Raw genomic sequence first — 225,568 nt, 5'->3', positions numbered from 1 at the left:
AGGCAAGCTTTCAGTACCAGAGGAAGGCAAGCTTTCAATCTAATAATTTCTTTACAAAAGAAATATAATTGCTATTAGGTTTTACAAGATGTGTTGGTCCATGCAACATGAAAAAGCAGTGTAAGCCATTTACAAGAAAAGAGCTTTTTGCTCAAGGAGACAATATGTCCTTTGTGCTGAACCTACTAATTGAGATTGGCAAAATGCTGAAGTAAGACATTATTAAATAGTGGCAGAAATATACTGCCTTTTTGCCTGAAAATCATCTCTGCAGTCTCTTTCCCTTAAGGTTTATCGCTGCATTACGGAGCTTGACAAGAGATGTAACCTTGTTTCAGGTGTTCTCATGACAAGGCGAAAGAAAAGTCAAGTAGCATGTGATGGTTTGTCAGTAGATGTTGATTGCAGTGCAGGATAGTAGAAGGTACTACTTCTATCAGGGATTTTTTGCCCCCCAAAGAGCGGGTGATTATTGCTGTATATCCATGGTCTGCTGGTCTGTAGACATGAAGACTTCCTGTAAGCAAAATCCTGGTAACACTACTGAGTAGTCAGAAAAATGAATATAAACTGAATAACTTCTCTGGGTTTACACTAACTAAACTTTCGAAAGTGGGGGCAGCTGAACATGAGAGAGGGGTGTATAAAACACATGCACTGTGTATGAGGTTGTAGTACTAGATCTAGAAGATAAGTTATACAGTGTGCATCTTAGAAATCTGATGCTTTGTAGTATATGAATAACCATTTGGATTCTTGCAGTGTGGCAGGCTATTGTACCTTGAATGTTCTCGCAGTGCTGTCTAAGGTTTTAGTTTGCTTTTATCAGTACGACTGAGCTATTTACTCTGTTCAGATTTGACAAAGATTTGTTCAACACACTGATCTCTGAATATGGGCAGGGTGTATGTGGAAATGGCCTTTTAATGGGAGCTGCAGAAGTCACATCTGCAGTTCCTAAAGATGAGGAATGAGCACTCCAAGGTTGCATTGAATGCCCAATTCACACCACCTTGTTCCTCACCCAAACGCACAGATACATATTAGTAAAAGTATAAGAGGACCAGACTTTGGGAGGCATATACCAGAAGACCAACTCACTTATATTTTGCTTGTGTAATGTCAGTGACTGAATATTGCCATTGTTAATAGAAAACAATGCTGTCAGATTTCTGCGCAAAACTGTGCCTTTTGTATTATCATTTCCATAAACTCTCCTTATACTATATTATTATTTGGTGCTGTACTTTCCTCCTAAAGATTCTGTTCCAGTGAGATTTAATGGAGGTTACAAAATGTGAAGCAAAGCTGGCATTAAAGTTTGAGAGAAGGCTTTTGTGTACAAGGATGGTACACAGCTAACTTTTTTCATGGTATAGCAAGTGTTATAGGGCTGAAATTGTAAGCATGTGGCAGCCTTATTTTTGTAAATGTCTCATAAGTCAGCCAAGGTTCTTTGAACTTTTTTTTTAATGAGTGAAGTAGAAAAGTCATCTTTCATGTTTGATAATGAAAACTGAAATATTATTGTTTAATATTTAAATATTATTGTTTATTGTTAGAACAATGCCTTACTCTCCCTTTAACTCATTGGAGTAATCTTCAGTCTGAAAATACACGAAAACCGTTCAATATAAATACAATATTCCTGAATGTACACCGGTGATACGCGGGGAAAAATTAACTTTTAAGAACTGTTTTTTGCGTTTGGTTTTTGTTTGTTTGGTGAGCAATATTGCCTGGAAGCAAGCACAGCAAATTTGCTTCAAATAGCTTCATAACTTGGGTCAGAATGGAAAGGAACAGGATAGCCTTCAGAGCAGTCTCCTTAACTTCTAAGGTTAAGATTGTACAATCATGAACTGAAGCCAGCTCAATGTCTAACCTGCTGCGTGCCTGGGTGCATCCAAATGTGACTTGGTCTCTGGGACTGGGTGCATGTGCACTTGGATTTTTATTACATTTCATGGCCAATAGAAAGATACAATGCTGTGTTAAGAGAAGATAAGCCCTTTTGTCTGTAGAGTCTGAGATGAAGCAGTGATTTCTGTATTTGGAGGAGGATGTATTAAAAAAAGAGAAGACCTAGATGAAATGTTATATATTGCTACCCTACAATATGAATCTGTGGTTTTTGAGTGAGCTACTAAGACATATCTTATGTAGGTTCCGGCAAAGTAAAAAGAGGACAGATTTGGAGGCCTACAAATCACTAGTGTGGAAATTGGTACTAAACTCATTACAAGCCACTCTTAAATATTTTTGGGAAGCAGTAGCAAAATGCAACCTGCAGAGTAAACTTACATACTTCAGTTGGATGGCCCTCTTGCAGACCAGTAGATCTATATCAAATTATTTGGGGGGGAGGGGTATTATTTTAAGGATGTGATTAAGACACAAATTGAGGGATAATAAACTTCTCCTTGCTACAGATAAATACTTGAGTGTAGCATGGAAGATTCTTTTAGTACTGTACTGTGTTGCTATGTATAAAGATTTTTCTAAAGATGTAATTTTGGTGGGCCTTGTATTGGAGCAAGTGACTGCTTCAATTTTTTGTAAATATACATAATAAAACATTTAACAAAAACTTTTCTCTGTTCTGCTCTGTTCTAAGCATGCTTTAATGGTCTTCACTAAATTAAATCTATTAGTTGCTTATCCTGACAAGAGGAAAAAGGAACAAAGGAAAAGTAGAAATTTTAGGTCTGCTTGCTGATGCATTGGTTGTTACGTTCAAATGAATTTGGGAGCAAATTACTGATGATGACCTGGCCTCTTTCTCCTTCATTTATTTAAAGTAATTCAGGCATCTTAGCCCTGGTCTACACTACAAGGTTAGGTCAAATTTAGCCGCTTTAGGTCATTTTATAAGCAGTGCGTCTACACAACCAACCCTGTTCTGTCGACATAAAGGACTCTTAAAATTGACTGCTGTACTCCTCCCCGGCGAGGGGAGTAGTGCCAAAATTGACCTTGCTGGGTCCAATTTGGGGTAGTGCAGACATAGCATTGTGCAATTCGACGGAATTGGCCTCCGGGAGCTATCCCAGAGTGCTTCAATGTGACCACTCTCGACAGCACTTCCTTTGCACTAGCCAGGTACACAGGAAAATCCCCGGGAACTTTTGAATTTCATTTCTTGTTTAGTCAGCATGGCAAGCTCAGCAGCACAGGTGACCATGCAGTCCCCCCAGAGTCGCAAATGAGCTCCAGCATGGACCGAACGGGAGACACTGGATCTGATTGCTGTATGGGGAGAAGAATCTGTGCAGGCAGAACTCCGATCAAAAAGAAATGCTAATATATATATTATGCCAAAATAGCACAGGGCACGGTGGAGAGAGGCTACACCAGGGGAACACAGCAGTGCTGTGTGAAAGTTAAGGAGCTCAGGCAAGCCTACCAAAAGACGAACGGTCACTCCGGGTCAGAGCCCCATACATGCTGCTTCTATGATCAGCTCATGGCATTCCAGCGGGGGACCCTACCACTACCCCACCACTGTCCATGGACATCTGCAAGGGGGGAGTCTCACGCAACACGAAGGAGGATTTTGTGGATGAGGAAGAGGAGGAGTATGAGCAGCAGGCAAGCGGTGAATCCATTCTCCCTGGCAGCTAGGACCTTTTCATCACCCTGGAGCCAATACCATCCCAAGGCGGGTTCCCGGACCCTGAAGCCAGAGAAGGCACCTCTGGTGAGTGCACATTTGTAACTACGGTACAGGGGTTAAAAGCAATTGTGTTTAATGTTTGATTTGCCCTGAAGAATTGGGATGCATTTGTGGCCAGCACAGCTACTGGAAAAGTCTGTTAACGTGTCTGGGGATGGAGCGGGAATCCTCCAGGGACATCTCCAAGAAGCGCTCCTGGAGGCTCCAGAAGCCTTTGCAGAAGGTTTCTGGGGAGGGCTGCCTTATTTTGTGCTCCACAGTAGGACACTTTACCACGCCAAGCCCAGTAGCAAGAAGTCTGGAATCATTGCAGCACAAAGCATGGCAGCTAATGGTCCTGGGTTTTGGTCGCATTCATGCAATCTTTCTGTGTTAGCCTCAGGAGAGTGATATCATTCATGGTCACCTGGTTGAAATAGGGGAATTTTTGAAAGGGAACAGTAAAAGGATCCTGTTCATGCTGGGCTGTTTGCGCTTGGCTAAAAGGGATCATCCCGGAGAATAGCCACGCAGTGGGGTTGGGGGAGGTGTGTGCTGCACATCCACCCCAAAACAGCAGTCCCTCCTTTTAAATGGCAAACCCAACCGGCATTGCTTGCTGTGGGAAAGGAGGGTGCTGCAGTTTGAAACCATTCCTACATGTTATGAAGGCATAAGAAGCTAACCCCGCAGACCCTTTGGCTTACCATGGCTGCCAGGAAACTGAATTCTGTTGCCCAGCCGTTTGTGATGTGTCACCATACCAGCAGGCGCTCAATATAAAAGGCAAAATGCGACCTTGTCCCTAAAGCACATGTGCTGTCTGCTGTGAATTGCTTGATTCACTGTGAAAAAGTCTTTTGTTCTCAGAAATGTATCTTCTTAAATTTTACTCTCCCTTTTTATCCCCCCTGCAGGTGCAAATGTTTCTATGTTCCCTGTATCATCTCCGTCCCTGAGGTTATCGCAGATTAGAAGGTGAAAAAAATGCACTCACGATGACATGTTTTCCGAGCTCATGCAGTCCTCCCGCACTGATAGGGTACAGCTGAATGCATGGAGGCGTTCAGGGGCAGAGGCCAGGAAAGCATTCAGTGAGCGTGATCAGAATACGCAGGAGGTGATGCTGCGGTTAATGTGGAAGCAAACGGACATGATCAGGCGTCTGGTGGAGCTGCAGGAAAGGCAACAAGAGCACAGAGTGCCGCTGCATCCACTGTGTAACCGCCTGCCCTCCTCGCCAAGTTCCATATCCTCCTCACCCAGATGCCCAAGAACGTAAGGGGGGGAGGCTCCAGGACCCAGCTAGCCATTCCACTCCAGAAGATAGCCCAAGCAACAGAAGGCTGTCATTAAAACAGCTTTGATTTTAGTGTGGCCACAATAAGCAATGTGGCCTTGTCCTTCCCTCCTCCCCCACCCCACCTGGACAACCTTATCGGTGATCTCCCTTTATTTAAAAAAAAAAAAAAAAATGCGTGCATTCAAAACAGGGCAGCTCTCATCTTGGTATTCATGTGCTTCAGCGCGGGGAAAGCAACTCACAAAGTTCCAGGAAAGTGGCCTTACGCATGCAAAAGTTCTGTAGTCACTGGGAATCATCCCATATCCACAACACTATGCAATCCCACCAGTCTCTGTGCTTGTTTGCCAGGCCCAGAATTGGCGTTCCACTGTATCAACCTGCCCTACTGCTGCCAGGATGTCCCAATTGCCACATCTCATGCGTTCAAGAACGTCAGTCTCCATGTCCTCTTCACAATCATCCTCGTGCTGGCATCTCCTAGCCAGGTTCTGCCGGATAATGCAGCAGGTGTTTACAATGCTCACAACAGCAGTGCTGAGCTGGCGTCTGCATGGGTAACCCAGGATGAAAGGCCTGAAATGATTGTCTGCCATTGCTTTCACGGAGGGAGGGAGGGAGGGAGGGAGGGGAGACTGAGGACATGTACCCAAAACCACCCATGGCAATGTTTTTGCCCTATCAGGCATTGGGAGCTTAACCCAGAATTCCAATGGGCAGTGGAGACTGCAGGGACTGTGGGATAGCTACCTACAGTGCACCACTCCGTGAGTCAATGCTAGCCACAGTATTGAGGACGCACTCCACCGATTTAATGCGCTTGGTGGGGACATACACAATTGACTGTATAAAATCACTTTCTAAAGATCGACTTCTATAAAATTGACCTAATTTTGTAGTGTAGACATATCCTTAGAATTATCTCATATTTTTTTAATCAGTTTCCAATAACTGGAAACAGATCATTTTGAAGACTTAACACAATGTTTCAATACTAGAAAAATACTTGCATCAACAAAAAATTAGTTGATGTTGAATATGTAGTGCTCCATACATTGAAAACATGAATGGACTCATTCAGCTCACTGTACTATACATACAGTATGATGGGGGCTAATTTAGCTACAGCTAATCAGGAAAAAGATCTTGGAGTCATCGTGGAAAGTTCTCTGAAGATGACCACATGGGGTGCAGCGGCAGTCAAAAAAGCAAACAGGATGTTAGGAATCATTAAAAAAGGGATAGAGAATAAGATGGACAATATCTTATTGCCCTTATATAAATCCATGGTACGCCCACATCTTGAATACTGCATACAGATGTGGCCTCCTCATCTCAGAAAAGATATACTGGCATTAGAAAAGGTTCAGAGAAGAGCAACTAAAGTGATTAGGGGTTTGGAAGGGTCCCATATAAGGAGAGATTAAAGAGGCTAGGACTTTTCAGCTTGGAAAAGAGGAGACTAAGGGGGTATATGATAGAGGTCTATAAAATCATGAGTGTTGTGGAGAAAGTGAATAAGGAAAAGTTATTTACTTGTTTCCATCATATAAGAACTAGGGGACACCAAATGAACTTAATGGGCAGCAGGTTTAAAACAAAACAAAGTTCTTTACACGGTGCACAGTCAACCTGGGGAACTCCTTGCCTGAGGAGGTTGTGAAGGCTAGGACTACAACAGGGTTTAAAAGAGAGCTGGATAAATTCATGGAGGTTACGTCCATTAATGGCTATTAGCCAGGATGGGTAAGGAATGGTGTCCCTAGCCTCTGTTTGTCAGAGGGTGGAGATGGATGGCAGGAGAAAGATCAGTACCTGTTAGGTTCACTCCCTATTGCATTGGCCACTGTCGGCAAACAGGACACTGGGCTGGAGGGACCTTTGGTCTGGCCCAGTGTGGCCGCTCTTCTGTTCTTATGACTCCTTGCAATTAATTCATGGCTGGAAAAAATGTGTTGGCGCTGCAGGCATTTCCGCAGCTCCTCTTCCTTGTCCAATCGTATCGGATTTTTGCACGGTGCCCCTGAACAAAGCTCTCTCTGTGATACCTTGCAAGCACACTCCGTGGGAATTCATGTCTGCAACGCAAAACTTGTAAGTCAGTTCCTGAATACTAAAGAGAAACTAACCCTGCAAAAGCCACCTCAGGTAATCTGGCTTTAGACAGTGATCAAAGTGGATCTGTCGTGCAAGATCCAGATGTTTCCTGCTCTGTAAAGCAGATACAAACTGAGTTAAAACACAAATTTGTGTTGACTGCTCCTCCTAACCAGACTGTGTACTTGACAATCTGTTCAACCAAAAAATATTTAATATTGATATAAATAAAAATAGCAAAGGGAAATCCAAAATATTAAACTTGCTAATCAATCTTATACTTATACTATATATTTCTAGCTTGTCAAGTAAACAAAATAAAGCTAATGGTATTGGCTTTGCTCCTAGGCAGTTACTTGGGGGTTTTTTTAATGGTCAATTCAATAAAACCAAACTAAGTTTCAAAATACTTCATGAGATTCTGATTCAACTCAATCCATATTTCTCACTTCATTTTTTTAAACCAAGTTGATGTTGCAGGACCTTTCTTCTCAACTTACATCAGACCCATCTGGTTGCAGCTAATAAGGAATTATTTCAAATGCTGACTTAATTGTCCAGTGAAAGTCCCAACAATGGGACCCATCTGATCATTGTTAAATGTTCAAAAATTATTTCCTTTTGTGATATGGTTAACAAATAATCTAGAACATAACATTTTAGATTGCAGAAGTATCGTTGCAATTGATGGTATTTGTGATACCCCAGAATTGGTTATGTGCAGATTAAGTAAGGACACCTGCGAAAACAGTGCTCCAATACTATAGCTTCCAGCCCAGAGCCAGGGGGCTCATTAGATATACAGCCTTGCAGAATCTTGTTCACCAGAGATGCATTGAAACTTTCCTGTGTGTGTATGACTAATGCATCCAGCTTCTGCAGAGTACAAGCACTTAAGGTCTATGATTACAAAAGAATCTCAGATATGATACAAGTAACCAATGCTGCCATTGAGAGCAACTGCAGCTGTTGTTCTGTCAGGCTGAAGAGGGAACTCTCCTCCCTCAGTATTGCCAACCTCAAGCATTAAAAAGCATGAGACTGTCTTTAAAATCTGTTGTTTTTTTTTAAATGGGTTTCTTACGTTTGCCTTCTAGTTTTTAGCCTTTAGGATTCATGTTTTTAAAAAAAAAAAAAAAATTCTCCACAACTATAACTAGAATATTTCCTTGGTGGGTTTTTGAAAGCGGAGTCCCACGTAATGACCGGTCTCCAGGAGTTGGGACATTAAGGAAAACACCAAATATTGCAAGACCTGTAGTAAAACTGTGACACTTTGGACCCATGTGGGCCAATGCCTTGCAACTGAGTAAATGGAGAAGCAGCTGCAATGGTCCATTTCTCGACTCTTCCGAACTCTGGGCCAGTTTACAGGGGCACTGAAGACTAGCAGTTGCCCTGGGCTGCACGTTTTCTGGGTCAGGTTTCTCTCCCATCATTTACCTTTGGCCGAAAACTGGGTTTTTTGACGAAAAGTTTCTGCACCAAGTGTCTGTTCTGCAAAAATGTTCTTTATTTTTTTATCGTAAAACATTTTGGTCAAACTAAATTGTTCATTTTGGAAACCCTGCTACTCTGCTTCATGGAGACTGTAGCTGAGTTATTTCATGTCCATATTGCCTTGTGGGTTGGGCTCCCCATCCAGACTACATCTTCCATGAAGCCTGTCACTTCCAGTCTTTCCCAAATCCGTGCCCTCTGTGCTGCAAGTGGGAGATGTAATCTGACCAGGCAGCCCGACCTAAAGAGGAGAATGGGAGCATGAAGCACTGTAATTTCCAAATCAATGTTTCATTGAAAAATTAGACAAAGATAATATTCATTTTAATTTAAAGTCTGGGGAGGCGGGGAGGGAAAACATTTCCCAACCTGCTCTACTGTAGAGGCCTGTCCCGGAGTACCTCTCCTCTGCCGTCCTGCCCCGTTCTCCCACAGCCAGTCCCAGACTGTCCCCACCCGTCTGCCTCCCTAGGGAAAGAAACCTGCTTTCTTTATCACCTACACAGTTGGGGACAAAGACCCCAGCTGCTCCAGGGACCCTTCCTTAGCTAGGGCTTTAGGTAGAGCAGAATCACTGGGCCCTCTGTGGCTGGAAAAGTGGGCTTCACACAGCAGAGAGATAAGGCAGCTGATGAGAAGATTGGGGTCTGAAGAGATGTGAAGGTGCTCAGGCCTCACTTGCAGGGGCTGCAGGGTGACTGAGTGGAGGGGGTGATGGGACAAGTAAAGTGGAGGAGCTGAACAGAGTGGTGTAGGCATGGAGAGTTGAGGGCTTGCTGTGAGGTGTGCTGCTATGACATCTGTGCAAATGGGTTAAAGGAGTGGACTAAGAATATGCAGAGGGATGTGACTAAATCTCCTGTGCGTGTGGTTGTATGGGTGGAGTGTGCAGGGTTGCAGGTGTTTGGTGTTAAGGGTTGGCCTGGTGAGTGTTCCTGACAGTCTTGCAAGCCTGTATTACGTTACTCTCTTTAATAATGTATGTACCCCAGATAGTTCTGACAGATGTGTATATAAACCTGATAAGATTATCACGGTTACAGAAGAGGCTCATAACTTAAACCAGTGGAATAAGACTTCATAATCTTTATTCTTGACAAATACGCCTTAACTGTCTGTTCCCTGAGTTGTGCTTTTAATACAAAAAATATTTAGGGTGAAAATATTGTGCAAAGAAAAAAGAACTTGTGTGCCACAATAGACTACTGAAGAGAGAGCCAAACTTTCCGGGGAAGGTGCTATGTAATAAGTATAATCTTTAAAACATAACACTTTTTTTCTGGAAATTGTTTCACAAATGTATCATTCACATTTTGCAGATGGAAAAACCAAAGCACATAAGAGACTTTTCTGAGATGTCAGTGAGTTGGCAAAGCTGGGAATAAACCTAGAGCTAAGTCATCTTGCCTACATTAAGTTAAAGAAAGCTAATGTAATATGATACGATCTTCCTCATAATTAATACAAAATCAATTTAACAAACAGATACTGTATTATAATGTGCAACTGCAAATTAAAATACAGCAAAGTATTTCCTGATTTTTCCAGGTATTACTTACAATTCCCAAGCACCCATCAACCTTTTAGACTAAGTTAAGGGAGCAAGACTGTATGCTTTTTCCATGAGTTTAATAGCTGATTGTGAAGCAATGTACTTATGATCAGGGACATCCTCAGAACCTACAGCAGGTGAGCTACAGTTCTGTATAGGATTTGCATGTAAGTTGTAATGAAATGACCTGACGTGTACTTGATAAATAATAATTTCCATCTTCAAAGCACTTAGCTAACAGTCTTATATATTCAACTCCTGGTCAGTGTAGCCAGTAGGTAAAGTTGTAGAGAGAAAACCCAACCTGCTCAATTCCTGCAGTACAATCTGAATCAAAGGACTGGAAGCAGAGATGAGCTGTGCTTGACGGTGGGGGAGGGGGTTCAGAGTGAGCGCAGCCAGCTTTAGCAATGTCGTTGAATATGCTCAGTCTGTGTGAGCATGCTCATTACAAGCGAACAGCAAATTGGGGGTGGGGAGGGGGAACATGACCCCATATGCCCCTCACCCACCCACGCAGCGCCTCTGATGGGAAGCAACCTTGAGATGTCTTTAAGGCAGTCCTCTGCACTCAAGGCAGGACTAAGTATTATCGAGACCAAGGGTGGACAAACTTTTAGGACTGAGGGCCACATCAGGGTTCTGAAACTGTATGGAGGGCTGGATAGGGAAGGCTGTGCCTCCCCAAACAGCCTGGGCCTTGCCCCCTATCCGCCCCCTCCCACTTCCTACCCCCTAACTGCCCCCTCAGAACTCCTGACCCATCCATCCCCCCCTTCTCTTTGTCCCCTGACCGCCCCCTCCCAGGACCCCCTGCCCCTAACAGCCGCCCTGGGACCCCACCCCCTATCCTGTCCCCTGACTGCCCTGCCCCCTATTCACACCCCCACCTCCTGATAGGCTCCCCGGAACTCCCATGCCTATCCACCCCCCCACACCATTCCCTGTCCCCTGACTGCCCCCTCCCCCCCCCCACCGAACTTCCGCCCCATCATAGAATCATAGACTTTAAGGTCAGAAGGGACCATTATGATTGTCTAGTCCGACCTCCTGCACAACGCAGGCCACAGAATCTCACCCACCCACTCCTGTAACAAACCCCTAACCTATGTCTGAGCTATTGGAGTCCTCAAATCGTGGTTTAAAGACTTCAAGGTGCAGAGAATCCTCCAGCAAGTGACCCGTGCCCCACACTGCAGAGGAAGGCAAAAAACCGCCAGGGCCTCTTCCAATCTGCCCTGCAGGAAAATTCCTTCCTGACCCCAAATATGGCAATCAGCTAAAGCCTGAGTATGTGGGCATGACTCACCAGCCAGACAACCAGGAAAGAATTCTCTGTAGTAACTCAGATCCCACCCCATCTAACATCCCATCACAGGCCATTGGGCATATTTACTGCTAATAGTCAAAGATCAATTAATTGCCAAAATTAGGCTATCCCATCATACCATCCCCTCCATAAACTTATCAAGCTTAGTTTTGAAGCCAGATATGTCTTTTGCCCCCACTGCTCCCCTGGTAAACTTCCAGGGTGGGCAGTTTATATTCATTTGTTCTTGTGTCCACTTTGGTACTGAGCTTAAATAATTGCTCTCCCTCCCCTGGTATTTATCCCTCTGATACATTTATAGAGAGCAATCCTATCTCCCCTCAACCTTCTTTTGGTTAGGCTATACAAGCCAAGCTCTTTGAGTCTCCTTTCATAAGACAGGTTTTCCATTCCTCGGATCATCCTAGTAGCCCTTCTCTGTACCTGTTCCAGTTTGAGTTCATCCTTCTTAAACATGGGAGACCAGAACTGTACACACTATTCCAGATGAGGTCTCACAATCGTCCCCTGTCCCCTGACTGCCCTCCGGGACCCATTCCCCCTCCCCCTCTGCCCCCCCCCCGCCCCCTTACCATGCTGCTCAGAGCACCAGGACTGGCTGCTGCGCTGCCCAGCAGGAGCTTGCAGTCCCACCGCCCAGAGCGCTGGCAATACGGCGAGCTAAGGCTGCGGGGAAAGGGAGACAGCAGGGGAGGGACCGGGGGCTAGCCTCCCCGGCCAGGAGCTCAAGGGCCAGCCAGGACGATCCCGCGGGCCAGATGTGGCCCACGGGCCGAAGTTTGCCCACCTCTGATCTAGACCATCCCTGACAGATGTTTGTCTAACCTGCTCTTAAAAATCTTCAGTGATGGAGATTCCACAGCCTCCCTAGGCAATTTATTCCCGTGCTTAACCACCCTGACAGGAAGTTTTTCCTAATGTCCAACCTAAACCATCCTTGCTGCAATTTAAGCCCATTGCTTCTTGTCCTATCCTCAGAGGTTAAGGTGAACCATTTTTCTCCCTCCTGCTTTTATGAACTTGAAAACTGTTATCATGTCCCTCTCCGTCTTCTCTTTTCCAGACTAAACAAACCCAATATTTTCAATCATCCCTCATAGGTCATGTTTTCTAGACCTTTAATAATTTTTGTTGCTCTTCTCTGGACTTTCTCCAAATTGTCCACATCTTTCCTGAAATGTGCACCCAGAACTGGACACAATATTCCAGATGAGGCCTAATCAGCACGGAGTAGAGCAGAAGAATTATTTCGTGTCTTGCTTACAACACTCCTACTAATTCATCCCAGAATGACATTTGGTTTTTTTTGCAACAGTTGCACTGTTGACTCATATTTAGCTTGTGATCCACGATGACCCCCTCCCCCTCGGCCCAGATCTCTTTCCACAGTACTCCTTCCTAAGCAGTCATTTCCCATTTTGTATGTGTGCATCTGATTGTTCTTTCCTAAGTGGGCTACTTTGCATTTGTACAATGCATGAATAGAATCAATTAGAACCATTAGCTGTCTGAGCAAATATCCAGAAAGCTATTATATAACCTACAAATATATAGGCGTGTTCTTCAGCTGTGACCACAGCATTGATTTTGCCACTTTAGGGATTAATCTTGAAGAATACACATTTAAAATTAGAGGGGTAAATTGAAAGAATAAGGTATTGTCCTTCAGTTTTAAAGAACTGCGGTACTCCATTGTGGGAGTGCTCATGAAAATAAGCAAAGGTCTGCTGCACCTGATTGACCTTGTACGGTAATACAAACTGATCGAAAGAAAGTTTTGCCATATATCCTCATGAACCCAAGAAAAGCATTCCTCCAATGATTGCTCTCCATTTAGTACAAGTAGGTTAGATACTCAATTACCACTAGAGGGCAGCATTCAGTTTTTAGAAGAAAGAGATTGAGATAGTTATCATTTGTTATATAGAAGGAATTGTCGTGTGTATGATGCTTTGATTGCATTTGCAATGTCGAAGCAGAAGCATATCCATGAGAAGAAAAATAACAAGGTAAAATTATTCACATTACAAAGAATATTAAGATGATGGGAGCACTTTGGGGAAAACCCAAATCATGAAGTGTAGAGTCTCCAGCTCCAGTGAGTCTTGAAGAAACAATATGCTTGTTCCTTCTGGCCAGAAAATCGGCACTGATTTTACGGCCGACTGGGTGGAAGCAAGGGTGAGCAAAGAGATGGCTCCAAGACGGAAGGGATGTGGTCATTCCCCAGGATCCATAGTGGATTATACTTTGCAAGGGGGAGACCAATTTCCAAGGAAATAAGAGACTGTGTTTAGAGTACCCCTGCTTGCCCCCCAACCCCCAGCTAATCGAAAGTAACAAACTAGCTTATTCTTAGTAGCAAGCACTTAAATAATTGCTCCAAGAACTTTGCCAAAGCATGAGGTTTTGCCACCCAGCCGAGTAACCATCATGATATTTGAGCTGCTTCCGTAACATAAAGGTAATTATTAGAAGAGCCATGGATGTTTAAAGACCATGTTGCTGTGACTGACTGTTTGGACTGAAAATAATATGAAGCAGGTAGTCTTCTGTGAGTGCAGACAACTGAAAACACAGAGAAGTAAATAAGAGATTAATTCTGCTTGATTGCCTTAAAGCTAGCACAAGTTCAATGAATGCTCGCAAGTCAGTTAATTCCTTTCAAGCACTTATTTCACAGTGGTCTTTTGAAGAAGGATCCATGTTGACTGATCATGGCCAGGGATACTATTGACCTTAACCTCAGAATGATTCAGATCTCATCTCATGTTAAACACCACAAGCTGTTCAGATGCCTGTGTTATGTCTGACCTCTTTTTGAGAATAGACTTAACAGTGTTAGGCCATTACCTCATGAACACAACTTGTCAAACTTGTAAATGGAAATTTTGAACAGAGTCTGTATAATTTGAAGTAGAGAAATGTGATGAGGTGATAGGAAAAGCAGCTCAAGATAAAGGCTTTTCATAAACTGGAACTGTTTAAGATGTTGAAATCCCCATATGTAATGCACTAAATTTACACAATGCTTAACAAACAGGGTAAGAGATGTTTCCCGCCCCAAAGAGTTTACAGTCTATGGGCCCAAGCCTGCAAGGTGTTGAGCATCTACTATTCCCACTGCACTCAATGGCAGCTGAGGGTGCGCCACATCCCAGGACTGGCCTCCAAACTCAACCAGACAAATACAAGGAGACACTAGATGACAGGCTAGCAGCAGAGAGATGGAGAGATTATTAAGATAAAACTGATTGTGAGAAGTGAGATGTGGGGGAGAATAAAGGGGAGGGTTTGCACAAGAATAAGATGTTTTTTCTAGGTGGAGGGGGCAGGGTTGCTGAGGGAACTACGTTGTGAGGGTAGAAAAGAAGTAGTAAAGTGAAAAGTAGGGCTGTCAATTAATTGCAGTTAATGCAAAACAAATTAACAATTAAAAAGTCAAGATTACTCACAGTTTTAATCACTCTGTTGTTAATAGAATACCAATTTAAATTTATTGTAAATATTTTTTGATGTTTTTCTACATTTTCAAATATATTGATTTCAATTATAAACAAGGGATTATTTTGGGCTCAGCCAGCTCCCCACCACCACACACACACCTGCAGCAAATGCTCCATCTGCTGGAGGAATTAAAAGACAGGGAATTAGCTCATTTGGGTGGCAGAGCTGGAGGTGAGCAGACCTTTGCAGCTCAAGCAGAGCAGAGGGAAGCTTAAAGGCTCTAACACAGCTGCCCTAAAGGCCCTCAGAGACACACCCCAAAGACAACCAGAGAGGGAAGTATCCTGTGGACCTTGAACATTGGTAACATCCTCTTACTTATTGTGGTTTGGTTTTCCCACCAGGGGAAGGCCTTGGATTAAGCGTTGGCCCGGGGAGGGCAGCCTTGGTTACCAGACTACTGGTAGCCCAAAGGGCCCTGGGTCAGAGCCCAGTAGAGTGAGAGGGCCTGGACTCCCCTCCCCACAACCCCCTTGGCAGTCAGGGGTTGTAGCTGTTCCACTCGGCCATGCTCCCCAACCAAACCCCGAGTGAGGACCATTACAGAGTCCCAGTGATGCAGTGGCATAGCTGGGAATGGAACACAGGCATCTGATACCTAGGACCCTGCTCTTATCGTTTGACCATGCTCTCACTGGTACTTAATATTCTGAGACTATGGTCTGATCACTGGTTCTTAAAAACACAAATGCTGTGACAAGGTGGCAATCAATGTCATTTGCTATAGGGCAAGGGGGTCAGCTGTCCATACCTCCCCTCCCCTCCCCCGACTTGTCATAGGTCAACATGCTCCATTATAGCTTCCACTTTTTGCCCCCAACCCAGATTTTGGACGCAGTCAATAGGAAAGCAATAATTGCCTAGTTCTTATCATTGGTGATGCTGTTGGGGTCAGAGAATGTTCTATGTGCTGACACAACTGGGCCACCCCCAGAATTTTTCTGAAACAATGCTGTTAGGATATAGATATTCAGGCCTGTCTGCAAAGGCCTGTACTTTAAGAATTTAGGTGTATTCTTATCACTTGGCTAGTTTTAGAGGTATAAAAGAAAGAATCAAAATCACTGTCTGCTGGTGTAAGGACCTTCTCTTACTGTGACAGTTTGAGGCCGTGTTCTTAGGCTAAGGCCTTTGGCTAAGCAGCAGAGGCAGCCATAAGCTAGGAAGCGAACAGTCACAGCCTCACATTCCAAACTAGTCACATTGAAATAAGGTGCTATTGGGCTGTTAGGCGCTATCAGGACAGGATTGTATTCCTGTCACCTCCAGAGAAAGGGAAGTGCCTAGAAAATGTAAAAGGAAACTTAGTTTGATAGCATCCTGTCTGGCAAGAACTCACTTATCAATAGCAGAGATGTGAAATCCTCACTTCTGTATTGTTTTGTCATTATAGTTCCCACTTTGCTATTGTTTGTCTGTATAATCTCTGTCTGGTTCTGCGATTGTTCCTGTCTGCTGTATAATTAATTTTGCTGGGTGTAAACTAATTAAGGTGGTGGGATATAATTGGTTACATAATCATGTTACAATATGTTAGGATTGGTTAGTTAAATTTAATAAGCCGAATCCGAGTCACGGCACCAAGATGTTAGGGGGCTTATTCCTTCACCCACTTACTTCCCTGGTCCTTCTCGCATGAACAGAGAGCAACAATACCCGAAGTCCAAAGGTGCAAACAATTCGATGTTTATTGGGGTGAACTTCCAGCAAGCATGATTCCAGTTTCCTTCCTTAGCATCCTCCTTCCCAGCTCTGAAACCACAGAGCCTTACACCTGTGTCCCTGTTCCCATTCCTGCCCTTAGCCAAACATTATTCTAATTTCCTTACCCCCATTCCCTGTTCCCATCTCACCCACCCCCTCCCACCCACACCCACTAACTTCCTCATTGACTACAGATTATATAGTAAAACTTGAGTTCTGCTTAGCTATACCTTAACCAATCATTTTCCTGAAATTTAACTAACCAATCCTAACATATTGTAACATGATTATGTAACCAATTATATCCCACCACCTTAATTAGTTTACACCCAGCAAAATTAATTATACAGCAGACAGGAACAATCACAGAACCAGACAGAGATTATACAGACAAACAATAGCAAAGTGGGAACTATAATGACAAGACAATACAGAAGTGAGGATTTCACATCTCTGCTATTGATAAGTGAGTTCTTGTCAGACAGGATGCTATCAAACTAAGTTTCCTTTTACATTTTCTAGGCACTTCCCTTTCTCTGGAGGTGATAGGAATACAATCCTGTCCTGATAGTGCCTAACAGCCCAATAGCACCTTATTTCAATGTGACTAGTTTGGAATGTGAGGCTGTGAAGCACTCTGTAAAATCCTCTGTAAAGACTCAGAAAGAAGAAGGTTTAAAAAAAAAAATACATCCATACATATTACTTACCAAAATGATTTTTAAGCTTCTTGTGATTTGAGGTGCTGATCCATGATTTTTTTTTAACACAATACTGTTGCTTATTCTCTGAGTGTCCAAAAATGTGCTAGGTACCATGCAGAATAATATAAATGCGTGGTCCCTGCTTTGAGAGAACTTACATTCTAAAGCTTAAACAAAACACAATGAAACAGTGGGGAGCAAACGAAGTGAGGAGAGAGCTAGGCCGTGCAGAAGCTTAGGTAAGTCATGCTCATGCCTTGAAGGTTAAGGGTGCATATTTCACAATCTTGCAAAAATATTTTTGCATTTTAAAACACACTTTGACCTGGTTTGTTTCTACACCAATATATTTGGTCAGCAATAAAGAACTGATGAGATTGGAGGAGGGGAGTGAAAGTGAGAGCAGAGAGGATGCAAGGAGGTGAGGTTATGGTATGTGGAGAGAGGAGGCAAGGTGGAGGGGGACAGAAATAAAATTGCTTAGGACCAGAAGAACAAAGATGATGACATGCCGAGGTGTGTGTGTGTTTAAAAACAGTTGGCATTAGAGACAATTGCAGATTGGTGGTGGTACTCAGTCAGGTCCTGGAATGGAAGCAGTGATGTCAAGATGATGAGGCAAAAAATGTCAAGGGGCCTTGAATGGATGCTGTTGCTGGCTGTGACAACCTCTAGGAGTCTGGTTGGGCAGTGCTGCTTTTTCAGCTAATCTCTTCTACCCCAGCAGTGGTTGTAAAAGTAGGAAACTGTTCAGCAACCTTGAGGTGCTCACCTGATTAGATACAGGTATTTTATTCTCTTTTTACAAAATATAAGGATCTTTTGTTAACTGTGCCTTCCTCTTTTTTGTGGAGGTGTTTCTATTAATTGTTGCATCTCTTATTAGTGATGGCTATTTATCCATGTACATGCTTTTAAAAAGTCATATTGATTGTATAGTTTTCACCAAGCTGTAAATAAAGACAAGGAAATGAAATGCTAAAAGCTTTATAAATTCAACTTCAGGATTGCACAGTTAAACTCCCTGAATGCCAGAAAACACAAAAATTAAGCAGAAATGAGTTTAAAAAATATGCTAGTGTCCTGCTTTGATATTCTCATTCTTTTGCTAGCTGCTGTCTGAGAAACATGGTGTAGCAGCATGAACTGACCTATATTTCTAAACTATTGTTACATCTGTAATAGTAATTTCTTCATTTCTCAAAGTAGTTCATCCTGCAGGCCAGTTTGAAAAGCTGTGCAACCACTGGTAGTTCATGAACTTGGATTAACAACCTCTTACCTAGGTAAACTTAGCAGCATTTCTATTGTACTCTTCAGTGTTCTCTGGCCTTTTACTGTCGAATGCATTAAGGCAAGTCTAGTCGTGCAGGCTGATGTTCTCTCTTTGGATCCATAGAACACTAGAGTTCAGGTAAGATGGCTTGTCTCTAAAGGGAGTACTCGGTATGGTGCCCTTGTCACGCAAAGGTGCACTGGGGTGGAGAAAAAGGCACCCTACCTTGCATCCCCCCCCACACTTTCCAGTGCAAATGCTTTTGGCTTGTGTGTTTTTTATCTGGACATCCTTTAGGGTTGTTTTCTCCTTCTCCCCCCTCCCCCCCCCCCCACTGCTTCCATTAGCCATACTTAAAGAGATTTGCTGCTTAAACAAATGTTGCCCTTAATGCTTTCATTTCAAGGAGGGGGATATATTTGTTCTAATCCTTCTGTCTGAATCTGCTGCTACTCATCTTGTGTGATTTTTTTTTTTTTTTATATTTAGTTTCTTCTCCCTGTCCTCATTCCACCCTCTGGGCCTGCAGTGACCGTCACTGGTGGTCAGAATGCTTCCCTGTAACAGGCTACATAAACCATATTGTGCCACTGACTTGCTTTAACTCAGCTGTGCAAGGTTACTCTGAACCCTTCCCCTGGGGGCAACTAAACCACTGAAGGAAAAAACACTTCACTGGCATATCTAGATGTGGAAATTTATTGCCATCAAAATTACAACTCTGGACTTGAGTGACTTCTGGAGAAATAACGATTACACAGAGAAGCGAGTTTGTACTTTGTGCATCAACTTTTTGTGTTGCTTTTCTCTTCATTGATGATTGTATCTCATTCTTACCAAAATGCACACCTTTTCTTCCCTACTTGTCAGTGTTCTTCCCCTTAACTGATTCTACAGTTCTTTCACATACTGAACTCTGATGTCAATAGGAGCTAAGCACAATAGGAAGGAAGAGTAGTCTGGTGGTTAGGGCACTAGCCTAGGACTTGGGAGACCAAGCTTGAGGTCCCTGCTCTTGCCAGAGACTTCCTGTATGAGCCTGAGAAAGTCACTTAGCCTCTTTGTGCCTCAGTTCCCCATCTGTCAAACGGTGATCATAGTACTTCTTCATAGGGTTAGTGTAAAGATTTATGGAGTGCTCACATATTTTGCGATTGGCATCAAGTGAGTACGTAAGATAAATGAGATGTAAGATTGATAAGAGCATATCATTTTTTATTTAGATTCTTATATCATGTCCATCATCATGGGCTGAGCAGCTTCCAGAAGTGCATAAACGGTGCGACTAACATTTGTCCTGTGCGGTTCTTCTTTTTACCCCTCCCCAAGAAAGAGGCATAGGGCCTGATCCTGCTCCTGTTGAAGTCATTTGCAAGACTCCATCAATGTCAGGGGGACTAGGTCAGGGCCAAAGCTGGCAGTGGAGCGCTTTGCTATAATCATGTATTAGAGAAAAGGTGTCATGGAGGATGTGACAGAAAAAAATCTCTGCTTGTATGAATGGTTTGTGAGTGTATGGCTTTGCTACTGAGATGGATTGATTCTTTTATAGAGCTATCCCTAGGACTCTTGGAGACTTCATCATTCAGTTGTGTTGTGCATCATTTTTATTACAAAGTTGGGGCTTGATCTAAAGCCCGGTGTCAATGAAAGGGCTCTCACTGACTTGCGGGAGGTGAAGGATTGGGGAGAATTGTTAACATCAGTACTAATTTATTTATCTGGCTTTCACTATCATTTGTAAAAATCATACAAAATCAAGGTACTATTTTATAAATACAAAGAGCAAAACAAAAGTATGATTTCAGAATCCTGAAACAACTCAATATACAGCAAAATAATTGCTGCCTTAAAATTCATGAGTTTGCATCCACATTTCATGAAACAAGTGCTTCTGTAGATCTGCATATATTTCATCCCCTAATTTTTCCCCACACCTAAGTGTCTTAATACTCAACAGTAAAGATTATATGCTCTATCAAAGCAGCCTCCCTATCTCTCGCTGTATATTTCTTTTAAAACATATGCTCCATCCATTTTTTTTTTAAAATGGTAGAATAAAATTCATAAGCTGATAGATAATGTGCTACAGGCCTGGTTCAAAGTCTATCAGAACCACTGACAGGACTGCCATTGACTTCAAGGGATCTTTGGATCTAGCCCAACATCCTTCCATTGTCCCACATGTTCAGTGACTTGGAGTCAGGGGGATAAATTGTGCTGCTACGCGGGAGAGCAGGGGGACTAGTCACAGTGCATAAAATTGAAAGCACGTGGCTAAGTCTTTGCAGGAGCGATACTTCAAATGTGAAAAGGAATTGAGGAAAAAATAATAAACTATCTCTGTCTTCAGCACTCCTTAGACTCAAATCTAATTTGAATACACATATTGCTATGGCAACAAAAAAAAGAGCCTTTTCATAAAATAAAATGAAGCATGGCAGGTCAACAAATATAATTTTTTTTTTAAGGAATTTTTTTTTAAATGTCAGGGCATGCTATTTAAAGAGTTCCCTGTAAGAAAAATGTCTATATATAATAAAAAAAATTCAAGTAGGCCATGTCCTTAGTCACTAGTTTATAGTATAGACTTAATTACCTTGTGTTTTGGCAATAAATATATACTAGGATGTTAACGCAATTAAAAAATGAAGTTCAAATGCTTTTATTTTTACTTGCTGCCCAAGTTTTGAACCTTCTTAAGATCTAGCCTCAAAGAAACAGTATGTCCTGTTCTGAATATGACCTGTGGGTGCTCCATACATGTATTGGGTTCTGATCTTCCCTAGATATATGGATATCTTTCAGCATCATAATTAATGAATTATACTGGTATATTCACTTGAGCATATAAATTACTAAGAGGAAAACATACTGCCAAGGGACTTGGCTTGCACATCAGCTAAATTTTTTTTATCAATAGACTGTTAGGCTATACATTTTCATCTGCCTTGTAGATTTAAATCTTCCATCTGAGCTCTAGCATTTTAAGCAGAATCTATTAAACATGGGAGACAGAATCTTATTTCAGAACATTTGCCACTGAGCAGGCGCACACAGGAAAAGTAGTGGTTGCAGAGCAAAGTCTGCATATCAGCAATTACCTTGAGGACTGATTTTGCTCCCAGTAATTTCAATAGGAGCAAGATTGGGCCTTGAATCATTAGATTCAAATTTCTGCAAAGCTTTATGTACTTAACTTTGCAAACTATTATTAGTCTCATTGAAGTCAAGGGGCTGCTGGTAGTGCATCTAGTTAAGCACATACATGACGTACCTAAGACTCTGTAAGATCAGAGCCTGACACTTCTATCCTGCAAACTACCAATTTTTAATATGGTGTTTAATGCGACATCCCAGAGCCTTTTGCAGGACAAAAGCTTAAAAACTACTTTACAATAATGTTGACCATTGACCCCTCCCCCCCCACCTGATCATAGAGCATTTATAATTTTGGGTAAAATATAATTTATTTGCTAAACATGCATATAGGAATATTAATGAAAGTTATAAAGTTGTAACAGCAAATAGGAGACAGGCTGTTTTATCAGTATGAGGACTTGTGGGAGTGGTCATGCTAAAAGGTTGAATTTTAGCTAAAACTTGCAGGCCCAAGAAAATAACCGCAGATCATAAATTCTGCACTCTCGCTTGGACAGACAAACAACTACAAACAGTACAGTACACCGCAGAACTCTTTTTAAAAAAAAAAAAAAAAAAAAAAAAAAAAACAGGGTGTGGTTTTTTGGAGTCGGCTTTAGGAATCTGGTTACTAGGCACTTAAACATCGGAATGATTAAGAAATAACTGATATTAATTATTAGAGGCATGGCTGTGGACTCCAGAATGTCAATTATGGATGATGGGCAGGTATAATCTGTTATGGTCACGGAAGATGATTAAATATGGTTGTGTAGCTAACTGGTTACATAAAGCTGGGGATGTAAAAGATGGTTTGAGTCCCTGAGATGGTGTAAACTGAATTAGGACCTTGCTTCTGATACGCTCCAATTACTTTTTCCTTTCACCTTTTGTTTCCAGTGGTCTCCAGAAAGTTGTAAGTATGCACAAAGCAAGGTTGTGTGTATGCATAATGCAGGAAAACACTTTACTGTACTGATCTTATACTTAAGTATATTATAATTGAAATCCTAGAATAAACATATTTGCCTATATTAACTAAAGATCATAAAGTTTCCATGTGTGCTTCACCAGACTCCGTCTTCTCAATTTACTCTAAGTAGCAGCCTGTAAAAGAACCTGTCATTTGTGACAAATGCATGTTGTACTCCAATAAATAATCGCATAATTAATAATCAGGCTACAATAATCTCTGTTAAAGCCCCCCCCTTGTATTTTCAAAGGCAGAAATGGTAATTAAGGGTCTTGCAATAATTTTCAAACTGTAAATTGTGTCTTTGAAAATCTCTCCCAAAGCCCTTCACAATTTCTTTTTAATTGTGATCCCTTAACCCTTTATTTCATATCCAGTGACCACAGTTTGAGGAGCTTCATAAATACCTAGATAGAAACATTAGTGTAACCTTTTATTTTTTCTTCGGAAAAAGGAAAACATGAAAAAAGCCAACCCAAGAAAATCATTGTTCTAGAGCACCACAAATTGCTCCAGGTTGTTAGAGAGACAAGAAAACCATGATTATTATCCCCTTTTTATTAAGGGAGCCTGACACTTCCTATTATAAGATCTTGTTTTCAGATGCTTATGACTGTCAAATTCTAACCATTTGGGCTGAAATTTTACATACTGGGTATCTGCATCAGCACTTTCCTTTTTTGGTCAGGGGGAGGAGGACGGGGGATTTCAGCCAAAATGATCCAGCTGTTTCCAAGAACGAGTATGTTCTTTTGTCCATGTTAAAAGAATTCTGCTGATCTTTTTCTTTGAGAAGCTCTAGTGCCCTGATGCTTTGAAGCAGGGGCCTGAATCTGGCAGATGTGGAATGGCCTTTCTGTCAGGGACACGCTTCTGTTGTCCCTGTGAAAATACAACCACATTGTAGTTTGCATGTGCTCAGTTGGGACTTGCTAGAGCTTTGCGGTTTAATTCTGCAGAGTGTCCATTCACATTGGGCCTGTTCCAGCCTGGGGCTTAGCAGGATTTCCCCTGCATTTACTATTCCAGGCTGTGCTGGGTCCAGGTCAGACTGGGCACCAGAACTGAGAGCAATGAGCCTGTCTTTCCTGTGCTCTTAATGATCCCCTGCTGGGTCCAGGCAGCATGGAGGAGGAAGCAGAGGGGATAAGAGCCAAGACGGGGGAGACTGGCACAGGGAGAGAAGGATTGGGAGTTGGTGGCAGAAGAGATTGGGACTGGTTGGGCGAGGGGATTGAGTCAGGTATGTGGAGACGGGCTGGGAGCCCTTCTTCCCCCCCTCCCCTCCAATTCCTCACATCCAAATGATGACCTGTAAAACTAATCATGGGGATGAACACAAGGAGGCCACTGAAGAAATATCCCTGGAAAGCTTGGATCTCTTTGGGACTGAGCACCCTTATGCTGGCCAGGTAGAAGGCAAGCCCAATTCCTGCCCTGTAGCAACCAGCCCTGCACATGTAAATTTTATTATTTGCTTAATATAGGCTGTTTGTTTTAATTTGTTGTTCTCATGCTGTACTGCCTTGTGTTCCAGTTGCCCCAATGCTGCAGACGTTGTAGATGGATGTGAACTAGACACCTGTCCGAGTCCATGGTCCCTACCTTCCTCCTTCCATTGATGCATGCTGTCTGTTTGCGTCCCCTCTCTTCCCCGTACACCTTTCCAAAATGGTGGCTGCTCCGGCAGGGCAATCATGGACTAAATTCCTTGCTGCCAACTGCTTTCAGGCACAGTGTCTGTGTGCCTGCATGCTTTCCTTTCCCCTTCCCTCACCGTTCCTGCCCAGTAAACACCACCACCACCCTGACCCCACTCCAAATCCTGGTTCACCACCTCAGAATGGTGGTTAGCAGCATGGTGTAGCCACAGCCTCTACCCTCCCCTTCCCTCAGTAGATTCAAATAAGGAAAACATTCTTTTGTACAAAAGGTTAGCGAGACAGCGGTTATGAGAAAAGTGTGGTTGGTGTTCTCACTGCACACATGTGGACATGGAAATTGCATGATTGTAAATGAATACAGCTTCCCTGTAAATGTCCTGTAGTATGCACACTTAAAAACTGGTAACAGGGAATGCTCCAGGCCATCATTACAGACCCTTATCTATTTTTCTTTGCACTTTCAACATGGCTGAGGGGGAGATAAAGCAAAATATAAGGTTGAGAAGTGGCTCAGTTTTTGTTTGGAGGTTATGAGGGCAAGCTGTATGGCTTTTGGCACCAGTGTAGCTAGTAACTCCCTTCCATTCCTGCTGAACTTATGGAAGGACTATCTTGAGGGATAATTTGACAATGTATCTTGCTGGTCCATGCTTTTCCTTGTTGAATAAGGCCCTTCTTTGCCTCCTGGTCACCAGCCTCAGTATAACAGAACAGTCTAACAGGGATGCAGAGGGGATTACTATCCACCTTGTCCGCAGATTCACCCCACAAACCCCTCTGACACCTTATGAGCACCTCCAAGGCACAGTAAAACTGCAAAGCCAGACCGGGAACATAATTCCCAGCACCATCCCCCCTGGCTTCCAAGGTATGATGGCAAAGCCACACAACACAGACTGCACAGACAAAAACCCCAGTGTATACACCACTTACCATCTGCGAGAGTACCCCAAGACTGGGAAGAATCTCAGGAAGGTAAAGACAGAAATGCATGTACAAAAATGCTGTCACAGCCTTCCTAGAACATAAACAATATCTGTTTGCAATTTTTTTTAATACCCCCCTACAGCTACACCATCTGCACTGGCCAGACCCTCAAGGACAGGGCCCTTCAATGGCGGAGTGGCTGGCTATCCTGAGGGGTAGAAAATGGAAAACTTGGACAAAATGTTCATGGAAATCATTTAAAGTCCAGCCTGCCCCCTCAAAAAAAACAAAACAACAACTCAAAATATGGAGAAGTGGAGGCAATATCTGACAGAGGGAATTTGAGAAGGAGCTTTCCATGGAGATGCTTGCAATGGCAAAGGACAGCATGGCCATTGCCTGGGAAAGCATTGCCATGGCCAAAGACAGTTTGGAAAAAGACAGGGAAATGCACAGGCAACTCCTGGAGCCAGTACAAAGCCAAAATGCCTTGTTGCAACAGATGGTGCTGTTAGGGCTATAGGCAATGCGGTACTGCAAACCAGTCCCCAGCAATGTTACGCAGTCCCTGGGCAATATAGACTACTGCAAACAACAGCAACTCCTCCCTGTGGTAACCCCTGCTCCCAGAAGTCATTCTCCTCCCAGACTCCAGCTCTGGAGCAATCTCCACACTATTAATGTCTCTGGTGTTCCCAGGGGCAAACAGTCCTTTCTCTGCTAATTAAATAGAGCTGAATTGCATGGACCCTTCCAAACCATCCAGCATTTATGTCTGTAAGACTGCTACAGTGGATGACAAAGCCTTGGAGCGCTGTAGAGAAATACCCCTTTCTCTTTATGAATTCTGAGCCCTGATGCGGGAAGCAAATAAGAGGCACATGGTCTTATCAGTTGTCCCAATACAGTTTGGGAACCCCATGTATGCAAAGCCATCAGTAATCTCCTGAGCATTATCCAGCTTTATTACCCAGTGCAACAGTACCTTTTCCATGGTAGCACACATCTGCATGACAATGGTCCCAATAGTCAATTTCCCTATGCCAAGTTGATTTGCTACAGATGGCAGCATTCAGGGGTGGCTAGCTTCCAGATGGCAACTGCAAACCACTTGTCCATGGGTATGGGACACCACATGTTGGTACTCTGCCACTGTGGCTCAGGGGTCAGTTCAGCACAGTCTCCAAAAAGGTTATCTTCCCCATCCTGAAATTCTCTTGCCACTGCTGGTCATTCCAGGACTGCAGAACAAGCCTTTCCCACCAGTCGGTGCTGGTTTCCCAAGCCCAGAAACAGCTCTGCATGCTGTGACACTGCTTCAGGACCTGGTCTTTCACTACCAGTTGCTCAGTTTGTTCCTCTTCTTCCTTGCCTATGTCCTAGTTCCACCGAAGACCCTCCTGCTGCGGGAGGAACTGCTGCTGCCGCCATGTCATCTGCTTGGTGGTGCTGCAGGTGAAGTCTCAACCCAAATTCATCTGGCTTCGAGTACAAAAACACACCCATAGGCTACTTGGGTTATCTGAGGTTGTCAGCACAGTGGTGCAGAGCATTGCTGGGTCCAGGCTGGCCAACAGCAATTTGAAAATGGTGCTAGCTTGCCCATACAGGATATACAGCATGGAGATAGATGAATCATAGGATTTTTTTAAAAAATTTGAACTAGTCTGTCTTCTACTATCCACAGTGCACAGCAAGAAAATCCCAGAATGCACACTGCTCAGCAGTCAAGCAAAAGAGTATGGGATACTGCCAAGAACGCCATGCCCTCAGTTCACAGCAAATTACAGCCGTGTGTACACAGAGATGCACGTTGATGGCCGGCACCCCATCCTGTGTGAATGCTCTTATTGCTGCTTTCATAATGAGCGTTATCTGATGCACAGCAAAAAGCTGTGGATTAACCCCCTCCTCCCTTGTTGATAAACCCCGGACTGGGACAAGAGAGAAGGGGTTGCTTCTGGCTCGGGGCAATCAGCTAACAGAGAAGGTGGGGTGTGGGGTAGGATTTAAAGGTGTGAGATAGAAGGTGTTAATTAGACAGGGCTAAGCAAGACAAAGCAATTGTACTTCTCAACATGCTAATCTGATCAGGCTAAATCCTGGTTTTCCCCCTGTAACATGCTGCTGGGGACAAACAGAGTTCTGAGCCACTGTGTTACCTCTCAGCCTCAGCAAGACTGAGGGCATGGCTACACTTGCAGATGTAGAGCGCTTTGAATTAAACCAGCCTTTGCAGAGGGCAGTAGGGAAAGCGCTGCAGTCTGTTCACACTGACAACTACAAGTGCACGGGTGTGGCCACATTAGCAGCTCTTGCCACGGCCACAGAGAGCAGTGCATTGTGGTAGCTATACCAGCATGCAAGTGGCTGCAACATGCGTTTCAAATGTGGGGGTGGGGTGGAGTGTGACAGGGAGTGTGTTGTGTGGGGGGGGGAGAGAGAGAGTGGGTTTTTGGGGGGGCTGAGAGCATGTCAGCAAGCAGTCTTGTAAGTTCAGACAGCAGCAGACTCCCCCCTCGCCCCCGCCTCTCTCTTGCTCACACAGCATTCCACAGTAATGGTTGCTTTGTCTTGGAGCAGATAAGCATGCCGGCTGTCAGACATGGAGCTTTCAAAGGGCATATCCGCTGTCCTGCAGTGATTCCAAAACAACGAGAAGAGTGGCCACTTGACTTAAGGGGATTATGGGAAGTTTCTGGAGGCTGATCAGAGCGCAATAATGCAACACCTCGTTCATACTGATGCCTGGGCATTTCAGCCACTACGTAACAAGCGTTAATCTTCTCGCCAAGGTGGAATCCAAGCACTCTGTGTGCCTTGACTGTGTGGATGGGTAGTGAGCTAGGGCGCCCGGGGCTACTTTAATGTGCTTTAACTCGCAAGTGTAGCCAAGCCCTGAGTTTTGCTGGCAATTACACTGTGTATCCGCTCCCTCCGCACCAGTGTGTCTTCCTCCCCCAGCAAACTCCTCAAGGCTCCTTCTGCCAAAACCTAGCCTAGCAGGTAGCAATCAGTGAACTCAAGCCCCTGAGCTCCTCAGAGATGTTTCTCTAGAATGCACAGCCTCTATCACTGTACATTCACAGAAGAGATTAAGGCTATGTCTACACAGCACACCTTACAATGGCACAGCTGTGTATATGCCAGAACCAGTAGCAATTTAACATCCCAAATTCCTACTGACGTCACTCAGGTAACACAAGTGGAATAACTACAGGCTCCAGTTAAATCCTAATTCTAATACTCCATAATTGCATATTTGGTGCCTTTGGTTCGAACTTTCTTGAACCAATGTACCCAAACTGAAAATCCAAGCACCCTATTATCATTTTCTTCTATCCCAGATCCACCCTTTAATCTCTCCCTCCCCCTAATTATCTCCATCCCTTCCACTGCCAGGCAGATTCTCCCACCCTTTCCGGTAAATGCTTCCCCTGTCTCCAACAGGCCTTTCCATTTTAGCCATTTATCTTTCTCCCTTTCCCCACAGCCCCAGGTACAAACTACCTGATGTCCTGCTCCTCTCCTTCTGGCTATAGCCCTGATCTAAACTCCACTGAAATCAGTGGGTCTTTCCACTGACTTCATAGGACTTTGGATCAGACCCTATATCCCCTGTACTCTTGTGCTTTCTGTCCTTTTTTCTCTCTTCCTATTCCAGATCTCACACCCATCCCCTTCTTACTTCCCTTGCCACATCACAAAGTTGAAGAATCTGTTCCTGAAATCTTGGCCTCACAGAAGTCAATGGCAAAACTCCCATTGACTTCAATAGCTCCAGGATTTCACCCTAGGTTTAACTGCAGTCCTTATGCCTTTCTGCTGTAGCCAGGAGTAGGTGTGATTTCCGTGCAGTTAGTGGTGACTGGTAATCAATGTAAATGAGCAGCCTGGAGGCTTATCCTATTGGGATCCCCTTAGCCCCCACCCCCCCAGCCTAAGGGGAGGATCCACAGGACCTGGAAACCAAATGATTCCGGGGGGCAACAAATAAAATAACAGGAACAGGAGTGTGGTCAAATGAAGGGAACCTGTTGGGGACACCGAACAGAGAACCCCAGACAGTGCCCCTCAAAGGCGTCACGGGAGTCAGTGGATGCTGCCCAGAGGAACTCTGCCCGGATGCGTGAACGGATGGAGGATCGGAAATAGGCCTCACAGTCACAGGAGTCTCCATCGGCCAACCTCCTCTCCCTGGTTTTATAGATGGCCATTATGTAAGGCATGCACACAAGCACTAATTGAAGAGACAAGTGGGTGATCCTTGGAATGACAAGACACCATGGAGTTCACTTAAATGTGGACAGAATACCAGATTCAATCCAATGGGCTGGGAACCCTCCATCTTCAACAACAGCATCATCATCATGGCAAATCTCAAAGGTATGTAGCCTCCTTGCAGATTAAGTGCCACCCAGATTGGTGGGCCAAGACACTGGCATTCCCCTTCTAAGGTGAAACAAGCCTGGCAAATTTGGTCTTCCAGTAACCCTAAGTATGGCAGATTCTATAAATTGCAAAAAGAAAAACATCAGGAAATTAATCACCTACAAATATTGACAGAGTAATGTTAAAGGTCTGATTGACATTCACAAAAGGTTTCAGAATAACAGCCGTGTTAGTCTGTATTTGCAAAAAGAAAAGGAGGACTTGTGGCACCTTAGAGACTAACCAATTTATTTGAGCAAAAGCTTTCGTGAGCTACAGCTCACTTCATCGGATGCATACTGTGGAAAGTACAGAAGATCTTTTTATACACACAAACCATGAAAAAATGGGTGTTTACCACTACAAAAGGTTTTCTATCACCCCACCCCACTCTCCTGCTGGTAATAGCTTATCTAAAGTGATCACTCTCCTTACAATGTGTATGATAATCAAGTTGGGCCATTTCCAGCACAAATCCAGGTTTTCTCCCCGCCACCCCCCATAAACCCACTCTCCTATTGGTAATAGCTAATCTAAAGCGATTTAGATAAGATATAAATCTGAGATCATGACCTCCTTTGCATCCGATGAAGTGAAAGCTTATGCTCAAATAAATTGGTTAGTTTCTAAGGTGCCACAAGTACTCTTCTTCTTTTTGCGAATACAGACTAACACAGCTGCTACTCTGAAACCTGACCTCCTTTGGCAATTAGAGATTCTATGGTGTGTTCATAAGAGCAGACATGTTACCCATGGTCAAAGTCCAACTTTTATACAAATGGATCAAGTAACTTTTTACTGTATGAATATCACTTAGAGAATTTGAGTAACAAATTTAAGACGAAACCATCACAGATAATGTCTTAGCTCCATCTATTGTTCCTAATGAAAGGGAGATAGAAGCATGGGAGTGGTAAAACCTTTTTAAAATGCCAAGGATTAAGGAAGGATATATTTTGTAGGCTGGCATCATTACTGGGACAGAGTTAAGGTTGTTTTGCTTTTATAGTAGGGGGTAGCCGTGTTAGTCTGTATCTATGAAAACAACAAGGAGTCCAGTGCCATCTTAAAGACTAACAGATTTATTTGGGCATAAGCTTCCGTGGGTAAAAAACCCGCTTCCGTGGGTAAAAAACCCACTTCCTCTGAAGAAGTGGGGTTTTTACCCACGAAAGCTTACGCCCAAATAAATCTGTTATTCTTTAGGGTACCACCAGACTCCTTGTTGTTTTTTGTTTTTATACGGATGGAAATTTGCAGTTTGTGTGTTTAATGAATGAAGTTATTAGGTTTGGTGTCAGAATTGCATGTTTAACCTTATTGGGCAACTTCCCATAGCTTTTAATTTTGTTTTCTTTTAAATAATATGTGTAATTGCACATGTTTGGAGTAGCACTTCACAACCTTAATTGTTAGCAAACAAAGATTTTTATTTGGGGATTAACACCGTTATCAGGGATGATTCAAGATGTTGAAGTATAAACAAGGAAGTAAACAAAATCAACCATGTGCATTTCCATTTGCTAAGCATAGATATGTTTGCTAAGAATGAAAACTAAATCAGAAACGAAAAACATTTTATTTTCAAACTCCTAAATGTAGATTACAAACAATGGCGCAAACATGAATGGAAACTATTTAAAAGCACATGGATGTCCTTTTAAATACTGCAAGATTACATTGTCACTTTTAAGTCAAGACAAATGTCACAATCTCTGATTCCATATCTGCACTAATTCAAGTATAGGAAAGGGCAGTACAAGTTATACCGTTTTTATATAACAAGACAATACTCCCATTTGCTAAACTACATAATATGGCATGCTGTCAGGGGCATTACACTAGGGAAGGTGCTGTCTTTCAGATAAAATATAAATCTGAGGTTGTGACCACTCACGGTCATTCGAGATCCCATGACATGTTTTACCAGGTTTTTGCAAAGTAAGTATCAGAGAGGTAGCCGTGTTAGTCTGGATCTGTAAAAGCGGCAAAGAGTCCTGTGGCACCTTATAGACTAACAGACATATTGAGCATAAGTTTTCGTGGGTGAATACCCACTTCATCAGATGCAGTGGGTATTACCCACAAAAGCTTATGCTCCAATACGTCTGTTAGTCTTTTATGTGCCACAGGACTCTTTGCTGCTTTTGCAAAGTAAGGTACTACTAGTTCAAGTGATGGTATCAGAATCTAGTCCTAAATAACTAATAATATTCTGCCTGACTTCCACTGGAAATGTTATTATTTCTTCACCTTTTGGGCTAAAGTATTGTGTACTATTGCTGTTACACAGCTGCTATGTTTTTCATCCGACAGCAAGCAGCATTTTATGGAAGACTGAAGTGATCCCTATGGATACATCTACAGTGCAAACCCCTCCCCCAGCAGTGAATCTCAAAGTCCAGATCAACTGGGCTCATATTACAGGACTTAAAATAGCAGTGTAGGTGTTCCTGCTCGGGCTGTGAGACTCACCTCCCTCTCCAGGTTTCAGAGCCCAAGCAGAAATATTTACACTTCTATTTTTAGCCCTGTAGCCCGATTCCAAGTCTGTTGACCTGGGCTCTGAGACTTGCTGCCACAGGTTGGTTTTTTTTTTTCCTGCAGTGTGGATGTTACTGATAACAACATTGGATTGACAGATAATATGTAAATGTAAGGTATTAATTAGAGCTGGTTGAAAATTTTGTGATGGAAAGCTTTTCCCTTTGAAAATGCAGATTCATCTACATCTAAATGCTCCCTAGGAATGTCATAAATGCAATGAAATTTCATTTTGGGAAAAAAATATATCGGTGAGGTCAGAACAAGACCTTTAGAGCTTCAGTTTGAAACAACTTTTTGTTTTAATTATTTTACATGATAAGCTATAATATAAAATTAATAAAATAAAATAAAAATAAAATGATTGAACAATGTTATCAAAACAGAATGTTTTGATTGACCAAACATTAACTTTTTATAGAAAATTTTGGTTTGCAGGAAGGTCACAGGAAGCCTGGCCCTTTAAGAGAAGCCAGGCTCAGCTTACCAGCTAGCCCCCAGCTGATGGCAATATGTAGGGCCCTACCAAATTCGCGGCCATGAAAAATGCGTCATACACTGTGAAATCTGGTCCCCCACCATGAAATCTAGTCTTTTGTGTGCTTTTACCCTATACAGATTTCACAGGGGAGATCAGTGTTTCTCAAATTGGGGGTCCTGACCCAAAAGGGAATTGCAGGGGGGAGGGTCGCAAGGTTATTTTAGGGATTTGAGATATTGTCACCCTTACTTCTGCGTTGCCTTCAGAGCTGGGTAGCTGGAGAACGGCAGCTGGTGGCTGGGCGCCCAGCTCTGAAGGCAGCACTCTGCCAGCAGCAGCACAGAAGTAAGGGTGGCAATACCATACCATGACAGCCTTACTGCTGCACAGCTCTGAAGGAACAGTACTACAGCCACCCCTACAATAACTTTGTGACCCCCCCCCCACTCCTTTTTGGGTCCAGACCCCTACAATTACAACACTGTGAAATTTCAGATTTAAATAGATGAAATCATGAAATTTACAATTTTTAAAATCCTGTGACCATGAAATTAACTGAAATGGATCCTGAATTGGGTAGGACCCTAGTCAGTGGTGAGCTGGAGCTGGTTCGCACCTGTTTGCTGGAACCGGTTGTTAAATTTAGAAGCCCTTTTAGAACCGGTTGTTCCACGAGCACCCATGGAGTCGGCGCCTAAGGTGCCACTTTTGATGTGATCAGTGGGGGGAGCAGCGGCTCCCCCTACTCCCCCCCTGCTACGCTCCCCCACCCCTAGGAGCCAAAGGGCCCTGCCGGATGCTTCCTGGGAGCTGCCCCAGGTAAGCACAGCTGGGACTCCCCACTTTGCCCCCCGGCAGGTCCCTCTGGCTCTTGGGGTGGGGTGGGCCATGAGACCCTCCTGCCCAGTTCTGGGGCAGTCAGGGGACAGGGGAGTGGGGTGGATGGAGCATGGGTCCTGGGGGAGGCATCAAGGAACGCAGGGGGTTGGATGGGGCAGGAGTCCTGGGGGGCGGGGGTGGGCAATGACCCACTCGTGGGGCGAGGAGGGAACCACTTGTTAAGATTTTGGCGGCTCATCACTGGCCCTAGTGATATGGCAACTTAATGATGAACAGTAATCCAACCGCTGGGAATCAGGAAGGACTACTTATATAGTAAAGTGGAGAATTCAATCTAGAGGAAAAGAAATTGCAGAGAAGGAAGGACTCTTTTGCCGGTTGGTATACTCACAAAGACCAGGGTCAGAGTCCTGTGGGGAAGGTCTTGAGGTAGGGCCAATAAAAGCACTTTTGTGGAGCCTGAGAGGGTGGAAGACTACTTAGTTCAGAGACGAAGGGGGAAGCCAGAGGCCTGAGAACCAAAAGGAGGCTGTGTTAAGTACAGGCTGCACGTAAGCAGTACAAGTGAGCTTAGAGATAGGAAGTGGCCTAGGGAAACAGCACCACATCTGAAGAAGCAGACCTAGCTGCTTAATCAGGGACCCTGGGATAGAACTCAGAGCAGCTGGTGGAGCTGAGTTCCCATACCAGCCCCTGAGGAAGGAGAATGCAAGCCCAACTGCAGGAGCAGACAAGGCTCCTGTGGGGAGCCCCTGAGGGAAGGCCAGTAAGAACACTGCGGTAGAGCCCGAGGAGAGTGGAAGAGTTATTTGGAAGTTTCGCTGGGAACTTTTCTTACCTGGGAACTTTATATCACGTGGCCAGAAGGCTAGGCTACAGAAGACATGGTGGAGGGAGATGGCCTGCAGGAGGTGCCAGAGGCAAGGGCCCCTTGCACCATTGCACGCTGACAGAAGGGGGCGCGATGGGTGATGAGTATGCTATCTTACAAGGAAACGTCAACAATCTTTGGTTTTATTCTGACTTGGAGCAACAACAAATCCTGTAATCACAGTATTTCTTTCACAATAGACATTCCAGTTCCTGCACTTCTCAGTATTAATAGTGTCACCAAATAGGCTAATAAATCCGGTCAGTTATGCCTATGACCAGGTGTGACATAGCCTTTCCAGTAGATGGCAGTGGCATATCCACACAATCTCATACATTGTCCTGTGAGTGCCTCAATCAGCTTTGCTCTGTCATTCGTTTTTGAAATGTATTCACTGCAGGATGTAGGACTACACTCCTTTTTCTTTTTCAAATCAAATCCTTTCTTTCATCTTTGGCTCAAGTATATGGACAGTTTATTTCACTGTATCGTTTTACTTTAGTATTATCCCCCATCTTCTCTATGCATCCTTTTTTTTTTTGTAGGGTGTGGGGGGGTGAAGAGGAGGAAATGAATTGGAAGAATTTTTTCTCCACCCAAATGTAATCTGATTCCTTCTCGATGAAGGACCAAACAAAAAGCAAGAATTATACTGTAATGAAGGGGTGGGCATGTGCACACCATGACTCTCTACTATGTAGAGTAAGAACTGGTCAGTTGCTAATGGAGTTTCTTCTTTACTGTAAGGTGGAGCTTAGCCTGTTGGAGCAGTTTGCTCTGTCACTGTGAAGTTCTGGGTGGCCAAGGCATACTGTAATATACCAGCTGGCCATGTGGATCTGTCCAGATGATATTAACTAATACACATTACAAAAAAAAATTATTTATCTGTTTGTATTTAGCTCCAGCATGGGGAAAAACAATAAAATATGAGGGCCCTCCCACCCCAATCTCTCAGGCAGGGAGACAGAATTCCCTGCTTCTGAAGAAGTGGGTCTTTTACCCACAAAAGCTTATGCCCAAAGAAATCTGTTAGTCTTTAAGGTGCCACCAGGCTCCTTGTTGTTTTTGTGGATACAGACTAACACGGCTACTTCCTGATACTTCCTGCTTATGTAAGCCATGCCTGCTATCCCATCCCTGGGCAAGGGGATGAAGAGAGAACCCACCATCCCTTCAGCTGAGTGCTTTCCCCCTCTCCGCCCATGAGAGGAGATCCCAGCGGTGTGGGGGGTGCACTGTGGGGCTGTGGAGCAGATCCTCTTTCCCTGGTGATAGATTTCAGAGTAGCAGCTCTGTTACTCTGTAGCCGCAAAAAGAAAAGGAGTACTTGTGGCACTTTAGCGACTAACAAATTTATCTGAGCGTAAGTATTCGTGAGCTACAGCTCACTTCATCGGATGCAATCAGTGGAAAATAGGCTTGAATCTCCCTGGTGAGGTGGTCTCCTATCTCTCAGGAACTGGTCTCCCAGCCAGAGGGGAGGTGTCTCGTTCCCCTTCCTCTGGAACCGATGTCCCAGCCAGAGAGGAGGAAAGGGGGGAAGAGCTCAATGTCTCCCGTCACCGAGGCTGGGGCACTCTCTCAGCAGGGGGGAGCGAGGCTCCCCAGCATCTGGGCTCCTGGCGGTGGGGAAGGAGAGGAGTTAGGAGCACGACTCCTCCCTTTCCCCGGCGCTAGGTGCCCCGCCCCGGGGAGAGGCAGAAGCTGCCGCCGGAGCCCCGCCTCCTCTGCCCGTACATGGCCTGGCGGGGAGCCCCTGATTGACAGCCGGGTGGAGGCCGCGGAGCGGAGGCGAGCGCAGCCGCTGCCGCCGGGCTATGGCGGAGGAGGCTGCGGGGAGCAGAGGGGGGGAAACTTAGCCGGGGAGCCCAGCATAGGGCTGGGAGGAGCGCAGCAGGGAGCAGCCGCCGCTGAGGAGCGGGCGCTGGCCTGGCCGGCCTCAGTCCCCCGGCGCTGGGCGGGCCCCGGGGGCGCGTTCTCCTGCGGCGGCGGGGGCGGCGAGGAGCATGAGCTGGGGGGAGCGGGGAGAGGCATGGCTGCAGCCTTGCCGTGGGGCGGCCAGCGGCCCCGCGCAACCAACATGGCTGCGGGTGCGAGGAGGCGCTCGGCGCTGAAGCCGCCTGGCCCCCGGCAGTCCCCTCCTTGCCCCACGGCCCCCAGCCTGTAGCTAGGGGGAGGGGAAGTGGTTCGAGCCGCGGCTCGGGACTAGGGGGTGGCAACTGCAAGGGGAGCGGCCGCCTTTATCCCCAGCGCCTGCCCCAGGCGGCGTCTGCCCGGCGGAGAGCGGGGAGGCGGCCGCGGGTAAGTTGGGCGGCCGGGCGGCGCTGCGGGTGTCAGCTATAGCGGGGGGAAGAAGAGCCACAGCCCCTGCCTGAGCCCGGATCTGTCCCGGGGGAGAGGAGCCTGCAGCCTCTGTCCGGCGCTCAGCCTCCGGAGCAGTCAGAGGCGGGGGAGACGCGGAGCTGCCCGGGGGGTGCCCGCTGGGGCAGGAAGGGGGAGGCGCCGCCGCAGCATCTCCCCGGGCGCACCGAGCCGCGGGTGGCTTTGCCCGCCTGCAGTGCGGGGGAGGGCAGCCCGGTGCTCCTCGGGGGGGGAGGACAAAGTTTGGCGGCTGGCTGCCCTGCCTCGCCCGCAGCGGCCATGGAGCCCAAGCACAAGGAGCTGCTCGCTCAGTGCCGCCAGAGCCTGGCCCACTCCATGACCGAGGTGGACAAAGTGATCGAGCTGCTGGAGGCTGCTGGCACCTTGAGCCCCCGCGACCTGCTCGAGCTGCAGGAAGCCGCCGGAGGGGGAACGGGGGTCGCCAGCAAGGCCGACCTGCTCATCCAGCTGCTGCTGGCCAAGGATCGGGATCATTTCCAAGACCTGCGGGTGGCCCTGGAGAAAACGCAGCCTCACCTGCTCTCGATCCTCTACCTGAACGGGGTGGCGGGGGCGCCGCCCGGGGAGACTGCCGGTGAGTGTCCGGTGGTAGGGGAGAGGGACCGGCATTGGCACCGGGGAGCGGTTGCTGCCTCGCTGCACTTCCGCGGGGCGAGGGAGCGGAGCTTCCCGCCTGTGTTGTGTGCCGGACGGTGCCCAGGTGTACTCTTCGGGGCCAGGGGGTAAGGGACTCGCTGCCTGGGTGCCTTTTGGGGTGGGGGTGTTTTCTGGATGCCCTCTTAGGGCTGGGGGGGGGGGTTGCTACCAAGATGACAATTGTTTTTTTTGGCTGGGGATAGGCGAATGGTTTGGGTGGAAACCAGTCTCTGTCTTTCACCATCCTGACTTTCTTAAGGCAGGAGGAAGAACATTCGGGATGAGATGTAGGCAGATGCCCAGTATTGGCTTAGTTTTACCACCCCTTTAAGTCAATAGTAATAATCCTGTGGTGCTGTTCATCCGGAGACCTCGGAGTTCTTATCCCCGTTTTACAGATAGGGAAATAGACAGGGAGATGGAGTGACTTGCCCAGCAGGTCAGTGGCAGAGCAGGAAATCAAACCCAAGTCTCCTGAAGCCCAGCCCAATGCTTGGCCACAAGGCCACACTGCTCATATTCAGAAATGGGAGGAGAAGGAGGTCTGCAAGGAGCACTTTTGGAGAGACCACTCTAAATTAAACGGTGAAAACACCTAAGCCTGGATACTTAAAGGTAGTTAGGATCAATGGGAGCTAAGTGCCTAAATACCTTTGAGTGTCTGGGTCCTAGCCTTTTATTGCTTATATTTTCTTCAGGCTTTAGGTTTGAGGGTTTATTTCGGTCTGCCTTTTTGCTCCCAACCTTTTTCCCCATCTTTAGGAAGATGTGCTGCTGCTTGTTCCCAAGTAACAGTAACAGCGTTAGCATTTACAGTCCCTTGCATTACCTTCCCAAAGCAGTTATATAATTATTTCATTCATGCTTTCATTATTACTATTCCAGTCTCTGGAAACCTGGGATCAGTGAAGACTAAGCTGTTTCCATAGTGTTGTTTTGTACACTGTCTGTTGTTTGTAAACTCCACTGAAGTTAATGTTGTTAAACAGTTAAAGTTTTGTGACTAGTTGCAGCTGTGAAATTGTTTCTGTTGCAGATTGATTGAACTGTGTTGGCCTAATAAAACATGGAGATTTTTTTGTATTTACCTGTTTGAAGAGAATGGCAAATGTTTTAACTAGTGGTCCTATTTGAGTACAGATTAGTTTGGGTCTATATTATAGTAACTTGTATTTGTTGGGAGAGAGGAGAGAGAAAACTTGTTTTATTGTTCAGCCAGGTGGAGATGAGAATTTTGAGAGTAAACTTCCTAGTTTATCAAAAAGAAAAGGAGTACTTGTGGCACCTTAGAGACTAACCAATTTATTTGAGCATAAGCTTTCGTGAGCTACAGCTCACTTCATCGGATGCATGCTGTGGAAAGTGTAGAAGATCTTTTTATACACACAAAGCATGAAAAAATGGGTGTTTACCACTTCAAAAGGTTTTCTCTCCCCCCACCCCACTCTCCTGCTCACTCTCCTTACAATGTGTATGATAATCAAGGTGGGCCATTTCCAGCACAAATCCAGGGTTCAACAAGAATGTCTGGGGGGGGGGACAAGGGGAAATAGGTTACCTTGCATAATGACTTAGCCACTCCCAGTCTCTATTCAAGCCTAAGTTAATTGTATCCAATTTGCAAATGAATTCCAATTCAACAGTCTCTCACTGGAGTCTGGTTTTGAAGTTTTTTGTTGTAATATCGCAACTTTCATGTCTGTAATCGCATGACCAGAGAGATTGAAGTGTCTCCGGCTGGTTTATGAATGTTATAATTCTTGACATCTGATTTGTGTCCATTTATTCTTTTACGTAGAGACTGTCCAGTTTGACCAATGTACATGGCAGAGAGGCATTGCTGGCACATGATGGCATATATCACATTGGTAGATGTGCAGGTGAACGAGCCTCTGATAGTGTGGCTGATGTTATTAGGCCCTGTGATGGTGTCCCCTGAATAGATATATGTGGGCACAGTTGGCAACAGGCTTTGTTGCAAGGATAGGTTCCTGGGTTAGTGGTTCTGTTGTGTGGTATGTGGTTGCTGGTGAGTATTTGCTTCAGGTTGGGGAGCTGTTATCAAAGCCACCAACAAAACCCAATTAGGACTATATCAGAGATTCTTTTTTAAAAAAAAAAAAAAGAAAGGAAAGAAAAGGAGAAAAAAAAAGATGAAGTTGGCACTATTGAGGCCTTATGAATGCAGCTGTTCCTCCAAATTAACGCTACTACAGTTTATCTAAATTTCAAGGCTGTATTGTAGATTGGCTTTAAAGAATATGCATGTGTTAGAGTAATGTGCTGGGGCTGTTTTATAATGGCTGTTGTTAACATTTGACAATAAGGAAAAAGCTTTCTTTATATCAGAGGTGGATTTTGCCAGGGTGACTTACCTGTTTACAGTGAGGAAACTAGCCGTGGGAGGTACTTCCTGGCTCATGTAAACCATATGATTTTCTTAGGAAAATTGAAGCAAACTGTCTTCAAATCAGACTTTTAAACTTGCCTGTTTCACCTGGAAAATATTTATGGATGTGCTTTTATAATATACACAGTCATACTTTATAATATGCACCGCACTTTTATTTTAATTCTGTCAGCCATAAGAGTTTATAATAAACATGTGATTTCTTTTTTTAACATCACTATATATTATGTCTCCTCTAATAAATGTATATCATTGTTCACAGGAACAATGGACCTCAGGACTTATAATATTGTGTGGTCTGACATCAGTGGGAGTTGAGGGCACGCAGTGCTTTGCGGAAAAGGACCCATAATATTTTATATGATTAATGCTCAATATGGTCTTGTTTGGAAGCTGCATTTACTGAACTGATGGTACTGGACTATTGGAATTCCTTAGACTTAAAAACAAAATTTTAACATGGAGTGGATGTATCCACTCTGTGTGATGATACTGTGTTTAATAAACTGAAAGTAAGATCTAGGAAGTGTCAATACTGAGATCCCAAGGGAGGAGGCATTTGAAATTAATGGGCAAAATTAATTAGTTTCTTTCTACGTGAACTCATGAGGCTAATATTAGTAAGAATATACCCCTGGTACACCTAGTATGTAAAATTAGATTTTCAGGTTGACAGATACATTTCAAAACATTTTAGTTTTTGACAGTAAAGGCTTATACCTTTTTTGAATTAAAATTTTCATCTAATTGAAACTGACATGTTTTTACAAGTTAGTACAGAAGAGATTATTAAAGTAACTTTAACAGAGACAGTTGTAGTGTGTGTTAAAAGATTAAGGTCCTGATCCTGGAGTGTGCTTAACTGCGCATGCCTGAAGAGTTTTATTGGAGTCAGTGGGACTAACTCATGCATAAAGTTAAGCGCTTAGAAACATTTTTGCAGGATCAGGACCTAAATTTTCACTTGCATACTGAATATATTACAGAAAAGGAGTTAATCTTTAATAGCGGCCACCTGGCCACCTTTTTGCACTTCTGCTGCTGTGGACAATGAAAATAGACGAGTCAGTTTCATTTTCTTGTTCTTATGTAGGTTGAGTTGCTGCACTGTTTGGGTAGCAAATACTGAAGGAGGCATGGTTTATATCTGAACAAAAGTGTACAAAATTTAAGAAGTTATTAGTGAAAACAGTTCTATTAATCCATTTTGTAAAATGCTAATATTTAAAAGTGAGGTAAAAACTAATTACTGGGCCTAAGCTAAGTGTTCATTTAATTTTAATCTAAGGCCTGAATTAGTTTTTGAAGTTACTATTTAGAGTTTGGTTAATGAAGGAATTTAGGACAAGCACAATTAAATTATAGGCTTGTTTGGCAGAGACAAGATTTATCTGCAGTATATATCTTGAATGCTTGTTGGAGGTTAAAGTAATATGCAGCAGACTGCTTACATTATCAAATTTGGGGGGTCTATTTTTCTTTGTGAGGAGAGTGTCTTAAGCAAGTAAGGCATATCAATATTGATAGAAGTTCTAGACATATCTGTCCTACTCAGGGCCAGATTAACCTTTTGTGGGCCCCCATGAAGGCAATGGAGCATGGCATGGGGAGGTCAGTCCCCAGAGTGAGGGGCTAGCCAGGGACAATGGGGCATGGCATGGCAGGGGCGGCCCTGCTCCATCCACCCAGTACAAGGGTATTGTTTACAAACAGAACGTTGACAGATGCATTGCGGCCCATCTGGCCCTGTGCTGCCAGCATGCCCCTTCCCCTTGGGGATGGAGGTCCCAAGCCACACCACACAGCTGCCCGCCCCCCCACCCAACACTAACGCCCCTCCCCAACACCCTATGTCCATAGCCCTCTGGACCTGCTATGTGAAGTGCCCCCCGTGAGACCCTCTCCACAAATGCACAGCACCCCGCACTGCACTACCCCTGCCCTGCGCCCCCCTGCCCACAACCGCACCACAACAGCCCAGCACCCCACACAGAACCCCCACTCCCTGGTGCCCCAACACATACATCTTCCCTGCCCCTTCACAGCCCACTCCCCCATGCCATGCCTCCTGGCCACACTCACCAGCCCTGCTGGGAGGTGACTGTGTCTTCCAGCCTGAGCTAGCAGTGCAGCCAGGGCTGGTCCCGGGGGCGGGGCGGGGGGGAATTGCTCCGGCCCCTCGGGAGTGGCGCGATCTGCCAGGCCAGGGTCTGCCCCAGCCAGGTTCCCTCAGGACCCACTTGCCTGAAGGGGCCCAACTGAGGCCCCCACACTGTCCATCCCCCCAACTGGCCATGACTGTCCAGGCTTCTGCACCAGTCCCAGACAGCTCAGCTCCGGGGAGACAGGTGGGGCCCCACAGGTGGTGGGAAGCAGAGACTGCCTGGAGCGGGAGGTGCACTGGGTCCAGCCAGGGCCAGAGAGGAGCTGGCGGGTGGGGCCGGGGGTGGAGAAGAGCCCTTGACCTGCCTGTGGGTGGGCTGGGGGGAGCCAGCAGGCTGGTGGGATCTTAGGGCGCAGTGCAAGTGGAGCAGGCTGGGGCCACTTCTGAGCATGGGCCCAGTACCATGGCGCCACTGGCACCATTGTAAACCTGGCACTGGTCCCACTTGCCCGGTGTCAGTGAGATTACCAATCTATTGGTGTATTGCAGTGGCTTTCAACATTTTTTCATTTGTGAAACCCTAAAATATTTCAAATGGAGGTGTGGACACCTTTGGAAATCTTAGGCATGGTCTGTGGACCTCCAGAGGCCCACAGATGGAAAACCACCATTCTATGGTAACGACGGCCTTTTGTGGTCCCCTTAGATATAGGCTGCAGACCAGTAAACAGCTGTTCTGAATGCTTTAGGGAGAGATTGGGAGTTCTAGTAATTGCTAAAGGACTTTTAACATGGATCATGATGTATTTGCTTTACAGGGAGCTTGCTTTTCTTTATAGCATTTTTCCTAGCTCAGCAGTTGTTAAGATTTGAATACATGTTGCACATGTACATCTTACATTGTGAATGATGATTGGTCATTCTAATTTTTTTAAAAGTTCCCTGTGCATATTCTTTTAAATTTAGTATTGTGATATTGTGTTATAATAGGACATGGTTTTAATTTTAGAGCATTGTGCATGACAACGTTAATAAACTGACTGCAAACTGACAAGAAATAATATTCTGACAAAGCAAAATCAACACAAACTCAGTGCTACATGTTTTATTTTGCTTAGTGATAATACAGGCACCATATAGTTCTTATGGTATCTCCCTTTAGAAATTCATTTAAGATAATAAAGGAAGAAAATTACAGTATTAAGATATGCTAATAAATTATTTCAATTAATACTTCTACATTATATTATAAATTTTAATGTACCTCCCAAGACTGGAGAGGATAATTAAAAGATCTGGGCAGATGGATCCTTGCTATACAAATTATTTACATTAACTTTTTTGAAAATGTCCATTTGAAAATCAGTTTTTTTTCATTTTAAAATCAAACTGAACTTTGAGTGCTAATTCTTTCTTTTAAGCTATTTATCAGTTGTTCTGCCTATATTTTTGCACATTTTTATCTGCCTCTATGAACTTATGAGTTTTAATTAAGTAGCTGACTTGGCAAGGTACTTTTAATCATTTAGTAGTTGCATATCTTAATAGTATAGATTTCTCCCTTTTAATGGTGTATTAAATGGCTTAATAAGTGCAAGACTACTTGCATGCTTAAGTATCTTAGTGAATTGGGGCAATATTAATGTTGCAACATTAATGTTGTGAAATCAGATAAACTTCAAAAAGTTTATTTAACAATATTCTTGGATATGTTACACATCCATATGTATTTTATGTTATTAGCAAACAGTATATGAAAGTTTGAGTCTAACAAGCAAAACAGAAATAAAAACACTACAAATAATGTAGCTGCTAAGTTAGCACTGAGGGAGAAAGGATACCTTGTGAAACTTCTTGGCTTTGGAGTGCTTGATATATAAATGCCAGTTTTTTGTGCTTCATTTCCATGGTTTTCTAGGGGGGAAAAGGAAACAGTCCGGATCTATTTAGGTTGCTCAGCTTGTAAGTTCTTTGCTGCTGAGTTAATGGGCTTGTAGAGTTAAAAGGTGCCCTAATCTCCATATTACAGAGCTAAAACAGCTTGCTGAACTTAAAAGCCCCAGTACACCTGGCTTTAAAGCTGTTAAGCTTGCCACGTTCACAGTTTCCTTTTCCTTTAGCAGCTGGACTGGTAAATTCTTGTAACCAAACAACTGCTTTAGGTGGTGAAGTGTGTATGCATCTATCTTTACCTTTGCAGCTAATAACATATGGAAGTTTTTAGTACACACTTTCAGTACTGTGTTTCATACTACTGATTAAGGCCTGTACGTAACAAGTCTTGAGACCAGCAAGCACTGAAAGCCAGTGGGACTAGTTGTGTAAGTAAAGTTACACATGTGCTTAATGACAGGATGTGCTTAAGTGTTTTCAGGACTGGGGTGAAATTCAACCATTCACTCATTTGTGAGTTTCTCTAAGGTGATAGGGGATAATTTTGTAAACCTAATTCAAAAAACAACTGAAGAGAGTTGCTCAATGTTGAATTATTAAATTTTTTTAACCATCTTTGGGCAGAGACCAAGTGTTACCTCCAATCCAACAGGTAAAATTTAGAAATCTATAAGTGTACAAAAAATGGAGGTAAAATGGAAACTTCTTTTAGCTTTAGAGGGACATTGTCAACTTAATGCAGTCAATTTCAAAAAATGAGTAAATAACTTCTCACTGTGAGCCACCCAGTGATCTTTTTGTGGATTACTGTAATTTATTTTTTTAATGTCTTTCCACTCTCTTGCTGCTTTGTGAATAGAGTTAGTGAGCAGAGGGGCTGGGAGCCACTTCTCCAGAGGGTAGTGGTAAACGAGAGGACAGAGTAGCTCTGAAGTGATTGACTCCTTCTCCAAAGGGATGCTGGAGATAGACCCCCAAGTCAGCATTCTTTATCCAGAAGCAGAGTGGGGAGCAGAGAGCCAGAGGAACCAGTGAATGAGTAAGTAAATATGTGGATGGAAGATTTGAGAGGAAGTGACTGAGAGAGAGATTTGGGAGGATAGGCAAAAGAAGTGGTGGAGGACATACTGTAGGGGAAGGAGGAGGAAGAGATAAGATGGGTGGACTGAGAGAGAAGGAAAGACTTATCAGATGATGAAAACATGCACTGTGACAATGAAGAGAGGTGGAGAAGTGAAGAGATAAATTTGAGAAGTATATGTTGCAAATAAATACAGTTGAGTGTAACAATAAACAGTGCATAATGTTTTTATTCCCTGGAAATGGAAGGAGTGGGATATGTGGGGCAGCACAGGTATTTTTCCATCTAGTTAGTAGGTATCAGATAAACTTCACAAACCCTATTGCAGAATTCTTTAAACTACGTAGCTCAGAAGTCATGCAGTTACTCCTACAGTTGCTTAGGCAGCATTCAGAAAAGACTGCTTTGTGGTGGGCACTGAGAGCCTTTGCTCTTTTGGGGGGTGGTGAGTGAGACTGGCCAGGTATTTCCCAGCCAGCTTGGTAGCAACCTTCTGGTTTCTTGCTGTTCTCAAATTCTGAATGCCTGCTCAGATTACACAGATATTTTGAGAGAAGCAAGAAGTATGTCCAAAGGGGTATCCCCAAAGAAATATAAAGTTGTAGCTGCTTGGAAGTGGTCTCCCAAGCTCAAAGAAGGAAATTTGCTACTTAGTAGCTTACAAATACCTAGGGAACTACTAAGTAAAAATACAGTTAATAAGTTTAATAAGATTGTTGAAAGCTTCTTTTCAGCTGGGCATTTGCTGTGATGCTTATCCAGCAGTGACCATCCTAGAATGCATAGTGAAAATTCACTGTTTCTAAAAAGAATGCTCCAAATCAGTAAGGGAAATGAATCACCCGTGGAACCATTTGTGGTGGTTGTGTTGCAAGTAAGGATTGCCTTCCTCGGTTTTCAGTCAGTAATGTAGATATTAGAATGTCTTCGCTCCTCTGGGTTACATTGTGTTTTCATGTGAACTTATTAAAGGCTGCAGTGACCCCTCCTGCAGACCGACCTAGACTCTGGCAGGCGACTCTCATTCCAGAGGTATCAGACTATAGTTCCAGCCTCTTTCCCGGTCTTCTGGACTTAGTGGAGAACAGTATGGGGTCAGAACAAGCCCCTGGGAGTAGTGGCTATACAAGGGATGTCAGCAGACTGGGTTCTGCAGTTTGAACTCTGAGTATTCTTTTCTCTCCGCTGTCTGCTCTGACCTCTTCCAGCTACTATCCAGCCTAAAGCTCCCTTCCCCTCCAGTTTCTTTCTTCCCTTTACAGCCATTAATCTTCCTACTCCCTTGCTCCTATTTTCATCTTTCCCCTCACTCTATTTTTGCTTCTTGATGTTGTTATGACATACTTAAAAAATCCCCAACTTACCCAAAAGCTAACTAGACGTGGCAGTAATCCTGAGCATTTGCTTGTATGTTGTATCCCTTTTTCCCCTTCCTTCTTACACCTGTTATACTGTAAGCGCTTGGGGACGTGGATTTTGTCTCTTCCTATATGTTCACACAGTGCCTATCGCATTTTGGCCGCTAAAGTAAAATAGTAATCTGTTGCCAAGCTTTTCTCTAAATGCTCTCTTGATAATTACTGTGCATGCTTTATTATGAATCTTCTCCTTGTACAGATTTTCTGCAGTATTGATGATAAAACCTATGGGGATTACTCATGTTAAAAATAGTTATGAAAGCTTCAGTAATAAATTAAGATGGAGCATTATTTTAGGCTGCTCTGGGATTTTCCATGATGACTAATCGTAATCATTTGGAAGCACGAGCTGTGACCCACTTTTCAAAATCAAAATACAGCTGGCAGGTTGGGGGGGGGGGATGTTTTGGTAAATGCCCTTGATAATAGGCCTGAATCTTTCTGATGCAGGGGAGAAGAAGTCAGCAAGTTTGTGCTGATTGAGCTTCTCCATCTGAGGTAGTACAATGCTCTTCCTCTCTCACTTTTCTTCCTTCCCACCTGCCTCCTCCCAAGCCCTCTCATGTAACTGCAAGTGGGGGTTTGGCTCCTGAAAACCACAGCTTTTTGGAAGCTAGAGCTATTTGTGCAAAGGCCTGGTGTATCTAAACTGTTCCTAAGCCTAAAGACAGCTATACACTGATCCCAGGTCCCACCCTCGGGTGGTATTAGTTACTGCTAACCCTTCTCAGCATCAACTTCATGATGGGAATTACTACAAGCTAGGGATGGTTTACAATATTGTGGCCATGGTCATACCCTGTGCTGGGAGAAAAGGAACATTTTCAGAATTGGAAAGAAGTTGGCAATAGGCTGCAGAGCCAGCAGCATCTCTTATTCCTGCAACCCTTCTCCCATACAGATGTGCTGCTTTTTGCAGAGGGGCCTATCGAGTGGAGGGGCCAATAATTGGGGTGGAAGTTCTTGCAGGCTTTGTCTCTTGTAAATGAATGTTTAAGATACAGTAGGCAAAGGATAAAGTATTACATCTGAAAGGCCCTTTCCATTTCCAGTTGATGAGTGAGGGCAAGAACAGACCCTATACATTTAAATTATATAAGTATTTTAAGAAGTTAATGAAATGGACCCAGGCTTGACTTCTGCTGTAACTCACTCATGTGTAGCATAATTGGCTTCCTCTAGATAATTATGATTGTTTTAGAAAATCTTGACTTGTTTTTAAAAAGTCAGCTGATAAGGAGCTGAATTTGAAATGAGACATTATGGTCTAATTCAGCAGGCTTTCCATGCATGTAACTAGGCCTGTAGCTAGGGAAACAAAGCAGGGGAGAATGTAAAGACAATACAGATTTTTGTTGGCAGGGCAGCAGAGGGAGAGGTTCCGGGGTCCTACTCTGGCAAATTTTGACATACCTGCTGTAAATTCCTACTTGTTAGATTTATAGAAAGAGATTTCTTTTGTAGGTAAGATGACAAAAACTGAAAATCCCCAAATGGGCCTTCTGAAGCCATATTCTAACTGGCTCTTTCATAGTTAGCCAGTTGAGAATGTTCACCATATTTATTAGTCTATTTTTTTATACAAACTTAATATAAAAACCTTAACTGAACCACCATGAGTTGTTAATCTGAACAGCAATATGAATTGGATACTCTAACCCCTCCTGTCTGTCCACTCTCTCCTGTTCACCAGCCTGGCTTATTGGCTCATATAAACTTAACCCCTTATCCTGCAGACACTTATGCATGCACTTAACCTCACTCATGTCAGTAGTTCCAATTTATTCATGTGCACAAGTGTTTTCAGGATCAGGTTGCTGCTTTTAACCATCTTAATTTAAATGAACCAAGCACAGACGCAGTTTCCTTAATTTGTCAATTTTTTAAAACTTTCCCTTTATTTTTTTTTTAGTAGTTTACGTTTAACACCATACTGTACTGTATTTGCTGCTGCTTTTTTTTCTTTTTTCTTTTTCTTTTTTTTGTCTCTGATGCTGCCTGATTGCATACTTCCCATTCCAAATGAGGTGTGTGGTTGGTGGGTCGCTTCATATAACTGTGAAGTTCTACTGTAGTTCTCAAAATATGCTAGGCACTTTCTGAACACAGCGGAAGACCCAGGCCCTACCCAAAAGGGTGTACAATCTAAATAGTAGTAAAAATTTAGTTGGAATTCTAGAATCATTGGTAAACTATGTTCTATTAAAATATCAATGCACTAAAATCCCAGAGCCCTTCAATGTCGATGTTTTCCACTTACGGTTTTGTTTTTGTCAGTAAAGATGTTGTCACTGCTCATAAACGCTAACATATACAAATGTTTGCTTACTATATATATGATCACCACACTTTAACAATCCAAATTGAAAATTACTATTCCCTTGCTGCTTCTGTTCTCTTAAGTCAACTTTCCTTCCATGTCTGCCTATCACTTACCTGTGTCTGTTTTCCTACGTACAGCTTTCTTTCTCCCATTTTCTCTAAATCTTTCAGTTTTCCTCTTGGTGAAATAAAAATGAAAGTCCTTAAGAACAAGTAGTTATGAAAAACCTGAATGCACCATCTGCCTTTGCACTCTCTTGGGGTTCTGGTCTTTTGGCCTTATTTTTGTGATTCCAGGTCCCCTTTGCCTCTTGCATCTTCTCACAGAAAGAGGGGCATGGTCATATGTCAGTGACTTCTCTAAATGGAGCTTATTGGGATACTCACAGATTTTCTTTCGTTAGTTTTGTTTTTCCTCCTTTCTCCCCTAGTCAGGTAAAAGCCTCTCTTCTACGTTGTTTTTGACCTGTTAACCTTTTTGTTTGAATCGCTTTGTATTTTTCAGTGACTCTTCGAGAAAGACTAATGAACAGTTAGGCCTGGTCTATACTGAGTGGGGGGAATCGATCTAAGTTATGTAACATCAGCGACGTGAATAATGTAGCTGAAGTCGACGTACTTAGATCTACTTACCGCTGTGTTTTCACTGCGGTAGGTGGACTGCTGACTCTCCCATGTCGACTCTTCTCGGTCTGGTACTCCACCAGAGTCGACGGGAGAGCGCTCAGTGGTTGATTTATCTAAATCGATCCCCGCTGGATCGATCACTCTGGAGGTAAGTGTAGACATGCCCTAAGATCCTACAGAGCGGAATGCTGTGTCTTAGAGGTTGTCAAAGTTCCTTCCCCACTCTGAACTCTAGGGTAGAGATGTGGGGACCTGCATGAAAACCCCCCTAAGCTTATTTTTACCAGCTTAGGTTAAAACTTCCCCAAGGTACAAACTATTTTACCTTTTGCCCCTGGACTTTATTGCTGCCACCACCAAGCGTCTAACAAATATGTAACAGGGAAAGAGCCCGCTTGGAAACGTCTTTCCCCCCCAAAATCCTCCCAAAACCTTCACCCCCTTTCCTGGGGAAGGCTTGATAAAAATCTTCACCAATTTGCACAGGTGAACACAGACCCAAACCCTTGGATCTTAAGAACAATGAAAAAGCAATCAGGTTCTTAAAAGAAGAATTTTAATTGAAGAAAAAGTAAAAGCATCACCTCTGTAAAATCAGGATGGTAAATACCTTCCAGGGTAATCAGATTCAAACCAGAGAGAATCCCTCTAGGCAAAACCTTAAGTTACAAAGAGACACAAAAACTGGAATACATTCCATTCAGCACAGCTTATTTTATCAGCCATTTAAACAAAACAGAATCTAATGTATATCTAACTAGATTGCTTATTAGCCCTTTACAGGAGTCCTGACCTGCATTCCTGCTCTGGTCCCGGCAAAAGCAACACACAGACAGAGAACCTTTGTTTCTCCGCCCCTCCAGCTTTGAAAGTATCTTGTCTCCTCATTGGTCATTTTGGTCAGGTGCCAGGGAGGTTATCCTAGCTTCTTAACCCTTTACAGGTGAAAGGGTTTTTTCCTCTGGCCAGGAGGGATTTAAAGGTGGTTAGCCTTCCCTTTATGTTTATGACAGAGGTGATGTGCAAAGGTCTGTGTGTGGTGGTGTGGAAAATGGAGTTGTATATCCTTTTTTTTTTTTTCCTTTCTTGCTGCTTACTTTGGAAGTTAAAGAAGGCCTGAAGTTTTTATTGTTGTAAAGCCACTTGTTTACCTTAAAATATCAGGAATGTCCAGGCTGGTCTTCCCTCCTGGGCATTTTCAGGGAGGACTATGATGTGGTTTGGGAGCTTGCTCAACTCTTAATTGAAGAAGCAGGGCGTTTCATTTTTAACAAACAGATTAACTCTTCCAACTGCTTATAGGGCATTTGATTTAGATAGGAGTGGTTAAAATACAAAAACAAACCCAAAGCTTTTTATTGTCTGAATGAAAAAGGAAAAACAATTTCCCTCTCAATTGATCAACTGCTTAATACTGACTGGGTCACAGTCCAGTTCTCCAATCACTGGAGTAAACAGGGTAGACAAGACAAGAATTTTTTGTATTTCGTTGGTTTTTTTGTTTTGTTTTTGTTTTTTGAATTGCTCTCCTCTTTTGGAGGAGAGAGACACATACAAAGGAAAACACCTTTAGACTTGTCTTTTACCTTTACTGATTCTTTTTAAGAGCTATGATCTTTTATTTTTAAAGACATAGTCTTGATTTTGTGTGTGTGCGCGTTTTATATACGTGTGTGTGTCAATATGCGTGTGTGTGTATAAATAAGAAAATACTTTTGGCAATGACTGAAGATAGCATTCCCTACCTGTTTTTGTTCCTTTACTATTGTGCTACAATTTCTTTGTTGCTCTGTCTGTGCACAAGCATCCTTGATGTTGGCTGGGACGTACATATTTCTGAGACGAGTGTTTGTGGCAGAGCAGGGATGGATACCCAAAATAAAGTATGTCTGGCCAAAATTATTGCTGTTTTGGGGATTTGGATATTCACTTTTTTTTTTTTTTTGGGCAAAGAAACAGAATTCCAGAAATTAAGGGTCTGGGACTGTTCCTTCAGCCCTTAATTCGGCAAAAATCACAATAATATCCATGAGAAGTTGGCTTGAGTTTGTACTATAGGAGTGAGCCCCAAGTTATGTGCTGTGGTTTATTTTCCAAATTTCTGGTCTTGAAAATATCTAGGCCAATATTTTAAAGATGTATGGCATTATCTCACAATCCAAGCTTATTCTTCTATTGTTTCACGAACCTCACTTGACTTTTTGGGATCTCTACAGCAGTCTGGAGTACTTTGTTCTGCGGTATAGATTAAAATGACACAGACACAACAGTGTTTTGACTGAGAGGGAGAATGTTGGTTGATAATAGTAGGAAGCAGTGTCACATTTTCACGTTAAAGATAACTTTCCCCTAAATCCATGTGGCTTAAACTGCTTTGCTCCTTTTGTTTTTTTGTTTTTTGTTCAACTGCGGCCCTTCATTGGCCTTCTGTATTCTTTAGAGCATAGCAGGGTATTGAAGGTACTGATATGTACTTAATATGAAACTCAGTAATTACATATTGAGAAACTATCATTAGGCAAACAAGTTTATCAGCAGTTCTTTTGTATTGAGTATTGTTAGGATGAAATTTAAAATATGAATCCATCTTTCTGTGGTGGCTCTTTCCTCCTGTAAATTTAAGTGAGAAAGCTTTGTGCAAATGACTTATGCAATGTTCCACTTGCCAGGTGGCTCTCTCCTTATCTTCTTTTCCCAGGTGTTAAGTGCCAGTTTAGCATAGATCCAGAAGTACACTCCCCAGATATTGTGAAAAGAGCAAGGATGTTGAAAAATAAGATTATAGCATAAAATTGGTTTCAACTCGTATAAGGATCCTTATTTACTTGTTTACTAGGATTCCAGTAAGGCAGAGTTGTGAAGACCATTATTTAAATGTTACCTGGCTGTCTTGAGCGCATTGTGTGCTATTTCATAAGGAGATTCGTTATATAGGAATGGGTGTATCATTCAGTGCGTGGGAGAGTTAAATTCTCTTCATTTTCCTGGAAGTCTGTAACACAAGGCTACAGTGTTTACATTTTTTTTTTTTTAAACTGAATATATGTTTGGATTTCTCATGGGCATGTGAGATCACATCTGAGGCTTGAAGTAGCTGATGTACTGGATCTCTGAATCCACCTCATTAAATGTGTGGTTTTATATATTTATAAAAAAAAAAAAAAAGTTTGGCAGTAAGAGATTCAAAGTAAGGTGTCCTTACACTGAAAGTGAGATTTTAATTTACTTATTCCTTCTTTTTTGGGGGGAAATAGATTATTTTTATACACTGTAGAAACAGCTTTAATCAAATCATTGAAAAATATCCCATGAAGTTTACTTACACATGTACACACAAGAGAGAGAATTAAAAAAGAAAAGCCAAATGTTGCATGGGAACAAATAGCCAATTCCCTATTCTGCATGAGAGTAGCAGAGAAATAGAAACCTGAGGATCACCTGAAAAAAGAGCTGTCATGTTATCTATGATGTCTAATACCTAGCTAGCCTTCATAATATAGTACAGTGTGATTTAAGATCATATTTGATAACTCATGAAATGAAATACTGTCGTCGCTCAAGATTATTCAGTGTTTTAGTTTGAGTAGAAAAATTAGTATAATTCACAAATCTAGAACAATAAGTGGAGAACCCTCAGATATTGCTGTTTTTATGTTCTCTTTTTTGGCCACTGATATACATTTACTGCAATTTACATCTCTTTAAAACAGTAGTCAATTTGGCACAGTGTTTTGAGAGTGCATATGCTTCTCTGGTGTCTGAGCACATAGTAGGGCTAGTCAAAAATTTTCTGACATTTACTTTCATCAGAAAATTGGGCTTTTGACTACTTAACTTGAAAAACATTTATGAGTATTTTTGGAAAAGCAGTAATGTTCTGCGAATCAGAAAACTGGAAAGCCAATTTTTTTTCTTCTGGGGAATTTCAATGAAATTTATTTGTAATCAAATTTTTGTGGGGAGAGGGGGATGGAGACAACACTCCATTTTCCAGCTAGCTCTAGTAGAGATGCACATTCTCATCTTGTGCTTATGTAGTGGGAGTTTATGGCCCAAATTTCCAAAAGTGCAAACACCTGACTTGGGCATGAATCCGCTTCATAAGAGCGGTAAGACTAGATCTTCTCATTCAGGAAATGGCATTTTAATCATTCTGTCCTAATTAAGGATGACAATGGAAAAGCAGCAGTCTACATGAGATGAATTAATGTAACATGTAACATCTGATGAAGTGGGTTTTAGCCCATGAAAGCTTATGCTCAAATAAATTGGTTAGTCTCTAAGGTGCCACAAGTACTCATTTTCTTTTTGGGATTACTTAGTTTCTCTTTCAGTTCACCAGCCAAAATCTGACTTTTTAAGGTTCAGTGTCCCTTGCTGGTGTGACTAGCACATAAGCTGTGCAGAGAGGATATCTCCATGCAAGCTCTCCAATGCTAGCAGCGATATCTTGTTTTGCAGAAGAAATGACCTTTTGATTTTGGCAAATTTAAAAAAAATAATCTTGATTGATGTGGCTGCAAGGAGGACCCTGCAGCAAAAGTTTTTGATTCTCCTAGCATTGCTGAGGTTATGCCACATCCTCAGCTAGCAAGCTTCTGGCAAAGTAGCTGCAAAGTCATCATTGAGGTAGCTTTCAGAACTGCATAGAAACATTTGTTTGCTCACAAAAAAGTCTTTTTTCCATCTTTCATGCACATCTCTCTGTGGGCAATGGGTAGCTGAAATTACAGTTTTAAACAGGTTTCAGAGCAGTTGAAAAAAATGTGAAGGTTTTGTTGTGTGGTGGCTTTTGTTTTTGAGGGGTCAATGGGGAAAACTCCCACAAATGAATAATATGAACTGTGCAAACAGGTATAGTGCGTAAAGGAAGGTTAATTTTGAACCTTAACAGAGTCTGTTTGAGTGAGTGTATCTAGCGAGAAAGCTACATGGGAATGGGATCAACGCCAGAAGATGGCCATTTGATAGCGGCCATTTGGCATCAATCCCCTGCAAGTTTGTTGATCTCAGAGGAGAATGAGAAAACTGGGTACTTGTTGCAGTGACTAGAGTTCAGTAGCTAGATATGAAAAAGAGCCTAGGAGTTCACAAAGCCCAGCCTCATATAGTTTTGTGTATTAGGGTTTTCTTCACTCAGCTTCTGTATTTACTCAAAACCCAAGGTGATCAAAGAAAGCCAAAGTTGCACTGTTGGCCTCCCTCTAGTCCAGGATGTCATGTTTTGTCGACTTATGCATTTGAGTGCTTCCCGCAGCCTGAAAACTGCATGATGGTCTAATGTACTGAACTCAAGTTTTGTATCATACATCTAGATCCAACCTTAAGATTGTCAGCTTGGCCAGTGGAGAGATGGTAAAGAAAGCCAGGGGCAGGGAGGGGTTAGGAGAAAAGTATGTGTATTCCACACTATAGGGGAGTGCTCCCCTTCTAAAATGTATTATAACATTTTCGACCTGCTACAAGCATGTAAATAACTTACATGAATAACTCCTTAGTAGTTTACTTTCCTGTATTATTATGAGACTGGGTCACAAATAGAGTCAAGGCAACATTTTTTGGTTGCATTTTTGGCAAATTTACTATTCAGTTTTATGGTGACCAAAACGATTGAATTTGAGTCAAATTCTGCAAATAGCTTTGGCCAAATAAAATATTAGGAATTATTTTTTCAAAAATGTCAAAATGGTGGGGTTGAACATTTTCTAAATTAAATCAATAGAAAACGTTTCATTTAAAAATGAAATGTTGATTCAAATTGACACTTAATTTTGAAAATGTTGAATTGACCTGGCTGAATTTTTTTGTTTCATTTTGTTGAGAAAAAACACAAAAATTGAGTTTTTGATTGGATCTTTTGTTCGGCCACTGAACCAAAAAAATAAATTATTCACTCAGCTGTAGTCACAAATACCTTTTTAGAACGGATGCTTCAGCCATTTTGACCTTGGAAGTCAGTGATGAAATCTTGTCAGTTGTTTTAATCCTATCTAATATCAGGCGTTGGGTAATTCCAATATTTGTAAGTAGGAATCTTATTTTAGTATTAAAGATTTCTAGTATTCCCTTTCCAGGATCCGATTCAGGAAAGCATTTTAATGCATACCTAACTTTAAGTACTGTGTGTTTCTAAGTCTGATTTGAACTCAATAGGATTTAATTACGTTCTTAAATTAAGCACTCTTTTTCTGAAAGGGTTCTCCATCACTTTGTTCTGCTTTTCTCTCTATTTTCACAATGTCAAGATGACTTTTTCAAGTAACAGTGAGCTTGTTGTGCAGATGTCATCTTAGCTTCCCTGATTTAAATTTCCATAAAGGTATAGTGCCTCAGACTTGCCAAAGAGTTCTTCCTTAGGTGAACTCTCAGGGTCCTTGGTGGCAGGAGACTTCTTTTGTAGCTTCTTGCATTAATTTAAAAAGAATATGGAATGGAGTTTTGGGTTTGTAACCCAAAAATGTGATTTAAAATTTCTTGTTTGTTCTGGACAAAACTACAGGGTTTTAATAAAAAATCATCCTCTTCCCTTTATCCTCCCAAAACTTAGCATTAAGGACCAAAGCAGAGTCTCCAGGTACCTAAGTCTTATGTTGCTTAGTAGATTAAAGTATTTACTAGGCACTTACTTTATATGGCATCCTTTATATAAGCACCCCAGAGTGCTTTACAATAACAGTAAAATAAGTACAGAGGAAAAACTGAATTAAACGTAAAAAATTGACTTCAATTTAAAAACTACAGAACCTGCACTTCTGTACTTGATAAGTAATCTTGCAAAGCGGGGAGCAGAGAAATTAAAAGGTACATGAGGAAACATTTGTAGGGCAGGTCATTGTTTCACTCAATATCTTTACGATATTTAGTTAACAATATGTGTAAAGCTCCTAGTTTAGGTCATGAAACATATTAATAGTACAGGTGAATGCGTAGTAGACGTTTACTTTCAAAAGTCTAATGACTTGTGGGATCGAAGGTATAGAACATGATACAAGTGTGAAAGTTGTAGCTGTTCTTGCATTATTTTGGATAAATAGGTCTGCATGCATCTGTAACGTTTTTTAAAAGGCATTTATTTGTTTTGAACATTCAGAGATGCCTAAGGAAATAGAGCATGTATTAAGAAACACTAATGCCAAGGTTGTTTACGGGTCATGGGATAGAGTTATTGAGCTGTGGGCTATGTGTAAAATGTCTTTGAACCAGCAATGGATGTAATTTCACTTGCTGATTGTCACACATGTATTGTGAAATTGTAACAAAACATTTTTCTAACTAGGATTATCCAGCCAAGTAATGGTTGAATGCTTAAATATCTTTAGCATCACTCTTTTGATGAGGGTTCTAATTGTGGCAAAAGAAATTCTCAGTTTTTGAGCATGTAAGGAACATGACTGATATAGGCGGATTAACCCTGTCTCCCCCAGCTTTTTTTTATAAGGGATCTCAAATAGCTTGACATAAGTATATGGGGCTAGAATCATGGGAAATACATACTTGTATCTTTTTTGAAGATAAAATTGTCTGAGCTGTTTATTGAAATTACTAACTGTTTAATAGCGGTTTTAGAAATTTTCCCAACTTACTTAAACTCTCATTTTAAAAACAAGATTTTTATCTTAAACTCTGATAACAAAATTTGGGAGAAATCAGCACAAATACTGAGAAACTTGACAACTTGTTTCGGGGGGATTTCATTAAGTATGGGTGAACTGCCTTGGCCAAAATAACAAAATTGTTCCTAAACATTTGCTCATGTCAGGAGTGGTGCTTAAAGAATAAAATTTTTCATGTTCTGAAATTTTATACAGGTGTGTTCACCTTGTACCAGTACACCTTCCCGTTTCTGGCCAGAAATTACACCACAGTGCCAATGTAGTCTATCTGGTGGTTATCCTGAGGTTTTCAACTCATTCGTGCATCCTCAAGCGTTTCATTATATTTGGAGTGTAAGGTGTGTTGAACTAAATACGTCCTATAAAAATTGGTCAAGGTACAAACATGTATACACACACGGATAATATTATATGTATATATCTATGTATGCATACCAACTATTGACAATACCCAATATTATCATTTATCACAAGTAATATATCGAGTGTCCTTGTTTAAATGTTATTACTACTTTAACAGTCTTAAGAGGTTGTAACTCTGGCTGAGTCAGAATTAAATGTGCTGCATTATTTTTATTCAGACATGGGAATGAAAAGGTTTTCTTAAAAATGTATGTGTACATATATCAACGGTGATCATTTCTTTGCACAACCAAAAGCTTTCATTAAGTGGAAAAGTTTCCTGTCCCACTTCCCAAAGATTGTCAAAATTGTAAGATGATAACAACTCTTCTAAAATGCATTTATCTAGAGTAAAAAGCATGTGCACATGAGATGATGAAGCAAATGTTGTGGGTGTGAAACAGGCCAGAATTTACCTTTGTAAAGCATGTATGGGTTAGCATGTTCCATTTCTTTATTCTGATGTATAGTTTTGTGTCATTGTTTTTAAATTCAATAAGTGTTTTTGTTTAAAAAGGGGTCTAATGTGAAAGGATTTTAAAGATATACAGAAAATAAGCTAAAATCAGAAAGTTTTGAAGGGCTGTTGCCAAATAATCTGAACCTTCCTAATGAAATTCTCCAAAAACAATCCAGAGCAAATATTAGTCACGAAAGTCTTTAGCCACTGCTAGTGGGATACTGCTGTCGGACTTGGTCATTATAAACTTCTTTGTCGAACTCCTTCTGTATCCTATGCTGCGAAAGAGATGAGTTAAAATTAACTGTATGAAACAGAGGTGGTGCTTATAGCAATATCTTAATTAGAAAGTAAAATCTACTTTACAGAGAAAGTTTTATGTCTGAAAAATCTGGGTCCTAGTTCAGTGATTACAGGGCAAAACAAAACATTTTGATCTTCATTTTTCAGAAGTTAGAAATGAATTTTATTAAAAAAAATGCACTTGACATCGCATCTTATTTCCCTTTTCATCTTGCTAGCAGCTTCTGTCATCTTGCAAACCTATCATTGTCATTCCATTTTCTCCTTTCTGATAATTAAAGTTACATTTCTGTGATTGCAGTTAAATTTCAAAGGTTTGAATGTTGGGGAAAATACTGTGCTGTTGAGTTTTGGTTCTGAGTTCTTAACTAGGCAAAACTCTGATGTTGGTGAAACTGCCTGAGTAAAGCCGATAGAATTGGGCTCATAGTGTTTTACTTAATATTATTAAACTGCAGATATTCTTTTAAAAAGTATCTTTCATTTTTACCAAAAAGCTTCAAAAGTCCTGAATCTGCATATGCATGTGTTAACCTGGCTGTGATGAGATAGTGTTTTTAGAAGCAGTGGCATGATAACTTGATTATTGATGTATAAAGGGATCATTCCTTCCTTATTTAAGAAATTCAGGATATATAGTGTACTTAGGAATGATTGCCTGCTATTTTTTAATTTTTTGGAACTTGCACAAATTCCATCTAATGTAAGTGTGGTAGTGGTCGGGTGTGGAAGAAGGACATGGGTACTTCGTATCTTAGTTCATTTATCTTTAAAAATTGCTGTTTGCAGAACTGACCAGCATTTTTAGTCCCTTAAGTCAAATGCTTTGGGCGAAATGCAGACATGGTTTTAGTTCTTAGTACAGTGAAGTACTAAGTCAAACTTTGTAGAACGCTGATGTGTTTAAATAATATACCCTCGCCCTTGAAAAATACCTTCACCTGCAAAGAGAATTCCTTACTATGTAATGAACCCTTTTAAAGCTCCAATTCAGCAAAGTACTTAAGTATGTGCCCAACTTTAAAGGCATAAGTAGTTCTTTTGACTTCAGTAGGACTGCTCATGTGCTTAAAATTGGGCATATGCCTAAGCACCTTGTTAATTTTTTTTTCAGTTGTCAATTTTAACAACTGATTTAACTTTACACCATTTTTGCTATGTCTTTTCACTTTAGCTTGCACGTTGAAAATAGACCCTTCGAGTTTTATGGCCTGATGTTTGGATGGTAAGCGCTACAGGCAAATGGTTTTAAATTCAAACGTTTTCATTGCATTAAGAAAGTTCTGAAAACATATTTCTCCAATTACAGGTTTTGTGAAAAGTTTAGTTAAACAAAACCCCAACGTTTTGGGCCTCAATCGTTGAACCCTTTTCCCCTTTTGAAAAGCACTGCTTGAAAGTTAGAAAACGTGCTTGTTTTCCTTAAATTAGTGCAGATGAGTTTCACTACATTGATTTTTGTTGATAAAATGAACACTTTTCTACGTTTGAAGTAGCAGACCTGTGGAAAATTTGCATGTGAAGACTGAATCATGATGCGCACATACAAGGGAGCCAAATTAAGGTTACCCAGGTATTAGCTACTTGGGAAGAGCAATTGCAGGAGAAGTTCTGCTCAGCCCCTAGAGCTGTGGGATGGAACATGCGCAGTCAGTGTGTGGACATAGTTCATGAGCAGTCCAGTTGGCATGGAGGAGCTGTGTAGGGATGGAGCATAGCCAATTCAGATTAAATCTTTGGGGGAAATTAGCTGCCAAACTCAAGTTCCTGACCATTTACAAAATAAGATTTTTTTTTCAGGGGTTTATAAATAGTCCAGATTTTGAGCGAATTCTTAGGGGGATGATGAAAAACAAATCCCAGACATTAATGTGACTCCTGGGCCAATTTTCAGTTCCCTCTTTCAAAGCAGGGAAGTCCTAGAGATTCTTGGTGAAATGGTTGAAATACATTATTTTGCCCATGTTAAAATTTTTGTTCCATGACCTCATTCTCCGAAATGGCTGAACCATTTTTGCTGCTACATTCCAAAAATTTCAGCCACAGGCAGACATGGTATGGAAAAATTTCATCCCAAACAGTTAAAGTTTGGCTAAGTTGTTATAACTAACTGAAAACAGGATCTTATTATGAGAAGTGTAGGGCAACCTTAACTTTAGGCAGAGCTATTGGCTCCACCTATAATTAAAAAATGTGTGAAATATTTAAAAGCATGTTGTTGTGATCTATTAAATTTTTAAAAATGCAGATGCTTGCTCATTAAAATTAGAATATCTGATCAGTGCTTAACTCTTTTCTTCTCATCTTGAGTTTAATATGTAAATATTACAGCTGTATAGCAGCAAGACATTTGTAATACTGGAGTTATAGCTGACAAATGACAGTTTATATTTTAAATTTCTTCTGTATAATCAACTTGGCTATTCTTTTCTCTGCACATTGAGAACTTCAGTGAATGGGGGGGGGAAGCCCACTTCAACTCTTACACACTAATTAGGGGGGAAATAAATTATATATATATCAAATTTATTAAAGCATTTAAAGTTATCACGGGCCTGAAAATATTCTTGATTGTAGGTAAACTATAGTTAAATGCTCTCACTGAAAGGAAATGGGTAAAACTATCATTTATTTCAAAATAAATAATATAAACTTAAATGCGTACAAAACCTTATGATAAGATTGATATTATTATATAGGCCACCCTCACTTCATTTTAAGTTATTGAAAACAAAAAAAATAGCATTATGTACATGCATAAGCCCATAATATTTATAACAGAGTTTTTAAAAAGTCAGATGTCAGAGGGAATACTGCTGTAATTTATTCTTTAAAAAATTCCTATATAAATGGTGTGGTTGAGAGCTACTATAAATCTTGATGAGAGGAAAATAGGAAAGAGTAGGGTCATTCTTCGCACCTGAGAACTGGAATATATTACATTTTCTAATGTATTAAAATAGCACAATATTTAGATTTTAGAATTTTATGTGGTAAAACATGCAAACATCCTTAACTTCTAACCTTTAACATACGTCTTATTTTTTTAATGCAGTGTAACACATCTGTGGCAATCACTGCCATGTGGAGGCAAGGAATTATGTATATTCCACAAAGATTTAGTATGCATAGAATAACACCCCCCTTCTTCCCCCCCACCATTCTATTAGGCAAAATTAGGGAGCCTTTCTCCAATTCCTCTTCTTGCTTCAGGCTTTAAACTGATTACTAGCTGGACAAAAACAAATTACTTCTGTGTTTCGGTATTACGCAACTGGCCACAGGTCACCTGTTCCATGAAGCATTTGGTACTCCGTCCTCCTGTATGGAATCCTACTATCAGATTAGATAGATCAGTGATTTGTTTCATGAAGGCAGATCCTCTGTTCCTAATGTTATCTGTCAGGATGGTGTGACTGGTGTATAGAAGCTCTAATTGATTGACACTTGGTTTGCCTAGTCACTATATGGTGAATGCTTCTAATAACTCGTTGCAGGGGTGCTAGCAGCAAATTGAGAACTAGAGCATCTAAAATGAGCTGTGCACCCTCATCACCTATGAATCAGGAACTTTCCCCCTCTTGCAATTAAAAGACTGTCACACTTTTGAAAATCTTAGTGTTTGGTTCTGTCCAATTTCTTTGCTTCATGTCTCGTCCTACTATTGAGTGTGCTTCCAAAGCTGCCTTAATAAATGATGGTTGAAAGAGGAAACTCAGCTGGTTTAAATAGGCAGTGGTGATGTTGCTGTGTTGGTCTCAGGAGATGAGACAAGGTGCATGAGGTAATAACTTTTATTGGACCAACTTCTGTTGGTGAGAGAGACAAGCTTTTGAGCTACACAGAGCTCTACTTCAGGACTAGGAAGGGTACTAAGGCCTTATCTACACTACACAGTTCTGTTGACAAGAGCGAACTCTCTTCGACCGAACATTGGAGATGTACAAACTGAAGTGCTCCTCCTGCTGATGTAACTCCCCTGCTATCCTGACATAATAAAACCACCTCAACAAGCAGCATAGAGCTTTTAGCGACTTGGTTAGAGCAATGCAGTGTCAGTCTAGATGCTGTGCTTGGCTATGTTGCTGTAATTGGCCTCCAGGAAGTTTCCCACAATGCCCATCCTGTCTGCTCTAGGAGAGCAGAGTTCAAACTGCTGACCAAAGGTAAACAGATATGCACTCCTCTGCCATTTTAAGGCCTGGGAATTTTTGAAATTCCTTTTCCTGTTTGCTTGGCATGCATAGTTCACACAACCTCTTCCCAGCTGACTATACCGGCTTTTCGCACCAGACGCTCTCCACGTGGAGCACACGGGAGCTGTTGGATCTTCTGAGTCTATGGGGAGAGGAGGCTGTGTAGTCGCAGCTTGGCTCTAGCGATAGCAACTTTGATATCTATGGGCTGATTGCTAGGAGAAAGGGTAGGAGAGGAACACACAGCAGTGCTGCGTCAAGATCAAGGAGTTGAGGGAGGCAGGCATACCAGAAGGCAAGAGATGCCAACAGTTGCTTTGATGCGGCGCTGAAGTCATGCTGCTTCTATGAGGACCTGCACGCCATCCTCGGTGGCGACTCCACCTCCGCTGCCAAGAGCCATAGGGGGACTGGAAGCAGCGGACTCAAACTTGATGAGGAGGTGGAGCTGGAGGATGATTTGGAGCAAACGGCAGGGTCATCTGGTGATGTGGTGAGTCATGACCTCTTTTCCACTCTGGAGGGGTCTAGCCAATCTCAGCGTTCTGACTCTCTGGCAGGAAGCAGGAGAGGGAAGCTCTGGTAAGTCCTCATTTTGCTTTGATACTGCACAGTGAGAAGAAATTGAGCTCTCATGTGCTTTGTTATATGGTAGAGGAGGGATAAGGGACAGAAGTTAACCATGGAGCCTGTCCATCTATGCAGTGAGTCCATGGCAAATAAGTTTGTTAATGTACACGGGAGGTCCTGAGAATCCTCCATAGTGATCTCTAGGAAACTTTTCTGTAGGTATTCTGCAATCCTCTGCTGAAGGTTCCTTGGCAGAGTGGCTTTGTTTCTCGCCCCTGCTATAGGAAACTTTGCTGTACCGCCCAGCAATTATTTCTGCAGGAACCAGAGTGGCACACGTGAGGAGCATACAGAACTGGTCTGGAAGCCACATGGATGCAGGAGATGTACCCTTCCATCCTGGGTTACCGTTCGGAGTGAGATATTTGGTTCGATTACCCCACCTGTGAAAAAGAGTACCAATGTTCAGAAGTCTCCCTAGCCACCTGTAATCCCTTCACAAACTGCCCTTTGTCCCTTCTTGCCCATTCCCCCTTGGCAGCCCTCAACCCCCCCTCCCCCCCCCCTTAAGTCACCATATTTGGGACTCGCGCAGACCCTATGTGCTAGCCCAGGGATAGTGAGAAAACGGTGTGCGTAAGTTTTGTGATTGATGGCTGTGAGTGCACTCACACAATACTGTCTCTATTCATTGTTCCTTTGGCTTCTGCAGATGTCTCCTGGAGGACCCACACCTTCACACTGGCAGAATGCCTCTGTCAGATAAGGCAGCAAACCAGTAGGAGTAAGGAGGATTTGTTTCGTGAAGTGCTGCAGTCAACAGGTGCAGCACATAGCGAAACAAGCATGGAGGGAGACAATAAATGAAAGATTGAGGCTGGGTAGCCTGGAAATGACTCGGGGGAAGGAGTGGGATGATAAAGCTCCTGGAGGGCCAGACAGAGATGAGATTATTCTGTAATCTGAGCACATCCATGCATGGCTCCCCCTATAGCCACTACAGAACTCCGGTCCATGCCCTCCCCAAATTCCCCTACTGCAGTCCTTGTGTGTTCCCGGTCCTGCTCAGTATGCTGTGCACTCCATGCCCAGGGACTGGTTTCCCAAAGAAAGCTGGAGTTACACACAGCTGTGAGACTGTTCCTCATTATGTCCCGTTTGAACAAAACTTTGTGTTTTTGTCCTGTTGTTAAACTTGAGTCTTTGAAATAAAATGAGTCTTTATTTGTGGTTAGTGCTAACATTGAGAAACAGTGGCTGTAGGTAGGAGTGTTTGCTTACTACAATTAACGCTCAAGAAACAAACTCTACGGGGTAATTCAGGGCAGGAAGTAATCATTGCCTGGCCGAATGTATCACATAAAGACACATTACTGGGAATCATTGTCAGAATGCTCCTTCAAAGCCTTCCTGATTTGAAGAGCCCCCCGCTGTGCCCCTATAATTGCCCTTGTATCTGGCTGCTCAAAATCAGTAGCCAGCCAATCAGTGTCAGCGGTCCACCCCTGGGGAAATTTTTCCCCCTTCGCTTTGCAAATATTATTCAGAGTACAGCAGGCCGCAATGATCATTGGATTACTTTCCTCATTGCGGTCTAACTGGCCAAAAAGACAGTGTCGTCAGCCTTTTAATTGGCCAAAGGCACATTCAGTGGTCATTCAGCACGTGCTGAGCCTATTGTTGAAGTGCTCTTTGCTGCTGTCTTGGTTCCCGGTGTACGGCTTCATGAGCCAAGGGAAAAAGAGGTAGGCGGGGTCTTCAAGGATCACGATGGTCATTTGCACATCTGCCACTGCAATCTTCTGGTCTGGAAAGAAAGTCCCAGTGTGCAGCTTTCTGTACAGTCCAATGTTCCAAAAGATGCGTGCATCATGCACCTTCCCTGACTACCCCGCATTGATGTCAGTGAAACGGCCCTGGTGATCCTCCAGTGTTTGCAAGACCAGGGAGAAGTAACCCTTTTGGTTGATGTACGCTGTTGTAAGATGGTCTGGGGCTAAAATTGGGATAGAAGTTCCATCTGTCACCTGCTGCAGTTAGGGAATCCCATTGCCTCAAAGCCATCAATTATTTCCTGCACATTACCAAAAGTCACAGTCCTTTGTAGCAGGAGGCGATTAATGGCCCTACACATTTGCGTCACTGCAGTCTCCACTTTCCAACTCCAAACTGATTCGCAACTTGCTGGTAGCCATGTGGAGTTGCCAGTTTCCTGGCAGTGACTGCCAGTTGCTTTTCCATAATAAAGGCAGGTCTCATTCTGGTGTCCTTGCACCAAAATGCTGGTGTGAGCTCTGCACACAATTCCATGAAGGTGGATCTTTGCATCCAAAAGTTCTGTGGCCGCTGCTCATCATCCCATACATGCCTCACGATGCGATCCCACCACTCAGTGCTTGTTTCCCTTAGTCCAGTACTGATGCTCTACCGTGGCCAGCTGGTCCGTGAATGCCAGCAGCAGTCTTGAATTATTTGTCTGGCAGACAGCAGGGCAGGCATCACTGATTCATGCTCTGTTTCGCAGCTCATAAAATACTGGAGGGCCAACTGAGTTGTGTTCCTATGGCTCATCCCCAGACTGGTCAGCAGCTCAGGATCCATGCTGTCAGGCAGAGATGGCAGGCGCACAGTTAACAAGGGCAGTTGAAAAACCCTGTGAATCGAAGTAGGGAGCCCATGGAGTGATGGGATGGCACATCCCCATGATGCATTGCGATCCGTTCCCAGTGGCAGAGTGTGACAGCAGGTGGTGAATTATGCAGTGGGATAGCTACCCACAATGCAGTGCTCTCTGTCAAAGCAAGAGTGACAGCTGTGGACGTGCTTCACCGACACAAGGAGATTGTGTGGACATGCAGAATTGATGTTATTAAAGTGACTTAGATCGTCGACATAACTTAAGTTGACTTAACTCTAGTGTGGAAATGGCCTAAGAGAGTCACAGCTAAATACAAGATGCAACAGATACTTTAGCATAAGTAGTTAGCACGTATTCTAAGGGACCATTCAAGGCCAGTGTACCTTACTATGTAATAACTATTTATACTAAAGTATCTGTTTGATCTTATATTTAGCTGTGATATTCTTAGTACTGTTACCAGATCTGAAGAAAAACTCTGTGTAGCCCAAAAGCTTGTATCTCTCACCAACAGATGTTGGTCCAATAAAATATATTACCTCCACCTACCTTCTCTCTATTTAAATATAACATTACTGAGACAGGTTTCAGAGTAGCAGCCGTGTTAGTCTGTATCCGCAAAAAGAAAAGGAGGACTTGTGGCACCTTAGAGACTAACAAATGTATTTGAGCATAAGCTTTCGTGAGCTACAGCTCACTTCATCGGATGTCTTCGGGAGACAGTATATCATTTGGGGAGGATCAGTATTGTAGAGTAAAGCATCTGCTAGATAGCATCATAATGCCTAAAAATCTTCTGTTGGTGCATCTGATGCAGGTGAATCTGTGTGTGAGATCACACATTAGCTCTGCTTAGGTGAGGTGTGAGTCTTAGGTGTTTTTTGAGGACGTTCAAGAATCTTTTTACAGGTTCTTCTTTTTATTTCAGTCTCTCCTCTCTCAGCCCTATGGCTGTTGCGCCTTCCCCTTCCCATGAGTTTACCGTTCTCACCCTTCCTATCTTCTTCCTGTTTAAAGAGATATTTTATTGCCAGTGGTCCCAGCAGCTTTGACAACTAAAGGTTTATTTTCTTTGCTTCTCTCATCCTGCGCTGTCCCCACTCTTTCTTGCTAATATTGGCTTGGCCAACAAATTTAACCCCAGCTTTAAGGTAGACATTTGTGGGAGATGGGGACATGTTGTTTTTCATTGTCATTGTACATGCATGCTGTCATGTGCAGACCATTATGTCTCTATTGTAAACTATGTTTACTATATAACGTTAAAAAATCAATCAGACATTCACATGGTATAGGAAGTATAATTTATGCTCCTACAAATGTAGCATAACTAGTTCCTCAGAATTTTCTTTTCCTGAAAGTTACTTTGTAAAGGAACTAATCATAAGTCTTTAAAACAAACAAACAAAAACAGAACAACTAGTTGCATTGCAGGACTAAAATTCATCTGTGAATGACCTCTTAGAACTTTGTAATTCTACACTAACGTACTAATTGTCTGGTAAGGTCACAGCAAGTCTTTGTTGTAACTTAGACCAGCATACAGTACTGGGCCAACTGGTTCAGCCACTGTGCTGGGCTAGCTTAGAACAATAGCCTTTTGTTGTATGCTTGGCTGTCCAAAGTGCATTGTCAGCAGGTTGCTGTGTCTGATTGTAGAACCTGTCAGTTAGTGTCCCAGTGACTTAGGCTTCAATAAATCATGCTGTTTGTATTACGCTGCGATAGTAGCACAAAATACAGTCGATATATAGAATCCATTGTGAGGATTTTAAACAGTGAATAATTGTTCTGTGTACTATTTCTCTCTCTCTGTGTGTGTGCGTGTGTAAAACCAATGTTTGAGTGCCTTTTTGTAAGAATATTTCTTGCAAGAGGTAGTACCAAGCAGGCATTCATTTGTGCAGTCTGTACTGACTTTTTCTTATTTCAGATAAGACTACTTGTATAAGGACTAGGGCTGTCAATCGCAGTTAATTCATGCGATTAACTCAAAAATTGTGATTAAAAATATTAATCACAATTTTAATCGTGCTGTTAAACAATAGACTATCAAGTGAAATTAAATAATTTTGGATGTTTTTCTACTTTTTCAAATATATTGATTTAAATTACAACACAGAATACAAAGTGTACAGTGCTCACTTTATATTATTTTTATTACAAATAATATACTACTTCTTATTCAGCCAATCACTAAGACAAACAAGTTTGTTTACATTTACGGGAGATAATGCTGCCCACTTCTTATTTACAATGTCCCCTGAAAGTGAGAACAGGCGTTTGCATGGTACTTTTGTAGCTGGTATTGCAAGGTATTTACATGCCCGATAGGCTAAACATTCATATGCCCCTTCGTGCTTCTGCCCCCATTCCAGAGGACATGATGCATGCTGATGACACTTGTTTATTAAAAAACAAAACATTAATTAAATTTTGACTGAACTCCTTGGGGGAGAATAGTATGTCTCCTGCTGTTTTATGCACGTTCTGCCATGTATTTCATGTTTATAGCAGTCTCAGATGATGGCCCAGCACATGTTCGTTTTAAGAACACTTTCATGCAGACTTGACAAAAGGCAAAAAATGTACCAGTGTAAGATTTCTAAGGATAGCTACAGCACTTGACCCAAGGTTTAAGACTCTGAAGTGCCTTCCAAAATCTGAGAGGGCCGAGGTGTGGAGCATGCTTTCAGAAATCCTTAAAAGAGCAACACTCAGATGTGGAAACTACAGAACCCAAACCACCAAAAAAGAAAATCAACCTTCTGCCGGTGGCATCTGACTCATGATGATGAAAGTGAACATGCGTTAGTCTGCCCTGCTTTGGATTGTTATTGAGGAGAACCATCAGCATGGATGCATGTCCACTGGAATGGTGGTTGAAGCATGAAGGGATGTATGAATCTTGAGCGCATCTGGCATGTAAATACCTTGCGATGCCAGCTACAACAGTGCCATGCGAACACCTGTTCTCACTTTCAGGTGATCCTGTAAATAGGAAGTGGGCAGCAGTATCTCCTGTAAATGTAAACAAACTTGTTTGTCTTAGTGATTGGCTGAACAAGAAATAGGACTGAGTGGACTTGTAGGCTCTAAAGTTTTACATTGTTATGTTTTTTAATGCAGTTATTTTTTTAATACAAAATTCTACATCTGTACATTCAACTTTTATGATGGAGATTGCATTACAGTACTTGTATGAGGTGAATCGAAAAATACTATTTCTTTTTTTACAGCACAAATATTTGTCATAAAAATAAATATAAGGTGAGCACTGTAAATTTTGTATTTGTTGTTACTGAAATCAGTATATTTGAAAATGTAGAAAACATCCAAAAATATTTAAATAAATGGTATTCTATTATTTAACAATGCAATTAATTTTTATTCGTGCGATTAATCACGATTAATTGTTTTAGTTGCTTGACAGCCCTAATAAGGGCTAATCACATGAGTAAAACTTAGCTGTTTTAATGTCCAATATTTTTAGTGTTGTAGCCACTTTGCAATAAAACTGTGTATACAGTTAGATATAATTTCAGATGCACAGACAAATGCTGATGTACTGAGAAGATATTTGGTTTTAGAAAGAAAACTGACAATCTCTAGCTCTTGTGTATTTCCAAGACTTTAATAAATAATTGCTATAAAATCAAAATATAAAACAAAGAAATACAGCATGTTGGTTTTATATGTTCCTTGAAATGGTGTTTGTATCTAAATGCTGCTGACTTGCATGCAAGGGTTATTTATTAAAGATTTATGTGCCACATAAATACATTTGATACTTGCATTGGTTCAAAGATGCTCTCCTTGAGGTCACTTAGTAATTCTGATTAATGAATTCTTGTAATTTTAATGGATATGCAGTCTGCAGTTGAGGCAAGTATAGTGCTATTTAGTTGCTCAGTGTGCATAATTAATATAGCTTTAAAATCATTTTCCAATATTATTACTATCACAATTTTTAAAATCTGAGGAAAAGAGCAAGTAAACTAGAAACACAGAATGTATATTATAAGATCCCCAATGCCCTCTGCAGTTTGGAGAAGTGGTATGACTACCTTAAAAACCACATCTTATTTTTCCCCAGGCTGCTTCTCTGATATTTATTTTCTAACTTAGTAGGCCCATTTTGAAGGTCATACTAGTCCAGGTTTAAGGTTTGTCCAATGCACCCTGTCAACATTTGCTTTCCTGCCCCAACCACCCAGAAGCCACTACTAGAAGGCATATGGACCGTGTAGGTTACATAATGAATAGATTTTTCTCTTTGTGGAATGCAACCAATACATTTATCACATGCTACACAGCTCTTTCCAAGCAAGCACTTTTAATCTTCAAGTAAAAATTGCAAAGAAAACATACAATAAACAGATTTTAAATACACGACGAGTCACCCCTCAGTCTTGTGGGGCCCTATTAGGCCAAAGTCTTTCAACCTTTCCCTTTGACTGCTTGCTGGATCAGAAAGAAGGCCCTGACTCAGTTTAACCACAGCCTTTTTATGCCAAGAGCCTTTTCTTTGTTGATCTCTAGAAAATCTAATATGTGCAAACCTCCCAAGGGATGGTACTTCTCTGGAGGTGTTCTAAAAACTAATGTTAATCACTCTCCCTCTGTGCTGTTTTTGGCTCCTGGGGGAGCCATAAAAGCCCTCCCCTCATGGAGTAGACCACAGTCATACACACAGTCCTTAGCCCACAGTGATACAGAAACTTAATACAATATGCTCCACCAAAGATACTGCATGCGGTTACAATATCTGTCAGAGTTAGGGTTGCCAACTTCCTAACTGCAGAAACCTGAACACCTCTGCTCCGCCCCTTCTCCGAGGGCATCCCTCTCTTTCCCATCCTTGCTCATTCGTTCATTTTCACCGGGCTGGGGCAGAGGCTTGGGGTGCGGGAAGGGATGAGGGCTCTTGGTGGGGTGGGGCTGGGGATGAGGATTTGGGATGCAGGAGGAGGCTCTGTGCTCGGGAGATGCGGCTGAGGGGTTCAGAGCGTTGGAGGGGGCTCCCGGCTGGGGTGGGGTTTGGGGTGGGGGGGGCCTCTGGCTGGGACTACAGACTCTAGGTTGGGGCCTGAAGTGTGGGAGCGGGCTCCGGGCTGAGGCAGGGGGTTGAGCTGTAGGAGAAGGATATGGGCTCTGCATTGGGGCCAAAATGAGGGGTTCAGAGTGTGGGAGGGAGCTCCCAGCTCTGGTAGGGGGTTACTGTGATGGCTCTGGCTGGGGATGCAGCCTCTGATATGCAGCCGGGGGTGAGGAGTTAGGGGTGCAGGAGTGGACTCAGGGCGAGGCCAAGGGGTTCAGAGTGCGGAAGGGTGTGTGGGCTCTGGTGGGGGAGTTTGGGTGCGGGAAGAGGCTTAGAGCTGGGACAGGGGAATGGGTGCAAGAGGAAGTGCAGGCTCGGGGAGGGAGTTTGGGTGCAGGAGGTAGCTCAGAGCTGGGGCAAGGGGTTGGAGTGTGGGTTCTGCAAGTGAGTTTGGGTGTGTGAGGCAGCTCAGGGCTGGGGCAGGAGGTTGGGATGTGGGCTCTGGGAGGTGCTTACCTCAGGTGGCTCCCGGGGAGTGGCCGACATATCCCTCCTGGCAGCTCCTAGGCAGAGGCATGGCCAGGCGTCTCTGCACGCTGCCCCTGACCGCAGGTGCTGCCATTGGCCACAGTTCCCAGCCAATGGGAGCTGCAGAGCTGGTGCTTGGGGCAGGGACAGCGTGTGGAGCCCCTGGCCATCCCTGCACGAAGGAGCCATAGGACATGTGGCTGCTTCTGGGAGCTGTGTGGAGCCAGGGTAGTCAGGGAGCCTGCCTTAGCCCTGCTGTGCTGCCAACTGGACTTTTAGCGGCCCAGTCAGCAGTGCTGACCAGAGATGCCAGGATCCCTTTTCAACCAGGCATTCTGGTGAAAATGGGATGCCTGGCAACCCTAGTCACAGTGAGGAATGGGGGCTGGTGATAAGGCAAACAGTCCATACAGACAGCCAAAGAGCCTTGGGGGTGGGCCCATGAGACAGCAGACAACAACGATATAAGTAAAAAGGGAGGGAAGAGTGACAATGCATTAGCCCTACAGATGCTTTGAAAGGTATTAGAAAGTTGGGTGGGTGATTTGTCAGCTATCCTTTTGTGTGGTTTCCAATTCCTCCCCCAGGTTGGGAGGAGAGAATGGAGAAAACACATGGAAGTTTGGGAGTCCTGTTCCTTTATTTTTTTCCCCTTGCTTCTCCCCCTCCCTTCCTCCCTCCCGAAAGGGGTTGATGTAGCCCTGCTTTTGGTTTTAAACTTTGATCTGTATCTTGGAGAACTGACTCTCAAATACTTCAGTCAGCTATAATACTGATAATTTATCCATAAAAGTACTAAGTGTTTTTTAAAAGTAAAAGCTAAACTGAGTGAGTAGTTAAAACTTGATTAAAGGCGGAAAAACATTTTTATGGGCAAATCATTTAACTCAGAGGTGGGCAAACTATGGCCCGCGGGCCCATCCTGCCTGGCCCTTGAGCTCCCAACTGGGGAGGCGAGCCCCCATCCCTCCCTGCTGTTTCCCTCTCCCCCACAGCCTCAGCTCGCAGTGCCGCCAGCACTCTGACCCGCTGCTCCTGCCGGGTGGTGCAGCGGCGTGGTTGGCTCCAGCATGGCAAGGGGGTGGGGAGCGGGGGGGATTGGATAAAGGGCGGGGGGTCCCAGGGGGTAGTCAGGGAACAGGGGGCGGTTGCACAGGGCGGAGGTTCTGGGGGGGGCAGTCAGGGGACAGGGAATGGGGGGTTGGATCGGTGTGGGAGTTCCAGGGGGGGCTGTCAGGGGATGGGATGTGAGAATAGGGGTTGGGGCAGTCATGGGACAGGGAGCAGGTGGGGTTGGATGCGGGGTGGGCTCCTGGGTGGTGGTTACGGGCGCGGGATTCTGAGGGGGGCAGTCAGAGGTAGGGAGTGGGAGGGGGCGGGGCCCAGGCTGTTTGGCTAAGCACAGTCTTTCGTACCCGATCCTCCACACAGTTTTGCAGCCCTGATGTGGCCCTTGGGCCAAAAAGTTTGCCCACCTCGACTTAACTGTTTTCAAGCTGACATATTCCAGTTCAATTGCAAGACTTCTTCATTGTGAGGAAGTGGAAACCTTTTAAGGCTAAAACTAGGCTTTTCTGTGGCTTGATTGTATGTGTGTGCTAACCTACTTCCCTTTGATAGTGCTCTGTGGCACATGAAGTCTTTCAGTGAAAGTCCCAACCACAAGGACTTCCTGTGGTTGGTTAGAGACTACTTAAGAGCTTTGCAAAGAGAAACAGAGTTGATTTAGTTGGATAGGTGTTTTTGTTTGCGGGAGGAAGTTATTGTATGAGGATAAAGTAAATGACTTTTCCTGTATACTTTTATGGAGTATCTTGTCTTCAATGGGCCATTTACCAGGCTTAATATATGTGTCTGTTTTCTGTAGTCTGTTATATTGCAGGTGATAGTTAGATCCTACATTAATCACATGTAATTTACAAATGATTTCCAGTGACAATTTGCTAATAAATAAAAAAAAGTCTCATTGAGAAGATATGTCATGAATTTTTAACCACCTGCCGGTGATGCTAATCACATATAAATGAGGCCTTCATGGATCTGATGTTGAATTTTTCATGGTATTGATTTTTTGTTTTTCCTTGTGGTGATAGCCTTTTCTTGCTTTTTCATACAGAGACTGTAGTCTTTCCCTAGTTGGGACTGAGACTGTGAGTACCTGTTACCAATCTGAATTTTGACCTCCTATGTACTTCACAGTCAGGAATGAGTTTTCTGGTTAGGGAAGTTTGCTAATGGATGAGAACTTCAACGACATGAAGAAAAAAAATTTTCACTTTCATTTTTGAAATACCCATGAACGTTTTGTTTTTGTAATATCGTATTCAGCTAACTTCATAGGTGAGTGATTGAGGTCTTGAGCTTGCGGCCTTGGAATCATTTGGACCAAACACAGAGCCAAGTGAAACTTGCTCTGCGTTGGTTTTCCTATCCTCTGTCTGTCTAACCTTCCTGTTCTAAACAGATGCTCTAAACAGTTGTTTCTGGTCTGCAGGCTCAATACAATGTCCTTGAGATGTGAGCTTTTCCTGGTTCTTCTTAGTGGGATTGTCATAAATATAAAGGGAAGGGTAAAAACCTTTAAAATCCCTCCTGACCAGAGGAAAAACCCTTTCACCTGTAAAGGGTTAAGAAGCTAGGATAACCTCGCTGGCACCTGACCAAAATGACCAATGAGGAGACAAAATACTTTCAAAGCTGGAGGGGGGGGGGAGAAACAAAGCTTTTCTCGGTCTGTGTGATACTTTTGCCGGGAACAGAAAAGGAATGGAGTCTTAGAACTTAGTAAGTAATCTAGTTAGATATGCATTAGATTCTGTTTAGTTTAAATGGCTGATAAAATAAGCTGTGCTGATTGGAATGTATATTCCTGTTTTTGTGTGTCTTTGTAATTTAAGGTTTTGCCTAGAGGGATTCTCTCTGGTTTGAATCTGATTACCCTGTAAGGTATTTACCATCCTGATTTTACAGAGGTGATGCTTTTACTTTTTTTTTCAATTAAAATTCTTCTTTTAAGAACCTGATTGCTTTTTCATTGTTCTTAAGATCCAAGGGTTTGGATCTGTGTTCACCTGTGCAAATTGGTGAAGATTTTTATCAAGCCTTCCCCAGGAAAGGGGGTGTAGGGTTTGGGACGATTTTTGGGGGAAAGACGTTTCCAAGCGGGCTCTTTCCTTGTTATGTATTTGTTAGACGCGTGGTGGTGGCAGGAATAAAGTCCAAGGGCAAAAGGTAAAATAGTTTGTACCTTGGGGAAGTTTTAACCTAAGCTGGTAAAAATAAGCTTAGGGGTTTTTTCATGTAGGTCCCCACATCTATACCCTAGAGTTCAAAGTGGGGAAGGAACCTTGACAGGGATATTAACTCTAAAACCTATTTTCACATGTGTATTGGTCTGTAAATTCACATGCTCAGAAGAAACCCTTCCCTTTTAGAATTCGGAATTGAATGTGTAAGTGGGGCATTCTTGAAATTGTTGTTTTTGGCCCTTGTCTTGCTCATTAATGAAGCCAGAGGTGGAATTAAAAGCTGCAGCTGCCAAAGTTGTATTTTTTAAAGCATATGTTGGTGTGCTTGGAATACATGCTGCTCATAATACCATTGCAGAGCTTATCTTGGAAAATATTAAAAAATAAAATAAACAAAATACATAACTTGATACAAAAACAAATTTCAGTGATTTATTTCCAAATTCCTTGAGTTATGCATCTATATTAGCATCACCAGGCATTTAGGTAGAGAAAAGTTCTTTTAAATCATTTTAATTTTAATTAATAGTTATTAATCAGCAATCCAGTCTGTAGCTGAAATTCACTGTACAAGTGGTGAGAACAGATTCCATAAGTGCCACATCACAATATTACAGTAAATATTATTCAACATTTTAAAAAAAATGCTTAATCTCACCCTGCAGATCCATTTCTCTGTCCACAAAGGGAAAAATGATTTAGGATGAAATTCACCAGTAGTGTGGAGTGCCAGATTGCAAGATAATCTGTGCTTAAGTATTGCATGAAGAGGGGAGGAAGTTCAATGGGATGAGAAGCAGGCAGACAGTAATGCCTGTGTGTCGCTTGCGTGTCATGAACGGGGTGCCTACGCCAGCCCTGCGGAGGGCACTGAAGAGGACAGTGGAGGGGCAATGATAGCAACACTTACGTAGAGCTAGTGGCTTGGAGGGTCTGCAGCCTCTGCTTCAGTCCATAGGTTGGAATAATGTCAGACGGGAGCAGGTTGGTGCTGGGAATGGGATGGTGTTCACCACTCACAGTATTTAATTATTCAGGATCTGTGTTTTATGAGTGAAGTAGGTTTCATCCTTGATGTGTACCAAATTAATTGCATGTGTGGAGTGCAGTAGCATAGGGGTGTGTGTGCAGGTGTATGAATATATGTGGGTATATATAACTTTTAAAAATGATTTTTTCCATTACTGCTGAATTATGATTGAAACATCAGTGCTGTTGCCAAGCACGTGCTATGTGTGCAGACATTTAACATAGATATGTTTAGTTGTAGAGCTACAGTTTGCGTTGTTACTGGTCCCATTAGGCAGCACTGGTTTTACTTAAATTTGGAGGAGGTATGAGAATCTCCAGTTTCTTATATGCATTCTTTTCTCCCCCAACCCAGTGCTCGTTCCTCTTGCTAACAAAGCTCCTGTCTCTTTCATCCCCTCTGTCATTGTCCTATTTTAAAGAAGAAAGCAATGATAGCAGGGTGTCCCAGACCCATTTCTTTAATTACCGAGAGGGTGCCACATCGAACTAGCTGTCTCCGTAGGTATAGTGCATGCCATGGGTATGCAGGTTTGCTCGTTCTAATTTTGTTTTCGCTATTTGCCTTTAAGTAACAATGGGGAAGTCAGGCAGCTTTTCTGACTATTATAGCTACAAGCTGAAGCAGCAGGCCTTTTAAAATTTTGCTTCTGAGTGGTTGTTTAGGATTTCTTCTAGTCCAGAGGTTTATTCCTCTTTTAAAATGTTCTCTCTACTTGACAGCTGCAATGTCACTTAAACACATCTGCAAACATTCTCCAAATATAAAGACTTTCATCCCTTCTACTTTGGAGGAGGGTTTTTTTATTTTAGAAATTCCCTTCCTTTTTCTAATGGAAATGCCATTAGTCTAATGATTTCCCCCCCCCCCCCCCCACACACACACACAGCTAGTCCTGGCTGGGCTGGGGGTGGTGGTAAAGTGCACTTCTCCTGCATGGAGTGGCTGGGCTGGATCAGACCCACCCCCAGAAACCTCCCCCAGCTCTACACCCCCTCCCCCACTTCCTGCCCCCATTGCTCCTCAGCTGTGGGGGGAGGGGTCACTGTACAGGAAGCTGCTCCCCTGTCTGCCCAATCCCTGTGCACCTGGACCTCCCTGCACCCAAACCCCCAACCTGCTGAGCCCCACCCCCTGCCTCTGGACCCCTGCTGAGCCCCACCCACTTGCACCCAGATTGCCAGCCCTGCACCTGGATCACCGCCCCCCCCCCCCTCGGTGAGACCACTCCCTGCTGAGCCTCCAGCACTCAAATCCCCTCCCATGCACCTGGACCCCCACCCCACTGAGTCCCACTCTCACAGCACCTGGACCCTGCCGCCAGGCCCTTCGCACCCAAACCCTCTCTGTCGAGCTCCAGCCACCTTCACCTAGAATAGATCTTCCCCTGCAGAGGCCTTTGCCCCTGCACCCAGAACCCTCCAACCAGTCGCTGTACATCCAGATCCCCCCCCATACCCAGACTCCCCCTGAGCTGCCCGCATCCAGATTGCCCCACACAGAACCCTCACATCTGGATCACCCCACACTAAATCCCTCCACACTTGGATCCTGCTGCTCTGAGCCTGCCTGCCTACACCTGGTGCTCCATGTGCGGAGGGGCAGACCCGGGGGTGTTTCTGGGGCAGGTTCAGCCCTTGAGCTGTGTCAGGATTGGGTGCAGTCTCACTGCTGAGACCCTGTCCAGAGGGTGTGTGGGGGGGGTAGTCTTCCACCTCCGTGCAGCCAGTGGCCTATGCTCCCCACTGCCATGCTGGAGCCTCCACATCTATTTATCGACTAATGAAATTGGCAGAATTTTAAAATATTGTGCACAGAATGTTAAATTTTTTGGTGTAGAATTCTGAGGAGTACTATTTCTGAGCGGTTCAACTGTAGTTACCTTTTGGACCAGATCCTGTGCTCCACCAAGGATTAAAACAAGAATTGCCTCTCCCCTTGTGGGTTCCAGGAATAGCTTCTCCAAGTAGTCATGGTGTCTAGATCTTTTATCTCTGCATTATTTCCTGAGATGACGTTTACCCAGCCAATATGAGGATAGTTAAAATCCCCCCATCATTATTGTGCTTTCTGCTTTGTAGCTTCTTTAAACTCCCCTAGCATTTTGCAGTCACTGTCACCATCCTGGTCAGATGGTCAGTAGTATAAACCTACTGCTATACGCCTTTTATTTGAGCATGGAATTTCTATCCATAAAGTTTCTATGGTAGTGTGTTTCATGTCAGATTTTTACATTATTTGAGTTTTATTCTTTCTTTAACATATGACACTCCCGGACCAGCACGACCTATCCCGTCATTCCTATATATTTTGTACCCTGGTATTATGGTGTCCCATTGATTATCCTCATTCCACCAAGTGTTCCCGATGCCTATTATATCAATATCCTCATTTAATGCCAGACACTCTAGATCACCTCTATTAGTGTATTCAGTGGCTTGCCGTCCTGTGTTCTATTTAAATTGGACACTAATGCATTTGACTGGTCGTCACGATCTCCTGGTTGTACTTTACCAACTTCTTTCCTGTCCTCTTTACTAGGTTAGAGTTCCTCCTTTTAATAAATTCATACTTAAAGGATGTCACTTCTCTAACCGCATGTTCCTCTGCACCTGTCTGCTCTCCCCTAGCCCTAGGTTTAAAAAATCTTCTATGACCTTTTAAATTTTACGTGCCAGCAGTCTGGTTCTAGTTGGTTTAGGTGGAGCCCATCCATCCTCTATAGGTCATTCCTTCCCACAAAAGTTTGCCCAGTTCCTAATAAACTTAAATCCCTCTTTCCTACATCATCTCATCCATACATTGAAATCTTGCAGTTCTGCCTTTCTTACTGGTTCTGCATGTGAGAATGCTACCAAGGAGGTTCTGGTCTTCAATCTCTTATCCTGCAGCCTAAATTTGGCTTCCAGGACCTCTCCTGTCTTTCCCTATGTCATTGGTATGTACATATACTATGATCACTGGCTCTTCCACAGCAGTACCTGTAAGGCTGTCTAAATATCATGTGAGATCTGCTGCCTTTGCACCCAGCAGGCAATTCACCATGCAGTGCTCCCCATCATCACAAGCCGAACTATCTCCCATTACTATTGCCTATGTTATCCTAATAACTGAGGTGCCTGCCTCAGAGGGATATCCTCAGTGTGAGAAGATACCATAACCTCTCCTGGAAGGTGGGTCCCAACTATGGGATCATTGCCCTTTGTGCCATCTTGATGCTCTCCTGCCCTGAGGCATTCATTCTCCTCAACAGCACAGAGGCTCTCAGATAGGAGGTGGGACCACACCACTGTGTCCCTGAAAGCCTCCTCTGTATTCCCTTTTCTCCTCCAGTTCAGCCACTCTTGCCTCAAGAGCCTGTATTCACTCTGTGGGGCGTGATTTGCTTGCACCTCCTGCACATGAAAGCTATGCGCCTCATGGACAGGTAATTACATGTTACACTTGTTTGTTGTTCACTGTGGTGGAAATGCCAAGTCAAAGCGCTGGGTTTTATGTGAAGATTGAATGGTGGCTAGATCTGTGTTCCAAAGGGTGTTCTAGAGCTCTGAGCTTTCATGACAATGTGTCCTTCTGCTCTTTGTCGGTAGTTTCATAGTGATGAGCACAGCTGTGGTGGTACATCCTGATTCTGGAGATAAGTGGTCTCTGAGGTAACTGGAGTCAATCCCATTCTAGTCCTAGAAGATGAAAATCAAGGCCTTGACACCGATTGGGGAAGCAAGTATGGAGAGCAGAGCACCGGCAGGGGGGATGCATTCATCTCAGCTGGTACCGCTTAATAGGTGGTCTTTATGAGCTGGAGTTCCTTCAAGGTCCTTTGAGTTCTCACTAAGTATACTGTGTTGCAGGTAGTTCCTTCCTTGGAGAGTTCTTCAAGCATTTCCCGCTGCTGCCAGGTTCACATCTTTAAGGATAGAGTAAAACCTCTTATGCTACTGCCTGTAGTGACAGAAAACGTTCTCGGCCACTCTAGGATTTTCTACGTGCAAAGGGTAGTCTCTGGAAGATTTTGAGACTTAGAATCATCTATAGGGAAATGCCATCCATGTATGGCAGTGGTACCACGTTCGGCATAGGCTGCAGAATGCTTTCTATTTGCTGTTCAGCCGGTATTCTTCCTTCTCCAGAACATTATTTCAAATTGACTACTATATTAAAGGAAAATGCACAGATAACCAAACAGCCTGTTTCTACTTAATGCAACTTTCTGATAGTTAAAATTACAGTTTACTCTATCCTCTTAAATTCCATTGTTCATGGACTTGGTACACAGTGAATGGACAGTACTGGGTGCTCACAGAAATCTTCCCATGAGTTGAGAAAAATGAAATAATGCTTCCAGCTCCCACCACCTCCAACACTCTCACACATGTGCTTTATATAATATAGGCTACTGTTTTTACTTAGTGTTGGCTTTGTGTATAGAAGATTGTAGAATGGGGGCAGTGATCATATTTGGCTGTTCTATGGTACGGTGAAAACAAGCGCACATGTGCTATTTAGTTTAATCAACAGTGACACCGAGGTGTGTTACCTTTGGGACTAAGAAATTAATTCAGCCACCTTTGCAGTTTTGCCGCGAGCCTTACTAGAGAAAAATGAAGGTATGTGGAACTAAATAGAATCTTCTAATTCATGACACCGAGTGCACTCTCAGAGGTTGAATCAAATAAGAACCCTCCTGTCTCTTAATTATGAGTTATTTAAGTACTCACTATCTTTTAAGAATTCCATTATTTCTCTGGAGTTGTATGCCCTTGAGTGATATTATTAAATAAATCAAAAGAGCTAAGCAGAGAGTCGAAGGGCTGTTGCTAGATGGGTTATTTCCCAGAAAGTTGATGTGATCAATTGAATATTTTAAGGTGGTTGGCAAGGGTTTCTTGTCTTTATTAGCTGAAACTGGTGTTTCAGTCTGAATGCTGGTTGTAAAGTTCTTCTTAACTAGTGTCTTCCAAGAACAGGTAATATTACTTTTATCCAAAAGTAAAAGGTATTACCCATAACTACAGCATTGGACAATGGAGCATTTCTTTCTTGCATGAAAGATAATTGTTTTCTGCAGATGCACATATTTAACAGATTACCATGCTTTGGTTCAAATATGGGCTTGTCTGGGACTCCTTGCCTCAAAATTTGAGGTGTGTGTTTTCAGAGAACACCAGTTAAAGGGATTTTGTTTTGAAAGACACCCACTCGACATATTATTACTCTTGGATGCTAACATCTCTTGAGATGCCCTAGAAAGGGAGAGGGAGGGGGAGAGAGAGCGGGGGGGGGGGGGGGGAAGCTGTGTGCAGTAGGGAAGGTAAACAGATTCCAAAATAAAATACCTGGAGGGCAGGAGAATCAGGGCAAAGTTGATTTAGGAGTAGACTTGGTTCTGTGCAGTGAGCTGTAACCAGACTGTATGCCTGATGTCAGATGGTGGTGGCATCAAATGTGTCTTGGACAATAGAGGGCTGTTAGGCTCACTGAGCCTTTCACTTCTCTCCTGTGCGTGGTTGGTAACTTTGCTCCGAGGAAGGTAAATGAGTTTTGTCAGTGGCTGATGAGGATGAGAGTCTGGTGCCTTCTCCTCAAAGGTGAGATCCATTTCCCTATTGGGCCAGGGGTCACTTGTGTGATACCAGTGTACATTTTCATGGGCAGTCTATAGCCGTTTCTTTCTAGCTAGGTAGGTAAGTAGTTGCTGAGAGTGTCTAGTGGGATGTTGCTGAATTGCAGACCTGCAGGGCTTCCCAAAGCACAAGAGCAAATTCTGGCGGTTCTGTGTGTTTTATATAGTATATGGTGGCCTGATTGCTTGAACCAGAGAGCCTCTTGTTGAACATCTTTGAACATCTTCAGATTATTCAGGTCTGCATTCATATTCAGCTGCTGTTCTTACAAGACTATGTTCCTTGGATGTTGTTAATCTGCCTCTGCTCCCCGTTTTAGGTGGGATGTATCTGTAATTGCCATTAAGGCATGGACCTCCCAAGTCCACTCCCTCAAATGGTAGCAAATTGTCCATGGCATGCTAGCAGGCTAGGATTCGTCTGCCACCTAGGTATGTGTCGGAGTCATTAATGAATTAATCCTCGCAATGCCACTTTCAGGTAGGGAAGTATCCTGATTTTACAAGTGTGTACCAAGAGAGTAAATGATTTGCTCAAGGTAACATAGGAAGTCTGTCTGACCTGTGACTGTAGCCCAGATCTCCTTAACTCCAAGCACATCCTTCTTCCATGCATGTCCTCAGAGAACTTAATAAAAATTGAGTTTACCTGTTTGGTGTCCAAAACTGCAGTGTTCCTTTCCAGCATTTGCACTTCCGGGGACTAAGGGAGAAGAGTGCTGTCTAAGACTCAGTCTGCAAGATATTGGTGTTGGAAGTAACCAGAAGTAAAATATTTCCCTTTGGTTAACAAGGGTGTGTATGTGTGTCTGCTTTTTGGTAACACTGGTTTGCAATGTTGCAGGCTTATCGGACCCTAGGCTGCTACCAGCTGTCTAAAGGGGCCCAGTAGCTAAGATTATAGTTTTGTTTGACCGCCTTCTCTAATGGATGCTTTTTATGCCACCATTTTCCATAAATTTGCCACCTCCAGATTGTGTTACCAGAAAACACTTCAGTTGGGTCTGCACTTCAAGAGCACCCACACTTCAGCTAGCACAGAGCATCAGCCTCCACTTACATGGGGGAGTTTCAGGGAGCAGGATGCCTGTTTTCCGGAGACCTCACTGGTTCCACATTCATTCTGAATGAAGTTTGGGGGTTGGCTTTGAACTCGGAATCCTCCCATGGTTTGTGTCCCGTATACCATGGTGGCTGCCCCTCTCTGTAGCTTATTGGAGATGAGTTGGAAAAGCTGAGCAGTGAGTCTGTGTTCTGTACATCTGGAGTTGGTGGCAAACCACCTGTTAATTGTCTTGAAAGGCATTCAGATATCACAGTAATGAGTAAAAAGAACGAGGAGTACTTGTGGCACCTTTAGAGATTAATACATTTATTTGAGCATAAGCTTTTGTGGGCTAAACCCCACTTCATCGGATGCATGCAGTGGAAAATCCAGTAGGAAGATATATATAATATACATGCACACAGAGAACATGGAAAAAATGGGGGTTGCCGTACACGCTATAATGAGAGTGTTCAATTAAGGTGAGCTATTATCAGCAGGAGAAAAAAACCTTTTGTAGTGATAATCAGGATGGCCCATTTCCAACAGTTGACGAGAAGGTGTGAGTAATGAGTAATTACTCATTAATGAGCGTGCACAGATAATGACAGGACATTTTCAGTTTACTCTCCTCTTTCACCCTTTGGTCTAACAGACCCATCTTGGAAGCAGGCTTCAAAACTCTTCTGCTTTATCAATTTTGCTTTGAGGTGGAGGTTTGAGTAGAGATCTCTGGTTAGGCAGGCTAGATTTTTAGTGCTAATATTTTTAATATACTAATTTAGAGGTGTAAAGTTCCTTTTCATTGATCATATGCCAAGGGAGATGTGGAAAAATGTGCTGAATAATTTTGAAAAATAAATAATTCAGACCCCTGTATCTAATTTACAGTATCCAGACTTGCATCTCTCAGGGTAAATCACTGAAAACATGTAGCTGATTTCTAAATAATAATTGTAAAAGAATCTCAAGTGCCTTGGGTCTCTTCTTATGTAACATTAACATGACCCCCCAACAGAAGGGGGTGGGGGAGAGAGAAACAGCGATAACTGGGTTATCAAACTTTTTTCCCTTGGTCAGAAACTCTGGAAACACAAGTACTCCTGTTCTTTTTGCGGATACAGACTAGCCCAGCTGCTACTTTGAAACCTGAAAGCTTATTAGGAATATTTCTGCTGTTGAAGTGAGGGTTCATCTTTTACTTCCAGTATCTGGGTTTTGCTTCCTTGATTTTACATTTATTTCCATTCTGTGCTGTAAAGCTACATTGTCTTCCTTTCTGGGACTAGATCAGAGCATGTTAATGAGTTGTTAATGCACGTCAGCAGGTTCCATGTAGACAGTTAGTCCACAGCAGACAAGTGTGGGGTGGATTCGCATGCCAGCTTGTTGTGGAATAATCATGGATGTAGAGAAGCCCTTAGTACTAACAGTTTTTACTTCCACAGAATCATATCGAGCACTGATTTAATAAATCTCTCTCAAAAATTCCCCGAAATTTATTCTAAATTTTAATAGCTTTGGTGCATATTTTACTAGTTTCACATCAACTCTTGTTTCTGTGGTTTGTAAGATGTTGTTTTAAAGTGTTAGTGGTGAAGAGCGGGAATCTTTTTATTTTTTTCCTGCAGGGTAAAAAGCAGTACACAAGAGGGAAGCAAAAATTCAGAAGACCTACCTTGTGCCAGCTCCCTTTTCAACGTAGCCTGTTCTCGACCAAAACTTTTCCAAAGGTTTTGGCTGTTTCCTCTGAGATCTCTTTCAGCCTCCGAAGCATCCTACCAATATAATAGATAATTTTCAAAAAACTCTTTAAGAAGTGATACATGTTCACATTTACCACATTTTTATAAAATTCATAACGCAGCAGTAAGATTGTCCTGCAATATGCACAATTTTCAAATGGATCCACATTAATCTTTTCCTGACTAAGCCAACTGACTCAAATTATTATATTATTATTATTATTTAAATTTTTGATAGCACTCTGTGTGATAGGCACTCTGAAAGCAGAGAGAAGGTGCATTTTGTCCCAAGAGGTTTCTGTTAAAGCAGCACAGGCTAAACTCAAAGAACCAGAGATGTAGGATCCACTCTGACTTTGGCCCTGATCCTACGAACACTTTTGCACATGCATAACTTTACATACGTGAATAATCCCATTGCTTCCAATGAGACTACCATGGTGCATATCTAAATATTGTAGGATGGGGGCTAAGGTTATTGGGTAAATTTTAAGGTTTTAACATTTATTTTTCACTAAATTTAAGACTCGATGATGCATGTTTAAAAAGATTTGTTTTGGTATTAACAGGAATCAATACAGTGCTACATTGAGGTAAACGAAGAGTAAAATTCTCATGCAGGAAGGATCAGCACTACATGAGATTGAAATAAATCGCGACAGCAAAGGAGTATATTTGACTTTTCACTTCTAAACTCTGATCCATCTTAAGCTACGTCATAGTTACACAAGCACATTTTAAAATCCTTTCCTGTATAATTGACTAGATGAACTCAGTCTTCCATTAAAACTCACTTCACACACTTTGTAACTGAAGTACTGTGACTCATTAGTGCTGCAGCCACATCTCTGGGGGAGAAGTACTTCTCTCCATATATTTGAAGATTCGTAGCTTTGACATAACTTGATCAGTTCTTAATTCTGCGTTAAAGCATTTTGCATTGTGTTGCCAGTAATATGAACATGAATGGAACAATGGATGTCTTTATTTTTTTTTTAATGCACTGGCATTCTGCTCGTGCTGTTTGCTGCATCTCTCTCTCTCTCTGTCCCCCCTCGCCCTCATTGTTGCCACTACTAGTGAAAGGGGATGCATACAAGAACAGATCGCTGCTCCCAGTGACATCACCTTCAGTAGGAGAAAAAACTGTATATCTCCAAAACCTATTTAAAACTAAAAATGTAACCAAAATTGAAATCCATTTATTCTTGGAAGTGAAATTTGTACCATTGTTTTCGGGTTGACAACCGAGACAGATACCATATTATGGTTAAATGAAGTGGCTGCAACTTTATTAAAAACTATCACCTAACTGGGGTAACCCCCAGGAGAATTACTGCCCAAATCTCAATGGGAGCCAGTTGCCCCAGTGTACTGTAAACCTGGAAGTGAAGTCTATGCCCTTTCTGCATCTCACAATGGCTAGGCAGCAAATGGTGTCAGCCCCGCTCACGTTCCGCCATCACCAAACAGGAGCAAGTTACCTAGTCCCAGTGCTGCCCGGTGGCAGAGGGAGGGACAAGCTCCAGAGCCCTACTCGCTTCCCTGTGCTCCTCCCTCCCCTTCTCTGCCAACACCTGTATAGGCCCTGAGAATACAGAAGGAAGGGGAGGGAAGGAAGAAGGGAAGAATCAGCCCCCACATGCTGAAGGCAAGGGGAGGGAGAAGAGACGGGAGCATATGATGCATTGCCTTTGCTGCTCCCAGTTGAAATTTCTCCCATACTCTAGAAGGAATCTCCTCTGCCCCAGGCCCCGTCAAAGTCACTCCTCAGGGAGCAGAGTGAGCGTTTGTGTAGAAAATCATTTTTGTGTTCCCGGTAAATGCCCCCCTGCTGACTGTGTTGGGGTGTTTTGGTACATAGTGATTCATGATACTTTCTCCGCTGTGGTGGAAGACAATGAGTTCACTTGATTCAGTGATTTTGTCAATTTTCTCTCTTTCAACCTTAACACTTTTCCACAAATTCTTGTAGAATTTTCATGAACAGATTGATTTCTGCAGTAAGACCCCTATTCTGTAAAGCACATGGGCACACATTTAACTACTTTTCTAAATCAGGGCTTAGGTATATTCTTTTCAGACCTTTAAACTTGAGATATGACTGCCGTGTCTCATCCTCCATTTGACTGTCAAGATTGAAAAATTCTGGTCCATGATACCAGACATTTCAGTATGTTCCTAGTTGATGACTGTTACTACCTTTACCTCTGAGTTTGGCGATTTTACTTGTTTGGTTAAAAGTGTCATTTTTATGAAAAGTTTGTATCTATTTTTGGAAAGTTTCTTAAAACTTAACATTTTTTTTAAAAAATTGGTTCCAAATTGTCTAATTTTAAAGAAGTGTCTGAGTTGTTTTTATGACAGAGCCTGGTGTTACTTAGGCCTGGTCTACAGTACACTGTTACGTCAGTGGCTATATTACAGTCTTGTCCCCGAGATGTAAGTGCCCTACTTTAGTGGCTCTCAACCTTTCCAGACTACTGTACCCCTTTCTGGAGTCTGATTTGTCCTGTGTACCCACAAGTTTTACCTCACTTAAAAACAAGTTGCTTACAAAATCAGACCTAAAAATTCAACTGTTTAGCACACTGTTACTGAAAAATTGCTTAGTTTCTCATTGTTTACCATATAAAATAAATCAATTGGAATATAAATATTGTAGTTACATTTCAGTGTCTAGTATATAGAGTGGTATGAAGTTACTGTCTATATGAAATTTTCGTTTGTACTGACTTTGCTAATGCGTTTTATGTAGCCTGTTGTAAAACTAGTTTGTACTTGATGAATTGATGCACTCCATGGAAGACCTGTGTACCCATGGCTGAGAACCACTGCCCTACTACACCAACATAACTCCACGTAGGGCTTATGCTGGTGTAGTTAGGGCCATGCAGTGTCATGAAGTTGACAAGAAAGTGGGTCAGCTGGGCTCTAGCTTCCCGCCCCACCCCCAACTCCTGTGGCCCACCCCTCCTTCCCCCGCAGTTCTAACTAGAAGGGGAGAAATGCGGGGGTAGGGCTCAAGCCCCTGCTCAGGAAAACTCATCCTTGCTGTCATTGCTGAAGTTGTGGGGGAGGGAGGCACTGGGGAAAATGGACTCAAATCCAAACATGCCTCTACTCACCGCAGGAGCATCTAACCAGAGGCCTCAGTTCCAGTCCCCATTCACACATTCAACTACTGCTCTTTCCAGCCCTGAAATCCTAGGACAGGCCCTGGGGAGCCTGCAAAAAATCTCAGGTGGTGATGGGAAAAGAAGTAAGAGGGGGGAAAATACTAATTCTGTGGTATGGATTATATCAAAATCTTTATAATGCTACTAGTTCAATTTAAATACTACTAGTTCAAAAAAATACTAGTTCAATTAATTTGGATTAGTAGGTGGAAGAGAACATATTCTCTATTTTAATGTGTCTGTAGATTTCCTCACCACCAGTAGACAAAAATAAAATGTAAAGGCCAACTTTTATGTATTTAAATGAAGGTGATCATTCCTGGGAATAGTTCCCTGTTTAAGTGTGCAGTGGGCTGAATGTTACGCTATAGGGAATTCTTTTATCAGGTCTTAGTTGATGGCATCTGCAGGTCATTTTAAGGTTGAAAGAAATTACTTCAGTTTTATGCCAGGAAATGTGAATCACTTTCTTTCAGAAGTGCCGACTTTGATGGAAAGAGTAGGTTTTAAGAAGAGTACAGTCTGGTTATGTCACTTAAATTTCAAAAGAGGTATCTGGTATGTTAACTCCCACTTAATTTGAACTTGGGTGACTTTATTGGTACCTCTTCTGAAGTGGTCTTTATGAGCAGTGGGACTGAAATTTATTTGTAAGTCATATAGGAAATGATTAGAAAAGTTGAATGTATAATGCTCCCAGCTCATAAAAAGAGAGCCCTATGAGATCTTTTGATATTTGTAGGATTTCATATTAGTGTGGACTTGATTTAAATCACTAGTCAGGAAGACTCAGTTTAATCATGGATTTCTACATAAAAGTGTGTTCTTGTTGGTTATGACCTTAATAAATATTCTTCACAACTCAGAGATAGATGTAGATTTCATTTTTAGAAGGTACACACTATATACATTTTAAAAATTATATATTTTGAAAACTTTTCAGATTAATTTTACAGCTGTATCACAAAATGAATGATTGTTTGGTAATTTACCAAAGGTAATTGAAGCAGATAATCATGAAGTGGATGGGAGGTGAACTATCTCCAGTTCAACAGGTTAATCATTAATATTTGGAGGATTTTCTTCCCATGCTGTATTAGGAGGAGAACATCACGAGACAGACATTTAAATTGTTTTATTTAACAAGAACAACAGCGTTATATATTCTGGATTTTTTTCTTCAACAGCGCAAACAGACTATTTTAACAAAACAACCATATGAATTTTTGAATTTAGATAAACATTCAAGTTTTTTAAAATCAGGTTTGTTTGTTTTTTTCAGGTTGTGTTTAACTAAAATAGTTAAATGAAATATTTAAAAAAAACAAAAATTAAATCTACTCTGTCAGCCAGGTCAACATGAGAAACTTAAAATACTGGCTTCTGCAGCTAACTGTCGTCTTCGCCTTCATTTTCCTGTTGGTTCAGGAAATCTGGAAAAGAAAAACAAGCTTTCCTGCTTTTTCAGGTCCCAAACGATTTCTCAATTTGAAATGAATTAGTCCAAAGGAAGAAAATATTCTTTCTACACCGGTAGAAGAAGCTACTGCTGTTAAAAGTGAGATTATCACTTCAACAGTCTCTGAATCCAAATGCTTAAGTGACTTCCACCAGTTCACTGGTGTGATTTTCTTTACAACCTCATCAGCAAACATATTTCTTGAATGGTTCGCCCTTAGCTCTGAAGTTTATTATAGTTGGCATTACGGAGGGATGATTGCTGGATGTCCATGTCCTAGCCAACTCCTCCTCTTCAGCAGCTAAGATTTGAACCTGATACTGAATATTGAGAATATTTGCAAGAAAATGAGCTGGAGATGGTGCTTGTTCCATTTTGTTTTTTTTTAATGCTTGTAATTTAACTCTGTCATTGCATATTTCTCTTTTTAAGATCTCACTCAGTTCCTTCCAAATTTCAACAGTGTCAGCAATAAAACAGCTATTTCCCTGCCTTTTGTTCAAGGCTACAGAAATAGGCTTCAGGGTACTCAGCATGTGTTCAACATTTCTCTTAAGCCCAATGTTGAGAACTTTGGCTGTGACGGCGCCATCTATTGATTTTTTTTCATGATTTTGTTCACAACTGTGATCAGTTAGAGGCCAGTTCTTGATACAGTGCTCAAAACAGTCCACTAGTGAGTTCCATCGCACGTCTTGTGGGAGAGTTAGCTTGGTTCCTCCCACTTTTTTCAGAGCAGCTGCTGCAAAGCGGTTGTTAAGGAAATATTTTGCAATTTCAACAACATTAGCCTTTATTTCTGGAACAGTGAAGTCTTTGGCTAGGAGATGCTTCAAATGAGCACTACAACTGTATGCTATTAGCTTGGGACTCTCTTCTAAATTTCTTCTCATCTTGGATACATTTGCAGCATTGACTGTGACCAAGCTGTGTACTAGACATTTGAGTTTTTTTTCACCGTTTGTAATAGCTTTGCTACTACTTCTTGTAAGTATTCTGCTGTGTGTGCATTTCCTGATGTATCAATTGTTTCTGTAAGGAAGACATTCCTATCTTCTGTTGTCACACAAGCATGTACAACAGGATCATTGTGGACATTGCTCCACCCATCAAGACTCAGGTTAACAATTTCACCTTCTGGACCAGGGGTCTCAAACATGCGGCATGCGACCCACGGAGTTACTTCCTGTGGCCTGCCAAGCTCCCCTCATCCGCCGCCCCCCTTGCAACATCTGCTCTGTTGGGTGGACTGTATTCTGGTCTTAATGACTGAACCATGTTAATGAAGTGTGGGTTCTCAATCATACAGAAAGAGTTTGTTGCATAAACAAACCAGGCAATTTTCCCATCAATTACCTCTTTTTGTAATTTGCTGGTTCTTATCACAAACTTATCTATAGTTTCAGAGTAGCAGCTGTGCTTTTCTTTTTGCGGATACAGACAAAGAGTACTTGTGTCACCTTAGAGACTAACAAATTTATTTGAGCATAAACTTTCGTGAGCTACAGCTCACTTCATTGGATGCTCACGAAAGCTTATGCTCAAATAAATATGTTAGTCTCTAAACTTATCTAGGGTTGTTTCTGGATGATGGAGTTTTTCTGTTTCTTTTTGCCACAGGTGATATGTGACGGTACATGATGTGACTGAAACACTATCACTGGCAGGTAACTCTGAAACTATAGAAAATGATGGTGATCTTGAAGGTGGATAGTCTTCAGACTCTTGTATATTGAGAATGGATTCTTCTAAACAAAATAAGTCAATGCAGTTATTTAATTATTATTACCAAACTGTTCATTTAATATTACTCATTGCATTCACTGACACTCAGTACTACTTTAAAGGTGAAATTGTAAAAGGAAGATCTGCCTATTTCAGCTATTTATTTTTTATCACAACTGCAACTAAAGTGATAGTACCATAGAGTAACAACTATATTTTTTTGCTCAAACATGAGAATTCAAGAATAGTCCAGAAGGAAGATGGGCAGTCCTTAAGAAAGAAGTATGAAATAAAAAAGTTTACCAACCTGAAGATCCTGCATGTTCAGCTATGTTCCTTTAATCATCGTCAATGCAGCTTCCTTCTGAGAAGGAACACTTCTCATGATGTTGTTTCATTTGGGCAACCAGGCCTTGCATTTCTTTGTTGCACTGTTTGTATTTTGCACACATGCCTGTCTTACCCACAGGTAGAGGAATGCCATTAAAATATTGCCAAACTGGGTGTCTCTTACAGCCTGCTGCCATTATAGGTTTTCGCTTCTAGTGAGAGAATGGTATGGTAGATCTCAAATCAATGAAGGCTACACTCAGAAAGACCTCAAGACTTCCGGAATATGCTGATCAAACAGTTTCACTTTTGTTTCTACTGCCTGTCCCTCCCTTCTCACATTTATCTCCAGACTTCTTTTCCTTGTCCACATCTATTCTGCCCCAACAATCTTCTATTTATTGAACTTTCTGAAACTTTGCACTTTTAGAGAGAGGTAAGGGATTAACTCTGTGTATACAAATTTGCAGAGGGACAATAGGGTTGAGGTCTGTTATTTCTCACCTCTGTATATTTATTTATTTATTTATTTATTTTAAAATATTTTTGCTGTTAACAAGCATGTTATCTCTAGAGACACACATCCACAGTTTGAGAATTGCAAAACTAAGCATCTCTGATGGTATCTTCTAGACTGAGCACGGAATCCCATTGCGTAGATAGAAAGATAAATTTAAATAATCTATACAGAAGCCTCTGGAACCCCATAAGATTGGGTCCCTAATCCATGAACTATTGCATCTCATTTACAAAACTTTTCTTAAACATTACATTCTTAAACATGAATATATTGTCTCATACTATAGAACTGGGATTTATAATCCCTATCCCATGATGAGATATCTTTGAGCTATAGTGTATCTTAATTAAAACTATCTTTAGATAGGGTTTTCCCTCAAAAAGCATTTTATCAAAAAAATCTGATTTAAATAAAAAAAGAAACTTTTTTTTAAATCATTGATTTTTATCCACCCTGTTTCATATGGAGAACAGCTGTGCAAGGGAATTAATCCTATTTTTCAAACGGAAGCTGTTCTTTATTTGTTGTGTAATTAAGGTAGTTTTCTCTGTAATTTATTTGTTCAAATGAGTTTTTTATGCTATTAATAGAAGTCTGATAGGTCTATCAAGTTACTGGATCTATGAATGTCTATCAAAGGCGTGGTCATGGCAATTGACATATGTCTTAACATATATCCAAAATTCCTTGCATGCAGTCATGCTAGGCCATCCTAACAAGGACTTGGACTTCAGGATGTTAACCAATAGTTTCTACTCTACTTCTGATCACTCAGGTCTGGTCATTACTGGTATGGCTAAATTGGGCACGTGTGTAATTAGTTTCAGTCAAAGAAAAAAAAAAAGTTATACCAATACAACCCTTAGTGTTGATGCAGTTATACTGGTATAAATGTGCCTTATACCAGTACTGCTTATTCCCATTCCTGTATGGGAATAAACTGTACCGATATTAAGCACCTTGAAACTGGTGTATAACTGTCCCTACAAAAGGCGATTATACTGCTTTAACTGTGCCAATATAGTTAAAGCAGCATAGCTTGTATGTGTAGACGGTGACTAAGAACATGTGGATGTAGAAACTTGCTTGGTTGATATGTACATCTGAGTGAGTGACCTGGCAAGGTTTGAATTGTAACGTTCCTTCCTTCAGTAGGGACTTCGATTTGCTAGAAAATATCTGGTTAGATGTGTGATAAATCTCCTGTTGCCAGCAGTTACAGCATGCCCTTTGTGTGTTTTGCAGTGGGAAATGCCCGGTTCCAAGCATTAGTGAGTTAATGAAAGGACGGGATGCCTTAAAAGGCTAATCTCATGGAATTAATGCTCGCTCTCTCTGCTAACGTAGTAGAGTTCTGAGCACCTGAATGTCAGTGTCTGCAGTTTCAATGCCAGGGTCGCCTCTTTCATTTGTTCATCTATCTAGTTTATACGTTGTAGCATGGCAACCCAACAAACAGGATAAACTGCTATTATGACTTAATTTTAGTCTAATTTTTGTATTAAGATTTAAAACTAAATGTTTTTATTTTTATAGTTAGCACGAAGTGAAATTAAGGGCAAACTTGTTATATGATTTGAAATTCTCATTAACTCAATGTAGTTTCTCAGTGAAGCAACATACTATGAAACACTGTTGGTGTGAACATATATTAAACTAAGTAGGTGAATCTAGATATATTGGTTTATGAATTTTTTACACCTGCATGTTTTCTAAACCTCATGTCAGTGGATTGAAAACACATGTATAAGGCCAAAATATTGTTGCTCCTTAATATCACAAGCGGACGTTTAAACTTAAATTATTAGACATTAAATTTAACATCCCAGTGAGATGAATGGGGAGAGTTTACACCTCTCGGAGCCGCTGCTTACAGACTAAGGAAGAAACTATTGCATTGGTTCACATTTGGCAGGTTTTTTTTGTGTGTGTCGGTACCACTATGAGGGCTAGAAACTTAATTTTTCTTTTACATGAAAGCTTAGCTTCTGCAGAAGCTGTATGTAATGCATGTTACATAAAGACAGATGCAGCCCAAGTGGTAAGGTTGTGTTGTCTTCTGGTTGGTGATAGCTTTTAGTGATCAAAAATGTGTCATTGGCAACCAATGGGAACATCCTTGTTTCCTGCATAGTGACTTCTTAGACCCATATCAACTTGACAGAGCACCCTTGCTCATAAATTACTTGCCTGGCAACAGAAATCAAAGGAGTGGTTAGATTCAGGTTCCTTTGGCGGCTTCTGCTACTGGGTGGGGAGAAAGGAAGATGAGGAGACTTGCTTGGGTCAGGTGGAATGAGGCAACATTAGTACACAAGCATGCTGTCTCGTTGGTACTGCTAGGCTGCTTGTCAAATTTTCATTTCCACATTCCTGCTCCAAAAGTAGTGAGCACTGCAGTCCTTCACTTATGACCCAGGAGGAAGCTCTGTTCAGAAGCTGCATCTGTGATTCCTTAGGGTCTGCTGCCCAACTCCTCCCATTCAGGTCTCGAAGAAATTCGATGCTGCCTCTTTGTAATACAGTCTGGTGCTGAACCTTGGTGGGTTAGAAGTGCTTACTGTTGGAAATAGAGATCATTCTTGTAATGATAGCAGCCATTTTTCTTGGGCAATTTTCTTACTAAATTGTCTTTCAAGGATGTTCATCTACATATTCAAGACACCAGAGGCTTCTAAGGTTCACTGTGGGTCCCTTAACTTCCTGTTCCACACTACGCTTTGGCCTGGTGACAGAACCCAAGTTCAGGCACTTTGGCCTGATGACATATACCCAAGTCATCAAGGTGACAAGTAGTTGCCTCAAGAAAGGCACTCTTGGTGTGATGTTTGGTTTCATTGATTGACCAAGGCCTAGTCACTCTAAGCAGAAAAGTCTGTGAGCATGCTGTTCGGCATGCTGGTTTGGTCATTTAGTCTCAAAAAGAGCTAATTGAAAACTCTTCCCCCGACTCAGCGTTCAACTGGAAAAAGAGATTTCCCTTTGACAATGGTGTGAGAAGGTTGTAGGCTATAATTCAAGTCTTCAACAGAAAGCATCTCTTGCTTAGGTCCTGTGTGGACCATTTGGCCAGGGTGGTTTTATGTTAAGACCTAGAACACTGGTTTTAATAATTTTATTAAGATGGTACAGAGTTTAAGCATAGAAGTTTCTGGTTATTCAGGAATAAGGTACAGATTATCAAGGGGTGCGAAATCTGGTTTAGGAACTGGTGGTGTAAGGAATACATAATCTGCAATCTCCCCAATTTGGGGGTAAAAGTTTAACGGGTCAAAGTACAGACATTGAGATATGGGGGTATGTTGTCCATATAATGGCTATGTTCGGGTGTGGAGTATGAGTGGATACGGTGATGAGGATGGATCTACCCTCATTTGGTGGGATTTAATGTTCAGTGAGTTTATGGTTCCAGTTCATATGGTCCAATGGAAAAAGTCTCTCCATCCCTTTCCCATAGTTGATGCATGATGTTGTACTGGCTCACACCTCCTGGTACTGTAGGTGGCCGGTGATGTGTTCGATGTAGATGTCCCTGGACCATCGGATGGTGTCCGAGACCATGAGGTGCCACATGAGCCGTGCGTAGCATCGACCGATCCCACAGGTCTGCAGCACATGCTTGTTGCAGGGGTCCCAAGCGCCCAGGGCTCTGACCATCAGGGCATCCATCTGCACCTTGTAGCCCTTCGCTCTCAAGGTGTTGGCCAGGGGGGCGTATTTTTCCAGCTTATGAGCTCGGGCTTTGCGGAAGTCCGGGGTCCTGTTCTCGAAGGAGACCGTCGACGAGGATGATCTTTTTCTGGGCCTCGTTGGTGACTACCACGTCAGGTCGTAACTGGCTGTTAGTACCGGGGATGGTACAGTTCACGGCGAGCTCCCCCAGGCGTGGTGCGATGGCTTTCACCAGGCGGTTCTGGATGGCGTTGTGGCGCAGCTGCCAGGCTCTGGAGTGGGGCTTGCAGCTGCACAGGACGTGGGGCAGGGTCCCGTTGGAGTAGCCGCACGCCCTGCAATGCTTGTCTCGGTTCCCGTGGCGGACGGCTCCGCTGAGCGGGACACAGTTGAGCTGGGCGCGGTGGATGAACCGCCAGTCGGCAAGACGGGTGAAGCCACCTCCAGCGAGGAAGCGGTTGCTGGCGTCCCACTTGCTGGTCTGTTCAAAGGCTTTACCCTGGTCTGGCTTACGCTTCAGGGTTTCCATGTACCAGGGTTTCCAGTGGATGGCTGCCTTCAGGGTCCTCTCCAGCATGCCCCTGGCGCTCAGGGTGACGATGGTGTTGTCGTCGGATCTGATCTGTGGCACCAGGACGCCCAACTCCTGGCGCTCCTCGCACCACTCCCAGCGGCAGCCGATGCGCTTCCCCAGGTGACGCGTGGCATTGCGAGTGTGGGACCACAGTGAAGCGCTGTCGCGCCCGTCCCATCCAAATTTGCCATCCAGGGAACTGCTCAGGAAGCTGGCGGTGTCTTAGTTGGAGGGGGCTCTGCCGATCCACTTCCTTGTTGCGTCATGGAGGGTGTTTGCTGCGATGTTCCTTACCATGGCGTCGGGACATGTCAGCCGGCGGAAGGCGTGGGTGATCACCGCGATGTCACACAGGTCACCCATGCGGGGGACATTGGCGCTGCCATGCCTGTGGGCAGTATAGATCAGCTCCTTGCTGGCTCTCTGGGGAAGGAACAGCCACTTCTTCACCAGCTGCCGGACGATCTTGTCTGCCTTTGTTGAGGGGTACCTTCGCCACGGTGGATCCCCTTAGGACGAACGAGATGCGGGGGATCAGGAAGGTGTTCAGGGCTTTATCTTCTGCCACGGTGCTAGCAGGGAGGCGTCGATCTTGGCGGTGTCGATCTTGGTGGCATCATGCAAGATCTCCTGGATGGTGTCCTCGGGTGTCTGCCGGACACGGAAACCCGTCAGCGTGCTGAGGTGCTGGTATGCCTGCCCCTCTGCCAGGGGATGACGGACTCGCCCTGGATCTGGATCTCCCTTTTGCTACTGTCGATGTGGAGAGTTGCGCGCACACTTTGCCTTGAAGCGGAGCCCCATCCAATCAGCAGCTCGACTGGTGGCATCTAGCATATGTTGGAGGTTCTCTGGGTCATCTGTGGTCAGGACCAGGTCGTCCGCGTAAGCCAGGACGCTCACCCTCTCACCGTGGAGGTTGAAGCCATCTGTGCCATTGGAGATCGCTCGCAGCAACGGCTCCATGGCAAGGTTAAAGATGATGGGGCTGAGAGGACAGCCCTGCTTAACTCCGCTCCGGATTGGGATCTCGGCGGTCTCCCCTTCGACTGAGCGAATGGTGGTGCTGCATCCCTCGTACACCTCTCGGATCACACGAAGGAGGTTCTCTGGCATCCCGAACTCCTGGAGCGTGGCAAAGATGTGGTGGTGGGGCATGGACCCATGGACCCAGCCAGGTCGAGCTACAGTCTTGCCCCCTCTAACCTTGAGAGAAAGGGGTGCTCCAGGAGTCTGTTTGGAGGAAGTCCCTTTTTACTTAGCAGCATTAAGTTAAAGGACATGGGTTAAGTCTCCAGCTCCACCAGTTTGGAACAAACACAACGGGGTGTTGAAGGGTTGGCTCTCCATTGCCCCAGGATTTCAGCTGTTTATAATATATTGAGAGGAAGGATCCCCTCCACCACCCCCCAGGGATTACATTTATTATAACAGTAGTACCTGGGAAGCTTAGTCAAGGATTAGGGCCCCATTGTGCCTAATGCTGCACAAACAAATAACAGACCGGGTCAGACCCAATGTTCCTTCTAATATTTTACATCCATACGTGGAATGAATTTTGTTATGTACACCAATATGGAGGTGATGTGAGGCGGTGGGGGGCTGAGAGGTTCAAAGTGTGGGAGGGGGCTCAGGGCTAGGGCAGAGGGTTGGAATGCAGAGGGGGTGTGGGCTCTGGGGTTGGATCAGGGATGAGGGGTTCGGAGTGTGGGGGTAGGGGGGCTCAGGGCTGGGATGCAAGGGGGTGAGGGCTCTGGCTGGGAGTGCTGGCTCTGGGGTGGGGCCAGGGATGAAGAGTTTGGGGTGTAGGCTGTCCTGGGGCTGCGGCAGGGAGAGAGGACTCCTCTAGCCATCTCTCACCACAGCAGCCTGGGGCTGGGGAAGAGGAGCATCTCCCCCAGCCGCAGCAGCTCTGGTGGAGCCGGGGCCTGCGCCTGGCGAGAGGAGTCTCTCCCTGCTGCGCACCTGCACTGGCCTTAATAGCCTGCTACGCAGTTTAGAGGGATCTTCGGTCAGACCCTGCCCCGGAGAGTTGACAGTGAATGTTATCTCATCCGTGTAGCTAAGAAACAGACTTGCAAATATCTTTTTTTACTTTTCATCTTGTTGAAAGCCTGGGGGGATCACTGTTACTCTGGTCCTTAATGCATGAGAAGTTACTTTAACGCCATTTTATATCCTAGATTTTTATTGCCTAGATTAAGAGGGCATTTTTGGAACAGATCATAGAAGCTCTGAAGCTAAGGTTCATGAAGCTGGTTTAAAAAAAAAAAAGTTTTACTTTCTTTGCTTTGGCTTATCATGCGTTATCCAGCAAATAAACATAATGGTTCTTTATAGGTTGTATTGTACAAGACCTCATTTCTTAAGCTTTCCAGAAAATGATCGCTACTTGTATGTACCAGGCAAGCAGTGTTTGCTACTCTGGTAAATTGAGTGCAATATGATTCATGTTAAGAGCAGTTCTTGCAGCATGCTAGGAGGATTAGTCTTCCCAGCCTCCTGTGGGAGCTAAGGAGGCTTTCCCGTTAAGAATACTGGAAAGCTTTCAAAGAAATCCTCACTTGTTTTTTTTGTCATTGTAATGTTCTGTAAGCTCACATGGTGAAACACATTCTTGCCCTGAATAAACTCTGAGTTGTATTTGAAAATAAAGACAACGCTTAAATCAGCATCCCCCCATATGTCTGAGTGACCTGATACTGTTTTAAAATATCATGCTTTGTAATGTACCTCTCTATGTCTACAGTTTAATGCCAAGAAGTTAGAATATGGTAATCGTTGAGACATTTTAGCATTTATTTAAACACTGATTTAGTCAGATCCTTGCTCCTTACAGCAATTTAAAAGCATGAATGAGTTGGGAGTGCATTTGATGTGACGTTGGACCACCTCCATAATTACCAGTATTGCAAATGTTCTGTTTTTGGTAATATGGTGGCTGCCAAACTTAAAATTGATGATCTTAATTAAACATTTTAGGTTATGGTAATGAACATTGAAAATCAAGGGTGCTGTGATGAAAATTATGATAAGTGTATGTAGGACTGAAATCCTGCGAGACACTTTACAAGCAGGCAGGAGATTAAGATTTCCCATAATAAGGTGACTAGTAGTATTTAAAACTTAATTTATTCTTCAAAATCACTAGGGAATCACCAGGGAGAATGATTTGGATATTTTTCTGATATATTAACTTCCAATGTTGCAATATTTTGCGGCACAGAAGGGCAGTAGTGATTTTCCAAGGACCACACTTAATTTCCATATGCATTTACATAAATTGCATTCTGTGTCAATTCGTAGTTCATGGCATTTGTATATCATAACACATGTTACATCTATACATGTAGCTTTCAGTGGAACCCCCCTCCCCCGGCCCCGTTAATCAATCATTAAGGTTAAAGAATCAACATTCAAAGGCTAGGATATGGTTGAAAATTTTACTTAATTTCTTCCCTTTTGAGTTTATACCTATAAAATATGGTTTCTTAATATAAGAAATTATCCAGTTAAGGCAGCACATTCTGTAAATCATACGGGAATTAGTTATATAACCATACATGAGGTAGATTACAGCACAGCATGTACGCCAATATTTTCATGTTGGGAACCAGCCTTAAAGGATTTTCAGAAAGGTCAGCTCACCCACACTTAGGAAATCAGACTCCTGATGGAAAGCTGTCTTGTCATAAAGGTAGGATCTCATCTGTTGAAATGTTACGGTAGTGTAAAGTCCTACGGCTTGTCAAGTAGAAAATGAACTGAGTAAAGTAGACAATAAAAGGTCACAAACCAAGAGCAAGTAGGCAAAGGTAAAAGCAGTTGCTTTTCAGTGTTGTACTCCATTCTAAACCTGGAATGTTGCAGGATTTTTTCTTCTCGGACAAGTAATAACTACGTAGGTTATTGTTGCTTGAAATACTAACTTCTCCCTTTCCCTTTGTGAAGCCCCATCATGAGGAGCACTGAGTACTGACACAGTCAGAGGACAAGGCTGATCACTGAGTCATTCTATCAGTTGTCCAGGGAATGGAAAGAAAAGTGGTGGAGAACCATGGCAACTGTGGACTTCATTGATGTGCGGAGGCCTTGATGTATGTTTGTCTAGTGATCATAAATGTAAGATGCTCCGTCCCCTGGCATGAACGGTGCTTGAAATGAATGCAGGTAAAACGGTGGCATGTCTACAAAATTTATAGTAACTTAAGCTTTTTACAAAAAATTTCCCCACCCACCCGTCTAAGCCAGACTACAAAGTAACAAGGCTATGGCAGGTTTCAGAGTAGCAGCCGTGTTAGTCTGTATTCGCAAAAAGAAAAGGAGTACTTGTGGCACCTTAGCGACTAACCAATTTATTTGAGCATAAGCTTTCGTGAGCTACAGCTCACTTCATCGAACTGCTTGTATGCTCTCAATCTAAGCAATGGCACCAACCTCCTACCCTGTGGACAGGAGGTGCCAGAAACTTGGTAAATTTTAACTTGTGGACCTTTTTACATAATTTCTCCATGCATCTTTTGTATGAAAAGGGGATGGTTTGGCCCAGTGTTCTGAATGCAACAAACAAGGACAAATAATAAGAAAATATGTGGGTAATAGCATATCCTAAAGACAGAGTTCATGTTACACAAAAGGCAAAGGAAGCAATCTTTCCCCCTTATTCCCCCCCCTCCCCCCGCTTTTTTTTTCTCTCCTATTCTCTCTTCTTGCTTTTTATTGCCTTCTGGTCTTCAGATGATTCTCAAGAATATTCCAGTGACCCAGATCCTCTGAAAAGCTTTTTTGTAAAATCTTTTCAATATAACTCACTACCAGCAACTAATCTTTCTGAAAAGTCCATAGAACTAGCACAGTTGTTGCTATGGAGAGGTGAGAGGTTCCTGGGTTTTTTTTTCCTTGTACCTGCCTGATTCAATCTGCAATTGATTGCTTCCCATCCTCCACCCCACTACATCAATGAAAAGTGACTAGGAAATTAACACTTTCCCGGATATAAATGTTGAGTGTTTTACCACTTACTATCTCACAATCAGATGCTGTGTCTGTGTACACGATGGGGTGCTAGGAACTCCAGAATCTGAATCCTGGCTCTTGCACTAATCTCTCTGGCCTTGTGCAAGTTCCTTAACCCTTCTGTGTCCTAGGTTACATAGGAATTGCGATACTGAATCAGACCAGAAGTCACCAGTAGCAATCTCTACTAACTGTGTTTCTGAGGAAGGTGCAAGAAACCTTGGAGTTACGGAAATTCCTGACCCCAGGAAAAGTTTACTTTTTAACCTCCAATAATTAAAGAACGTTGTCAGCCCTAAAGCAGCTAGCCTGTATTTTTACAGTATTATAATGTAACTTGTAAAAGGGAAATCATGTTCTTAACAACCTCGCAGAAACACTGAGGGTTAAAGTCTATAAAGCACTTGAAAGGTAATTCTAGTCATTTGGTGCTTTATGAAGTAATTTAGTGTTCTATTTTGCATTAGAATTTTAGACTGTGGGGTAAAATATTAAGAATCTAAATTTAAAATCTAAAATTCTAAGAATCTAAAATCTAAAATTGTTTTACATACTAAAATTTTGGGTAAAAGTGTTTTTAAAAGTGTGGGGGGTAGGGGAGGAGGAAAGTTAGGTGCACTTGCATAATTAAACCTGATTTTTCTTTTCTTCATTGGCAAGTTCTAGCCTTTGTATTAGGAATCCCAGTCAGCCTTAAAGTGAAGTGATTGTGAAACACCTGAAATAAAGATGGCACAGACAGAAGCCAACTTCCTGTTGAACTAGTGCAGTACATTCAGAGCTTTGTGTAAGCATCACATGACTTACAAGAAGAACTTAGCACTTGAATGACTATGTATTTTACGGCTTCTGACAAACCTTACCACACAGGCTTCTAAGAAAAGAATAGCCTCAGAGATAAAGCATGGCAGATCCATGTGATTCTTCAGCTCCTTGGTCAGTTTTTCCTGTGATGTGAAAGGCAAAGGGAACATGGTAATCTGGGTCATTTCCAGTTTCAGTCAAACTTTTTAACTCCCTCACAGCAAGTGGGAGTCCTGCCAAAGTCAGTTTAGTTCTGTGCACTGAGATGTGGATAAACAAATGTTTGTCACACTGCCTTCTCATCCTGCCTATTGGGCCTCCGTCAGAAAGTGTTTGCTGACAAGAAGTTGAATTAGCTGGTGCCTGTGGGGAATTGGGCAGCAGACAAAGTGCAGGGAAAAGTGGAGTTTAATCATGGAAATTCGCAGTAGAAGGGTAGGAAGAGAGAGTTGCTTGATGTCACTGTAGTTCGGAGGTGTAGTGAAAGGAGTATATGAAAAGTAGCTGCTCATTTTGGGCTCAGTCCTGTAAAGTGTTAAGTTCTCTGGTTTCAGTTCAGTAAAGCAGTTAATCACATGTTCAACTTTAAACCTGAGACTACTTATGTGCTTAAAGTTAGGTGTGTGCCTAAGGATTGGAGGACTGGGCCCAGAGTGCTCAGTACCTTGCAGGATTGACCTCTTAGAATCTCTGAAGTTAAACTAGAGCTCTGAAGATGTTTGTGCGTATCTGGTTGTTCAAAATTCCTACATCTGAAGCAAACAGATTAATTCAAACAGAACCTCTTCTCATTAAAGGAGCATGCCACAGTAAATGTTCATTTCATCAAGCAAAGCTTACTAATTGAGAATGCTTGCCCTCTTAAGTTCTAAATAACTGTCAGATGCTACAGCAGATTTTAGGAAATTGGAGAGGGTGAGAGTTAATAGGTGGTTTGAATTTAATTTGGAGGTTCTGAATTGAATTACAGGTTTAAACCTATTATTTTAATTTGAGTTTTAATGTGCTTTTGTGAACGAATGTTTAAGACTAAAAAAGCATGTGGCAATAAATTCCTTCAACAGGAATGACATTAGCAGCATACGTAGAATTGACAGGGTTTGGGCAGTTTACTTAAGCTCTCTGTATCTTAAGTTACCAGTCTGTATAATGGAGATACCTACTTGTGAGCGTGGCCCAGTTCAATGTGACATTGGTATGTGTGTAAGAAGATGGTATTTTGAGTTGTAGTTATAACAGGTGGCCTGGTGTGTGTGGGGGGGGTGAGGGGGCTAGTAGCCCTGAAATCCTCCTTATTTCAAAATTGTGTAATATGGATAGACTTTTGGTCAACTGGCTACTTGGCAGCAAGTCAGCAGTCAGTTGCAGGGGTACCCTGGTTGGGCTCTGTGCTCTCACTTTCTTGCAGAAGGAGCTAATCATGTCTGTTTGGGCATAGCAAAATGTTGGTTTGTCTTTTTTTTTTTTTTTTTTTTTTAATTTTATTTTAATGTCTATTCCAAATGCAGCTGATGCCCAGTATTGTGTTGTGCTTGATGATTTGTGGTTAGAGAGACAGAAGAAGAGAAATGTTTTCATTTAATTACTGTGGGATCCATCTTTTAATCTCATCCCTGTCCTTCCCCCCACCCCCTTCAACTGCCTCCATTGATCTCCCATATGGAGTTTTGTGGCATCAGCTGCTTGTACTAAGTACTTGCATGCCAGAACTGCATTGCCTGGTGGCTAGGTCTGTGACTTGGCATTGTTAATGAGGAATTAGCAGCATTTGACAGTTGGCATTCTCTTTGGATGTTTCACTCTCCCCCGCCCCCCCCCCCCCATTATCTTTCCTAAACTGGGAGAATGAATCATACTAAACTCAAATGGAAATGAATGGCTCAATGTTGTAGGTCTATGGAGGGGAAGGAAGGAAATGGGAGTCCACTACCTCTCAGGTTTGCTCTCTGAGGATAATAAATCATGGTATAATCCTGTTCTGTGTTGGCTCAGAGTTCCGGGACTAAATCCAGAGCTGCATTTGAGGTACTTAAGTGGCTGCTTTATTGCCAGGCCAATAAATACAAGAGTTGTTCAAGGAAATCTGATGATCGGAGCAAGTTGTAAATGAACATTTTAAAATTCTTAATAAAATAGGAAGTGCAGTGAATGTTGGTACAGGCTGACATTGCAGGATTAGGACCTAAATCATGATATAGCAAATAAGAATTGCCCCATATATCATCGTGCTGTGCAACAGAGGAAAAAATGGCTGATGTTTTGTCTTCGTCTTTGTGTTTTTCTTTATACAGCTACGAAAACTACAAGTGAGAGATTTCAGAGTAGCAGCCATGTTAGTCTGTATCTGCAAAAAGAAAAGGGGTACTTGTGGCGCCTAAGAGACAAATAAATTTATTTGAACATAAGGTTTCATGAGCTACAGCTCACTTCATCGGATGCATGAGAGAGTGTGCATATAAAAGTCACTGTTCGTTTCGAACTGTGTCTGTAATGCACTGTGTGTTTATCAAAATCTGATTATTTCATATTGTAATCTTGAAATTTGTTGAAAGGGAAGGTTATTGTTCTGAGTCAGTGGCTTGAAATGAAGTGTAACAAAGTTTTGTACTAAGGGACTGTATCTTGGAATACAAGGAAACAAAATGACCTGTTGAAAGACAAGTAGCAGAGTGTGGAGTACAGTACTTCTTTATTATAGCATAAACTTCTTTAATCACCACTTTATTTCATTAATTTTTTTACATTATATACTTAACTCTTAACGCCACAGAGTTGCTTTGGGTAATAATCCACCTTTTTGCCATGTTGATGACTCCAGAAGTGCAAATGTCAATTAAAATTTTGTTTTGAAAAATTGAAGTGCCTGTTTCAATTTTGTCAGTATAATGCTTCCCACCTTTATTGAAAAAACAAAACAAATATCCGCATAGGAATCAGAACAGTATTTGCATCCACCTGATCTGTCTGTGTGAAAATGGAACTGCACGAGCCAACCTGTTGAAAAATATAGTGATCTTTTTAATTAAATGTTCCCTGTTCCCAGTTGGGTGACTTTTTTTGTGTTCCTCTAATTTAAGATTTTCTGTGAAATTTGATGAAGTGGCCATTTCCATTTTTTAAAATCTAAAAATTGTAATTTTGAAATTGCTATGGAAAATGAACCACTTTTGTCAAATACTTGACAAAACATCTATTAGAGGTAGTGATAAAATGCCAAAAAATTCAGCGTTTGTGTAGTTTTGCCTTTTGTTATATTTCCCACCCCTTTCCAGTACAACTCTATTCCCAGGCTAATTAAATAGGAACAGGTTAGAACAATAGTTTAAACGCTGGATCACTTTGACTAGTCTCAGGCAGTGGTAGCTGACAGGAGTGCAGTATTTCACATAAGACACTATTTTGCCAATATGTAAACACTGGTATAGGGGTAATTCCAACACCATGAAGCACTTATCAAACAAGCAATTATTGATACTGAATATTAAGATGACATAAGTTCCAGACAATGGCCTAATTTCCCCTCCAGTACATTAAAACAAAACCAAACCCATCAGGTACGCATGCTGCAGGTGAGCAGACACTAAGGCCATGTCTCCACTACAAAGTTAAGTTAACTTCATGTAAGTCAACGTTGAGCCTCCCATTTTAGCAAGTCGATCATGCGTGTCCACACTATGCTCCTTGTGTTGGCAGTCCTCACTAGCAGGGCTTGCATCGATGCACAGAGTACTGCACTGTGGGTAGTTATCCCACAGTGCACATAGCCGAGTAGAATTTTGGGTTGGGCTTGCAATGCCTTATGGGACCAAAATATTGGCATGGGTGGTTATGGGAACATGGAGTTAGCTTTCCATGATGCAATTACCTCCCTCCCTGAAATCAACAGCAAACAAGCCAAGCTTTTTTGTGTGCCTTTTTTTGTAAGCCTGGGTTACCTGCACGGATGTCATAGCACCATAAGAATGGACCCCGCTCAACTGTACACTGTCGTCTTGAGCATTACGAACACCTCGCCCCTTATCCTGCAGTATTTACACAGCCGATACAGGAGCCACCACATGGAACAATGTAATGCCATGCAAACAGCCCAGCTGGAAAACATATAGAGCGGAGCAGTTAGGAGTTGCTGATGACTGTCATGCATCACCTTGACACAGTTGAGCGTCGGTTCTGGGTCTGGGAACAAGCACTGATTGGTGGGACTGTATTCTTATGTAGCTATGGGATGACGAGCAGTGGATGCAGAACTTTCAAATGCATAGGGCCACTTCCCAGGAACTGTGTAAAGAGTTTTCCCTACCCTGAAGCGCAGCAACACTAAAATGAAAGCTGCTCTGACCAGTCTGCTGCCGGTCAGTGGGGCATCAGTTTGGAGTGGGTAAATCTACCATGGGATCTGTTTGTGATCCAAGTTTGCAGGGCCATTAACAGACTTCTGCTAAGAAGAGTAGTGACTCTGCACAATGTGCAGGACACAGTGGATGATTTTGCTACGATGGGGTTCCCTAACTGAGGTGGGGCAATAGATGGAACACATATCCCTACCTTGGCATCATACCAAAAGAGTACATAAACCAAAAGGGGTACTTCTCAATAATGTTGCAAGCGCTGGTGGATCACAGGGGCCGTTTCACCGACATCAACATGGGATTGTTGGGAAAAGTGCATGAAGCATGCATCCTTAGGAACGCAGGTCTGTTCAGAAAGCTGCAAGCAGGGACTTTCTTTCCAGATTGCAAAATAACCATTGGTGATGTTGAAATGCCAATCGTGATCCTGGGAGATCCAGCATATCCCTTGCTGCCATGGCTCATGAAGCCGTACACAGGCAGCCTGGACAGCAGTAAAGACCGGTTCAACCATAGGCTGAGCAAGTGCAGAATGGTGGTGGAACATGCCTTTGCATGTTTTAAAAGTCGCTGGTGGTGTTTGCTTTCTACGTTAGACCTCAGTGAAAGCAATAACCCCATTGTTGTTGCTGCCTGCTGTGTGCTCCATAATATGTGCGAAACAAAGGGAGAAAAATTTCCGGCAGGGATGAGGAGTTTAGGCAGATTGCCTGGCAGCCAATTTTGAGCAGCCAGACACCAGGGCAATAAGAGCACATCAAGGAGCTCTGTGTCTCCATGAGGCTTTGAAAACCAGTTTCAGCAATGAGCCAGAGTAATGTGACACTTATCTATGTTGTTCCTTACTAAACTGTCCCTCCTTTGCATTTTCTCCCATGTAAACTCCACCCTCATCAACCATTGTGTGGTGATGAATAAAGAGCCTTTTCTCCTCAATCCGTTAAGTTTTATTATGCACACAAATAGAGACGGCAAAGAAAAGTAAAATAACCTGGGGCAAAAGGGCTGATAACACTCTTGGGGGGCGGGGGGAGGAGAAACTAAGAAAGCTTGCTTACAGATGCACTGCAATAACAATCAAATAACAATGGGAATGGATGCCTTCTGGTCCTTGTACCCTCCCCTGGTGTTGAGTGCAAGGGATACTGAACTTTCCCGCCCCACCTTATAGGATGTTTTGGGGAGGCAGATGTAGAACTGGGCGGTGATGGCAGCAGGTTCACCATAGGCTGCGGAGGGACTCTGGCATCCAGCTTCCTTTCTTGAACCTGAACCAGAGGCCTCAACATATCTGGTTGCTCCTTCATAATCTGCAGCATCTCTTCCTGCATGGCATGTTCTTGTTCCTTGCATGCTCTCCTGTCCTCCCAGTCCAGGTTCTCAGACAGTGTAATACTCCATGCTGTGATCTCAGTCTTGTCACTCTCGGAGGCATGCATCAACTCACTGAACATGTGCTCTCGAGTCTTCTTTTTCCACCTTCTACTCTGTGAAAGTCTCTGTCCCGGTGTAGAGAATGTGCTGATGGACAAGGTCTCAGCTGCAAGGAATGCAAAGCACAAGGGTAGCATTGACAGTGCATACGTTGTTTCTGGTGCGAGGTTAATTTTTTTATAACCCTCCCTCTCCCCACCCCTCAATACACTTCACTGCAAGCCACAACATAATCACAACCATTGGCTATTGCAAGAGTCAGTTTGCTGCTCCAGCCATGGTAAGGCCACAAGGCATGGACGAGAGGTCTTGGGCTGTTGCTGCTTTTGTGAAAGACATACATGGGATTGCAGGTTGGAACTTGAGAAAAGCCTTCTTTTCCCCCAGCAACCTGGGTGGTGCTTGAGGACAGGCACCAGTGTTCAAAGCCCCGCGGCACCAAGGTGTGTGTGTGTGTGTGTGTGTGTGTGGAGACCAACAGGAAGCCGCCACCCCCCCCTTTTTTCAATGCTGCTTGTAATACACTGTGATCTCTTCCAACCATGGCACTTTTGGGAAAGCATGGTTGTGTGACCCAGAAATTCCCAAATGGGGGGCGGATTACTTGTTGAATTGTTTGCAGTTTAAGGGCTAGCATTCAAAACTTCCCCCCATTTCCCCTAGGTGACCCTATGCTATATCACTTTCCTGAGGGTAACAGAGGCAGCAAGGTAGCAGATGCTGCAAGCATCTGGGTACAGACCTGGTCCTTATGCTGCTATGCAGAGTTAATACTGGAGGGGCGCGGGAAAGTGTCCTACTGTGGTGGATGAAATAAGGCAGCCCTCCCCAGAAATCTTTTGCAAAGGATTGCAGAGTATTTTCATGAAAGCTTCTTACAGATCTCCATGGAGGATTCCAGGGCCATCCCCATGCACATAAACAGTCTTTCTTTCTTGGTGAGCACTCTCTGTGTAGCTGGAGTGGCCACCGATACCCACTACCCCTACTTTTTTGTTCAGATTAAACATAAGAAAATAACAGCATGTAACCCCTACAGTTTGATTGCAAATGTGTACTCACCAGAGGTGCTTTCCCTGGCATCATGCTTCGCTGCCTTTGAAGGGATGGGCTCCAGGGTTAAAAATAGTTCTTGGCTGTCAGGGATAATGGATCCTCTGCTTGCCTGCCTCATATTCTTTTCCTCTTCCTCATCAACAATGTCCTCCTGGTTGTTGCTTGAGGTCGCCGGGGGCTTCTGGCAGGTACCCACAGAGCATTTAGGGATAATGGTGAGGTCATCACTGAGAATTGCATGCTTCTCCTCATAAAAGCGGCATGTCTGTGGGACAGAACCAGAATGACTGTTCGCCCCCCTTGTCTTCTGGTATGCTTGCCGAAGCTCCTTTATTTTCACGTGGCGCTGCTGGGTGTCCCTGGAGTAGCCCTTCTCCCCCATGCCCTGCACGATCTTGGGATAGATGCCAGCATTTCTTCTGCTGGATCGGAGCTCTGCCTGGTTAGACTTTTCTCCCCACACAGCAATCCAGTCCACCACGTCCTGTGTACTCCGTGCTGGAGCATGTTTGCGGCTTTGAGTCTCCATGATCAGCTGTGCTGGTGAGCTCTCTGTGCTGATCAAACAGCAAATAAAAATTCAAAAGTTCTCAGGGGCTTTAACAGAGGAGTGGCTATTTCCTGTGTACTTGGCTGATGTGCAGTGGAGTTGAAAGTGTTCTCTAGAGTGGTCACAGCAGAGCACTGTGGGACACCTCCTGGAGGCCAATTCATTCGAATTACACAACACAGTGTCTACATTATCCCCATGTCAACCCGTGGATGTGAAATCAAGCAGTACGCCGCTTGCGGAGGTGGAGTATAGAAGTCCACTTCACAGGCCACTTAGGTCGGCTGAAGGGACTCGGTTGTGCACAAACATTATTAGATAGACTTAATGTGACTTATGTCAACCTAAGTTTGTAGTGTAGACTAGGCCTAACTTTTCCGTAGGTATTGTTATGAAGAACCGGAAAAGCAAGGGTGTGTGTGTGATGACAGCTATGAATGGATAGATACTTATCCCTTCCTCTTGGATGTAGGTGTTCAGGTGGCAGTATGCCGTCTGTCAGATTTTTGCCCCTATAATTTTCACTAGCAGCTATACTGCACCTTCCCCCTGTTTCTAGGAAGAAGTTATGCTTTTCTTATCTAGACCATCTTGGTGTATTTCACAAAATGAAATTCTAATTCTATTACAGAGAGTTTGCCTCCTTTTTAAATACTGGGCTTGCTTGTTTTGAGCAAATTCAACCCTTTTGAAGTTGAATAAAAACAGTGATCTAACAAAATGAGATTTTATCCATTCTTGAAGAATCTACTGTGGATTTTGAGAGACAACCTGTACTGTGTTATTGAAAATGTTTAAAATCAGGTCAACAAGAGCAGACCAAATTTTTCACTCTTTTTGGTCACATTCTTCTTACAACATCAAAAGTAAGAGCTTTACTTCTGTGTTAGTTGTACATTCCTATAAAACCGACTGTGACGGGTTGGATCCCAGAAACCCCCTGGGGAGCTGCCACCTGATGTGCCAAGACTACTTCTGCTCCTGCTTTCCTGCCCTGCCATCTTAGGACTCCAGCACCCTGCTTGGTTTGAGCCAGACCCGCTAGCCTGCTGTAAACTCAGACCCAGGTCTGAACCACGTCCCCTAACAGCTGTAGGCTCAATTAAAAGTAGCTTACAGAAGTGTTCCTATCCTTGACACTCAGATGCCCAACTCCCAATGGGGTCCAAACCCTGAATAAATCCGTTTTACCCTGTATAAAGCTTATACAGGGTAAACTCATAAATTGTTTGCCCTCTATAACACTGATAGAGAAATATGCACAGCTGTTTGCCGCCTCCCCCCCTCCCCCCAAAATGTTCATACATACTCTGGGTTAATAAGTAAAAAGTGATTTTATTAAATACAGAAAGTAGGATTTAAGTAGTTCCAAGTAGTAACAGACAGAACAAAATGAATTACCAAGCAAAATAAAATAAAACCTGCAAGCCTATGTCTAATAAAACTGAATACAGACAAAACCTCACCAGTTCCAGTAATTTTCCTTTAGACTAATCTCGTTCTAGTCTGGGTCCAGCAATCACTCTCGCCCCCTGTAGTTACTGCCTTTTGTTCCAGTTTCTTACTGGTATCCCTGGGGGTGGAGAGGCCATCTCCTTAGCCAGCTGAAGACAAAATGGAGGGGGTCTCCATAGACTTGCTCTTGTGGGTGGAGACCCGTCCTCTCTCCTATGCAAAGTCCAGCTCCAAGATGGAGTTGTGGAATCACCTGGGCAAGTCACATGTCCATACACGACTCTCAGTTTCTTACCAGGTAGCAGCCATGGGTCACAATGCTACCTTGAATGTCCTCAAGTCGACTTCTTATGTGGATTGGAGCATTCCAAGATCCGTTGTACTTTAAGTGCTTCTTGATTTGCACATTCCTTTCTCAAGAAGCTGACCAAATGCTTTACAAAGGTTACTTGAAAATCAAGCCAGTACACAGCCAATATTCAGAACATCGAATACAAAAATGACACATGCATACAAATAGGATTAATAGATTTGGTAGATCATAACCTCTACAGAGATATGTCACATGGCATATGTAGCATAATTATGTCATATATACGTTCATAAGCATATCTCCATAAAGCCTTATGGGGGGCACCGTCACAGCTACCAAGGGGGACCTCTTGAAAAATGCCCATCTTTTAAAGATTGCACTTTGAGAGAGAGAGAGCGAGAGAGAGAGATTGCAGCAGATGGATGGGATGCAGAACAAAATTTCTATTGCTGAAAAGATATTGGTTGGGCCAATTGGGCATGTGGGGATGGGGAGATTGATGATGATCTTGGACCCGCAAGATATGTACCAAACATCACCTTGATAGGATACCAGGGTACAAACATTTTTCCCATGTATGGTTTCTTTTCTTTACTTAAGCCCTGATACTACATGTGCATAAGCAGAATCTCATGCTCGTGCAGTACCATGGTGCATTTGCAGGCTTGGGGCCTTACATTATCAGCTGGTTAAGGAAGGAGCCTGTCTCATCACGTGTCATAAATTCCCTAACATGCTTTTAGCACTATCTAAGTGGTGATAAATGCTATACCTATAATCCATTTTTTGACTGCTGCTTGAAGGTATGTTCCCACAGCATATCCATTGTATGCGAATCTGTCAGCCATCCTTAGCTAGGAAAGATGGAGTGTTTGAATCTCAGCCAAAACCTAAAGGGGTCAGCTTTTTTTTTTTTTTTTAAGCTCAAGACAAGTGACGTTCTGGACAATCATGGTGTCTTCGGTGTCTATTACAAATTTCAGGCTGAGTATTAAGTGTGAGTGTTGATAGGATGTCCTGCTGGGGTGACAAGGAGAAAAGTCTGTGCTAATTTTTATTCTATCTTTCAACTTCTCTACAGTGCTCATGATTATAATATCTGAGTGCCTCATGATCATCTATTAACTTATCCTATTAACTTTCCTGGGGAAATATATTTATAGATTGGGAAATTGAGCTACAGAAAATAAAAGATTGCCATTGTTAGAGGTGGGAACAGAACCCTGATCTTGTGAGTCCAAGTCAGCAGCCTTAATCACAAGAACATCTTTTCTCTCCACTTATCAGTCAGTCCCTTGTGTCACTGTGACACCTTGCAGAGTAGTAAATTTAGCTATCTACAAATCCACAATGAAATGGTTTCTAGAGAAAAATCTGAATTTTAGGAGTTGGAGCACTCCTGGATTATAATTTATCAGGAGCTCTTGGAAAGGGCCAGAAGCCATTTTCAATGCCTGTGACAAAAAGTTTTTTTCTTGTACTCCTAAAAGGAAACAGGTGATGAGGGTAGGTGATTTTGTAAGGTGATTGATTAGCTTTCACTTTTAAAGACATGCATTCAGATTCTGCTCAAGTACTATGTTAGTTTGATCTCACCCTAGTATACATTGTCGGTTGTAAAAGGTCCCACTTAATTTAATAAGGCGTTGGCCAATTTTTGTTCAAACCCCCCAGGTCTTAGCTACAAGACATGCTAAGGGTCATTATGGAGGTGTGGAAGAAGTTTATGCCGAGAGACGCTGATTGATTGATTCTAGTGGGTGTTCAGAGTATCTTACTTTTAATGAGCAGTAACAAAGAAAACTCGTTTTACCAAATCAAAAACTTTGGAAGTGTGTGTGTGTGGGGGGGAAAGGTAACTAATGTAGTGTCCTCTGAAACCGTTGTATCAAAGTGACATACTTGTCATGTGTTTTATAATATACAACTTATATAATCAATTAGAATTATTCAATAACCAGTGCATTTTGAAACTTTCTTTGCTAAAAGTTGTCAGGTAAAATAACCGAATTCCTTTTGTGTGTATTTTTTTTGTTAGTGAAGCTAGAGAGCCTGCTTCAAAGGATTGATTGTGGCAACACCATACTTTTCTGACATTGCTCTCATCTTTGTAGCATTCGCTCCTGTTTTATCAAATTCAGGGCCAGATCCTCAGCTAGTGTAAATTGGAACAGCTCCATTGAAATCCATGAAGCTACACCAATTTATTCCAGCTGAAGATCTGGGCCTCCGTTTTTGATACTAATTTTATTTTGTACTGTGAGGTGGGGGTGGGGGCGCAGAGACGTGACAGAGGAAGCTTCTGTTATTTGTCATATGTCTTCTCTTTCCTCCTTCAAATAACCAATTGGTCTTTTTTGGGGAGTGGGGAGTAGGATGAGACATATCTGAAAGGATGGAAAGCAAGAGAGACTTCCATCTTTCTCTTATTTCCTAGTCCTTTTTTTGCTTCCTGTACTGGAAACATAGACTCCAGTGTTTCAGCTGTTAATCCCAAGGAACCTGGAAGAAACAAACCTTAAAGCATGAGAGGAAAGAATTAGGAGAATAAAAGAGGAGAAGAGGCTTTCACAGCCACGTTCAGCCTAAGGGCAGGTTCCTGGAGGATGGACTTCATATCCCAGTGGAAATTCCCTTGTTGTGCCACTTATCTTATAGTTGATAACCCCCTTCCCTCACTCTTTTTTCTGTGGTGGATTTTTTTGGGGGGGTGAGTGGGGAGGAGATGGACTTCTGTTTGATAGCCAGCTCTTCAATTAAGACCTGTCTTTCTGTTCTTGTAAATAAATTTTAGCTTACTTTCTTCTTCATAATAATAAAAGATCCCAGCCTTCAGTATCTTCCAATATTAGCAAAATAGTGTGAGGCTCTCCTCTTGTAAGAGTGGCTACTTGAAAGAAGCAAATAGAAGCAGCCTGGATTTATTGAAGCCCAGGCAGTGAAATTAGTCCTTTAAGCTTGGGAATGGCTTCTTGAGGGTCAGCATATCCTAATTAGGTGCCATGACCAGATAGAAGATCTGGTGTGTCTCAAAAACAGGAAAGCGCCTGTAGCGTAGGCCTCCTTCTGGAAGTCTTGAGCTATGCTGGACATTACTGTCTCTTAAGTTCTGGGAGAAGTAATTGTTTGATTAGCGGTAATGCAGCTGAATAAGAATGATTAATGAAAAAGGAAGCCAGTGACCACAGGTATTCCGATTACTGTGATACCATTCTAGTGATGTGCTGTAGAAGTGCCTCGGTAAATAACAAACTGTCTCCCAGATCTCAGCAGAGATGCCTCTGTTCTGTACCTCTTTGACCTGTTTTGACCTGTTAAGAGACTGGAACAGATGCTTTCTTGAGAGATTGAAGGGAAGCTGTGGGGTGGGGAGCGAAGCAAGAAAACTAACTTTTTGGGTTTTTTTTATTCCAGGGTCCACTTACAGTGTGCTGTCCATAATGCCATCTGATTCCGAAAGTAGCAGTTCTCTCAGTAGCATTGGTGAGTAAAGTATTATATTGAAGAGTTTAATGTGTACACTTTTCAGTGGGGTATACATTTTAAATAGTCACTGTTGGAAGGATGAATGGATCCGTCTGGGTTTTGCATAGTAACAAATGTAAATGTAGGTTGAACTATGAGAGTGAACTGCATATGTCTGCACAGTGATAAAGTATATGCTTCGTTTGTATTGCAGGGCTAAACGTTTTTATAGCTAAATGTAATTGCTTAGCAATGAGCAGCCAATAAAATCTGTGCTTAAAGTGAGCTGAGTTACATGACATAACTAAGTTTATATATATTAAATGACCATAATAACAGCAATATTGTTACAATGATACCTGTATATTTTAACTTGTAGGTCATAATCAGATACAAAAACCCAGGAGTGACTTGTAATATTCCTTTTGTTCTTAATAAGATTGGTTACTTTACTTTCTCGTATGTTTTTAAGAGAATGGGGGTGAAAATGATATTTAGGAAGTTGGAGGGAGTGAGGTGTGGTTAAAAATGAGCTGAAATAGCAAGCTTGGCTACCAGTTTATTCAACTTTCCACGTATACAAATAACATTTTTGTGAAATCTGCATAAAAGTGATTAATCTTAAATAGAGGTCATGGACTCCTGCGTTTTAAAGTTCCAGTGTTGCATCAGACATCTGTAGATTTCTCTGACAGCACAAGACAAGTCAGTTGCCTGTTAAAGGATGTCTTTAGACATCGGGTTGAACTTTAACTCCAACACGCAAGAACAAGATCTCAGTCTTGACTAAAACTATTTGCTGAAATAATGGAAAGATGTGACACTGCAGATTTTTTTCAAGACTAAACTTGTATGGTGGCTGCCAGCATATGGAGGATGCATACATGTTTATATTTAAAAAGAAAAACATATATTCAACCTGTTTCTTGGCAAAAAAAAGACTTTTTAGTACTGTAGATGAACATACTAAATGGTTGGAATAGAGTTATTTAAATTTTGCAATTTTGATCATTGATAGAGAAGAGATAAGTGGATTAAATGTCTTTTCATAAAAAACATTTTACATTACTCCTTCTCCAGTAGTACACCCCTGCAAGCTATAGATAATGTGCGTTCCATTTTCCTACAACCTGTCTGTCAGGTGCATATTTTCTGAAAATGCAGTGGGGAGACTTGTGTGACTGGCCTTTTTTTTTTCTTTTTTCTTTTCCTTTTTTCATTTCTGTTTTAAATAATTTTGTCATCTTGTGATTTATACTGTCATCCAAACCAGGCTGTCATATGAAAGTGTTTTGTGAAATACAGCTGTTTTCCTTTGGAATTACTGTTGTTCCAGCCCACTAGCTCAGGGCCTACAATAAGAATAACAGTAAAGAGATCTCTGTGATCTTGTTGTAACTCAACACGAATTTTATTTGGATTTGACTAATGTCACTTTTAAAATGCATTGCAGAAATTCCAGGCTTTAGTGCAGATTTAGGGAATGTCTGTAGACTTCAGGTCTTTCCAATATTTTTTGCAGAACTCAGGCTTATGTTCACAAATATTTTGTTTTGTAGCTCTTCTGGATAGAAAGATATGGACCAATGTAGTCCTGTCATCTAGAGTCTGTAATTAACCACAAACAATAGTCCTGAGTCATGAACTGCCACATTTCAATTGTTGTTAACACTGAAACTTAATAGTGGCATCTCATATGCCAACATATTAATTATTTCACTGTTGCTTGCTTGCTTTTAACAGAAATAAGCAGCTGTTTTGTTTTACCCAATGTGGTTGGATTCATTTGCAAGACATTTCACAGGAAGTTTCACAAGAATGAGGCTGCAAATGTTAGATACAAATACTCATATTGTCTGTTAAATGTTTTGTGTGTTGTGGGGCGAGTAGAACTGTAATGAATTAGGTAGGAACTGGTAAATCTTGGGGGGAAAGGGGAGTGAAAGAGGTCATTAGGTGGAAGAATTTAAAAAAAGGATAGGTAAATAAAGCTAATATGTAAAACAGCTCAGCAGCATAAATAATTAAGGACTCAATCCAAAGTCTGTCGAACTCAATGGGAGTTTTTCTTTTGAAGTCAATGTACTTTGGAACGGAGCCTTACTTTTAAAAATACAGTGGATTGTTCCTAAATTCTGCAAAATCCAGAGGAAAATTCTTCAGAATGTGACAAGATCTTCCTTACCTATCCAGTGGTCCAAGATATGATCCAGGGTCTTGATGCAGAGTTCTTGCAAACTACTTTCATTATGACACTAAAGTCCATTTTGTTCTGTGACAATTTTACTTGTGTATTTAGTTAAAGGATACAAACCTCTTCAGGGGATGCCTCGATCCTGTTAAGAATTGGCAATGATGGAACATCTCTTAACATGGACTGAAGGCGGTCTATTAAGGATGTTGAATGATCAATATTTGTAGTTTTAGGATTGTTCAGAGTTCAGCTCCCTTGAAATAATTTAGTAATAGTGTATATAGCGCCTGCACAGGTAAATGAACTCACTTTTTTGTTTGAAGCTCACATTTGTTAATTCTACAGCCAGACTGTAGGGCACAACATTCTGTTCATTTATGTAACTGTAATTTGTATCCAGTCACTTTCCCCACTCTAAGCAGGAAAAAATATTTCTAATATTTTCATTGTATTTTTATGGAACCCAGTAACTGGATATTTTTGCCTCTTATTAACCAGCATATAGGGGGAAAAAAGCACTGTTTGATTTGTTGAGTGTCAAGCCATCACATCTGAAACTGTTTGCATGCCAGCACCCTGAATGCTTCATATGGCTTCCTTGAATGGAATCATAGAATCATAGAATATCAGGGTTGGAAGGGACCCCAGAAGGTCATCTAGTCCAACCCCCTGCTCGAAGCAGGACCAATTCCCAGTTAAATCATCCCAGCCAGGGCTTTGTCAAGCCTGACCTTAAAAACCTCTAAGGAAGGAGATTCTACCACCTCCCTAGGTAACACATTCCAGTGTTTCACCACCCTTATAGTGAACAAGTTTTTCCTAATATCCAATCTGAACCTCTCCCACTGCAACTTGAGACCATTACTCCTCGTTCTGTCATCTGCTACCATTGAGAACAGTCTAGAGCCATCCTCTTTGGAACCCCCTTTCAGGTAGTTGAAAGCAGCTATCAAATCCCCCCTCATTCTTCTCTTCTGCAGACTAAACAATCCCAGCTCCCTCAGCCTCTCCTCATAAGTCATGTGTTCTAGACCCCTAATCATTTTTGTTGCCCTTTGCTGGACTCTCTCCAATTTATCCACATCCTTCTTGTAGTGTGGGGCCCAAAACTGGACACAGTACTCCAGATGAGGCCTCACCAATGTCGAATAGAGGGGGACGATCACGTCCCTCGATCTGCTCGCTATGCCCCTACTTATACATCCCAAAATGCCATTGGTCTTCTTGGCAACAAGGGCACACTGCTGACTCATATCCAGCTTCTCCACTGTCACGCCTAGGTCCTTTTCCGCAGAACTGCTGCCTAGCCATTCGGCCCCTAGTCTGTAGCGGTGCATTGGATTCTTCCGTCCTAAGTGCAGGACCCTACATTTATCCTTATTGAACCTCATCAGATTTCTTTTGGCCCAATCCTCCAATTTGTCTAGGTCCTTCTGTATCCTATCCCTGCCCTCCAGCGTATCTACCACTCCTCCCAGTTTAGTATCATCCGCAAATTTGCTGAGAGTGCAATCCACACCATCCTCCAGATCATTTATGAAGATATTGAACAAAACCAGCCCCAGGACCGACCCTTGGGGCACTCCACTTGATACCGGCTGCCAACTAGACATGGAGCCATTGATCACTACCTGTTGAGCCCGACAATCTAGCCAGCTTTCTACCCACCTTATAGTGCATTCATCCAGCCCATACTTCCTTAACTTGCTGACAAGAATACTATGGGATACTGTGTCAAAAGCTTTGCTAAAGTCAAGAAACAATACATCCACTGCTTTCCCTTCATCCACAGAACCACTAATCTCATCATAAAAGGCGATTAGATTAGTCAGGCATGACCTTCCCTTGAATCCATGCTGACTGTTCCTGATCACTTTCCTCTCATGCAAGTGCTTCAGGATTGATTCTTTGAGGACCTGCTCCATGATTTTTCCAGGGACTGAGGTGAGGCTGACTGGCCTGTAGTTCCCAGGATCCTTCTCCTTCCCTTTTTTAAAGATTGGCACTACATTAGCCTTTTTCCAGTCATCCGGGACTTCCCCCGTTCGCCACGAGTTTTCAAAGATAATGGCCCAATGGCTCTGCAATCACAGCCGCCAATTCCTTCAGCACTCTCGGATGCAACTCGTCCGGCCCCATGGACTTGTGCACGTCCAGCTTTTCTAAATAGTCCCTAACCACCTCTATCTCCACAGAGGGCTGGCCATCTCTTCCCCATTTTGTGATGCCCAGCGCAGCAGTCTGGGAGCTGACCTTGTTAGTGAAGACAAGAGGCAAAAAAAAAGCATTGAGTACATTAGCTTTTTCCACATCCTCTGTCACTAGGTTGCCTCCCTCATTCATTAGGGGGCCCACACTTTCCTTGGCTTTCTTCTTGTTGCCAACATACCTGAAGAAACCCTTCTTGTTACTCTTGACATCTCTTGCTAGCTGCAGCTCCAGGTGCGATTTGGCCCTCCTGATATCATTCCTACATGCCCGAATCTTAGCGGTTACTAAGTTGCCACAATGTTTCAGAAATTACATGTAAAAATGTATACTGAAATAGATTTTCTGTAATAGAACATTCTGTGCAATGAAACTGACAATTTTTGCATGTGAAATGCACACACTATGGAAGAAAGGGAAAAGTAATCTGTTAGAAAGGTCCTCTGGATGAAATGTAAATATTCAAACAGATCCACTTTGGCATCCATTTGGGGGTGTGTCTCTCTCTCTCTCTCTCTCTCTCTTTCTCTGTGTGTATGTTTCTTCAATCCACCTGTTTCTGTTTCATGGTGGGAAAGAGAGGTTCACCTAGGATCCATCTCATTTGTTCACCTGTGGATAATGTCAGGTGACACACCTGTTTCTATCAATGTTTTACAAAATTTTAATTTTTTTACAAGTCATGATGATAGTATAAATATTCTGCTTAAGCACTTTGGCAGGGATTGTCTTTTTTTGGTGAGAGTTCATACAGTGCCTAGCATATGGTCCTGGTTGATGGCTGGGGTTTATTGTAATATTAATTATGTGCATTGCAGTAGCACCAATCTGTGTGCAAATGGAACTGAGCTGGTAATTGCTGAGTCCTGCTGTATCTCTCTGCAGACTGCATGAACAGATTGTCCGGAAGTACCCGGTGGGGAGAAGGGAGAGAACCAAAAATAACTTGGTATATAAATGTGTATACTCTGCAATCTTGGTCACCAGTACTGACTGAAAATTTCAACCCTTCCTCCTTTTTGTCAGGAATATGGTAGCAAAGCTCTACAAATCAATTTTATGTCTCCTGAAAGAGCTGCCGCCTCTTTCTTCTCAGTTATTTATCTGCAGTTGCTGCCTGGTGGCGCTCTCCTGCCCATGGCAGATGTCCCTTCACTGAGAACATGTCTTTCCTCTACCACAGATTTCTGTTTTATTTCAGGTTTGTTGTTTAGCTGGATTTTGTTTATTTTTTTAAATTTACTTAAGGGAGGAGAATAGTGTTTATTTCTTCCAGGAGACTTGGGAAGGACAATGGGCATTCTGGACGGACAGTAACTGAGGGGAGGGGGAAGACATTTGGTGCTCTGTGAAGCAGCACTCCATAGGGTTTCAGAACAGGCTATTTCTGCTCAACCTGGTGCCCTAAACGATTTTCCATTCCATAATGATGCATGCAATGTCACTTTGTATCGAGGCCATGAGCAGCCTGTCAGGCACTGGGAATCCTCAGCAGAGGAGAGGCCTTCAGTGAGATTTTTCAGAGGAACAGCAGAACCTGGAGGAGAAGGAGAATTATCTATATTTATAAGATGCCTGTCACCTTGATATCTAAGTGCAGAACTAAGTTTGAAGGAGAAAAAAATATCCATTCCTCCGGTGTTACAGGGATGTGTGCATTTATATGTACAAGCCTTTTTTTTAATTAGTTTTTATTTATGGGCATTGTTCCTGGGGAAAAGTCTACTGAAAAAGAACTTTGATCTGAGCATAGACTTAAACTGATTAGAAGGAGTCCAAAAGCCTGGGTCCTGCTGCCTCGAATGCTCTGCCTTCAGTTGCTGGTAGACTTACCCAGGGTGTCTCCTGCTGTGTCGTCTGTGAAGAGAATAGCTATATTGCAAGGTTATGAAGGATGAGGCAGCTAGATCCCAGTCTGTTAAGGGCTTTGGAGATAGGGACCAGGATTTTTAATTCCACAATTGAATGAATTGGAGGCAGAGGAGTTTAGGATGCACGGGTATGATGTGTCTCATAATGTGAACACAATATGACATGCTTTATCAACTTGAGCTGCTTTGGCTGCATTCAGCCCCAAGTAGAGTGAGCTGCAGTAAGCTAATCTGGAGGAGATGAAAGCAGGGATGGCTGTGGCTAGGTCATTGGCACTATGGGGGTCTGCATGTCTAGAAGTAGCAATGAGTCTAGCATGATCCTAAAGCTCCACAACTCTTTGACGATCTGGGGTCTGATGTTCTCAGGCTGTCAAGGTTCCTTCCCCACTCTGAACTCTAGGGTACAGATGTGGGAACCTGCATGAAAACCCCCCAAGCTTATTTTTACCAGCTTAGGTTAAAACTTCCCCAAGGTACAAACTATTTTACCTTTTGCCCTTGGACTTTATTGCTGCCACCACCAAGCGTCTGACAAATATATAACAAGGAAAGAGCCCGCTTGGAAACGTCTTTCCCCCAAAAATCCTTCCAAGCCCTACACCCCCTTTCTTGGGGAAGGCTTGATAAAAATCCTCACCAATTTGCATAGGTGAACACAGACCCAAACCCTTGGATCTTAAGAACAAGGAAAAAGCAATCAGGTTCTTAAAAGAAGAATTTTAATTGAAGAAAAAGTAAAAGCATCACCTCTGTAAAATCAGGATGGTAAATACCTTCCAGGGTAATCAGATTCAAAATAGAGAGAATCCCTCTAGGCAAAACCTTAAATTACAAAGACACACAAAAACAGGAATATACATTCCATTCAGCACAACTTATTTTATCAGCCATTTAAACAAAACAGAATCTAACTCATATCTAGCTAGATTACTTTCTAAGTTCTAAGACTCCATTCCTTTTCTGTTCCTGGCAAAAGCCTCATACAGAAGGAGAGAAGCTTTGTTTCTCCCCCCTCCAGCTTTGAAAGTATTTTGTCTCCTCATTGGTCATTGTGGTCAGGTGCCAGCGAGGTTATCCTAGCTTCTTAACCCTTTACAAGTGAAAAGGTTTTTCCTCTGGCCAGGAGGGATTTTAAAGGTGTTTGCCCTTCCCTTTATATTTATGACACAAGCATTGGTGAGGAACAGAGCATTAACAAATGGCCTTATTTCCCCACCACTCCCTTCCTACTACATAACCTTTTCCTTCCCTACATTGTGCTTGAGCCAGTTGCTCTTCGCACAACTGTTGGTTTCTTCTAGGCATTGGGAGGTTTTGGTGATGCTGGCCAGGGATTTCATGGCCCTTAATGTGGCCATTTACACCAATGGCATGCCTGTAGGGCACAGAACAGTACAAACAAGGTGCTTCCTGTGAGAAAAAGCCATGCACATCAGTGCTATGGAGCCCAGGACAATTAAACTGACTCTCCTGACCATGAAAAAATCAGTGAACCATGAAATCAGGCAATGTAGCTGTTGTAGTTTGGGAATGGTAGGCCTGGCTTGTAAGTACACATTAGCTTGTTCAGAAAGCTAGGAACCTGAGTACTCCTATTTTGATGTTTTACAAGGTTTGGACTATTTTCTGGAATTTGTCAAAATTGCCTTGATCTTTTCCATGTTAATTCTGTAATCCAGATTAGACAAATGCTTGATAACTGCTACCCTTTGGCAATAGACCTTTGACATCACTGGCCTTCAGGATAAAATGCAAAAAACATTAGCTTTTGTCTGAGCAGCTTGGTCAATGGGTACCAGGGTTTCTGCTTCTCCACTGAAGCACATAAATAGCTGGGGCTTTGGAAAGAGCCAGTTTATGTATAATATTTCTGGGAAATAGTTCAAGAGTTGTTTCCCCCCTTGCTTATGTTTATATATTGAGTTAAATTGCAGTTTTACAGTCTGCCTTGAGTGAAGGGCAGCACATCATTCTGCTGTCCCTGGAGCAGAGCACGGACTGAATTGTGACTCATAATAATTCAGGGTCTGCCTATCTCTAGCTCCATGATTAGCTGCTTCAGCCCTTTTCCTGGCACAGATTACTTTTCCTTCCATGCCGGCTTGCCTGTGCTGGTGGTGCCTTAGGAATGGGGCAGGAGCCAAGACTCCAACTACTTGCTCGGACTCTTGCTAGAATGTGGGATTCGGGATCCATGCGCTGTACCACGTTAAAATGAATTGCAATTAAAGTAATTAAATTTGGGATCCATGGCCGCGACCGCGTTATATGCGAATTCGCGCTATATAGACACGCGTTATAGCGGTGTACTTCCCCACCTTGCCTGCATGTTCTCCTGCCAAGCTGTGCAGAGTGGGAATTAGCAAAGGGGCAGCTGCTTTTCTCCCATCTGCGCTGCTACCAGCAATATGGGTAGCACACTTAGGGGAGGAATAGGTGCTCTTTATTGCCCCTTTCCTTTCCCTGTGTGCAGCAAGGGTCACAGTCTGGCTGTGCGTGTGTGCGAATAAAATATATAGAAAATTTACTTGTGCAGTTCTGCTACTGTCACTAATCCCTTAGATGTTTTACCCTATAAGCGCTCATTATAGCGCCAAACCTGTGCAAATGATTTTATTTCTTCTTTGTTTCCTTTTTGGTTTTTTGTGGTAAAGCTTGTGCTGTGCACATGAAAGGTGCTGTTTTGACAGTATCTGTGGCAGAAATCCTCTGTTACCCACAGAATAGGTGTGATACAATCTGCAATAGTTCTTTTCCCTGCACCTCACCACTGTGCTTCAAACCTGTCCCCCCTCCCCCCCAAACAACAACTCCTCATTAAACTGTCATACTCCTGCTGTATTTCCTTTCTCAGTAGTCTCTGCTAATCGCAAAGATATTTGTGTGTGAATAGAAGCTTCGTTCATTCATGCCAGGCAGAATCAATCAACGGAGCCACAATCCAGCTTCTGTGACATCAGAGTAATTTTTACGGAGATAAGTGCTTATGCACCAAGCACTGAGCAGCACTGTCACTGAAGAACTGGGCAGAAAAAAGTGTCAGAACATCTAGGTAACCGTTTCTGGTCACGGTCTCCCGTTCGCAGGTAGTAGTGATGGGGGAAGTAAACAGAGTAGCCACAACTAATTTTTAAGGGAGTATTGATGTAAATATTTTTCTGTTTGCTCTAGCATTTCTGTTGCGGGTAGAAGCTATGCATCCTTCTGGAATGGTTCTTGGATTGTGCCCTGTAATTCTGTTTGCTCATATCATTTTGAATGTTCAGAGTTTTTACTATAGTAATCATGGAACCACAAGGTTAGAAGGGACTGTAAGGGTGATGTCGTCTAACCCCCTGTCAAGATGCAGGATTTGTTGGGTCTAAACCATCTAGCCTCCTTTTGAAAACCCCTAGGGTGAAGTGAAGGAACCTTTGCAGGGGAGGGGGTGCTGTGCAGCCTGGGCCAGCCCCCACAGGAGGTGGGGCGGGAGCGCCACCCAGCCTCATTCCGTCCCAAGCTCTGCTTCGACCTTGGCTCAGCCCCTGTCCCCAGCCATGTTCCCTGTTTTTGGCCACAGCTCTGCTCCTGGCCCCAGCCTCAGCCTCCATTACCACTGCCTGCTCTCCCCCACCCCCAGGAGCTGTGGCCCATTTCCGGGGGCGGCGGGGGCAGACAGGGGTAACGGGCAGTACAACCATGAAAAGTTTGGGGACCACTGAACTAGGAAGTTATCCATTTTTGGATCAGGTTTTCACTATAACAAGGGTGAATTAGTTGCGAGCGTGAAGATGGTCGGGAAGTTGGGAGGAAGTGATCATGAACTGACATAATTAAAGATCCTAAGGAAAGGAGGACATGAGAACAGCAAAACAAGGACACTGAACTTCAGAAAAGCAGATTTCAACCAACTCAGAGAAATAGTAGGCAAGGTCCCATGGAAAGGTCAATTAGGAAGAACAGGAGTCAAAGGGGGATGGCAGTTTGTAAAAGATGTAGTACTAGAGGCTCAGCATCAAATTATTCCGATGCGGAGGAAAGATAAGAGCCACAGGAAGCTACTGTGGCTGCGCAAGGAACTTTTTAGCTATCTAAAAACTAGAAGGGACACACACAGGGAATGGAAGGAAGGGCATGTTAGAAAGGAAGTATATATGGGAATAGCCCAAGCGTGTAGGGAGAAAATCAGGAAAGCCAAGGCAAAGGAGGACAACAAGAAGGGGTTCTTCAAATATGTCAGACAAAAAAGAAATACCAGGGATGGTGGGGTCTGTTGCTCAGTGGAGAAGGTGAGGTGGTAACGGAAGATGATAGGAAGGCAGAGCTCCTCAATGACTACTTGCTTCAGTCTTCTCACAAAAAATGTGACTGTACAACTAACAAAGTTACCATAGACAATGAAGGAGAAGGGATGCAGATCAGGATAAGTAATGAATGCGTCAGAGATCTTCTGACCAATTTGAATGAATTCTGATGCTATTCACCTCAGGGTGCTGAAGAAATCTCAGAGCCTCTGGCAATACTATTTGCAAACTCATGGATGACAGAAGAGATCCCGGAAGACCGGAGAAGGGCTAATGTAGTGCCAATCTTTAAAAAGAGGGGAAAGGAGGAGCTGGGGAACTATAGACCAGTCAGCCTGATCTAGATACTTGGGAAGCTACTAGAGCAATGTACAAAACATTCAGTTTGCGAATACCTGGAGAATGAAGGGTTAATCACTAGGAGCCAGCACAGATTTACTAAGAATAAATAATGCCAAATCAGCTTGATTTCCTTCTTTGATAGGGTAACTGGTTTGGTGGATAGGGGTGTGTGGTGGCCATAATGTACTTGGACGTCAGCAAGGCTTTTGACACAGTCCCACGTGGCATTCTGATAAGTAAGCTGGAGAAATGCGGGCTCAGTGGAACTACCATTAAGTGGATACCAGAGCAGTGAGCCAGAGCAGGCTCTGTGATGCCCCTACCGCTACACTGGTGAGCATGCAGAGGTGAGAAATGGTTGGAGTCTTGGCTCCACACCCATCATCCGCTACGCCAGCTAGCAGAGTTGAGTCTGCACAAAAGGGTGAGTAATCTACTCCTTTTGGAAAGCCGCAGCAGATTTTCACCCTAGAGCAAAGGGGGTGGAGGGAAAACTAATAAGGGAATGTGTGTTTCTGAGGTGGTGCAGCTGTATGCTTCCCCTTACTCAGAGCAGGTTGTAAAATTAAAAGCTAGCCCTAAATTTGTTCTCATTATTGCATTTTGAACATGTTAGTCTAAATATTTTTTTCCCTTTACTGATTTGCAGCAGGAGGTTTTACATACTGTACTGTGTGGGTACATGGTTTGTAGTAGTGCCTGAAAATAAGTAAATCCAAAAAGCTAATACATGGTTTGGAGAAGGAGTTGTTGATTCTAAGAACAGCAAGTTTACCCAGCAACTTCAGAGGGAATTGTTTAGTATTCACAGTGAATGCTATTTTCTGCATATTTTTTTAGGCTCCAGATGAAAGATTTTAGAAACTTATAGGCAGCAGTTTCTCCAGATGATTAAAATAATTTTGTTTAGACAATTTAATTGCTTTGAGCACTTTGTCATGCAAATCAGATTATTTTTCAACTACAGGAGTAGTTTGCAGATGTTTGCACATGAAAACTGCTGGGGTATGTGTGTGTGTCTGTCTGTCTGTCTCTCTCTCTCGCATATACATATGTGTATTGGTTGTTTTTAATGGAATTGATTCTTTCTATGCTTGAAGAAAAAGTTCTGTTAACATTTAGCTGACCTGGTGTGGCATAGAAAGCTGAATAAAAGACTAAATAAAGATTAAGCATGTTTTTTTCTTACATGTAATTTTGAAATGTTTTGAATATTTTGCTATATTGGGTGTTGATGCTGATTATGCCAATTAAGCATTATTTATACATTTACATGTGTTAATGAATATTTTAAAATAGCAATATAGCAAATCATATATGATCCTTAATGAGAAGGCAAGGAAGTCTTCCATGAAGAGTGAAACCCACTGACGTGATACATTAAGTTGTATTGTCATGAACCCAGAAAAAAGGAAATACCTGTAAACTTTTGGTTCAGATTAGCAGTAAATTGAGAGCTCATAGAAATACTGTATTTTAATGGTAACTTTTCAAGAAGTAATTACAGCTCTATATAATTCTGGGTAGTTACAATGTGTGTTTAATCTGAGGATCATAGATTCCAAGGCCAAAAGGGATCTTTGTGATCACGTACTCCAGTGGTTCTCAACCAGGGGTACACTTCCCCCTCGGGGTACACAGAGGTCTCCCAGGGGGTACATCAACTCACCTAGATATTTGCCTAGTTTTTCAACAGGCTACATAAAAAGCACTAGCGAAGTTGGTACAAACTAAAATTTCATACAATGACTTGTTTATGCTGTTTTATATAGTATACTCTGAAATGTAAGTACAATATTTTTATTCCAATTGATTGATTTTTATAATTATAGGTAATACTGAGAAAGTATGTATTTTTCGGTAATAGTGTTTTGTGACACGTGTATTTTTAGGTCTGATTCTGTAAGCAAGTAGTTTTTAAGTGAGGTGAAACTTGGGGGGACACAAGATGTGTCAGACTCCTGAAAGGGGTACAGTAGTCTGGAAAGGTTGAGAGCCACTCATGTAGTCTCATTTCTTGAATAACACAGGCCACAGAACTTCTCTTAAAAGAATAATTCCTAGAGCATAATTTTTCTGAAATGCTTTTTATTAATGTCCAGATAATGACCTTTTAAGCCGGGAGTGGAAGAACATTGTCTGACTTGCAGAAGGAAAGGTAACAGTGTTTTGCTGATGCAGGGAGGGAGGCAGAGAGGTCAGAAGCTGCTGGAAAAATGGAGGTGTGGGTCTGTGTTGTGACACTGACTCATTGTCTGGGAACAGAAGGGTTGAAAAGGGGCACGCTTGGGCATGAGAAGTCCTTTTTCCACCCTCCCTACCTTTGAGGTGGCAAAATGCCAGGTTTGTTCAGGACCTGCGATGAGCTTTGTGATAGCCACTCCTTTCTAAAGGGGCTGGGAAGGAATTTTTCTCTCACCACCAGGTTGGCCTCGGTGGAGTGGTGCTGCTTTTTTTTTTTTTTTGCCTTTCCCACAGTGGGTTCAGGGAGGGCTTTAATTGAGATGAGAAGGCAGTTAGGCTAGAGGTTGCAGCTCATTCTGTAAGTGCGGGGTGGATGTCCCGTGCAGGTACGCCAAAGGGAAGGGATACAGTGACCAGAGAAATGACTTGGAAAAGGACTTAAAAATGCTGGTTCGAGGAATGGAATGTGGTGGTGGTGGTGGGGGAGAGAATGTATTTTAAAATACAGATTTTTAAAAGCAGCACAGAGTCCTATGGCACCTTATAGACTAACGGATGTATTGGAGCATGAACTTTTGTGGGATGCATCCAACGAAGTGGAAGCTCATGCGCTAATATGTCTTGGTCTATAAGGTGCCACAGAACTCTTTGCTCCTTTTATAGATCCAGACTAACACGGCTACCCCTCTGAAGATTTTTAAAAGCTATTTTTAAAGGTCAAGTTTAAAAAAAAAAAAGTGACCCTATTGAGAGATCCACTTAAGAATTTTTTTACGTTTTAATACTTACTTCAGTAAAGTGAAAGGAAATTTTCTTTAACTTGATCTGAAAGTTTCAAGATTAAGATCATCTTGGAGTGAATCTGTGTAGCCAGGCTAAAATCTAGGGGTGAAATCCTGGACCCATTCAAATCCATGTGACCCCTGGTGTCTGTCCTAAATGTTGAGACCATTAACTAGGTTTGTGAATGGTGCTCCTCTTATGGATGGTAACTCATCCATGGGCCCAATCCTGTAAACACGTGCACTTGAGGAACTTTACATAGAATCACAGTTTCACAGAGTTCACTGGGACTACTCCTGTGCATAAAGTTATACACAGTTGTGTTTACAGGATCAGGGTATAAATCAGCATTTGTGTGCTTTCCTCCTTATCCAGAGGATTAAAAATAGTTATTTCATGTTGTTTCTCCCCTTCCCCCTTTACCATACGTGGAATGCTCCTTAATGGGGTACTATCTATTCTCCCACGTTTCCTCCCCGCATTGCTAGCCTCCTCTGCTGGACAACTGGAATAAGCTGCTGGGGAAGAACAGGGCAGCACTCTTGCAGATAAATGTTTTTCCTCTGGAGCTAGCTGGGATCATGTGATACTATAATTCTCACTTATTAACAAGTGCTGTGGATAAAGCATTTCCTCTCCCAGTAGCTACCATTCTGGATCTGGAAGTAGGAGGAAAGGGGTGCATTCAAAAGAACGTGAAGCAACCACATCTGTGGCCAAAAGGGACTCCTTCCACCCCCACTAGCCTTGATAACCCACATAATTGTGGGGTTTAACAAAGTTGTTGTGGTTTTTTTTTTTAAGATGGAATTCCAGAACCTGTTTTTGTAGTAGCTCCCTGGAATGCTATGATATGCGTGTCTCCTTCTCAGATATTATATTGTGCTATCTGCAGTGTCAAAATATTACTCTTTTCTAAGATGTATTACTTTTAAACCAACAGTGTTGTATCTTATTTCTCTGTTCTGGAAACAGAAGCACGGTGTCTCTGTTTTCCATTTTTCACTGGCTTCTTGTCTTCTGAGAATCACAGACTCTCTCTCCTCCCACCTTTCCTCTTTTTAGTCTCCACTTTGTTCTCAGTCTTTTTCCAAAATCAGATGTCTTTCTGTCTCTCCAAAATAGAGAGTAGATCTTTTGCCCTCCCCACACCCTCTGAAATAGTCATTCTTAATTAACTCTGACAGTTCACATTATGTCTCAAGACTTATCTGGTCACTGGCTTATGACTCCTTGCACTCTTCAATAACTTACTTGCCCGGCGCTCTTTCCCTCTGCCCGGATTATTATTTCTCCTCTATTCCACCCTGCTATAGCTACAGAACCTGTCTCTAGCTCTGTTATCTTGGCTGTATTTCAGGGTATAGAGAGATTGGTTTCCTCCTCCCCTCAGCATTGTATGGAAACTCCAGTTAACATAAGTCAGCATTTCAGGTGCAGAGAGAGGGCAGTGACTGATTCTGAGGATAATCTGCTGGTAAGCATTTTAAGAGATTTCTGAATAAAAATAGACTCTGTTAACATGATGGTATTAAACACATTCTCCCATGCTTTTAACTCCATTTCTTCCTATTTTCAGATTCTTTCTTTACATGATATGCCAACTTTGACCTTGTCACTCTTCCACTGGGTCCCTTGTCGTTCCTTCTTGATGTAGTAGCAGTCAGGAAAGTAACAAATACTTTCCTCATGGATTGTATTTTCTAAATGGACAACCTACCTAATTCTCAATTACTGATGGACAGTCTCCACTCATTGATATATTTTGCTTTCCACATACATTTTGCTCTATACAACTTCTCATGAGTGATGTACCTGAGTATTCAGATTGTAATATCTAAACTGTATTGTTAAATCTATTGACCTAAATTTGGGTTATTGCTGATTATGTATCATCTGACTTTTAAAAACAAACTCTATATCTGTGGATAATCTGAGCACTATGCCCAGATGTACAGACACTCTTTTCTCAACCTATGTATGATATAATTTTTTTAACATTAGCTTTAATAAAATTTTTAAATCTTTGCTTCCTTCCTTTATCTTGAATGCTGACTTGTCTATAGTGTCACAGTTCCTTCATTCCACTTCCTGTTGTGTGGTCATCCTTATCTATCAATTAATTACATCCCATTATATTGCTCACATTTCTCTAATTTCTTCACAACTGGCTCCATTTCCCTTAGCCACAGGTGCCTCCCTCCTCACTCTTTATTGTACTGGCTTTTCTCAGCACCATTGTCATTCCACTCTGTAACAACCACCACCACAACTGGCACTGTGATTTTAAGACTTTTCCCTTCTGGTGCCAGGCTTTTCCAAACTACATGACTTCCATCGTGAGTGCTACCCTGCCTACCGTTTTGTGGACTTAACCAGCCTGCCACAGAATGTGCTTTGAGATAGTCTTTCATTGAGGCTGCTTAATTTTGGGCCCTTAAATCTTAGTTACTCCAAAGCAATAAATACTTTATTTCCAATAAAGATCAGATAATTTGTTTTTCACAATCTTAGTCTACATTTATCAGTGTCCAACTTATTTATGTTCTTATATGCATTATTTTTAACAATGATCTTTTAATCAATTTCATTTCACTTTGTTTCCTCAGTGTTTCTATATCTGTGCAGAGTAGAGTGACTTATTTCTACACTGGACCCGCGCTAGAACGCGGGATTTGGGATCCATGCGCGGCACTGCATTAACACGGGGACTGCATTAAAATGCATTGCAATTAAAGTAATTAAATTTGGGATCCATGGCCGTGACCGCGTTACATGTGAATTCGTGGTATATAGATGCGCGTTCTAGCGAGGGTCCAGTGTATATCCATTGGAACATTCGATGTTAACAGATCCATAAACATGCTTTCAGTCGAGGGCAAACGTTCTTTGTTTCTGGCTTTTACAATAACTATCCTTGTTCTTTCTCCAGGTCATCCCCTGGGAATCTTTTTCCTTTATGGCAACACAAGCACAAAATGTACATTTGGTAAAGCTGTCTCACATTTGTCACTTGCTTCTTTGTCAACATATGTTAAGATTTACATTACTTGTTGAAAGCCCACAAATGAATGGGGAAACCATTTAGTCATTAAGAAAGCTAACAGTATACCACATCAGAATACTTTTTATATAGCCAAATACAATAACATCAGGTTGTTGGCCTTTCACTCTGGTACTTGACTAATTTACTAGAAAAGAGTTTTTTAACTTGTATAGTAACACTGTTTCCCCAGCCTCCTAGGAGTGTTTTGGTCTCTGCTGTGTCACAGACCATTGTGACCTCCCTGGGATGAGTTCTCTATTTCTTGGCCTCGTTCTCACTGTGTTCCTTAAAGGCCAGATTCAGCTGCCTTGGCCTGTCACATAAGTAGTACCTTGAGTGCCAATTATCCCCTTGTTTAGTCCTATTAATTTCAGATCTATGTCTGTAGTGTATATCTCTGAACATACTCCAATCAGTATTGATGTCTCATCATCAGGGATCCTAGAAATTCATTTGCCACGGAAAAATGCAGAATTTAGTTTTTACAGATAATCTTTAATTTTTATATTTTGTGAAAAAATAAAAACCATATTAACTATTAACTAAATGTTACTGAAAATACCAGTGTCACTTACTCAGTGCACGCAACCTTTCCCTCTTGTGACTGATTTTTTTGAATGCGCTTTAAATTTACATTGCAAAACACACTTCAATAACCTGCTTCCAGCATATAGAGCAGTGGTGGGCAACCTGCGGCCCGTGGGCTGCATGCGGCCCATCAGGGTAATCTGATTGCGGGCTGCGAGACATTTTGCTGATGTTGACTGTTGGCAGGCATGGCCCCCCGTAGCTCCCTGTGGCTGCAGTTCGCCGTTCCAGGCCAATGGGAGCTGCGGGAAACAGCGTTTTGTTTTATTTACAGAAAAATGTAGATTTTTGTTTTTGTATCCGAGAATTTTGGTTTTTTATCCCGGAGAACTAGGATCCCTGCTCATTGCTTTCTGGTTCCTCCATTTCCCTTTCTCGTATTTAGTATCTTGGTGTTCTCTGGCAGCTCATCATTGGTGTCCCTGAAAGTCCAATCTGCAGGTCTAGGCAGAACTTCTGTACCTTGGTTTGAATAAAGGCAAGTGAGCCAAGGTCTTTGTGTGTCCATCTTTTTCACTTTTAGTGTTATTTCTGGAAGGCTTCTTTCCCCCAGACTTCTCCGTCAGCTTGACTATTCGCATGCCTAGTGACCGTTCTTGCTGTTAGCTGTTTTCTTGTAGATCAATCTATCTTAGTGCCCAGGGCTTTCTTGCTTTATGGCTCCCTGTTCCAAAGACTTTACAAAAGGAATCACTGATTCTCTTTGGTCTTGAATTCCTATGGGATACCTATGTATGTGCTCTGCTTGTTTCCCATGTGCGGGGCTGTAGGGTCAGGAAAATGCCATGCATTGTCTTCCCGTTCGGTCAGATCCCACAGAATCAGAAACAGCAGTTTCAGCTGCACACATTCCAAAACAGCCTGCCTCTACTCTGTTTATTATAGCTAGCAAGGTTCCAGGAATTATTTCTGGACTGACAGACAGATCTATTTCTTCCTTATTCTGGCCTTTGTGGGCATGAGGTCAGTGAGCTGAGACAGTGTTTATCTTTGCATGGATCTTTCCAAAGCCCCTCCCCTCCCCTCCCTCCTTTTGATCTTTCAGAAATGTTAAGTTTAGTTATTTTCAGTTGAGTGTAAAGGAATTTTTTACACATTGGTAATGTTGGTTCATTGCACTGTGCATTACAAGCACTCAGGTGCCACACATTCTTTTGTCTTGTGCATAAACTACGTGATCCTCCTTGCTTTCACAGCTCATTATGGTCTGCCTGTCACAGTAAAAGGCCTCTACAGTTCAATATTGTACCTTTCACTTTCACTTTTTTAATGGACTGTTGCTTGCCACTGATAATGTTTTACTTTACCTACATAGTAGTTTTCTATTGAAACATTTCTCACAGCTTGCCTGCTGTCATCTTGTTATACTACTACTAATATATGCATCCAAATGGTCCTTTGTCTTTTGGATATGGTCAGTTTCCTTTTGCTCTTGCTGAAGTGAGCTGCTGTTTTGTTGTTAACATTTTCTTAAAACAAATGCTATACAAATAAACGGCTACTAATAACTTCTGACTGTTGTCTTTTGTCTTCATTTGGCAAGAATCTTTGAAATGTTCTGAGTCATAATTCATAGGACCATAAAAATATTTTGATATTCTGAGTTCCCCTAGTGGTTATTCAGGTAGTAGAGGATGCACAGCATGTGTAAAACTTGCTGAATAGGCTTTTTGTTTTGGTATCTGCATGTAACAGCTGGCACTCGTTTATAATAATTTTGTGGTAAACCCTGAAGTGTGCATTCTGTTAGAAGACCTCAGATTATATTTTAGCTAGATCACACAGTCCTCGTGATATCACAAATGTGCAATACAGATATGTAACCTCCATCGAGTGAATGACTGGTTTGTCCTATTTTGTAATAAGTTGATGATATATTTGCAGGAACACTTAGGTTTACTCTTCCTCACCCATCAATTACATTCAGAATTGCACAGCAAAATGATCCAGTACTATGGTGTTTCTTGGCCAGTTTGTTTTCCAATCCTTCACTCATGCAATTGGCCTCCTTTTGGTTTAAAAACTGTGATCAGAGACTGTCATTTTAGGAAATATCAAAGTATGCAATCTGTGGAGCAACTCTGAGCAATACTTTTGAGGGTCAGCATGCACTACTCTCATTTGATCAATCATTGGGGATTGTATGTTCTGCATGTAAAAGGAAAGGATTTTTGCAGATTTTTGTAAACTCAAACATTTGACGTCTGATTACTTACAGTATGAGTACTTCAACTCTTTTTGTAAAAGAATTTATGAAGGATACCCTGCAAAATCTGATTTTTGTTTTTCCTGCTCAAATACTAATGTTAAAAGGTGGGTGAGGTAATATCTTTTATTGGACCGACTTCTGTTTGTAAGCTTGAACGGGCTTGTCTCATTCACCGAGTTCTTTGGGTGTCACAACTAAATAAAAGGTGGAACAGTTTGTTTAGCATAAGGAGTTCACATGTTAACATGTGAAGTGTGCAGTTGCTATGTTTGCAGTTGTAGGATGAAGTGGGTTATAGACTGGATTTACGGCTCGTTACAGCAGTGTCTTTACTGAGTCCATGATTTTTAGTGTCTAACAAGCTTATGCATGTAAGCTCCCGGGCTCATCTTTTGAATGTGTTGTGCAGGTTTCCTTTGAGGATGAGGACTGAGAGGTGAGATATGGAGTGATCGTTTTGTGAAAATGTAATGTTGATGGTGTTAGTGTTTAATGTGTCATGTAGATTTTATGTATGTAGTATAACGTAAGCAAAATTAATTTTGCTTATGAACTATTCCCTAGTAGAACAATATGGCTATTTCAGTGGTAAGAATGGAACACGGTTTACCTGGAGATAGGCCAAAAAAGGTGACCAGCATATTCATTGGTTCTTGAGGCCAGATGTGAGGCTTATGTAAGCAGACAAACAAGTTGCACTTGGCTGCAATTGTATAAATATTTTTTGACAAATCTGGTTAGTCTGAAAAAGCAGGTAAGTTACTGAAAGGCAACATTATTTAGATAGGTTTCAGAGTAATAGCCATGTTAGTCTGTATTCACAAAAAGAAAAGGAGTACTTGTGGCACCTTAGAGACTAACCAATTTATTTGAGCATAAGCTTTTGTGAGCTACAGCTCACGAAAGCTTATGCTCAAATAAATTGGTTAGTCTCTAAGGTGCCACAAGTACTCCTTTTCTTATTATTTAGATAATAGAGCTTTAGTCTTTAAACTTGTGCATGTTAAAACCAATTTGATTGGCTAATTTGATTGGTTTTTACTACTTTGTACGGATGGGAGGGGGATGTATGCATTATAAATATGCATTTACCCAAGGCAAAGGGCATTCATTTTTTTGATCTAGACTTTCAGTAATGATCATTTTTCCTTTATTTTATCAATACTTGTGACAAAATTAATGACGTTACTTGAGCCATGTGAAAACCATAATAGTTTTTATTCTGTATATTTAATTTTAAAACACTAAGATCAAAACTCTTATTCTGAAGGTATTTTTAGAAGTGGCCAATTACTAAATTAAAAATAGTAATTGCTTTCCAATTTTGAGGCTGCATATCATGAGAACTTGTCATATAAGGCTAGCTACCATACCACATTACTTAGATGAAACTTGTGTTCCTTGGCTTAGATTTTTGACTCTGCATAAGGACATTCTTCTAGTCAAAGGAGACTGGCACAGGGACATTGATTGCTGTGTCACAAAGGGGGCAAGAAAAATGAGGTGAAGAAATAGAGAACTCAACATTTCATACGCTTAAGTCCCCAGAGCAGTCTTCCTGGGCTTGCTCAGAGATTACACAGTTGATATCCGAAGCAAAAATTGGCTGTGGAAGTAGGAGAGGGGTTAATGTTAACTTAACGATGGACTGTTCTTGACCAACAGGCTTTTCATCAACATCAAGCTTTCAGGTTTTCCCTTTTTTCGCCTCTGGAGTAAGCATTTGTCACCAAGCAGTTCAAGGACCATCACATTATTATAGTAGATAGATAGATCTTCTAACATAGATCTTCTAATATTCCAGTGCAAGTGTGGAGACAGATATGTAGGCTGCTGTAGAAAGAGTGAGTTGCCTAAAAACCATGCAGCAAGTCAGTAGCAGAGCAGGTTTGTTCTAGGTCTGTGCTTATCCATTAAACAGTGCTGCTTCTCAGCATATGTCCACATAATTACAAAGAAGAAATAGGTCCTGATCTTTTTTTTTTTCCTCCTTTCCTACTTATCTCTATTTATCCCATCTAGATCATTGTATGTATCCGCTGCTAGTTAAAGCAAACCACCAACCTGAAATACTGTTCCCCACCGTTTCTTTGTATTACAAACCATCAGTGTGCATGTAGTTTACAACTGTTGTTTTATATGTGTTTGCAGTATTGTTGTAGCCATGTTGGTCCCAGGATATGAGAGAGAAGGTTGGTGAGATATCTTTTATTGGACCAACTTTTGCCGGTGGACAGTACAAGCTTTTTAGGTAGAGCTCTGTTTAGCTTGGACGCTTGCACCTTCCATCACAGAAGTTGGTCCAGTAAAAAAATATTGTGTATGAGTAGTTATCTTCACCAAAATGATGAACTTTTCATCGGATTGGAAAAACCATCTCAAGGAGATGGGCCTTAATTTTACTTAGTGGTGACATCTGTGAATTTATCGAAGAGGAATTGGGGGAACCTTATGGGTTGAGGTAGGGACATGAAGCAGGCTCATTTGCAAATCAGGTTGAAGATACCCCTAAACTGAATGCTCATTAGATTGACTTCAGAACAGTTCTCGTGGTTACTAGTTCTTCCATTTTTGTTGTGATAATACTAAATCGTTACCTGAAATATTTAGACCGAAAAACTAGCTGTATATTAATAAACATGCAATGGCATTAACATCTAGACACTCCAGTAATAACAGGAACCCAACTGAGCAAGGTGCTGTACAAACGTAGGCCCTGATCCAGGAAGTTCCTTCTCTATGCATAATTCAAAGCGTAAGTTGTCACACTGTAGTAAAGTCACACATGTATTTAGGTACCTTTCTCTGTCTGGGCCACAGAATAGAAGGGTGATCTCTGCCTCAGAGAGTTCACAGTCCAATGAAATTAGTTGACTGGTTTATTACAATATTTTAAAAACCTAGTTGGAATGACCCATGTAGCGGGTACTTGCATATTACTTGTGTTGCCACTCCCCATGATGTAGCTGTCTGGTAGTCAAAGAACAAGGGATCAGATACTCAATACACAGGGACAACGGGTGAAGTCCTAGCAGTATAGGAATATGGGCCACAATGACATGCATTCAGTTCAGTCCATTTGCCTAGGGCAGCAGTTCTCAAACTGTGGGCTGGAACCCCAAAGTGGGACACGACCATGTTTTAAAGGGGTTGCCAAGGCTGGGTTAGATTTGTTGGGGCCCGAGGCAGAAGCTCAAGCCCCACCTTCTAGGGCCAAAGCTGAAGCCTGAGGACTTCAGCACTGGGTAGCGGTGCTCAAGTTACAGACCCCCTGCCTGGGACTGAAGCCATTGGTTTTGGCTTTGGTCCCCCTGCCCAGGGCAGTGGGGTTCGGGCTTTGGCTTTGGCTCTCCCCAACTCAGGGTGGTAGGGCTCAGGCGGGCTTAGGCTTCGGTCTCCCTTTTTGGGGTCGTGTAGTAATTTTTGTTTTCAGAAGGGGATCGCAGTGGAACGAAATTTGAGAACGCCTGGCCTAGAATATGTAGCCTCTGTACCACAGGCAAACCATGGAGAACTTTGGAAAGTTTATAAAGTAAAACTATGGGACAGCAGAGATGCTGCCACAGCTATCTTCAGTATCTAGATTGTTCAATGCCTTGAATTCAATAGCAGTTGGGAGTGTACCTTAGGAAATAATGTGGTTCTGAATCTCCAACCTAAAAATATCAGAGAAAGAAGACACAGTGGGTTCATGTCGAGCCAAACACATCTGCCTTTTATTATCTCTAACCTAGCAAAACCGTACAGTGCATTGGATTTCTTCTTACACTTTTTTTTTTTTTAAATTAATGGTTTATCTTGTGGTAGGTACAGGCTTTCTTACTGAACACCAAAAGGGACTGATATTTATGTATAAGCCTGTATTGATTCTGCTCTCAACTGTTTCTTATGTTGTGTTGGGTAAGTCACCTAAGCCAGTGGTTTTCAAACTTTTTTTTTCTGGCGCCACAGTTGAAGAAAATTGTTGATGCCTGCGACCCAGCAGAGCTGGGGATGCGGGGTTTGGGGTGTGGGAGGAGGTCAGGGTCGAGGGTTAGGATGTGGGGGTGAGGGCTGCGGGGGTGAGGGCTGCGGGGTGGGGACGGAATGAGGGGTTCAGGGTATGGGAGGGGGCTCTGGGCTGGGCAGGGGGTTGGGGTGCGGGAGGGGGTTAGGGCTCTGGGCAGGAGGTGCAGGCTCTGTGGTGGGGCTGGGGATGAGGGGCTTGGGGTGCAGGAGGGGGCAGGGGGTTGGGGTGCAGGAGGGAGTCAGGTCTCGGCTGGGGGTGCAGGTTCTGGGGTGGGGCTGGTGATGAGGGGTTTGGGATGGAGGCGGGGGCTCTGGGTTTGGGGGGGTGCTCAGGGCTGGGGCAGGGATTTGGGGCGTGAGCTTACCTCAGACAGCTCCCCATCAGCAGTGCAGTGGGGGTGCTAAAGCAGGCTTCCTGCCTGTCCTGGCATTGTGGACTGCGCTGCATCCCGGAAGCGGCCAGCAGCAGGTCTGGCTCTTAGGTGGAGGCGCGCAAGCATCTCCACACACCTCTTGCCCACAGGCACTGCCCCCCGAGCTCGCATTGGCTGGTTCCTGGCCAGTGGGAGTGCGGAGCCGGTTCTCTGGGCAGGGACAGCATGTGGAGCTGCCCTCACCTAGGAGCTGGACCTGCTGCTGGATTAACCTGCCTTAGCCAGGCAGCACTGCCGACGGGACTTTAAATGGCACAGTTGGTGGTGCTGACCAGATCTGCCATGACTTACTGCTGACTAGATCCACCACAACCCACTGCGAACCACAGTTTGAAAACCACTGCCCTAAACCAACATTTTCAAATTGCCGTTGATTTTGGTTACCTCAGTTTTTGTGCGCCTTATCTGAGAGACGTTGTGCATAATTTTAAGAAGTACTGGGAGTCCGTTGATTCATTTGAAATTATGTGTGGTTAGCTCTTCTGAAAATTTGGAAATCTAATGTCTCAAGTAATGCACCCAAAATCAGTAACATTTTTGAAATTTTTGAACCTCAGGTTACCTATCCTTGTGCCTCAGGTTGCCTGTCCTAAAATAGAGATAACTACCTACCTTGGTAGCGTGCTTTGAGGGCCTCAGATGAAAGCAGGTGTGATTATAATAAAATTACATCTTAACAAGGCTTCACTTTAAAATCCTTCATCTTTATGTTGTTTTTTTAGAAAATTATACCTCAGGCAAATTGTCAGTTTTTTTTTTTTCTTGTGGAAAACTGCATTAGAAAATTACAGAATTACAAATCTCAGCATAGATCTAGATTATAACTTCTGTTCTGTGACCTGCATCTAAGATTAGAATCTGACAGTTAGCTGGCAGAACTAAAATTACAACTGGATTTAATGCCAGGATGTTTTGAAACAAAATACTTCAAATTAACAAGTCTTGGCTGGAAGTTAACCTCTTCTTACAGTGACCTGATGAATGGATGTTTATAGCTGTCTGAGGGAATGTGCACCATTAGTCACTGCTGAAATTTAAAAAACAACAACAGTGATTCAGCCACGTAAAACTCATGTGTGACAACCCATTCGGGAGACTGTCGTGTAATTCAGCTCGATAAATATGTGATTAACTCATTTTAGAAAATAATATTCAAAATGTAATGCAAGATACTTTTCATATGTACCTTTGATTTTTTTTTAAAAGGCATATTTCAAATGTATTGGATTGATCTGTTGTGATGTATCAAGGGGTATTGAAGTGTTTTGTCACTCAGTACAGGTATTACATTCCAGATTCTTTTTGAATGTCAAAGCTGTTACATGATGTTTAATGTCTTCATGAATTTTTGTACCATCTTGATCCACAATGTTTGGGCATGGATTCTATCCTGGCAGCTGATTTAGTGAAGCTTGAGAGACTGTCTCAAAATGTCTCAGGCTTTCCATGTTTTATTTTGGGCTTATCCTGCATCATCAGTGGTGGCAAATAGTTAACTAAAGGTCAAGTTATTTTAAAAAGAGAGTCAATTGTAATACTTTGCAAAACAGTGAATGTATATAGTTAGGGAGGGTGTGTGTGTGTGTGTGTGTGTGTGTGTGTGTGTGTTGGGGAAAGCGGGGCGGAGTTCTGAAGCAGCTGCATTGTTGTTCCTGGTGTAGACTAGCAAAGCTGCTACGTGCACTGGTGGATCTTACTCCAGTTTTATCCATGCAATAAGCTCCACCATTGTCAATAACAGCTTTGCCCATAGTAGGGATTTGCAACACTGAAGCCACACTAGGAGCAGGCAACCAGTGTCTGTAATTGGGACAAATATCCAGTGTAGACAAAGGCCTCTCTATCTGCTGCTACTTATTTCCCATAAAATGTCTTCCACTTCTAGCACCTTGACTTGTTGGTGACTCTGTTGACAAGTATGTAAGGGCCTCGATCTTACAAACCAGTCTGCATTGTCAGATCCCTGCACCCTGTCAGTCTGAGTGAATTCATTGGAGCCTCATGAGGCAGCATGCAGGACTGCAGCTTGGGTGTTTTTTTTTTTTTTTTTAAACAAAATTCTTATGCATGGTTTTTATCCATTTAGCCTGGCTAATTACAATGAACATATATTATTTGTTCAAGTCTTGAGAAGTTATCTGACAATCTAATCCAAATATTTATATTCTTATTAGGTACGACAGGCAAAGCATCATCCCCACCACCTGTCTTAGACACAAGGCAGATGAATGAGAAACTAGAGACTATTTTATTCCAGCTCCGCCAGGTTACACGTGAGAGGGATGAGTTACGCAAGCGCCTTGCACTTTCATCTCCTGGATCAACCTTCGATGACTGCAGGTAAAAAAATATATATATTATATTTGAATATGTCTTTAAGGGGTGTTGTATGTATTTTGGTTTTCATGAGTTACATGGACTGCCACTCATAGCTAAAGCAGTTAGCAAATAGATTGCAAAATGTGTTTATATCACTCCCAGAATGTATACACCTGGCACTAATATTTGTTGCTGACTCATGTGGATGATGAAAAGATATAGCTTTGTAGTTCCTGGGTGTTACCTCAACAGAAGACAAATGTCTTCTATAGTAGGGCATTTTTCAAACCCACTTTGCTGTTGGGCTCAAATGAGGGTTGGCAGCACTCCAGTCTATGGAAATTCATTTGTCATTGGGTATGAGTCCATTCTCCACAGACCTGAGTCTCCTCTTACCTTTGGAGTTTTTGGAGGGACTGAGACCTACCACAGGGTCCTATGTCTTCTGGGGAACAGTGTTCTCCTAACTTCTTCCTGGGATCCGCAGGGGAAACTGGGTAACCACATGTAGGATTAAGAGCCACTTATTACTGCCCATTGCTTCTGAGCTAATGATTAGCAAGAGAGGGGTGAACAGCTCTTCCACTCCAAGAGTTCTGGTGCGAGAGTATATAAAACACTTGCAAAACCCACTTGTCCACAGTGAATGGGCATCTTAGGGCTGGAAAGTTACTGCCTTCTTCCTTGGAGAGGAGGGGTGGAGAAGTCATGGCTAGTGTTATTGAGGAGGGGAGGGGAAAGGAAAGGCAGTGAGCAGAATGGATAGAGCTGCTTCTCTTTACAAAGGAGAGGAAGCCAAGGAGCAGAGCAAGCTCCGAACTACTTCTCTTTGGGAGTAAGAGAGGAGGCCAGCAGCTTTCTGTGTGAGAGCAGGGCAAATGGACCAGTAGCAGCAATAGAACCCTGCATAGAGAGATGGCCTGGCATAAAATGTCTTGTAGGAAAAGGGGGCTCCCCAGCACTAACTTACTTGGGATACAGCATATACTGATTGTGGGGGCTGCACACTGTTAATGTGCAACTCTCCACTGAGCAATGCTGGGCACCCACAAATTTAAATAATTAGTGCCGCCTCCAATAAACTAAGCCTGGGCGACCCCAATATTAATTGTTTTAATTGGAAGAGGGGCTGCCTTGCAATCTGCTGTTAGGTGGGAAGCATTAATTCAGAGTGCGGGGGCCTCCAAGGTAGGTGAGTGGAGATGGGGAAAGGGTTGGTTTATTTTGGAGGAATGAGAATGTGATCCTATAGAAACATGGGTTTGAGGGGCTATGCTAGTACAGGTATTTTCTACTAATGCTAGTAGACTCAGTCGTCGGCATAGAAATTGTCAGGGAAATATGTTGAGCCCTGGAGTAAATTAGTCCCACGGCCACTGGATGCTGAAATGCATTTACAAAACACAGACTTCTTGGGGAGGCCTGAGGCAAATCTTGGTCTGCGCCTCAGTTTCCCCATTTGTCAGTGGTGCCTATTGTAATGGGGTCTCTGCTAACCTGAGTATTAGAAGCAAGACTGTTAACTATGAACTTTCAGACCTTCTGAACATTTTCAGGATTTGAACCCGTGAACTGGAGTTGAAAGACTGTGTTTGCCATTATCAATCCCTGAGCCAGCCATTCTACCTACCTCACAGGGGTGCTGTGAGACTTACTTAACGAGCATTAAACCCTTTGAACTTCTGTCACATATTCTATCAAAGGATCTCCAAAGCATTTTTGTGTATCATTTGACCCAATCCTGAAGCTGTTGTTAAGTTTTCACTTAGGCAGAACTCCCATTTGAAGCAGACGGAGTTTACCTGACTTAAGGATTTGGCTGCCTGACTACCAGTATTTTATAATAATAATTTCTTGTAACATAAGTCAGGATATTATTATAAGGTTCAGCTTTTAGAGTGCCAAGTTTTTTTTTTTTTTTTTGAACAAGAGATCAATCCACTGCTATAGCTGCAGGAAATGTGTGCAATGGAAAATATATTTATAAGCTTTTTACAGTTTTAAGAACAACTTTTTAAAAATAAATATTGTGGTTGACCAATGTTTAAACAGCCTATATTAAAGAGGGATAGGTACTAGTTTCCAAACAATTAGAGAGGTTTCAGAAATAGAAAATGAATAGATTGAGTTGACTTCACTTTCATTCTTTAAAAAATAAATAAATCTCCTTTATAGTACTTTTTCATATTGCTTTTAATTTCCATTTTGCAGTCCTTCCCCATTGATCTCTGTAGGACCATAGGGTTGGGCCCAGGTATTGTAAGTAGAGCTGTGTGTATATACATATCTCTCCTCTTCCCCCCCCCCCCCCCCCGGGCTTCAGTGCCCAAACCAAAAAGAAAAAGTAAAAAATTATAACATTTTGTTTGACCCGGAAGGACATATTTTTGTTTTGTTTTTGTGGTTTTGCCTCTTTTCGATTTTGTTAAAAAATTTGAAGTACAATTCATATGAACAGTTGTTTCAAATGAAACAGTTAAAACATTTTGTTTTAAAAATGTTGAAACAAAACATTTTATTTTTCAGATTTTTTTTTTTACAGAAACAATTTGTCAAATTCTTTAAATGTTTTGGTCAACCCAAATCTGTGTGTGTTTGATGAAAAAATGTTTTGTACTTAAACTTTCCCCCAGCTCTAAATGTAAGCTTTTTTTGTTAGCTTTTGTTCTACCTAAAGGCTTGTGCTTTTCCTTCTGTTTGTGGGTGTACACAGGTAGTATTGGCAAACTGAGATCCTGGCCTGTCATGATGCGGGGGATTAAAAACACTTCTATCAGAGTGGAGTATGCTGGGAAAGAGGAGTGGTTTGTTTCCAAAGTAGGGTACATGCTGCTATGCCAGCTACTGCTAGCCGAACTTAGTTTGTATTTCCTTGCTAATGTGACCAGATTCCAGTCTTGCCCTGATGTATACTGAAGGCAATCCAATTGGAATCCAAACGGAGTTTCAGTGGGAGTTATTTAGTAGAACCTCAAAGTTATGAACACCTCGGGAATGGAGGTTGTTTGTAACTCTCAACAAAATGTTATGGTTGTTCTTTCTAAGGTTTACAACGGGACATCGATTTAATACAGCTTTGATACTTGTGCAGAAGAAAAATGCTACTTTTAACCATCTTAATTTAAATGGAACAAGCACAGAAACAGTTTCCTTACCTTGTCAAATCTTTTTTTAAACTTTCACTTTATTTTTTTTAGTATTTTACTTGTAACACTACTGTACTGTACTTGCTTTCCACCCCCATCTCTGCAGCTGCCTGATTGTGTACTTCCGGTTCCAAATGAAGTGTGTGGTTGACGGGTCAGTTTGTAACTCTGAGGTTCTACTGTATATGAGTCAAAGCAGGATTTGACCTGTAATTCTTACACTTTGGATTTATAGATTTGTTTATATGCTTTGAAACTGACATTTCTATAAAATATAACACATCTCTTTAATTAAAATAATCTCCTTGCTCTAGGGAACATAGTTCTGCAACTTGGGGCAAAGTAAAATTGCCCAGATCTGAACTCTGATCTGACTGCTGTATAGTTTTAAAAGGATGTGTATTGCTGTAACAGGTTGATCTTTGATTTTTTGATCTATAATATAATTCCATCTGCATTTCCACATTGCCTTTGGTTGGTGGGGCTTAAACCTCTAAAATGGCAATATAGAACATTCTTCTGTTTACATCTGGACCAGCTATCTAGGATACAAGTACCAGCATCATTGCAGTTAGCAGAGTAGCAGCCATGTTAGTCTGTGTCCGCAAAAAGAAAAGGAGGACTTGTGGCACCTTAGAGACTAACAAATTTGCCACAATTCCTCCTTTTCTTATTGCGGTTAGCGCCACCTTTGGGTAGGTAGGTTAGATTGTGTACACCTGCAGTATTTCTGTGTGTTTATTTCCAGCTGAGTCTTTGTAAGGTAAGGATTCTAAATATTAACTTCAGCGGAGTTGGAGACATTGGACATTCTTTCTTCACTTTACAGAAAAAAAAATGTTGTTTGCCTTTGAGACAAGCTTATCAGTTGCCTTTTTGTTGAATCTCTCACACTGAAATATTTTGCCGAATGTACATTTCTGATTACAAGCTTAATATGAGCATGTGTTTATTAGACTCAATAAGCATAGTGTATTCACTGGGATTTAAACTGTGGTTCAATTAACATCATTTTAATTACTCTGTTGGACAGATGGTGTCTGCTTTCAATAATTTCTCCCAAAGCCTCATTTAAGTCATACTTGGGTTCTGAATGCTTCTGTCAGGGGCATGGATAAATGTAGAATGACATTTATTTTTGGTAACTTGGATTAACATTTTGAAAAGGAAATACTCTCTAACAGTTGATAATGCTGATAACTCATACAGCACTATTAATAAAGGGGTATTCTGCTGCTTGGCATTCTTGATGGGAGAACATGTAAAAATAGTGTACATGAAAGTCTGGCTTTGTTACTGGAAGTTCATCTGTAATGTGAAGTTCAGTTTTAAATGCTGTTCTGATTTGTCAGGCAAGACGGTTGTTCCCAAGACCAGTTTCATGTTGGGAGAGGGGAGTTAAATGCTGAGACACAATTGCTCACTTTGAGTTCTTCAGTCAAAATATAGCTCTATTCCTTAAGTAAACAAATAAAATAAAAAGGCACGTTAGTATTGCTCACATACTCCTTGTTAGTCTGTGAATCTTATGTGATCAGTATTTTATTTTTACTACTCTCACCACTGCAGCTGTGCAAAGACCACTTCCATTCTTCCTCATCAATTGAACTGCCAGCTAGATTTCAGTTCCAGAATCCTTACTGCTGTTTATATCTGAAGCAGAAAGAATCCTGATTACTTTTCAGGCTGAGCTTGCAGTGCTGCCATTTCGGGGGTGGGGAAATGTGATCTAAACTGGCAACTGAACAAATTTGATAGGAGACTAAATGGGTTCAAAAGAATCAGTGAGTTTCACTCAGCTCTCTTCATTGCCTACTGCAGCGTTTCCCAAACTTTTTTGGCCACGGAACATTTATAATATTATTTTGTAGTCATTTGGTTTTCAAATTAAAAATTGTGTTATTTATGCTCAAATATATTTTATTTTATAAAACAAAGCAAAAATACAAATTTAAAATAATTTGAACTAACAATTTCTAACTGGAAAGCGCGTATAAAGTAGTACAAAAATCAAGTGCAAGAGTCAAAATTAAATTCTAGATTCTTTCACGGAACACCTATTCACATCGTGTGGAACACCAGTGTTCTGCGGAACACAGTTTGGGAAACGCTGGCCTACTTTCATTTTTAGGGGACCCAGGAGACAGGTAATGTGACTATCAAATGTTTCATTGTGAAACCAGAAAACTCAGTCTTGGAAAAACATTGTGGCTATCCAGAGATAGCAAAGAGTTTAATTTAGAGTTTCTACGGAAGTTTAATGGGCCAAAAACGCGTTAGGACAAAATACTGCTAGTTTGGTTTGTTACCACCACTAAAATTAGTAGTTTCACACAACTAGAGGGTTTCCTAACAAAAACTTCCCATTGCCCCTTAGCTCAGTAAATGAGTAGTGTGAGAGTTCATGATAAATTAGTCCAACAGCCAGCCAAGGTAGATGTTTTTAGTTGTTTTCATCTAGTCATTCTGATATCATTTTAAATTCCGGTCTCTGAAGTAATCCTTGATTTAGAGTGGCTTGTAATTTGCACATCTCATTAAAGGCTATTAGGGGTGTGGTGTTCTTCGAGTGATTACCCATATGTATTCCACAATAGGTGTGTGTGCTTGCCACGTGCACCGGTGCTGGAAGTTTTTCCCCCAGCAGTACCTGTAGGGGGAGCACCCCAGCGACCCCTGGAGTGGCGCCTCCATGGCGCGGTATAAGGGGAGCTGCCTGCTCCCCCCACCCTCAGTTCCTTCTTGCTGCCGAGTGAAGGTGCATCGGAACTGTGCTGCTCCAGCTTTGCTGTAGCTCATCCCCAGAACTTTTTAGTTTGTTCAGTGCTAGTACCTATAGTTAGTTAGCTGTTACAGTTAGTTCATTTAGTTAGAGTACCTGGGCTGGGGCATGCCACGTGCCCCGGGTTTTAAGGCGTGCGACACTTGTAGGCGATCTATGCCAAGGAGTGATCCACACGCGGACTGTCTACACTGTTTGGGTGAGACCCATATCAGTGATTGTTGGAAAATTTGAAAGTCGTTTAAACCTCGGACTAAGAGAGAGAGAGACATTAGGCTCCGGGCCATTCTCATGGAGTCAGTGCTGGTCCCGGCTCCGGTGTGCTGCTCCGAGTCGGCATGAAGCACCGCAGCGTTGGTACGTGGCGACCTTCCAGTGCCTTCGACTAGTCGGCACCGCTCCCCGTCTATGGGGCATAAGAAGGCTAAAAAAGTGCCTTCTTCGCAGCGGCACTGAGGTAACCGGGGGCAGAGACTAGACCCATGTCGGGCAGTCCTCGATCCCCTTTGGCCTCTAGATCTCCAACTCACGTTGAGCGGAGTAACCCAGACACGTAGGACCAGGCCTCCCCGGATGTCTGGATGCCATCCACGCTGGAGGCCCTGCAGGTGGCCAAAGACGTCATGACCATGCTGGTACCAGGAGCACTGCCGGTGTCGGTCCCCGCTCCAGAGGTAAGCCACCACTGGGTTCTCAACAGTCGCCCCCGGCGCAGCACCTGTCTCGGTCATGGGAATGTTCCCGACTCGTTCTCCACCCAGCAACCGTTTGGGATGCAGTCCACGTGGCTCGTCCTTGACTCCCACCAGACTGTCTGGTTGGGTACCGTCTGACCGGGACTCCTGGCACCGCTCTACGCCATGGAGCGATTACCGTCGGGACCGAGGCAGACATCGCCAGAGGCCCTCGTCTCACAGGGGTCACCGCAACCGGTCGCGGCATGGATGTCTTCGCCGTTCCTGCTTGGAATCCCACTCCAAGTCTCCGCCAAGGCACGGTGCCGCAGCCCAGGGCGTAGATCGCCAGCACCGCTGTCAAGGTTCCTTCTCCACTCTGAACTCTAGGGTACAGATGTGGGGACCTGCATGAAAAACCTCCTAAGCTTATCTTTACCAGCTTAGGTCAAAAACTTCCCCAAGGTACAAAATATTCCCCCCCGTTGTCCTTGGACTGGCCGCTACCACCACCAAACTAATACTGGTTACTGGGGAAGAGCTGTTTGGACGCGTCTTTCCCCCCAAAATACTTCCCAAAACCCTGCACCCCACTTCCTGGACAAGGTTTGGTAAAAAGCCTCACCAATTTGCCTACGTGACTACAGACCCAGACCCTTGGATCTTAAGAACAATGAACAATCCTCCCAACACTTGCACCCCCCCTTTCCTGGGAAATGTTGGATAAAAAGCCTCACCAATTTGCATAGGTGACCACAGACCCAAACCCTTGGATCTGAGAACAATGAAAAAGCATTCAGTTTTCTTACAAGAAGACTTTTAATAAAAATAGAAATAAATAGAAATAAAGAAATCCCCCCTGTAAAATCAGGATGGTAGATATCTTACAGGGTAATTAGATTCAAAACATAGAGAACCCTCTAGGCAAAACCTTAAGTTACAAAAAAGATACACAGACAGAAATAGTTATTCTATTCAGCACAATTCTTTTCTCAGCCATTTAAAGAAATCATAATCTAACACATACCTAGCTAGATTACTTACTAAAAGTTCTAAGACTCCATTCCTGGTCTATCCCTGGCAAAGACCAGCATACAGACAGACACAGACCCTTTGTTTCTCTCCCTCCTCCCAGCTTTTGAAAGTATCTTGTCTCCTCATTGGTCATTTTGGTCAGGTACCAGCGAGGTTACCTTTAGCTTCTTAACCCTTTACAGGTGAGAGGAGCTTTCCCCTGGCCAGGAGGGATTTCAAAGGGGTTTACCCTTCCCTTTATATTTATGACAACCGCGCTGTCATGGGTCCGCCCGTTGGAGCAGTTCGCAGAGCAGCAGGTACAGGCAGTACTGGTCCTCCGCATCGAGATCACGGTCCTGTGGGCGACGCCCCTCCCGGCACCGCTGTTCCTCCCAGTCCCGTGACAGTGGTAGGTCATTCATTAGCCCGGGCTCTGCTCGTAGTTGCCCTTCCATGAGGCAGGCCAGCCAGGCCGAGCACCTGGGGCTGTCGGTGCCACAGCAGGTGCAGAGGCACCGGGCCCAATGGCCAGCACAGGCCGGTGAGGGCCTGCTTGGTAGCCAGAGCCTCAGAGGCGCCGTTGGTCTCTCTCTCCAGGCCCACAAGGAGAGGGTTGGTGGGACGTATGTCCTCAGCACCATGCCCGGAGACCAACCAAGTGGTGGACCCTCCATTGCCGGTGGATATCCAGAGCACTATACTGGCTTCCTCTCCCTCCCCGGATGAGGCGATAGCGGCCCTGCCCCGCTCCATCCCGCAGGAGGACTTCAAGAACTTTTAAAATGGGTGGCATCGAGCCTTCACCTCCAGGCAGAGGAGCTGGAGGAGTCCTTGGACTCCCTGTTCAGTGTACTGTCATCTTCGGCACCAGGCAGAGTGGCTTTGCCCCTCCATGAGGGGGTGGCAAGGATTTCAAATGCCCTGTGGCAAACGCCGTCTTCCCTGGCCCCCATCTCAAAGAAGGCAGAATGCAAGTACTTTGTACCCACCAAGGGGCACGAGTACCTCTACACCCACCCAACACCCAACTGCCTGGTGGTCAAGTCGGTCAACCACAGGGAGTGGCAGGGCCAACCAGCCCCCACTCTGAAAAATAAAGACTCAAAGAGGCTGGACTCTTTGGGCAGAAAGGTTTATTCATCCTGGAGTTTCCAGTTGCGGGTGGCAAACCATCAGGCTCTCCTGGGCAGGTACAAATTCAACTTGTGGGGTTCGCTGCCCAAATTCGAGGACTTCCTCCAGGAGCACAATAAGAAAGAGATCAAGGAGCTGGTGGAGGAGGGTGCAGCTGCTGCCAGGGCGTCCCTGTAGTCGGCATCAGATGTGGCAGACACGGCAGTTCGATCCATGGCCTCGGTGGTGGCTTCTGCTGTCCGGGCTGTCCAGTGAGGCGCAGTCGGCCATGCAGCAGCTCCCGTTTGACGGCAAGGCTCTGTTTGCCGAACAAATGGATACACAGCTGCATGGCATGAAGGACTCCCGCATGACTCTGCAGACTCTGGATCTTTGTGTTCCAGCTCCGGCCAAAACTAAGTTTAAGCCACAGCAGGCCCCTGCTCCAGCTGCCCTGCCTAAGTACGAGGCCATCTACAAAAAGTCGAGAGACTATAAGGGTATGTCTACACTTCGAAATTATGTTGAATTTTTTAAGTCGATTTTTTTAGAAAGTGATTTTATACAGTCGATTGTGTGTGTCCCCACTTAAGACCATTAAGTCGGTGGAGTGCGTCCACAGTACCGAGGATAGCGTCAACTTCCGGAGCATTGCACTGTGGGTAGCTATCCCGCAATCTCTGCCGCCCATTAGAATTCTGGGTTGAGATCCCAACACCTGATGGGGCAAAAAACATTGTCGCGGGTGGTTCTGGGTACATGTCTGCCGTTGCTTTCACAGAGGCCTGACAATTGTTTCGTGCCTTTTTCCTGGGTTACCCATGCAGACGCCATACCACGGCAAGCATGGAGCCCACTCAGCTCACCGTATGTCTCCTGGGTGTTGGCAGATGCGGGACTGCATTGCTACACAGCAGCAACTTATTGCCTTGTGGCAGCAGATGGTGCATTAAGGCTGGTAGCCGTCCTCGTCTCCTGGGTGCTCTTGGCCGACCTCGGTGAAGTCGGTCAGGGCGCCTGGGCAGACATGGGTGCTCCTGGCAAATCTTGGTGAGGTCTGTTGGGGCACCTGGACATAAATGGGAGTGACTCAGGTCATTCTCTTCTTTAAGTTTTGTCTAATGGAGATTCAGTCCTGCATGGAATATTGGCAGAGGCATATTGAGCCTTCCCCCCTTCCCTCTCATCAGCAGGGTCCTGGAGAAAGTAAAAATGGACAAGGCACGGGTTCTTCTGATTGCCCCAGCAGCATTGGTACGGGACCCTCATGGGCCTGGCAGTGGCTTCACCGCAGCCTTTGCTGCTCCGCCTGGACCTGTTCTCCCAGGACCAAGGCTGCCTCCTCCATCCCAACCTAGCAGCTCTCCGCCTCACGGTGTGGCTGCTCAATGGCTAGGCGGGGAGGAGTGGACGTGTTCGGAGGGGGTCCAGCACATCCTTCTGGAAAGTAGGTAGTCCTTCACATGCCGCGCCTACTTGGCGAAGTGGTCCCAGGTCTCCAGATGGGCTGCCAAGCAGGTTTCCCCAGTGGCCGCCCTGATCCAGCTTATCCTGGACTTCCTCCTTCACTTTAGAGCCCAGGGCCTGGCGCCCTCGTCGGTCAGGGTGCACCTGGCGGCCATATTAGCCTTCCATCCGCCAGTGCAGGGACACACGGTGTTCTCCCATGGTATTCCTTAAGGGATTGGACCATCTTTTTCCATATGCTAGGCCTCTGTCCCACCGTGGGACCTGAACTTGGTATTACGGGGGTGTCTCACGGGGGGTCTCACGGAGCCCTCGTTTGAAACTCTGGTCACGTGCTCCTGGTCTCACCTCTTGTGGAAGGTGGCCTTCCTGGTTGCTATCATGTCGGCCAGGCAGGTCTCAGAACTCAGGGCCCTGACCTCCTAACCACCGTACACAGGTTTTCATAAGGATAAGGTTCAGCTCGGCCCACACCCCACGTTCCTCCCTAACGTGGTCTCTGCCTGTCACTTGGGCCAGGACATTTTCCTACCTGTCCTCTGCACCAAGCCACATGCGTCCAGCGCTTGATGTGCGTAGGGCGCTGGCCTTCTATCTGGAATGGACTAAGCTGTTCAGGAAGTCCTCTCAATTGTTTGTTGCCTCAGCTGAATGCATGCGGGTCGGTTGATTTCCACCCAGCGCCTCTCCCGCTGAATCACCTCGTGCTTTCGCACCGGTTATGATCTGGCGGGTGTTCCCCTGCCACCAGCTGTAAAGGCACACTCGACTCTGGCCCAGGCTTCGTCGGCTGCCTTTGTGGCCCACGTCCCTATCCAGGATATTTGGTCTTTGATTCACACGTTTACCTCACACTATGCGATTGTCTCCCAAACCAGGGATGACGCCGGGTTCAGCAGAGCCATACTTCGTCCCGGGGATCTGTGAACTCATCCCACCTCCAACAGATATAGCTTGGAATCGCCTATTGTGGAATACCCATGAGCAATCACTCGAAGAAGAAAAGACAGTTACCTTTTCCATAACTGGTGTTCTTCGAGATGTTACTCATGTTTATTCCATATCCCGTCCTCCTTCCCCTCTGTCGGAGTTGTCTGGCAAGAAGGAACTGAGGGTGGGGGGAGCACAGTTCCCCTTATACCATGCCATGGAGGCGCCATTCCAGGGATCGCTAGGGTGCTCCCCCTACGGGTACTGCTAGGGGAAAAATTTCCGGCACTGGTGCACATGGTGAGCACGCACACCTATTGTGGAATAGACATGAGCATCTCGTAGAACACCAGTTACGGAGAAGGTAACTGTCTTTTTCTTAAAAATGATCGTGGATATTTTATGTGAATAAAATAAAACTCCTGGAGTATTTAGTAGAAGCATGTCTGATGTACACACTTTGACATCTTTATATCCTTCATTTGTAATATCATAAAATATTAGCACTTCGACAGATGTTGAATTTAGCAGCATGAAGTGGATAAATTATGCTTTCACAGATGCATGCACTTGTTACCCCTTTGAAATTCACTGAGGAGATCAGGGCTGGCAGGCTAACCCAGGAAAGCAGAGTCAACTGTGACTGACTGAATTATGTAGCAGGAAAGTTGTTTTTTTTATTCTGTAAAATAATGCTGTTGTCTCTGGGAGAGGTATCTGGGTTGTTAATATAACTTTTGAGTTCTTGTTAAAGAAAATAATCTGTTTGTAATAGTTACATCTTTTTACTCTGTGTGTGTATGCACGCGCGTGTGTGCACACTCACACTGTTTTACAGAGAGGAAAGATTGTGTAGTAGTTAGGGTGCCAGTCTGAGAGTCTACAGAGCCAAGTTCAGGTCCCTGTTCTGCCACAGAGCCTGTGAGACTTTGGGCAAGTCACTTGGCCCTGGTCTACACTATGAACTTACGTTCGTATGACTATGTCGCTATAGGGTGTGGAAAATGCACGCCCCGAGCAATGCAATTATACCGACCCAACTCCCAGTGTAGATATTGCTACAGTGTTGATAGAAGGGCTTCTCCCGTCATCATAGCTACCACCTCTTAGGGAGCTGCAGCCCTGTAAGTGTACATAAGCCCTTGGTATCTCTGTGTTTCCATTTCCTATCTGTAAAACCGAGATAAGTATTTCTACCTCGCAGGGGTATTGAGGATAAATAAATTCAAGACTGAGAGGTGTTTAAATATTATAGTAAAAGTGCCATTATAAGTACTTAAGAGCCTCCTTTCTTCTAGGGTGTAGATCTTGCTGCGGTTCTTCATAGGACCTCAAAACCATAAACCCTCCCAAAAATACAGCTTGTGCCAAATGCGATAGTTGGCTTTTTAAGTGGGATATTCCATAACAAGCTCACTAAACCTGTCCTCTGTGATCCATACTGGCTACCACTTGCTTTCTGGGCAAAATTTTAACCATGTTAACATTGTAGCTTAGAAAGTCTAAGTTGTTTTAATTCTTTCCTGTGTTCTTGAGGCTGCCTCTTTCCTCACGTTTCCACAGTATTTGAGATATTTGAACTCTGGTTTACATGGGGCTGCTAGAGCGTGTTTTAACTGAGGGGCGCTCCAGTCCCAAATGTACACCTCACCCTCTAGTGCACCAAACCCTAGAGGTGGTGGCTTTCAGGGTAAGTTGCTATCCTATTTTTTTCAAGGGCAGGGGCTTGGCTGGGTGGGGTTTTAGAAGTGACCTGCTGCAAGAAGCATTGAATGAATTTGTAATTGTGTTCAATTAAAAAAAAAACCAAACTTTATGCATGTCCGAAGGGACTTCTGATAGCACACTTTCAAAATCTAAACGTGTACTGGTATTCTGTATGCAGAAATTAATGGTGCAGAAGGAGAATTGCCTTTTTTTCAGTTGCAGCATATTGACCCAGGGTCAGTCTTGAATAATTGATTTGTCACTGTAATAGATTCTAAATAGTGTAACTTCTTAAAGCAATATCTCAAGATTTGGAGTGATTGCTTGCTAATAGTAACTGGACAGTCACTTCACAATATTTCTGCTGATGTAATAATTGAAGTCTGGTTTTATTTTTCCCTTCCATGGCAGGCCTAGTCCAAAACCAAGTCATGATTATGAACGATTGAAAATCCAGTGTATGAAAGCCATGTCGGACCTACAGTCTCTACAGAATCAACATACCAAGACACTAAAAAGATGTGAAGAAGCAGCCAAAGAGGCAGATTTTTATCAGTAAGTAACGCACAAAAGGTAGGGGTGAAAACTTTCTTTCTCTTCACTGGTTCAGGAGCAGTGCTTAGACAAGTTTACTAGTGCTGTAAGTATTAGTGCTGGTCTGCCAAAAGTGTTTCATTCTGGCTGATCGTGAGATATTTGCTCTTTTAAAATATGGCAGTTTTAAATTACATCATTCTTGTTACCATCTTGCTTTTCTTATTTTTTTAATGGCAACATTTTGTGAACTTCTACAGTCAAAGGTTTTTATTATTTTATTTCACCTATGTTGAAAGGTAAAGTTCCCGTGATTTCAGAAGGGGAAAAGCATTGGTTTTGATCTTTAGGGATCTTTTAGTAGCAACTTCTAAAGCCATGATGGAATTGTGGTTTAGTGGTGTGGAGCAAGGCAAACTAGTTACTAAAGTGTGATTGAGATTGGATATTTCATGACCCGGCCAGTCTAGAAATAAAAGGTGGGATTTTAAAATAGGTTCTGCATTGGCCTGACTCCGCTTCCATTGACATCAGTGGGTGTTTTAACACTTTGAGAGCAGAGTTAGACCATCAATGAGTACATGTGAAAATGTGGTGAAGTTGTGGGGAGAAGATGCCAGCATTTGCTTCTAGCACTGATGATGATCAAGATATTGGGCTTGAAACCGGGTACTGGTGCAACAATGAACGTGACATGTACGTGATCTTAGACCAGTCTAATTTTTATTAATTGGAAAGGTATTCAGCTTAGCAGAAAAAAATGAGGCAAATATAATATTGCAAGTAGCTTTAAGGCTACTGTTCTCTAATGGCACACAATGCACAATTGATAAGTGTGTAACAATCTGGGAACAACGTCTGATTTGGCTGGCTTAGTACTGTCGCTCTTAGACCATCAGCAGGCAAAATTTGAAAAAAATGTTAGTAAGAAAATTCACCATGTGCAAACTAAGTGAGCTGCATGGCTATTTGCCAAGGAGATTTGTTGATCCTGTCTGTCCACTTGATTTTGCTATGGAGGAGTAATAGAAGATCCTTGCAACACACTATTTTACCCCTTTATACCTTTGTCGTTATCTAAGGATCCTTCAGAGGTGGTTTGTTTCTTATTTATTAGATGTCAGTTCCACGAGATCACAAGCCTGAGACACTCTGTCCTTAGTGCTCTTTCCAAGTTGTTCTGCCTGCTAATAAATTCTAGACGAAGCTACAGATGTCTTTATTTTTAGTCAGATTCCTGTAGCTGCTTTTTCTGTGCATGTGAAAGGCTAAGGGAAAATGTTTGCACTCCTTGAATTGATAGTAGGGTTTTATTTCCCTTATTTGCAAACCACAGTTCTATAATCTGTGTGATTATAATGTTGTGGTGTTTTTGTTTTATATCTGTATGAAGGGATTTTAAGGATTTAAATTTTACTTGTTGGGGGCAAAAGGCTGTTGAGAGTGATTATTCTGTTGTAATTGCACTCACATACACAAGTAACTAAGAATATTATTTTCTCTGAGGAACAGCAATTTTGGTTTTTACATAAGACAAATACAAGGCAATAGCAAACTTTTATGCTTGCACTAAGTACTCTATAAGACTAGGTACTCTGTGAGACTATCTGGCCAGTAAAAAAAAGCATTTTTTATTGTCTCAGAGGTAAGCCCACTTTTCCCCAAAATGAACTTTTATTAAGATTTGGATAAGTAGACTCCTTACTTGCCACTTCAGATAGACCTGTGAGTTTCCCCTCCCTCCCCCCATAGAAGCTCAAATTAAAAACACATCCTTGGGCATGTTTCCTGCAATGTCATCTCTTCTTTTCCTCCCGCTCCGTTCAGCGTCTTGCACGTCTCCTTCCTTTGAAGATATTAATACTGGAATAAGAATTGTGGGATCCACCAAATCCTGCGGTCTTTTTGCGTCCTGGTTTCTTTGCATTTAAAAATCTCACATTTCAGGATATAGTATGCTCAGCAGTGTTTCCCAAGAGGGGAATGTGAGACATCTTGGGTGCAATGGCAGCTAAGGCCCAGCAGGAATCTTGTCTGCCATGTCTGTTAAGCACTTTTTGACTGGTTCCTCTAAGTTGAATGAAGACTAGTGGGGAGTTTGAGGCCTATTATTAGGGTGTTAGGGATAGGTGTTTCAGGGAACGATGGCTTGCCAAGGAATTTACTAAGTTTCGAACCAAGCCTTACTCAAGTATAGATACACCTGCTCTATGAATTTATCTTAGTATGTGTCCTGCAAACTCTGAGGTTTAGCAAGTTTTGGATGCTGAACCAAAACCTTGAAAGTTTGGCACTACCCTGGTTTCAACAAAACATTTATCCAAGTTGACTTGTGTTTTCAAGTGACCAGTAATTTTGGATGTCTAATCCGAGACACATAATTTTAAGGCCGATTCATAAAATCATGTTTGTCCTATGAATTATTCTTGAAGCTATTTTGGAAGAGAGTAGGTGGAGCTCTCTAGTCGGGGTTGATTTTAACATTGTATTAATTGTGGTAGCATCTCAGAGCCGCAGTCATGGTCCAGGACCCCATTGTGCTAGATGGAGAACAAATACAGAAAAAAAACAAGCCTGCCCCAAATAACTTATAATCCAAGTAAAATCTGAATAGCAGATGCTGAGATCAGTCAGTCCCAGGTGTAAGGATTGCATATATTTAGTCTTGTAAAAATAATTTACCAAAGGCTTAATTTTTTGCCCAAGTTATTTTCAAATTTTTTTAATTTGATGATTTCTATAAGCTCTCCATTGGGTTATTTTGTACAGGAAATGTAGCTCACTTCTTAAGAAAGGAGTGGGAGTACAAGGTGTGCTTATAATATACAAAAGTGTACAGATTTTTTTTAAAATTGTAAATTTGATTCCAATCATTATTTTTTTTTAAAAGAGAAACGACAGACAGCAGCAGTTTTATTACAGGGACTTTGAACAGTTTCCTGGTAGGTGGGAGAGTTAGGTCTGAATCACTTTGTTTCAATAATAAAACCTGGCCACATCCTATTGTCCTTCTTTTCTCTAAACTGCAACTTAATACCATTTAATTATATCTCTTGGTCTGCTCCAACAGCAATCTGCTCTAAAGTTGGGCTGCTGCACTGAATTAGAGTTTGAATTATATCCTCAATAATGTGACTTAGTTGTGATTTTAAGTGTGAATATACACTTGTCAACTATTACAAGCAATATACCCAATTTGGTATAACAACTGGTAGCTTTACAACAAAAAACAAAAGCAAACAAGCAGAAAGCTTTTTCTACTCTATTGATGTCTTGTTCTATCATATTGTATTGTGTTGTTCAAGCGTTGTTCAAATATGCTGCTAATTTATTTTGCCTAGAAGATCTTGTATGCCCAGTGACACAATTTCTGTGCCTCTTGAGCAGTTTGCTTGTTGAAATGGTCTGCAGGGGGTGGGGGCTGCTTGTTCTGCATAAATCTATAATATATCTGTTTTAATGCTGCACAGGGCTTTCAAATCACTTAACTCCAGAAGGTCTCTGGTTGTGCTGCCTGTCTTTCTTCAGTAGGATTTAGCTGGCACATGGCATTTGGAATATTCAGATCTGAAGAAATGAGTCAGTTAATTTCATCTGCCTTTTTAAATTTGAAACTTTGATTTGGTTTGATATGGATTAGTGCATCGGCATGAAGAGGGCTTCCTGGAAAGTTTGCATCTAAGTGCTCTTTCTTTGTGGCATTCTAGTACCTTGCATAGTCGACTGCTGAGTGACCAATCACAGCTGAAGGAGGACATGGATACCTTGAAGAGGAAGAATACACAACTGGTGCGAGAGCATAACCATCTCCAACAATCATGTGAGGAAATGAAGAGACTTCATGATGAGGATCAGAAAGAGATAACAGACCTACGCAGTCAGCAACAGCAGGTAGGCTGTAGCTCTTGGCACGAATACTGTGAGCAACTGTTTAATGTTTTCATGGAATGTAAAGCATTGCATGGCTGGCCTACCACTTACCTTTCTTTTTACCTTTGCACCAATTGGAGTAATGTTCCCTATACACCATATATCTGACAGTGCAAGTCACAAAACTGCCATTTAAAACACGATAGTGTGTGCATTTAATTGTTGTTGTTCTCTCTAAGTGACTCTCTAAAATTGACCTTGTGTGGGGTTCCTTCTTCCTTGTGTTTTAGTGACTCTGGATCTCGTGTCTTTTAGTTGGAAAAATCTTTTTACTTTTAAAACCTGCTAGCCCTGCAAACTTGGATCTGCAATATGAAATGTCTTTCAGCATCTAGTAGGATGAGGAGTTGTACTACTTACCTCTCCCAAAAAAACAAAAAGGAGACTACTTATTCTCCGGTAGTTTAGCAGCATCAGCTGGGACTGACTGTGTGTGGGGGAATTTTGGCAGGGGGACATGCAAGGGGGAGAAAGGGTATGGATCGGTGTGGATTGAGGTTATATGTGGGTGGATTTGGGGGGAAGGAGAGAACGGTGTGTGTGAGAGGGGGAATAAGGACTGGAAGAGATGAATAGGCTCATAGACTTTAAAGTCAGAAGGGACCATCATGATCATTGCAGGCCACAGAACCTCACCCACTCACTTCTGAACTAGACCCCTAACCTCCGGTGGAACTACTGAAGTCCTCAAATCATGATTTAAAGACTTACACCAGTTTTTAAACCTGTAAGTGATCTGTGCTCCATGCTGCAGAGGTAAAAAAAAAAAAAAAGAAAGAAAACAAAACCCCAGGATCTCTGCCAATCTGACCACAGGGGAAATTCCTTCCCGACCCCAAATCGGGAGATCAGTTAGATCCTGAGCATGTGGGCAAGACCCACCAGCCGGACACCTGGGAAAGAATTCTCTGTAGTAACTCTGAGCCTCCCCATCTAGTGTTCCATTACGGGCCATTGAAGATATTTGCTGTTAGCAGTTGCAGACTGGTACATGCCATTGTAGGCAGTCTCCTCGTGCCATCCCCTCCATAAACTTATCAAGCTCAGTCTTGAAGCCAGTTAGGTTTTTTGCCCCTAGTGCTCCCCTTTGGAGGCTGTTCCAGAACTTCACTCTGATGGTTAGAAACCTTAATCTTATTTCCAGCCTAAACTCGTTGATGGCCAATTTATATCCATTTGTTCCTGTGTCCACACTGGTGCTTAACTTAAACAACTCCTCTATCTCCCTGGTATTTATTCTGTAATGGAGAGACTGTGAGGATAGGAAGGAGAAAACACTGTGCAAAGGGAGAAACAGGGAGAGTAGGAAAGCAAGGGAATCCATTATTAGACATTTACAGACAAGTTAGATTCAGGGACAACTTAAGGAACATATGAAAAGACTTGCCAAGACATTCTTTTCATTTAATAGATATTTTCTCTCATATGCACAGATGATCTAGACATAGAATATATGGATTATTATCAGTTAAAAAAAGTCCACATTCTTTTAAACTCCCCTCAGTCAGCCAGAGGCAGATATTAAATATACCTTTGAGACATTACTCAAAGTGCCTGTGTTTGTCTGCACCTACCAGCCCAGCCTTGCTCTTACAGATTGGTTGCCCCTCACAGGTACCTTTCTTTGTGTAGCCTTAGAATCCAGTGTAAAATCTGTTTACCAGTGAGTTGTGGATTACCTTGTTTATAATTGCTCTCTATGCTCCCCTCCTTTTTTGCCAGTAAAATAAAAGGGAGTTGTCCCTTAGGATCTTGGTAAAAAACCACTGGCTGTTAATTTATCTGTACTAGTAGGAAATTTTTTTGAAGCGTCAATTAATCGTAAAGAGGAATTGGGATTACATAAACTGTTAAATAAGGAGGAAGTTTGACATCAACAGACCCAAATGTCTGAGTTTAACACTGATTTATACATTGAAGGGACATGGTCATTTTAAAACTTCTATATTTTAAAAATGGGTGCCTAAACTTAGGCTCCTAAATTCGTATTTAAGCCCCTAAATAAGAGGCCCAATTCTCAGAATTACTGAGCACTCAGCTCTGTGCATCTGTTCCAAAGCCCTTTGAGTCAGTGGAAATACTGATTGCAGCCTATCCTGAAAAGACAATGGATATGACTACTTTTGGCTTCATGAGTACTTCGGGTGGAGGTGTTTTGGTTTGGTCTGTTTTTTTTTTGGAATAGGAATTTATATATAAATGTTACCGTAACCTCATTTCAACCCTTAGACAAAATTTCAGCCTTAAGAGACTTATTATTGAATTACATGCCTCTTACTTTAAGGGTTTACAATGAAAACGTAACACAAGTTTTTGCTAGAATAACAATGAATCAAAGCATATCTGCACTGACTTGATAATTTTGGGCACATTGTTAATAGTTAACTGTTGATTGTTTATTCATCGTTCTTGAACATCACATCATACTCATAGTAACAAAGTTGAGCGCTTTTTTAAATAAAACTGTTAAGAATTGACCCTTTCCTAATATGAAGAAAGAACTCTGGATAATTATAAGCTTTAGTCATGCTAAATCTAATTTAAAGGCTTATGATAATGAAAAAAGAATGGCTTTTGTCCCTTGATCTTTAGGTATTTCTTGGGACAGGAATAGCTGTGGGCATGCAAAAGTCCAGCCTGTGTTTATATTTGGAAAGTATCACAAAAAATGAGTGGCAGTTTTTCTTTCTCCCAGTAACACCTTTAAAGGTTAGGGGAATGATTGAACAAAGTTTGGTTATTTAGGTTCACAGACACTATTCAGTTAGAACAATGCTACAGATTGATTAATGCTTTTAAACTTCAAACTTAAAAAAAAAAAAGAGAGCTTTTCAAGGATGAAAGAATGGAAGAATGAATTAAGCAGTCTCAACACCAAGTTGGTTGGTGTTTTAATCGTAGTAAAGTTCACATGCTAGGGATAAAAATAGGCAAGAGGGCTGGCAGAAAAAAACAACCTGGAAGTGGCAGTGAGTCCACCGTTCATTTACAGAAAAGGGATCATTCAGTTGGAACAGTTACGGTAACTTGTGGAATGGCCAAATAGATGGCTTTGCCTAACTCTGTGGGCTGATTCACGAGACAAACTTTAAATTTAAATGGTTAAGCTTCAGAAGCAAAGTCGATACAAACAAAAATAATTACTTGCCAGACTTGAAGGGTAAAAGTCAAAATAAGCTATAGAGACTGAGGTGTTAACAGTGTTTTTAGTTTTTGTTTTGTTTTTGTTTCTTTGTGGGGTTTTTTGTTTTTGTTTTATTAACTTTGTATTTTGTCTTGCTCGTTTCCTCTGATATCAGGTTAACTTGAAGGGGTGCTCCTATATATCTGTATATGTGAAACAACTAGGACTGCAGAAGTTTGGATTTTTATTCCCTGCTCTGCTACACTACAGATTCGCTATGCGAGTTTGGTCAAGTCACTTACCCTTTCTGTGCCTTAGTTTCTCACTCTGTAAAATGGTAATGTGAAACCTAAGGTGCCACAAGTACTCCTTTTCTTTCTACCACAAAGTGCTATTCAGCTTTAATGTTTGTCCAGCAATTGGAGATTCTTTGATTGGAAGCACAGCATAAAGTCAGTGTTATTACTATTATCTGTTTTTTCAAAATAATTTAATATTGTGCGAACTTCATCATTACCCTTTTCAAGGAAATTTTGTTAAATTCAGACAATGAGGAACATGCATGGCTCCTTTTCTTGGTATGTCAGTGTGAATCATGTTGTCCTGAAGGAATGCCATCAGTCTTATCTTAGTCTTTGTCATTTTGAATCTGGATTAATCTAAATCTATTTTTGATGGTCTCTCTGACGTGTCATGCCATCACCAGACTGTAGCAAAACACAGTAGCCCAACTGCTTGAGAAACAAAACTGTTAATCAAATGACTACTACTGTGTGGGACTGTCCTTGATTTCCTGAACAGCAGCTGACTGGCCTTTAAGTTTCTATGGTTCGCGTATGAGGTTTTCGTTGCCATGGCTGTACCCTTGGGTCCAGCTTGGACTATTTTCTCTTCCTCATATTGGGGCTTTGGATGGGAGATTTTCCTTATTACTATGATTCCTGTTTGTGGCATTTTGACTTTTCTTCCCTTCCTCCCTCCAAACCCCATTTGCATTTTAGAGTCTTTATTTTAAACTTAGTCAAACTCCTGCTATCTTTGGATTAGTCTTTTCTCTTTCTGCTTACTTAATCTGATAGTTGTTTAAGATTATTGTCAATGAGAAGGGGCCCCATACATTTTAGGCTGTGAGAAGATGTTTGCTTCTGTCTGAGAGTTTCAGATATTCAGCTCCTAAGTTTGGTTTCAGTACCATTTCTTTTTCTTTTTCAGTAAACTTTGTTTTTCTTAGACGGTTCAGTGATGGTCAAGGCCCCATCCCTATCCAGTAACGGCGCTTAAGCACATGCTTAATTTTAAACACATGCTGAAGTCTGCTATTTAAAAAGTGTGCTCCCCTAAATGTGGGTGGACAAAAGAACGTGCTGATGTTATTTCCTGAATCACATCCTAAGGCCTCAGTTCAGCAAGGCACTGAATCATGTGCCTACTTCAAGCATGAGTAGTGCCCCAGAAGTGAATGGGACAACACACAAGCTTGAAGTTTGGCACCTGATTAAGTCATTGCTAAATTGGGGCTCTGTTATGTCCAAATTGTCAAGTTGACTTGGAACCAAACAGCTCAGAGTTCTTGTCAGTTGGGTTTTTGTACCTCTAGGTTTGTTAAAGGGGACAGTGTCAGGATAAAAATCATACTGTTAGGAGCCTCACTTTCTGACCTGTGTGGTTGTGATGTATAAGGTCAGCTTTATCAAGCTGCAGTTTGGGTTACTGGTGATCTATAGAGAACTGGCAGTCATATAAAGTTGGTAGCTGCTACTCATTTCCAGCTTCTTCTCCAAGCATCTAGGCTTTTCGGTGTAAAGAAGAGCCTGAGTGTGTGTAGAAGCAGCAGGAATTAAGGAGTCAGCAATGACTATAATTAGGGCTCCGTGTCTGTCACAGAGGTCACGGATTCCGTGACTTTCCGCAGCCTTCGTGACTTCTGCAGCGGCCAGTGTGGCTGACCCCAGGGCCTCCCAAGCAGCTGGCCCCAGGGACAGCCACACCGGCCGCTGCTGGAGCGGCTCTGCAGCCACTTGCTCAGGCTTGCCCATAGCCAACTGCTCCGGTCGCTGCTTAGGTGGCCCTGGGCAGCTGGCTCTGGGGACCGCTTAAGCAGCGGTCCGAGGGGAAGCTGGAATAGCCACTGCTCGTCAGCCCTGGCAGCTGGTGCCACTGCCCACCCCTGGGCAGCGACACCCCTCACCCCAAGATTTAGTCATGGGTATTTTTAGTAAAAGTAAAGGACAGGTCAAGGGCTGTGAATTTTTGTGTATTGCCTACAACCTGTCCGTGACTTTTACTAAAAATACCCATGACTAAATCATAGCCTTAACTATAATTGCCAAGGGAGTGTTGGGCAATTGCAAATGGTATACTAGTAGTCTGTGTGATCATGAACAGGAGGGGAAGTGATCCACAAGGTTTCTCTCTGTATTTGTGGTCCTTGCAATGAAACTGTCAGCAATCTCTCAGAGCAGTGGTGGGCAACCTGCGGCCCACGGGTTGCACACAGCCCGTCAGGGTAATCTGCTGGCAGGCCGCCAGACAGTTTGTTTACGTTTACACGGCTGCCCACAGCTCCTAGTGGCCACGGTTCGCTGTTCCTAGCCAATGGGAGCTGCGGGAAGTATTTTATGAAAGTATTCCTTTTAAGTTTCTCTAGTACCCTCCTCAAATGCATCTAAACTTTAGGCTAGATTTGACCCTTGTAAACATAAAACTCACAATATTTTTGGGAGCAAAATAATCTAGCTATGGGTAGCTTTCTGAACAAATGCTTCTTTACTAGATGTTTTTAAGATGAAATAACTATGTATACTGAAATGGATGACTGCATGGAAATCTTACCCAGACTAGCCTTTCATCTTTTGAAATTTAAGTTATATGAGTTTGAATTGTTGTTGTGAGTGAGACTGGTAAAATGAAGTATTAATCACTATTATCACAGCTTCCAAAGTTATGTTTTGGGGTAGTGCTTTATAATTTGGCAGCTGAAATGTGGAAAAGTTATCAGTATTTGTTCAACTAGTAATAGTAAACTAAGTTAGATATCTCCTTGTCTAATGTTGTGGTTTTTTATTTTTTTTTAAGACCCATGTGTTAAGACTAACTATTGGTACCTTTTTTGCCCTTTTTATTTAGATTGCTTGTCTATAGCAAAGCAATTTTTATAGGACTATTGATACTGTCATGTTTTTCCATCTAAATGTATTGAATGTGAGTATTACCAGCCTGAAGCTAAGAATCTTGTATGTAGAGATTTCCTTTTCAAAATGGCCTAATTCAACTTAAATGTTTTTTCATGGACATTGAGTTTGAGGAGAAAAGTAGCTAAGTAGTAAGCAAAAAACGTTAAGTAGTTTTCATATTTAACAGGTCTCCTAAGATATTCATACTATTTAAAAACAAGTGAAAAGTCTCTTTTACGTGTACCTCTTACTGAAATTATCCTTTTGTTTGTTTGTTAGGTTATGAAACAGAATGGATCCTCAGAGATACTAAATAAACTCTATGATACAGCAATGGACAAGCTAGAAGGTGTGAAAAAAGATTATGATGCGTTAAGGAAACGGTACAATGAGAAGATAGCAAGCCACAATACAGACCTTAGCCGGCTAGAACAGACTGAGGAGGAGAACAGGCGTCTTCAGAAGCAGATTGACATGTTAATGAAACAGAGGGACACAGCAATACATGTCCAGCAGCAGTATTCCTCCTCTCTTAGAAGGTATAGGCAGCTTTTGGTGACTTGCATGTACATTGTGTAGGCGATACCAATTCTGCTGCTGAGTGGCATTTTAAAGAGATGGTAACATAAACCAGTATTTTTCTAAACATTTGTGTATCTACAGTGGAAGGCACCTTAGTCAGTATGTAAAAAAAACAAAAAGAACTCCACACACCCCCCCCCCACACACACCCCCAACTTCAGGGACTAAAAATCATTGAGAGGAAATTATTGTCCTGCCCAACCTTTCCCAGAATTATGTTTTTATGTATGTAAAATCCTGTAAAAACTGTCCTTCAGTTCATCTAAGAAAACTTGTGGTTCATAGGGGTTTATTCTTTCTTCTCAGCTGTACTTGACTCCTATCTAAGGGGAGTCAAATGTCCATTCAGGGGTACATTAGTTGTTGTCAAACCTGAAAGGTTTGGGGCTTTGTTTGCCAGGTTTAATGAACTCGACTCAATAGATGATGAATCCATTGTAGCATAAACATAGGCTGCCAGGTAGAGTTCTTGTTCCTGGAGTGGAGTTTTAGCTAATGAAGAGGGCCCCAGGCCTAGAGAAAACCTTCATGGTGCTGTAATGGTATCTCAGACTGTATGCTGATCTCCAGTGATGCTGCAGCCTGACGGCATCATGGGTTAGTCTGCTGAACAGAAGTCAGTGAGGGTGTGTCTTCACTAGGAAACTTCTGACCTGTTCTTTAGCAGGGCTACCAGCTGGGTAAATGCCGGCACAGAGTGGGCACAGGCATTTTTAGCATCATGTCATTTTTAGCATCATGTTTGCTAGCGCTCAGGTCGCTCCTGGAGGGAAGGGGAGGAGCGGGGCTGCAAAGCGCTCAGGGGAGGAGGCAGAGAAGAGGCGGGGGCGGGGCCTTGGGGAAGGAGGTAGAATTGGGGCAGGGCAGAGCAAAGGCGGGGCTCCTGCACCTCCGCGGCACATATTTCTCCCCCCCTTACAATAGTTAGCTAATGGTACAAACAGTATTTTGGAAAGATCACTAAGTGGTTTGCCGAGACTGTCAGCGATTTTCAAGTGGTCTGTGGAAAAATAAGTTAGACTACAAAAACAATCAAGGTACCTCACTTTATTTTCATTTACTTCCTATTACTTATAGGAGGAGGATGAAGAAAAAAAGAATGAAAAACGGGGGTGGGAGGGAGATAAGAGAGAATGTTCTTTTTCTTGGCTGAGTTCCAAGGAGGGGCCCCAAAAATGAAGCTGAGCACAGGGCCACACTAACTCTAAATCCGCCACTGGGGGTGCCATGGGTTTTTCCTGCCATAAGTTAGGGATAACCTTATGAGGGTCAGAGCTGAAAGTCTAAAATTCTCTCTCTCTGTTTTCTGGTTTCCTCCCATCATCCCGTGAACACAGAACTCTCTGTTAGCTGGGATGAGGGCTGCAGCATGGACACATTTGCATTGCCATTTATGTATCTGTGATGCATCAGAAGGTTAAACTGGCAACGTTTTGTACCTGCTTTGTTGACTTCTGGACGTGTGCAAAAGCTTAATGTGCGGTCTTGAGCAGTGCGGGAACTCTGGTTATATTGACAAAGCCTTGGTGACCGATGTTATAGTCCTGTTCTATAGGATTCCTCTTTAGAGAGGAAGTAAATTTTATACGCAGACTTCTATTTAAATTCTAGAATCTACTTGCTTGGGGATTTGCATAATATACTGGCTCTTAACGAGGTATATGGAATACTCCGCTCAAGGTCAGTACTGTATAGTCACTGAAAGAGTCCTCATGAAGAAATGAAGTCTGTTAGAAAATCTATTGTGTTGTGTGGTATAATAGTGTAGCACTGGAATGTGAAGTCTGGGGAATTTGAGGAACTGCAGTCCTGTTTCTCAGTAGCATATGAGAAATCAAGTTAATTGAACTGAGGAACTTATTTCATTGAGTTTTATTCATTTTGTATGGGTGGTTTGTTGTTGTTGGGTGGTTTTTTTGTTTTTTTTGTGAGTGCATAGTTATGGGGTTTTAACCTGTTAGCTCTTTGCTTGTGACTTCTTTTTCCCTCTTCATAACCATTCAATCAAAAATATATTTAACTGAATGGTAAATTTATAATTAAAAACAGCTTGAAAATAATCCTTGTGCATGGTCAGTATATTGTTTTTAAGCATGAAATATTGCTCTTTTCAAAATTCATTTTTCAGAGTATCAAATGTACCAAATCTGCAGTTTAGGTTAAGGACTAACTCGCTACAAAACTTGCAAACTTCAGCACTTTTTAACTGCAATTTGGTTTAAAAACATGTTTAAGCAGAGTCTAAACTGCATTTTGTTTTTGTTTAACAAAACATGGCTTGGTAGTACTGACCCTGTGGATAGAATAGGAAGCCTCTGAGCTGTGAAAGTGTGATGCCAGCTGTCTCTTGCTCTTTCCTCCTTGGAGGCAGAGAGCAGTCGGCTCAAGGTCAGTTCTGAAGCCAGGTTTTCCACGTAAAACTTCATTGTATATCTACTCAGCTATCCGTATTATGATAGTTTAACAGATAGAAGAATCCTCTACAGAAGATATGATTTTCCTCCCCCATTTAAATACTCCCTGATGGCTTAAGTGTTTTTTCTTCTGCTTAAAAAAACAATCTTTATATCATGTAGCCTCTTTATAGCTGATGCCCCATTTCCGTTCGGCAGATATTGATTTAATTTTTTCCCCCCATTCCCTTCTCTGTGACCATAATAATGGTGCTTGGAATGCACACGGCCACAAGGTTATATATCACGTATGTGTCTCTCACAGGCTTTTAATGTGTTATCTATGCCCGGTAAGGTGCAGTCTCATCCTCAGGTTTGCCCACAACTCCAAAAGAAAAATAAAATAAAGTACTTAACAGTAGATTTTTCTGTTGTCTACAGACTGGGGATCTGTAAGGAGATTCTTTAATCTGCACTAATGGCAGAGGAGACACTTGCAAATTACTGACAGATGTCTAATGGCATGGAGATGCTTTAAATTTGCAGGTGCCCTCAACTAAATATCTTAGGTAGCGTTCCCTGCTTACCTGGTAGGCCCAGAGCCTGGCACAGCCTGACAATCAGGCTTACAGCTCTGGTTTCCAGGGTCAAAGCATCATATACTGGCTTGCACAAGAACCATGTCTCGATCATGCTAAGTGTTTGTGTGAGAACACAAAATATGCTAGAGGCCTATAGGAATTGCCATGCTGAATCAGACTAGATCTATTAAGGCAGGTACCCTGTTTCTGCCATTGGTAATAACCAGATGCTTCAGGAAAAAAGGTGCAAAGAAATCCCTTTGTGTAAAATTATGGAAGAATATGCCCCTAGGAGAAGTTTCTTCCGAACTCCCATCAGTTAGTGGTTGGCTTATGCTCTGAAGCATGAGGATTTATATCCTTCATTATTTTTTAAATTCTATCAACATAACTGTGGATGCTCTTATTATTCATATGGATATCTAAGTCTTTTCTGAATCTCACTAAGCTCTTGGCCTCTTACACCTTGTGGCAATAAACTTCACATATTAACTACATGTTGTGTTAAAAAGAAATACTTTTTTAAATCAAATTTAAATTTGTTGCCCTTAAGTTAGCTGATGACCCTTTGTTCTCTTATCAGAATAAGGCAAATGGGAGCATCCAATTTACTGTCCTTATCCCCCACATTTTCCACACCTCTAATTTATCTCCTTTCTAAACAATGGCACTGGTAATTTCCGATGCCCATTTCTCCCCCCACCCCCGCCTTTGCTATATCCTTTCCAGGATGGAGTGCCCAGAACAGAACACATTATTTCAGGCAAAAACAGATCATCAATTTCTGTAATGGTGTATTTTCAGAATTATTATTGATCACATTTTATATACATTATAAAAAAATTATTTGCTTTATTTTTACTGCTTCTGTGCATCAAGTGCATGTTTTTCCTATTTTAATTACAAATCTTCAGTTGCAACCACCCAGCCTTCTCATATCTCTAAATGGGTTCTGGCCAGGTGGGGCAGGAGTTCTGGAGATGGGGGTGGGGGGGCTTCTGGGACAGAAATGGTTGAAAAGGACTGCACTCGTACACTAAGGGCTTGTCTGCACGTACAGCACTGCTATAGCACTTTAGTGAAGATGCTACTATGCTGACGGGAGAGCTTCTCTCGTTGGCGCAGTTAATCTATCTCCATGAGAGGCAGTGGCTAGGCTGATGGGAGAAGCTCTCCCTTCAATGTTCGCAGTTTACGCCAGGGTGAGGTTGATATAACTCTGTCACTCATGGGTGTGGATTTCTCACACCCTGAGTAATGTAGTTATACCGCTGTAAGTTTGTAGTGTGGATGGATGCCCTTTAAAAAAAGGTGTTCTGCAAAGTTTTGCTGTTTAATGGATACTCTTGAACATGTAGGAAGCATTTAGTTGTATAGATGTGCACTACAATAAGATTATCCAGAGGAGAGAAGCAAAAATGATAAAAGGTTTAGAAAACCTGACCTATGAAGAAAGGTTAAAAAAAAAAAAAAAAAAAAGGGCATGTTTAGTCCTGAGAGAGAGAAGCTGGTAAGTTTTCACATAAGTTAAGGGCTATTACAAAGCGGATAATAATTAATTGTTCCCCATGTCTCCTAAAAGTGGGACAAGAAGTAATAGGTTTAATCTGCAGCAAGAGAGATGTAAGCTAGACATTAGAAAAAACTTTTTAATGATAAGGTAGTTAAACTCTGGAATAACCTTTCGAGGGAGGTTGTGGAGTCCCCATCATTGGAAGTTTTTAAGAACAGGTTGAACAAACACCTGTCAAGGATGATCTAGGTTTACTTGGCCCTGCCTCAGTGCCAGGAGCTGGACTTGATAACTTCTTGAGTCCCTTCCAGCCCTACGTTTCACCAGCTCTATAAAAGGAAAATACAGAATGATGGAAGCGTCTTTGTTTCTTTTTTTTTTGTTTAGGTTTGAGTCAATTCAGCAAGAGCTAAGCAAAGCAACTGCGCAGAACAAGGAGTTGCAGAGAGAGATGGAGCGGTTACAGTCAGAAGTGACGCGGTTCAAAACAATGCAGCTGAAGGCAGTGAAGGATGCAGAGAAGTACAAGGAAGAGAGAGACTCTGTTTTCAATGAGTATCGCCTCATAATGAGTGAGAGAGACCAAGTGATCAAAGAGGTGGATAAGCTTCAAACTGAGCTAGAGCTTGCAGAGTCCAAACTGAAAAACACTTCCTCAGAGAAAAGAGTGGCTAGTGAAGAGATGGAAGCTTTAAGACAGGTACCAAGGGACCATTTTGTTGTGGGTGGGAGGATAAAGCGGTTTTACCAGTGCCTTCTTGCAGCTGTGCAAAAAAAACTGTGTGCCCGATAGATGGGAAACATGGCTTCATTGTGAAAAGGAAAGTCCTGGCTGATGTTCTCCTGGCGGCACTCTTTATTGAATACAGTCGAGTACCTATCAGCTGCAATCTGCTATGCACTTGACTTGTTCTGTTCAGTTCACTTCAAATTCCTCATTTTAACAAGCCAACCTTTTGTATCCAGCAAATGATGCACTGTATAACAATAGATAGAACTCAGATATATAATTTTTTTCTTTCATTTTTAACTTGTAGCTAAGAGAGACACATCTGGGCATTATCTATTAAGAAAAAAGGCCTAGCATTATAAAATAGACTCTCAGCCTCATTTTAACATCTACTCAAAGACTACAGTTATGCCCCCTGTTCTTTGCCGTTTAGCCTCTCAAAATAGGGGATATTTGGCACTGTGATTTACAAAAATGCAGGCACTGCTTTATAAATCATATTAATCCCAAAGCAGTATTACTTCAGCAATATATTCTTAATGTTTAAAACACGAGAGCTGTTAGTAGGATTTACAAATGCAGCGTGGTGCTAAATAGTAAAATAGTATTCAGTTGGTCATTCAGTTTTCAAATATTTTGCTTAGGTGATTCACATATGACCAAATACTTTTCTAGTGCCCATAAATCCTTTTTTTTTTTTTTTTTGGCTTTTCTTTCACACGCTTGTCATTGATCACAAATAATCCTTTACATAAAATTATCCAACTGCAGTTCTGAATACCAGATCTCTCTTATTTAGGTACATAAATATGGGTTAGGCTATGTAGCCAACACTCAAACAACCAAGTTAAAAAAACTTTGGCCTACAGTTGAACTTGGTAGGTGCTAGCTGTCTGGAACCTGAATCAATAAGGCCTGGTCTACACTTAAAAACAAATAAAATAAATAATTGACCTAGCTATGTCACTCAGCTGTGAAAATGTTTGCACCCTGAGCACCATAGTTAGGTCAACCTAACCCCAGTGTGGATATGGCGAGGTAAATAGAAGGATTCTTCTGTTGACCTAGGTACCGCCACTCAGAGAGGTGGATTAACTACATTGATAGAAAAACCCCTTCCATTGATATGGGAAGGGTCCGTATTATGGCTCTACAGAGGCAGAGCTGCAGCGCCATAGACATAGCTAAAAGGTGGGGTTTTCAGAAGCTCTCAGTGTTGGCCTAACTCCGATCCCATTGAAGACAATCGTAGTTTTACCATTAACTTCAGTGATAGCAGGGTAAGGGTAACTTCTGTAAATCTCACCCAAAGTTGACTGAACACTCATAATTTGTTTTAACAATCCACACAGTTCCTACAGCAATTTGCATGGGTGCTTATTAAGCATAAGATTAAAAAATAAAACAAATAAGCATTCCCGGAGAGTTAGCTCACAATCGTGAAAGCACTTGGATGAGTAGTTGAATAGGGACAGGAAGAAGGACATAATCCTGATGAACAAGATGCTAGTTGCTGACATATTTTTTTTAAATAAAATGTTATGAATGTTTTTTTTAAGGTCAGATAGAATTCCTGTGTCTGTATAGTGAGGCTGCTGCCGTAGCTTTTGCTTGAACAACTCTTTTAATTATATAAATGAAGGGTTCTCAAACTGGGGGTCTGGACCCCTCGGGGTCACGAGGATATTACATGGGAGGCCGTGAGCTGTCAACCTCCACCCCAAACCCCGCTTTGTCTCCAGCATTTATTATAATGTTAAATATATAAAAAATAGTTTTTAATTTATGGGGTGGGGGGGTTGCACTCAGATTCTTGCTATGTGAAAGGAGTCACCAGTAAAAAAAAAAGTTTCAGAACCACTAATATAAATTAACATTACTGTGCTGGCACTTCAGTTTTTCTTTATAATTATGGGGATATTCTGCCTCTGAGCAGGGTGTTCCTTTGTTATGTAATGCTGACCATCTGAACTTGTATTTATCTAGTTCTGACTGGATCTAGTACTTGGGCAGGAATTTGAGAGGGATATACGGGTGGTTTATTGATCAAGTGACACTTCCGCTTGGAGTACCATGCATGAGAATCCCACGTAAACGGGATTATCCTTTCAACGAGTTTGACTATATCTCGTACTACAATTGCTTCCTATTGTGTGTAGCTCCATCTAGTGATATGTTGCTGTTATGACGGTCATGTTATTATGGTCATAGCTATTTGTCTAAAACAGCACTGCATCAATTTAAGCTGTTTTAAATGTTCATCCTAGTACATCTGTGTATAGTGATGCAGTTTTTGTGCTATTCTAAAATGTAAAAGCTATCAAAGCTAGGGGTTTTTTTAAATAATTTTAGCTTTTAAAGATTAATGAGCCATGAACTCTCAGACCTAGTGCTACTCCCTAGTTTCTAAATCTTCATGGGGTCCTGCTTGCTCAAACACAAATGGATTAAACCATATCCAGACACTTCTGAAATCTATGGCGCGCACAGGTGATAGAACAAATCAAAAGTAGGAAAATGGAATTAAGCTTTCTTACTGTGGACAATTTCAGGCAAGAGTCCAATGATTTAAGCTATACACAGAGCTTTCGATAAGGGATTTTTGTCTGTTTTTGCAGGCTCAGGTAGCCTGCCATACCATTTTACTTTTAGGATGGGGGTGCACAAGCAACAACCTGGGTATATAATATTTTATCTCAGCAATTCAGTTGGCTCTTTCCTTTGGCGAACAAGTTGTATTCACTCTTGTATCTTACAGGGCTCTTCATCACAAATGTATTCACATTTGAAAACTTCCTACAACAGAATGAACTGCTCTTTGCATCTGTGATAAAAATTCTCTTTCTGCCTGGGAACTATCTACATTCTCCATCTGATTATATAACAATGAAACAGTGTAATTTGAGTTTTACATACCTGTAGGCAGAAGCAAATTGAGCAAGAAAGAGCAATACTTGCCCAATCATTATTAGCACTGTCCCACGCTAAAAGTTGTAGCAGTACCTTTTGTAAATAATAGCTGCAATATGGCAGTTCTTGTTTACCAAGAGAATAGTATAAACTCTTCAGCTGGGATTTGGGACTGAAGTCCCACAGTTTTTTTTTTTTTTTATATTTACAGCATCCATTTCTGTTTGCTAAAGAGAAGAGAATTCTCTGGTGATCCATGTTAGCAATCTTCCCTGCCACACTGGTAGTCTCTGTTTTCACCTACTTATATCCAGAAGTCTTGCTTTCCCAGCATTGTGTGGAATTTAACACTTCCACCCTATTCAGCCATCGTGCTGGTGCCATGCAGAATGATTCTTCAGACCAGAGTGCTGCATTTTCTATCGGGAATTGTTTTGATGGGCATCAGATGATATTTGGTCTTGTACTGTCAGGTTGCTGTTCCATCTAAACCACATAAAACAAATAAAGCGGAGAGAAGGCCATACTCTTGGTTAGAGAGAGGAGATGTCTGTTCTAAATCAGCCAGTTGCTTTATTTTATGTCCGCTTGAGCACCTCTGAGAAAACTATGGCAATGCCTAATTTTTCCAAAGGTTTTTAAAGTATGATTTTCTAATATTTAAAAGCCTTGTCAGGAATTATGCCTCTGCCCCAGTGCTTTGTTGGCCTTTTGTCTCTGCTGAACACTGATGAAGCTTTATTACTTCTATATCACCTTTATCCAAGGATCTCAAAACACTTTCTGCAGAGGAATTATTCAAGCCAGGCGACAAACTGATGTGGTGGGCCTGATTTTTTTTCCCCGAGGTTCTAACCAACCCCAGCTCCCACTGAAGTCAGCTCCTCAGAAAATCAGGACAAGTGGTTTGTTCGGGGTCACACAGACTGCATGAGTGGTGGGAATAGAACCCAGGAGCCCTGGTGCAAGTCTCCTGCTCCAACTACAAGACAGAAATCTCTGGTATAATATAACAGCAGAATTGTTTTTAAGACCTTAACAGTTCTATTTAAAGTCTCCTAAGAATAACTCTTTGTCTTCATGGTGTTGCACAGGCCCATGAAATAGTATGTTCACACGTCGCAGGTGACTGGTATGCTACACTCGACATAATGTATTGTTCACAGTATTTTATGGCACGTCATATTCTTATCTTATAATTGTAACATTTCACATGTACACACAATTGGTGTCTTACGCTGTAAGATTATCAAGTCCCTTTAAAACGTCTGTGAAGCTTCAGGGCACTCATTCACTTAGGTTGGAAAATATTCTCTCAGCCATGCAATAATGAAGGAAATTGCTTTGAAATAACACGAAAGGGAAAGGTTTGTGCTCACATTGTGCAAAGGAGAGCTGTATAGTACTATGTAATTACAACATTGAAAAAAATGTTTAAAATATGTAATATGATTGTTTTGTGTTAAATCTGAGTGGCTGTCCAGGACTCCTGAGGACTTGCAACAAATGTACTCTCTCCAGGTTTCTCAGAGCCATGAGTGTTCCTAGATTATGTGCTTCATTATTCAGACAGCAGGGTGTTTAAAGGTGGTGGCATGGCAGTTTTAACACTTTGCTGAATGTTGTTAGCTATTCTTTCTCTGTATTTAATATGGGGACAGAGCTGTACAATTCTCCATTTTGCGGAATGTTCGTTATATACCCCCAGTTTTTAAGGTGTCAATGTGTATTCAACTGGAAAGAAGAAATATTGCTCTGTACCTAACACCCTGCAAACAATGGGTCTCGTTGTAGGAGCTAAACTCAGCTCTAGTGGAAAGAGATCGAGCAATTTGTGAGAGGAATGAGTTGCTGGAAAAGTACTGTCATGAAGTGAAGGACAAGGCTGAGGCCCAGAAGGAACTTGATCAAGCTTGCAAGGATATAGAGACAGTGAAGGAAGAAAGAGATGTTGCCAGGAAAGAGAGAACAGAAGCTATCATCCAGAGAGACCATCTGCTAAGGGAATATTACCAAGCTCGTCAGGTACTGGCTGTCTTTGTAGATGGCTTTTTCTTTTTAGGTCAAAGAGCGTAAATGCCATTCGGTATGCTTGTAAAAGACGTGGTATAAAGTTTTTTTTTTTTTTTTTAATTTCAATGAAGAATGCTTCATATGCATGCGTGCATGCACTCCTTAAGAGGGGGAGTGACTAGCTACTTCTTTAAAATAAATCAATCAGTCACAGTTTTTAAGTTTTCATTTATAAAGGGTTAATAGATGGTTTTAATATATGGTTAACAGATTATTATAGCCCAATAGTTCAGCAGGTTACAGTAGTAGTGTGGCTGGAACATCGCCCCCTTGTGGATGTTCCAGGACACCATTTGAGGCAGGCTCCATCAGCTAGTTTTCCCATCAGTCTTATTCCATTTCTGGGTAGGATTGAGCGGCTCAAACCCCAAAATGTTCAATAACAAAAAAAAAAAAAGTCCCCAAACACTAGGCTGTCCCACAATCTTCTGGTGGGAAGAGGGGTAGAGAGACGCATCCCTGCCCTTTCCTTTGGGCTTGATTCCTCCACTAGTGTCTTATTTGAGTGTTGTTCACTCCTTGGGGTCTGGCTGTTTGCCTGTCAGCCCTGAACTGAGCCAGGTGGTCGTCTTTTATTCTCCCTCCTGTCTTGGCATTGGCTGCAGGTGTAGCAGGGTGGGGCTAGGTGGATCCAAAGGCACTCCTTAACCCCTTCTTTGCTGATATGGATCCCCTGTGCCCCATCTCAGTCACTTAAAACAATCTGTAATACCTTCTGCTGGTGTGCTCGTATATATCTGTTACATAGCTACTTATGTCTGTAACATGCTTATTATGTGTGCCAACAATTTAAACCTTTATAAAGCAATTTATAAATGAAACAATATGAAGTGTGACGAAAAAGATTGTCTGTTCTGCATAAATTCTTTACATTCAATCACACTAAGATATACGTATCATTAAAGGGGATAGATGGAGCACATCAAGCTGTGGCTGTTAGTAATGATTATACAGAAGAGCTAAAATATTCTTGCAGTGTTGCATGTTTGTAGATCTATTGTATGTAATATATTACATACATAATTATACTGTAATGTAGTAATATGTAAAATCCTACATTATCCCTGCTTCTCATTCTTGAGAAAGAGCTATAGGATTTACAGTAATATTTATATTAGAGAAGATCCTTCAGAAGGGTTTTTCTGTGTGTGAGAGAGGCATATTTTCATTTATCTAATTTCATTATAGTATCAATCCTTGATCATAATAGACTTTTTTTTTCACCACAAAAACTCCCCCATCTTCAGCTTTCTATGCCATGTATATTGGTCAATCTTGAAGTAGCATCCGAGTGAGCAATAAAACTCGGAATTCAACTGGACTGTGCAGAACCATTTTATTTTCATTTGGCTATCATACCTCCAACTCTGTCTGGTTGTGCAGAAAGCTTTCCTCCATCTCCCCACATCAAAAGCCACTGATATGGGGAGACCTTGGCTTGACTTGCAGCCTTCTTCAAAGAATCAGCATGAGTTCGGGAGTACCTCATGTAGGCAGGACCTTCAGTACCTGTCACTCAGCACTGTGCCCCCACGTCCCAGATAGGTAAAGAGATGCATTTGATGGACTCCAAAGGAGGAGCCCTACAAAATCCTCTGCTGAATGAGAGATGGCTGTGACGACGGATTTTAAGAATCTGTACAGCAGGGGAGATTTAGGGTATGTCTTCACTACCCGCCAGATCGGCGGGCAGTGATCGATCCAGCATGAACTGATTTATCGCATCTAGTCTAGACACAATAAATCGACCCTTGAGTGCTCTCCCGTCAACTCCTGTACTCCAGCGCTGTGAGAGGCGCAGGCAGAGTCGATGGGGGAGCAGCAGCAGTTGACTCACAGCAGTGAAGACACCACGGTAAGTCGATCTAAGTACGTTGACTTTAGCTACGGTATTCACATAGCTGAAGTCAATGTAGATCGATTCCCCCCACACCCTCCAAGTGTATACCAGGGCACAGAGAAGGAACTGTAGGGCTCCAACACAAGATCCTCAAGAGTAGTGAAATGTGACTTCTTAGGGTCTACCTTTGTTTTATGAAGGGGAGTGGAGGATCCTGAACAAGCAGAGTGGAGATCTCTGTGATATAATCACTGATGGATACATGGTACATAGGGTCAAATCTCACTTGTTGTGGGTTGATTTGAGGGTTTTGAGGGATGAGGTGGGGGGTGGAGTAGAAGAGCGGGAAAGGACAGCACAATGACAATGTGTGGGACAGCACAATGAAAGGAAAGATGTGAATTTTTGTGGCTTCTGTTAGTTGTCATGAATTAGTATTACACTTTTTGGAGTGGTGGGTTGGAATGTGGCTGGGGGTTTTAAGCATGAATGGCTACAATTAAAACCATTTGGGGAGGCATACAACCCTAAAAGTATGGTGTCCTGGGTATATTGACTCTCCTAGCATTGGTAGGACCCCTCTACATGTATTTAGACCCTGTTCCTGCAAACACACAGTTGCTTAACTTTACTCAAGAGAGTGGTCCCTTTGAGTTCATCAGGACTACTCACATATGTCAAGTTAAGCTCACGTGTAACTATCTGCAAGATTAGGGCTTGAATGTGGTTGTGTTAAAATAAGCTTGTTTCTCTTGTGTGCACACATGGAAGTGTTCTCTCTAAGTCAGCATTGTCATTATTTCCTTCAGTGTTCGAAATCTGCAATAGTAGAGAGGTGTGGATTTTTTTTTTTTTTAAAGGAGAAATAAAATCTTTTCTGAAACGTTGAATTAAAACAAAAACTGCTTGGCGATCCATTATTCTCCTTCAGAGATTGGGGATTGTGAATCATAAGGGTAGGTGTACTGTAAATCAGTACGACTGATGTTTTTACTGCCTGTCACAGGATCAGTCGTAGACACTAAAACAGCCAGTCTGTGCCATGATTGTTCACTGTGTTTATCTTGTTTCTAGCTGTCTTTAGATATCTTCCGTCTGTGTGCTAAAACAGGTCAATGAATCAGCAAGGTGTCACTGAAATATGAAGTGTATATTGATTTTGCTCTAAGATGAAGAATCTTCTACCATAGATCACAGTCCTATGAGTTTTTGACTGGTCTCTGTTCCTATTGACTAAAATACTTGGAGCCAACCCTGAACCCTTTACACAGGCAAAGTTCCCACAGATTTTGGGATTCCCACTGAATGCTAGTTTAGTTTGTGGAAGGATTTCAGGACCGAGCCCTTCATATAACAAACCTGCAGTTAGGGTTACAAAACCTAGTGTGCATACTTATTCTATGAATTGTACATAAAATAAATATTTCTATATATTTGAACTCATAGATACAAGATTCTGCTACATTGGACATAGAAAGAGCTAACAAAGAAATTGAAATGCTTCGGAAGCAATATGAGGCCATGTCACAGGAGCTAAAGGAATCCGTCCAGGAAGCAGAAGTAGCCAAATGTCGGAGAGATTGGGCCTTTCAAGAACGGGACAAGATAGTTGCGGAAAGAGAGAGCATACGGTAAATACGTTAGATGACATGCTAGTGCTCTTCATAATCTCAATGGCTAAATGGCAATGGTGTTCTTGTAGTGCGGCTGACTCTTTCAGAGTTTGACGATTTTTAATAGCACATCTTAACTTCTTTGAGGCAATGCATGATTTTATCACAGTGTTCTTAAGTAATAGGAGGGATACCCCGTTTTAACTTGGTAGGGTCTTCCAAGACATCCTTCTTAACAACCTACCCCTTCATCACCATACTAACTTCTCTCTGGTAAACATCCCTCCAGAGCCCATCAGCACAGCAGTTGGAGTGGTAACAAGATACCTCTTTCTCCACACATAGTAGCCAACTCTGTAGTACCCATGGTCTAAAAAAGCAAGGGTCCTGAAGCCTGATTTCAGAGGATCTAGTCATCGTCTTACTGTCTTTAAAACACCTAATACCTCTTTTGTTCTAGATAAACACGAAGTACAAAAGTGGAATTTCTAACAGAAGGATTTTGTAGTGGTTAAAGGACAAGACTGGGTATAAGGATTCAGGGTTCTTTAAGTTAGTAAATGTAAATTGCAGCTTTAAAGTTTTACGTGAACATCTGTTATTTTCAAAGGACTTTGTGTGACAACTTGAGGAGAGAGCGAGACAGAGCTGTGAGTGACTTGGCAGAGGCTCTTCGCAATCTCGATGACATGAGAAAGCAAAAAAATGATGCTGTGCGTGAACTGAAGGAACTAAAGTATGTTATAAAATGATTTCATTGCATAGAATGCTTTTTATACTAGAAACCTTTAATTAACAGACTCTTCAGGCCTGTCTACTTAAGCAAAGTCTGCATCCGTGTTACTAAGATAACACTAGTACACAAACCCCTTAGTGTAGATGCACTGCCCCAACACAACAGGGCTCGTTCTGGTTCAGCTAACTTCGGTAACTTACTCAGCTTAAACCGTAATCAAAAGCTCTATTGCAGTTTGAGGTTTAAGAAACTATATTAGTTCTAATGCTTTTAAAAAAGCTATTCAGTTAGAAAAAGAGAAAATTTCAAGTGAACATCTACTGGTGAGATAGATTTCAAAATTATTACTATGTGCCCCGCCTTATCATAACCTTTTGCCTGCAATGTACCCATCATTTCCGTTAAGATTAAAATGGATCTTAAACACCTATTGTACACAACAGGATTCATGTGTAGATGAATTTATAGATTGACAAAGGGCAAAAGGAGCTGGTTGGTTCGTCATGTTACCCTCCAGGAAATAAGAAAATAGAAAAATCTCCATTCTGATTAGACTGTTCAGTCAGAAGTGTAATATGTTCTGAGCATGTCTACATACTAAATGTGTCTGTTGAAATGCACTGAAGCGACTCTTTCACTGCAGTCAGGCTTTCACATAAGCTTCGTTCATTACATCCAGATTTGCACTGAAATATAAATGAGAGGAGAAAACATGCATCACATTTTTCAGAGTGGTGTAGGAGATCTTATTTTCAGTACGAAATCACATCCACTTCTCCCCTGGTATTAGGAGCAGCTTATCTGGGGGGAGAAATCTACTGCTATATTTCTTGAGAGGCATTTTCTATATGTTCATGTATGGAACTTGTTTGTAAGTTTCCTTCAGTTAATGTAAGAGAAGATTATTACAATATGAAGAAAATGAAGTTTTTAAAACTGAGTTCAGGTTTCTACGTACTGAGTAGAGATTGCATTGATAAATTAGGGAAGGAACTGTGAAGTACATAATCTCATTCATTCATTTCTTTACAAGAGAACTGCTGAATCACCTATAAACACATGTCTTTCATTCCATAGAGAGAAGATGGAGAACCAGTTGGAAAAGGAAGCCAGGTTTCGACAGTTGATAGCCCACAGTTCTCATGATTCAGCCATAGACACGGATTCTCTGGAATGGGAAACAGAAGTGGTGGAGTTTGAAAAAGACAGAGTAAGCCCAAGATAGATTGAAGACTTTAGTGTTTTATATGAATGAATTGCTTCATGTTTCATCATTACACCCCTTGTACAATGGGTTATAAAAATAATGCTGTTTGTTGAATATGTATTTTTAAACCTTATTAATTTTAATCGTGGTTACATACCATAAAATGCAGTATCTACAACAAATATCGTACCAGTCAGATATTCAAAGCTAACACATTAAGGCACGATAGACCATTATCAAAATAGACCATTGTTCCAGGAAATCTATCCCTCTTGTGGAGTATAAACCATAGATAACTTTGCCATCTTACCTTGTAAACCACACAACTGTTATATAAAAATAACCTTTATATAAAAATGGGGGGTGTGGTGTGTGTTTGCTTGTAAATATCTAAATAAATAAACAAAAATATATGTAATATTTTTTAAAACAAGGAGATTAATTCCTAACACTAATGGTAATAATAAGACCATGAACAAGGTTGTATTAATACATTTAATACCTGGGGGAGGAACTGAAATCTGTGTATATTAATTTATACATCTGAGATATTGTTAAAGCATCAAAGATATAAAATAAGGGCATAGTAAAAGCACTCAGTTTACAATTTCTATGTACGTACAAATGCAAATTAGTTTGAATTCCAGTTGAATCACTTGTATCATTAACAATGTTTATTAGGAGGATATGGACTTGAAAGCACTTGGTTTTGATGTGGCAGAAGGTGTGAATGAACCATACCTCCCTGGAGACTGTGGGATTTTTGTCACCAAAGTAGACAAAGGAAGTATTGCAGATGGTCGATTAAGGTACAGTGTTAACTGGTAAATCATTTGCATGCCATGTGGAAACACTTTTATTTTAATTTGCTTTGGTTATAAAAGGGAAAAAAAATCAAAATATTATGGATGGTTGGTCACCTCTTCATACTTTAAATGGGTTCTGTTTTAGCTCCCTAATAACTTAGGCTTGGAAAATTGGTTTGATCTGAAAATTGCCATAAGGTGTCTGCAAAGCATTATGGAAATCTAGCTATTCTTGATTTACAGGTCATTTAAAAAAAAAAATCCCAATTTGCAATGTTGACATTTGTCTGTTGCTGCTTTGTCTGCCTCCAACACTTAACCTGTTTCTGTCGCTTCAAACTTTCCATATACTTAGATCTTCTTGAGAATTTTTGGGTAAGCTATAGTTGGGGAGGGGGGGAAAGATTATGGATAGTTTCTGACCCAGTCCTGATGCCAAAGTGTCCATTCAAGTTTTTTGCCTCTTACTTAAGTGGAAGTAGAATTATGGATTATGCAAGCATCTGGCTCTCTCTTGGTTGGTTAAGCTCACGGAAAATTGTGTTGTCTGTAACACAAAGCTAGAAGAGACCTTCCTTTTGCATAAGTGGTAGAGGCTTGTGTTTTGAAGCAGTAGAACCAGAGCTATTGTCCAGGCTCTGCAGATGTGTGTAGGGTTTATTATGGAAAGAAGCCTCTCCATAGTTAAAGTTGCAGCACCAGTCCTATTATAAGGCTGGTTTCACCTGCCTTGTAACTCATGTTTTCAGATTTTTATAGTTGAGGTCTCAATAAAAGCTGGAACGTACTGTGACGTTTTTGTTTAACTTAAGGGAATACTCTCTGATATTAAAGGGCTCCCATTTGAAATTTTTTGCAAGTGTCTAATGAAATGCTATGTCTGGCCAACAAAATTACATCAGAATACTTGAAACATAGGTAGATTTTGAGATTGGCTCGTGCACGAGACAGTTTTCAAGAACAATGAAATATTTGCGATAACAGAGGAACGGCAAATTGAAGTGGCTTGCCAAAATCTGTGGTAGAGCCCTGACTATTGAGATAATAACCATGAGTTACTCACTTTACAAGAGTACCTACCTCTTATGAATATTGCTTGAAATACCTGTGTTTAGTTAGGCCAGCTCTAACATGGAGCTAATAATGCTTAATGTACCTGCGCAGCAGTTCCACTCAGCACATTTTTAGATACGAGGTGTCCAAGGATCAGTAACTTGACTAGGAGACGCTGAGGGCTAGTGGAGTAAGCAGTGGCGGTGGAACAGGAAGACCTGGGTCTTACTCAATGTCAGTAAGAGATGCAGGGAAACATCATCCTTTTTCAGAATTTGAGACTGTTAGACAATTGAGGGTGACATATCAAGGTTGTGCTAGTGGTATTATGGTCCTTTTAATTAATTATTGCATATTTGCAATGTGCAGCAAAGTATTGTTATAACATGGACTTCCTTGCCTTTGTTTTAACTGCCAGAGTGAATGATTGGTTGCTGAAAATAAATGATGTGGATCTCGCTAATAAGGATAAGAAGCAAGTTATAAAAGCTGTACTTAATGGAGGAGGAGTTATTAATATGGTGGTTCGAAGAAGGAAGTCCTTAGGCGGGAAAGTGATAACACCTCTGCACATCAATCTTGCTGGGCATAAAGGTAATTATTTACATTTGAATGCTCAGGGCAAGCTATTAGTCCACTCGCTTGAATTGTTATGACTTCCTAGATAAGGGTTCTCATTATCTGTTTTTTAACTGAACAAGTAGTAGTGACTTAAGGATAGATTTCTTGCATGAATACTGCTAATGTATCATTTCTCACCTCTAGTTTGTCCTCTATAAGGAAGTTTATAGGAGTTCAGCTGAATAAGCTTGCAAATCCCTACAATCTTTTTCTCCACTAGAAAGTGCTTGTAAGTCTATATTAAATTTTGGGTTATCTGTAACCCTTTTCCCATTGTTTTTGTGTGTTTTTTTTAAACGTTATTAGAAGTTAAGCTAATTTATTTCCAACTGCATTTTTATTACATGTGCTTCTTTTTCATGCAGGTAAGTCAGATACGTGCTAAATTATTTGAACTGCAGGAATGAACTTGTTTTATCTTTATGGATTTCAGACAGTGGAATTAGTTTAGAGAATGGAGTATTTGCTGCTGCTGTTGTGCCCGGTAGCCCTGCTGCCAAAGATGGGTCCCTTGCTGTGGGAGATAGAATAATTGCCGTAAGTGTAAAGAACAAATGTAATTTCAATACCACAGATAGTATGAAAAAATAAATTTCCTTTTCTTTAAAACCTTTTTATTTGACTCATTTTACCATGTTTTTCTCTGGTTTAAATTTAATGATCTAATGAATAAACATGTTGGTGTTTGTAGGTTGGGTGAGTAATAGAAAATACGGTCCACGTTTAGTAGTTTCATTGGTGAAGTTTTGAAAGTATGGTTGCAGTAACTCATCCTTCAGACCTATTGTGGACAATCTCACTGCCTTCCCTTTTCACAGTAAACGATAGGTAAGACGACTTAATACAAGGACTGCAGTTCAAGGAATCTTCTTTAGACCTCCATTAGAGTTTAGAAATAGAAATGATCTGGGATGACCTTATGCCTATTCTTCCTTTAAAAGTGGACCTATGTCTCCATTCCATTTCTGGATGTGTTGATTAAACTACAAGTGCTCCTGCAATTTGCAAAATCCCATGAAGGCCTGTCTTTACCTTCAGACTTCGTCTGAACTTAAGAAGACTCTCCCTCTGATATACCTGCTCTTCCAGAACCAAGTTAAAGAAACTGGTTAGATTCTTGTCTCCTCCAGGATGCTACTTATCTCTTCTGGGAACTGCTGGCGGTCTGTGATCTGCTGAATAATATCTTTAAAAATAGTTACCTATTTTATTCAGAGGAACGGATCTCAGGGAGGGTAGATTCATGCAAATATATAAAGATAAATAGAGGTGTATGCAGTGGAGAAATCATACATTAAATGCCAGCTCTAGTGAATTAGGAAGTCTGTAATTATAGTTCTGGTTAGAGCAAATCTCTCGTGTCTGAAAAAGACACATTCCCCTGATATGCAAAAAATAATCCAATTTACCAGGATACTGACATTTTCCTTTCTGCTTCAGTTTTTTTGTTTTTTTTTGTTGGTGTAACCACCATTCGCCTGTCTCATAGAAGGTAAACTAAGACAATTGAATGCTGCTAGGTTTGTTTTGCTAATTTCCCCTTGTTTTTATGCAGATTAATGGCATTGCACTAGATAATAAATCACTGACTGAATGTGAAGCTTTGCTACGAAACTGTAGGGATTCCCTTACCCTCTCATTGATGAAGGTGAGTGTGGGGACGGGAAAGGAGGAAGTGAAGAAAAAGCTGCGAGTTTTTTTTTCAGTTGATACATATTTTTGTAATTGTAAAGGGCAGAAGAGCACATTCATAAAATGAATACTGTAATGTGGAAACTCAGCTAAATGAAATGGCTTTGCCCTAGGTAGTAGTGGTTGGTCCCTGTGGGTAGTTACCACCTTTGGATGGCTGTTAGGTATTCTACAGTATGTGCAATTCAGTGGTTGCTCTCAGTTCAGTTCCCAGCAGATTGCTGTTCACATAAAAAAAATAAACCTATCAACCGAACTGGTAATATAGCCCCCTCATTAGCATCAGCTGCAGGAAGTTTGCATGCACATGGAAACTGAACTGTCCTCTTGCCCCCAGAAAGGGTCCCCTCTGGGTCAGGACTGAGGGTCACTGGTGGGAAAGCAGACTCTGCCCCTGATAATGAATAAACAGAAGTCTTCATTCTGAAGGGCTGTCAGTAGAGAAACATTTATATTTCATACTGCGGTTGTTCCTAGAAACCCCAACTGAGGTTAGGGGCCGATTATGCTAGGTGTGCCACATACACACTGTAAGAGCCCTGCCCCAGAGAGCTGACAGGCTAAATAGACAGGACAGACAAAAGGTGGGAGGGGAAAACAGAGACAATAAAGGTGACTTGCCTGGTGTCATTCAGCATGGTGGTAGATCCAGAACCAGAATCCAGATCTCTGGACTTATCCACTACACCATGCTGCCTCTGTGAAAGTATTTTTAAAAGAATGAGAAGGTTTGTTTTATCGATCGTCATTCAATCTGATTTTCTGTACCAGCAATCTGTGAAATTTTGTTAAACTGCCCCATGGTCTCCCCACCCACCCACACGCTGTCCGTCGTTTTCCCCAGAATATGGGCTTATTCCTTTATGTTCATCTTCATGTTACAGTCTCTGTGTAAATTGGGAGCTTGGGGGGGAGGAGAGGGAGGTGAGGCTGTCACGTGCAAAACCCAAGTCTGCCACAGTCTTGAGTTGATTAAATATTTTTCTCCTCCTAGGTTTTTCCTCAGAGCTCATCATGGAGTGGTCAGAACATATTTGAAAACCTGAAGGATTCAGAGAAAATATCGAACTGCAGGGTTCATACATCAGAGATACAAGTTCAGAATAAAAGAAACTTGAAACACAACAGTTCAACACAGACAGACATTTTCAATCCAGACATCCTGGATGGCAAGAAGGACCAGAGCGACCAGGGGAGTGGTTCGTTCTGTGATCACAAGCCCCTTTCCAGCCGTGCTTTACGGGCAGACTCTCGCAGGAATGCTGTGCACAGCTACCACAGTAATTCAGAACACAGTCTTAGCTCCTTCAGTCCAGACACATACGGGGAACGAGGCTATGGACTGCTTGACTTGGACCGCAGGAGGCTGCCGTTTGAGCCCACGGTAGCCGACTGCATCATGGTTGAGACCACGCTAGACAAAGGTCATGGAGCTAAGCATAGTGGTGGTACGTGGCCTAAAGTGATGGTCAATATTTCAACAGCAGAAACTGAGAAGTTCTCTGTGTACAAAAAGCCAAAACAAAGGAAGTCCATCTTCGACCCTGACACTTTCAAAAGACCACAGACTCCTCCCAAAATGGACTATCTCTCCCCTAATCCGTTGTCAGCGCATTCACCTCAGCCCTCAAAAGCTGAAGTGGCTTCAACTCCTCCAACCCCTCCCAAGAGAAGTGACTCTATTAAATTTAAACATAAACAGCAGACGAGTTCTGCATCAGACTCTACTGTAATGACTGGATCCCCGCCTACCAGCCCAGCTACTGCCCAGCCCCCAGTGTCCTTAGCACTTAAGCAGGACTCAGATACTCACAAGGGGCGCAGCAGGAACGCTGGGCATTATTACAGGGAGGAGGGGATCGACTGCACTCATCTATCTTCAAGAAAATCTTGTGAAGATGACATTGGCTTTCAAAGAGTTGAAGAGCCAGAGATAAAAAGACCAAGACCAAAATCAGCACCTGCTTTGAGACATAAACTGACCCCTGTGCCCATTCCTAATCCTTCACTTCAGGTAGAAATTAAACATACGGAAGCACCAAAGCAGGGATGCTGGCCATTATTTTCAGAAGTGACTCAAGTTTGGGTGCCCAACTTGACTAACTTCAGAGGGGCATGATTTTCAGAGGATAGATACTCAGCACATTCTGAAAATCAGGGCCCTTCAGGGTGTCTCAGATTGGGTGCCCAAAATTGATAGTAATGAAAATATCGGCCCCTGACACCTTCATTAAAATTCTTTTGTGTCTTGAATTACAAAAGTAATTCTCAGAGTTACAGTATCAAAAAGGCACTGATGGTTACAAAGAGGGATAACGGTGTCTCGCTTGATGAACGTTGCGTGGTGTTTACGCTCTTTAGTGCCAGATGTTCTCAGTAATAATTCTAGGTTTTCTAGTGTATGTTGACTGAAAAATTGAATTATGATGAAGGTCAAGTTTATAAAGGTATTTAGGTGACCAAAGATGCAGATAAGCGACTAGTGGGATTCACAAAAGCAATTGAAAGTCAATGTGAGTTGGGCTCTTGAATTACATTGGTGTTTTGTAAATCTCCCTAGGTGCCTATCTACATCTTTAGGTGCCTAAATACCTTTGTAAACATGGTCTGAAGTTGATAGTGGTTAAAGTGCAGTTGTACTCTGTAAATGTTAACAGTATTTATTAGGAGGATATGGACCTGAAAACACTTGGTTTTGCTGTGGCAGAAGGCATGAATGAAAAATCCCTCTATGGAGATACTGGGAAATTTGTTACCAAAGTAGACAAAAGAAGGATTGCAGGTGATTGATTAAGGTCGATAGAATGTTAACTGGGAGATAAAGTAAAAATGGCTGCAGAGTTAGTGTTCCCAAGGCCTACATATCAGTGGGTCACATTTTCCCTCCGTTACATATGAACAGCCCCACTGTCTTCAGTGGGTTTGCAAAGATGTAACTGAGAGCAGGCAATGGAGTAGAAGGAAAAGTGAGAACAGGATTTGGGGCCTGATTCTGCAAGGTGCTCGGTATGAGAGCTGGTGGGAAAACTTTCATTAAAATTTTTCTCAATGAAAATTTAGCTATTTCTGCCAGTTTTGCTTCCTTCTGCTCCTACTTTGACTTCAGTGGGAGTTCGGTATTGGGCCTTTAATTAAGCATTCTGTCTGAACCAGAATAGAATCCAGCTAACTCTGCAGTGCTGACAGCATTAAAAAAGTAATAACAGCTTACTGTTGTAACTGAAGTCAGCAGATCATTACTGAATAAGCACAGGAAGCAGATGTGGCCTGTAAGAATGTGCCATTTTCAAAACAGAATTGCAGTGTAAGAGACTAATATATAGGCTCCTGCTGCCTTTTGGCACATACCCAACAAAATATAAGCAAACCATTCCACATTTGAGTGCAAAGAATTTGCTTTAAATAGAATGTCAAGTTGATCCATGTGCACTGTTACTCGTATGCTTATTCTTTGAACGGTAGTCATCAGTCACCGTAAGCGCAGCACATTTATATTGTCCTTAACATCTAGACAAATGTTGCCTGTCATCTTTATGCTAATACAAGAAATTTGAAGGGCTCTCATTTGTGACATGGGCATTTTCTGGATAGAAAGCCAATATCTTTGTTACCAATTAAGATAGGAACAGGTGAACCTTATCAGGATAGGTCAGGGTTGGTCATTAATACTTTCCAATGGGTCTTGGAGTTACAATATAGATATAGATCTATAGTTTCTGCACCCCCAACAAATATTTTTCAGATAATGAAAACACAGCATAATTTTGCAACTTACTCATTTGCAACCTTAAAGAACATGTTGAATGAGTAATGCCCATGTCAGAGAGTTTCAGGCTTGGAGATGCAAGAGTGCACACATTTCATACAATGTTTTGTAAATTGAGCTGTGAGGTTCAGAGCAGGGTTTAAAATAGGGTTTGTGTAGTGTCTTTTAAAAAGAATGGCATTCACAACAGTGCCTTTTATGCACTATCATAGCTAAAATAATTGCAGGGGCTGTACTTAAGCTAAAATTGGGCTGTTTGAGGAGGGTTAGTGGTGGAAAATGAAGATATTTAAAATACAAAAAATTACATTAAAGTTACAAATTTATACACTTAACATAAGAAATGAAAATGTTCTGGTTTTCATAGTAATGCTAATAATAGTGGTGTTGTAGAGGATGTTTTTCTGTTCTGATGGCTAGATTGGAAATTGAACTAGGTAGCTGTGCAGATGCTGTGTGCCTGCTACCTCCCCACAAGTGGGCAGAGCCTTGGAACCCATCAGCTGGTAAACGCCAAGGAGCGAGGGAGGCATTGTGAGCAAAGGAGTGCCACCAAGAACAATGTCTTCTGGAGCTACTCTTAGGTTGAGGCTGGTGCAGGCTATGAACTACCCCTTACTCTGGTTGAAAGACAGAGTCTTGCCCTACATGTAAATATGAATCTATTAATGTTAAATTTATGTAAAAAATATACAGGGTGTGCAATGTGGCACAGTTTATGGGTATATTTATTTGTCATGCTTTTTATTGTGGAATGTGCCCAGGTATCAAGGTGATTGAGTGTAACAGAGAATTTAATAAGACTGAGAAGAAAAAAAAAAAGAGAGAGAGATGAACAAATAGCTTTTCTCATGGTTTGGTAACAATCATGTCTGCTGCTGATGCAGCAAGGAGGGCATGGCAGTAGGAATGTGTGTCTGTGTGTGTTGTTACATCTCTCTCACTATGTAACGCAACTTTCCTGTCACATGAAGAAATATGAGTAGCCTTTAGTGATTCACATTCTGTATCTTATGTTTTTAATATCATGGCTTTTATGCTGTACTGTTTTTTATCTTGAAAATAGTATTGTGAGGGCTATGCATGTTTTTAAAAACTGTGCTTGCAGCTGTCTAAAGTTACTGGCATTCTTGGCTAATGAAATCTCAGTGCACATCCGATTTCCTCACTCACCCATGCCTGTTCACTCTTTGTTAAAGCAGACAATGTAGAAATGTGTATCCACAGCCCAGACCGGCTCTTTCAGCTGACCTGTTAAAGCAGCCAGGAAAGAAGTTGCTCCACCTGCACCGGAAAGCTGAGACTGAGTGCTACGCCTTCAGGCCCAGCAGCCAGTCTTGCTTTAGGCAGCCATGTGCTCTAATGGCCGGGGAAAAGAAACAAGTGTAGAATTTGTTTTTAAACATCTGTTTTTGGAGGGGTTTATTGTTGAAACCGTGTGGGACCAACGGATTTTAAGAAAGAATTTGAATAGGGGGGGCGGATGTTTTGCACGCATGAAGAGGGAGTGAGTTCCAATGTAGGCCTCGATTAAGCAAGATAATTTGCCAGGTGCATAACTTTTAAGCGTCTGAGCAAGCCCCTTGAAGTCACTGGGCCTGTTGACATGCTCGGAGTTACACACATGCTGAAATACCTTGCTGAATCAGGGCCGTAAAGGGGGAAGAAGGCATGAGGAGGACAGAGTGTCCACAAGAGGGACTGGAGGGCCATAGGTAATGGATTGGGAGAGTCCTATGGGAGAGAATGAGAGCTGAGATGTAGGCAGAGAGGAGCTTGAAGATGAAGACAACATGAAAGAACAGTGAAGAATAATGAAGGAGGGGAGCGATATCAGCGAAGTGGTGGGATCAAAGCATAATAATCAACATCAAGTGATCGCCAGCAAGTTATTTTTGTACTAGTTTATACAAAGCTTTCTGGATTAGTTGCAGATTGAATTCTGCACTTTGCTTACAGGTACAGAAATACACTCCAGCCAGTGAAGAGCATCTCTCTCCGGAGCTCCAGGAGTGGGCGCCATATTCACCAAAACGTTCCACTAGGCACAGCGATGGTTTTGTGTCTTCCTCCTTGTACACTGGAGCCATGTCGGCAGGTTAGTGATGATGACCTGGATGGTAATGTCGGTAATGTCATGGCGATAATTTTTCCTCATTTTTAATGTTCTGACAACAAGCTAGACTTACTTGTTTTGTGCTCAAAGCAGAATTCTGTTTGTAGATGTGAAGGCCAAAAGTGACCATTATGATTGTCACGCTGTCTGGAGTGGTTCATGACCGTGAGTGCCAACCTCAGGGCAGACTGTCAAAAAGCAGGTTAAAGTGGCAAAGAGTCCTGTGGCACCTTATAGACTAACAGACATATTGGAGCATAAACTTTCGTGAGTGAATACCCACTTCGTCGGATGCATGCAGTGGAAATTTCCAGAGGCAGATATAAATATGCAAGCAAGAATCACGTTAGGGGTAACGAGGTTAGCTCAATCAGGGAGGGCCTAAAAAGCAGGTTAGACACTTTGGTGTCTAAATTAGTGGTATGTTCTTTAATTAGATTTCACCAGTCCAGTAACAAATGTGAACTCCTAAAGCACTATAACAGTCTTACCATGGAGTCACAGACAGTCCCTTGGGCATTCCTGTCTGTCTTGCCATTCCGTTAAGCTGCACTTCATTGTGGTGGGTGCTATACACCAAAGATCACAAAAGATTCAAGTTGCACTGTTCAGACCTAACCAGAGACCTGGGGGTTTATTTTAAGAGAACTCATGAATTTAGAGACTCAGAAAGGTTATTCATGCTTCACAAGGATCTCAGAAAAGGTCTTCATGCTAAGTGGAGAGGCAGCGTAGTCTCATGGATACGGCGCTGGAGTGGGCATTTAATAGAACTGGATTCTAATCCTGTCACTGCCACTAACTTGCTGTATAGCTTTGAGCAAGTCACTTTCTGTGCCCCTTTCACCTCCCACCCTTTGTTCTGACAAATTATACTGTAAGGTCTTCAAGGCTCTTATTTGCCTAGCCCATGGGGGCCTCTGGGTGCAATTTTAATATAAATACTGTCTGCCTTCTCCAATCAGATGGAAACTGCTCATCCGATAGGTTTACTTTAATTATGAAAAAAGCAGTTTGAGACGACTGTGTGAAATCAATGGCAAAAATGAGCGTTTTCTTGCAGGAAATGTTAGAAAGCAGCTATTTGAGTTTCATTGCCTACCTTTTTAACAAACAACAATAACAAAAACCACACTGTAGAATTGATGTAGAGGTACTGGCTGATGTGGTGACCAGCAGGAGCATCTCGCTGGCCATTGGTAGTTAGAAATATCTCCCCAGTGTCTTTCAAAATACTGGTTTAGTATGGTTTGCATTTGAACTGGCATAGAGGATCTCGGAGAAAAAAATGTATCAATATGTATTTGCCTGAGTTTAGTGAGCCAGGGTCTGAGGTATGTCCATTCAGCAATTCTCAAAGCCAAGGTCCAGCTCAAATAGGTGTGAAGTTTAATTTGAATATTGTTCACAGTTCTTGTTAGTGCCTCTTTGGTTATCATCCTGATGGTCACTGAATTACTGGCTGACAGCAGAAAACTCATTCAACCTCTGTGCCTCAAGTTACCCACCTGTAAATGAGGATATTATTTAATCAATATTAGTAAAACAGAGTTCTTTATCCCTATAGCATCTCTCATCCAAAGTATTATAAAATGTAATGATAAAACTATTATTAATTAATAACTGTGACTTTATTGGAAAGTATTTTCACTAAAAAAGCCCTTTCCTTATTTTTATATAATAGTGCCCTTAATTTTAGAACAAAGCTCATCAAAGTATATCTGACGGTAAATATTCATTCTTTGTCTTGCAAAATGTTTCTGCAACTGTGAAATACGATACCAAAACTTCTGTTGAACAACATTTTGTCTGATAGTAAAGTATGAGTTTACTCTCAATAAAAATCCTAAATATTGAGATTCACATATAAATATCAGTTTCACAGAGTTGTGAATTGTTATCTTCTAAGGTCATAGGACACTATAGAAGTTGGAAGTGCACAAGCCCACCGAAGAGGAAAAAGAACAATTGTAGCTGCGATCAATTTTTTGTGTGCCACACTAAAATTGGACCTCTAGCTAATTATTATTCAGCTAAAAGTATGGAATTATTTCAGTTACATGTTTGACACTATCATGACTTTGAGAAGGGAGAGGACATCTTTTTGGTGTGCAAGTAGATTTTGTTCAATAAAACAGTCTGAATAATGGTTTGAGCCTTGGAGCTAGGTATTCAGCTTCCCACTTTACTAGGGATTTGCATAAATGTTACAGGCAAATGACTTTATCCCAGCATCTTGAGTATGCCTGGAATATTTTTGTGAATTTAACTAGGAAAAACTCATACCATATATTTTGTCCACTTTAAAATAGGTACTGTACCAAGAAGTTTAGCACCATGTCCTGCAGTAACTGCTGTCCTGAGAAATCCAGTTTATACTGCTTGGAGCCACAGAGTTCACACCAACAATTGCCCATCTGTTGCCAGCCAAATCTGCCATCAGCACCTGCATCCCAGGTATATATTCAGAACTTCACAACCTTAGATCTTTAATTTATTTATAAATAAAATCAATCAGAGAAAGCTGCTTCCTGCTGTGCACTTTGGTCCCCACAGAGGAGAGCACTATACTAGTGCAGCATAATGTAAAATAATAGTTCTGTTGCACCTTTTATCTGAAAATCTCAAAGCACTTTACAAACATTATGTAAAGGCAGTGACTTCTTCCTATGTAACGTTACTATGGGCTTCCCTGAGAGAGCCCTGCAACTTTGGCTTGGACATTTTTGCCTGAAAATGATTTACTTTGAAAGTAAAGGAGGAAGTGACTGCAAAGACTAGAAAATTCAGCTGGCTCTTCAAGTTAAAGGTAATTAAAAACTTACCCTGATCAGAAACGTTTACTGATGTTTTGTTGTCTCCCACTGGCTCAACTCTTTGATCCATTTGGAATTTCCATAGTTAAATGGCTTTGAAAATTTGAACCCTACCTATGTTTGAGCAAAGTTATTAACCGTTATTGTGGATTTTTTGAGCACAACTCTGCTCTCGTTGGCAAAGTCAGAGATCAAACCCAATTCCTGTTTCTCTACTTTAATTATTAAACCAACACCTTATTCATGGTTAGGTTATATTAGTATATATTTTGCAAATATTTAAAATTGTACCCTTAAGCTTACTAGAAAAAGAGTGAATTTATCATGAAGTACATATTCTGTAGAAAGCATAGGGAGCTGAATTAAAGCCCACAGAAATTACTTCTGTTGAACTGAGAGTTAGTGCACTGTCTGTATAAGAATCTGATATATGAGCACTGAACTCTGACTTTCAACTCAGTAATAATCTATTAGCATATTTCATGAAGAGGAGATATGTTTCTCATAATATACATAACTCAGTCTCAAGAACAATTTTTGGAGATTGCAGTCTATGTGGTGTACAGTAAGTAATATGCTAGGTAGCTGATACTCACATTGGCAAACATTTATTCAGTGTTGTGTTAGGAAGTCCTACGTATGTATTGTCTGGGACTGGCTTGTACAAATGTCTTCTCAAAACAGAATGTTTTCTCTGGGACTGAATAATAAAGTATCTTTATTGTGCTTCAGTATGCTTCTTATGGAATACTTTGTAGAATACAGCTGTCTATGACTCAGCGATTTTAAGGATGTATTGCAGTGAAGTTAATGGATTAAATTGCTGTCCAAATAAGTATGAGAGAATTAAAGCAAAGTAGCAATGGCATTGAGCTACAATGTACGGCTGTAGATACACTTTTCAGGTAGTCTTTCACTGCTCGGCGGGGTTGGCTTTCTTCCTGTTCCTCTGGTTGGCTGGGGTAATGTTCGTTTTGAAGGGCGTGTTTTTTGAAGACACTATAACCTGCTTTGTTTTTGATGCAGTGCTCAGCACCAAGGTCGCCTGAGTTTGGACCTAAGTCACAAACACTCCAGTGATTATTCTGAAAACTCACGGACGAGAGCATCACATGGTTCAAATTCATTACCATCCAGTGCAAGACTTGGTAATTAGCATTTCAAATTTGTTCATGCAAAGTACTCTGTTTACATCTAAGACAAAGCAGAGAAAATTCCACCCCACTCAAAGCGTCCGTCATAGCTGTCAGAACCTTAAGGGTCCATTGTTTTTCCTTGTTAAAAGTTTTTGGCTCTTACAATTTAAGCTTCCATTCTCCTCACTGAGAAGATTTCAGTGAAACTCCTTTTACAACCTGTCTGCCTCTCCTCAGTATGTCACAGTGGTGCAAGACACTTCTTTCAGCTGTTGCTGTATGGAAGGCAATTGTGTGGTGACTGTTGTCAGCAGCTAGAAGGATTTCACAAATATAATTTTGAGATTTGGAGGTGAGATGGGAAGAGAGAAAGGAGGTAGCTCCAGAAGGAAGGCATAGATATTACCACTGATCAAATACTTGTGTAGGGCTTACCTAACAAAGTATTACATTGTGGAAAGATAACAGAGTGTATTAAATTGTTTTATGTCCACCTTAGACAGTTCTGATATTTACATTTGTGTCTGTATCTATTCCAGCAAAAATAAAATATATGCATACTTCATGGCAATAGTCTTTAACATTACATAGACCTTTTAATTCTGAAATATTTTAAACTGTATAAACAAGAATCTCCTGATCCATCACTGAAATACAACTACGTCTTTGGCAGAACATGGCAGCTGTTTAGCAGTACAACAAAAAACTACATGTCCGTTTAGGACAGGAAGTGAAATATCTTATCCATTGAAACTAGTGTAGGTAATTGGAATACAACTGAATTCTTTCAAAATGTGCCAGTGGAAGTTCAATGACCACAGATGATCAGGACCTGTCTTACATCTCAGTCATGTAAATTGGCCAAAAAATATTTTAAAGAGTTCTTTGGTGCCCAAATAAGTATTAGATAGATCAGTCATTTTGTAGTACCCAGTAATGGTGCATTTTAAGCAATGCCATAGCTGTACTAGCTGTTTGAACTAGGAAGTTTGCCAGCCATGAAAATGGTATTATAAAGGGGTTTTTTTTTTTTTTTTTGGTAATGCCTTGATTCTGCTAGGAGAACTGGACTCTTGCCCCTACATAGAGACCATTTAGCTTGTCTTTGAAGAATGAGAACCTAAATGTGTTTTATCCGTTTGCATTTACATATGTCATAAATTGTGACATTTTCTTGTTATAAAATAGGTTCTTCCAGCAACTTGCAGTACAGGACGGAAAGAATTAAGATCCCTTTAACCCCAAGGTATCCGAGATCCATCCTGGGCTCTGACAGGGGTAAAGTCTTCTATTCTTAACTTTTTATTTGTTGCCAACCCTGAGCATTAAAAATTCATGAGACAGGTCCCCAAAAGAGAGTTTTAAAAATTATCGGATTTTAAAATTATTTTTTCAAGGATTTTCTCATAACTACAAGGAGTAGAAAGTTCCTTTTAACTTTTCCAAATGAAAGCACTTGATTCCAGGAGCTGGAGCTTCTTGGAAAACATCAATTATCACAAGTCTCCTGATAAAATAGTGTGTGTCAACACAGCACTCTGTAAGAGTTCTAGTCCCATATGAAGTCATTTCCTAATTTTATAATAGCGGTGAAATGACTCCATAAAAGGTGTATGCATAATTTTGTTCGCTCTAAAATACTGTATTCTTTGGCAAATTGAAGTCTTTCTAAACGAGACATGAATTTACAATTTAAAGGATTTTACATATTAATATTTTGCTTACATAAAGCATTCTTCATCAGAGGACTTAAACATTTTACAAATTTATTGAATTATTAGAAATATATAGAACTGTTCAAATTATTTTCAGGAAACAATTTATTCTTTTCATTTAGCCCTTTTTTTCTGTTAATGAACTGTACAGCAGAACAGATTTTAATTCTTCAGAGAATATTTTACACAAGTAGAACTCAGCCTGTAAATTGCTTGAAAGTTCTTAACTGCCATTATTGCTTTGAGTATTTCGTATCTATAATTAAATATTAAAGATGCTTTAACTGGACATATATAGGTCATGTGTTATGTTACTGTACCCTGACTGAAGGAACATAGGTCTTATAAACAAGTTTCTTTTGTGATTACTAACTTCAAATTTACTTTCTGCAACATTCCATGGTGCAGCAAATGATTGATTTGAACTTTCCTGCTGGTCAGCTTGTTCAGTCAAATATTCCTGGGGAGAAAAAATAGTCAAAGCAAATTTTATTTAAAACTGTAGATGTTCACAAATAATTTTTTTCACTATTTGACCTGTAGGTTATGTGCATGGACTTGTGCTGCTTACGCTCTGTTGTTGTTTTGAAACGTTTCATAAGGCATTCTGTAGCCAGAACCCAGGAGAGTGGATAAAGATCCTTTGAGACTATCCCTAACATTCAGATCTTTATTTCATTTTTACCTTGATTTTCTTTATTTCATTATGATGTCAGGACTTTCCATTACTCAAGTGCATTTATATATTCAGTTGAAGGAGCTTGCCTGTGACAGGTTCTCACTGTTATAGTTTCAAGCCAGTGCTCTCAAGTTCTAGAGCAGGAAAATCAACTCACATTTGAAAGGATATTGCATGTGTAAATATCTTCTTATGTTTATGTAAACTGTGTATCACATTTGTATTGTGGGTGTGTATGTCTTTTAATGTCTCTTCAGATTCCTCCATTGCAAGACGTTTACAATAAGCACTACATACAAAAAGTGAATCCCTTTCTTGTATTATTACAGGTTCACTGTCACATTCTGAATGTAGCAGTCCTAGCCTGATAACCCCTCCACAGTCACCACTGAACCTGGAAACATCATCTTTTGCCAGCAGCCAGTCACAGAACTCCCTTTCTACGTTACCTAGGATTTCTGTTAGCCCAGTATCAACTGGAGAGCGTAGAAAAGATAGGTAAGGTGATAGTTGTCATCTTTCATACAAATATACCTGAGATCATCTTGTTTGATAGAGTGAAGAAATGTAAACAATTGGCTGTGCAAAAATCAGGAGTATATTATACGTGTTGAGGTGTACTTTAAGTACTGTTACTTTTTTTTATTATTATTATGTATGTGTTGTGAAAAGCTTGTGTAACATACTCTTCCTTCAGAAGTTTTAGGGTAGCGGTACAGCTTCCAGAAACAAAATGAAGACCCTAAAAGAAGTTTGTGGTTAATGCTAAACTTTTTAATGTGACTGGCCACCAGGCCTAACCCTCATTTGTATTTGCTGTGATTTGGCAGGATTCAATCCAAGCAGATCTCTTCAACAAGGTTAAAATTCAGGACGCTGGCCCTGATCCTGCAAACATGTTTGTACACACTTAACTTTACTACCATGAGTAGTTCCAGTGATTTTAATGGGATTATTCACAGTAGTAAGATTAAGTGCTGCTGAGTGTTTGCAGGTTTGGAGCCTAAGTATGATGTTGGGTTTTTAATATTATATAGGTTTTCTTTGATGTCACATCCCTGTATCTTATAATGCACATTCAGCTTGTGTTAATTAAATTTGGACTTCCGGTTTTACTTTTATTGTAAAAGTTGCTACCTCTGCATTTGTCAGAGTTTACATAAACTCAAAATATCAAACAAAAAACCATTGACTCTAAGGGCCAGATTTTTATTTATACTGAGGCCTCTTTACACCATTTTTGGCAGAATAAAGAAACCTTGATGTGGGAGTAAATTACATTTGTATGCACTTTAAGACCCCTGACTGTATAAATAGCAACCTGGCGCTCAAAATGTAAATAATCCAATAACAGGGGCATTCTATATAAAATACTAAAATAATGCTTAAATCTTGCACAAAATTTTATCAGGTTTCATCACGGGGTAACTGAAGATATTTCAGCTATTTTTATTCCACTATGTATATATTGTACTGTACATTGCTGTTTTGAAAGTGACTGTAAAAAGCACATTGTGGAGCTTTATTTATTAATTCACCCTGATTAGCGCAACTGTATTCAGTTTTCAAGTAAAAAGATGCTTTCTGCTAATGGTCAGATTCAATGGTAAGCCTGTAGGGCTGAAGATCAAGCTGGGTTTTTCCCCTTCTTGCACATAACTAATGGAGAGAGTGGTTTGGCAGCACAAATGATGTGTTCAGTGACACCTGTGTGATCTCATATTCCTGTTAATGGGGCTACACAGGTACAAGTGCTTGGAATTTAAAGAATTCTGTTGATGTACAAGCAAGAGTAAAATCCTGCTCGCTTTTAGCCATTTTGACTTTGCTGGGCTTGTGTGGAAAAAGCAGACACATAGGGTAAGGATCTGCTGAGTAAGAAGGTGCAGTTTTTACTTTTCACATTATGATCCCAGTTCATGAAAGCATCCCTACTGAGGACAGCTGATGTCCTGAATAAATGGGACTTTTCTAAAAGTTTTATGTGCTCTAGAAGACTTAGTCATCCCCCCAATCTCCCAAAAATTTTAACTCGCTGTAACTTTTTCAAGGTGAGATAATACGAATCAAAAATATCAACATTATTTACGATGATGTTAACGAAAAACAATTTAACTTCTAAAAGCAGACCAAAAAGAAGGGATCAGTTTAAAACATTCTTTTAACCTCATAAAGTGAACGTTACAGCAGAAATAAGTGTTACATTTGATTAATAACATTACTAATCAAGTTAGATACCTTTTAAACATTATAATTTTTCCATTATTATTATAGATGCTCTGCTAGCTGTGCATTACTAATTAATTTCCATCTGCTTTTAGTAGAATCCCAAGATAATGCTAGTTCTATCTGTTTGAAAATAGTGTGCAGGAATAGAGGTGTTCAGATTTGATTTCCAAGAAAATGCACTCCAAATATATTTTAAAACATGGAATTTGGGCAAAACCATATGTTTTCAGCAACACTCCTTCCCCCACACAATGGAGAAATTCAAATAGACATGCAGTAACAGGTTAGAGAACAGGTTAAGGGGTAGTAAATAAAGGTGCCAAAGATATGACTGGAGCTTTAGGGGGAGAATCCAATTTACTAAATTTTGCATTGCCGTATTATATGTGATTGCATCCTATTCCTAAGAATGTGATATGAGATAAGCTGTATCTGTCTACAGAATGGATTAAGTGTCCTAAAGAAGTGGACATTTAAATGCTGTCTTTGAACAATTTTCAGGTTTCTGGCACTTAGCACATCTCAATTACTATAATAGCATATAAAAGAACATTTAGTTTTTGGTTTAAAGTAGATTAAGTGTGCTTGTAGTAATACATGTTGAAAGAGAGAATACAACCATAAATGTTGTTTTTACAGTAATAAAGGGGAAAGAGGTCCACCTTGTTCTCCCACCTCCCCCTTTCCAAAGGTATCTGTCAGTCACTTGGGTGCTTTTGGAAATTTTACCCAGGGAGCCGGCAGCACCATTTTATAACCACCCTCTAGCACAGTGGTTCTCAACCTATTTACCATTGTGGACCACAAATGCAGCTCTCTGTGTTATGGGGGCCGCATCCACACACTGCTGATTGGGCTGTAAGCAGGCCGCAGGTTGAGAACCGCTGCTCTAGAAGGTTAATGTTTCTATTTGCATGTACCTTGAAAGCCCCCAGTGGTACAGGAGAGTGTGTCTCGATCTGCCATTTTGAAGGGGTTAGAATTGGGCACCACATTAAAAATTATAGGTCCCAGGCAGTTGTGATTTGTTCTGCCTTTTGGAGCAAGGAGTAGAAATTGCACCTTCTGCTAGGAAACTCACAGAAAGACTTACTTACCTTACCTAACATTTTATAACACTGCTATTCAACAAGAAACAGACATATAAATCAGATAACAGTACTGTAAATGGAGGAAATGATGGGGAGAAAACTTCACCAGGCTTTCCTTCTAAAATAATGTGTATAGACTATTCTCTCATTATACGTATTAGTGTCTGTTACTATTGTGTGTCTAAGTCTTCTTTTCTTCTCAAATCTTCTGCATCTTTCAGATATCTGTTCCGTAATAGGTCTTTTCTGAGAATCCCTCTGGCTCCTAGGCCTAGGTTCTCATCACTAAGGAGTTTGAGGTTGGCCTGATATAAGGTTGTCCTTCTCAAGCAGCATTGCGCACCTTGTGCTATTTTACATGTTTGGATAATTTCCCTCAAGGAGAATTTGCATGGTAATTGTAATGCTACCATGCAAACTGCTGTCTTCAAGCTTGAGTTTGCAACTGCTTAATTTTCATTACTAATTTGCGTTTCCCTGTGTACAAGTATAAAACTGATATTGTGTATTGGCTTCTCTTGGTTCACCACCTTATTATTTACAATGTTTATTTTCACTGGATATTAAGATTTCTAGCATTTATAAACTGTAAGGCACCTTTCTGGAATATGGTTTGTAAATTGCATATTATATATAGTGGTTTACTTTTATATAATATGAATGTGCAGGTTTATTTCCTACCTATTTCACCATCTTAGTATTTATAATTCACGTTTTCCATAACTTTTTTTGTGCAGTCATGTATCTAGAATTGTGTGTCTGATATACATTTAGTTCCACCACTATACGTTGCATGGTGTTTAAGGAATGCATAGGCCGTTTACAGTATTTTTAGTAGCTTTTTAAACCAGTCTTAATATTCCACTTCAGATACATAGTGCATGTCGCTTTTCAATATTATGCTTCAAGTGCCATTTTGTCCAAATCAATTTTTGATAATTTCCTCTTAAAGGCCGTACATGGAAGAACCACGCCATGTTAAAGTGCAAAAGGGTTCTGAGCCACTAGGGATTTCCATTGTGAGCGGAGAAAATGGTGGGATATTTGTGTCTAAAGTAACTGGTGGGAGCATTGCCCATCAAGCTGGCCTTGAATATGGTGATCAGTTACTGGAGGTAATTTTGTTTGCTTAACATTTCTACTACTTAGTAAACTAATGCAGTTGTGTGAATATAAAAATAATACGAAATATCTTGTGAATAAGAATCTGTCTCTCAAAATATAAATGATACAATAACAGGGATATTCCAGATCATAATTATAATTTTTTAATTCTATATGAAGTTTCATCACACATTATTCATCAGTTTTTACTTTACTGAGTGTGTTTTGTATAAAGGATAATGCTGCTTTGAAGGTGGCTGTGTAGAAGGGACAAGTCTTCTGCTGCAGTGTTAGTGGAAGATAGATGTACCTGAAGCAAAACCATGGAGCCAAACAACCATAAACCTGGTGTTTGAAATTTGTAGCTGGATCCAAAGTTTGTGTCTTGAACCCATCTGTACTTAAAATCATTTCTCATTAGGGTTGCCAATTTTGGTTGGATATATTCCTGGAGATTTCATCACATGACATAATCTTTAATTAAATATTAATCTTTAATTCCTGGAGACTCCAGGCCAATCCTGGTGGGTTGGCAACCCTATTTATCATGGTGTAATGTGAACTAGTAGATATTCAAACAAAAAACAACTTTAGGTGCTATTTCGCAATCTTTGCAGTACTTCAGTAGAATGCTATCTGTCATCCAAAAAGAAAAGCATTTCAGGATTGTCATCAAGTTGTCAAATTTTAAAGTTGTATTGATTCCTCCAAAGGAGTAATTAAATAATAAAAGAAAAATCAATAATTCTGTAGCTGTTCTTTCTTCCCCTTCTTCAGACAACCGTCTCGCAGCAATCCCACAGATTGAGAGACTCATGTTTCAAAAAACAGCATCCACAAATCAGGATGCTGCAAGTCTTATAATGATTTTGCTGGTTTTCCTTTGAAAATTGGATGTCTGATGTTTTATTTATTCATTCTAGTTTAATGGAATAAATCTGAGAAATGCTACAGAGCAGCAGGCTCGACTGATCATTGGACAGCAATGTGACACCATAACTATTCTGGCTCAGTACAACCCACATATGTATCAACTTGGCAATCACTCACGATCGAGGTAAAAGTAGCTAGACCTTGAAAACGCTATTGTCTGGTCTGTGTCATTTATCAAGATATTAAAAACATTCTAAACTGACACTATTAAAGATGTTTTGATTAAAAAATATGAGTGCTTAGAAAAAACAAAACAAGGTGAATAGCATCCATTTTAAAACCAAGGCATTTGTTTTATTTTGTTTAAGACTAAACAAGGAAAAAGTTACTTTTCAGAAACATGAAACTAAGAACAAAAAGTGTGTTCTTTTCTACCACAGTAATCACACGCTGGTGCGCTTTAGGAGCGCTAGTAGCATTGACACTTTGTCAAAAGAGTACTGAAGTTGGGTTTTTGGTTTTTGGTTTTTTTTTTTTTTTTTTTTTTTTTTGCAAAGTCTGTGCAATTATATATAGGCTTTTTTAGGAATTTTCTCAGAGTTGAGGGGGGGAAGAGCCTACTGGCCTTTGAAGAGGGGACTTCTATCTAAAATATACCTGACTACATATCAAAAAATAAGGGACTGTTTCTGTAAGAATCCACTTGGATCTTTAGAAACAGGCTGGTTCAAGCAAAAAAATCTACCCTCCAGAGAGACTACCTGGACATTCACAAAGGTGAACTGTAGTGCTCTTAAGAGGGAAAAAAACAAGTTAATGACACCATCAATATTTAAGCAGCCACATTCCTTGGTCAGCTTTAGTTGTTACTGATGTCCTCTGCTTGTAGTAGGCTCATACTGTGATAAGCTCAGGCCTTGTCTACGCTACAGGGAAAAGTCGATCTAAGCCGTGCAATTTGTGTTACATGAATAGCGTAACTCAAATCGATGTAGCTTAGATCTACTTACTGTGGGGTCCACACTACACTCTTCACTAGACCCGCTAAATTGACCGACCACCAATGCATCGATTGCCACGCATCGATTCCCTGGTAAGTGTAGACAAACCTCAGTATAAATGCTAGCTAGGTAACTCAATGCCTGCAGACACTGCAGGTAAATAAAACATCCCAACCCGCCAGCAGCTTACCCTGACAAGCTGGGAGCCAAAGTTTGCCAACCCCTGAAATATAGGGTCAGCTTATGAAAGGGTCATACAGTTTTTATCTATCTATCTATCTTGGGGAGCCGGCTTATAAACAAACGGGCTAATGAACAAGTATATACGGCATTTATTCAGAAATAGCAATAAAAAGCAAAAATATACTAGTTTCAGAGTAACAGCCGTGTTAGTCTGTATTCGCAAAAAGAAAAGGAGTACTTGTGGCACCTTAGAGACTAACCAATTTATTTGAGCATGAGCTTTCGTGAGCTACAGCTCACTTCATCAGCTGTAGCTCACGAAAGCTCATGTTTAAAAATATACTAGTGAGGCGTATAGTTCCCTACAGAAACCAAGGACCTAACTGGGAGATCTGCACAGAGAAGTCTTGCAGAACAGAACCCAAAGACATTAGCTATAACGGTAGTGCAAAGTTGCCTAGAAAGAAATTTAGAAGGCTTATACTGTTGCACTATTTTGAGATTTCTCATCTGATTTCAACTTGATTTTAGCCCAGATGGAGAATCCAGGGAAAACCAGTATCTGAATTATGAATGTTCCTTGATATCTGAAGTTAGTTTGGTATTTGTTGGACTGTTAACATTTATCAGTGTATTTTACACCCTCTCTCGCTCTCTGTTTAGTTCTCGCTTAGAACCAGTGAGCAATCATTCCACTCCTCAAGGCAGTGGAGCTGCAACCCCCGACAATCATTCCATAATTGATACTGTGAGTGAACAGGATGAAGGAACAATGACACCTCCATCCAAACAAACCACACCGACAACTAGTCCCCGGAATTCCATGAGGTAAGTAGTCTGACCATGTCATTTTCTGTTTTCCAAAATTGGGGGAGGACAAGACATGAAATGAAACGTGCTTCTTGAAGTGCACTGACATGTTTCAATAGACAGGAGCACATGGCTTGAGATAAAACAATTTCCTTGTTTCTTGCAGACCTATTTGAGAAGCACTTCAAATACAAATGTAGCAACAAGATTAGTTTAATTAAGAACCATATAGGAAGCATGAAGTTGAAGTTAAAAATGGGATGCTTATGCTCTAGAGATGTAATAAGGAGGGAAATAGACTGCTTTTCTTCTTGTTGCACTTGGAATTGTAAATGAGAGCAGCTAATACACTTTTTTCAAATTGCTATCAAAAGGGTCCCTGTGGACACAAACAAGAGGACCCCTGAACCAAGAAATGTTGTCATTAAAAAATCCCAAGTGGAGCTTGGAATCCAGATATGTGGTGGAAACCTGCATGGAATATTTGTGTCTGATATAGAAGATGACAGCCCAGCGAAAGGACCTGATGGACTAGTAACAGGAGACATAATACTTGAGGTAAACTGTGAAGATACAAAATATAGAAGACATATTCCCTTCTAACCTTTCAAATTTTTAAAAAAGCATGTAGCTTGAGAGCATGCCTGATGGTAGTCCAACAAATTGGTTGTTGCTACTAGATTCCTTACAGCAGGGCACTTTCTGGCAGGTTTGACAGCTACATGCAGTTGCCCGTAGGAACTACGTTGTTCGCTTTTATGTTTCTGTCCTGAAGCATTCTTTTCTCTGCTTCATGTTAGGCCTTGCTTACACTAGGGGCACTCAGCAAAAGTCACCCCCCACCCCCACCCCCCCCACTAAGACCAGTTCATTTTCACCAGTGTTAGTAACCCTGGAAAACCTAGTGCAGACTGATGGCCCTTCCAAGTGTGAAAAATGTCTAAGTGATGGTATGAGAACTCTGAGTCTGTTTGAAACAAGAGCTCTGAGATCTGTGAACTGTCCCCATCATTTCGATGGTGTGTTACGTTGCAAGTCTCTTAAGTGTTTAAATGCCAACAGGAACTATTTCACAGGTGATCGTTTTAGCAGAAATATGCTTATTTTTCATTGTTAGCTGGAGTGGCAACTGGGACAGGGTGTCGTGGGGCAACTAGTTGCTGGGAAATGTGAAATTACCATTATCAGAAATTAATCTCTTTGTCAGCCATATGTATAATTCCTAGTGTAGACGTGGTAAACTGCTATGAGCCACAGTTAGCACAGTTTCATCTGTCTGCAGTAGGGGTTTGCAGTGGTTCAGCCACACAGATGGCTGTAATTAGGACAAACTCTCAGTGCAGAGAAGACCTTAGACTGCTCTGAGGAGAGTCATCCACTTCCCAGAACGAAAACTGTCCCATGACCTACTCTGCACTTACTCCTTGTCAGTACAAAAATCTGCAGGACGCTGCAAGAGTAACAACTGCAGCAGCATACGAAAAATTGGATTAGTATGAAAACCCTAAATTGCACAAAGAACTCTGTGCTGATTGGAACAGACTGTTGAGGAGGGGAGGGAGTATGCCATGATTCTGGAGTCGCTGCCCCATAGCTTGGGCCTAATATACCACTGGGGACTCAGGGCCTTGGTTTTAACTCTCACAGTTAAATAGTTGACAATAACTGACACTACACGGAGGCTTATCTTTGCTAAAGACAGGGAGTTTAGAGTACAAACTACACATAAGCTTGAAGTACTATTGTTGGTGTACATGTACTAGGAGTTGAGAATTAGTGCTCTAGAGGGTAGTAGGCTCTAGATGGGAAACCTTGAGCCCTGACTCTGTAGATAGGATACAATAGCCCCTATGGACCGCAAGCCCTCTCCCCGTGTGGTGGAAGCAAGAAGAAGGGAGGTTCCATGTTACAGAGAAGTTTGGTCTTGTATCACAGATTTCCCTGGTGACCTTGGGCAACCCCTTAATCTTTCTGTGCCTTGTTTTTCCATCTGTGAAATGGGGATATTTCCCTACTTGACAGGGGTATTGGGAGGATAAATACATTGTTTGTGAGATGCCTAGATACTAATGTGATGGAGTGCAGGTGAGTACTTTGGTAGATGTTCCCATTGTACCTGCTTACTCCTTGATACTGGTCCACACGTAGGAGATGTGCAGGGTTTGTTTTTAAGTTTACGCCTTGATTCAGACCACTTGATCTGCCTACGAATCCTAAAATAAAAATCATGGACTGAACAGAGACACTGAATTTGTGGTTTATTACAACAATCTGTACCCCATTAACCCCCTCTTTTTGTCCTCTGACTGCAGAAGTGTTAACAGGCCACTCAACCTTGAATAGTACCTTACAATATGTGCTAAAAGAAATGCATGCATCCGATGCAGTGAGCTGTAGCTCACGAAAACGTATGCTCAAATAAATTTGTTAGCCTCTAAGGTGCCACAAGTACTCCTTTTCTTTTTGCGGATACAGACTAACACGGCTGCCACTCTGAAACCTGTACTTACGCTAACAATCTGTTCCACCCTGCATTTTGCTGTGACTCTGGGAGTACCTTTCCCAGACCTGAAGAGCTCTGTGTGGTTCGAAAGCTTGTCTCTCTCACCAACCAAAGTTGGTGCAATAAAAGAGATTACTGCCTTGTCTACAAGATTATGTCAACCTGTACACAATCAGCCAGCGCATTGTGGGATGGCTCCTGAAAGCGATAACAGTCGACATAAGGAACACACTGTCTACACTGACACTGCGTCGACCTAATTACATCAACCATGACTCTATGCTGTTTGGGGAGGTGGTGTTACAATCAGCGTAGAGATGCACTGGCGTCAGCGGGAGCCAAATTTAAGCGAAGATGTTTCCATAGCTAGGTCGATGTAAGGTGCACCTAACCCCTCACCCACTTTTTCTCTCTAGGAATCCTAAATAAGTTCTCCTTGGAATCTTGTGATTTCCTGCTTTTGTGTCCAGAATAGCTAAGGGAATATGGTGGCTTTTTCTCTTCTTGTGTATATCCACTGCATTTTCTTCAGGGATTTTTTTTTAAATCCTTCTCTCTCTCTCTCTCTCTCAGTACTGAACATTTTAACTGGTGCCTACACTAATGTTGTATCATGCTGTGGTGAGTTTTCCTTTTACACACGTACCTGCCATTGGGAGAACCAAACTCCCACTTCAAATGCTTCCTCAGGCTCCACTCTAATCCTACAATGTATTAAGACACAGCGTCAGCTCCGAGACCTCATGAGTTTTCGGTTTTTCTGTATTTTACAGTATGGATCTGTTGATATGCGAAATAAAACAGCTGAGGAAGCCTACCTTGAAATGCTGAAGCCAGGAGAAAATATCAGAGTGAAGGCTCAGTACAGAATAGAAGAATTCAACAAGATTAAAGAGTTACCTGGAGATGGATTCTATATCAGGTATTCACATGTCCATTGTATAGCTTAGATTTTTCCAGTAAGAATCACATGTAGTTGCAAATAGTTTCAAGGTAAAGGACCATACAAAGCTGCTAGAATAGTATGCTGACCATTGTATGCAAGGGATCAGAGAGGCAGCAAATCAGTCTTTTGGCGTATTTTGGAAATTCAAAGCACAATGCCGTATCTCAGTTAGCCCTTGATTCTTTGCAATTGCTGGAAGTGTGCAACCTGTATCCCAAGTTTAACTGCATACTGTACTGTGAGTACATGGGCATTTGGAATGTTAGAGACCAACTCCAGCGGAGAGTCATTTATTTTCCTAAATATCTACACCACTTGCTTCACTTGAGATGGTGGAGCTTCAGTTATAGAATCTATTTATGTCTCTCTTTGCAGAGCACTTTATGATCGGCTGGCAGAGGTGGAGCAGGATTTAAACTTTAAGAAGGATGACATTTTGTATGTTGATGATACTCTACCACAGGGGAACTTTGGTTGCTGGATGGCTTGGCAGCTGGATGAGAATGCTCAAAAGCTAGAGAGAGGACAGATTCCCAGCAAATATATGTAAGTGACCTTAGTGAAAAATTGTTTCTTAAAGTTCCTGAATGATGAGCTATAAACAAAAAAGAACCGGGTTTCAGTCTTCAAAGCTGTGTGATTCCCGTGAGGTATTAGTTTCCTAGAAGTGTTTTAGGGGTGGCATGTTTTAATAACATCTAATAAAATAAGACGTTCTGTCAAGTCATTTTTAGTGCTGCTAATAGTAACCTCCTAAAAGTAGAAATGACACACAGTGCTGTGCTGTGAAAGAAGATTCAGACAGTAACCAGAAATATCATTTAAATTGGGGGTGTAAGACCCATTTTTAGACAGCCATTCCCTTTTGAATTATGATATGTGTAGATTGAGGACTGTGTACCCAAAACAATCCACTATTACCAAAGGGAAATATTCACCAAGATCAAGGGCAGAATATAACCTTTATTCAGCCATTACATTTTTAGCTGTTTAGTGAAGTCGCATTCAGTATCACTCAGTAGGCAAATAGTCTCACCTTTTTAAGACCACTGCTATTTCTGCACTTCCATTCTCTCCTTTCCTCATAAGAACTTGTAAGCAATTCTTGACCATAGAAGCTATGCTAATACGTAGGCTAGCTGTTACATAGTATAGACATAATTATCCTCACACTGTTCCTGTGAGCTAAGTAAAAAGGAACTGACCCTATTTTGCAGACATAAAGATACCTGCTATGTGTACAGTAAGTTTGCTTCCATTTTTAATACAACTGCATGATAGTAATTTTGTGTTAGACTGTTAAACAAAACTAATCACCTAGTTTGCAGAAACAATAATGGCAATACAACGTGCAGCATCTCATAACCAAAAGTGTGGTTATACGTCTATGTAGGGGGAGGTGGGCTTTCATTGGGAATTAGGGGCCTAATTACCTTTAAAAATCTTCCCCAAAATTCTCAGCCAGAACTTGTCAAGCTCTTTCCAGTGCTATTATGTTTACCCACATTCTAGTGTCCCTGAAGAAAGGCCCAGAAAGTCAGACTTAAGAGATATAATACATGGGATATATTCTTCCAATGTTGATCAATAGTAGTTTCAGGTATCTTTTCAGGTTATGGATATTCTGTTGATGCTGCTTGAGATCATTTGGCAATTGTCCTATACAAGTTTTCCTTAGTGATGTTAGATTTTTTTCTTTTCTTTTGTGAAGAATGGCTCTTAAAATCCCTATGTGTTGGTACTAACCTGAATACAATTACTCAATCCATTTCACTCTAGGATGGACCAGGAGTTCTATAGGAGACACAGTATGTCTGAGACTAAAGATGAAAACAGCTCCACTAAGACTTTGTCAGCAGCAGCTCGAAGATCATTCTTTAGAAGAAAGCATAAACACAAGCGTAGTGGTTCCAAAGATGGAAAAGATTTACTGGCTCTCGATACAATCAGTACAGACTCCATTCCTTTCTTGGATGGCAAGTGCCTTTGTTAGATTTAGTTTTCTTAAGGCTATGAAAAACACCTGAGAGAAGTGTGGTTTTCTGGTTGGTCTGCGTATAAACACTGGAGAATCATCTGTGTACTGTGACACTCATTGTCCTCAGGCACCAACATAGGCATTAAATAACAAACCAGATCATCATCTCAAATTAGTGCTTGTAATTTATTAACTTAAAAAGAAAAAGTCCATTTCCCGATGTATGAATATTAAAATTTAACCTTTTGAGCAGGGTTGCCTCCCTCAGCCCCCCCCTTTAATTATCTGAACGATACTGCAAAAACATTTTAAATTGTGCATAAGTGACTTTTTTGTTTCTCTTTTTAGATTCTGTGAGTCTGGCTTATCAGCGTGTACAGAAGGTGGATTGTACCTCTCCCAGGCCCGTACTCATTCTAGGACCATTACCTGATGCTGTGAAGGACATGCTAGTCAAAGAATCTCCTGGAAAATTTTGTAGATGTCCCCTTGGTAAGTGTACAAGGATTGAGAGCAACTTTGTGTGTTTTGCCATGTCATGTTTATTTGTACTTGTAGAAATAACACAATCATCTGACCCAACAACTGGATTAAAGGGTAGCACAAAGATTCTAGAAGGGGTAGGAAAAAGCAGGACCATGAAATTCTATATAATATCCTGTAAATCTTGTTCTGTGGTTAAGAAATATAAATGAACCAAGTATCAATTTTTGTTCTTTGAAACAGAAGTGATGAAAGCTTCCCAACAAGCCATCGAACGGGGAGTGAAAGACTGTTTGTTTATAGATTACAAACGAAGGAGTGGACATTTTGATGTGACAACAGTAGCTTCAATAAAGGAGATAACAGAGAAGGTGATTGTCTCTCTATGGTATCTTCTCCAGCTCTCCAGTTCACTGTAAAATTTACAGATAATTATTATATACTGTGTTTCCTGAAAAAAATTGTACTAGTACTGATATTGTTCTGTTTCAAAAGATTACCAAAGAATTGTTCCCAGGGCATTTTCTTATTGAGAAAAACAAGGTAATTTAATATAAATGCTGTTACCTTGTTTTATCATGTCACTATTTAAAGACTCTCTTATAATCCTAGTTGTAGAGAAATTGGTTGTGTTAGTGGTTCTTTTTTAAGTCATCTTAATATTAGTTAAAAATAGAAATTCTGTGCATTGCATAGTTTGAATTAAAAATATTTTGAAAAATAAAAAGTTAAGTACTTTGTTTCTTGACATTGCTCAGAGCATGAAATTTGCCAGTGCATAAACACTGCAAGAAAGAAACCTCTAAACTGACGTTAACAGAATTAAAATGTGTTCTGTCAAACCGGATATATACTCTTACCGCTAAAGGAGTAGAGCTGCATATTTGGTCTCATTAGGAGATATGAAAGACTATTAATCTGTTCTTAAAGATAAAAATAAATGAATACCTAAATCCTTTTTTGCAATAGGTTTGAGATTAGTTGATTCCATCTGTTTTAAGCTAAATTTTCAATTTAATATCAATATCCTCAAATAAGTGTCTTTTTTATTAATAGATTTTTTTGTACTCTAAATGGGGTTTACTGTTTCAGGTATTTTTGTCATCCTGAGGATTGATAAATCCTTTACATACAATGCACGTTGTAGTTACTGCCACAACATATTTTATGTGTAAAAGGTGTTGAAAATATGCTTAATGGCCTGTTATATAAATGTAAAACAAATTCTGTTGAGTTACTGGGGTTTCACTGGGGAATTAATAGTGGCTTTGTAACTTTGCTTATGCTTTCTACCCCAATGTTTGTTTTTAGGACTGTCATTGTCTGTTGGACATTGCTCCTCATGCCATTGAACGGCTTCACAGTGTTCATATCTACCCTATTGTCATCTTCATTCGGTACAAAAATGCTAAGCAAATCAAGTAAGTGAGAAATATAGCTTACAGCCACTTGTTTTGTTATACAGTAATAGTTTGTATAGCCAGTTTCATTGTAGTATCTCAGAAAACCTTTTTAAATGTGAATCAATTAAGCCTTGCAACTCTCGTGTGGTAGGAAGACTTATCCCCATGCAACAGAGGGATAAAATGAAGGGACGTCTGTAACTTACCATGTTTTGATAGGAAGTATATTAAGTAGTGCTGTTTATTAATCGCAGTTAACTCATGTGATTAACTCAAAAATTAATTGCGATTTTGAAAATTAATTGTGATTAATCGCAGTTTTAATCACACTGTTAAACAATAGAATACCAATTTCCATTTATTAAAATATTTTTGGATGGTTTTTCTATGTTTTCAAATATATTGATTTCAATTACAACACAGAATACGAAGTGTACTGTGCTCACTTTATATTATTTTTATTATCATTTTACAGTGCAAATATTTGTAAACAAAAGAAATAGTATTTTTCTGTTCACCACATACAAGTACCGTAGTGCGATCTCTTTAGCGCAAAATTGTAACTTACAAATGTAGATTTCTTTTTTGTTACACAACTGCATTAAAAAACAAAGCAATGTAAAACTTTAGAGCCTACAAGTCTACTCAGTCCGACTTCTTGTTCTGCCAATCGCTAAGAGAAATAAAAGCGGCAAAGAGTCCTGTGGCACCTTATAGACTAACAGACGTATTGGAGCATAAGCTTTCGTGGGTCAATACCCACTTTGTCGGATGCATGTAGTAGAAATTTCCAGAGGCAGGTATAAATATACAAGTAAGAATCAGGCTAGGGATAACGAGGTTAGTTCCATCAGGGAGGATGAGGCCCTCTTCAGCAGTTCAGATGTGATCACCAAGGGAGGAGAAACTGTTTTTGTAGTTGGCTAGCCGTTCACAGTCTTTGTTTAATCCTGAGCTGATGGTGTCAAATTTGCAAATGAACTGAAGCTCAGCAATTTCTCTTTGAAGTCTGGTCCTGAAGTTTTTTTGCTCCAATACATCTGTTAGTCTATAAGGTGCCACAGGACACTTTTACAGATCCAGACTAACACGGCTACCCCTCTGATATAAGAGAAATAAGTTTGTTTACATTTACGGGAGATAATGCTGCCCACTTCTTATTTACATCACCTAAGGCCTGGTCTACACTACAAGTTTGTCTGATTTAGCAGCATTAAATCCGAATTAACCCTGCACCCGTCCACACAACGAAGCCATTTTTTCGACATAAAGGACTCTGAAAACTGATATCTGTACTCCTCCCCAACAAGGGGATTAGCGCTGAAATAGACATCGCCATTTCGAATTAGGGTTAGTGTGGACGCAGTTCGAAGGTATTGGCCTCCGGGAGCTATCCCACAGTGCACCATTGTGACCGCTCTGGACAGCACTCTGAACTCAGATGCACTGGCCAGGTGTACAGGAAAAGCCCCGGGGACTTTTGAATCTCTTTTCCTGTTTGGCCAGGCAAGCTTATCAGCACAGGTGACCATGCAGTCCCAGAATCGAAAAAGAGCTCCAGCCTGGACCGAACGGGAGATACTGGATCTGATTGCTGTATGGGTAGAGGAATCCGTGCTATCAGAACTACGTTCCAAAAGATAAAATGCCAAAACATTTCAAAAAATCTCTGAGGCCATGCAGGACAGAGGCTACACCAGGGGCTCAACACAGTGCCGCGGGAAACTTAAGGAGCTCAGACAAGCGTACCAGAAAACCAAAGAATCAAATGGATGCTATGGGACAGAGCCCCAGACATGCCGCTTCTTCGCTGAGCTGCATGCAATTCTGGGGGGGGCCGCCACCACTACCCCACCCCTGTCCGTGGACTCTGATGATGGGGTACTCTCCGCCATGGCTGAGGATTTTGCAGATGGGGAAGATGAGGAGGACGAGCTTAAGGAGAGCACACAGCACACGGTTCTCCCCGACAGCCAGGATCTTTATCACTTTGCCTGAAATACCCTCCCAACCCAACAAAGCTAGAAAAGGGACCTCTGGTGAGTGTACCTTTTTAAATATAATACATGTTATAAAAGGAAGCTTTTTTTAATGATTAAGTAGCCCTGAGGACTTGGGATGCATTTGTGGCCAGTACAGCTACTGGAAAAGTCTGTTAACGTGTCTGGGGATGGAGCGGAAATCCTCCAGAGACATCTCCATGGCGCTCTCCTGGAGGTACTCTAAAAGCCTTTGCCGAAGGTTCCTGGGGAGAGCAGCCTTATTCCGTCCTCCATGGTAGGACACTTTACTACACCATGCTAGTAGCAAGTAATCTGGTATCATTGCATGACAAAGCCTGGTGGCGTATGGTCCTGGTGTTCGCTGGCATTCAAGCAACATCTGTTCTTTATCTCTCTGTGTTATCCTCAGGAGAGTGATATCGTTCATGGTAACCTGGTTGAAATAGGGGAATTTAATTAAGGGGGCATTCAGAGATGGCCACTCCCGCTGGGCTGTTTGCCTGTGGCTGAAAAGAAATCCTCCCCACAGTTAGCCATGCGGTGGGGGGTGGGGCCCGGCAGTGGCATTGGCGCTGAGCTGTTCGCATTAGGCTAGCAGGGATCTTCCCTGATACCAGCCAGGCGGTTGGGGGAGAGGAAGAGCGATCATCCCAGAGAACTGGATGGGGCGAGGGGGTTTGTTTGGTTTCTGCTGCTGCACGTTAACAGGAAAACCGCAGCACTAAATGGCCAACTCAACGGGCTTTGCTTGGTATGGGAGAGGAGGGCGCTGCTGTTATGAAGGTTGCAGAAGCCGAAAGACTATGGCTTACCATGGCCGCCTGCAGGCCCAATTCTGTTGCCCGGCCCTGCGTGTGTGATCTCTAACCCCAAAGCCGCAGGCACCCAATATAAGATGCAAAATGCGACCTTCTACCAAAATCACATGGGCTACGTAATGTGAATAGAGTTGTTCACCGTGAAAGAGTATAGCCATTGTTCTGTAAAATGTATCTTTTTTTTAATACTTCACTCCCTTTTTTTCCTCCAGCAGCTGCAAATGTTTCAAGCCTCCCTCCTCTGTCCCAAAGCCTATCTCAGATAAGGCGGCGAAAAAAACGCACGCGCGAGGAAATGTTCTCGGGGTTCATGCAGTCGTCTGGCACTGACAGAGCTGTGCAGAGGGACACAATAGCAGAGTACAGGATGGTGGCCGATGGTGAACGTGAGGAGAGGTGGCGTCAGGAAGATCAGAGGAGGCATGAGGAAACACTGGGCCTACTGCGGGAGCAAACGGACATGCTCCGGCGTCTGGTGGAGGTCCATGAACGGCAGCAGGATCACAGACTGCCGCTGCAGCCCCTGCTTAACCGCCCTCCGTCCTCCCAAGTTCCATAGCCTCCTCACCCAGATGCCCAAGAACGCGGAGGGGGAGGCTCTGGGCACCCAACCACTCCACCCCAGTGGACAGCCCAAGCAAGAGAAGGCTGGCATTCAACAAGTTTTAAAGTGGCCTTTTCCTTCCCTCCTACCCTCCTCCCACATCGCACCCGGGCTACCCTTTGAGTTATCTCCCTATTTTTCAGAGTAGCAGCCATGTTCGTCTGTATCCTCAAAAAAGAAAAGGAGTACTTGTGGCACCTTAGAGACTAACAAATTTATTTGAGCATAAGCTGTAACTCATGAAAGCTGATGCTCAAATAAATTTGTTAGTCTCTAAGGTGCCACAAGTACTCCTTTTCTTTTTCCCTATTTTTATAATCAATTAATAAAGAATACATGTTTTTTAAATGACAGTGACTTTTTCCTTTGCAAGCAAGCTGTGATCGAAGGCGGGGGGGGCGGGTGGCTTACAGGGAATTAGAGTCAACCAAGGGGGCAGGTTTTCATCAAGGAGAACAAACAGAAGTGTCACACAGTACCCTGGCCAGTCATGAAACTGGTTTTCAAAGCTTCTCTGATGCTCACCGCTTCCTTCTGTGCTCTTCTAACTGCCCCGGTGTCTGGCTGCGCGTATTCAGCGGCCAGGCGATTTGCATCAACTTCCCACCCCACCATAAAAGTCTCCCCCTTACTCACTCAGAGATTGTGGAGCACACAGCAAGCAGCAATAACAATGGGAATATTGATTTCGCTGAGGTCTGAGCGAGTCAGTAAACTGCGCCAGTGACCCTTTAAACGTGCAAATGCACATTCTACCACCATTCTGCACTTGCTCAGTCAGTAGCTGAACAGCTCCTGACTACTGTCCAGGGTGCCGGTGTACGGCTTCATGAGCCATGGCATTAAGGGGTAGGCTGAGTCTCCAAGGATAACTATAGGCATTTCAACATCCCCAACGATTATTTTCTGGTCTGGAAAGTAAGTCCCTTGCTGCAGCTGTTGAAACAGACCAGAGTTCCTGAAGGTGCGAGCGTCATGTACCTTTCCCGGCCATCCCACATTGATGTTGATGAAACGTCCCTTGTGATCCACCAGTGCTTGCAGCACCATTGAAAAGTACCCCTTGCAGTTTATATACTGGCTGCCCTGGTGGTCCGGTCCCAAGATAGAGATATGCGTTCCGTCTATAGCCCCACCATAGATAGGGAATCCCATTGCAGCAAAGCCATCTAGTATGACTTGCACATTTCCACATTTCCCAGAGTCACTACCTTTGATAGCAGCAACTCAATTATTGCGCTGGCTACTTGCATCACAGCAACCCCCACAGTAGATTTTCCCACTCCAAATTGATTACCGACTGACCGGTAGCTGTCTGGCGTTGCAAGCTTCCACAGGGCTATTGCCACTCGCTTGTGAACTGTGAGGGCTGCTCTAATCTTGGTATTCTTGCGCTTCAGGGCAGGGGAAGGCAAGTCACAAAATTCCATGAAAGTGCCCTTACACGTGCAAAAGTTTCGGAGCCGCTGGGAATCATCCCAGACCCACAACACTATGCGGTCCCACCACGCTGTGCTTGTTTCCCGGGCCAAGAATCGGCGTTCCATGGCATGAGCCTGCCGCATTAACACCATGATCTCCAAATTGCGGGGGAACGCAGTTTTAGAGAAATCTGTGTTCATGTATTCCTCACCTGGTTTTTCAGGTGCTGGTTCTGCATACACTGCACGATAATGCGCGAGGTGTTTACAATGGTCATAACTGCTATGGTGAGCTAAACGGGCTCCATGCTTGCTGTGCTATGGCATCTGCTCCTGCTCGGGCAATCCAGAGAAAAGGGCGTGAAACGATTGTTTGCCGTTGCGCTGGCGGGGGGGGAGCGACTGACAACATAGTTTACAGGGTTGGCTTACAGGGAATTAAAATCAACAAAGGGGGTGGCTTTGCAAGAAACGGAATGGCCCCTTCAAGGATAGAACTCAAAACTGGGTTTAGCAGGCCGTTGATTTCACGAAGGGGGGGAGGAGAAAATGAATACAAAACAAATCTGATCTATTTCTTGTTTTGATCCACTTCATCTATCTTCATACATCCTGCTGGCAGCAGACTGTGCAGTACGACCACTAGCCATCGTCATCTCCTGGGTGCTCGGCAGAAGAAGTGCAGTATGACTGCTGGCCATCGTCTTCTGTTGGCTGCAGATTAAAAGACAGCGCACTGCCGGTAGGACTGAATCGCCATGAGACAAAACTTAAAAGGGAAATGACCTGGCTGAGTCACTCCCTTGTTTGCCCAGGCACCCCTGACCTTATCGAGGTCGGTTAAAAGAGCACCTTGGACTACGTCAACGACGGCTACCAGTCATACTGCACTGTCCGCTGCCAAAAGGCAATAAACTACTGCAGTGTAGCAATGCAGTACCACGTCTGCCAGCACTCAGGAGACATACGGTGATGGTTAGCTGAGTGGGCTCCATGCTTGCCGTGGTATGGCGTCTGCACAGGTAACTGAAGAAAAAAGGCGCAAAACAATAGTCTGCCCTTGCTTTCATGGAGGGAGGGAAGGGGGAGCCTGATGATATGTACCCAGAACCACCTGCGACAATGTTTTAGCCCCATCAGGCACTTGGATTTCTACCCAGAATTCCAGTGGGCGGCAGAGACTCCGGGAACTGTGGGATAGCTACCCACAGTGAAACACTCCAGAAATCGACAGTTGCCTCAGTACTGTGGACACACTCCGCTGACTACATGCACTTAGAGCATTTGTGTGGGGACACACACAATCGACTGTATAAAAACGGGTTTCAGAGTAACAGCCGTGTTAGTCTGTATTCGCAAAAAGAAATGGAGTACTTGTGGCACCTTAGAGACTAACCAATTTATTTGAGCATGAGCTTTCGTGAGCTACAGCTCACTTCATCGATGAAGTGAGCTGTAGCTCACGAAAGCTCATGCTCAAATAAATTGGTTAGTCTCTAAGGTGCCACAAGTACTCCATTTCTTTTTGTATAAAAACGCTTTCTACAAAACCGACTTCTATAAATTCGACCTAATTTCGTAGTGTAGACAAGGCCTGAAAGTGAGTACAGGCTTTTGCACGGCACTTTTGTCGCTGGCATTGCAAGGCATTTACATGCCAGATATGCTAACTATTTGTATGCCCCTTCATGCTTCGGCCACCAGTCCAGAGGACATGCTTTTACGCTGATGACTCTCGTTAAAAAAATAATGCATTAATTAAATTTATGGCTAAACTCCTTGGGGGGAGAATTGTATATTTCTTGGCGTTTTACCTGCATTCTGCCATATATTTCATGTTATAGCAGTCTCCGATGATGACTCAGCATATGTTCATTTTAAGAACACTTTCACTGCAGATTTGACAAAGTGCAAAGAAGGTACTAATATGAAATTTCTAAAGATAGCTACAGCACTCATCCCAAGGTTTAAGAATCTGAAGTGCTTTCCAAAATCTGTGGAGCATGCATTTCAGAAGTCTTAAAAGCACAACACTCTGATGCAGAAATTACAGAACCCAAACCACCAAAAAGGAAAATCAGCCTTCTGCTGGTGGCATCTGACTCAAATGATGGAAATGAACATGCGTCAGGACATACTAGTCTTTAGCGTATTTAGCACATAAATATCTTGCAACGCCGGCTATAAGAATGCCATACGAATGCCTGTTCTCACTTTCAGATGACTTTGTAAACAAGAAGCGGGCAGCATTATCTCCTGCAAATGTAAACAAACTTGTTTGTCTGAGCAATTGGCTGTACAAGAAGTAGGACTGAGCGGACTTTCTAGGCTCTAAAGTTTTACATTGTTTTATTTTTGAATGCAGTTTTTTTTACATAATTCTACATTTCTAAGTTCAACTTTCATGATAACTTTCACTACTTGTATGAGATGAATTGAAAAACTATTTCATTTTTTACAATGCAAATATTTGTAATTAAAAATAAACAAAGTGAGCACTGTATGCTTCATATTCTCTGTAAAGCTGTACTAGCTATTGGCTAGATTTTCAAAATATAAAGCAACTTCTGCTGTTGAGCACTCTTACAGCTACTGTTTTTGAAAACCAACTTAAATATAATATTGTGAAAGATTGAACTGTTGACACAAGTCCTGATTTCTCAGTGCTCATCAAAATTAGGAGGAGTACTTGTGGCACTTTAGAGACTAACAAATTTATTTGGGCATAAGCTTTCGTGGGCTGAAACTCACTTCATCAGATGCATGCAGTGGAAAATACAGTAGGAAGATATATAGATATACAGAGAACATGGAAAAAATGAGTGTTGCCATATCAACTTTAATGAGACTAATCAATTAAGGTGAGCTATTATCAGCAAGAGAAAAAAAACTTTTGTAGTGATAATCAGGATGGCCCATTTCAAAGTTTAATTATCACTACAAAAGTTTATTTTCTCCTGCTGATAATAGCCCACCTTAATTGATTAGTCTAGTTAGAGTTGGTACGGCAACACCCATTTTTTCACGTTCTCTGTATGTATGTGTCTGTCTGTCTGTCTTCCTACTGTATTTTCCACTGCATGCATCCGCTGAAGTGGGTTTTAGCCTACGAAAGTTTATGCCCAAATAAATTTGTTAGTCTCTAAGGTGCAACAAGTACTCCTCGTTCTTTTTGCTGATACAGACTAACACAGCTACCACTCTGAAACCTGTCATCAAAATTCGGTGTATTAGCACATTAGCATTGGGAATACCTGTCCTGGGCATCAAAAGTTTAATAGTAGGATTTTCAAAAGCACCTAAGTAATTTAGCACAGGTCTCATTAATTTTCAGAGGGATCTGTGCTCCTAGGTCAATTAGATGCTTTTGAAAACCACCCTAATACTAGGACAGTGTCTACAATAACACCAACACTGGCCCAGCTTGATGTATTAGCTCAGCATTGCAAAGGCAGGCTATCTGCTTTTCACCCTTTCAGACAGAAACTTGCCTTTACTCACTAACCCCTAGGAGAGCCTCTGTTTACGTTAGGGCTCTGTACCTACCTCGCCCAATTGCTACAGTATCCAAAGTGTGATAGCTAAACATCGGATCTTGGTTTCATACTTATGAGAGTATTTTGTAGAGATGGGCTTGAACCAAATCCATGGATCTAAATGCTCCTGAATGCTGGAGAAATGTTGATCTGGAGGAGGACTTTACAGCTTGTACCTAGCTGCCCCCTCACCCCTCCACCCCAATTTATATCATAAGATTCTCTGTTTATTTGTAAAGTTTAATAAATACATTTACATTTTAAGTCCTTTGATAGAGCAGTTTCTTTAGTGTTGTTTTGATAAAGAAGTGTTTTTTTCAAAGTGTAGGATGATCTGAGACTTCTGAACTGAACTTTAAAACTGGAGAAGTTGGAGGTTTTTTTCTTTGCTTTCACTGAGTGAATTTCTGCTAATGTTCTGCTGTGTTTCCTATTACAGCAATTCATATGCCTTGGCTATCACTTAAACCTGATATTACTGGTAATATTACACTGAATCACCAGACGGCGCTCTCTGTGTGCCTGAATATTAATCAGAGGCTTGGACATTACCATAACTGTATGTAATTCATCTACAGTCTGTTGAAAGAATAACTGCTAAGCAGACATTTTATTTCTTTTCTTACAGAGAGCAAAAAGACCCAATCTTTCTGAGGGACAAAGTTACACAAAAACATTCCAAAGAACAATTTGAGACAGCTCAAAAAATAGAACAGGAATATAGCAAGTACTTCACAGGTTAGTATTTAATAATCATTTCAGTAAGAACACAGTTTCAGGTTGTTCCACCTAAACTATGTTTCAAAAGAGCCTTTCGTACATAGCAGGTTTTTTTGTGTTTTTTCTCTCCTTTGGTTCTGGTCATGTTTGTGCTCTGATTCTTTTTAAAGAGAATATAATCTTTTTAAAAAAAAAAGTCACAACTGCTTAATCTATAACATGGAGTTTTAGTTTTAGTATTTAGAGTATCTTCTACATATAGTATAATGACACCTCTCAAAATGGCTTGGCACAAATGACCCAGTATTGGGAGCATTATGATGAAACTATATAAAGTGTAAGTGTTATTGATGTGACTGTTGTCATAACATTACAACATGCATTGATTTTTTTATTATTATTATTCCTCTAGAGTGTGGTGTATTTCGGAGTTCTAATGTAAGAAAGCTATACTGGGATTTAATGGATTTGGAATAATACATATTGATATGACATGTTATAGGGGTTTTTAAGAAGGCGAGTACACAGCTATTGGAATGGAACCATTATACATAATCATATCAGAGGTCTGTTTTGATGGCATAGTTCATAATATGAGCCACTGAACGTTTGAGGAATGTTTTCGAACATCTTTTACCCGAGACAGTGCTGCAGTACTTAAAGGATACTTCAGTTCATTTCAGCACCAAACTCTTCTGCATAAGCTCATAACATTCAGGCTGAAATCTCTGTACTATAGAAGCAAATGGCCCCAACATTACACAAACGGTGCCTAGGAAACACAGCATGAAGTCCTTATAACAATATTAATAATTCCTAGCCCTTATATAGAGCTATAGTCCTTAACGTTTCTTTTAATTTAGAAGAAATTCTGCTGTGATTTTTACAGAAGTGGTTTTACACACACACACTATCTTTAGGGACAGGTCTGTCTCTCCATAAGAAGGTATTACTATTACATGTTGAGAAAAGTCACAAATCATTAACAATGGCAGTTTTCCAGCTTAAATAAGAGAAGTACTCCATTTTCAAAGAAGTGACCATGAACCTTGTAAATGTGCACATAACTAGTTTTTATATAACCACATGCTATCCTCTGCTCTTGTGTGTGGGTGTTGCACCCCTTTGTTGCATGTTGTCTTAATTGAGGCCAATCCTGCAACAAACCATGTGTGACCAGAGACTCATTGCATGATGAGGGGCCTTAAAGTGTAAGTTCTTTGAGGCATGGACTGTCTGTACGGTGCCTAGCAGTTTGCAGGCCCCAATTTGATGCTCCTGGATGCTACTGAGACAGACAGAACCAAAACAGCTGTGTTGAAACTGAATTATACTTTTGACATACTAAAAATTCCAAGCTAAGATTCAGTGCTTAACTGACATAGCAGGATTCTGAGAAAAGTGTGTAGTTTAAGCATAGAGTGATATGTAATCTTGCACGCAATAGCTTTTTCTCCCTGGTGTGCAGCAGACCTACAGATCTGAACCCTGGGGCTGCTTCAGTAACCAACCTTTTTTGGCTAATAGCCCATTTAGGCCATCATCAGTTCAGAGACTGCACACTTCGTTTGATCTGTATTGCCTTTTAAATGCCCCTTTTTGTCCTTTTTTGAGTCCGTGCATTCTGCTTCCAAATTCTCATGGTGTTGGTGCGGCACTGTGTGCTGTGTCCATTAGAATACTTTTCTGTTGAAGTGGTATTCAAGTGTCTCGGTTCAGACGAGGAAAAGTCTGCCTCTTGCTATTTTTTCCTATTACTCGAGAGAATTGTTAGCTGTGGTCACAGGCTCTTTCAGGCACGGCTGTTAAGATATGCAAGGCACTCTAACGTTTTAAAGCTCCTATGGTCTGCTCTCCCTTGTCTACACGGATTTTTTTTCCTACATGAGTGCTGTTGCAGCTGAACAACTGCTAGAGCAAGGAATAGCAGGCAGACATTAAGAAGTGTCAGTACAGGCAAGGCCCAAGCTTTGGGGATGATTATTATTATTTTGGTTAAGTCCCATTACCTGTTCCTAACTGCCTGCACTAGTTATTTTGAATGGCTTGAGGGTCCTGGGCAAAGTTTATTTTAGTGGGTAACACCGTGATGCAAAACTCTCGCTGTTAATTCTTCAAACTGAGCACTCCAGGACAGATATATCAGGGATTTCTCAACAAGAAGGCCCTTGCCTTTTGAACTTGTTCTGCTTGGCATTCCACCGTCGTCTGAGTTTGGCATGCCTACGAACACTATGCAAGGTGTATTTATGGCTATTTGCTTCTCTTCCCCCCCCCACCCCTCCCCAACATAGTTGTCTCAATAAATTTGTGGTAACAGCAATGGTGGTTTTATTTAGCTCATCCCTATACAATTAGTTTTAAATATTTGTAAACAGCACCTAGTTGCTACAGCTATAGTCTGTGTGTATTACTATATAAATATTAAACCTTGAACACCCCTTGCTCAACTGTGGGTTTATTATGATATTCTGGGGTTCTGGCCATTTTTAGGGGTAATGAACAAATTCTGCCACATGCTTCTGAAAATAGCAAGCAAAGGACTCAGTAACAAAACAGTTGTCTTAGTTGATGATAGCCAGGGCTCTGACTGCCTTCTTTTGTCATTTTAAGGGTTCGCAGGAGAGTCTGATATTAAATACTTAACCTTTCTGCTCTATTTATCCTTGTTATTGTTTTACTCACATTCTTGTATCTGCCAGATATCCAAGTGGTTAATTTATTCATGGTCTGTTGATAAATACTCTGTAGGAAAATACCTGGCTATGAATTGCTTTTTCTGGTGCCTGATGTGTGTGATTGTGGTGTTTGTTTTTATTTTTGTAGGTATTGTCCAGGGAGGAGCCCTTTCAAGCATTTGCACTCAGATTATGACAACTGTTGATCAAGAACAAAATAAAGTCCTGTGGATTCCAGCTGGCCCGCTATAGATACTTGCTGTGAAACTCTTCTACGGCTGTAACTAAACAGTTGGCTTTTCTTTTTGTCCAATGGACACTGTCCATTATATCTCTCTAGAGATGTAAAGATTGATTTTCATGAAGGGGATGGATACACTGAATAAAAAAACATCCACAAGGTGGGCTGGAAGAGAGAGATCACTTTATCAGAAAAACTTGTATTTTACGGTGTGCTTTTATACAAAACAGGATGGGATATAACGTAGGTGTACTTTTTCATAGGAGATTAATTTAGTGATGCTGCGAAACAAAAACCCTTTAGAATGACAAGTTTACAAAATCCTTTTCCAAGTATTTGGTTGTTGTTTACTTGAATGTCTTTTTTTAAGTTTTTCCTTTCCCCAAATGAGGCATATCTCCAAAATGGAGTGATGTTTTTACATATGAATGAATGGTTGTGGGCAGTGTGATTCTACCTTGCAATTCTAACCATTTCCGAGCACGCTGTTGACATGACTACCGGGTAATCACATGGGTTTTGTGAACGGTACATTTTGGGAGTGAGCTCAGAAGGAAGTGCACTCCTCTACAGGGCAGACCACTGTTGATAAAATACAAATGCTTGTCTGTCAAAGATACTGTTTTTTGTTTTTATGCATGGAGCAAATATTTAAACATCATAATATATCTGATCAATCTGAACTTAGTGTGTGTTGAGAAATAATTTTTGGTTGTTGGGCCTGGATTAAGTAGAGATGGGGAGAGTCCATAGCTAGGCCTAGCATGCTGTGTTTGTCACTTTTAGAGACTGTAAATATTGAAAGCTTATGTTGGTGCAATTTTGCAGGGTAATTCTTAAGCATTGTACTTCAGTGTGTAGCATTCACATAGATTTTTATTTAATATAAGAACAGTCACAGTTTTAGGGCTTTGATTAAAAGCCTGTAGGGAGGTACTATAATTGCTAGTGTTGTCACTGTCAACAAATAAGCAATCATTTAGTTTTGGTTCAAGACTTATGTACCCATTGTACCAAACTCCATTGCATCAGTTCCTTTTTTGTTTTTGCACTTCTGAGTCTGTGTTCCTAACAAGTTTGTTTTTGTCTCTCTTTAACTGTATGTCATGTTTGTAGATACTGTACTTCAGTTGTTCTTTTGAAGAAGAACTGTTTCTCGGTGACTGTTCCTAACATTTCATTATGTAGCAAGAAGTATTTTTTAGTTTTACCCAACAGTGTGTAGTTTTGCTTTTATTTGCAGTTTTTTTAATTAAAAAAGGGATTCTTCTTGTACAGCTCTTTAAAGAAAAATTTGGTCCTAAATTTTAACTTCTGTTTTCCAGATACTGTTTTATCGTTCAAAATACTTAAAAAAAATATAGGAAATGTATTGATGAATTACTGGTAAAAATACTTTACATGTTGTGGGACAGCAATTATATTTTTTTTAAGTTGAGGTCAGAGTTGGACTCCAATGGTACAGTTGACACAGGTACAGTTCTGACTTGGATTTTCTGTACTAAAAATAAAAATGTCAATTTGTATAAAAAAAGTTAAAGAAACTGATTACTGTGTTAAATAAGTCAATTTCTAGAACTTGACTTGTGCATAAGAACTATTTATGTATTGTATATTCTCACTTTTTACTTGACATATGGAGCCAATTTTAGTTCTTGTACTCATAACATTTGCACATATAAAATCTTCATTCTGTAGACTGAAATTGACATGTGGGCTCTGTACACACAAGCTTTCTCCACAAAATAGATTCTGCAGGCATAATTTGTACACTTACCTCCAATTCTTTTTTCTTCACCTAAGGTCTATGGGTTTTCAGGGTGTTGGCAGAATTCAGACTTGTCAATAGATGTTTCAAGGACACATTCCTTTCTGAAGCGCCTGCCAATTGAGATAACTGATGAAAAACTGTCCCTTACCGATATTTTTATAAGGGCTTGGCTACACTTGCAGATGTAGAGCGCTGGAAGTTAAACCAGCCTTCGGAGACCGCAGCAGGGAAAATGCTGCTATGTTTTTACACTGTCAGCTGCAAGCACAGTGGTGTGGCCATGTTAGCAGCTCTTGAGAGCAGTGCATTGTGGTAGCTATCCCAGTGTGCAAATGGCTGCAGCATGCTTTTCAAAGGGCAGGGGACGACAGTGAGAGGGAGTGTGTTGTGTGTATGAGGGGGAGAGACAGTGTGTTTTGGGGGGCAGAGTGTGTGTCAGCATGCTGTCTTGTAAGTTCAGGCAGCAGCAGACCCCTGCCTCTCTCTCTCAGACTCTCGCACAAACGCCTGCCTTGGCGGCAGCAGCAACATTATTCCACAGTAATAGTTTGCTTTGTCCCGGAGCAGATAAGCAGCCAGCTGTCAGCCATGGAGCTTTGAAAGGGGATAGCCACATGCCTGCCGCCAAGTTCAAAACAATGAGGAGAGTGGCCACTTGACTTCAGGGGATTATGGGACATTTCCACAGGCCAGTCACAGAGCAGCAATGCAACACGTTGTCCACACTGACACCCGGGCGTTTCAGCCAGGGAGCAGCAAGCTTTATGCTTCTCGTGGAGGTGGATTACCAGGAGCGCTCCAGCTGC

General features: G+C 41.8%; 1 protein-coding gene across 4 annotated transcripts; it reads left to right on the top strand.

Moving 5' to 3' along the window:
• The first annotated feature begins 36,527 nt into the window (after positions 1-36,527).
• On the top strand, positions 36,528-224,690 carry DLG5 (discs large MAGUK scaffold protein 5). Of its 4 annotated transcripts, none has more exons than XR_013346573.1 (33): positions 36,528-37,459; positions 113,669-113,737; positions 140,047-140,212; positions 153,439-153,582; positions 157,269-157,452; positions 164,068-164,327; positions 169,245-169,557; positions 174,292-174,522; positions 177,857-178,041; positions 178,634-178,759; positions 179,837-179,969; positions 180,648-180,775; positions 182,244-182,419; positions 182,880-182,983; positions 184,002-184,094; positions 185,133-186,152; positions 189,864-190,002; positions 192,333-192,477; positions 193,863-193,984; positions 195,161-195,250; positions 196,696-196,864; positions 200,639-200,801; positions 201,714-201,847; positions 203,511-203,675; positions 204,032-204,215; positions 206,934-207,082; positions 207,482-207,652; positions 208,886-209,082; positions 209,433-209,576; positions 209,811-209,938; positions 210,879-210,988; positions 212,146-213,009; positions 214,007-214,595. XR_013346573.1 is itself a non-coding variant. In XM_077821059.1 (33 exons), exons 1-33 carry the CDS (start codon positions 37,144-37,146, stop codon positions 223,000-223,002), a joined length of 6,072 nt encoding a protein of 2,023 aa, XP_077677185.1. In that variant the 5' UTR covers positions 36,530-37,143; the 3' UTR covers positions 223,003-224,690. The 4 variants fall into 4 exon arrangements, 2 of the variants coding, with proteins under 2 accessions (XP_077677185.1, XP_077677187.1); XR_013346572.1 differs by having other exon boundaries at positions 214,004-214,595; XM_077821059.1 differs by lacking the exons at positions 212,146-213,009; positions 214,007-214,595 and adding exons at positions 219,981-220,090; positions 222,899-224,690 and having other exon boundaries at positions 36,530-37,459.
• Positions 224,691-225,568: the final 878 nt, after the last annotated feature.

Source organism: Eretmochelys imbricata, chromosome 7, assembly GCF_965152235.1.
Source record: "Eretmochelys imbricata isolate rEreImb1 chromosome 7, rEreImb1.hap1, whole genome shotgun sequence".
Lineage (NCBI taxonomy): Eukaryota > Metazoa > Chordata > Testudines > Cheloniidae > Eretmochelys > Eretmochelys imbricata.
Note: the sequence above shows the minus strand (reverse complement) of the source record. Positions and strands in the feature narration are given on the sequence as shown.

What these genes read in the sequence shown, in the direction of transcription:
- DLG5 (XM_077821059.1), top strand. Translation starts at nt 37,144, where the DNA reads ATGGAGCCCAAGCACAAGGAGCTGCTCGCTCAGTGCCGCCAGAGCCTG. An exon ending in ATTGCAGATGGTCGATTAAG is followed by an intron (nt 180,776 to 182,243) that starts GTACAGTGTTAA and finishes TTTAACTGCCAG; the next exon opens with AGTGAATGATTGGTTGCTGA. An exon ending in CACTGGAGCCATGTCGGCAG is followed by an intron (nt 190,003 to 192,332) that starts GTTAGTGATGAT and finishes ACTTTAAAATAG; the next exon opens with GTACTGTACCAAGAAGTTTA.